Source organism: Capra hircus, chromosome 7 (genome assembly GCF_001704415.2).
Source record: "Capra hircus breed San Clemente chromosome 7, ASM170441v1, whole genome shotgun sequence".
Taxonomy (NCBI): domain Eukaryota; kingdom Metazoa; phylum Chordata; class Mammalia; order Artiodactyla; family Bovidae; genus Capra; species Capra hircus.
Genome location: NC_030814.1, coordinates 29598693 through 29871575, shown reverse-complemented (window position 1 = coordinate 29871575; position 272883 = coordinate 29598693). Strand labels below are relative to the sequence as shown.

The following is a 272883-nucleotide window of genomic DNA, read 5'->3' as shown; positions in this document are numbered from 1 at the left end:
CCGACATAACTGCTCTTGGTTCCCCCTGTCCATATCTGCATTCCTCCTTCTAGTTCGTATCCACACGGCTGGTCCACGCGTCCGTCCCCCACGGGTCTCTCGTCCCCTTTCCCGTCCCTGTCCCCTGTTTTGGTAAAGCCAGAATCTCACTTCAGATTGAGGCATTCGTGGGAGCAGCTGTTCTTTCGTTTTTGTGAATTTATAACTTGATTCTAGTATTATCAAAACAATACATATTGACGTATATTTTACATGTGAAACTCCTCTATGGAATTAAAAAGAGACGAATTTTAAGAGAAGCAATGATTTGAAATTATTTATCAGGAATCACCTGGTGGAGAAAGGACCGTGACGGTCTTTTATGGTTGTTCAGATGACATCAGTTAAACATAATTTGTAGTTTAGAGTTCTTAAAGGGGGAAAGTAGATTTAACTCTGAGCGGATTATTTAGAAAAATAATCTGCTAAAATTGGCCCTTTGGTAAGTATATGTTAAGTTCATAGGTTATTTTAACCTAGAGTTGAGCTCTACGGAGCTGGAGTCCTAGGTTTGGATTGTCCGTTGCCCACATCCATTTGTTTGCGGAAATCAGAGGTCACAGGAAGGGACTGGGCAAATTTGCATGAAGGCACAGGTCTCCTTTCCCCCATTTAAAAAGTTTTCATTAGTTTATAGTAGATAATTGGAAAATACCCTGATTCTGGGAAAGATTGAAGGCAGGAGGAGAAGGGGACGACAGAGGGTGAAATGGTTGGATGGCATCACCAACTCTATGGACATGAGTTTGAGCAAGCTCCAGGGGCTGGTGATGGACAAGGGAAGCCTGGCCTGCTGCTTCCATGGGGTCAAGTAGAGTCAGACACCACTGAGGGACTGACCTGAACTGAACTAAACTGATAGTAAATATTTAATAGGTATGCTTTTCACAGTTTCAATGATTTTACTTATACTAACACATTACGGAGAAGGCAATGGCAACCCACTCCAGTACTCTGGCATGGAAAATCCCATGGATGGAGGAGCCTGGTAGGCTGCAGTCCGTGGGGTCGCAAAGAGTCAGACACGACTGAGCGGCTTCACTTTCACGCATTGGAGAAGGCAATGGCAACCCACTCCAGTGTTCTTGTCTGGAATCCCAGGGATGGGGGAGCCTGGTGGGCTGGTGTCTATGGGGTTGCATAGAATCGGACACGACTGAAGCGACTTAGCAGCAGCAGCAACGCATCATTAACATCCAGAGACAGACTATTACCAGTTCTCCAGAAGACTGTCTCTTTTTTCTCTCTTCTAGGGGGCAGGGTAGTGACTTCAACCAGCATAGATTACTTTGGCTTATATTTACACTTTATAGCAGTTGAATCATGAAGAATATACTGTTTCTGGCTTCTCTCTCTTAAGACTATGTTGAAGAGGTGCATACTATCTATAGATTTAGCTTGTTCATACTTTTATTTATTTATTCATTTTTGACAAGCAGTGCAAGGAAGAGTCTTAACCACTGGACTGCCAGGGAAGTCCCTAGCTTGTTCCTTCCTTTTGCTGTATAGTATTCCACTGTGTGAATGTCCCTCAGTTCACTCATCTTATTACTGATACACATTGGGGTAATTATTACAGATAATGCTGCTAGGAATGTTATAGCAGATGACTTTGGTGAACATATATACACATTTCTGGTTGGGTATGTACCTAGGAGTGGAATTGTGAGTCATAAATAGGCATATGTTCAGCTTCTGTAAATATTGCCAAATAGCTTTTCAAAGTAAATTATCTAATTTTCACTCCTATCTTATTAGTTTCTTATTGCTGCAGGGGTTCCCGACCTTCAGGATCTAATGCCTGATGATCTGAGGTGGAGCTGATGTGATAGAAATAAAGTGCACAATAAATGTAATGTGCTTGAATCATCCCAAAACTATTCCCCTCAACCCAGTGCATGGAAAGACTGTCTTTCAGAAAACCGGTCCCTGGTGCCAGAAAGATTGGGGACCACTGCTGTAAGAGCTAATCCACTTCCTTGCCTTTTCTTCTTTCTCGAGGTGGCCTGCATCCCTTGGCTGGTGGTCACTTCCTCCCTTCACCTCTCAGTTTCTCCCTCGACTCCACTGCCGCTGCCGCACAGCTTTGTGTTCCTCTGCTTCCTTCTGTCCTCTTGCTTCACTCTCAGAAAGACTTTTGTGATAATACTGGGCCCACTCAAATAATTCAGAATAATCTCCCATGTCAAGATCCTTAGTTTAATCACATCTTGCAAAGTTCCTTTTGTAACATATTCATAGATTTCAGGGATTAGGATGTGCACCTCTTTGGGAAAGGCATTTTTCAGCCTAGTCTACCTGTCATCAGGGTATTGGAACAGATGGAGAGAGGCTGGACTGGGGGAAAGAAGGATAGTGAAGCCATGGGATACACTTCACACCTCCCTTCGCCTTGGGAGGATTGGTGCTGTTGACTTGGGTACTGTGCCAGGGCTGGTAGGCAGGAGAGGGAGGCTGATGCTAGAACATCACAATCCTGGACCACCAACATGTCTGAGGCAAGAGGCTTTCATACAAGGAATGAGAGTGCAGGTCAATAGGCCCAATAGTCTGGGCCTGGGTACCTCGCTGAGTGAAAGGTTGGGAAAGGCTGACTCTCCTCTGTGGGATCTGGGAACAGGAAGATAACAATGGAGAACTGATCATATTTTGCACTGTGGTCAAGATTGTGTCAGTGGACAGTGCCCCCAGCCCATGCCATATCCCTGTCCATCATCCAAGCCATGCAGACTGACTGTTTTGGGGCTGATGGTGGAATTGTAGGGACTGACTTCCCATAGTAGGTGAGGTGAGATGAGGATGAGATGGGGTGAAGAAGAGTCTGTTCATCTAGGCAAGCATGCCCTGCCTTCATTGTAACTTGAATATTAAAAGATGAAGACTTTAACAGTCAAGGCTTGAGGATGAGAACATATAGTTTCTACCTACTCCTGGTCTCATGTTAGTTCAGCAAGTGCAACTTGAAGGAAATAGGACAGATGTTATAATCTCCACTTTACTGATGAGACCAGCAGGGCTCTGAGAGGCCCTCTAATTTACTCAAGGAGCCTCAGGAATGGAACCAAGAACAGAGTGAGTCTTGCAGTTTTTCCTGTTGTCCTTGGCGCTCCTCCACCTCCCTGCTGTGAGAGATTCACTGAGATCCCGAGGTGATGAGAGCCCAGAGGCAGAACTGACCCAAGGTGTGCAAACCAAATTAAACACATCGTATTTTGTGGGTGATAAAATGGGATGATCTGGAATATGAAACATGTTATCTTCATGGTTTTATACCCTTAATAATATGTTTCGATGGGGTTTTAGGAACAAGTAAAAGTAAATGCCTGTGTTTGAAAAGCATCTTGATCCAAAATCCTTCCAACTATTTTCTGCCTCCCAGAAATAAGCTGAACACTTTGGTCCACTGATGGAACCCCTCTAGTTCTCCTCAAAATAGTGGTTTATAATTCACTTACTATCTATTTAATTCAGATCTCAAGACAGAGAGGAGATGTGTGGTTATTCTGCCATTTTGAGTTAAAAATCCCATGGTTATCATTATCATACTCATCATCATTATTCGTAACTATTTCCTTTCTTGAACAGCTGTTTTTCCCCTGGACTTATGTCTTTCTTTCCACCATGCCCCTCTCGCCTTGAGCTTTTCTGTCTTGGCTGCTTACTTATGTTGTTCCAAGCGCTCAAGGATAGGGTCAAGCCTTTGATATCTCCTTTTACTTCACTCTTTTCAAGTTTTAATTGGCTGCTTTCTGCTTGCTGACCCCCTAGGATTCTGTGATTCTCCTGGATGGTTCTATATCTTTCTTTTTCTTAACTTCCTCTATGTGTTGATACATACCCGCAGTAACTTCCTAGAAAGTATATATGGAAGGTAAATTTTTGAGTCCTTGCATATCTGAAAATGTCTTTATTCGGCCTGAACACTTGTTTGATAATTTTTCTGGGTATAAAAATTTCAAGTTGAAAATGATTGCTCTTCAAAAGTCTGAAAGCATTCTCTGTCTTCTAGTTCCCAGTTATTGAGAGAAAATCTGAAGCCATTCGGATTTGCGATCTTTCAGTGGGGGTGTTTTCTTCCCTCTCTCTTTACAAATATGTGGCTTTTACCCCCCCCCCCTTTTTTTTTCTACGGTGGTTTAAATTTCACTATTGTTTGCCTTATTCTGTGTCTATTAATATTTTTATGTAATATTTTAGGTACTTAGTAAGCCCTTTACCTGGGCTTCCTAGGTGGTGCTAGTGGTAAAGAACCCACCTGCCAATGCAGGTAGATGTAAGAGAAGTGGGTTCCATCCTTGGGTTGGGAAGATTCCTTTGGAGGAGGGCATGGCAACCCACTGCAGTATTCTTTCCTGGAGAATCCCATGGATAGAGGAGCCTGGCAGTCTGCAGTCCATAGGGTCCCACAGAGTTGGACACGACTGAAGCAACTTAGCACACGTGCACACACGAGCCCTTTACATCTGGAAACCCATGTTGTTCAGTTCTGGGAAATTTTCTTAGAAAGCAGTTATTAAACGGTGCAGTAAATATTATATGGGCAATTAGGGTGGTAGGAACACTTACTTGATTTTCAACTGTGAAGGCAAAGCACAGAAGACTTCATATGATGGCAGGGAATTCCTTGCCAGCCTAGTGATTAGGACTCTGCACTTTCACTATCACGGGTACCAGTCAACCCCTGGTGGAGGAATGGAGATCCTACAAGTCATGCAGTGTGGCAAAAAAAAAAAAAAAAAAATTATAATTTCAGAATAGAAAAACTTTTGTCAACTTTAATGATACAAAAATTAAAATACAGATGACAGAGCATGGAATTAGGAGAAAGTGAGTGAGAAAGCAGAGTGTGGCTGGTGAAAAGACTATGTTTGATTGAACAAGAAATGATAGAAGTACCCACTGGAGACACTTGAAACAGTGATACCTATTAGGGTATCACTAATAGGTACATTAGTGATATACCTATATCCCCTATATCCCCTAATGGGATATTCCCCTGTTAGGGGAGGCTGTGGTAGAATGAGGCTTTAGCACCATGGGGCCAAACCAGGATTGGTGGGAGAAGGGGTAACCTGTATTGGGGATGGATGAGGGAGCTAGGATTTAAACAGGTAACCTTCCTTGACTATGTTTTCTGCCCATCAGTTCACATTAAAAAAAAAAAAAAAAAACTTTTTAAAGGAAAAAAATGTTGGAGATAAGATTCATGTAACATAAAATTAACCATCTTAAAGCCAACAGTTCATAGTTTTTGAAAGCCTTAAGCGGTGTGTCTCAGAGCAGTTGTGGGAGACAAAGGACGACAGGCAACACTGTGTGATTGGCTGTGGAGATGGAGGAGTTGGCGAGGGGGGCTCCAGAAGCCCTCCCCCCAACCTCCATCCCCAGGTTCCTGGGCCCAGGGGACCGCTGGGCCCACCAGGAGGGTTGTGGGGGCGTTCTGAATCCAGTTCAGGGAGCATGGAGCTCTCTTCCTCCAGCCTTGACAGCCCGTGGCCCCTGACCTTCTCACCAATACAGGAGAAATATTTAGTTTCAGCTCTTGAGATGCAAATACATTTTTCAAGGCTGTTTTCACTTAAGATTCAAACACACTGAATATAATCTTTGGGGGAGGGTTCTTTTTGGGACAGGAAGGGCTGTAGGAAGACATCAAGCTAAGCTTCTTGTCAGACTGAGCAAAACAGAGCGTGTTTTGCTTCCTCTGTTTATCATTTTCTCCCCCCTGGTTCCTTTCCACTCCTGTCTTCAAGTTTCCCTCTTTGCCCACACTGTCCTAGCACACAGGGAGGCCCCTGGCTGAGCATTCCCTAACATTTTCTAAACCTTAACAGCTGAAAGTGGAGAAAGGCTGCTGTTTCCAAGCTGCCAGCAGTGTTCTGATTCATTTTTGGAGAAAATTGCTTTCCTGTTCTGGGGTAGGGGGTGAGGGGGGGCGGAATGCTTCTAATGTGCTAAAAAGATAAGAAGTTAGGGCTAACAGCTCCATTTCAGAGTTCATGCTTGAAATCCATGAGCCTTAGACCTGGATGTATTTAGTCTTCCAAAGCCCTGGCTGTCCACAGACAGGTGCCACACACCGTGCCCTACCTGATGGGAGGAGAGAAAAGAGGTCACAAAAGGAGAGCTTTACCATAGTCTTTGAACGTTACCAGTGAAATAGCACAACTCAGATGGGACTTGAACCCACCATCTGTTAATTGAAATCACACACCTGGTCTCAGGACTTACTGAAGCTCAGGTTCTTTATGTCTCAGCACAGAAAGAATTTGGTGAGAGGCAAAATGATAGTTAAGAAGTAGATTTATTAAGAGAGAAACACTCCATAAAGTGTGGGTCCTCTTGGAAGGTGAGAGGCCCGGACATATGAGGTGGTTAGTTTTTATGGGCTTGGTAATTTCATTGGCAAATGAGTGGGAGGAGAAGTCCAACTATTTTGGAGAACGGATGGGGATTTCCAGGATTGAGGCCACCTCCTACTTTTTGGCCTCTTTCCCGGAACTGTCATGGCACCTTTGGGTGTGTCATTTAGCACATGCTGGGAGATCCAACCAATCCATTCTGAAGGAGTTCAGCCCTGGGATTTCTTTGGAAGGACTGATGCTGAAGCTGAGGCTTCAATACTTTGGCCACATGCGAAGAGTTGACTTATTGGAAAAGACTCTGATGCTGGGAGGGATTGAGGGCAGGAGGAGAAGGGGACGACAGAGGATGAGATGGCAGTTATGTTGCATCCTCAAGGGCTAGGTTATTCTTTTTAAAGGTTGTGCCCTGCCCCCTTCCCTTCTGTTTCACCAGGTACCAGTTGAATATGCTTTCTGTCCAATCCTTGGTTCTTAAGCCAGGCTGTCTCTTCCCTGGGGGTAGGAGCTGGGCCTTTGTATTTATTTGCTCCATAAGGAGCAGATGAATGTTTAATATGGCACTTCTGGATTGAAGATTGAGCCCTTCAGAGTTGAGAGGTCCTTCTGCATATTGGCTTCTATGACATTATAAAAAGGCTGGAATCTTCCAAATTTTAGAAGATGCCTGTGATTCTTTTCTTGGACTTTGTAAGTGGCTTAGCAAATACAACTGCAGGGGCAGCAGTGCAAAGGGGTCACCCAGTTTCAGGACTACTTCCCCAGAACCTAAGTGGGTAGGTCCAAAACCCTATTATGCAAGTCAGAAGCTCAGGACCATGAGGAGAGGCTGTGCATTATGACAGGAAAGGTTGACTGCATTGGAGGTAGAGTTGGTATCAGAGCTTGACGCAGAGAGAATGAGCATTGGACTCTGAGAAGAGGATCCAGGGCAGGCATGATAAAGGAGAGGCTAACTGGAGGACCCTTAAAAAGGGGATAATTGACCTAGGGACTTTGGGGCAATCAAACTATGATCTAGATTTAAATACCAGTAAAGACAACAAAGGTCCATCTAGTCAAGGCTATGGTTTTTCCAGTAGTCATGTATGGATGTGAGTGTTGAACTGTGAAGAAAGCTGAGCGCCAAAGAATTGATGCTTTTGAACTGTGGTGTTGGAGAAGACTCTTGAGAGTCCCTTGGACTACAAGGAGATCCAACCAGTCCATCCTAAAGATCAGCCCTGGGTGTTCTTTGGAAGGACTGATGTTGAAGCTGAAACTCCAATACTTTGGCCACCTCATGCGAAGAGTTGACTCATTGGAAAAGACTCTGATGCTGGGAGTGATCGGGGGCAGGAGGAGAAGGGGACGACAGAGGATGAGATGGCTGGAAGGCATCACCAACTCGATGGACGTGAGTCTGAGTGAACTCCGGGAGTTGGTGATGGACAGGGAGGCCTGGCATGCTGCGATTCATGGTGTTGCAGAGTCGGACATGACTGAGTGACTGAACTAAACTGAACTGAAGGATAGCTTTGGGCCCAATTCTTATCTCATACAAATCAGGCTATATATATATATTTTTTTTTTCACATAAAAAGGAAGTCTAAGACTGTTTCCTCCTTTCTTCTTATTTCATCTTCAGTTTTCATCTCATGACCACAAAATGGCTGCATAACTTCCAAGTATCATGTCCAAATTCTAGACCAGAAGAAGGGTAAGGGTTAAAGAACCAAAGATGAATGCCACCTGTATCTCTCCCTTTTGGTTATTTTCTCAGTATAGCAATAGTTTTCCTTGGTATCTGCCCCAATGATTTCCCCTTACATTTATTAGCTTGAATTAGGTCATACCTCTACTATAAGGAAAGCAAAAACAAAAAAAAAGGTTTTTTTTCTGTCCAAGGATTGGACAGAAAGCATATTCAACTGGTACCTGGTGAAACAGAAGGGAAGGGGGCAGGGCACAACCTTTTTTTTTTTTTTTACCAAGTTCAGGAAACTAGCATAGGTTTTTAGCTGTGGCCTGGACAATCACTTAACCTCTTTGTGTTCTAGTTTCCTCGTCTGTAAACTGGGCACTGGACCATAACCGTGCTTATTTCAGAGGGTTATTATGAAGATTAAATGATTTAATTTTTTTATAAAGCACACAGAACATAGCACCATTAAAGTGTCTTTTAAAAATAATTGTATGTATTTGGTTATTTTCGGCTACACTGGGTCTCCATTGCCGTGTGCAGGCTCTCTCTGGGTTCAGTGAGGGGGCTACTCTCTAGTTGCAGTGCCTGTGCTTCTCACTGGAGTGGTTCCTCTTCTTGTGGAGCTTGGGCTCTAGGGTTTGTGGGCTTCAGCATTTGTGGCTCAAGGGCTTTAGAGCACAGGCTTAGTAGTTGTAATACATGAGTTTAGTTGACCCATAGCATGGGGAATTTTCCTGGACCAGGGGTCAAACTGGTGTCCCTGCATTGCAAGGTGGACCCTTAATCACTGGATCCCCAGGAAAGCCCTAAAGTGTTTTTAAAATATATTAAAAGGGAAAAGTATTCACTGGATGGACAGTTAGTAGGGTCCACCATTAAGCATGGCTCTCCTGCATGGTGATTCTCTTTTGTAACAACAGTCTATTGAACATTATAACCTAATATTAGCTGTACTTTGGAGGATTAGGGGAATGGTTGCTGTCCTCACTGGGCATAGGTGCTTGGCAACAGCTTGGAAAAGCATTGTAAGGTGATTTGTAGAGAGTGGGGTAAGGGCTAGACTCCTTAAAGTAATGGGACATAACGGCAAGAGTTATGGCAGAGCTGAAGCTTGGCTATAGCTCCATTTCCTGGCTTCCCTTGCAGCTAATGTGGCCATGTGACTAAGTTTTTGCCAGTGGAGAATGAGCAGAAGTGAAGTGTGCATGAGGGAAAACCCTGGCCTCTGGCCTTTGTGCCTTCTCCCATCTGATGGCAGGAAGGGCAGTGACTAGAGCGACTTCGTGAAGACAGCAGAGCTGCTAGGAAGCCTGGATTCCTGAATGACTTCATGGTACAGAGCTGCCCACTGACCCTGGACTGTTAAATGAGAGAGAAAGAAATTCCTGTTTTGTTTGAACTATTGCATTTTGGATATTCATTTCAGCATTTTACCCTCAAGTAGTAAATTATTTCCATAATTTAAAATAGTATCCATGAAAATATATTTGCTAATGATATGCATAAAATATTTCTAGAAGGGTATTTAGGCTACCCATAGAAGAGGGAACTGAGAGGTTGGGTATTAGTAGTGGGAGGGAATTTTGTCTTCTTTAGTTTCATTCTGACTCCATGTTGTTGTTCAGTCACTCAGTCACGTCCAGCTCTTTGTGATTCCGTCGACCACAGCATGTCAGGCTTCCCTGTCCTCCACTGTGTGTAAGAGTTTGCTCAGACTCCTATTGATTGAGTCAGTGATGCCATCCAGCCATCTCATCCTCTGTCGTCCCCTTCTCCTGCCCCCAATCCCTCCCAGCATCAGAGTCTTTTCCAGTGAGTCAGCTCTTCACGTCAGGTGGCCAAAGTATTGAAGCCTCAGCTTCAGCATCAGTCCTTCCAGTGAATGTTCAGGGTTGACTTCCTTTAGGATTGACTGGTTTGTTGATCTCCTTGCTCTCCAAGGGACTCTCAAAGTCTTCTCCAGCACCACAGTTTGAAAGCATCAGCTCTTTGGCACTCAGATTATGAGCTCCTTATTGCAAAATTCAGGCTTAAATTGAAGAAAGTAGGGAAAACCACTACCATTCAGGTATGACCTAAATAAAATCTGATTCCTTATCTATTTATAGTTGTTGAAATTTTACCCATATAAATGTAATACTTATTGAAAAAATTAAAATAAAATTAATTCATTAATTAGAAATGTTGATATTGCACCACTGGACTTTGTGCCAATTCATCACTGATTGGCACTCAACCAGCATGTGACTCCCTCATTCACTAATCCTATGCCCAGGGAAAGGAGAAAGGTGATGAATAAAGCTGGCAGAAAGGAGCAGCTAGGTGAATTCCTTTTTAAAAAAATGTTGTTTATTTCTTTGGCTGTGCCAGGTCTTAGTTGTGGCATCCAGGATCTTTAGTTGTGGCGTGTGGGATCTAGTTTCCTGACCAGGATCAAACCTGGGCTCCCTGCGTTGGGAGCATGGAGTCTTAGGCGCTGGGCCACCAGGAAAGTCTCCTGGGTGGATTCTTGAATGGAAGGCAGAGCTGTGGCATTTTGCCTGAGTCTCTGGCCAAGACAGTGCATCTGGGCGCCAGCAATTGGACTCCTCACCTCTCATCAGATTGTGCGTTAGTGTGAAGGAGATGGTCACTGCCTGCAGATTAATGTCACTTTCATTTCCTGAGCATCCTATGTCCTGAGATGGTATCTTTTAATAGAGGGCACTCCAGGAGACTCGCTCTGAATTTTTGGCTGCATGAGGAAGGTGACTTTTTATACAATTGAAGCAGAATTCAGTTTCCATCTTTGTAACTTGAGTTGATTTTTCCTGCTTTCTGTATTTTATGTTGGTATGAAAAGATGATTTATTATTTTCCTATTCATGGTTTCCAACAAGACTCCCATTTCAAAGCCAAAAGGAAAAAGACAGTATAATATTGAGTAATTTTCTTCCTGGGGACAAAATGGGGGTTTCTTCATTAGTATGGAGCAAGGGAGGGCCTTGTATAATAGCTCAGAGTTTTCCCAAAATCTAATGAATATTTGAAATTATCATTTTATCCTCATTTTACGTTGTATTTTATTGTGCAATGACTCCTTTTATAAACTCTGGCTCCTGGGAAAACACTAACCCTCTTTCCTGGTGCACACTGATGGCATTTTTGCCTCCTAGGCATCCTTTTACTCTGCGTGTTTTTCCCAGGAGGGTTTGTCAGATGAAATATTTGGTAAATTAGTAACAGAAAAAGGGATCAAATAGTTTCAGAGATTACTTTTTCATTATTTGTAAGTTATAACATCAAAAAATGAATAGCTTGATTACTACCAGTTTAATCTTCCCCACTGGTTCTCAGTTGCCCACTAGACTAATCTTAATGCTGGACCCTGAGGGTTCCTCACACAACCTGATACAGCTCCTCCCGGGCTGACTGCCCAAGATCCCCTGAGGGATTCATCTGAAGCCACAGCCAGACAGAGCTGCTGGTTCCTGGGTGCCTGGCCCATGCCTCACCTCTCAGATGCCACCTGGTCATGAAATACTTTCCTCCAATCAGAGGCCACAGCTGCTTCTCCAGGGGACCAATACCCCCAGCCTTATGTCACAGTTATTGGGTCCATGTTGCATGCTCTTGGATGCAGAAAGCAGGTCTTAACTGCCTCTCTTGAGCCCCTGGCCCAGAGCTGGGCACATGATAGGTACTTATCAGTGTGAATTGCACTGAACGGGTAGAGTGCAGCTACAGAAATGAACAGAAGTGTACTCTCTGAGGTTGGCAAACCAGACAAGCCAAGTTTGGCATATGAGATGACATGAAATTCACATTTCAGTGTTCATAAACAAGGTCCTGTTGGAACCCAGGAATCATACCCAAGTTTACACTTGGGTTGTGGCTGCTTTCCTCCTCCCACTGCTGGGTAGTTGCAGCAGTGATCATATGGCCAGCAAAGCCAAAAACATTTACTATCACTTTATAGATAAAGTTTGTCAGCCCCTGCTGTATAAGCTGAGGTCTTTCAACTGGAAGTACACACTTTTGCTCTTTTCCAAATCTGCTGTTGTGCTGGGGGCATAAATGGTTCCTATTTCCCTATTGTTCTTTTTGTTAATACTATTTACTATTTTTGAAATCTTCTGAGCAATAGTCCTATGTATGATAAACGAGAAGTATTCAATTCCTGCTAACCTCAAGAACATTCAAGAAAGGTATATTTGGTACATCAAATAAGTACCTGTGATACGCAGGTAGGAGGTGGTTCTTTGGAGATAAGATGATAAGTGAGATAAACATAGCCCCTACCTTTGTTTGCTAATTTTTATGTGGGAAAAAAATGAAACAAATCCATAACACATTTATGGGGTTTTTTTTGTTTGTTTGTTTTGGCCTTGCTGCCTGTAGGATCTTAGTTCCTTGACCAGGGATTGAACCAGGCAGGCTATTGACAGTGACAGCACGGAGTCCCAACCACCGGACCGCCAGGGAATTCCCTTATAATACATTGTTTTAATAGAGAGTTCTAAGGTGCTCAGGAAACAGAGAGCAGAATACTATGATAGGTGGCATCAGGGAAGGTTTCTCAGAGGAGGTGACATTTCCAGTGATGCCTGAAGGACAAGTAGATAGCAGATCAGTGAAGAACAGAGGGACTTTTTCGTGGAGAGAAACGTACTTCTCATCTATTTCAGCCTTGGTCTTTTGAGGATGTCTGTTACATGCATCCATTCTTATTTTGTAATGACTACATTCTTTGTACAAGAACAAAGGATGGACTGATGTAGGGAGGTACTTTGTGTTCCAAGATAAAGGACTCTGGATTGCTGGCTGCTTATTTTTCTTTAAGGAGGTTTTCTTTACTTGGCCCCTGAATATCTTAAAAACATAACAAAACCCAAAGGCCTCATATAGGCTGATCCCCTGCAGTTCCTCAGACAAGTTCTCTGAGCTTACCACATATTCTCAGTCCTTGAGCCTGTGGACAAATCTCTCCTCTATTATGCTGGCCTTGGGAGGGGTGCCACTTAATGATAGCAGTCCTGTGCGAGCCTTCCTGCCTTCTTGTTCTTAGGGTGGAAGAACTGTTTTGGAGTCTGAGTGGATTTGTTCTAGAAAGAGACAAGCTCTAGTGTGTCTTCCAATACATGTAGTCTATTATAGATTCCAGGTACCTCAGACATTCCAACTGATCTATAAAACCAGGACAGTGCAACATCTTAGGGAAACTAACATCAGCTCTGTGAAGACCTTTGGGAGAGAACTAAATACCAGACAGTATTATTTTTACTTGAAATCTCAATGGACAGCCTCTATTCAGAATGAAGATGTGTTTTATCTTTTTTTCCTTCTGGTGACTCATTCTTCATTCCAAATACTCATTTTGTCATATAGAGGACCCATTAAATATGAATAGCCAGCCCAATAAATTAGTCAGCATACTGATGAATATGTTTTCATTTACAGGACCAACTACTGATTCACGTAAATCAATAAAGAGACGAAGTAATGCTGGTATAATTAATCAGATGTAAACCTCTCCAAAACATGATTAACCTCTTACATATGCCTTCAAGATGTGTTACGTTTATAATCATAAGTGAGAAAGCTATGTGTCATTTTGCGTTGTTTAGCATCCAAACACCTTTTCTGTTAGGTAGATCCAAGATGAGTGGAGGCCAGGATCTGGCTTCCTACTCTGGAACCTGAAGCAAAGCAGGTAATCCCCCTTTGAACCCTTTAGACCTGTGTGTGGACATTTGGCCAAGGCTCAGCCAATCAGAGGCTCTTTGGTGAGACTTTGGGTCTTCAGGGAGTGATAATAAGGCTAGAGACAGCCATAGATCGTTCATAGTGGCTGGATGGACTTGAGTCTTGGGTGTGTTAGGTAGTTAGAATAGGAAACAGGAGTCCAAAATGGCAATGGCTGAAAGACAAGGAAGGGAAAAGCCGTAGAAAATAGAACAAAGGAGGGTCTGAGGACCGGAGTGAGGACCTCAGGTAGAACAAACAGCATTCCTGGCTAGCCCAGTTTACACAGGGCAGGCCCGGGGGAGGAAAAAGCATATAAAAAGAGGAGCCAGCGGGCCGGGGGGCTCTCTCCCCCCCTCGCACACTCGTTCTCTCTCTCTCTATCTTCCCTTTGAGTCTTTTGGGTCGGCATGCCCTCACGCCTTGAGTGAGGATGTATTTTCCTTTTCTTTTCTAAATAAAACTGATCTATCCGAGATCTTTAACACGGACTGTCCAAGAGCTGTGATGCGCTTTAACGTCTGTCGCTTCAAATCTTTGCTGTGACGAGACAGACCCGAGGAGATTACACTCCCCTGACAGGGGGATGGTGACAAGTGTTCAGGGAAGAGATGCTGGGGCCCAGCACCCTACACTAACTGACCCTCTGATGGAATCTTGATTGTGCAACACAGCCCCGAGTTCCTATTTCCAAGGGTGATTCTTCAGTTTCCCTGAAGTTATTTGAGGTATCAGGTATCTTTCAGGTAAATTTCTTTTCTGTATAAATTAGTCTGTGTTGGTTTTATTATTTGCAGTAACACTGGCCGATACAATGTTTTATTCTGTACCTGGTCCAATTTTGGGCCAGGAAGGATTAATTTTAAAAAAGTTACAGTTGCTTTTAGGGTCCAACTGATAGGAAGGCATGTATTTTACAAAGGATGTTGTTTTCTAACATGTTTTCTCAGTGCATTTAATTGCTACTCACCCTTTTAAGGGACAAAGGACTGATCAGGGACAGGCCACAGTCTTCAAGAGCCTGACAGAAAGGTAGTGGTATTTTAGAATTCGAAAGCATCTTTGAAACCATCTCATCCAAACCCCTCATTTTGCAAATAAGAAAACTGAGGTTCAAGCTGGCTAAATGATTCACCCCAGATTGCATGGTCAGTTAGTGGACGTGCAGGGGTTATAATCTGACACCATTCCTGGAGGAAAGATGGGCAGGGTAGGGAAGGGAGTGGCAAAGACAAGTATCCAGTTAGCAGAACTGAGATCAAAAAGTGTGTGTAGGTTGCTATAAGCCGTGATGACGCTGGGATTCTTGGCCTCCAGAGGAGAGGAATTTGATCTTGGGGCTAGTGACGAGGCCTGATGGCTCAGAGCTCTTGTGTAATAAAGTTTTATTAAAGTATAAAAGGGATAGAGAAAGCTTCTTACATAGATATCAGAAGGGGCCAGAAAAAGTGTCCCCTTGCTAGTTTTAGCAAGGCGTTATATACCTATGAGGTGAAGTGAAGTCGCTCAGTTGTGTCCGACTCTTTGCGACCCCGTGGACTGTAGCCCACCAGACTCCTCCATCCATGGGATTCTCCAGGCAAGAATCCTGGAGTGGGTTGCCATTTCCTTCTCCAGGGGATCTTCCCGACCCAGGGATCGAACCCAGGTCTCCCACATTGCAGGCAGATGCTTTAACCTCTGAGCCACCAGGGAAGCCCTATATACCTATTAGCAAGCTGCTAATTAGAGAAAGGAAATAGCTCAAAACTGAGAGAGTGGCACCAGGCCCCTCACCCACAACATGCATTTTGAGATAGCATTGGCACAAGGTGAGTCATCCCGGTCCGTAAAACAATTTACATGAATCTTGAAGAAAGGCAAGTTTCCAAGCAAATACATAGTTTCATTAACATAGCTTAAGAGAATATTTTCATAAGAAAAACGCATTGGTTAGCTCAAGGTTTGAGAAAAGTTAAGTTCAGGTGGAACCAGGTGTCCTTGTGGCAATATGGAATTTGAAAGGAAACCTCCTTTTAATTTTGTATAGGGAAGGGAAAAAAAAGCCTGGCACTTGCAGTCTGTTTCCTTCCCTTAGGGATCCCTAGCCTTCCTGACTGTTACCCTTTCATTTGGTTACAAGGCCAGTTCAGTTCAGTTCAGTTCAGTTCAGTCGCTCAGTCGTGTCCGACTCTTTGCGACCCCATGAATCGCAGCACGCCAGGCCTCCCTGTCCATCACCAACTCCCAGAGTTCACTCAAACTCATGTCCATCGAGCCAGAGCAGTCACAAAATCAGGTTACAAAATCAGAGAAAAGTTGAGTAAGTGTTGAGTTGCTGGGGGCATGCCGGGATGGATGGAATGCAGGGAACAGGACAGACTCAGAGACAGGTCCATACCTGAATTTCCTCTCTTGTCGCAGGGATGTGTGGAGAAGGAGCCTAAGCATTTAAGCAGTTTTTCTTTTCCACCCCTGTAGAAACTTGTCACCTTGCTGAAACTCTTGTGATTCCAGCTGCAGCTTCTGGAACTTTGGTCCCTTCTTCATTTGGTCATGATATTGAGAAGCATAGTAGAACTTTACTGCAATTGAACTCGTCACAAGTTGGTGACGCTATCTGGCTATTAGGGAGAATGATTCCTTCAGTTTGAGGTGTTTGCTTTACATGTTGGGCAGATATTACTTGTATGTTCCCCGCTGCCAAAAAAATTAATAAATCATTTCAAAGGACAGAATTTATCTCATTCAGGCTTGAAAATCAGTAATTAAAACTGCTTTCTCAGGCATTACTACCATGCAGCATGCTTTAATGTTACATTTTTGACAGATGGGATATATTGAAATCTTGATGTGCTTCAGGATAACTCATCTCTTCTGCATACTAATGCCATTTAGAGTTGCTTTTTGTTTATTATTTGATTTATGCCCAATATAGGTCTTCTTACTAATTTTTTTTAAGTTATATTGTTGGATGAGCAAAAGTTGTGCAATGGGAAAACAAAGCAAAACCTGTCTCCAAACCAAGATGGTGACTATGTAGGGGATGGAGGTGTCCTGGCACAGAGAAGATTGGAAAACACAAGCAAAACTGGGATAAACTTTTGTGTGGGAAAAGTCCACTCCAGGAAAAAAAGAGAGTTCAAAGAAGAACTATTTCTGCAAGGCTAAGGCTGTAGCTCCTGCCTGACAAATACGTAGAAGGAAGAAAACTAAGAAATGATCACCTGATTAAGATACAATATTATTGGGATGGCCAAAAAGTTTGTTTGGGTTTTTCCATAATGTCATATAGAAAAACCTGAATGAACTTCTTGGCCAACCTACTAAAATTTTTTTTCTTTTTTTTTTTTAACTTTGAAAATATTCTGTGAGGATTTTTATATAGCAGTGTGGTGAAAATAACTGCTATATTAAGTATTAAAGTAATGTTTAGGTGGTGATAACTAATCATTGAGTAATGAATAATTTTATAGTTTATGGATATAAGTCAAGGATGTGCTATTTCCTAAGGAATGGGGAGGTTAAAAACTAGATAAATTAAGAATTAGTGTCACTTTCAGTTTTGCTTCTAACTCAAAGGAAATCATTTTAAGCATGAAATGTAATAATAGATTATGAGGTTTCATACTAATATCATATAGTCCATGTCGCAAAGTTCTATGGAAAAATACCTACCTGTCAAGATTTCTTGGAAAACAAAATCACTTTTTTTGTGTATGGTTTTCTGGTGACTGAATTTTAAGTGTTCCTTGATCCCAGTAAAATTGATTACACTTGTGATTAGGTAACAGAGTTCACCCAGGGTATTACCAAAGTCATATTCTGTGAGAGCAGTTTTCAAGATCTTGTGCAACTGTAATTTGAAAAGAATTGGAAGATGTTTTCATAGTCCCAGTAGGTTCTGGTTTACCACTCTGACCAGCATTTAGTAAGGAGTTCATTAATCAGTATGGATAGAGTCACCTTGCCACTGGTCAAGTCATTTCTTGGAAGTGGTCTGGATGCATTCTTTCTTCTGGTACCTTCCTTGCTCATTTTGTCCTTTCAGTCCCCTCTTTTCCTCTCTGCTTTTCTAAATTTCATATCTCTTTGGAAACCCCCCTCACATCCTCCATGGAGCCTTGGCCAACCATCCCAACCACCTATAGCCCTTTTTAGATTCCCTGTGGTACTTACATAGTAGCAGTCATTTGGTCTTTAGTTTGTGTGTAGATTATTCTTTATATGCCTTTCCTTCTTAGCAAAATTCTAAGCTTGTTAAGGTCCAGGGCATGTCTCCAATCTCTGAATCACTGACAGTACCACCTCGACACAGACAATGAGCACTGGTTGACTGATCCACAGATCCACTCAACATGATGGTTCTGTTTTTTTTTTTTTTTATATAAGAGCAATTAAAATTTCTTTTTATTTTTAAATGTATTTTTAATTGGAGGATAATTGTTTTACAATGTTGTGTTGGTTTCTGCCACACGACAACATGAATAAGCCACAATTATAAATATATATATATTTATCTCCCCATCCCACCTATGGGTTTCTCAGGTGGCATTACTGGTAAAGAATCCACCTGCCAATGCAGGAGATGCTAGAGATGTGGGTTTGATCCCCGGGTCAGAAAGATCCCCTAGAGTAGTAGATGAGACCAGTATTCTTGCCTGGAAAATCCCACAGGCAGAGGAGTCTGGCGGACTATAGTCCATGGGGCTGCAAAGAGTCGGACATGACCGAGCAGACACACACATACCGCTACTGGGCATATACCCTGAGAAAACCACAATTGAAAAAGACACATGTACCCCAGTGTTGGTTGCAGCACTATTTGCAATAGGTAGGACATGGAAGCAATCTAGATATCCATCAACAGATGAATGGATAAAGAATATATGGTACATATATACAACAGAGTTTTACTCAGCCATCAAAAAAGAATGAATTTCAGTCAGTTGTAGTGAGCTGGATGAACCCAGAGCCTATTATATGGTGAAGTAAGTCAGAAAGAAAAAATATTGTATATTAATCCATATATATGGAATCTAGAAAAATAGTGCTGATGACCTATTTGCAGGGAAGGAATGGAGATGCAGACATAGAGATGGTTCATTTTAAACTCTGCAGAGAGATGAGATTAGCATGCAGAGAAGAGGGCTGCCTTCAGATTTCCAGCCTAAAAGTCATGCTGGAGTTCATGAGATATCCCCATAGCCTCATAATAAATACCCCCTTAAGCTTAAGTGCTCATGAAAAAGCATCATTTGTTTGCTACAGAGACACATGGAACTTACAAAAGGAAATTAGGTCCTGGAATGTAGTTGTAAAAGGCAATGTACAAGTTCTCAGGTGATCTTTGACGACATCACTCTTGGGAGCAGGAAGCTTTGAGGGTCATTGGAAGAAATTCAGTGACTTGGAAACTTTTACTGAGAGTCTTCGGAGTGTGGGGCACGATTCTAGGTATGAGTATAGCAGATGCTTTCAGTGCCCCATATCACATCCCCTTGGACCACCTTAGTTTCAGCCAGGTCCCCATTACCTAATAGTGACTTTGAGATATGTGCCCTTTAAATACTTTTCCTCCTTTCTTGCTTTATTCTCTCATTTCTGCTCCCAAGGATCGCATCCCAAATAAATGACCTGCTCCCAGACCTTATCGAGGGGAAACTTAAACTAAAACAGAGAGATATATAGGATACAGCATTTACGTATCAGGGTCTCATAAGTTTAGATGGAGTATTTGGACACACATTCTTGGAAAATCACAAAATGAAAATAGACAGGTTTCAATTAAATAACACACATGTAGTACAGGTTCTAATTCTTTATGGTTAATAAAGACTTTATTAATTTTATCAATAATTCTTATAGATCTGATAAATCTAACTAAGGAGATTTGGTTCTTCCAGAATTATTATTTCTTTGTTATTTTATTAATCTCACATACCGTTGAAGCACTGTTCTTAGCTAAGTATGAAGAGGTGGGATCGGGTACATTTTGTACTGTATTCTTAGTGATCTGTAATTATATCCTGCCATTCAAATGCTATTCTGTTCAACTTTACAGAGCTTAAACATCCCTTAACATTTTACTTCTCCTAATACTAAATGGAACTGGGTCTTCACAAAATTATCTCGGATCCTGTCTCGAGAATAATCAAAATGAATCAAAGTTATCATTTTGTACTTGGGACCAATTGTTTTAAAGGAAAAAGAAAAGGAATTTAATTTTTTGTTGCCAAACTAACAATATTAAGAAAAATCTAATGAATAAAAACATCATCAATAGAAACATACTACCAAAACTTGTTAGTTTGATTTTATAGCTTTTTGTGCTCAGCCATACTACAGATATTCTTTTCACACAATTGTAGCAGTCATAAAAATTTATATTCAGTCTTTTATTGAGATAATTTTAGAGCATTAAGAAGTCATCTTGAGAGATTTATTAGTTACTTGTAGTTTTCTGTGATTATATACAGTCAGTCAGGCCCTCACTATCAATGCTATTTTCCTGGTAAACTTTATGAATCAGCTACTCTGTCTTCTAGTCTCATTTAGATCAGGGAATCTTGGTTTCCATATTTATAAGAGTGGTCTCTACAGAATTCCTCAAAATATCTTTTAAAATGATTTTTTAAAAAGCTTTTAAAATGTTAAATCTTTTTAGCTTTGTTGAAGAGAAATATATATTATGAAAGCAGGGCATTGTTTGGCTTTGCACTTCAGAGTCTGGGCAAGACCCTTCATTACTGCTGCACTTTGATTTTTGCTTTCTTCCAAGCCTTGTGGTTATAGGAACTTAGCATCAGAGACAATGAAAATGTGCCTTACTGTGGGTCTTTAAAATTTATTTTTGCTGTGCTCTCAGTGGTAGTACCTTTTACTATAAACACTGCTGTCCTTCAATTCTAAGAATTTTTATTTTATTATTTCTTTGACAAGTTGTTTCTGTCTTCTCTATTTATCAGTCTTCTATTTTTATCCTGTTAATATTGGATTAATCATACACATATAATTTCTCTTCTAGCTTTCATCCCTTTGTCCTTTTTTACTTTTGGTAGGATTTATTCGTATTTGTCTTTCAACTTCATAAGAGATTTTTTTCAATAATAGTATATTTCAAATTTTTATTAATTTGTTTTTAACAACTGAGAAGAATGTACTTTGTATTCCCAGTTGTCAGTAGAATCTAGGCAGCTGGTTGGTATAATGAAAGGTGGTTTCTCTAGCAGTCTGTTGAACGAGATGGTGCTAAGGATGTCTGAGCATAGCCTTGGTACATTGATCATTGATTTGTGCCTGTGTTGTATCAGAAAACTATCATCATATACTTTAATTTCCAAGGACTCTTTTTCTGAATATTCTTTTTCTATAGCATCATCCTCTTGTTTCTCAGATATATTATCTTATTTAATCTCTAAGGCTATTAAATGATCCTTTTGAAATTTTCTTCTCTTCATTATTTCCAGTTCATATTTTCCACACTCATTCTCACATTTTGAATCTAATGGAAGAGAGTCTTCAAAAGTGTAAAGAATATCCCCACAGTTTGGCTGATTGGCTCAACTGGGTTATTTTCTTTTTCTTGAACCAGTCACTATGAAGGGTGACTACAGTTTTCCAGTTGATTGGGAGGGGGTCAGTGTTTGGCTCAGTCAGAACTGAGAGTAAGATAAGAGTGAGCCTTCAAAGAAAACTATGGGGCTGTTATAGGAAAAGAGCAAAGGAATATTGGATGGTCACAAAAATAGCAAATACGCTTAACGTAGCACCTGGCATAGGATTTCCTTTGTTACAACTTGGCCTGGAGCTCAAAAGGTAGTGTCAGAATTCTTGCAGTGACCAGCTATTCACAATTTCAAGGCAACCCAGTCTATTCCCAGATAATATTGCTTTTTAAAATATTGAGGTTTAGTTGATGTACAGTATTATATAGGTTTCAGATATACAACATAGTGATTCATATTTTTTAAAGGTTATTTTCCACCTATCATTACTATAAAATATTGTCTGGAATCAAGATTGCCGGGAGAAATATCAATAACCTCAGATATGAAGACGACACCACCCTTATGGCAGAAAGTGAAGAGGAACTAAAAAGCCTCTTGATGAAAGTAAAAGAGGAGAGTGAAAAAGTTGGCTTAAAACTCAACATTCAGAAAACGAAGATCATGGCATCTGGTCCCATCACTCCATGGGAAATAGATGGCGAAACAGTGGAAACAGTGTCAGACTTTATTTTTTGGGGCTCCAAAATCACTGCAGATGGTGATTGCAGCCATGAAATTAAAAGACGCTTACTCCTTGGAAGAAGAGTTATGACCAACCTAGATAGCATATTCAAAAGCAGAGACATTACTTTGCCGACTAAGGTCCGTCTAGTCAAGGCTATGGTTTTTCCAGTAGTCATGTATGGATGGGAGAGTTGGACTGTGAAGAAGGCTGAGTGCCAAAAAATTGATGCTTTTGATCTGTGGTGTTGGAGAAGACTCTTGAGAGTCCCTTGGACTGCAAGGAGATCCAACCAGTCCATTCTGAAGGAGATCAACCCTGGGATTTCTTTGGAAGGAATGATGCTGAAGCTGAAACTCCAGTACTTTGGCCACCTCATGAGAAGAGTTGACTCATTGGAAAAGACCTTGATGCTGGGAGGGATTGGGGGCAGGAGGAGAAGGGGACGACAGGATGAGATGGCTGGATGGCATCACTGACTCAATGGATGTGAGTCTGAGTGAACTCTGGGAGTCGGTGATGGACAGGGAGGCCTGGCGTGCTGCGGTTCATGGGGTCGCAAAGAGTTGGACACGACTGAGCGACTGAACTGAACTGAACTATATTCCCTGTGCTGTACAATATATCTTTGTAGCTTATTCATTTTATACATAATAATTCAGTTCAGTTCAGTTGCTCAGTCATGTCCGACTTTGTGACCCCATGAACCACAGCACACCAGGCCTCCCTGTCCATCACCAACTCCCAGAGTTCACTCAAATTCACATCCATCGAATCGATGATGCCATCCAGTCATCTCATCCTCTGTCGTCCCCTTCTTCTCCTGCCCCCAATCCCTCCCAGCATCAGAGTCTTTTCCAATGACTCAACTCTTCACATGAGGTGGCCAAAGTATTGGAGTTTCAGCTTTAGCATCAGTCCTTCCAATGAACACCCAGGACTGATCTCCTTTAGGATGGACTGGTTGGATCTCCTTGCAGTCCAAGGGACTCTCAAGAATCTTCTCCAACACCACAGTTCAAAAAAACAACAGAATGGGAAAGACTAGAGATCTCTTCAATAAAATTAGAGATACCAAGGGAACATTTCATGCAAAGATGGGCTCAATAAAGGACAGAAATGGTATGGACCTAACAGAAGCAGAATATATTAAGAAGAGATGGCAAGAATACACAGAAGAACTGTACAAAAAAGAGCTTCACGACCCAGATAATCACGATGGTGTGATCACTCACCTAGAGCCAGACATCCTGGAATGTGAAGTCAAGTGGGCCTTAGAAAGCATCACTATGAACAAAGCTAGTGGAGGTGATGGAATTCCAGTTGAGCTATTTCAAATCCTGGAAGATGATGCTGTGAAAGTGTTGCACTCAATATGCCAGCAACTTTGGAAAACTCAGCAGTGGCCACAGGACTGGAAAAGGTCAGTTTTCAAATGAAATTAATTTCATTTCATTGCCTTTCCCTAAGAAAGGCAATGCAAAGAATGCTCAAACTACTGCACAATTGCACTCATCTCACACGCTAGTAAAGTAATGCTCAAAATTCTCCAAGCCAGGCTTCAGCAGTGTGTGAACCATGAACTTCCAGATGTTCAAGCTGGATTTAGAAAAGGCAGAGGAACCAGAGATCAAATTGCCAACATAATAGATAGTACCTCTTTATTCCCTACCCCTAATATAGCCCCTCTCCTCTCCCCTCTCCCTACTGGTAACCACTGATTTGTTCTCTATATCTGTGAGTCTGTTTCTTTCTTGATATATTCACTAACTTGTTTTATTTTTTTTTAGATTCCACATTAAAGCGATATCATATAATATTTATCTTTCTCTGATTTTTTTCACTTGGCATAATAGCCTTCAAGTCCATTCACATTGTTGAAAAATTCGTTCTTTTTTATGGTTGAATAATATTCCATTGTATGTATATGTATATATGTATATGGGCTTCCCTCGTGACTCAGATGGTAATGAATCTGCCTGCAGTGCAGGAGACCTGGGTTCGCTCCCTGGATTGGGAAGATCCCCTGGAGAAGGGAATGGCTGCCCACTCCAGTATTTTGGCTTTGAGAATTCCATGGACAGAGGAGCCTGGCAGGCTAGGGTACATGGGGTTGCAAAGAGTTGAACACAGCTGAGCGACTAACACGTTCACTTTCATTCATGTATATATCCATTTCTCTGTAGATGGACACTTATGTTGCTTCTGGATGTTGTCAATAGTCAATAATGGGGCCATGAACATTGGAGTGCATATCTCTTTTTGAATTAGTGTTTTATTTTCTTTCAGTATGTACCCAGGGTCATATGGTACTTCTATTTTTAGTTTTTTGAGAAACCTCCATACTGTTTTCCACAGTGACTGCCCCAACTAACATTCTTGCCAGCAGTGCATGAGGGTTCATTTTTTTCACATATTTGCCAACATTTGTTATTTCTGTTATTCTTGATGATAGCCATTCTGACAGGTAAGAGGTGATATCTCATTGTGGTTTTAAGTTGCATTTCTGTAATAATTAATGATGTTGAGCATCTTTTTATGTGCCTGTTGGCAATCTGTATGTCTTTTTTTGGGAAAAATATCTATTCAGGTCATCTGCTCATTTTTTAATCAGGTTGTTTGCTTTTTTGATATTGAGTTGTATGGGCTATTTGTATATTTTGGAGAGTAACCGCTTACTGATCAGATCATTTGCAAATATCTTCTGTCATTTAGTAGGTTGTCTTTTCATTTTGTCAATGGTTTTCTTTGCAGTGCAAAAGCTTTTAAGTTAAATTAGGCCCCATTTGCTTAGTTTTGCTTTTATTTTCTCTGCTTTAGGAGACAGATCAAAAATATTGCCATGACTTATGTCAAAGAATGTTCCACAGATAACGCTGCTTTTTAAGAAAAAATTTTATACTGCACAAAATCTAGCTTCCTTTAGCTGTAATCCGTGACTCTAGCTCTGCCCTTTGGTGTACCCTTCAATTATGTGAAGACAGCTCTCACCTTCCAGGTCTTTCTTTTCAGAATCAACATCACCTGTTGCTATAGCAATTCCTAATCTGACAGCCTTTTGAATCCTTTCTCCATTTTCAACCCTCTCTTTTTTCCTTTAGGTTTGTGCATTTTGGAACAGCATGGCTGGCCTAGGTTATAGGAGTATTATCATTTAGTAAATTCGATTCAAATTAGTTTCTGCATGTAATTTAAGAATATGTAAAGAGTTTATTTATTCATTCAACATATTCTGCGCTTCTACTGCAATAATTCCAAAACCTTTGTTGCACAAAGGAAACTTAAGAATCCTGATACTGAGGCTACACCCCACACCAAAATTGCGCTTTCTGGGGTTGGGGGCTGGAAACTCTGGCACCAGTGGGTTTTTTTCTTTTTTGTTTTTTTTTTTAAGATCCACAGGTGTTTCTAAAGTGTGGCCCAAGCCAGAACCACTGCTCTACTATGCGATGGACCTCCTTAAATATGCTTCAGGGCTTATAAGTTTCTTTTTTTAATAGCTATTTATTTGTTTGGCTGCACCAGGTCTTAGCTGCAGCATGCAGCAGCTTTTAGTTGTGGCATGTGGGATCTAGTTCCCTGACCAGGGATCAGACCCAGGTCCCCTGCATTGGGAGCATGTAGTCTTAGCTACAAGAGTCGGGCACGACTGAGCGACTTCCCTTTCACTTTTCACTTTCATGCATTGGAGAAGGAAATGGCAACCCACTCCAGTGTTCTTGCCTGGAGAATCCCAGGGACGGAGGAGCCTGGTGGGTTGCCGTCTCTGAGGTCGCACAGAGTCGGACACGACTGACGCGACTTAGAAGCAGCAGCAGCAGTCTTAGCTACTGGATCACAGGGAAAGTCCTGGTTTTAGATTTCTTTAAGGTACACTTTTAAGAACATGCATTTGAGATATATTTTCATTGTTTGCCTCTGGCTAACCTTGTTCACTTTTTGTGGAGGATTATTCATCAAGTCACATCAGAGGAAGCAACCTGGGTTAAAGCAGTGATTTGTCCATGTGTAATTACTGAAGTTTCTGGGAAAAGTGGTTATATTACTCCTAGGTGAAACCGTGATTTTTATGTAATATTCTCAGTTTGATTGATAACTCCTGAAGAATAGTGTCTGAGTTTATTCAACTGACCCCATGCAGCATCCAAAGTAGCATTATGTTCTGGTGGGAACTTAAGAAGAGCTTTTGAAATTATTTTCAACCAAAAAAATGTAGTCTTGTCTTTTATGAGTATGGAGTAGAGGCCATCTGTGTAGCTGATGTTTTACAGAAAAGCCTTCATTTAGACTGATATTTATTTTGTAATGTGGCAGTACAAAAAAAATTCTGAAACATTTGCAGAACAAAGGTTAAGGTCAAACTTTCTCACTGTCATGTTTATAGAGCATAAATCTGCACAGAAAAGGGTAGATTTATTATTTATGTTCAAATACAGTGTCTATTTGTTTAAAATTTCCTATTATATGGAATCTAAAATATGACACTAATGAACTTATCTATGAAAAAGAGATTCACAAACATAAAGAACAGACTTGTGGTTGCCAAGGGAGCGGGGAGTCGGGGAGAGATTGGGGTTTGCATTTAGATAGATTAACAGATTAACAGATGCAAACTATTATGTATAAAATTGATAAACAACAAGGTCCTACTGTAGCGTAGGGAACTATATTCAATATCCTGTGATAAACCATAATGGAAAAGAATATGAAAAAGAATGAATATATGTGTATGACTAAATCACATAGCTATACAGTAGAAATTAACACAATATTAATACATCCATAAAAAAGTTTAACTCTCATATTAAATAAAGTAGATTCACCGAGGAAAAAAGGGAAAGAAAGGAGGTTGAGAAAAAGGGAGGGAAAATAATCTAGTGGATCTTCATAGGAGCCTTCTTTGAACTGTTTCCTGATACTTCCTGACTTCAGAACATTTTCCCCAATTTTTATTTTGAATATTTTCAAACATGTAGAAAAGGTAAAAGAATATTGCAGTAATATCCGTGTATCCTACCATATCCTGAAAGCCGAGAACCAACAGAGCTCATGGCATAGTTCTTGTCCAAAGGTCAGCAGCTTTGAGACCAGAAGAATGGATGTATCAGTTTGAGTCTGAAGGCAGGAAATAAAGGTGATGCTGCAGTTCAAAGGCAGTCAGGCAGAAAGAATTCTCTTATTTGGAGAAAGGTCAGGTTTTTTGTTCTGTTCTGGCCTTCAACTGATTGGATGAGGCCCACTCACATTAGGGAGAGCAATCTGCTTTACTCTGTTAACCTATTTAAATGTTAATCAGCAACATTGTAAATTAACTGTACTCCAAATAAAAATGAATTAAAAACAAATAAATGTTAATCTCAACCAAAAACACCCTCACAGAAACATCCAGAATAAGTTTGACCAAATAACTGGGGACCTTGTGGCTAAGTTGACAAAATTAACTGTCACACCTTGTATTAATTTTCTATTACTGCACAAAAATGTCCTCACAAATTTAGCACTTTATAACAATATATATCTGTTATCTCACAGTTTTTGCAAGTCAGGATCTTGGCGTGGCTTAGCTGAGTGCTGTTCTTACATCTCACAAGGCTGCACAATGTGGTGACCAGGGCTATAGTCTCATCTGAGGCTCCACTGGGGAAGGATCTGCTTCTAAGCTCATTCAGGTTGTTGACAGAATTCAATTCTTTGCAGGGCTCAGTTTCTTTCTGCTGTTGGCTGGAAACCATCCCCATATCCTGGAGGCTACCACAGTTCCTTGCCACGTGGGGCTTCCACCATGGCCACTTGCTTCCTCACAGCTAGCAAGGGAGAGAGAGACTCCACTAAGACAGAAGCTGCAGTCTTATGTAACTTAGTCACATTATTATGAACACATAAACGTGGGCATCCTGCACTTTTGCAGTATTTTGCTGTCTAGAAACAAGTCACAGGTCCTGCTTATAGTCAAGGACAGGGAGTCTCACACGAGGATGAACTCCTGGAGATGGGGATCACGGGAGCCACTCCAGTTGTCCAGCACAACTCTATCTTTAGATTCAAGACTTGTTAATATTTTGCACATCTGCTTTCTGTCCGTCTCTCTCTCCATACATATATAGATACAAATTTATACACATGCATACATTTTTGTTGAACTATTTAAAAATACTTGTCATGATTAACAGTACTCTGTAAATATGCAAACATTTATCTCCTCAGAGTAGTACATTTTAAAATTACTAGCAAGGCTCAGGGGGTAGAGAATCCATCTGCAGTGCAGGAGACACAGGAGACGTGGGCTTGATCCTTGAGTCAGGAAGATCCCTTGGAGGAGGAAATGGCAAACCCACTCCAGAATTATTGCCTGAAAAATCCCATGGACAGAGGAGCCTGATGTACAGTCACGGGGTCACAAAGAGTCAGACACGACTGAGCATGCCATGACCACATCATTATCAGACTGTTTTCAAGAAAATTAACAATAATTTCATTTAATCATTTAATATTCAGATCATGTTCAAATTTGCCAATTGTAAAACACATCTTTTGTAAATATTTTAAGACCAAAATTAAATAAGTTTTCATATCATACATTTGGTTATGTCATTGTAGACTCTGTTAGCCTAGCTCAGTTATGCCACTAAATTTAAAATTTTGAATTATATTGTACATATAGTAGGGGTTCCCAGGTGGTGCTAGTGGTAAAGAACCCATCCACCAGTGCAGGAGACATAAGAGATGCCAGTTCGATCCCTGGGTCTGGAAGATCCCCTGGAGGAGGGCATGGCAACTCACTTTGTATTGTTGCCTGGAGAATCCCATGGACAGAGGAACCTAGTGGGCTATAGTCCATGGGGTCACAAAGAGTCAGACATGACTGAGGCAACTTAGCATGTATGCATATAGAAAAATACAAAAATCTCTGGATGTTGTGTCCTGCTTTATGAAAAAGAAATAAATAGGTATAAAGTTTGGAAAGGAAGAAAGAAAACTGTCTTTACTTACAGGTGGTATGATTGTATACAAAGCAAAACAAAATAATCTGTAAACTATTAGAATAAACAAAATCATCAAATAAACAAAATCATCAACACCAGAAGATCCCCATCTTCCTGGTGTTCAAATTTAACATCTCTTATGTCTCCTGCACTGGTAGATGGGTTCTTTACCACTAGCACCACCTGGGAAGCCTTACTATATGTACAATATAATTCAAAATTTTTAAATTTAGTGGCATAACTGAACTAGGCTAACAGAGTCTATAATGACATAACCAAATGTAATATATGAAAACTTATTAAATCTTGGTTTTAAAATATTTACAAAAGATGTGTTTTACAATTGACCTTGATATAAGGTCACTGCAAAAATAATTTTTATATATAGCAGTAAAAAGTCAATTATAATACTATCAAAATGCACAAAATTTCCACAAGTAAGCCTAAAAAAAGATGCAAAAGAGTTGTCCTCTATACTGTGTGCGTGTGTGTTAGTTGCTCAGTTGTGTCCAACTTTTTGTGACCCCATGGGGTGTAGCCCACCAGATTCCTCCAACCATGTGATTTTCCACGGAAGAATACTGGAGTAGGTTGCTATTTCCTTCACAAGGGGATCTTCCTGACCCAGGTATCAAACTCAGGTCTCCTGCATTGCAGGCAGACTCTTTACCATCTGAGCTATCAGTGTATATACAGAAACCATGCTTTGCTTTCAGGGACTAGCATTTGGGTAATAATACTAAAGCTTTCCAAACATACTAAGAAGTATAAAATAATTGATGAGAAAAATTAAAGAAGACCTAAATAAATGGAAAGATAGTAAGTCTGCATAGTTAATCTTTAATAATAATTCCAAATGAAATGGAAATTGACAAGGTGATTCTAAATTTGTGTGGAACTGCAAAGCACCTAGAATAGACAAGGCAGTGCTGAATATGAAACACATTTGGATAATGTGTAATAAAAGATTTCCAGATTTTCTATAAAAGTAGAATAATCAAGACGCTAGAATATTAGCACAAGCAAAGACAAATAAATCGATGCAATAAAACAGAGAGTCCAGAAACAATATATGCAAACACATACTGTCCCTTGCTAAATGATAAAAACAGTGCTACAGTCATGTGGGGGAAAGTATCAATGTTACCTTTTTAATAGGTGGCCTTGGAGCAATGGGGTATTTATATAGAAAATAAAATAAAATTTGACCCCTACTTCAGACCACATACAAAAAGTAACTTAAGGTAGATCACAGACCTAGATATGTCAAGTGAAACAATAACATTTCTGAAAGAAAACAAAGGAAAAAGTCTTATTGACTTTAGGCAAACAAATGTGTCTAAAATAGTAAACAAAAGCAATAACATTAAAAGAAACAAAAAACCCCCTGATATATTTAGCATCATTAAGATAAAGACCATCTGTTCACCAGAAGACACAACTAAGAAAGCATAAAGAAAAGAAAGCCACACATTGAGAAGACAGCTTCAGTGCTTATATTTGACAGCTTTCTCAGAGTTCCAGAATATACAGAACTACTACAAATCACTAAAGTAACAAAATAAAACCCAAGCTTTGAAAAAATGGGCAAAAACGTATTAATAAGCATCTTACAAAAAAGATAGCCAAATGACTAATAAACATATGAAAAGGTGTTAGACATCATTAGTCATAAGAGAAATGCAAATTAAACCCCAAAGAGATACCATTATTCACTCATCAAAATAGCTAAAATTAAAAAGATGACAAATCCGAGTTGAAGAGGTTATGGAAGTATTAGAATATCTCAAATATCTCATAGATTGCTAGTAAGCAGAAGGTTGGCACAACCGCTTTGGCAAATTGTCTGCCAGTATCTACTAACGCTAAACATAAGCTCCCTTGATGACTAGGCAAGTCCACTCTTAGATTTATAACCAAAGAGAAATGAGTACCTGTGTCTACCAAAGATAGGTAGAGGAACTGTTCATAATTCACTGCTTTAGAAACAATCCAAATATTCACCAACAGGAGAAGAGATAAACATAATGTACTATATATTTAGACAATGGACTATTTCCCAATTTTTAAAAAAACCATTGACACACGCAACAGTCAGGAGGAACCTCGCAGGTGTAATGCTGCAAAAAGGTCTGACACAGAAGCTGGATGAAATCCAGTGTGTGAAAGACTAATCCAGTGTGAAGGGGGTCAGAACAGTGGTTGTGTGTGTGTGTGTGTGTGTGTGTGTGTGTGTGTGTGTGTGTGATTTTTAGATGGGGAATGGTCATCATGGAACTTTCTGGGGTGTTGAAAATATTCTATATCTTGATCTGGATGGTGGTTACAGGGTGCATATAATTATAAAAAAATCTACTTTACAGTATGTATTAAGATTACTACAGTTTATGTCTTTCATTTGACTGAGCAAAGTGAAAACTGCTCAGTCGTGTCTGACTCTTTGCAACTCCATGAACCATGGAATTCTCCAGGCCAGAACACTGGAGTGGGTAGCCTTTCCTTTCTCCAGAGGATCTTCCCAACCCAGGGATCAATTTCAGGTCTCCTGCATTGCAGGTGGATTGTTTACCAGCTGAGCCACAAGGGAAGCCCAAGGACACTGGAGTGGGTAGCCTATCCCTTCTCCAGCGGATCTTCCCAGCCTGGGAATCTAACTGGGGTTTCCTGCCTTGCAGGCAGATTCTTTACCAACTGAGCTATCAGGGAAGCCTCACTGAATATATTACACCACAATTAAAAAAAAAAGAAAGAGGAACAGATTTTAAGTTTATGACTGAATTTTCACAAGGTGAGCTGCCTTGATCTCTTCTCATCACTATCCCCCAAGAGTAACCAGAATGCTGACTTCTTACACCACAAAATTAGTTTTGTGTGTTTTTGAACTTTATATAAATTGAACTCTGGTATATTGATTCTTCTGTTTCTGTTTCTTTTACTTTTTTACATTATATTTGTGAAATTTCTTCTTTTGTGTGTAGCCGAAGTTCATTCATTTTTGCTGTATTAGCATTCTAGTGTAGGATTGTACCAAAATTTATCCATGCCACTGTTGATAGACATTTGGGTTATTTCTAATTTATAGCATTGATGTTTTTCAAAGTCTAGTCTGGTTTTGTTTTTAAATGTTCAAAACTCTGCTTTTATGATGGGGCTATTTGACTTGTTCCTTTATCCTCTATATTTCTAATAAATTAGAATTTGGGTCTGGTGCTTGATTCAATTCAGATTCAATTTTTTGGCAAAAGACTATATAGGTGTGCTGTGTACTTTGTCCAGTTTTGCTCCATAGGGGTTGTATCAGAGTATGCTGTCAAGCTTTTTGGGTGCAATTTTAATTTTTCTTATTTTTAGTGATGTGAGCAGCTTTTCATATATGTAGGAGCCATTTGTATTTTTTCCTGTGCCCTTTTTTTTCTTATCTTTTGAGATTTTCCTGTCAGTCCTTTGCTTCTTTTCTCCTCTATCTTCAGGACTTTTTATATATTGTAGAGACTGCCACTTTCACAAAAAGTGCTTGATTTCCCAAAGCTCAATAAATCCCTGTGTTTTCTCTTAGTAAGGTCTGTGAATTGTTCTGAGTTTATTCAAGGAGAAATGATGACTTCCCTGGGTCCTTTTTTATTTAAAACTGGAAAGAATGAGATACTCACTTTCATCCCCAGTTATACGTGACCTTGACAGATACTGTATACACTTTACTGCAAATATGTGTTGGTTTGTTCCTTATGTGGGCTTCCTGGTGGCTCTGCTGGTAAAGAATCTGCCTGCAATGAGGGAGACCTGGGTTCGATTGCTGGGTTGGGAAGATCCCCTGGAGAAGGGAAAGGCTACCGACAGGCTACTAACTCCAGTATTCTGGCCTGGAGATTCCATGGGGTATATTCATTCCCTGGTATAGATCATGGGGTCGCAAAGAGTTGGACACAACTGAGCAACTTTCACTGACCGACAGGCTGTTCTTTATGTATCTGTGACCCCTTGCCAGCTCTCTGCCACACAGCTGTCTGTTCTGCAGCCCACAGTGCATAAGCACATGGTCCCTCTCAGAAAAGTCTTGCTCTGTTTCTCTGTATTCACTGGGATTTCAGCCTGGCATGTGAACTGTCTTCACTTATGCATCGAGTTCCTTTCCCTTCACTTAGCTGTGAGCTGGGTTGCTCTTCTGACTCCTTCCTTCATGCTGCCTCCTCTCCAGGGCCAGCCCCTTACCTCTGCTTTTGAACCCTCAGGGGTATACTCCTTCGTCATCATTTTTCTCTTGTGCTTTTGTCTATCTTCAGTCTTGGCTTCATTGACACCTTTCCTTTCAGCGAACCTATAAGTACATGTTTCTACCCATCATGAATCTTTCCCCAGAATATGTTTGCCAGTACAGTTTCTCATGTCCGTCATGGGAATAGCCAAGTATATTACTATCAGAGCAGTGGAGTTCTAGACTGGGTCATGGCCTTAGGGAGAATAAGAAAGTTTATCACTGTGCCTTTTGGAACCCTAATACTACATAAACCACACACACACACACACACACGCACGAACAAATGCACGCACGCACATGGTTGAAACTTTGAAACTACAGCTTATCCTTATTCTGGTCCAGATCAAATTCCTGTTTAAGGTAAATGCCACTAATCTTTGTCAGGGAATAATGATTTGTTCTGTCTCTGTCTAGAACATGCTCCTGAATGGTGGGATGGGAGTGACTGCTCATCTTAGGGACGGTGGGGTGGGGTTTTCTTTTGATCACAGTGAGTCTCCCTCACCCCTGCAGACATGGGTCCACCCATGGTCCCCACATGGACCCCCACACTCACACTACACCTTCTCTTGACCCATTATCTCAGATGCTTTCATCTTTTGATGCCTTCACATCTGGATCTTCCTCACAGTCTCCTCTATTGAGCAACAGGCTGGAAAATCCAGCTGCAGAGCCTCTCAACATTTCTGCGTGTTCAGAGGCACCTCAAACTCCACCTACCCCAGTGGAGGTAGCACCTCTCTTCTTGGTTCCTTTCTGAACTCCTTCTCTGGGGTTTAATGCTCCTCTCCTCCCTAGATGCTCGGGCTAAAACCCTGTCCAGCCCCACTATGAGAGGTGGTTTCATTGAGGGTTTGTTCCTTGCAACTAAGGTTTTGAATGGACATTCACGTCGAAACCCAGGCCTTCTCTCTCTGCCCAGTGCTCCTTCCACAATTTCAGGGCTAGGGCCATTGCCTTTGTGCCGATTTTAGCAGAGGGCCATGCAAAAATGGTACATTAATGACAATGAAAAGAGCTGTGATTGTATGAGTGGGAGGAAACAGCCAGTGAGGCGCACCAAATCCCCTCTCAATTTAAGCTAGACTAGTAGGAGGGTCCTGAAACCAGAAACAGGCCTTTAACAGAGTGGTTATTTGTACAATGTGTCCGCCTTCTCTCCTCTTTTTGGACCTAAATCGCTGTGTTTCCAGCCACCCCCTCCCACCATGTCCACTTGCCGCCCACCTTGCCAGGCAGGTGGGTAGACAGGTGGTCACCTGCGCACGTGGGCTTCTGCCCTTGAAGTCTCAAGGCTGCAGAGTACAAAGAATGCGAGATCATGGTTTCTATCCACGTGTGGCCTTTTGACACACACGCTAATGAATATATTCCAGGTGCAAATTGTTCTTTCCCACGAGCTGTTTCTGCAGGTCTCCAGCGAGACAATTGCTGGTTCCACTTAACAGGGTGACTCAAGGATGGAGCTGAGATGAAGCCTGGCTGTTTTCCTGCCCTCTTCCCTGGCTTTAGAATTTGTGTTGAAAAGTTAAAATACAAAACGCTGAAGCACCCCCACACACCTGCCTGTGGGGGCAGCAGGCTCCACTCTCCTGGTGGGCGCTCAGTGCTGCTTTTCAAGGGCTGAATGGGCAGGTTGCTGAAGCTGGGCAGTGACAACACAGGCCCAGAGGGGTTCGCTCACCCCTGCGTTTCTCTGAAAAGATGTCTCTACTTGACGATTACCTACCTGGGGGTCATCTTTGGAAACCGGCTGAAAAGAGCTTATTTTATAATCAACATTTCCCAGAAATCACTCACAAGCCACAAGCTATGGAAAGAAACAGAGTTTTGACAAACTGCATTCAGTGCATATATTGTCAAAAGTTTGCGGAGCTGAAGGCCAGCCCTTCGAATATTTTCAGATTTGGTTTTCCAAAGGAATGTTTTTTGAAGCTGCAAATATCTGGAGGCACGGATAAAAAGCAAAAGTGAGATGTTGTGTTGGAGCTGGATTTTCAGGGACAAGGGGCAACTTTTCATAACTATGAAAAGTTATAATTCACTTTTTATTTTTCATCTAAGCTTGAAACATCATTGAACAATGGAGGAGGTGATAATTAAGACCCAATCATAAATCAAAACTCTCCAATCTGGTTGATATTCCATTTAGACTAACCCCAGACTCTAAGAAGCATCCTGATAGACCAAGTGTGACATTAGTGCTTAAGAAACTGTTGCCTCTACTTCAAAAAGCTCTCTGATGTTAAAGGAAATAACTGCAAGGGGCATACAGCACAGTCACATTTTCGATTACTCTGATTACTGCGATGCTAAGTGTTCTGCATTACCTTGACCAGGCTGTAGTACTTGGTAATTTAATTAAACATGAATCCAGGTGTTGTTGTAAAGGTATTTTTTAGATACAGTTAACACCCACAATCAGTAGACCTTAAGTAAACGAAACAACCCCTAACAACATGTGTGGGTCAAATGTGATCAGTTGAAGATCTTAGTAGCAAAAGCAGGTTTCTCTTTTTCCTGCCTGATAATTTAAAAAAATTGAAATATAGTTGATTTACAATGTTTTTTCAGGTATACAGCAAAGTGACTCAGTTACATACATATATAATATTGTATACATATATATATATATATATATACACACACACACACACACACACATATACATACATATAGAGATGCGGGTTTCATCCCTGGGTTAAGATCCCCTGGAGGAAGAAATGGCAGCCTGCTCACATATTCTTTTTTTTTGTAAATTATTTTTTACTGAAGGATAATTGCTTTGAGAATTTTGCTGTTTTCTGTCAAACCTCAACATGAATCAGCTGTAGGTATACATGTATCCCCTCCCATCTAGGTTGATACAGAGCCCCTGTTTGAGTTTCCTGAGCCATACAGCAAATTCCCATTGGCTACTTTACATATGGTGCTCCTGTATTCTTGCCTGAAAATTTCATGAACCAAGGAGCCTGGTGGGCTACAGTCCATGGGGTTGCAAAGAGTTGGACATGACTGAGCGACTAAGCACAGTGCAGCATATGTATATATACCTACACACACACACACACACACACACAGAGGTTATTACAAGTTACTGAATACAATTTCATGTGCTGTACAGTAGGTCCTTGATGCTTACCTATTTTATGTAGAGTAGTGTGTATCTGTTAATCCTACTTTATCCCCCCTGCTCCTTTCCCCTTTGGAAACCAAGTTTTTTTCCTATGTCTGTGAGTTTGTTTCTGTTTTTATAAATAAGTTCATCTATATTTTTAAGATTCCACAAACTGCTATCATATGATATTTGTCTGTCTGTCTGACTTCACTTAGTATGATAATCTCTAGGCCCATTCATGTTGCTGCAGATGGCATTATCTCATTCTTTTTTATGGCTAGTGTTGCACTGTATATATGTACCACATCTTTATCCATTCATCTGTCAGTGGACACTTAGGTTGCTCCTACGTCTTGACTATTATACAAAGTGCTGCTATGAACAACAAAAGCAGGTTTTTTAGAGAAGAAATTTTGCCTCAAGACTGCAGTGTCGACTGCTGGCTGAATTTCAGCCTGCTGGCCTCTTCTGCAGACTTCGGACTTGTTAGCCTTCACAATTAACTGAGTCAATTCCTTAAATCTCCTTATATATATACATACACACACATACACATACATACACGTATATATGTATGCTAAGTCGTTTCAGTAGTGTCCAACTCTGTGCAACCCCATGGACGACAGCCTGCCAGGCTCCTCTGTCCATAGGATTCTCCAGGCAAGAATACTGGAGTGGGTTGCCATGCCCTCCTCCAGGGGATCTCCCCGACCCAGAGATTGAACCCATGTCTCTTACAGCTCCTGCGATGGCAGGCAAGTTCTTTACCACTAGCGCCACCTGGAATTGACATATATATTTCTGATTCTATGGAAAATCCAGAGCAATTCAATCACATTGTGTACTTTAGTACTAGCAGTAGTTTTTAAGATGGAAATTCAGAACCATTCAATCTGGATGGACCTTCTTCCTGCTCCTCTGAGTTTGTACTAAGTGAACTGACAGCACTCTTAACTTCAATTCAAATGTGACAAAATGCTGTCTAGGGAAGTGAGACAGATGTTTGGGTTGTCAGGCTGCCTGGAGATACACACAGAACTCTAGTGGGTAAGAGCCAGCAGAGAGCACTGACCAAATGAGACTCATAGGCTTTCCACTCACGACTTGAAACAAAGACCTACAAAGGAGTAAGCTTTGAGGATACAATGTGAAGAAATCTATGCTGTTAAGAGCCTGTTGGGAAAGGACAGGTTTCCTAATCAGATGGAAAAGTCAAACAAGAATATATCCCACAATAGAAGAACACTTTTTACTAAATAGAATGACATAGGCAATGAGAATACAGGTAATATGCAACTAAAATCCAAGCCCAACATGTAATGTTAAACAAAGGCTCTAAATGACAAAATTACCGCCATGTGCAAAGAATGGTGTTACTCTTTCCATTCTTTACAAGAGTCATCTAGTCTTTGCCCATGAATGAGTCAGTTTCCTAAAATACAGAGTTCTTTCCTAAGAAGACCTGCACTCTGCTTACATTTCTCACGACCACTAAAGAACAATTAGCATTAACTCTTTCCAGTCTTCTAGTTTCAAAAAACTCAATGGCCCGTACTAGAAGTGATAGGGATAAAGCGATCAAGTAGGTGAATAAACAGTTAATCCCACTTGGGGATTTTAAGTAAAAAAAAAAAATGGGAGACCCTTGTAAGTTAATGATTACTCAAGAAAGCAGGTGTTCTTAACCACAAAACCAAGCAGGCTTGCTTGGTAACAGAACCATGCAACAGAAGCACGGGACATGCCCCCAAACAGCAAAACAATGGTGGCTTGAGACCCACATCCTGCCAGTGAGTTCAATAAGTTAATGATCCCTTGGATATGCTCTCTGCACACATAAAAACCAATAACTTGTGGACCTAGCTTGACCACACAGGAACAAGAAAACCCCCCTGCCCAACCTGGAGGAGGAGCTGATGATGGAAGCATGTCTACTCAAGAAAGACAAAGTTCTTCTCCATCTCCTCACTTTTCCTTTGATTATAAAACTATAGCCCAGGAAGTTCTCTGTGCATGGCACTGCCTCACCCATCCTCTTGCAAGTCTCACAAGCATCCTATTCTTATCTCTTTTCCTCTCGCTGAATTCTTTCTGCACTGAGACATAAAGGACTGTGGTACCAGAGCTTTTTGGAGCCCTCTGAAACAACACAAAATGATTTTCGAAGCAAGATGCATCTCCAAACTATTTAAAGATTCAAAAACAGGAAAATTGGAGGCGTAAGTCAAGTTATAATCCTGATCTTTCTGTCCCTTTCTGGCTAACTGCTCACCCAATCTGTGTTTTTTTTTTTTTTTTGTCCTCCACAGTTAAGACTACATTTCCCAGGGTTCTTGCAGTTGGATGTGGTTATATAACAAAGTTTTGGGCAGTGGAATGTGGAAGAAAGTCACGTGTAACCAGTTCCTGGACTGCCCTCATGGCCAGACCTCCCACAAGTGATCCTCCATGCTTTTTCCTTTTTGGCAACAATCCTGGAAATGCCTAGTAGAAGACAGACACCACAAGGTGGAATGAACCTGGCTCCCTTTATCACCACCTGGAGAGCTACCAGCTGACCAGAAACACCTGTGTTGTACTTCATCTGAGCAATAAACTTCCATGTGTTAAGTCATTGTGATTAGGGTTTTATCTGCCAAGGCAGTGAATTCTCAATCAACATGGTGAGTGAACAGCATTACTTTCACTTTTAATGTACTGGAGGGGAAGGGCACACATTTGCTTTAATCTACTGATTGAGAATGTCATTTATAGCAATGTGGTTAATATAATTAAATGCCAAATCAGCCCCAAATGTGGATGCCACATAGAATTTAAAATTAAATATATGATAGAAGTGACTTAGCGCAGATTTATCAGTTAAAAATAATTTCTCAGAATTTTAACAGCATGGTTCTATTATTTCAGTTTTTCTTTCATTTTCCTTTTTCCTTCCTTATAGGTATTTCAAATTCAGTAGGTCCACAGCCAAAATCCAATGCCACCAGAAAATCCTGTTACCTCCAACTTTAAAATCTATCCTGAATCAAATTTTTTACTGCACCCAATTCTCTAGTCTGAATTACCATCATTCCTCTCCTGAACCTGTAATTAATTGGTCTTCATGCTTCTATGTATTTTAAAATTGTAAAATACTTTAAACTATCTGTGCCTTTATACTCTTTACTATATAAATTAGTATGAAATTGTACATAATCATAAATATGGAATTGTTTTCAGTGTTTACATTTGCTGGTCCTGAGCATGTCATACTTTGGCCACCTGATGTGAAGAACTGACTCATTGGAAAAGACTCTGATGCTGGTAAAAGATTGAGGGCAGGAGAAGGGGACAACAGAGGATGAGATAGTTGGATGGCATCACTGACGCAATGGACATGAGTTTAAGTCCGGGAGTTGGTGATGGACAGGGAAGCCTGGCATACTACAGTCCATGGAGTCACAGTCGGAGACAAATGAGTGACTGAACTGAACTGAGCACATCAGCCTCTTATTGCAAAGACCTGGGACTCTGTCTAGTAGTTAGTTGGGAGTAGCCCCATCAATGAGTGATGGATAAATGGATAAATACTCCAGCTTTCCTCCCCTCCATTTCCCAGATATTTCAGCAGTATTGAGTTTGTAACCCAATGGGAACCTGCTCGCTGACCTTGAACTGGCCTTTTTACCTTCCTGGTTTTACTTTTCCACATACCAACTGATGCTTTCTGATTATCATGTATCAAATAAATTGGTATTAGTGAGAATGCCGCATCTGATGTGTGTGGATGGTACCCTGCTGTAGCTTTAATTTGCATTTCTCCAGCTAGGCAGGGACATCTTTATATATATTTTTGGTCATTTGAGTTTCCTCTTCTCTAATCGGCTTCCTTCTTTTTTGTGTCAGTATCTAAGATCTATAAATTCTGGATTCTGATAGTTTTCTGGTTATGTTCCTTGCAGAGAGCACCACTGTTTTCTTGTGGTCTGTAAGTTTTCCTCAGTATTGGTTCCTGTTTTTCTGTGTGATCTGTCTTTTCCCTCTAGGAAGATTTTAGGACATTTCTTTTTACTTCTGATGGCCTGTATCCTAATTTTACTGCTAAACATAAAGGGCTCTATTTATTAAGTCATTTTTTAAATAAAAATGAGCACATAACACTTCAAAAAGTCTAATCACAACAGACATACCTAATGCAGAAAATAACACTCCAAACTGGTACTATCAGTAGTTTGCGGCATGCTTTTTCCCACACATTAACATTTATTAAACATTTTGAGTTGATACATAAGTTGCTTCTTAGCAGTTTTTGGCATTTTTCAGTCATCCTTTTTTTACTACTGCAGATGTTACATTTTATAGACATATTAAGTAGTTCTTATTAATCAACATTTGGGTTCTTTCCAAGTTTAAAACAAAATTTTGCAACAGATATTCTTGGACCCATCTCTTTGTTCAGGAATAATTCTTAGAAGTGGAAGTTCTGGGTCCAAACCCAGAATATTTTGGATTTTAATTAATACTGCTAACTTATACACTAAAAAGGTTGTACCAATTTATAGGCAGAAAATGCTATTTTTTTAATATTAGTAATCTAAATCTTTGCTAATAAGATGGGTAAAACATGGTTTAGTTTTCATTTTTTAATTCTGTGATGTTCAGTTTCTAACTTACTAATTTTGGTTTCTAGCAATATTCATTCTCAATTTATTACCTTTTAAAATTTTAGCCATTATGCATGATTTTAGGTTATCCTTTTTTGTACAGAGCAGCCACTTATTGTTCTATCATTGTAACATCCTGTGAAATCTCACTGAAGGTCGGAAACAAAGTTTTTAAAGGTCTCAGATGTTCTCTTAACCATCAAAAAGGTAGTCTTGTATCTGTTCATCACTATCCTTGTGGAATGGTCTGAGTGAACAGAATTTTTTTCAGTAGTGTGATCTGTATGGAGTAATTCTTAGTCCCTCTTTTGATCTAATTTAATAACTGAATGCTAGTTTTTTCTGTTTATTGTCCATTTCTGACCTCTGAACTTACCCCCTAGCTCTACAGGCTCTGGTTTCAATTCTTGCCACCAGGGGACTTTCCCACTTTGGACTGTCTTGATAGATATATTCTACCCTAGGTGGTGCTGGTAACCTATTCCTGGCCCTTAATGGGAATTCAGACAGTTATAGCAAGAAATGTTTTACAAATGGTATCTGGTATAGTCTAGTTAAGATTAATGGGGAATATACAACTAGGTAAAAAACAGATAACTCATGAGAACCTACTGTACAGCACAGGGAACTCTACTCAGTGCTCTGTGGTGATCTAAGGTAAGGAAATCCAAAAACAGGGGATATATGTGTATGGATAGCTTATTCACTTTGTTCTACAGCAGAAACTAACACAACATTGTAAAGCAAGTATACTCCAATAATAATTAATAAAAAAGATTAATAGGGAATAAAAGTACATTGCTTAGAAGTAATAGATCTAAAGTGAACAGAAGTCTCTACAACAAAAAAATATATAGTTTTCCTTGGCGGGGAGAAAGGCTTGAAATAGATCAGAAAACATTTTCACATTAATTGTTCTTTTCATATACTTCAAATTTGTACTTAATGCCTTTTTCCTCCTGGACATCCGAAGGAACACCTGGATATCTGTAAAAGAAAAAGATGTCTAATTAAATATTATGCAAATACATCACACATGAAAATAGTACGAAAACTTCAAACTCTATAGAACGTTAGAAAATGAAATGTATAATTCTTCCTTTCCTTCTTACTCCTAATTCTTCACCCCCAAATTAACCACTGTTAGCAGTTTGTCTTTATCTTTACACTCTATTATCCAGCTAATATGAAATTTCTTAAGGATGTTTTGTAAGTCTTAAACTTGGTATCAAATTTCTTGTGTGAGCAAAGGGAAAATAAAATTCAACCTTTAGCTGTCAGAGTGGAACTGAAGTTATATGTGATGTATGGATATTCTTGATTTCTGTTTAATTAGTAGACACGGCACTGCTCTACTTCCCCACTGTGTGGCTTACTGCAAATCCTTTACTAGAATCACTGTTTATTTTTTCTGTGCCCTAACACTCACTTAGGTTGGTGTTCCCACCAGCTTCTAAGTCAAAACTCAGGCCCTCCTTTGGGTATATACTTAGAAGTGGGATTGCTGGATCATATGGTAGTTCTACGTTTAGTATTTTGAGGAGCCATCATACTGTTTTTCATAGTGGCTGCACCATTTTACATTTCTATCAGTAGTGTGCAAGAGTCCTAATTTCTCCACATCCTTGCCAACACTAACTCTCATTTTTCTGGTAAGTAAGTGACTTAGTAAGTGAAGTCTGGTAAGGCTCTTGAGGAGATAATTGCATTTCCATATTCACTACAACCAAGATATGGAAACTATAGCAACAAATGAATATATAAAGAAAATATGTATACATAAAATAGACTATCATTCAGCTTTCAAAAGAGAAGGCCATCCTGCCATCTGTAACAACATGGATGAACTTGGAGGACATTATGCTAAGTGGAATAAGTCAGTCACGGAAGGACAGTATTGCATGATTCTTCTTAAGTGAAAAATCTACAATGGTCAAATTCATAGAAGCAAGAGAGTACAAGGGTGGTTCACAGGGGTTGGGGGAAGGAGGAAACAGGGAGTAGCTGTTCAAAGGGTATATACAATTTCAGCAGGATAAGCAAGTCCTGGAGATGTTCTGTGTGACACTGTGCCTATAGTTTACAATCCTGTATTGTACTGATGAGGGTTAAGAAGGAGAGTGAAAAAGCCAGCTAAAAACTCAATATTAAAAAAACTAAGATCATGGCATCTGGTCCTATTACATCATGGAAAATAGAAGGGGAAAAGGTGGAAGCTGTAATAGATTTCCTCTTTCTGGGCTCTAAAATCACTGTGGATGGTGACTGCAACCATGAAATTAAAGATGACTGCTTCTTGGCAGGAAAGCTATGACAAACCTAGACAGTGTGTTAAAAAGCAAAGACATCACTTTGCCAACAAAGGTCCGTATAGTCAAGGCTATGGTCTCTCCAGTAGACACGAATGGTTGTGAGAACTGGATCATAAAGAAGGCAGAGTGCTGAAGAATTGAGGCTTTCAAACTGTGGTGCTGGAGAAGACTATAGTCCTTTGGAGAGCAAGGAGATCAAACCAGTCACAACATGGATGATCTTACAAACGGAATACTAAGTTAGAGACTTCACTTTATATGATTCTGTTAATACGAAATATCCAGAATAGGCATATCTATAGAGATAGAAAATAGATTAGTGTTCCCTAGAGCCAAGATGGGAGGGGAATAAAGAGCAGCTGCTAATGTGCACAGGGATTTTTTGGGGTGGTGGTGAAAATGTTCTGAACTTGAGATTGTGGTGATAGCCACAAAACTCTGAATATACTAAAAACCACTGAATTTTATATTTCGAATGGATGAATGTTGAGATGTGTGAATCATTTCTCAGTAAAGATGTTCATTTTTTTTCCCTAAGAGTCAAAAAGCCAGCCCTGTATTTGAATTATAAAGGATTCTAAAGGGTCACAGCTTTGTAAGATGTCTGATTCAGAGCAACAGGGTTTAGAAAGGTATTTTAAAGGTATTTAATATGAAGCTGATTCACACAGTAATTTATTCTTTTGGTTAGTAGCAAAAAAAAGAAACGTAAAAAAGAGGGACAGCAGAGATCAGTATCCACAGAAGGTGAGAATCAGCAATCTAAGCAGTACAAGAGAAAATAAGCTGGGAAAAAGAAACACAGTTTTTAAAAACTGTATATACTGTGGTGGTTTAGTCATAAGTTGTGTCCAACTCTTTGCGACTCTGTGAACTGTAGCCTGCCAGGCTCCTCTACCCCGGGATTTCCCAGGCAAGAATACTGGAGTGGGTAGGCCTATCCCTTCTCCAGCAGATTTTCCCAACCCAGGAATTACACTGTGTCTCCTGCATTGCAGGCAGATTCTTCACCAGCTCAGTTACCAGGGAAGCCCCAACTCTAGAGCGTAATATACTCTACTCTAAAGCTTTATAGTAAATATATATAATGTATTTTACCCTGCAAAACTATGACTTAATTGAGACTGGCCCTCATCATCCATTTATACAGACTCTGCTCTGAATGTTGCTTTTAGGAGGAATTTCCAAAATCAAACTTGCACTCAAAGAAAAACTGTTTTCAACTGAGAATGTCTGAAAGAATGTGTTAAGAGCGAGTCTAAAAGTGTTGGTATAATTAATCTTCTACTCTCCATAGCCCACAGCTGAAAAGTGCTTTTAAACTGAAATGTTTAAAATGTTTAAATGTTTAAAACAATCAGTTTCATGCTAAAAGCACAAGTACAGAGTAAATCAAATGTAACCTCCTCTTCCACCTCCACCACTAACTAAGTTCCTTCATCTTTCACCTGGACTGCTGTAACCAGCCTCCCTCCTTCACTCCTGTCCCTCCAGCCCACTTCCTGTAACAGAACAGTTGAAGTGAAAGTTGCTCAGTGTCTGACTCTTTGCGACCCCATGGACTATACAGTCCATGGATTTCTGCAGGCCAGAATACTAGAGTGAGTACCATTCCCTTCTCCAGGGGATCTTCCCAACCCAGGGATCAAACCCAGGTCTCCCACATTGCAGGCGGATTCTTTACCAGCTGAGCCACAAGAGAAGCCCAAGAATAGTGGAGTGGGTAGCCTACCCCTTCTCCAGAAGAACAATATCACTCTCTATTCAGAACCCTCTAGCCTCGCCCTTGGTCTGATCCCTTTCGGGCCCCTCGTCACTCAATGCCCACCGTGGCTTTCAGGTTCAGGGAACATGCCAGGCTTGTTTCTGCCCTCAGGTCTCTTGCACTGGCAACTTTCGGTTTCTGGAATGCTCTTCTCAGGTCTTTGTGTGGCTGGCTTCTTGCTGTTTAGCTCTCAGTGTAGGCATCACCGTTCAGAAAGGACTTCTCAGACTATACAGCATCTACCACAATGCAGTATTTCAATTCACCACACAGCAACTCTTTGGATGCTTACCTGTTATTCACCCCCCTCCTCCTATTATGAAAAATGTGATCTGGAGCATAGTGATAGTACATCACCTGTCTAGGTAAGCACTGTATCCCCTAAGGCAGTGGTCTGATCCTGAATAAGCAGAGATCTCACAGAACAAACTAAGGCCGACTCTCTAGATTTCAGCAAAATCATTAAAACCTGAACCTTCCCAAGTGTGTTAAAGCAGATACCCAAAATTCCTATAGCATATGTCTATAAAACACATTACTACCTTGAATTCTATCTGAAGATACATTGTCTTTTTAATAGTTCTTAAGCAGGAAAGCCAAAGGTGTTTTAGACTAATTGATAACATTTTACTTACTCTGGAAGAAGTTTATATTTTTCAAAATCAATTTCTGGGAAAAACACATCACTTTCAAATTCTTGCATGATCCTTGTCACAAATAGTCTAAGATGGCCTGGCTTGTTCATGGCTTCCTTTGAAATAGAACAAAAGGCATTAATTTGCTTATTTATCTGTGTCTAAAGCTATAGAAACTCTAATATTTTTAATTACTTCCAAAGTATGCTATAATCATCCTATTCTTCACTTTGGGTCCCTGCTAAGTATGGGTCTCATACTTCACTTTGGGTCTCGGCTAAGTATGACTTAGCTGAGAATGGCCCTAATCATTTATCAGTGATTACAAGGGTGAATCAAATATACTCTGGGCTCTAGTTTGCTTGCATAAACTCTTTTTGCATCTAAGCATTCAATCTGTCTTTTATCTTTGGTTGTTGTTTAAGAATTAAAACCCCCAAATTATCTACTTTCCCTCCATGGAAAAAACTTACATATATATATATGTATATATGGATAAGATAGCAATTTCATGAAACTTTGACTAATGAAAATCCCAAGGGCATACTTAGCACCTTTACATAAAATTTAATAATGTTTCAATTTCTCAGCAGATAGTCACAATGCTAGTAGGTAACACATTCTGTCTGCTGTTGCCAATGATTGCATTTGGTCTTATAGAGACAGTGCCACTGCCTATAACACTGTTGTTAGTTTCTACAGAAAAAACTTCCCTGGAACAAATATCTTAAAATTCGAATACAAAGTCAGGAGTCAGTCCCAACTGCAGCTCTAGGAAAGCAATAACTCTTGATTTTGAAATAGCTTACAGAGGTAAAAACAAAACAAAACAAAACCACAAAACCATATACATATAAATTCAAGTGTTTGTAATCCTTAAGATTCCACCTAAAGGTCATAGAACAAATTTTACTTTTTATTTTCAATACTATGGTTTCCATTAAATCAGTTTTTCTCTTGCCGCAACCAAATCAATTCAACTGTACCAAAAATTAGAAAAATTGAAGGGACTAATCACAGTAGCATTTGAAGATCTATATCAAAGTTAATGATATTTGTACAAGTATATGTATGACTGAGTCCCTTCACTGTTTACCTGAAACTGCTACAACATTGTTAATTGGCTATACCCAATACAAAATAAAAAGCTCCAAGTCTGGGAAAAAAGTAATAGTTAATGATATTTGGTCCACTGTTTCTGTACAGAGTCAGATGGTAAATATTTTAGGCTTTGTGGGCCATACAGTTTCTCACCTTTGTAGCAAAAGCAGTCATAAACATCAATAAACCAATAGGCATGGCCATGTTCTAATGAAACTCTGTTTACAAAAACAGGCTGGTAGATTTGAATGTTCTACAAGTCATCGTGATGTGAAGTAATCCCTAGTGAATTATCACCTAGGGATTATACTTCTTTATTTATATGCATTTAGATATATCAAATTATATAAATGTATTTAAGTACTTATATCGTTTAGAATACATTTTCAAGTGACTGCAGTATTGAATCATTCAAAATATGATAGACACTGAAGAAAAGAAAGGATTTATTTTCTTAAAAAATTCATACTTGGCCAAAAAGACCAAAGAAAAATGTCCATTTTCCCCCTATTACAAATGGAGGAAATAAAGGTTGTAGAAAGAGGAACACAAAAAACAAGAATTTTTATAATCCCCACTGGGATCTTGGTATACCTCTTCTTTCTAAAATAATTTCAGTGTTCGTTTATTACCACAAGCCACCAAAGGATAGGGGCTGACTTTTTTTTCTCCCCATAAATGTTCATCTTTCATCAATGTTACAGAATTCTATTTATTAACCTCAGCATTTTCTAAAGCTGGAGGTCTTCTGGTATCAAGCAAAAGGAATTATTTTCTATTTTACATACTGTCTTCCTTTATGATATGAAATCATGTAACACTTTCTCCCTATCATTTTAAATGAAAACTGTTGAGGGAGTCTTCTGGTTTTAATTAGCTCATATCCATCTAGTCACTATATATCAGTGGACAGCCACAGCCTTTTCTCAGTAAGTAACATATTTATTCTGAAAAACAGATGATAACTCAGTGTCTGCCAGGCACACACGGAACAGTAAACAATGCAGCACAAATACAGTTCTCAGGCAGGGTTTAGAATGTTTTTAAAATTGGAAACATCAACTATTTTGAATTGAAAATAAATTGGTATAGACCTAAAAACTTATTTTAAAAATTTCATTTAGTTTGTGTGATAGTGTCAAAAAATGAGTAATTCAAACTGACAGTATGTCTAATTTATAGAAATAACACGCTTTGCTCATGGCTTATTTTTTCAAAGTTCAGATGGCAGGGAAGCTGAAAGAGGGTAGACTATTTCTTTGTATTCACAGATAATTTTACTTACCTTATAAACAGAACTGCCTCCCACTATCCAAACCATGTCTACTTTATTTGTTAATTCTGGATCTTCAATAAGTTCTAAGGCATCATCCAGACTTTTGGCAAGAAAATGAGCTCCCTTTGGAGGTTCCCTGAGATTAACAGAAAGAATTACACATGATGTCTACAAACACCATTCATATTAGTAAAATAATCTGACTAGGAAGCAGTAATTATAAAGTAAAAATCATCATAAACATAAAATCTTTCAATAAAAAGCATTTAGCATCAGTATGGCCCATGGCCAGTAATTCAACCCTTATTTGTTTATGTACAGTCCGCAATGAATCAAAACCAAAACCACCTGTGATATCACATGATGTGTGTGGTAGAAAGATAAGAACAGTGGTTGTTTCTGGAGGGAAGGGGTAAAGATTCACCAGACTTGAGGCAGCTTTCTGGGAGTGACAGTAACATTCTCTATCTTTGATATGGGGTTATACAGGTGCATGTTGTGGCTGAGTTGCTAAGTCATGTCCAACTCTTTGTGACCTCATGGACTGCAGCACACCACGCTTCCCTGTCTTCCACTATCTCCTGGAGTTTGCTCAAACTCATGTCCATTGAGTCGGTAATGCTATCTAACCATCTTATCCTCTGCTGCCCTATTCTTTTACCTTCAATCTTTCCCAGCATCAGAGGCATAGGTGCATACATTTGTTAAAATGTAGGAAATGTACGCATAAGACAAAAATGTACATTGTTGTACACAGTATTTATTTCAAAAGAAAAACAGTAAAATAATATTAAACTCTAGTTTTCTAAGTTTATTTATGTTGTAGCAGGTATCAGTAATTCATTCCTTTTATTGTGGAATAATATTCCATAGCATGGATATAGCATATTTTGTTGATCCATTCATCAGTTGATGGACATTTGGGATGTTTCCATTTTTTGGCTGCTATGAATGATGCTGCTTTGAATATCTGTGTACAGGTTCTTATGTAATTATGTTTTCATTTCTCTTGGGAATATATACCAAGGGGTGGGATTGCTGGGGCATATGATGATTCTATGCTTAATGTTTTGAGAAAATACCTGTTTTCCAAATGTGGCTGCGTAATATTTCTTTTAAAGCCACAACTGGATTGTCTAGAAAGCTTTGCAAAGGCATTTTTTTCCTATACCTCATTAAGGAAACACTTACCCAAAATGACTAATATCTGGCAGCAAATTTTGGGGCTACTTTGAGGATTCAGTTTCTTTTTACACTGGCAGGGGCAGGGGGCTGGTAAGAAACTGAATCTATCTAAAAGCTTACATGAATTAGAGATTTACCTGTGTGAATCTCCCCACTTTTATTTAGGACCTAGCAGTGCCTGGCACACGGCAGGTGCTCAGGATATATGTGGAGCTGACCACAAGTAGGGAAGCAGAAGGAAGGACAAAAAATAACTCTAAAATATTTCCCTAACTGGTATCCTTATTTCCTTGGTGTGCTTGGTAATAAAGATTTAAAATTTTCTTTCTGCCTTATTAAAAACAAGTGAAAATACACCAACGAATGTTATATATAATTGCATAAGAAAAAACCAAACCCAATTACATACACCACAGGGGGGTCATAAGGAAGAAATTGGAGATATGCTTCCCCAACTGAAAATCTCCCGCACTGAGATTTCCTTATGTTCGTTTTAGCTCAAGCTGGCCATAGATAAACTTAAGTAGTATTCAAGAATATGTTATTAAAGAGTCTCTGGGAATGGCAATACAATCAGTGAGTCTCAATTCTACCAAGTAAAGAGATAATCAGAATATCCTTGCAACCAGGAGAGACCAGCATGAATACCGGGGCAGATGGCAAGATGTATTCCCCAACCCAAAGGCGATCAGTGCAAATATTCTGGTACACTTTCTTTCATGTTTTTAACCTATACCATTCTAGGAGGGATTTGGGAGAAAATCTATACAAGCCTGAATCCCCTTAGGCTATAGTTACGCAGTGTTTTTTTCCTTCCCACGGTCTTTGATATATTCACTTGGCTAGGCTACAGTACTCAGTTATTTAGACAGCAATCTAGGTGTTGTCGTGAAGGTATTTTGTAGGTGTGATTAAAGCTGATAATTAGATGACTTTAATCTGGGCCTAGATCTGATAGATAGAGTGCCTGATGAACTATGGAATGAGGTTCGTGACACTGTACAGGAGACAGGGATCAAGACCATCCCCATGGAAAAGAAATGCAAAAAAGCAAAATGGCGGTCGGGGGAGGCCTTACAAATAGTTGTGAAAAGAAGAGAGGCGAAAAGCAAAGGAGAAAAGGAAAGATAGAAGCATCTGAATGCAGAGTTCCAAAGAATAGCAAGAAGAGATAAGAAAGCCTTCTTCAGCGATCAATGCAAAGAAATAGAGGAAAACAACAGAATGGAAAAGACTTCAAGAAAATTAGAGATACCAAGGGAACATTTCATGCAAAGATGGGCTTGATAAAGGATAGAAATGGTATGGACCTAAAAGAAGCACAAGATATTAAGAAGAGGTGGCAAGAATACACAGAAGAACTGTACAAAAAAGAGCTTCACGAACCAGATAATCATGATGATGTGATCACTAATCTAGAGCCAGACATCTTGGAAAGTGAAGTCAAGTGGGCCTTAGAAAGCATCACTACGAACAAAGCTAGTGACGTGATGGAATTCCAGTTGAGCTGTTTCAAATCCTGAAAGATGATGCTGTGAAAGTGCTGCACTCAACATGCCAGCAAATTTGGAAAACTCAGCAGTGGCCACAGGACTGGAAAAGGTCAGTTTTCATTCCAATTCCAAAGAAAGGCAATGCAAAAGAATGCTCAAACTACTGCACAATTGCACTCATCTCACATGCTAGTAAAGTAATGCTCAAAATTCTCCAAGCCAGGCTTCAGCAATACGTGAACCGTGAACTCCCTGATGTTCAAGCTGGTTTTAGAAAAGGCAGAGGAACCAATTGCCAACATCTGCTGGGTCATGGAAAAAGCAAGAGAGTTCCAGAAAAACATCTATTTCTGCTTTATTGACTATGCCAAAGCCTTTGACTGTGTGGATCACAATAAACTGTGGAAAATTCTGAAAGAGATGGGAATACCAGACCACCTAACCTGCCTCTTGAGAAATCTGTATGCAGGTCAAGAAGCAACAGTTAGAACTGGACATGGAACAACAGACTGGTTCCAAATAGGAAAAGGAGTACGTCAAGGCTGTATATTGTCACCCTGCTTATTTAACTTCTATGCAGAGGACATCATGAGAAACGCTGGACTGGAAGAAGCACAAGCTGGAATCAAGATTGCTGGGAGAAATATCAATAACCTCAGATATGCAGATGACACCACCCTTATGGCAGAAAGTGAAGAGGAGCTAAAAAGCCTCTTGATGAAAGTGAAAGAGGGGAGTGAAGAAGTTGGCTTAAAGCTCAACATTCAGAAAACAAAGATCATGGCATCCGGCCCCATCACTTCATGGGAAATAGATGGGGAAACAGTGGAAACAGTGTCAAGACTTTATTTTTTTGGGCTCCAAAATCACTGCAGATGGTGATTGTAGCCATGAAATTAAAAGATGCTTACTCCTTGGAAGAAAAGTTATGACCAACCTAGACAGCATATTCAAAAGCAGAGACATTACTTTGCTGACTAAGGTCCATCTAGTCAAGGCTATGGTTTTTCCTGTGGTCATGTATGGATGTGAGAGTTGGACTGTGAAGGCTGAGCGCCAAAAAATTGATGCTTTTGAACTGTGGTGTTGGAGAAGACTCTTGAGAGTCCCTTGGGCTGCAAGGAGATCCAACCAGTCCATTCCGAAGGAGATCAACCCTGGGATTTCTTTGGAGGGAATGATGCTAAAGCTGAAACTCCAGTACTTTGGCCACCTCATCGAAGAGTTGACTCATTGGAAAAGACTCTGATGCTGGGAGGGATTGGGGGCAGGAGGAGAAGGGGACAACAGAGGATGAGATGGCTGGATGGCATCACCGACTTGATGGACACGAGTCTGAGTGAACTCTGGGAGTTGGTGATGGACAGGGAGGCCTGGCGTGCTGAGATTCATGAGGTCGCAAAGAGTTGGACACGACTGAGCGACTGAATTGAACTGAACTGAAACCTCTACCATAAGAAATGGAACACGATTTTCTTGCAGTAAATTTGTTACAGTACTTACTTGAGTTCTCTACTGAGAACTATATTAATTCTGTCCTTTAAAGGTCGATTCTTCTCTGGAATGGAGAACCAGGTCTTCCTACCCATAATCACCAAATTCTGTTTACCTTTAAAATCACATGGAAAGAATAAATATATTTTGGGAGCATACATATATATTTTTATATACTTATACATATATGCATAGATGATGGTCATAGTGACACCTAGTGGATCTGCTTTAAAAATTAAAATTTAAAACAGCTTTACCAAAATTTATCATGTCATCCATTATCTAAGTCTAGTAACTATTATTCCCTTTGCCTTTAGCCAATTTATAACCAATATATAGCTTTAATCAACTGTAATCATGTATATTATAGCAGTTAAAAGCAAAGATACTGGGATGAAGTGCTAAAATCGAATGTATTCTGTCATCTACTGAGCTAGTCATGTGTATTTCCTGTGCTTTATTTTCCTTACCTATAAAATGGAGATAACAATGGTTCCTTGTAGAGTTGTTATGGGTATTTAAGACTTATTTATTGTCATAGGCAATTGAGTTCTTAAGGGTATTTAAGTTGTTAGGGGTATTTAAGGGCTTCCCTGGTGGCTCAGATGATAAAGCGGCTGCCTACAATGCAGGAGACCTGGGTTTGATCCCTGGGTTGGGAAGGTCCCTTGGAGAAAGAAATGGCAACCCACTCCAGTACTCTCGCCTGGAAAATGCTATGGACGGAGGAGCCTGGGAGGCTGCAGTCCATGGTGTTGCAAAGAGTCGGACATGACTGAGCTACTTCACTTCACTTCTGGTGGCTCAGCTGGTAAAGAATTCGCATGCAGTGTGGGAGACCTGGGTTCGATCCCTGGGTTGAGAAGATCCCCTGGAGAAGGGAATGGTACCCACTCTGGTATTCTGGCCTGGAGACAGTCCATGGGGTTGCAAAGAATTGGACATGACTGAGTGACTGTCACATATACACATTATTTATATTTGCATACTTTATAGATTTAAATTAGAGTAATTTTTCTTAAATTAGACTTCCCTGGTGGCTCAGATGGTCAATCCCCAGGTGTGGAAGATCCTCTGGAGAAGGAAATGGCAACCCACTCCACTCTTGCCTGGAAAATCTCATGGGAGGAGCCTGGTAGGCTACAGTTCATGGGGTTGCAAAGAGTCGGACACGACTGAGCGACTTTACTTACTTACTTACTTAATTTTTCTTAAAGATAGCTGCTTTATATTCCAAGCAATGAGCTTAAAACATTATCAGTTGTGCCTCTATGCTTCTTTCAAGTATACTGCTTCTATAAAAACTTTACATATGTAGCTTCCATTTTTGTTTAATTACTTAGGAGGGAAAAACCTTGGGAGCTGCATATCTGGATCAAAGGAACATATACATTTCTGATTCTTGACATGTTCTGAGAGACTATCAAAGCAGTGCATGTGTCTGTTTTCTTGAAGAATCATCATTAGTTCGATTTTTTTCAAAACAAAAACATGAAATTTACAAACTGTAAAAAATTTTATTTTCCTCCAAGAATAAACACCCCCTCACCTGTAATTCAGAGAACCCTTATACAATATGCACTGTATTTTCAAGGACAGAACTTTATGTGTTCAATAAAGAGATTATCAACTATTAATGGAGCTAACAGGTGAGGAATTCTGATGAGGAAAATGGCACAGAGCTAACAACTAAGGTAGAAGTGATGAATGAAGGATGCAGGGAGACAGCCAAGACATCCTTGGTACCCTTTCATTCATTCATTCATCCAAGAAATACTATATTTACTGAAAACAAGCAAACAGGCAGAGGATGCTCTTATTAGCAGGCCATACTTAAGATTCTTGAGAGCGTTCATGTCAATCCTTTGCCTTAAAGCTCTTGCCATCTTGTCTCGACCAGTGATTCAAGGGCCAAATCCAAGGACCTTTTATCCCTGCCACTACAGTTATGCTGCATCTGCTCCTTTCTGATTTATGGTTGCCCTGTTTACGCTGCTCCTGCTCCTCCAATGAACAAAGATACACTCCTCTTAGGTTTTAAATGGTCCTATCCCTCATGCCCATATTCTTTTCCCTGGTTATCCTCTTCTTGCCAGTGGTTCAATTCACCTCGTTCCCTGGGCCTGAAGTTGTCTCGAATATCCTACAAGCACTTCAAAATCGTCATCATTAGAGCCGCTCACTATTCCCCATGTCACTCAGACTATCAAACTGGAAATGAGAGTTCATCCTTGCCTTACTGCACCACCTTCAACTTTCGGATCTCCAAATCGAGCATCTTGTAACCCTTTTTTGCCCTTTGTCCTATCCACTGCCATTCAGACATCTTACAGCAGCAGCGATTTCAAAAGCCTCTTCCGTTCTCCTTTGCGAGCGCTGACCTCCACAGACGCCTTTACTTAGCTTCCAATTTTGCCCAATACCTGAATTGAATCCACATTAAATTTCAAATAAACTTTTTTTTTTTTAAGGAATGTTTAATGAGTCTTGGGAACTGTATACACATTGATGTTAAGACAAAAGGTCCAAGGCTAACATGAGAAACTTTTCACTAAGTAAAATTTGCACTGGTAAGCTTCCTCAGGCAAGACCTTTGGCAAACTTGAAGCACTTAAAAATGCCACATTACCTTCTTCTGAAGAGACTGTAGTCATTCTTTGGAAATACTTGAATTCATTCCTACAAGTTAAGAGAAACACGCAGTTCCTCAGAATGTGATCCCATGGGCTTAAGCTCTAAAGCCCCCCGACAAACGGGGCGCTGGTTGCGGGGTGGTGGTGAGGACTTTCAGGGCTGGGATTTTGCTCCCGGGGTAGGAGCCGGGAGTAAAGGTCTAGCCGGGCAGCTGGAGCGGGACGTAAATCAATAACTTGCCGCCAAGCTCCGGAAGCGGAATGAAGCCCAAGCCTAGCTCTCGCCAGCTCAGGTCACGAGACCGACCCCTCCTTCTCCCAGCGTCCGCGCGACGCGTCCCAGCTATCCCGATCAAGGGCCGTTGGCGCCAGCTTCCACTCTCGACCCATCCACCTCCCCGGGCTCAGCAGATACCTGAGTGGTGGCCAGGGCAGGTTCCCGTTCTTGCCGATGCCCATGTTCTGGGACACAGCGACGATGCAGTTTAGCGGACGAACCATGACAGCGGCAGGAAACACTTCCTAGCTAGCGGTGAACCGCGGTCTCCGCACAGCCAGCTTGGCGCGAAATTTCGGCCGCCCCGCCCCTCCAGCCCTATTTGTGTAGGCGAGACCGCACCCCCGTCCCGCCCCCCGCCCCGGCGCATCGCCGGGTCACGACGTGCTCGCGCCCGCAGACACTCTGGGAACTGCGGCCGCGGGCCCGCGCTCCCGGCTAGGCCCGGCTCTCGGGCTGTTGGCTCTCGGGCTGTTGACTCCCGGCCTTGCGATGTCGCGCCGGAAGCCGGCCTCCGGCGGCGCCGCTCCCGCCAACCCAGCGTCTGCAAGGCAGGCTGTTTTGAGCAGATTCTTCCAGTCTACGGGAAGCCTGAAATCCACCGCATCCCCAGCGGTTGCAGCCGAGAAGGCAGACCCTGACTCTGACTCCGCGGCGCCCCTAGCGTCCACGCTCCCGCCGCAGTTGCAGCCACACGTGGTGGGTTCGGTCCAGGACGGGGCGGGGCAATCGGGGAGAGGGGGCGGGGCCAGACGGGCGGAGGCTGCGCTTGTGGGTGGGGCGGGATGAGGCGGGGACTGTGCGCGAGAATCTGGCGAGGTGACTGGGCCAGACGGGAAAGGGGCAGGGCTCAGGAAGGAGGCGGTAGGAAGAGGTAGCCCCGCCTCCATCCTAGGTGCCCTTCGAACCGGGCTTCCCTTGTGGCTCAGCTGGTAAAGAATCTTCCTGCAATGCTGCCTGGGTTCGATCCCTGGGTTGGGAAGATCCCCTGGAGAAGGGAAAGGCTACCCACTCCAGTATTCTGGCCTGGAGAATTCCATGGAGAAGTCCATGGGGTCTCTCAGAGTCGGGCACGACTAAGCGACCTTCACTTCACACTTAAACTTGAGGTATTAGTTTTGAGGTTACGGTCACACCAACTCTTAATGGCAGCCCTGAGACACAAACTCAGGTCTCCTGACGCCCATTCTGATGAGTAGGGTCAGAGGATACCTCTTTTAATCTCCATTCTACCCGCCCGCCGCCCCCCCACCTTTTCTTTCCCCCCTGAATTAAGGGTTGAAGAAGAGCCTTGTTCATTTTAATCCCCATTCTACCCGCCCGCCCCGCCTTACCCCGGCCCCCCTCCCCCACGGCCCCCCGCCCCCCCTCCCCCGCCCCGGCCTGAATTGAGGGTTGAAGAAGAGCCTTGTTCATTTGTATTTGTTTAGTTAGGTAACTGGATGAAAACTGGCGTTAAAACAGCCTTGCCCAATGTTTCGGGTGATTACCAGTAAAAGTCATGATTTCTGTGCGGTTCCCTGGTGGCTGTACCTACCCCTTGTGGTTCAGATTATAAAGTCTGATACACGATATGAGTGGATAAAGTTTTTTGAGACGATACAGATGTGCTAGTCGTTGGGTCCTTCCTGTTGCTTGCCATCCTTTGAGTAAAATAGTTTTGTTGCGTTTTTGACCAGAAACACTGCCACAAAGGAAAACCTAAGGGTGAGCCCTCACTGGGGCTCCCTGGTACAGCATTTCTCGAACTGAAAATGTGGAAGGCAGTTGTAGATTGGCTTTTAAGTAACCCTCCAGGTTTTGAAGCAGGTGACAGCTTGGCTGCTTCAAAATTTTGTTCCCTTCATTTATATTTCTACTATAGAGGATTGTACCTCTCCTGTCTTTGTTTTTTGACCATAGTGTGCATTTCCATGAATTCACCAAGATTTTATTTTACACCTACTGTTTAGAGGTCATTTGGTAAAGGAGCTAAGTTTTTGACAGTTTTTCTGTCAGCATACAGTCCATAATCTTGTGGCATCTTCAGTGGTAAAACATAAGCCAAGTTTGAACATGAAAGACTTAAATTGCAATTAACATTTCAAAAATGATACCATTCTTTAATTATCTAAATATTAGTTTTTTTCTTGAAGGTACTCTATTTAACATAGGTAAGTAGTGTGATTCATAATCTGAGCAAGGGCAAGGCTGATTAAGTGAAGAAAAGTAGCAGCCTTGGTTCTAATTCTAGGACTGCTTGAGATGCCGAGGCTCGTGACCTGTCCTCCAGCTTATCTTTGATGATGGTAGAACAGTTCACCCATAGCTCTAAGTAGACAATTCTATGAAGGGTGGATGGCAAGAACCTGCTGTCATTCAGAAGTAAAGTTTAAATTATTTTGCGTACATCAAATTTTGAGATTAGAGGTGACACATCCTTTTCTAACATAGGTTGCAGAAATTGACAGAAGTAAAAAGAGAGCACTGGAGAGTGATGGGCCTGTTAAAAAGAAAGCGAGGAAAGTCCAAGAAAAGGAAGAAGGAAGTGACTCTGTAACGTCTGGAAACTCTGGTGAGTTCTGGGGCAGTTTTTCTTCGTTCTCACAAGTCATGGCTCTGATATTCTTGTGTTCTCCTGAGGGAAGACGAGGCTATAGGAGAACTGGGCCATTTTTTTCCTTTGTGGAGAAAGGCTTCCATTGTGCTTAAGCAGATTGGCACCTTTTTAAGTGGTGGTGTGTGGGTAGAAGGTTGGAGAAGTAGGGGTAAAAGCTGGAGTTCTGCAATTTGGCTGTAGTTCTTTCAATTTTCTCTTTTAATTCCTTTAGTAAATTTTGATCTTGATTATAAAAGTAAAACATTCTTATTATAAAATTTTCAAACAATTCAGAAACGTAGAAGGTAGACAGTCAAAGACCTCATAGTCTTTCTTTCAGTAAGGCCTACTGCTGATTTTTGGAGATGCTATATATTCTTCCAGATTTTTCTACTTATGCACATCTATATGTATAAACATATACCACAAAGTAGTTAACGAATAGTATTTCATAAATTGTAATATACTATATATACTAATTTGCAACAATTTTTCCCCTCTTAGAGCATTTTGAACAACATTCAGTGTTAGGACGTGTAGATCTATCCTGTCCTTTTTAATCATGGAGCTGTTTCTTCTGTATGTGAAAAAGATTTTGGGTAAAACCACCATTCCTGAGCTCCTGGACTTCTAGCGGAGGTATTGGATACAGATACTTGAGCAAATTTTTCTTTAGTTAAGTGGCCTCAGACAGTTTATGATAGGAGAGGACAGAGAATGCTTCTTTCTTCATTATTCTCACGAAATTATGTAGGGAAAATGAAGTGAAGTGAAGTGAAAGTCACTCAGTTGTGTCTGACTCTTTGTGACCCCATGGGCTGTAGCCTGTCAGGCCCCTCTGTCCATGGAATTCTCCAGGCAAGAATACTGGAGTGGGTAGTCATTCCCTTCTCCAGGGAATCTTCCCAACCCAGATCGAACCCAGGTTTCCCGCATTGCTGGCGGATTCTAAACCATCTGAGCCAGCAGGGAGGCCCAAAACAAATGAGTCAAAAACAAAAAAGAAAAGTGTCAGTTTGGTGGATCAAGAAGTAAAATTTGAATTTATGTATGAAATAACTGTAGAAATGGAGATGCATGATTAAAGTGAAGGATAGGTCTGATGATACCCTTTTCCTCCTCCTACCTGAATGGAGGCGTGACTCGACAGAATTTGCATTTTCCAGGGCTGTCTACTTTTCTTTGCTTCATTACTCTGCATCAGTTCAGTTCAGTTGCTCAGTTGTGTCCGACTCTTTGCGACCCCATGAATCACAGCATGCCAGGCCTCCCTGTCCATCACCATCTCCCAGAGTTCACCCAAACTCATGTCCATCAAGTCGATGATGCCATCCAGCCATCTCATCCTCTGTCGTCCCCTTCTCCTCCTGCCCCCAATCCCTCCCAGCATCAGAGTCTTTTCCAATCAGTTAACTCTTCACATGAGGTGGCCAAAGTATTGGAGTTTCAGCTTTAGCATCAGTCCTTCCAATGAACACCTAGGACTGATCTCCTTCAGAATGGACTGGTTGGATCTCCTTGCAGTCCAAGGGACTCTCAAGAGTCTTCTGCAACACCACAGTTCAAAAGCATCAATTCTTGGGCGCTCAGCTTTTTTCACAGTCCAACTCTCACATCCGTACATGACCACTGGAAAAACCATAGCCTTGGCTAGACTGACCTTAGTTGGCAAAGTAATGTCTCTGCTTTTGAATATGCTGTCTAGGTTGGTCATAACTTTCCTTCCAAGGAGTAAGCGTCTTTTAATTTCATGGCTGCAATCACCATCTGCAGTGATTTTGGAGCCCAAAACATAAAGTCTGACAGTTTCCACTGTTTCCCCATCTATTTGCCATGAAGTGATGGGACCAGATGCCATGATCTTCGTTTTCTGAATGTTGAGTTTTAAGCCAACTTTTTCACTCTCCTCTTTCACTTTCATCAAGAAGCTTTTTAGTTCCTCTTCACTTTCTGCCATAAGGGTGGTGTCATCTGCATATCTGAGGTTATTGATATTTCTCCCGGCAGTCTTGATTCCAGCTTGTGCTTCTTCCAGTCCAGCGTTTCTCATGATGTCCTCTGCATAGAAGTTAAATAAGCAGGGTGACAATATACAGCCTTGACATACTCCTTTTCCTATTTGGAACCAGTCTGTTGTTCCATGTCCAGTTCTAACTGTTGCTTCCTGACCTGCATATAGGTTTCTCAAGAGGCAGGTCAGGTGGTCTGGTATTCCCATCTCTTGAAGAATTTTCCACAGTTTATTGTGATCCACACAGTCAAAGGCTTTGGCATAGTCAATAAAGCAGAAATAGATGTTTTTCTGGAACTCTGTTTCTCTTTTCATTACTCTGCATAGACCTGATCTGTTTAGTTTTTCAGTAAAGTCTTCAAGCTGTTAATAAACAGCGTCTGTTTGCCTGCTGTTGTTCTGGAGGCTTTTTGTAGTTCTTTTATTGTATCCCTTGTTATTCTCCTTTTATAGAAGAAGAGTTGGTGATATGTGAGGTATGAGGGTTACCACACTTCAGTGACTTACCCTGGCACCCAGGAGAGATGAGGTAGAAATGGGGCATCAGACTTGGAATGTTATGATATAAAACCTTTGTTACTTGGTAAACATTGCTCTCAGGAAAAAGAAAGCGTTTTCACCAGTCAAAAGCTGGGTGATTACTCCACCTCATTTTTTTTTTTAAATATAGTTGCAGGTTATACAGTTTACCCATTTAGCATGTACAGTTCAGTGACTTTTAGTATATTCACAGAAATGTGCAGTGCTCATTAAAGTCAATTTTAGAACATTTTCATCACCCTCAAAGGAAACTCAGTACCTGGTAGCAGTCACTTCCCATTTTCCCCCAACAGCACCCCTTCAGACCTAAGTAAGCACAAATCTATTTTCTGTCCATAGATTTGCCTATTCTGAACATTTCATATAAATAGAATCATACAGCATGTGACCTTTTTGTCTGTTGTACCCCTTTCAAAAGTTTTTAAAAAAATTTCTTGTTGTTCATCTTCTTGTGATTTAATTATGTTATTTCATAACAGAGAATTTGGTTAAATTTTAACCAAAACTTTTATTTTATATGGTTAAATTTATATCTTAGCCATTTTAAAGTGTACAGTTCAGTGGTATATACATGTGTGACTACCTTTGAAAATCTCCCCAAATTCAGACTTGCTTTAATTACAGATACACATAGTGTAGAACGCTGTCTTAAAAGCATTTTGAGAAATACAGATATCCATTATCTTAATACTATATAAATTTGGACTTTACAAAATCAATTAAGGATATAAGAAAATATAGCTAGGGTATATAAGAATAGTATACAATTAAAAAAAAGACCTGGAAAATGTATCAGATATTATGCCTTTAAACTGTACCCAGAAAGTTCAAATTGAAATTTGCCTTCAGTTCAGTTCAATTCAGTCGCTCAGTTGTGTCCGACTCTTTGCGACCCCATGAATCGCAGCACACCAGGCCTCACTGTCCATCACGACTCACGTCCATCGAGTCAGTGATGCCATCCAGCCATCTCATCCTCTGTCGTCCCCTTCTCCTCCTGCTCCCAATCCCTCCCAGCATCAGAGTCTTTTCCAATGAGTCAACTCTTCGCATAAGGTGGCCAAAGTACTGGAGTTTCAGCTTTAGCATCATTCCTTCCAAAGAACACCCAGGGCTGATCTCCTTCAGAATGGACTGGTTGGATCTCCTTGCAGTCCAAGGGACTGTCAAGAGTCTTCTCCAACACCACAGTTCAAAAGCATCAATTCTTTGGTGCTCAGCTTTCTTCACAGTCCAACTCTCTCATCCATATGTGACCACTGGAAAAACCATAGCCTTGACTAGACGGACCTTAGTCGGCAAAGTAATGTATCTCTGCTTTTGAATATGCTACCTAGGTTGGTCATAACTTTTGAATATGCTATCTAGGTTGGTCATAACTTCTGAATATGCTATCTAGGTTGGTCATAACTTTTCTTCATATAATTGCCAGGTTATCCTTGAACCATTTTATAAAAGACATCAACCAGTATTTATAATTATTAGACACTAACATCCTAAAGTTAAAGCTACTTAATAAAAAAATTTTTTAAGTAAAATGTTTTAAATCAAAGGATAGTTGATTTAGATTGCTAGATTTTGGTGTATAGCAAAGTGATTCAGTTATATATATGTGTGTATACCTATATATATTTCAGATTTCTTTCCTTTATAGGTTATTCTATAATATTGAGTATAGTTGCCTTGCTCTATAGCAGGTCCTTGTTATTTATCTATTTTATATATATAATATATATTATATATTATATATATATATAGGTATACACACTATATATATATATATATTATATATATATAGTAGTTTATATCTGCTAATCCCAAACTCCTAATTTATCCAACCCACATCTCCTTTGGTAACCATAAGTTTGTATCTATGTCTGTGAGTCTTGTTTCTTTTTTTGTAAATAAATTCATTTGTACCATATTTTAGATTCCACATATAAGTGATATCATATGATATTTGTCTTTTCTGACTTTCTTCATCAGTATGATAATGTAACCACCCTTGTTGCTGCTAATGGCATTATTTCTTTTTTTTTTTTTAATGGCTGAGGATAAAGCTACTTAGCTTTAATGAAAAAAATCAAATTTGTCCATGAATTAAATATACCATTCCCCAAATTCCCATTTTTGTATTCTCTAATGACTATACTTATTATAGAAGGTAAAAAAATTTGTCCAATGAACTTTCTATTTTTATTTTATACTATTTAAAAAAAATCACCTTTAGAAGTTTAAAACAACATGCCTCAGTTTAGAATGAATATTTAAAACAAAGGCACTGAGATTAAAAACTAAGTTTTTTAATTTAAGAGAAAGTTCTACTGCTTACCCGGGTTTCTACTGTTAGACAAGATTTGAAACTGGGTCTTAAATTTGTTTATTTTTCTTTTTAAGACCTTATCCTGCTTGACTTGTATATTATTTTTTGTCTGCCTAAGTTTAAATATCTTATTTCCAGCTTAAACACTGTCTTTCCAGACAGTTCTTGACACCCTGAGATCTATGATGGATTTGTTGTTGTTATTAATTCTTTATAGATGTTTAAGATATGTAGAGAATTATAAGCTTGATAAATTTCACAAACTGAGGTCACCTCTGTATCTCTTGGATCAAGAAGCTATATTACTAGGACTCCCAGAAATCTCTCTCTGCTCCCTCCCACTGCAGCCCCTTCACCCGACCCAGGATAACCGTTATCTGACTTAGTGTAGATTGGTTTTGCCTGAACGTTGTGTTTAATTTAGCCAACTTAAAATATGTTTGTAATATTACGAAGATTTTTCTTTTTTTCCTTTTTTTTAAGATGAATTATCTGTAAAACAGGTTCTTGTACAGATTTTTAAAAAATATGTTTATAATGGTGTATTTATATTTTAGCATCTATTCTGTGCTTCCTTCTAGATTAAAATTCTTCATTTAAAATATAATTCTTCTTCCTCCTTGAACATTCATAACCTGTCTAGAAGAGTAGTCTTGAGGAAAGTAACTATAATGTATTTCCATTTTATGGCACAGAAAATTTAAAGCTCAAACAGTGATTTAAGTGTTAATTTCAATGAAAGATTTTTTAGCAAGGAATTTTTGGTCTATTTAACGTCTTGGGACAGCAACCAGTGGCCTTATTTCTAAGGTATATCCTCTTAAGGGGCTCAGAGACTAGTGATAATGCTGTGAAGTCTTAATCTCATATTACGCCAGTTTAATGGCTCATTTCATGGCATCTTCAGAAAACGAGGTAGTATAAGTGAAGTTTTAAATATAGGAGCAGAATATAGAGGTTGCTAAGGTTTGTTTGGGTCCTGTTAACTTAAAACAGTAAAAACAACCCAATTATTTTACCAGCAAAATGGCTTTATCTGGGGGGCAGCAGAAAATACAGGACATGCAGCTATAGCAAATAACATGCAAGTTTGGCAAAGCTAAGGAGGGAAAACTTTATAAAGGAGAAGGGGAAGTTGGGAGGGTTTGTTATAAACAGAAAGTTGATTAGAGGAAATTGGGAGTTCAGAATATAGAGGGTTTTCTTTGTCTGAGTTGTGACAGTCTCTCATTGGTTGAACTGTTGTCAGGCTAGGAGAAAATCTTCCTCCTCCTGGTGGTAGTAAAGTAGTATGACTTCTGTAGTAGATGCAAGGTAAGTCTCTTCTTGTTGGGATCTGTACTGACACTGTGTGTGCAAGAGAGCTCCCCCTGCTGGCCTCCCAATTCCATTTTCCTTTTAATTTTCATAGTATACTGTACTCACCTGCAGAGACCTGGGTTTGATCCCTGGGTTGGGAAGATCACCTGGCGAAGGGAACGGCTACCCACTGCAGTGTTCTGGCCTGGAGAATCCCATGGACGATACAGTTGCAAAGAGTCGGACACGACTGAGTGACTTTCACACACACACTGTACTCAGGGGCTTCCTTGGTGGCTCAGATGGTATAGAATCCACTTGTCAGTGCAGAAGACACGCAAGATGTGGGTTTGATCGCTCAGTCCGGAAGAGCCTCTGGGGAAGGGAATGGCAACCCACTTGCATATTCTTGCCTGGAGAATTCCATGGACAGAGGAGTCCAGCAGGCTGCAGTCCGTGGGGTTACAAGGAGTCAGACATGACTAAGCATGCGCACACACACTGTACTCAGTTTTTGACGAGTCAGGTGTTTCACAGTGGTTACAGTCTTCCTCAAGGCCTAATGGAGGAACTGGGGCCTATATCTATGTCTCCTCTGAGGCATAAGGGTTTTATAGCTCTTGGGGGCTTTTTATTTGAGAGGGCTTCCATTTAGTTTTTTCCCTTGAGGGCCTTATAAGGTGTAAAGATCTCTCTTAGATATCTGTGAGAAAGGCAATGAAAGATTGTGGCTTTCCTCTGTAAGCTTCATTCTTCCCACAGATAAACATGTTCATATTTCCTCCTGGTTTTCTTTTAGATGGATCAAGATATGATGGCCCTAGGAGCATTAGGAAAAAATTATAACTTTGTGTCATTTCTTATGTACCAGTTCTTTCCCTTATTTTATAGTTCAGGAATCATAATGGCTTGATGTAAATGAATAAGGGTGGATGTCTTCTTTCCTGTCTCTTGAGCGGAGGTGTACCCATAAAAGACATTCTAGCCTAAGGATGAAAGATAGCTACACAGAAAAAGGAAAGAACAAATTTTAAGAGGTGGAAGGGTGGCAGAGAGATTATACAGAAAAACTGGTTCAATCCAGGATCATATCTGAACCAACATAACCTTTCTGAGTTGAGTATAACTCAGGGATGAAGCTTCATGAGGGAATCTTCTCGGCATGATGAGAGTGGAGTAGGGGACTGGGGAAGGATGGAAGGAAGAGGAAATGGGAAAGTCAGCCATCAAGGAGTCTAACCACATGCATGCTAAGGCCTTGCTGTAGATTCAGCCGAACAGACCCCGAAGTTTGTGGAAATCAGGCCATAAACATGGAATTTTGAAAAATATGAACTTTACTTAAAACATAAATAATGTGAAGAAAAGCACAGAATATTCAGTAGTCAGAAGAGTCCCTGGCTCCTTCACTGCAGTTTTTAACACTTCAGTTTCAGATACTATTTTTTTATATAAGTACAGTTCTAAGACTTATACCCTACCCCCACCCTGGGAAAGTGTTTTTGTATAGATAGGAGAAAAGTTCTTATATAAAAACTTACAGTGTATATCTTTGAAGAGTGATTCAAGTATACGTCCTGGAAAGGGGAGAATAATCGTAAATAAGATGAATATATACATTTGAAAAGAGATTTCAAATATATATTTTTCTAGCTATAAGGTTAATAGGAGACAGGATAAAGTATATGCCTAAAAAGAGGTTTGGAGATAAATATGAGACAATTTAAACTTTTAGAAATAAGTGCAGCACAACTCTTGTCCTCAGAGTATTTTGCTTTAATGGGAAAGGTAAGAGATGATAAAGGCAGTCCCATTTCTTTATTTTTAAAAGTAACTGCCGAATTTTATTGCTCCGAGGGGTAAAAAAATGTACTCTGGCATGTATTATTATAAATACCCAATATGTGAATAGTATCCCTTATTTTATGGATTGCTTGCTTCTTAGTAACAACTAATTGGTAGAGTGTGATATGGGCTGTAGAAAGATGTGCTTTTGTTATTGGAACATAGAGGAAAGAAAATATGACTTTTAACTGGGAGAATTAGCAGAGTTTCTTGGAAAAAGTAGTTTTGAGATGGGTCTTGATAAAGTGAGTATAATTTGACATGTGGAAATTGGGGTCCAGGGCATTTCAGGGAGAATTGCATGAGCAAAGCTGTGGAGGCAGGAAGGTAAGTACAGGCTTTTCAGTTTCCCTAGTCAAGAGTCTTCTGTGCTCCTGCCTGGAGGGAGAGCTCTGGCTCCCGGTGTTCTGAGAGCTGGTGAGAAGAGGCTGGTTTCTCCACGTGCAGTAAACCTATACTCCATTATTCTTATGACGCAGGCACAGTACTGCGTCTCACCTGTGCCCGCTTTGCTTTTTCCAGAGAAATTGCCAGTCTTCTGAGGGAGGTGGAAGACAGCTATCCTTGAGCTTGGAGGGGCATAGAGGTATAAGGATTTCATTTTTGAACCAGTCCTATTTATTTGATTTTACTTTATTTACTTGTTAAACTATTTTATATGGGTGAAAGTGAAGTCGCTCAGTCATGTCCGACTCTTTGCGACCCTGTGGATTATAGCCCACCAGGCTCCTCTGTCCATGGGATTCTCCAGGCAAGAATATTGGAGTGGGTTGCCATTTCCTTCTCCAGGGGTCTTTCCGACCCAGGGGTCGAACCCAGGTCTCCTGTATTGCAGGCAGACGCTTTAACCTCTGAGCCACCAGGGCCAATTAACAATGTTGTGATAGTTTTAGGTGAGCAGCGAATTGACTTAGCTATACATGTACATGTACATGTATCCATTCTCCCCCAAGCTCCCCTCCCATTCACAGTGCTCTTTGTTTTAGAACCTCCCATTTTTCCATTTTCAGAGCTACTCTTGCTGTGATTCTCGACTCATTTCATTTTTGTTGTGAATAGGATTGATTCTTGGTTTTATATATTTCTGACTTAGGATTTAGCTTTCAGGTGTACTAAATTGGTTATTGGTCATCCATTTTTCCTTCTAGCTTCAGATACTTTGTTTGCGGTTGTCACCTCTTCTTTCTGCCCTATTGTAGTTTTTAATAAGGTTTCAGGACCAAGTGAAATTAGATGTGTGTTTCATTATGCCATCTTCACCCTGAACCCAAGATTTCTTCATTTCTTTATCACATTATAGTTAGAGTCTTGCCTTAAGTGAGAAGCTCCTTCTGTAAAAATCGTATGCTGATTATGAATTGACATACTGACATAAAATACTGTTGTTATATTTTCGTCTGATTTGCTAAGAGCCCAAGAAACATCTGAGGACCAGGACTGTTTTAAAGTCTCTGGAAAAACTGAAAGAATTCTGCTGCGATTCTGCCCTTCCTCAAAATAGAGTCCAGACAGAACCTCTTCAGAAGAAGTTTGCAGTTCTGCCAAAATGTACTGATTTTGAGGATATCGATCTTCTACGTGCAAAGAATGCTGTTTCTTCTGAGGACTCCAAATCCCAAACTAGCCAAAAGGTATGTGACTCATATGGATGGATATGCAGTTACTTAAAATGGTAGGTTCTCAAGTGCCATTAGGTTCTGTGGGTTTACCTGGGGCAGGGGTTCCCAAACCTGGCTGATCATCTAAATCAGCTGAGGGAGCTTCTGCTTCTTAGATATATTTTTTTAATTCCTGGAGATTCTGATTTACTATTAAGGCAGGATAGATTGGTTTTATTAAAACAACACAAAAGAAAACCTCCCAGCTGATTCTGATATACAGCCTAGGTTATGAGTCACTAATTTGGGAGGGAATTCTTTATTAATAATTAATAGAAACACAGTTTCTTATAGTCCTTATAGTTTCCATGAGTCTAGAAAATCATGGTAAATAATTTATAGAGATGTTTTGAGGTTTTTAGTTGAAAGCTTGGCTGATATAATAAATAGAAAAGTTAACTAAATACATGGGTTCCTTACTTCTTCTACTGTTTTGTGACTATCAGTGTTTTTCACCATTGCAAAATCAGGGAATTTAACTCTTGATCCATCATTGAAATCTATAACTCAGAATAGTGGTGAAGTCCAGCTTTAAATGAGATCACCTTACTGTAATAATTTCATATGGTGACAATTGGTTACTGGACTTGTGATCATTTCATAATATATTTGATTGTCAGATCACCATGTTGCACACCTGGAACTAACATGATATTGTGTGTCAACTGTATGTCAACTAAAAACAATCACCTGGAGAACAGAACTTTGCAAAAAAAATCTATAATCAGAACCCTTTCTCAGAATCATGTTTATTTGGTGTTCATGAAAAACTGGACTTGGTTATCATTTAAAAGCTCTCATTTTAATGTGTAGCTATGGTTGAGAGCTACTGAATTAAAGAAATAGTTCTTTACTTTTTTTTTTGAATCATTTAAATCTAATGAAACTATGGATTCTTTACTCAGAAGAATACTCAGACCAACACAATTTTGTATCTGATTTTCAGAAGTTCCCACTCCTTTCTGCAAAGTCCAGATTCATGAACTAGTCAAAAAAAAAAGTAAATGAAATTGTTTTATTTTAGGCTTTCAAAATTTGTTTAAGATACTAAGTAGTTGTCTACTTTGGCTCAATTTTTTAAAGTCATTTACTTTGAAAGAATTCCAAACGTGCAAGAAAATTTGCCTAAATATACAATATACTCCTATAAACCTTTCACCTGGATTCACCAATTATTAGCTTTGTGCCAAATTTACATTCTCTCTTTCTCTCTCGAACTATTATTATGGTTAATACTTTTTAAACTATAAAAATCTTTCGGTTGCCAGGACAAGACATTCAGCCATTTTGGACCATCACAAAGGAGTTATGAAAACCTACAGAAAACTTCTGATTCTAAACCATCTAACAAACGGACTAAAAGCATCTACACACCCTTAGAATTACAGTACTTAGAAATGAAGCAGCAGCAGAAAGACGCAATTTTGTGTGTGGAATGTGGATATAAGTATAGATTCTTTGGGGAAGATGCCGAGGTAAGTTATTTTCATAGGCATTATTTCATGATTTTCTTGTCCAGCCTTAAATATTTTCCAGTGTTTTCATTTCACTTTCTGACCTTATGAAAAAGCTAATGTAATCAGTTGCCTTTTAAAAATGCTCTCATTTAAGTGAAGTGAAAGTTGCTCAGTCATGTCTGACTTTTTGCAACACCATGGACTATAGAGTCAATGGAATTTTCCAGGCCAGAATACTGGAGTGGGTAGCCGTGCCCTTCTCCAGGGGATCTTCCCAACCCAGGGATCGGACCCGGGTCTCCTGCATTGCAGGCAGATTCTTTACCAGCTGAGCCTCCAGGGAAGCCCAAGAATACTGGAGTGGGTAGCCTATCCCTTCTCCAGCGGATCTTCCCAACCCAGGAATTGAAAAGGGGTCTCCTGAATTGCAGGTGGATTCTTTATCCCTGAGCCACCAGAGAAGCCCCATTTAAAGCTTTCATTTGAAGTAAACACTACATATAAACAGAAGCAAGCTTGGTGGATGCTAAATTTGTGGAGAAGGAAGTGAGTGGTTCTGATTGGATGTTCACGCTTATTCTCCATGGTGCTTACCTAGTGTCTTTCATCCATCAAACATGTGAGTATTCCTAATGAAGACTCACACCAAAAAAAACTGAGATGTATGAAATTCTTCTCTTTACCTTTACTTTGGGGCTTCCCTGGTAGCTCAGAGGTTAAAGCGTCTGCCTGCAATGCGGGAGACCCGGGTTCGATCCCTGGGTTGGGAAGATTCCCCTGGAGAAGGAAATGGCAACCCACTCCAGTATTCTTGCCTGGAGAATCCCATGGACAGAGGAGCCTGGTGGGCTACAGTCCACGGGGTCCCAAAGAGTCGGACACGACTGAGCGACTTCACTTTCACTTTCCCTTTACCTTTACTTTATGAATTTTCTTAGCCAGGAACATAGTTACATCTTAAAGGATGGGCACATTAACTCTGCTAGCCTTCCAACCGGAGAAGGCAATGGCGACCCATTCCAGTACTCTTGCCTGGAAAATCCCATGGACGGCAGAGCCTGGTAGGCTGCAGTCCATGGGGTTGCTGAGTCGGACACGACTGAGCGACTTCACTTTCACTTTTCACTTTCATGCACTGGAAAAAGAAATGGCAACCCACTCCAGTGTTCTTGCCTGGAGAATCCCAGGGACAGGGGAGCCTGATGGGCTGCCGTCTATGGGGTCGCACAGAGTCGGACATGACTGAAGTGACTCAGCAGCAGCAGCAGCAGCCTTCCAGCAGGTGTGTGAAGTCTTACAGGTCTCTGTATATCAGTCATTTTGCTATCTTAGTCTAAGTTGTGTTGCTGTTTGTTGAGATGCAGAAGCTTCTTATTGCAGCGGAGCATGGGCTCTTGGCAAGCAGGCTTCAGTAGTTGCAGTACATGGACTCACTAGTTGTGACCTCTGAGCCCTAGAGCATAGGCTCAGTAGTTGTGGTGCGTGGGCGTAGCTGCCCCATGGCATGTGGAATCTTCCCAGACCAGGGGTCAAACCCAGGTCCCCTGCGTTGGCAGGAGGACCTCAGCCACTGGACCACCAGGAAAGTCTGGCGTGATGCTGCTTAGAAAAAAGTAGGGAATCAGGTGGTGCTACGTGTTTCCACGTTCCTGTCACTCGTGCGTCATTGATTAGCTAACCAGACCAGGGAGTTTTCTTTTCGCTTTCTCAAAGATGCCCTCTGTCCAGGGAGGTTTATCATTTATGTATACTGTGTAATATCTCCTAATTTTCAATTATTTGCATGTGCTAAGTAGCAGATTCTTATTCCATTACATTCTCATGCTCTCTGTTTTGCACAGGGAAATGTTCAGCACTTTAAAGTTTTGACCAAGGAGCCTGGTAGACTACAGTCCATGGGGTCACAGAGTCAGACTCGACTGAGCCACTTCGCTAATCCCTGATAATCGCTAATAAGGACATAAAAGAAAACGTGTCATATTTTTCCAAGTTGTTCATAGATATAGATGTTGGCCTTTAGTTTAGGCCATGGACACTGTTAAAAAAAAGATGAAACCATAGGCTTCTGCACAGGGAATGTCTTTTAAACATTTTATTGACCTACCACATAGATAGCTGCTGCTGCTGTGCTGCTAAGTCACTTCAGTCCTGTGCACAAATCCTAAATATATACCTTGATGGATTTTTAACAAAGTGAACAAATACCACACAGGGAATCTTTAAATAGAAATTTACTGATATATATTAAAAAAAATTTTTTTTTAGATTGCAGCCCGGGAGCTCAATATCTATTGCCATTTAGATCACAACTTTATGACAGCAAGCATACCTACTCATCGACTGTTTGTTCACGTACGCCGCCTTGTGGCCAAAGGATATAAGGTCAGCTTTGGCTTCAATTTGTGGGAAAAGGGGGTTGAAGTCTCTTCTGGGAGAGGGAGGCGTTTCTAAGGTGGGAGGCTGAAATTGGTTTTGGAATTGGGCATTTTGGAAAAATTAAAGTTTGTCATAATTATTAGGACTTTATTTTCATGAGTTTTTAACATATTAGATATTTAGGGTAAAAATTTTTTTCAACTGTGTGTTGGAGTGTTTCTTAGTGATTTATCCACACTTCTAAGGTCCTGTGTTAACTTATTACTTAAACTTAGGTCCTACATCTGGATGTTGTGGACTAGTTTGTTATTTTAAATGTTTCAGAATTAAACTTCTAAACTCTAGAAATAATGTCGTCTTAACAAATTTTCCATCATATTTAACATGCAATGTTTGTTACTTTTGTTGAAGGTGGGAGTTGTGAAGCAAACTGAAACAGCTGCTTTAAAGGCCATTGGGGACAACAAAAGTTCACTCTTTTCCCGGAAACTGACTGCTCTTTATACAAAATCTACACTTATTGGAGAAGATATCCTTTTTGAGTAGGAATTTTTTTCTTAAATGTTACAAGGCCTTTGTTTTAAATAACATTTTTAAAAACTGTTATTTGATTGGGTACTTTTTAAAAAAATAAACTTTGTATTTTGTATTGGGATATAGCTGATTAACGATGTTGTGGTAGTTTCAGGTGAACAGCCAAGGGACTTAGCCATATATATATACGTGTGTTCATTCTCCGCCAAACTCCCCTCCCATCCAGGCTGCCACACAACACAGAGCTGAGTTCCAGGGGTACTATACAATAGGTCCTCGTTGGTTATCCATTTTAGATATAGCAGTCTGTACATGTCCATTCCAAACAATGACTGGGTACGTTTTTGATGAGATGAGGCAGTATGGTTACTTGGACCTTTGATTAGTATGATAACTGAAGAGAGAAGGGTTGGTTTTGGCTAAAAAGAGGCATTTTTCAAATGCCGCAGTTACAGAAGAGGTCATCATATTTTAAGAGAAAAAAAGAGAGCCTGGTAAATGATGATAGCAAGTCAGCAACTGATGTGAAATTACATCTTCCCCAGGCCTGTGTCGTTCGTGGTTAGTTGCTTGGGCTTACAAACTCCTGTACATCTTCCTAAGTGAGACCTACGAAATAACTTACTAACTTCACAATGTGAAAACTACAAAGTTAACACACAGTTAACTGCTTATAAAAGATGATAGTAGGTCATCTTCATTAATTGTCAGTGTCATAAGAATTTTACTACTTTTGAAAATGGATTGTAAGCTTTCTCACTTTGTAAGAATCTTCAGTATATACAGTGATTGCCCCCCAGTTTTTGGTCATTTATCAATTCAGTGAGTTACTTGAAATCAAATGATTTTAACAGCAGAGTCATAAAATTTTGTCGACTTAAAAAAACAAGTAATTACATATAAAATATGATAAGGAAGCGCTTTGTTTACTGTGGGATGGGGTCAGGTCTCTCAGAATAAAAGAATGTAGGGATAAAGTCTTAAATGACACTGTGTGACAGTAGTATTTCTGTTATGATTTATTACAGATCTGCTTATTTAGATCTGCTTGTTTAGAGTCCTACGTAGCTTCTACCCACATTCTGAAAGCTGTTTTGTTCTGTTAATACCATGAATAGGGAACAGTTATCACTCAGAATGGACCCCAAACTATTAACAACTCTGTATTGTTCTAAGCTGATCAGGCTGTAAGAACTTGGTAATTCTGTTGTTTCTTTTGCCCAAACTTGAGTCAGTTTTTTAAAGCCTGCTTCTAAAACAGCACCGCTTCCCACTTCTCTTTTACTGTCTCATCAGCTGATGCCCAAAGCGGGTGTTCCCAGGCTTACCATGTCCAGAGACAGCTTTCATCCCTGATAATTTATTTAATGGACTTATTACACACACACACGCACACACACACAAGTATGTTTCTGTTTTCTTTTTTTGTTTTCTCACATTTTAAAAAATATTCTCTTGCTGTGTCTGAGAGTTGTTAGGCACTTAAGCAGGGGGAAGTAATTTACACTATTTTAGTTTATTTGTGCTGTGATTTGTGGAATTAAACTTTATGGGATTGTTAAGGATTCAAGGATTATGTTTGGGCTTCCATAGGATCTGAGGTATATTCCAGGCGTTTTGGAAGTGAGAGGATAATAGTTGTCTGTTCTCATGAATCTTACATCTTAGGGAAGATACTGCCTTGTAACTATAATCAGAGTAAATCAGAAGAATGAATGCTGTATGGAAGATTTTGTATAGAGCAAAAATATCCAGGAAAATAAACTATTATTTTAAGGAGGAAAAGCTCATGGGACTATAGCATTTGTTTTTCCTTAATAATTATTACATGTGAATCCTCTGGTCAAGCTGGATGATGCTGTAAATGTCGATGAGGTAATGACTGATACTTCCACCAGCTATCTTCTGTGTATCTGTGAAAACAAAGAAAACATTAAAGACAGAAAAAAGGGGAACGTTTCCATTGGAATTGTGGTAAGTACTTTGTAGGTGAAGAACAAATGATATGTTCATGGTATCTTTAAATATGAGTAATGATGTATGGTTTATGAGACTATCTGATGGGTTGTGTCTTCAAGTAATTGTACTAGAAAAGCATTTCCCTGCTGGTTTTATATGTTAAAATATAAATTTTCATACGTGACTGTTCGGCACTCTGTGCTTTGGAGGGATCCGGGTAGTTTTCTGTCCATGTGCTCTAGTAGTTTACGGCTGAAGACAGGCACAGTGATGGGCATGTCTGCAAACTGTTCAGATAGCAGAATGAAACGTTTAAGTCAACACATGCATGGATGACAAAGGCTTTTACAAATTTCCTCTAGATTTGAAGTTAAAGGCAAACAATTATGGGTTTGTCATGGTTAGTTTTAGAGGAAAGGGTAGTTAAGGGTTATAACTGGCCAATTCGAAACTCTGTTTTCAATAAACATTAGGAATATTTATAACCAGTCTTCCAGGTGAATATAGTTTGTGAATCATAGTTTTATTGATCTTGCCTTCTGGCAGTTTATGAACAGATCTGCCCATTTAGAGACCTATTTGGACTCTAAATCTTAGACTTAAGTGCCTCTTGGAACTACTATTAGACTCCATTGTTCTGTTAAGCAGAAGCAGGACTCCTTGCCTAAGTAATAACACATTCTGTTTATATTTTTGAACTTTTGCAACCAGCTACAATATCAGTAAAAATTCCTACAGCCCAGTTGTCTCCAAAATACCTTTTGATACCTCATTTTGGCTGCATAACTTGGTACTAACTTTGATGTTGCTTAATAGTAAGCCATTCTCTCTGGGAGTTAGCATTACTGTTGGGGACTCTAAATGATTTTTTTTTTATCCTTGAGAAGCAATTTTTATCTAGCTGCAGGCAATTGAACCTATCTACAAATAGTAAAGTTATTTGCTTTTAAGTTTTAACAGATGTAATGTGCTATTTACTTGGAACTCAGTCTGAGCAGCAGAGCTGATTGTATATACAACTCCTATTTCGTGCTTTTAGAAATACTGTTTGGCATCTTGCCAAAGTGAACATAGTGTATAAACTGGCATGTGAAAGAAATGAGAATTGATAGTTTCCATCTCAGTCATTTTCTTGGGACTTACTCTTTTTTTTTTTTTTAACTTTGTATTCTGCAGTGGGTATAGCTGTGTTGTGATCATTTCCAGTGGACGGTAGAGAGCCTCAGCCATACATGTACGCACGTCCATTCTCTCTAACTTCCCTCCCACCCAGGCTGCCAGAAACACTGAGCAGAGCTCCATGTGCCATGCCCAGCTCTTCACTGGATGAGGCCCTCACATTCAGAGTGGCTGAAATGGAGCTCCTCTTCCTGTACCCTGCTCTTGCTGGGTTTTTCCCTGTTGTGATGGGTGTCACTTGTTCCCCAGTCACTACCTAGGAGTCATCCTTTGGATACTGGTAGTTAGTCTGAAATCAAAGGCTTTACTGTTGCAGCGCCAATGCAATCAGACGCTCTATCTATAGACTGCCTGTGGGCTTATCAGTGTCACATATCACACAGAGTAGTAGGCATTGCAGGGCTTATGATATAGACCATTTCTCTGATTAAAATAGCAAAGAGGAATTTGGCCAATACACTTATTACTTGAACTCCTGGAAACAGCTTTTGTACAAGTCTGGTTGTAGATTGGGAGATAAACCCAACTGTATATTGGGTTGTAGATTGGGAGTAGTTTGTATGCTAATGTACTTACAGTTCAGTTATCTGGCCACTAGAGAAGGCCTATGGGCTAGAATTAAGGAACTTCCTTGAGCCAAGAATGAGTGATTAAAAAAAAAAGCCAAGAAAAAAATGCATACATCAAAAATTACCAGTGTGATGTGAGACAGCCCCCCAGGTTAGAAAATATAACACCATTCACAGAAGGGCCCCTTGGCTCCAGAGGTAACCCAAATCCAGACTTTAAGATAATAATTCCCTTGCTTTTTGATCCAATTTTACTACCTTAAGCAGTGTATTCATATAAATATGTTGTATTTACTCCTTTTGGGTCTTGCTTCTATGTTTACCATTTTGTACAAGAGATTTATTTCCATGTGTTACCATAGTAGTTCTTTTGTTGCGACATTGTATTTCATTTTACAGTTTATTCATTCTTCTGTTAAGGGACAAGTGGATTCCTCCCAGTTTTTGCTTCTACAAAGTATACACTATAGACATTTTTTTATTAATGCATGGCTTCTGACATGCACGTGCCTGAGTTTCTTAGCTCAGGGGAGAAATTGCTGAGTTACAGGATATTTTTACAGGATGTTTTCAACTTTCCTAGAAAACGCCAGACTGTTTTTCGAAGACGTTGTGTCGGTTGACTTTCCACCAGCTGTGTTTGAGTGTAGGGAGGTTATTTTTCCTCCTGTTCACTCATGCAGTCTGTAGCTGGCCCCGTGCCTTTCTTAATTATCAGTAATGAGTAGGAGTGTGACTTTTGGAGTCAGACTATGTGAATCTTGCCTCCACCACTGTATCGCCTCTCCACCTATGAGTAAATGACTTAATTTTTTTCTTCTTTTCCAAACTGTAATCTTTTCCAGGTTTTCTTTGCTGGTATTGGCTTGGGGTGATGCAAGTGGCTTTCAGTTCTCATGGTTATTTCCCTGGATAGACTGTGCACATGGGGTTTAGTCAGAGTTTGTTATATTCAATTTTGTTTTTTGCAAAAGATGCACTTTTTATTTATTCATTTTATATAACAAAAGAGTAACTTACTTCTCCTTTGGTGGCGAGGGTGCTAGGAGCATATCACTTGTTACTTTTAGCAATAATATCTGCTATATGTATAGCACTTTACAGCTTACAAAGTGTTCATTTGTTTTCTCATTTGACCCTTCCAGTAACTTTGTGAGGGAAGTAACCTGGCTGATTCCCACTTACAGAGGAGGGCCCTGAGGCCCAGGAGGGTTTGGTGACTTGTTGTCGCTCCATCTTTTGTTGTATATCCACGATTTGGCTGGACTCAGGATGTCTATAGCATAGTTTAAATATTGGTGAATCTGACTTCTTATGTAAGAGTCTTGGAAAGCAGACAGGTTTTCAAACACTTTAGAAATTCAAGTACATGCTCTTTACTATTTCCATGTTTATTAATCCTGTGCCATAGTTACAATGGGGAAAGATATATTTTCTGTGCTGTATGTTTTTGTCTTTAGGGAGTACAGCCCGCCACAGGTGAGGTTGTGTTCGACAGTTTCCAGGACTCTGCTTCCCGTTCAGAGCTCGAAACTCGGATACTGTGCCTGCAGCCGGTGGAGCTGCTGCTTCCGTCAGACTTGTCGGAGCAAACAGAGACGCTCGTCCACAGGGTCACGGCTATGAGGTGAGTTGGCACATTGCTGGAAAATAATGTGGATTCTGAAACCTAGATCTGATTCCCAAGTGAATGGGTATCAAAGTCTTTAAAAATTGTATATTTCATCATAGTAGCAGAAATTTCAAAAATCAGAAACAGAATTACCTATAATGTCACCTTAATGTAGGCCTTTAGAAGTTTCTCTTTTTAAAGGGGTTTGTGATATTTAATGGTATTATTTCATAAGGAAAGAAGAAGTGAAGTAGCTCAGTCTTGTCAGACTCTTTGCGACCCCATGGACTGTAGCCTACCAGGCTCCTCTGTCCCTGGGATTCTCCAGGCAGAAATACTGGAGTGGGTTGCCATTTCCTTCTCCAGGAGATCTTCCCAACCCAGAGATCAAACCTGGGTCTCCTGTATTGCAGGCAGACGCTTTACCATCTGAGCCATGTCTCTCCTACTAGTAGACAGTTACTTAATGGCAGGGACTATATCCTTTTCATCAGTGGAATCTCAGTATACGTGGTTCCGAGTACACAGCAAGGGTTATGGTATTGTTTAATGAGATTATCTGGTAGCTGATCTTCAGTTTCTGGAGGTAATCATTTCTTAGAAAGCTTATGTAATTTTGGAAATGCCTTATTTTTGCTGCAAGTTTCAATTTGTGGCCAAGTCCAGTAGTCGAATGTACTAGATCCGTGGTCACTCCTCTTATTGATGAGGCCGTGTGCCAGGCCCCGTGGCCTGTGGAGGAAGATGTGCTTGTGATATGTGTCTGCAGCGTCTATAACCCACCGGGAGAGGAAGATGGGTACAGACCTGACTGGATTCACAAAGCGTGGTGTATGTATGACAGATGTGAAGGTGCCTGGGTGGGGTGATTCTGCGCTGCTCCCCGAGGAGTTTGGTGGGAAGAGACTGGGAAGTTGGGCTGGGGCTCCAGTGAGGAGGACATTATGTACTGCGGAATTTGGACTTCAGGCAGGTGAGCCCATGAAGATTTATGTTTAATAGGTTGACAAAGCAGTTAGAAGGTCAAACTGAATGATTCAGTGAAGTTCTGTGTGTTTCTATGTTCTTTGAGTTGAAAGTTCCTTTTCCCTTTGACTTAAAATTCTTTCAGAGTAGCTTTCATAATGTGTTTTTCTGATTAGAACACTAATCCATATTCATTCAGGAAAAGTTAAGAGTTATTAAAAAAAAGTCCCATAAACATAATAGTAAGCTGTAACTCAGAGATAACTACTGTTAAACATTTTGGTATATTATTTCTGTGTATATTTATCCTTTTTCTTGTTGTTTATAAATTTAGATTCATATTGCAAAGTCAGTTTTGTATCTTTTTTTAATTTTTAACTTAAAATTTCCTATGTATTTTTTTCCTTGGTAGCATGGGAAGTGATCACTGAGGTAATTTCTGCCAATTGGATAGATGAAAATTTTGCATGAATTCCCTGTATTTTGTTCTTTTTTAAAATTTTTATTTATTTATTTATTTTTTAGTATTTTGTTCTTAATCCTTTTCTGACTGTGTTCAAACTTGCATAATCAAAAGTCAGACAAGTGGACTGATAAGGGATGCTGCATTTGGAGAGCTAAAAAAATTAATAAAATCTCAGAAGTTTTTTAAGATAGCCTTCTAAAACTGTATTTCCCATATTTTATGTTTTTGATTTTAATTTTCCTTCATAACTGAGTGTATATTTGATTAATTTAGATGTAAGCCTAAAGTTGATCAGTTGAATCAACAGTTTCATTTTTCTGATTTTCATTTATTTTTATAAAACAATAAAGGCAGAATTCAATAAAACATCAAACATTCCACAAAGACATTACCAAAACTGAATGTTTTGGCTGGTACGCAGCATTGCCTAAGGATGTTCATAAATGTTTACTCATTAGATGAGATTCAAAAGCGATTTGGCATACCAAAGATAGTATGGGTGTCATATGTAGGTTTTATCAAATTTGATAACTGCCTTTGTCTTGTTTTAATTTGTATTTCTCTGGTAGCATTGGGGGCATGTAATTTTTCCTGTGTTTACTAACCACATGTAATTTCTATTTTACTCACATAATGGACTAAACATAGTCAACAGTTAATCCACATTTTTGTTCAGTCTAAAGCTGATCTAGATCTACGGACAGAATGGAGTAATAGACATTCAAAAGTCAAGCAGTGAAACAGTGTGATTCTTGTGACATAGGGTTTGGGTTGAAAAAATTGACTTTCCCCTTAGTGGCTTTGGGTGAATCACTCAATTGTGGTGGTCTTCGGTTTCCTTTTCTTTAAAATAGAAAAAGTAAGAGCATTTACCTCTTAGGATTGTTGTGCAGAGTAAATATAAAAAGTTTATCTAAAGTGCTTGAAGCAGGGCCAGCACAGAAGGCTCTGTATAATGGAAGCTGTTCTTTTTATTCTCCCTGTCGGCCACTGTCTTCTGTAATATTGCCTCTCGTCTACACTCCACTGAAACTCCTATTGGAAGTGTTTTGGAACTCACACTCTACTGTCTGTGCGTGGTCCTTTATGGTGTCATCTCCCACTTGCAGCTGTTTCCATATTGGTTTTGCTCCTTGGGGATTTCCTTTTTCTTTTGACTCTTGAAAAAACATTTTTGTTTATATTTTAATCACTATTTCTTTCTATTTTTAGTATACTGCCTAAACCAATTAAGTTCTCCATACTTACTGGAACATTCCATTACTTTTATATGTAGAAATATCTCCTTATTCTAACAAGGCTTACATAATTGTTCATATTTTGTTTTAATTTATTATTAATTTTTTTTTTTTTTTACATGTGATGTCTAACTCATTTTCCCTTTATTTTCCTTTACTGTGTAGGTGTGGTTCTACCTTAATTTCTTTCTGAATGCTAGTGGGTCCACTTTAACATCCATAAAATTTAGCCTTCCTAGCCTTGTTTTTTAAAAAAAGTTAGCAATGGGGATAGGGATGCTTTTAATTAGGGTATGAAGAACATAGCTTGCCAAAAGTCTGTTTCATGTTTACTATCAGTAAATAATATAGTATTGAACTGTCAAGGAGAAAAGTTTGTGGGTTTTTTTTTTTTTTGGTATCATCTTTGTTTTAAGTTTCCTGGTGGCTCAGATGGTAAAGCGTCTTGCTTACAATGTGGGAGACTTGGGTTCTATCCCTGGGTCGGGAAGATCCTCTGGAGAAGGAAATGGCACCCCACTCCAGTACTCTAGCCTGGAAAATCTATGGACGGAGCAGCGTGGTGGGCCACAGTCTATGGGGTCTCAAAGTGTCAAACACGACTGAGCAACTTCACTTTAAGTAGTGAGGAGTAGTTTCTTGTGTCTCAAATTCAGAATTCATTCTTTTTCTTTCGCTTTAAACCATAAAGTAAAACCAGCAGTTTTTGTCAGTTAATGGTTGATATTTTATTAATACAGATGAAATAATAAAGCTTTGTGAGAAAAACCAGAATGGCTTGAAATTACAGAATATCCATTTTAAGTATGTATTAGGGGGTTTTTGTTTTCTATTTTTATACTTTGACCACAAGAGGGCGCCAAAAGCACTTCATTTATTATGTATTAACCATGTAAACGGAGAAGGCAATGGCACCCCACTCCAGTACTCTTGCCTGGAAAATCCCATGGGCGGAGGAGCCTGGTAGGCTGAGGTCGCTTAAGAGTCGGACACGACTGAGCAACTTCACTTTGACTTTTCACTTTCATGCATTGGAGAAAGAAATGGCAACCCACTCCAGTGTTCTTGCCTGGAGAATCCCAGGGACAGAGGAGCCTGGTAGGAGGCTGTCTATGGGGTCGCACAGAGTCGGACAGGACTGAAGTGACTTAGCAGCAGCAGCAGCAGCAAAGATGTAAAGACCACGGAAAGCTTCACTTTCTGTGTGTCTAGGTAAAGACTTAATTACTTTTGTATTGTATGATAGTTTGGAATGAATTCTAGTCAAAGGTAGTACAAATATAAAGTTATTATTTCTAAATAATGTTAAACTATTGATTTTTCTTCAGAGTTATCTTTTATAGATAATTTATATAAAATTTTATAGATCATTTCTGTAAAATGTGCTTTTAAGATTTCAGTTTGGTTCTTAGGAAATCAGTCTTACTATCTTGTTATCTTTTCCATTTGTTGTAAGAATGTACACATTCTTACATTTTCTCTATAGAGAGAAGCAAAGGAAAAACAATGATTTTTAAGCACTGTGTTAACTGCAGTTAAGATCACTTTAGCTTAGGGATATTATATGGTTATAAAAGAAGAAAGCAATAAACAAGTATTAATATTAATGCATTAATTAATCAGCACATTAATTAATATTTGCTAGTTCTCAAATAAACTGATTTTTAAGGCAAGTCAGATGAACAGAGCAGATGATGGTCGATTCTGAGTACGGTGAGGGAGAGCTTCCTGGGTCCTGGCACAGCCAAGGAAGGCCTGTGGAGGAGGTGGGCTGGGTCGGGGACCTTTGCAGGATTGCGGGGCTTCGAATTGGTAGTGGGGAGGATGGTATGTTGTGTATGTGTGGAAATGACATGAACTGTGAGACTCACAGGCTGGAAATATTAGAAGAGGTGTGAAGACGGAGGGGAGACTCTTCTGATTGGAGGAGAACTTTCATGTTGAGAGTAGACTTGGTGAAAAAGAGAGTCAAGGACCATACGGTCCAGCCAAGGGCTGTGGACTCTAGTGGAAGACAGTTGGGTCTCTGGGCAAAGGAATGGCGTGACAGAAAAGAGGCCTCCACGGGAGTTGAGTGAAAGGCAACAACAGTTCCCATAAAGGAAGAACGTGTGCAGAGAAAAGGAGGAGACCGAGCAGTTTGGAGCATGTCAGTAGCTGGGAGTGGGGGGAAGAATCGAGAGCTGCAGAGAGGGCGGAGATAAAGAGCTAGTCAGAGAACCAGGAGGAGGCAGGGAGACACGGTTGTAGTCCATCTGCTGCAAATGGTGGGGTCTGTGCTGTGTGTTGATTTTTTATAATATTGACGCTATTAAAATTTTCTGGAACTGCATGGCATTTAGAAATATATATTTGGCAAAAAACTAACCCTAATCCGTTGATCCCATTTATCAGTCTGGTAAGAAAGGCAGTCTAGGTTCCCCCCTCGGCCTTTGCTAGTATGGATGGGGTCAGATCGTATTTTTTCTGTGGTGTTTGACTGAAGTAGGGTGGTTATTGTTTAAGAATTTTCAATCTTGTTTGGCTAGGCCTTTCCTGCGTGTTTGTCTGGGGAGAGCAGGTTTGTTAGAGCCTTTGTGTGCACCTGTTGGAGACTGTCAGCTTTTTCACCTCCAAAGCTGCGATGTATGTGCAAAAGTAAATCCAGGGGGCTCCCCTCCACGTCACTCCTCAGGTCTCAGGTTCCCTGCTGGTCTGCTCTCTGCCCGTCTTCCAGAGTTGGCTTCTATTCGTTTTCTGTGTAATGTGCAGGGAATTGTACTTCCGAAGAGAGGGGAAAGAGCGTGTCTGCACTTTCTTCCCAGAGCAGAAGTGCTTCTAGTCAGGATCTTATTCTAAAGATTCTTCTGATTATGAATGAACGTTGCTTCCTGGATATTATCTTAATAAAATGAAATTTTAAAGCCCTGAGATTATGTTAATAATGCCATTGTTCAAATCTTTACTCCAGTTTTGTACATGGGTGAATATGATTAAGGGAAAAAGAAAGCTTTCTTTTCAAATTTTCTCTAATTTATTACTCTTTGGTATCGCCTAAACTTTATGCATGTTAGAATATTTTAAAAAACGCAGCCAATGGGGAAAGTCCACCTTCCATTCCTGGGTGAATTAACAATCTGTATCTGGAGATCTGCTGCTTGATGAAGGGTAATTGGCCGGATCAGAGGTCAAAAACAAAATAACATATTGGTTGACATCCATTCCGTAACCTCAAAATAGTCAACCGTAAGACTTCCAACTCCCAGGACAAGAGTCTGTTCCCATGGGCAGGGGAGCCTTGTGGGCTACCGTCCATGGGGTGACAAAGAGTTGGATAGGAGTAAGTGGTAACAGCAACAATAATTTGATTTAATATACTGAGGTTGATGGCATTTCTACAAGCTTGTTTGGGAGCCCCGCACACGATAGCAGCTCAGAAAATTCTTGATAAGTTCTTAGGACTCTTTTCCTCAGCACCGTCATGAGCTCTTTCTCTTACGTTGTACCTTCAGCTCTGATGAGCTCTTCTTGGCCAGGCTGAGCTGGGCTCTCCATCTCTTGGGAGTGGACATGGGCCCTGGACAGGCTCTACTAGATTGTGTTCTGGATTGCCCCTAGCCCTAACAGGAAGGCTGGCGGGGGAGAAGAATGCGTGATCAGTGGATCTGCGTGTTGAACCATGGCCACACTGCAGGGTCAGTCCTTACCTGGGGGGGCCATTGAGACCAGGGGAGGGCTGAGTATCACCTGACATCTTTAAGATGGTTTGTGTCCCACTGGGGAGGCCAGCACCTGCCACATCAAGGAGGTGCTTTTTGAACTGTGGTCAGTAGTCATTGGTGGACTATGAAAACAATTTTGTGGGTTACAGTTACCATTAGAAAAAAAATGAAGTACAGTAGTGTAGAGTCAAAGATAGATGGGTGTGTTGTATGTGATAAGCTAAGAATTGTTTTAGGAAACTTCTTTTTTTTTTTTAATTTATTTATTTTAGTTGGAGGCTAATTACTTTACAATATTGTAATGGGTTTTGCCATACATTTACATGAATCAGCCATGGGTGTACATGTGTTCCCCATCATGAACCTCCCTCCCACCTCCCTCCCCATCCCATCCCTCAGGGTCATCCCAGTGCACCAGCCCCGAGCACCCTGTCTCATGCGTCAAACCTGGACTGGCGATCTGTTTCATATATGATAATATACATGTTTCAATGCTATTCTCTCAGATCATCCCACCCTCGCCTACTCCCACAGAGTCCAAAAGACTGTTCTATACATCTGTGTCTCTTTTGCTATCTCGCATATAGGGTTATTGTTACCATCTTTCTAAATTCCATATATGTATGTTAGTATACTGTATTGGTGTTTTTCTTTCTGGCTTACTTCACTCTGTATAACAGGCTCCAGTATGAAACTTTTTCTATTTGCTTATATCCTAATTAATCCTTTAACTCAAGAAAAAGTTACATCAAAGACAGATTGACTTCTGGTCATTCCAGTTAACAATAAATTAAATGATATAGACAAAACACATTCACTAAATAATGCTTCCTTTTCCATTCAGCTTCCCAAATGTTTATTGTACAGTTACCATGGATCTTCTTGAGATTAGAAGATCCATGACCTTTGTCCCTGTGTGTGTTAGTAGCTCAGTCGTGACCGACTCTTTGCGACCCATGGACTGTAGCTTGCCAGGCTCCTCTGTCTATGGAATTCTTCAGGCAAGAATACTGGTATGGGTCGCCATTCCCTTCTCCAGGGGATCTTCCCAATCCAGAGATTGAGCCTGGGTCTTCCACGTTGTTTACCGTTCTAAGCCACCAGGGAAGCCCTTGCCTATTAAAGGCTACCAGTCTATTTGAAAAGCCAGCATATATGCAAATCACTGCAGTGCAAAGCAGATTATACAGTGTGTGTGATAGGAAAGCAAACTGAATACTAAGAGAGTACATGAGAGGGCGAGGATAATTCTTTGTGAACCAGCACTCCTTAGAAGGAAAGTTATGACCAACCTAAACAGCATATTAAAAAGCAGAGACATTACTTTGCCAACAAAGATCCATCTAGTCAAGGCTATGGTTTTTCTAGTGGTCATGTATGGATGTGAGAGTTGGACTATAAAGAAAGCTGAGCACCGAAGAACTGATGCTTTTGAACTGTGGTGTTGGAGAAGACTCTTGAGAGTCCCTTGGACTGCAAGGAGATCCAACCAGTCCATCCTAAAGGAGATCAGCCCTGGGATTTCTTTGGAAGGAATGATGCTAAAGCTGAAACTCCAATACTTTGGCTACCTCATGTAAAGAGCTGACTCATTGGAAAAGACCCTGATGCTGGGAAAGATTGAGGGCAGGAGGAGAAGGGGATGCCAGAAGATGAGATGGTTGGATGGCATCATTGACTCGATGGACATGGGTTTGGGTAAACTCCAGGAGTTGGTGATAGACAGGGAGGCCTGGCATGCTGCAGTTCATGGGGTCTCAAAGAATTCGACACAACTAAGCAACTGAACTGAACTGCTTGGTAGAAATATAATGTGAGTCACATATGTAATTAAAAATTTTCTAGCAGCCACATTGAAAAGTAAAAGAAATAGATGTAATTAATTTTTAATAATTCACTTTTTAAATTCAGTATATCCATAATGTCATTTCAGCATGCAGCTCTGTTATATTCTGCCTTCTGTATTAAATCTTTACATTACTTTTTACAAAATTTTCGAAGTACAGTGTGTATTATACACTTCCAGCACATCTTAGTTCCGACCAGCCACATTGCAAGTGCTCAGTGGCTGCATATGCGTAGTAACTGCTATATTAGACAAATGCATTTTTTTTGTAGTGTAGGGGGAACTTCATGCAACACTTAATTAGACATGTGTTGGGGAAATATATTCCACAGTGAGAGAAAAGTTTAAACAAAGATGAAATACGAGTTTGTAAAAAATGTTGGGTGAAGCTCTTACTATACACCAAGTATATTTGGTGACCATTGCTCATATTAACTCATGTAATCTTCACAACAGCCCTTTGTGTTAATTACTATTATTATATAGTAATCACTATATATAAAGTACAAATTTGTATATGAGGAAACAGGCGCCGGTGGTCTAGTAGCTACCAAGTGGCATGGTAATGCTTACATGTATCTGTTTGTCTGTCTCCAAAGATCCGGTGTCCCGACCCCAGGATTTGGATCTGTGAGCATGTGAGGTTAAATGACAAAGGGAAGTTAAAATTGCTCCTCAGCTGACTTTAAGGTAGGGAGAGTACCCTAGATTTGGCAGGTGGGCCCAGTGAATCACCAGAGTCCTTTAAACGTGGACGAGGAGGCAGAAGAATCAGAGTGATGGGATGGGAGTGTTTGACCCACTCAGACTGGCTTAGAAGATGGAGGAAGAGGCCAGGAGCCGTGAAGTGTAGACTGCCGCTAGCAACTGGAAAGGGCAAGGAGGTTCTCTCCTCTAGACTTCAGAACGGAGCTCAGCCCTTTTGATACCTTGATTTTAGCCCAGTGAGCTCAGTGTTGGAATTCTGACCTACAGAACTGAGGTAATAAATGTATGTTGTTTTAAGCCGCTAAGTTTTTAGTAATTTGTTACATATTAATAGAAGAGTAATACACTATCATTTTGTGTGGGTACTGGGTAGTCATGCAAACTATTTTACTTCCCGTGGCTTGTAGCTTTAAAGAATTTTTTGTTAATTGGTAGCTGGTTACAGAATTAAGTCAAACCATTGCCTCTCTTCCTTGAATGCCCAGTTTCTTTTGCTTCCTTTTTCAAACTAGCTGACAGTTGTTTAATACTCTTGACATCGACATAACTTTTACAAGTAGGAATGTAAAAACTAGCTGGCTTCTTACTGAAATATTAGTAGTTTGGAAGCACTTGATAAAATGATTACTGTCCTTTTAAGGCTGAGCAATTCCTACTTGCTAAGTCAGGCAGTCATTGATGTATAAGTTACCTTGTAGGTAAGGATCCTTGGCAGTCTTTTATGTAACTTTTAACTATCAACCCCCAGAGACCACAGAATTTACCTGTGGGTGATTAAATTGAGTAAGACAATTGATTGCTCACCCATACAGAATAAAATCCTATTTCTTCTACCTACTGGAAAACCGTGGGAACAGCCTGGTCTATGGGTTGATTGTCACATTCTGCCTCCTTTCCGCCTACTTATTGCTATGGAGAGAGACAGAACTTAGCCGCTCAACAGAGTTTTGTCATTTTCCTGCAGCTGCTGAGGAAAGGGCGTCCTTAGGTTACTGTGTACTGTGCCCTTAGGGCCCTGTGTACAGTGAAATATATGCCCCTGAAAGAAGAGGCGCTTCTTGTTTGCTTGTTTCGTTTACTTTGTCTTCCCCTCTGTACTGACAAAGGGGACATGTGTTTTTTTCAGTCCGTTATGCCATACACTGCCTTTGTCAAAGTGCTGGTATTTCACAATGCTCTGCAGATACATAGATGAAAAGGATTTTTTAAAAAAGAACAATTCCAGAGTTAATTACTGGCTAAAAGTTGGAAATAGTCATGGGATTCATTCATCCCCTGGGGCCGTGATGATGTGAAGTGTTTGTGGATGTCTTCCCTCTAACTTTAAAAGTAGAAAACTTTGACTTTTCCTGCTGGGTGCTGCCTTTGTCCCAGGAGCTTAGTGAGTGCCAGCCTTATCTTCCAGAATTCTCTTTGTGGCTTAGGGAATGTGTGTGATTCTCCAGCATTCCTTCTGAGAGGCTCTGGGCTGTGCTGATTGCTCCTGAGAGAGGACGGGTGCTTTTTGCCTGCTCGGCAATCCTTATCTTATGTCTAAACCTTATTTTTTACACATAAGTAAGGAGATAGTGATGTTTTATAGAGAGAGTTTTAGTTTTCACTTGCATACTCTTCTACTTGATTTGACATTTTTAAGCAACAAGTTATGCAGAAAGGTTAAATTAATTGATTTTACCAGAGTTTGAGTTGCAATGGGCTTCCCTGATAGCTCAGTTGGTAAAGAATCTGCCTGCAATGCAGGAGACCCCGGTTCAATTCTTGGGTCAGGGAGATCCGCTAAAGAAGGCATAGGCTACCTACTCCAGTATTATTGGGCTTTCCTTGTGGCTCAGCTGGTAAAGAATCTGCCTGCAACGTGGGAGACCTGGGTTCGATCCCTGGGTTGGGAGGATCCCCTGGAGAAAGGAAAGGCTACCCACTCCAGTATTCTGGCCTGGAGAATTCCATGGACTGTATAGTCCATGAAGTTGCAAAGACCCCATTTGAGTTGCAAACCCATTGCTTATGTAAGGTAAGACGAGGCCAGCAATATGGCACACTTTCTCCTGTCTGGTCCCTTGTCCCTCTCTCTGGTTGCTCTGTGCTGATGGTCATGTTCTAAACATGTCATGTATAGTGAGAGATGGCCTGGACCATGGTCTGAGTATAGAGTCTGTGTGTGAATCTTAGCATCTTAGCTTCCTGTTTTTTTTTTTTTTTTTAAAGCTATGGATCTTGTTAACCTCTCTTTGGCTCTGTTTCCTTATTCAAAACCAGGTATATAATAATAAAACTTTTCATAAAGTAGTAGTGGCGATGAAGTTAGTTAATACAAGTAATGATTTAAAACAGTACATAGAACATAGGAAGTGTTCAGTAAGTGTTAGCTCTTTTTTTCATTCACTGCTTGTTTTCTTTCTTTCTTTCTTTCTTTTTTTTTTACCATTCTTAAATTATTCTTATGTGGTATGCTGGGTTTTCTCCTCATCTGTCTTCTAAAATAGCCTGTATTTTCACGGTCTTACGCCTTTATGAAGCTGTCCTACAGTTTCAGTTGGGGTTCTAACCTTGGTTTACATTGAAAAATAATCTGTAGATATTAAGGGCTTCCTTGGTAGCTCAGATGGTAAAGAACCCGCCTGCAGTGCAGGAGACCTGGTTTGTTTGATCCCTGGTTCAGAAACATCACTTGGGAAAAGGAATTGTAGCTATTAGATTCTGATGCCTGTGTCGTTGGTGTGTGCTAGATCTAGGTTGTAGAGGTTTGTGAGACTGGCCAATTAATTATGTTCTCATGGAATTTTCTTTCTGGTTGTTAAAGCCTTGGTAGCTTAAAATCAGCCATGGTGAGCATACTGACACTCTTTAAATTGGTTGCCACAGCATGCCTCTCAATGTACTAGGTATTTCAATGATTTGTTTATAAGCATCTCTGAATAGGTGTTGAGCCTTTCAGTGGGGTTATGTTATTTTGCTGGGACTGATGAAAGTACCACAAACTGGGTGGCTTAAAAAACAGGAATTTGTTTTACTTCTGGAGGCTAGAAATCTAACATCAGGGTTCTAGCAGGGTTGGTTTCTTCTAAGGGCTGTGAAGCAAGGCTTTCCCAGGCCTTTCCCCTTGGCTTGTAGGTGGCCATCTTCTTCCTATGTTTCTTTATATTGTCTTTCTTTTGTGTGTGTCTCTGTGTCCAGGGGCCTCCTTGGTATCTCAGCAGTAAAGAATCCACCTGTCAGTGTGGGAGATGTGGGTTTGATTCTTGGGTTGTGCAGATCCCCTGGAGAAGGAAATGGCAACCTGCTCCAGTATTCTGGCCTCTGTCATGGGATTCTCCAGGCAAGAATACTGGAGTGGCTTGCCATGCTCTCCTCCAGAGGATCTTCATTCCCCAAGCCAGGAGAACGCACATCTCTTGAGTCTCCTGCATTGGCAGGCTGGTTCTTTACCACTTGCCTTGGGCTTCCCTGTGGCTCAACTGGCAAAGAAACCGCCTGCAATGTGGGAGGCCTGGGTTTGATCCCTGGGTTGGGAAGCTCCCCTAGAGAAGGGAATGGCTACCCACTCCAGTATTCTGGCCTGGAGAAGTCCATGGACTGTATAGTCCATGGGGTCGCAAAGAGTAAGACACGAGTGAGCGACTTTCACTTACTTACTTCTACCACTGGGAAGCCCTGCAGAGTCAGGCACGATTAACCAACTGAGCATGAACCCGAGCTCTGTCCAGATTCCCGCCTTTTATAGGGACACTGGTCATACTGAACGGGGGCCCACCTAATGACATCACTTCAACTTGCTGACCTCTGTGAGCACTTTGTCTCCCAATAAGCTGACATTCTGAAGTACTGGGGTTAGGACTTCCACACTGGGCCTCTAGGAGGACACAGTTCAACCCATAACACACAGCAGGGACCTCCTTTTCTCTTTTTTTCCCATTTATTCCTGTAGTGAAGGTTTGTTGCATTGAAAAGGAAACATCAGTTAGTTATTCATTGTACTATGAATTGCAGATTGTCAGCTTGTTGATTTTTTTTCATTTAGGTTTTTTCTTAATTTATTTTTAATTGAAGGATAATTGCTTTACAATATTGTGTTGGTTTCTGCCGTACAACACGTGAATTAGCCATAAGTGTACATATGTTCCCTCCCTTTTGAACCTCCCTCCAAATTTCTTTTTGAAGCAGCCTTTTCTGGGGATAATATCAGAGTTTGGTATTTGATGAGGAAAACATTAGTTTAGGAAGATTGCTTGTTTTAGGTTTTCTCAGGCAGGCTTGAGCTTGTTAATGATCTCAAAAGGCATGTGATCTGAGTGAAATTGTCTTGATTTTGTGTCTGTCATGAGATAATGTTTTTAATCATGCATGAAAAAAATTTGAGGTGACTTTCCACTAATCTGAGATTGTAATGCTGATGATTCTCTTCAGAATTCTATAAGATGATTGAGTTCTCAGAAAGTAGGGTTTTGTTTGCTTTTCTTACAGGCATATAATATCAGATAATGATTTTGTGATTTTTGTGACTGCAAAAAAATGTCTTTCAGTCATAGGAAATGTAAATTAATTTGTAAAAATTGGCTTGGTATTAGGATGATTGTATGTATGTAAAATAGTGGTTGACATTTAAACTGTGATCATCTCAAAGCATGTAAATATGGAATGTACTTTTTAAAATTAAATGTTTCTCTTCAAAAAGAAGTTCTTTGCACCATGGTTTTTGCTGAATAAATTCTAGAATTAGGATCTTATTCCAAAAATGTATTTGAAATAGACATTTGCATAGCAATTTGTTGGTCTAAATGTTGAGTACAGTTGCTTAGTCGTGTCTCACTCTTTGCAATCCCATGGACTGCAGCACACCAGGCTTCCCTGTCCATCACCAATTCCCACAGCTTGCTCAAACTCATGTCCATTGCTTCGGTGATGCCATCCAACCATCTCATCCTCTGTCATCCCCTTCTCCTGTCTTCCCCGGCATCAGGGTCTTTTTCAGTGAGTCAGTTGTTTGCATCAGGTGGCCAAAGTACTGGAGTTTCAGCTTCAGCATCAGTCCTTCCAGTGAATATTCAGGACTGATTTCCTTTAGCATGGACTGGTTGGATCGCCTTACAGTCCAAGGGACTCTCAAGAGTCTTCTCCAACACCACAGTTCAGTAGCATCAATTCTTCGGCATTCAGCTTTCTTTATAGTCCAACTCTCTCATCCATACATGACTACTGGAAAAACCATAGCTTTGACTAGACGGACCTTAGTTGGCAAAGTCATGTCTCTGCTTTTTAATATGCTGTCTAGAGGTTGGTCATAGTTTTTCTTCCAAGGAGCAAGCCTCTTTTACTTTCATGGCTGCAGTCACCATCTGCAGTGATTTTGGAGCCCAAGAAAATAGTCTTTCACTGTTTCCATTGTTTCCCCGTCTATTTGCCATGAAGTGATGGGACTGGATGCCATGAGCTTACTTTTCTGAATGTTGAGCTTTAAGCCAACTTCTTCACTCTCCTCTTTCACTTTTATCAAGAGACTCTTTAGTTCCTCTTCACTTTCTGTCATAAGGGTGGTGTCATCTGCATATCTGAGGTTATTGATATTTCTCCCGATAGTCTTGATTCCAGCTTGTGCTTCATCCAGCCTGGCATTTCGCATGATGTCCTCTGCATAGAAGTTAAATAAGCAGGGTGACAATGTACAGCCTTGACATACTCCTTTCCCGATTTGGAACCAATTTGTTGTTCCATGTCTGGTTCTAACTGTTGCTTCTTGATCTGCATACAGATTTCTCAGGTCAGGTGGTTTGGTATTCCCATCTCTTTCAGAATTTTCCACAGTTTATTGTGATCCACATGGTCAAAGGCTTTGGCATAGTCAGTAAAGCAGAAGTAGATGTTTTTCTGGAATTCTCTTGCTTTTTCAATGATCCAGTGGATATTGGCAATTTGATCTCTGGTTCCTCTGCCTTTTCTAAATCCAGCTTGAACATCTGGAAGTTCATGGTTCACGTACTACTGAAGCCTGGCTTGGAGAATTTTGAGCATTACTTTACTAGCATGTGAGATGAGTGCAGTTGTACGGTAGTTTGAGCATTCTTAGGCATTGCGTTTCCTTGGGATTGTAATGAAAACTGACCTTTTCCAGTCCTGTGGCCACTGCTGAATTTTCCAAATTTGTTGGCATATTGAGTGCAGCACACTTTCACAGCATCATCTTTTAGGATTTGAAATAGCTCAACTGGAATTCCATGACCTCTACTACCTTTGTTCGTAGTGATGCTTCCTAAGGCCAATGTTCAGATTTCTTAATAGAATATTTTCAGCTATAAATTATAATGGCAAATATCAAAACTTTAATTTTTAATCAGCTTTAATTGAGTATAATTTACATGCAATACAATTTACACAATTTAAGTGTATAAGTCAAATCAGTTTTGAAGAAATATATACATCAATGTAACCACTGCCCCAACTAAGATATAGAGCATTTCCCTCCTTTCAGAAAGTTCACTGTGTCTCTTTGCATTCTTCTCCCTACCTCCTCTTCCTACTCCAGACAAATACTGATCTGGTTAGACTGTTACAGAGTTCACATAGATGGGCTCATTACCGTATGCATTGTTTTGTGTACAGCCCCTTATAGCATAATACCTAGGAGTGTGTCAGTAGTTTGTTCCTTTTTATTGTTCAGTGGTATTTCCACAGAATTTGTTTATCCATTCACTTGTTGAACATTTGAGTGTTTGCCTATTTGCAGTAAAGCTGCTGAGCACATTGATATTCTAGTCTTCTTATGGACATATATTTTTATTTTGGGCTAATACCTAGGAATGGAATCGCTGGGCTGTGTTGGTAAGTATATATTTAACTGTATAAGAAACATAGCCAAACTTTTAATTTTAATTTTAATTTTATTTATTTTTGGCTGCACTGGGTCTTTGTTGGTGTGCATGAGTTTTCTCCAGCTGCAGAGAGCAGGGGCTACTTGCTCATTGTGGCTCACAGGCTTCTCGTTGCCAGGCTTCTCTTATGGACCGTGGGCTCTGGAGCATAGGCTTAGTTGCCTTGCAGCATGTGGAATCTTCCTGGTCCAGGGATCAAATCTGTGTCCCCTGTGTTGGCAGGTGGATTCCTAACCACCGGACCACCAGGGAAGCCCAACCAAACACTTAGTTACCCAATTTATGCTGTCGTCAGCCGGATATGAGAATTATAGTTGCCCTATATCTTTGCCAGTCTTTGGTGTTGACATTGTTTCTAATTTTAGCCATTGTAGTGATTGTGAAGTCGTGTCTCATTTTTGGTTTTAACTTACTTTTTCTTTTTTGATCACCAATGATGTTTTCATATGCTTCTTTTGCTTGTTAAAGAAAAAAGTGGGTTGCCCTCCTACCTATTCCCTCCCTATTGGTGGGAATGTAAATTGGTGCAGCCACTATGGAAAACAGTATGGAGATTCCTTAAAAACCTAAGAATAGAATTGCCGTAAGATCTAGCAGTCCCATTCCTGGGCATACATCTAGAGAAAACTCTCATTTGAAAAGATACATGCTTTTGTTCTTAGCATCATTATTTATAGTGGCCAAGACATGGAAACAACCCTAAATGTCTATCAACAGAATCAATAAAGAAGATTTGGCACATATACAGAGTGGAATATTACTCAGCCCTAAAAAAGAATGAAATAATGTTATTTATAGCAACACGAATGGACCTAGATTATCAGAGATTATCACAGTAAGTAAAGTCAGTCAGACAGAGAAAGACAGACACCGTACCATACCACTTGTATGGTTGTGCAGTTGCTAAGTTGTGTCCAGTTCTGCACCTCCATGGACTGCAGCATGCCAGACTCCCTGTCCCTCACTGTCTCCTGGTGTATGTGTGTGCTCGATCACTCAGTCATGTCTGACTCTTTGTGACCCCCATGGACTGTAGCCCACCAGGCTCCCATGTCCATGGGATTTCTGAGGTAAGAATACTGGAGTGGGTTGACATTTCCTTCTCCAAGGGATCTTCCTGATTTAGGGATCGAACTCACATCTCTTGCATCTCCTGCATTGGCAGGTGGATTCTTTACCACGAGCACCACCTGGGAAGCCCTCACTATCTCCTGGAGTCTGCTCAAATTCATGTCCATTGAGTTATTGATGCTGTCTAACCATCTCATCCTCTTGCTCATTATATGTGGAATCTAAAATGTTGTACAAATAAACTTATTTACAAAACAGAGAAAGACTCATAGATGCAGAAAACAAATTTACGTTTACTAAAGGGTGGGAGTGGAAGAGGGATAAATTAGAAGTTTGGGATTAATGGATGCAAACTGCTATATATAAAATAGATAAACAACAAGGTCCTACTGTATAGCACAGGGAACTATATTCAGTATCCTGTAATACACCGTGATGGAGAAGAATATGGGAAAATATAAGCATATATGTGTGTGAGTGTAGGTACTCAGTCATGTCTGACTCTTTGCAACCCCATGGACTGTAGCCCGCCAGGCTCCTTTGTCCATGAGATTTCCCAGGGAAGAATACTGGAGTAGGTTGCCATTTTTGACTCTAGGGGATCTTCCCAACCCAGCCTGGACCCATGTCTCTTGTGTCTCCTAAATTGGCAAGTGGTTTCCTTGCCACTGTGCCACCTCAGTTCAGTTCAGTCGCTCAGTCATGTCCGACTCTTTGTGACCCCATGGACTGCAGCACGCCAGGCCTTCCTATCACCAACTCCCAGAGTCCACCCAAACCCATGTCCATTGAGTCGGTGATGCCATCCAACCATCTCATCCTCTGTCGTCCCCTTCTCCTCCTGCCCTCAATCTTTCCGAGCATCAGGATCTTTTCCAGTGAGTCAGCTCTTCGCATCAGGTGGGCAAAGTATCGGAGTTTCAGCTTCAACACCAGTGCTTCCAATGAACACCCAGGACTGATCTCCTTCAGAATGAACTGGTTGGATCTCCTTGCAATCCAAGGAACTCTCGAGTCTTCTCTCAACACCACAGTTCAAAAGCATCAATTCTTCGGCGCTCAGCTTTCTTTATAGTCCAACTGTCACATCCATACATGACTGGAAAAACCATAGCCTTGACTAGATGGACCTTTGTTGACAAAGTAATGTCTCTGCTTTTTAATATGCTGTCTAGGTTGGTCATAACTTTCCTTCCAAGGAGTAAGGATCTTTTAATTTCATGGCTGCAATCACCATCTGCAGTGATTTTGCAGCCCAGAAAAATAAAGTCAGCCACTCTTTTTCCTCTGTTTCTCCATCTATTTGCCATGAAGTGATGGGACCAGATAGCAAGATCTTAGTTTTCTGAATGTTGAGCTTTAAGCCAACTTTTTCACTCTCCACTTTGATTTTCATCAAGAGGCTTTTGAGTTCCTCTTCACTTTCTGCCATAAGGGTGATGTCGTCTGCATATCTGAGGTTATTGATATTTCTCCCGATAGTCTTGATTCCAGCTTGTGCTTCCTCCAGCCTAGTGTTTCTCATGATGTACTCTGCATAGAAGTTAAATAAGCAGGGTGACAATATACAGCCTTGACGTACTCCTTTTCCTATTTGGAAGCAGTCTGTTGTTCCATGTCCAGTTCTAACTGTTGCTTCCTGACCTGCATATAGGTTTCTCAAGAGGCAGGTCAGGTGGTCTGGTACTCCCATCTCTTTCAGAATTTTCCGCAGTTTGTTGTGATCCACACAGTCAAAGGCTTTGGCATAGCCACCTGGAAAGCCTGAAATCATTTAAATGTACACATATATTCCACTCTTTTTCAGATTCTTTTTCCATATAGGTCATTACAGAGTATTGATTAGAGTACTCTGTGCTGTACAGTAGGTCCTTATTAGTTATCTATTTTATATATAGTAGTGTGTATATCGGAGAAGGCGATGGCACCCCACTCCAGTACTCTTGCCTGGAAAATCCCGTGGACAGAGGAGCCTGGTGGGCTGCAGTCCATGGGGTCGTGAAGAGTCGGACACGACTGAGCGACTTCACTTTCACTTTTCACTTTTCACTTTCATGTATTGGAGAAGGAAATGGCAACCCACTCCAGTGTTCTTGCCTGGAAAATCCCAGGGATGGGGGAGCCTGGTGGGCTGCCGTCTATGGGGCTGCACAGAGTCGGACTCGACTGAAGCGACTTAGCAGCAGCAGCAGCAGCAGTGTATATATCGAGGTTATCAGTTTTAGAGTTGAGCAGCTTTTGTTAATTTTTCTAATGCTTAACTTTAAAATTAATCTGTATCTTTTGTTTTCTCATTTTTAAAATTAAAAAAAATTTGATTTATTGGGATATAGTTGCTTTACAGTGTTGTTAGTTTCTGCTGTACAATGAAGTGAATCAACTACATGTATATACATATATCCTCCTCCTTGGTTCTCCTTCCCACTCCCATTTCTCATCCCACCTCATCTAGGTCACCACAGAACACCCAGCTAAGCCCCCTGTGCTGAATAGCAGATTCCCACTGGCTATCTATTTTACACATGGTGGTGTGTATATATGTCAATCCCAGTCTCCCAGTTCATCCCATCCCCTACCTGTCCTGTGTCTTTTCTCTGTGTCTGCATCTCTGTTCCTGCCTTGCAAATGGGTTCATCTGTACCATTGTTCTGGCCTCCACATACATGCATTAATATACAATATTTATTTTTCTCTTTCTGGCTTACTTTACTGTGAAGACTGGTATTAAAGTGACGCTTCGAGTGACTTCTTTTGTTTCTCCCTGTTGAATGAAAATGGTCTGTGTCTATTTTGGAGAGTGGCAGTAGTTCTCTGAAATCCTACCTTAGCTTTTCCTCAGCTTCATCCCTGGAATGAAAAAGGTGCCGTTAGAAACACATCTTGGGAGCTACTGAGAATATTTCTCATTGCTGACGTGTTCTTTCCTTTGCGTCTGTCCTGCCCAATTCCATCTGTTTTTAAAGCTCTCTTTTTTCCCCTTGAGCACATGACTACTGCTATCTTTCATTCTTAAGTAGCAATGAGAATATTAATAATAATAGCAATAGCTAACAGTAGGTATTAGGTACCTATTCTAAGGGCTTTATATTTATTGACTGAGTTAATCTTCACAAACCCTATGAGGGAGCTACTGTTCTTTTAATACAGATTTCCAGGAAACTGAGGCCTAAGGCTATTAAGTCTAGGTTATTCCACTAGTAAGTGGCAGAACTGGTATTTGACCCAGACTTCCTGGTTCTGAAGTGCAGGCTCGGAACCACTCCATTATACGGCTTCTCAGGAAAAACACACAGAGAAGCAACCATTCCCTTCCTTCACCTCTGCTGCTTCTGGATTTCAAAAGGAGTAATGTTTTATAGCACAGTTGACATTATTTTGGTTAATATTCCATGTAACTTTCATTCCTTTGTAATGCATATTACGGTTTGTATTTCTCTCTCTGGCAGTAAAGTTCTTGACAAAAAGCATGTGGGCTTCAAACAAAGTAACTTTATTTCTGAAGGTATTACTTTACAAACCACAGTCCCACAGGTCCGGTAGAAAGCACAGGTCATCCTGGCGTGTGGTTATTCTTCTGGGAAAGCTGCTTAGAGGAGGTGAGTCCTGGCTGGCTTGTTAAGTTAGAATGTGTGCAGAGGCCTGCGGCTGTGGTATGTGGAGATGGGTGGTAAAAAGATTCATGATTGGGATAGACTGAAAGATTAAGAAGGGATGGAGGTTCTAAAATACTGTTCCATGGGAGTTCATCCTTGGGGAAGATTTCCAGGGTCGAGGAAGAAGAGCTAGTTATGACTGTAGACAGAAATGACACCTTCTCTAGGCCCCTGGACTTTCTGCCCCCTTTTCCTCTCCCTTCATCTTCCCCTTCCCACTGGCTCCCCAACTTTGAGCATGCTAATTCTCTTTATTTTCCTAATCTCATTGCAGATAGAAGTGCTTTCCTTCAGGTTAGCAATTTCCAGACAGATTAGCAATTATTTGATGGCCTGTTGCCTGTTTTTTTTTTTTTTTCCCCTTAAAGTAAATACTACTGTAAAAGAAAAAGTAAAAACCAGAAGATTTTCTTGGAAAGACATGACTTTAGCTAGTGTAGACGTCTTCCCTTAAAGTAGGATCTCCTATCTTAGTCTTTTGAACAGCAAGCACAGCTGCCAGCCTTGGTTATTCCCTGGACCTTAGGCCTTCTCTCCGCCTCAGGCCCCATGGGGTTTACACAGTGAGTGAGGAAATTCTCAGTCCTTCCCCTTGCTCCCCAGCTGGGCTGTCCTCTGGGGCCACATCCTAGTGTTTGTTTACCTCAGCTCTTTCTAATCCTGCAGGGGCTTGGCCCTAAACCTGCTTTTACTTCCCTAGCCCCCAGCAGTAACTTGGCAAGGGTCCTTCTCGCTCTGCATGGTGGGGAAGGGGGGTCGTCGTGGTCTCTAGAATCTCTGACTTATCCTCTGTCTCCCTCTCAGTTGGGGCTGAAGCAGGCTCACCACCTGAAATCAGACTGGGTTTTTCTCACTTCCATCTGTTGCCATCTTTAAGACGTTCTCTGTGAGATTGTGTCTGCCTCCTTCTCTGGACAGTGAAAGACTCCTTTTTGACTTTTCTAAAACCCTATAGTTTCTACTGAGTTCTTGCTGAATTTTTAAAAAGTAGAAAATGAGCATCTTGGTTCACATCAGTGAAAAGCTTGAAGGTAGGCTGGAATTAGGCATGGCTGGGCTTACGAGCTGTCCTTTGTCTCCCACTCTGGTGCTGGCCAACAGCTCGTGTTCCGCAAGGTAGCAGGATGGCGGCAGCCACTCCGTCTCCTGAGCCCCTAGCCGTCCAAGTTTCAAGTCCGGGGAGATGGACAGACGTCTTCCGAGAGCTCCTATGTAAATCCAGTTTCCTTTTTTTTCTCTCTTCTTAATAAACAACTTAATTTTTAATAAGTAGTATATTCTAATGCTTCAGAAATTTAAAATTCATAAAAGAATATGCAATGAAAAGCATTTCTTCTATCCTGTCTTTTTTTATCTTTAAGTAGTTCTCTTTGTCTTGTTATAATGCTTTTGTTCCTGAATTTTACCTTGTCTGATAGCAAAATCTTGTCCCATGCTTTTTTTAAAAATTTGTATTAGCCTAATATATCCATCTGGGCAGTTTCCCCCATCTATCCATTTCTACCCTTTCTGAATTATTTAAAATTTTGTTCCTATTGGTAGTGTTAGAAAGTTTTTCTATCTTGTAATCCAGTCTGGGATTAATTTTCTTTAAATAGGTGAGTTTAACTCACATTTGTTGTCATGGCAGATATATGTGGTATTAGCTTGCCTGTATTTAATTTTCTTTTTTTCATATCTTTCAAAGACTCTTTCACTGTGTGGTATGTTTTCCTTGCTGTTCTTCTGGGGTTATTCTGATCTTTTTGTTCTAGTGGTTGTCTTTATAATTTGACATTATGCCCTCTGTCTTTTAAGAAAGTGATGATAGTTCCCTATTATGAGCAGTGATAAAATTAATGAATTTCATCCTAATATGGAGACATCGTAACTATGTTACATGGTCTGTTTTATTTAATCTCAACCTCTATTGCATTCTGTTTCCAGAGGACAGAATTTAATCACTCAGCAAACTTGGAACTCAGTCTGTATGTTATTATCAGTAAATACACTGTCAGAGGAGGCCTTGAGTTTTCCTAGAGTAGATTATCAGCCTTTAACAAGGCTTTTTTAATATATAAAAATGATAGTTTCCAAAGTCAGCGTAGGTCATAAAATTGGTAAGCTGACATTTGGTCACATTTACATTATCAAAACCTTTGTAGGTAGTCTGTTACTCAGCACCAGAAAATTACCAGTTTTACATCCAAGTTGACTTTAAAAGTTCCTTGGTCTAAAGCTCCCCCTCTTTTTTAGCATGGACTCCACGCTTGTTGAGAGTCTTATCACCGCTTAACTTTTCAAATACAGTATATTTGGCAACTGACAGGCATGTAATATACAAAAAGGAATTTTTAAAATTGGAAACTTAAGACAGTCCAGCTTTGCCTACCCCATGTAATGACTGAGACTCGTCGCATGTTGACATTAGTCCTCACATCCAGCCCAGAGGGGCGGTTGCCTCCCCAGGTCCCTGGAGGAACATAGCTTCTGCGGCCTCTTTTCCATTCAGGAGGCTTCAACCCCTGGTCACAAACAGCCTCTAAAGAGGGTGGGAAGATGTTTTTTTGTTTGTTTTTTTAAAATCATTTTTAAAGTTCCATGTCAATTACTTGACTATAGTTGACTTCCTTACTGTTTTTTTTTTTGGTGAATAGATACTGACTGCCCACCTCTAACAAAGCAGCTAAAACATGGACTGCCTTTGGAGAAGATTTACATTTCCACTTTGTACTCAGTCCTGTGATAGTCACTAATATTTTTCATATAGATGAGTGTTTGTGGTCTGCACATTGCCTGTGGATCACCCCCAAAACGCTGCTGAAAATACCCTCTCTCCCCCAGCTTCCTGCTGAATTCAGATTGAACACATTTGGGGTGTAGCACCTGTGCTTTTAATGTTTGTTGCTGGTGTTTCCCACCCAGGTCTTTCCTGGGTGCAGGCTGCAGTTTGAAGAAACCAAGATCGACTGTTCTCTGTTGAATATAGAAATTTTACTAATATCCAGTTGACAAAATTCTCTGGCTGGATATTATTCTTTATGTATACAGTGTTTCAGGAAGGCTTTTGTTTCGAAGATATAGTGATTTGATTTTACCATAAAAAGAAAAAAATCTAGGAAACCACAGATTAGAGATTTCACATATAACTCCAACCAGTTTGTGGGGGAAAAAAATGTAGGAGGATATTTAACATACAGATTGCAAAATGTTGAATTTAACACTCTTGTAATGCTTCCATGGAAAGCCTCAAGGATAACTGACAAGTCATTTTTTATCAGATTTAATGGGTTTCTAAATTCTTCTCTGCTTCTCGAACAAAATGTTAATTAGAACAGTAATTGAGTTACCAGCTGCCTCGTGTGTTCACTCTAGGAACTTGTACAGAAACATTGTGGGACTCATGTAAGGTCACTCATTGCTCTTTGAGTGGCTAAATAATTTTGCAGCAGGCTTCTAAAAGTTCAGGTATTAAGGGTGTCTATAGGAAGATAAAAATTGACAAGAGATTTGCAATAGTTAGTCTGATACTCTCTCCATTGGATTAAGGTGGAAAAATCCTCTTCAGCACCACAGATGGGGGAAAATCCTCCCTTTAAGATTTCTTTCTGAAGCAGCTGATGCCTGTCTAGTTTTATAGTAGAACAGAAAAAGCCTTTGGAGCTAGGTATGCTGGCACAGACATTCTGGGGGAAAAAAACTAAGAAATCAAGTTTATAATTTACGTAAGCAATACAGAGCATCATTACAAGTATAATATATTCCAGGAATGCAGGGTTCATTCAGCATTAGAAAATATGAATAATATGAGGTTAAGTGAGAGGAAACCATATGATCATTTTAACACCTGTAAAAAGAATATTACGTAAGATTCAGTAATCGTTTATGACTAATTTTTTTCTTTCTGCAAAAACTGGGGAACTTACCAAACCTTCGGCTAACAGGTCATTTACTCCAAAACCCACAGCAAATATCATACTTAAGAGTTGAAACTTTGGAAGCATTCCCATTAGCTTCAGTAAGAAACTAAGGATGCCTGTTGGCATTACCATTGTTCAACGTAACCCTGAAGGTCTTAGCTAGTAGTATAATGAGATAGGAAAAAGAAATGAAAAATAGAAAATTTCCTCTTGTGGGTGATATTAATATATACACAGACAATATAAGAAAAAAGTGTTTAGCATAGTTGCTACATATAAGAATTTGGGTTCATATACACCAGTGATAAGCTTTTAGTAAATATAATAGAAGAAAAGATTCCCTTCATAGTATTATTAATCTAAGAGTGAGCACAACCAAAGATACATATAATATGGAGAAAATAATGGAACAATATTGTTAGATATAAAAGACATGAATAAGTAGAGATCTTATGCCATCTTTAACAGTAGGATCTCTTAATTTGTTAAGATATCATTTCTCTCTAAATTAGTTCATTGCAATCCATTCAAAAGCCCAATAAGATTTTTGTGAAACTTGACAAAATGAACCTAAAATTTTAAAGAAAATCAAAAGCCCAGGAGTAATGAAGACAATCTTGAAAAATAAGGTGGGGCCTTGCCACAGATATTGATACCAAGCCATGGAAATTACAATAGTATGGCCCTGATACGGAGATAGACAAAAAGATCAGTAGAATAGGATAAAAGCTAGAAACAGTGTCACACATATATAGAAATGTGGAGGCAGCATTATAAATCAGTAGTAAAAGATGGAATGTTTTATAAATGGTGCTTGGTCATTAATTGATGATCATATGGAAAATAAAAGTGTATTTTCAACTTGACACCATCCCCCCAAATAAATTTGGATTAATTAAATTTGAATGACAAATCTTAAAAGTCTACTCAAATATAAGAAATAATTGAAAATATAAAAAGAAGCATGTCTAGCTTTATGTACAAATCTTGGAAATATAGTACTGAGTGCAAAAGCAAGTTGTAGAAGTGTATGTATAATAAAATATTGCTTATATAAGATTTAAAACATGAAACAATACAATGTATTGTGTAAAGATGCTAAAATATGTTGTAAACTATAAAAACATACATGGTGGTATACACCAAGTTGATGGTAGCATTTACTTCTAAAGATGGTAGATTAATGTGACTGAAGAGGGAGGTGTGCAGGATACATCTGTATGTATAATTTTTTTAGGTAAAAATATTCTAAAGTAACATGGCAAAATATTAACATCAGGTGAATGTCCAATAGTAAAGAAATGGTTGTACAAATTATGGCTTTTACATACTATCAGATATTTTTTTTAGCCATTAGAAAGAATGAGTTGTATTTAGGTCACTTTATACGGAGGGACTTCCAAGAGTTATTACTTAGCAGAGAAAACAAGATACAGGAAAGTTAGTATAAAGCCGCTCCATTTTTATGAAACAGTGTATGTGTGGTATATATGTGTATGACATACTTCTGTATGACCATATGATCATGAAAAAAATGAGAAGGGATTCCTCCTAGGCTGTTACCATGGCTTGGGAGTGAGGTGATTAGGAAAGGAGAAGAGGGAGGGGAAGGGGGAGTCAAACAAAATCGGAAACGGATGAGACAGTGTACTATCAGCATGGATGGTGATTTGATGACTTTGTTCATTTACTCAGATGAGCATATATACATACATACATGCATATTTTTAAAGACGTGTAGAACCACTTAAGTAAAGAGTGGGAGTTGACCTAAGAGGAATTTACTGAATTTGACTGGGAAGGCTCTGGAAGAAGAAATGGACTTAGCATAGAGCCAACCAGACAAGGATTCCTTTTCGAGGAAAGAAATACTCAGTGATGTGTTCTCTCGTTAGTGGGTTTAAACAAATGATGCAATTGATTGCTTTTCTGTTTTTCTCTCTTTCTTGTTTATTAAAGTAACTGACCGTAATTTTAATAAGTTCTTGATAATAGTATGTTTAGAGTGCTCATTATGAGGAGGTGATATAAAATACCAGTAGTTAAAGTAATAGTATTTTATGAAATGTAGACTTTTGACAGGGAAACCTTAGATTTTATTTTTTTTTCATCTTGGGGAAGAATAATGAATGAGTATTTATTTTGGTCAGGTCAGGGCCTGAATACAGATAGTTCAAGATTATGTATAATTATTTTTTAAATTTTCGTTTTTTTTCTTTCAGTGTGCGGGATGACAGAATTCGAGTAGAAAGGATGAAGAATGTGTATTTTGAATACAGCCATGCTTTCCAAGAGGTTACAGAATTTTATGCAAAAGATGTAGTCGACATTAAAGGTAAATGTTTTATACATGTTAGCCATATGTCCGCAAATGTAACTGAGTTGAGATTTAGATAAAGGTGCAAATTTGACTTAAAGGCTAGTAAAAGCTAGGTAGTTATTGATAAACAACTGGAAGAAGCAGAGGAAAGCGTTCACTGTTCCTACACTTATCAGAGGCGTAACTGCAGTTGCTTTTTGTAGTTATGACCATTTTAGTAATGTGATATTTTTGACGTATTCATGGAGTGTAACAAGTTAATTATTTGTCATCTTCCTTCTTCCTTCCCTCAAAAGGTGGCCATGATTTTCCTTGCAGTTTTATAAAATGTGTGGATAAATCTCCTAAGGAAGGCTAGCACTTCTAAAAATTAATGCCCAGAATTAAAATATCAGAACATTATTGACAAGGTCTTAGTAGGTTGACTCCGTTATTTGTCTAGTTCACGCTTCCTCAGCCAAGTATCTGATTTGGTCTGCACCCCTCATTCTTGCCAGTCCAGCTTCTGTTAAGATCCGTTTTTATCCTGTTGCGAAGCTTTCACCCTTGGACCAACCTCCCCAGCTCCCTCTTAGGCATCAGTGTCTTATTGGCATTTTTCCTCCATCCTTTTTAATCTCATGGTATCTTGGCCAGTGCCAAGGAATCATCAAATTATGCTCAACTAAAGACAAGACTAAGTCATGAAACTATCTATCATAAGCCATTCTTGGCATCCAATTCACCTAGAATCACATAGGACAGAAAATCCAGTTTGCTGGCACAGCACCGTTTCTTTTAGCGGGAGGAGTCCTCTCTGTCTTTGCAGCAGTCCATAGAGCCACTGGGTGCTGAACTTCCCAGCATCCTCTAGTGACAACTCAGCTGCAAAGAAAGCGGGTGGATGCAGGATCTGCCCTACAGGAAACCTCAGCTCTTACTGGAATTTCTCCAAAGGACATACAGAATTCAAAGAGTCAGTGTACTGAAGGAAGGCCAAAATTCTAGAATCAGGTAATTCCTCTCCTAGTCTGGATGCAATTTCCTGATTTCAGGTCATTTCTGCCATATGCAATGCTACCTCATAACGCATTGGCATTTCATCTTTATCAGGTTTCCTGGGGAACAGAGCTGGGCAGTCAAAAGATGAAATTCTCAGTAGAAGAGAAAAGACTTAATTCTTCATTTATACCTTGTTTTTACAAAAAGTTATGTTGAAAGTAATATATTTTATATTACAGATTTGTAGAGAGTATTTTACAATTTTTTTCTAAAGGTATTAAATACCTACTGTAAAAAATAAAGATTAAAACATAGTTGTGTAGAAGGTAAAAGTCCCTCCTTTCAAATTCTTAAGAATTTTTTGATGTACAGGTCTACACATGAACATGCATAATTCCTTATTTTTATTAAATATGACTTTGATTTATTATTCCAACTAATTTTTATTGAATGCCTATTAAAAGCATTGTTTATACTTTAAGAAATTAGACAAAAATTCCTGCCCTTCTGGAGTTTTTTAGTCTAGTGGAAGGAGGTGTACAATAAAATAGTGTTTGAAGGTGATGAGTTCTTTAGAGAAAGGCAGGGAAGGTCTTCGCTGGTAGCTCAGTGGTAAAGGACCCACCTGCCAGTGCAGGTCCTACGAGTTTGATCCCTGGTCTGGGAAGATCCCACACACTGCAGAGTAACTAAGCCCCTGCACCACAGCTGCTGAGCCTGTGCTCTAGAATCCGGGAGCCGCAGCTTCTAAGCCCATGTGCCTCAACCCTAGAGCTCGTACTCAGCAACAAGAGAAGCCGTCGCAGTTGAGAAGCCTGTGCCTCATGACGAGTTAGCCCCTGCTTGCAGCAACTAGAGAAAGAGCCCACGCAGCAGCAAAGACCCAGCACAGCCAAAAATAAATAAACAAGCAGATTTTAAAAAGAAGAAAGACAGGGAAGAGGTGAATTTTTAAATGTAGTGGTGAAGGGAGACCACACTGAGAAAATGGCAATTGAATGAAGATGGAACAAAGATTAGAGGGGTTAAGGGGGAAAACCACATAGATGAGCGAAGAAAGTTTTTCAGGCAGAAACAACGCTAAAAGTACAGCATATCTAAGTGCCTGGTGTGTTTAAAGAATGTCAGGGAGCCTGGGTGCTGGTACAGAGTAACTAAGGAAGAGACTATTAGGAGGTAAGCTCAGAGATAAAAGGAGATGGAGAGCAGGTTTTTAGGGACTTTTAGATCCTTATGAGCTTGAGCCACATCTCAGTGAGTTGAGTGATGTTGCAGGATTTGAAAGCAAAGTAATCTAATGATATGATGTATGTTTTAAAAAGGATTCCTCTGCTTGTTCTGTTAAGAATATCCTGTAGGGCACAGGGATAAAGGTGGGAGACCAGATGGAAAGCTAATGGGAAAGTCCTTCTCAGTAGTAGGTGCATACCAGTCTAGAGGTACTGAAATTTATTTATCTATTAATAATACCTTATTGATGTTCAGTTAGGTTTTCTGTAATTTTTTACTACTATGAAAGATTTTTCAACTCACTTCCTTGTATACACATCTTTAGCAAGCATTTTGGAGTACTTTTGGGTCAAAGCAGATGAGCATTTTACACTTTGAAAATACTTGCTCCCTTGCTTTTGAAAGAAGGTTCATCCACCATGAGAAAATTGCCCTTTTTTATAGTCTAGGTATTTATAATCTTCTGTATTTTTTCAAAGGATAAGTTTAGAAGTTAAGTGTCTAAATGATTATTTCAATAATTATAAACAAAATTTTATTTCACTTAATGTTTGTTTTAAAAAATGATGAATAATAATTTTAATGAAGGTATCTATTCTGTTTTTTAGATTCTCAAAGTTTTTCTGACATCATTAACTTGGAGAAGCCTGTGATTTGCTCTTTGGCTGCCATAATAAGATACCTCAAAGAGTTTAACTTAGAAAAGGTGCTTTCCAAACCCAAGTAAGTGGTTTCTGAAAATTTTTAAGAAGGGTGGGGTTATATTAAAAAACATTTCTTAAATTGAATTTGGTAAGTACTATACTCAGTTACCTGCTCTCGATGGAATACTGTATTCTGCAGCAAGAGTGACCTGTGTGGTATTGTTGCTGAGGAGTATTAAAAATGTTAGTTGACATAAAAAATTAATAGAAGGCTTAAGAATTGGGTCAGTTTGTATTCATGATTGCTATTGAATATATTTTAGTGTTGAGTACAGAACTGTGCTTTATATTAAAGCACAGTTAATTCACAAGTAGTATTAAGAAGGGGTATTTAAGAGCGTTCATAAAACTTCATCACCTTTCTTATTCTTGATTTCAGTCCTTATTTCACAGACCATAAAGTTGAAGATAAAGAGGACAGCCACTAACATAGACAGCTGTTTAAAAGAGTGATTAACTTTGTAGAGTTGAGAGATTTAAAAGCTGGCAGTTGACCTTCTAAGAAAGTGCTAGCTTAAAAGCTAGTGGGAAAAAAAAGGGTAACAGAGTAATTTTCTTGCCTTTCCATATTCTACCTTTACTGGCCTCTTACCTTTGGCTCTGTGAAGAATTATCCTGTATCATATTGATCCTGGGTAAGTAAGCTGCTTCCTCTTCTGCAGAGATGGAGTGGACAGATAGGAGCTGTCTCAGCTTGCAATGCAGGAGACCCGGGTTCAATCCCTGGGTTGGGAAGATCCCCTGGAAAAGGAAATGGCACCCCACTTCAGTACTCTTGCCTGGAAAATCCCATGGACGGAGGAGCCTGGTAGGCTACAGTCCACGGGGTCACAAAGAGTTGGACACAACTGAGTGATGACACACACCAAGACTGGGAAGTCCTTGTCTTTGTCTATTTTAACCCCACCCCTAAAGCAGTGTACTTCTGAGACTTCTACCCAGTGTCCCAAATATTTTGAGGTATTTCTATTCTCATTTGGAGAAGGCAATGGCAACCCACTCCAGTACTCTTGCCTGGAAAATCCCATGGACTGAGGAGCCTGGGGTAGGCTGCAGTCCATGGGGTTGTGAAGAGTTGGACATGACTGAGTGACTTCACTTTCACTTTCATGCATTGGAGAAGGAAATGGCAACCCACTCCAGTGTTCTTGCCTGGAGAATCCCAGGGACGGGGGAGCCTGGTGGGCTGCCGTGCATGGGGTCACACAGAGTTGGACACGACTGAAGTGACTTAGCAGCAGCAGCAGCCATTCTCATTAGTCAGAGAACAAACTATAGCAAGCCATATGTGAACCCTGGTCCTGTTCATCCTACTGTTTCTTGTGATCGCATGTGACGTGCTCCACAATTTAGGGATCAGGGCTTGGCCAAAGCCTTGAGCGCACCCTTTTGCATCTCTCTTGTGTGCATCTCTGGCATTCTGTCTCACAGCTTCAGCTTCCCTTGGTCTCTCCAAGAAGCTAGTCCTAGTGTTTATCTCTTTTTTTCTTCTCTCAGGCACCGCAGTTCTATGCTGCCTGATGTTCAACTGCCTGAAAAACAATTTAAAATACACACACAAACACACACATATATACATATGTGTATGTGTATATATGTGTGTGTGTGTGTGTGTGCATAGGTAATGTGTCTAGTTTTTTAATTGTGGCTAAAGAGTAATGTTCATGCATTTAATCTTTTTATGAGTAAAAGCAGGTGAGGTTCCATGATTAAATACCACACAAAAACAACAGAAGTGGGAGATGTATAAAGTAGCAGCAGCTTTCCTAAACAGTGCCTATGTCCTGAAACTTATGGAAAACAAATTTTCACCTAAAAATTAGCAAAGAAAATGGGGAAAAGAACCAAATTGAAAATCCCATATAAAATTATAATAGAAAAGAATGGGGAACAGGATAATATCCTTATAGAAAATAAATGCATACCAGAAAGACATGCTCACAGATGAAATAAAAACTGTAACCTTCTACTGCAAAATGAGCTAAACGACGTTAAGGAAATGATGCTAAATGTGAAAGAACAAAGGAGAATAGATAAGAAATAGGAAGGCTTTGAAATGAGATGATAAGATTTAAGAATGAACTGTATGTACAGAAAAGATCAATTTAGGAATAAAGAGTAAACTGGAAGGAACACAAAAGAATAGAAATATAACACTGATATTAAAAACATTACCATGGCAAGCCAGATGAGACATTTATCCTTAGAAAACCTTACATCAGGCTTGACTCTTGACTGGCATCTGGGACTTGCATTTGGGGCTGATCTCCAGCATTCTCTGATAAGAATGACTCCCTGTGCCTAAACCATTTCTGCAGGTAGTATGGTTTATATTGGACAACTACTTACTTTCTGAGAGCTGTAATTTTGGCACCTGCTCAGGAGCAGGTGCCTTTTTAAAAAGAGCCCCCCATTGAAAAATCCTGGGTGCTGAGTCTCAAGTGAGCTTCTCTGGTAAACATTTCACACATATTGCCACAATTCACTCTGGGGTAGTTAAGTGCATCCTGGGTATTTCTGCCAGGGAGGACTCTTGGAAGCTTGCCCTTGGTTTCCTCCAGGCTTTGCCTTGTGTACCTTTTTGCTTTTCTGATTTTGCTTTGTATCCTTTCACTGCAGTGAATCATAGCTTATGACTGTGTGCTGAGTACTGTGTATTCTCCTAGTGAATCCTTGGGGATCTGTTAGTCATTTTTCTTATTATTCTCTTCTCTAATATGCTTACTGGCAGCATTTAGGAATGCAAAGGTATTCATTTTAATTGCAAATAAATTAGAAGTGAATTTACAATAAAACTGAATTTTTGTAATATGATATAATTTCTAATTTATAAGTTAATCAAAAGTTAGACTAATAGTGAATGTATGAACTCTGAAAACTATATAGAGAATTATTTTATACTATGGGTTTCATATGTAAGATGGTGTGTATGGTAGGTTTTTTTTTCTGTTTTCATTTTCAAATAATATTAACAGTACTTAAATAGAATCTTTGTAAGGGATTGATCTTTCACATAAGGTCTGCACCTTTGCTGCCTTTGTCTGAATCAGAAAGATTGGTTTTCATTTTTTTAAAAGTTGGAATGGGAGTGATGTGGAATCCTAAACTTCTTTGGCAGTTTTTAGCAGGAATGTTTTTCTCCCATTATAAAACAGCATGCTATGTATTATTGTTGTCTGAAATATTACTGAAGTATTTTCCCATGTTACTTGGAAGATTTCTGTTGAAGTTCACACAGCGTGAATGCTAGCCAGGCCTTGTTTATAAGGTTTATTTCAAAGCATATCAAATTTGGTTTCTTCTAAAAGGATAAATAATTTAGAGTTGCTTAATCAGTGATCATTCCTGTCAAATTCCTAGGGAATGCTGGCAGACACAACCCTGAGTTCAAAAATATATATATATAATTCCTATTGAAAATAGGCAGCGCCAGAGGACATTTCCTTTGCATCTGTAAGGAGAGCCGCAGCTGCAGAGTACTTTATCACCCAAACGTGGTAAACGTGAAAGCAGAGTGGGTTCTTTCAGGTGTTTGGTGGTTATTGTGCCGTAGGAATTGCTTTAACTTAATATTCCTGGTGGCCGATCTCTTATTAAGATCAGTGCAGATGTCAGTGCTGCCGGACTGTGGGTTCCTGATGCCGGCTAAGCATCCTTCAGTGTCTGAGAATGATTAACACTTTATTGACGGGGGCATTTTTGTCAAAACTCATGCCCATGGCATTAATACATCTCTGGTCAATAATATGTTAAGGTACTCAAGTGTTCATTAATCACCCCTAGGACATAGTTTAAACCTGTCCGGAGAGGGGGAAGTAAATGACTTTATTTAAACCTATGAGACCTGGTTGGATACCAACTCAGAGGCCAGGCTAGCAGTACTTGCAACTATTTTTCACCATGAAGGAGTATGGACATCTGTCAGATGTATAGCAAATCACTGCCCAATTGTTTCTTCCTAAAAATAATGTTTTACATTTTATTATTGTCTCTGGATGTTTCACATATATTTCTGGGCTTTATGACTCAAAGGAAAACAAAGAAACCCAAACTGGCCTCCCCATCGAAAGATGACAGACCTTTGCTGAGCATCTGCTTTCTGCTAGGCTCTGTAGGTGCTGCAAAATGTGTAAGGCATAAATAACCCATGCCTCCACGGAGCTTAGATCTATTAATAAGGATCACCGTAGAACATAAATTTCCATAATGCAAGGCAGATTAACAGTTACAAGGAGAGACTGGCCGCACATATCTGCTGCCAATGTTGGAGTTGCTTCCCTCTGAAAATCTTTAACAAGTCATCTTTTGGAAGCTAGGTAAACCTGTCACAGGTGTATTACACTGCCAAAGGACAATGTTCAGTCACTACGTCGTGTTCCTAATATGCAGCAAGTTATTTCTTTTTCAGGGCTCTGGGTCTTAGCTGTGGGAGTCATCTAGAAGTCAAGGCATCTCTCAGTGAACACTGGCTCCTTGGCCATGATTCTAGGCTCTAGATTCCTAGATGAAGGCTTTCTTCCATCACTGGCTTGGGAAACTGGATTTTATTTCTATCTTATTAGGGCCATGATGAGTGGGATTGGTTTTATGATGCAAACATTCATGCTTTCCCTCCAAATAGCTTAGTGACCTGCTGTTATTTTCCTTGCTTTGAAAAATGAGCCATCAAGTCTATAAGTGCTGTGGATAGAAATGTCAAAGGACTGACTTATAAAGGCCATTAATTATTGAATTAGTAATGCATTGATTAATATATTTTTTAACATGAAAGACTAACAAGGATGCAGTTTGAATTGTGCATGTATTTAGTAATCACACTGAACTCAATACTCAAGCTTATTTGAAATTTACTGAACTTTTAATCTAGTTTGGGGTACTTAGAGGGGCATAAGCAAAATGTGAATTCTTTGAAGTTAAAGAAATAATTTTTACTTTTTCAGTTTAGACTCTACTAAAACATTAGCCACATGAATGTGTGGTCTTGATTATAGAATAAATAACATTTGCATGTATCAGAATGTTGATTAAAAGTTTTTAAAGTGTTTATCAAGATGATCTCATGCCAAAGAACAGGGAGGACATTTTAAGGCACCTTGACATATTTTTCTAGCAAACTGCATAGCTTTTCCTGAAGAGACCCCCACTTGCTTTCCCGATACTAAAAGACTATGCTTGATTCTACTACTGGAAATTAAAAAACTAAAAAGCTGTTAATACCATTACTTCCCTTCCTTGTTTTAGTATTTGGTGTGAGAACGGCTGTCCTTTCACATCAGTTTACCTAAGAGCACCAGCACTGATGGAAGACAATCTTCTAATGAATATTCTTCTGGCTTTTTTTGCTTTGATTTCCTATCAGAGGGCTAAAACTTTTGTTGTAAAATTGGAATATTTTACATGTTAATATTTTCCAGTGTTATTGGAATATTTCTAATGGGTGAATGTGTTTTTCTGTTTCTTTATGCACTTGCCTCATGGCTTTTGTTTCATTCCTTTACAGGAATTTTAAACAGTTGTCAGGTGAAATGGAATTTATGACAATTAATGGAACAACATTAAGGAACCTGGAAATCCTTCAGAATCAGGTCAGGCAAACATAAGGGCTATTTGATTCAAAATGGTTTTGAAAAGAAATTTGGGATGAAGCAGCAGTCTGTTCTTAGTAGTGCAGGTGAAACAGTATTATTTTTAGTTGGTTGGCCTGCCTCACATCTCTTGGTAATTGTACTGCTTACTTTCTTATTTGGGGATTACATTGGGAGCTTTAGAGCATGCTTTTTAATGATTGAAGCAATATGGCCATCCTGATAATTTCTGTTTTAAATATTTCTTTGGAAAGGTATCATCTTTAGAAATTAATATACAGTGGATTTTTTTTGATCTGCTTGGTTATGTTTTTCTACGTATGTTTGTTTTCTATGTAACTTTTTGTTAAAATGTCCATAGCCTTACTTAATTGTCCAGTGTATAAAACAAGTTTCTCTGATACTCCATTTAACTGTAAGGTACATAATATGTCATTTCACAAACTTTCATCATTGCTTACTTGTCCTTTATTGATGAATGTGAAGGATAATGAAGATATTAAAATTATTGCTTTCATTCATAAATTATCATGTGAAAGAGTGAGCTACTATATTGTAAAAATAATGTTATTATAACATAAAGTCACAAAAATATAAGGTAGTTCCGAGTCATTTGAGTAAGTAGTGAAAGAGCTGAACCATCTGCTGTGAATCACTGCTATTGCTGTGAATTAAAGTAAATACTGAATTCAGTCTCCTGACTCTTGGATTTGTATATTACTGTCTGATTTCTCTCATTCAGGTTTCTCCCTCTGCCAGGCTGTCCTTATGTACTGAAGTCAGCCTTCCTGTTATGCATGAGCATTTTTATCATATCATTTTGTTATTTGGAATTTGAGCATCTTTCCTGCAGGTCTTTCTCTTCACCGCTATATACATCCCCAAGACAGGAAACAGTGGTAGGAGTAGAGCCCACAGTCAGAGCCTCCAGATGCAGCCCCAGCATTCCAAGATTTCCTTACTTCTTCCACATCCTTCCTGTTCGGGTCCTATCACAGTGGCGTCAGTTCCAAAATCAAAGTCCTAAGGCAAAAATCATCCATCATCAAAATACCCTTTAAAAATCCCTTTATTAGGACTTGGGCCTTTGTAGAAGTGGAAGCTGAGAATTAACATCTTCTGCTTGTCTTTGCACTTCAGCTTTCTCCTCCTTTACCATGAATCAGTGGAAAAGGGTCATGGGGAGAGGTCTAACTAGCAGAGAGAGCAAAAGTGTAACAGGCCTCCGGTCTCCCCCACCTGTCCCTCTCCTGCCTGAATGTGCTTCTCCAGTGCTCCATGCTCTTCCTGGGACCCTTCACTGTGGTCCCAGCAGTTGGGCTATTGTCTCAGGATGGGCTGGTGCAGTCACCTATGTGGATTCCCCTCATAGGTCAGCTCTGCGTGCCCAGCTCGTCCTCAGGGAACCTTCCATGACCACTGTCGTTCCCGTGTGTGCTCTGCTTTAAACTCCTGAGGTCTGGAGAGGTTGTAGCACACCTTTTATAGTTGACTTCTGCCAGATGACATCGTGTCCTCACTAGGAGTCTTTCCTCCCACACTTGAATATAAAAGTGCCCTGAGTGAAGTGAAAGTGAAGTCGCTCAGTCGTGTTCGACTCTTTGCGACCCCATGGACTGTAACCTATCAGGCTCCTTTGTCCATGGATTTTCCAGGCAATAGCACTGGAATGGATTGCCATTTCCTTCTCCAGCGGATCTTCCCGACCCAGGGATCGAACCCAGGTCTCCCACATTGTAGACAGACGCTTTACTGTCTGAGCCACCAGGGAAGTCCTAAGTGCCCTGAGGGAGGGACCGTGTCTTAATATACCTTTGCCAGTCATTCTGCTGAGCACACGGGAGGTGTTCTATAAGTACCTGTTTGTTGATATGAAGGAAAAGGAAAAAGCAAAAAAAAAAAAAAATTCAGATGAAAATTGTAACTCTGTGTTCCAAATAAAACAAACCTATTAATAGACATTTTGTATTACAGTGAAACCTTGGTTAAAATTAAATATAATCTCTAGTTAATTGTAAATTTTTTCAATGGTTTAACTTTAAAGTAGCAAAGCATAGATAAATTTTTGCGAAGAATTTAATAAAACAGGCTAAAATCAAACCCTCCAGGGTACAGTCCTAGAGTGCAGTGCACGTTCACTTCTTTCCTTAAGAGAGAGAGTGTTGTCATGAGACTATCTGTCTTTAGAATGGCAATTCTTAGTTAGTGGGAGATACTGAATTGCCAAAGGAACATGAAATTATTTTCACTGTGCTTTCCTAAGGCAGGAAAGGATGCAGTTATATTTTTAAGGTGTTTAGGACAGATGTTTAATTTTTATTTTTTTAAAATTTTAATTTTTACTTTATTTTACTTTACAGTACTGTATTGGTTTTGCCATACATTGACATGAATCCACCATGGGTGTACATGCGTTCCCAAACATGAACCCCCCTCCCACCTCCCTCCTCATATCATCTCTCTGGGTCATTCCCATGCACCAGCCCCAAGCATCCTGTATCCTGTATCCTGCATCGGACATAGACTGGCGATTCATTTCTTACATGATAGTATAGACTTCTCAGTAATTTATTGTTAGTTAAAAACTACACATAAACTGTATCTTTCTTATGCAAAATGTCAATACTTTGTGTGTGTTTATGTGGATGTGTGTATATGTGTGTGTGTGAAGTTGCTTCAGTTGTGTCCGACTCTTTGCAACCCTGTGGATCTTAGCCCACCAGCCTCCTCTGTCCATGGGATTCTTCAGGCAAGAATACGGGAGTAGGTTGCCATACCCTCTTCTAGAGGATCTTCCTGACTCAGGGATTGAACCTGTGTCTTTTATATCTCCTACATTGGCAGGCAGGTTCTTTACCACTAGTGCCACCTGGGAAGCAGAATGTGTGTATATATGTGTGTGTATGTATATATATACGTACACACACATTCACTCATCTAATGTATGAACTCCTGTTTTGAGCATAAAAGCTAAGCATGTGTAACATTATAATTGGGATATATAGAATAATTAGGGCACATGAACAACTGGCAATTTTGGTCCAAATACAATCAATGAGTTAATAAAACATGCTTTCTGGTCTTTTTTTAGACTGATATGAAAACCAAAGGAAGTTTATTTTGGGTTTTAGATCATACTAAAACTTCATTTGGGAGACGCAAGTTAAAGAAGTGGGTGACCCAGCCGCTCCTTAAATTAAGGTAAAAGGAATTCTTTTTTGTGTTTCATCTGAAATTGTATACAATTATGAAATTAAAGGTACATCAGCCTCCTTAAAACCAAGGTCACCATGGTTTATAAGAACATAATTTTCAATTGAGGAAGATGTCACTTTGTAGCTGGTGATAGACTGTCTAATATCATGAGGATTTTTTCCTTGTTTCCAAGAATGAGTCTTTGCAGTTGAAAGACATGGGATCTACCTGGGGAGAGTGAGATAATCAGTTGGTTTGGGTCATCAGTAGCATAGGGTGTAGGGAGAGAGGGGCTGGGAAGATGGGGCACTGCCTTTTGTTGAGGGCTTTGCAGGCTGGGCTGAGGAGCTAGTAGCCAGAGGAAGTTAATCCAGTGGCTCTGCACACGGGAGTGATGGATCAGAGCTGGTGGGTGTAGGGGGATGCAGAAAGTAGTGACGGGTAGGGGACAAGTTCGCAAGTTCACGCAGAGGACCTGTGAACCTGAGCTGGAGAAGGAGCAGTAGGAATCTGAAAGAGGGCTTAGGTGTGAGATGTTTAAGAGAGTAGAATGAGTAAACTAGGAGAGCTTTCAGGAAAGGTAGGTGAGTCTAGTGCCTAAGCATAGTGGTCTCCAGGCTTGTCTGCACATTGAAGTCATCTGGGAAGCTTTGAAATACTTACACCTGTGTCCTGCCCCCACATATTGTGACTTATTAGTGTGGCCTAGGAGTTGGAATTTTTAAAAGCTCCCTAGATGATTCTGACATGCAGATAGATTTGGGAGCTCTGACCTGTGCCTCTCACTTAGTAAGAGTCCCAGGAATGTTGACTGAATGACGAATGCTGTTATCTACTGTGCTTTTGCTCTGACCCAGTATTTAATATTCAAATCATCTTCTGAGGTAGATCCTTGAGATGAGTCAAGAGATTCAGAGAGTTTCAATAACTTGCTCAGTGTTTCACAACTGGGTAGAGCCTAAAGGTAAGATCAGCATTGACTCCATTCTGAACAGCTTCCCATATGGACTGAGCAGAGAGGGGCTGGTGCTGGTGCTATATGAGTGGGCTCTGTCAGCTGAGTCAGTCTCACTAAGGCCATAGCCCATCAGTCCCGGCATACCGCGTTCTCACTTTTGCAGTAGTACAATACCTTCTCACAGGGCTGCTGTAAGGAACAGAAAAAGACAGTAATCCTAACTGCCGTTTTTGAGCTCTTTATCATATAGCAAGCACTGTGCTAGGGCCTTTAGATGCATCGTCTCTTTGAAACTGCACAACAACCTCACTCATGGCTGCATTTTATGCTGGCTTAGTAAATAGCCATCTTTGGCAAAGGATAGCAGATGTTGTCACTGTTGGTCATAGGCTTTAAAATACTGTTTTGATGATGATAATTACTAAATCACTTCAGGTTTTAGTGGGTTATTACGATTTCTTTTCTTGACCATAAAGACCTTCAGGTAGTGAAAACTGACTAGGTAGAGATGAAATTCTGAAAATGGAAGTCTCTGCTTTGGACCAGCATTTGTATGAGATAAAGATGCTTCATGGAACAAGAGCAGGCAGTCTATGGACAGCAGTGTAAGAAGCATTGCCTTCTGGCTGAGCAGCCACACTGTTCTTACTATTTTTTTTTTTTTTTTTTGATTGGTTGAAATATTCAGCAGAAACAGACTTATTAGCAGACTTTTTCCTGTAAATGAAAATTTTTGTTTCTGTTGTTAAACTTGTTTTGTATAAAGAGGATTAATTTGAGATGAATTCAGTAGACCATGTTGTATGTTCCTTGTGGGTTGATCATATTCTTTCTGGGATCCTCTCTTTCCAGAAAGGCTGAGAGAAAGCACTCCATGCATTGAGCTCCAGTGCTTTTAAGTACAAACATTAGACCATCCTAAAGCGTATATAGCTGAAAACAAGCACACAAAGCTTCTTCTTTTGCCCTTTTTATTTTAGGTCATAGTTTTGAAACTTTAAGCTGTCTAATCAATTAAAACTGACTTCAGAAGAATTCCAGTTAAATCTTAGTTGCGCTTGCAACCTATTCCAAATACCTAGAGAAAATCTTTAGCTGATTAGTCAGTTGTTCAGCTGAATAGTCATTGTTGTTTTAATGCTAACATTCGGTGCCATGGTGATCATGTCAGTTGTTTATCCAGGCTAATATTCTGTCTCTGACATTGGCAACCAAAGGTTAGTTTAGGGCTTAGTTTTCTTCTATCGTGAGATCATAGAAAAATTATTGGTGACAAGGGAATTCAGCACGATGTAAGGTGGGTTTCCCTAAGTTTTTCAAGAGCCCATTTTTTGTCAGTCATCCATGAATTCTCTTAAATCCCTCTATATTTTTATAAACATATATATTTTATATTTTTAGCCTGTTTTAATTCCCAGTGCAATCACAGTTCATAAATTCAGGACCAGGTATTTCAAGTTTCAGAGGGTTTTCACTCCCACTACTTCTTATTCTGCAAAATGACTTCTTTGGTGCAGGATTTTCTAGTGACTTTCTAGAAAGTATGAATGGCTTTGACCCTATTCTTATTGACTGATTCAAAGAATTCACTTGGGTTGTTGAGATCAGATTTTACTCTATTGAAACCACATTGGCCCGTATAAACAGGTTATGCTTCTTATGTGTGATGACTTATGCTTTTTATCAGTTCTCTAATTTAGGCAGGAAGCTTCTTCAGTGTAGGTCTCTGGTTTCTTATAAATGAATGTCATGTTGGTAAGCCATTGTTCCTAAGACCTTTTAAAATTAAATAAATTATATTGAATTCATTTTTTCAAGGTCCAGTCTTTGAATTTTTTCTGTTTCTTTTCGTTGATAAGTTGTGTCAATCTTATATATATATACCATATGTACCTTATTGGTTTTGTCCACAAATCCCAAAATGCAAATTCTGCTTATAAATACAGTAATGATTGGGCAGGTAGGAGCAGGGGAAAAAAGACTTTGAGAAATGTGGCATGAGTCTCTGAAATGATATTTTAGGCAAAAGATTAGTTTCCAAGGCGGATCTGGTCATCATAGAAGTAGTATTAAAGATTCAGTAAAAACTTACTCTGTATTTTGAAATATTAACAAAAGTAAGTTCTGAGCTTTCTCCATAAGTACTTCTTTTTCTGTTATTGTTTAGTCACTAAGTTGTGTCTGACTCTTTTGCAACCCCATAGACTGTAACCCACCAGGCTCCTCCCTCCGTGGGATTTTTTCAGGCAAGAGTACTAGAGTGGGTTGCCATTTTCTTCTTCAGGGGATCTTCTTGACCCAGTGTTCAAACCTGCATCTCCTGCTTGGCAGGTGGATTCTTTACCTCTGAGCCACCAGGGAAGCCCACCTCTTTTTTGTTCCTGCACCTTATCTGTTGTTGTTACCTGGGGTTCTCTTCCGGGGCGTCTTCTCACTTTCAGCACTACTTAGGGTCTTACCTGTGGCCGTGGCACCTCCTGTAGCTTCATGTGCTGATGGCTTTGTCACCATCCTCTCCCCCAGTTCCAGACCCACACATCCGCTAGCACGTTTCTGCCTCAGGAAACGTTCCACATGAGTTGCAAAGGAAATTGGAAATAAGACCATTTGCTTCAGTGAGAGAGTGATCTCTTGGAAATGCAGCTCTCGTGTGTGTGTGTGTGTGTGTGTGTCTCTCTGTGTGTGTGTCTCTCTGTGTGTGTGTGTGTCTGTGTGTGTGTGTGTGTGTGTGTGTGACTGCATGCATGCCCATACAGGTATGCATACACACTTATAGAACAGCAGATTATTGACCACAAAGGGTACCTGAGAAATCAGTTTCTCCACTCTCAGTGGAGGAATTATTTTGACCAGTGATGAAAATTGTCTGTCTGTAAGAAGTAGTATTATATCATCTTGCCTTTTTGTAAAATCACTTTTAATGAAAGACACTCAGATGAAAGCCTTTTTGTAAAGACTTTGTTTATCAAGAAGGCTAAGTATCTCCACCCGTCTGGTCTTGCCCTTCTCTGTTTCTGTCTGCACTACCCAAAGATGATTAAAAAAGAAATGTGTATCTGATTATGTTTTGCTTTCCACTATTTACAGTCCTCACAACACACTGAGGTGTAATTTATTTCTGGACCTTTGTACAGTCTGTTCCCTTTTTCTAAAATGGAAACTACTCATTTTTGTTTCCCTCCTAATTTCCTGGCTGCTTCTTCAAAGTTTCCTTTGCTCTCTGTTCATCTCTGTATTTTTTTTTTAAATTTTTTTTTAAAGATTTTCTCTCTTTTTTTTTTTGATATGGACCATTTCCAAAGTCTTTATTAAATTTGTTGCAATATTGTTTCTGTTTTACGTTTTGGCCCCTTTTGACTGTGAGGCATGTGGGATTCCAGCTCCCTGACCAGGGATCGAACCCGCACCCCTTGCATTGGAAGTCGAAGTCTTAACCACTGGACTGCCAGGGAAGTCCCTTTCTCTGTGTCTTTAAATGTTGGAGTTCCTGAGGCCTGAATCTTAGGAGCTCAGTTTTCTTCCTTCCCTTATCTTTCCTTCTCCTCCTCTCCAATGAACTTACCTAAACCAGTGACCCTAAATATCAAAATGTCAGTGATTCTCAAATTTATGTCTTTTGTCCTTAACCCTTCTCTATTCTCTAGGCTTATATATTCAACTTAGACTCCTAACCACATAGGTGTATCACAAGCATTTCAAACTTAACATATTTAACCCTATTCCTCCTTCTGGTTTCCCTGTTCTAGGAACCAGCTCCTCTACCTCGTGAGGTTCTTGGGCCAGAAACCTGGGAGTTACTCTGGACATTTTCCTTTTGACAACCACATCCAATCTAAGTCCTTTTGTTTTTATCTCTAAAATATATCCATAGTCTGTGTCTTGCCATCTTGACCACCGTTAGTCAGTTCAGTTCAGTCACTCAGTCGTGTCCGACTCTTCGCGACCCTGTGAATTGCAGCACGCCAGGCCTCCCTGTCCATCACCAACCCCCGGAGTTCACCCAAACTCGTGTCCATCGAGTCGCTGATGCCATCCAGCCATCTCATCCTCTTTCGCCCCCTTCTCCTCCTGCCCCCAGTCCCTCCCAGCATCAGAGTCTTTTCCAATGAGTCAACTCTTTGCATGAGGTGGCCAGAGTACTGGAGTTTCAGCTTTAGCATCATTCCTTCCAAAGAACACCCAGGCCTGATCTCCCTTAGAATGGACTGGTTGGATCTCCTTTGCATTCCAAGGGACTCTCAAGAGTCTTCTCCAACACCACAGTTCAAAAGCATCAATTCTTCAGAGCTCAGCTTTCTTTACAGTGCAACTCTCACATCCATTCATGACCACTGGAAAAACCATAGTCTTGACTAGACGGACCTTAGTTGGCAAAGTAATGTCTCTGCTTTTGAATATGCTATCTAGTTTGGTCATAACTTTTTTTCCAAGGAGTAAGCATCTTTTAATTTCATGGCTGCGGTCACCATCTGCAGTGATTTTGGAGCCCCCCAAAATAAAGTCTGACATTGTTTCCACTGTTTCCCCATCTATTTGCCATGAAGTGATGGGACCGGATGCCATGATCTTGGTTTTCTGAATGTTGAGCTTTAAGCCAACTTTTTCACTGTCCTCTTTCACTTTCATCAAGAGGCTTTTTAGTTCCTCTTCACTTTCTGCCATAAGGGTGGTGTCATCTGCATATCTGAGGTTATTGATATTTCTCCCGGCAATCTTGATTCCAGCTTGTGCTTCTTCCAGTCCAGCGTTTCTCATGATGAACTCTGCATAGAAGTTAAATAAGTAGGGTGACAATATACAGCCTTGATGTACTCCTTTTCCTGTTTGGCAGAGAGTATTTGTCTTTCTCTGTCTTACTTATTTCACAAAGCATAATACTTTCTGGGTCCATCCACATTCTTGCAAATTGCAGAATTTCATTCTTTTTTATGGTTGAGTAATATTCCATTGTGTATACATCACATATTCTTTATCTGTTCATCTGTTAGTAGACACTTAGGTTACTTCCATACATTGGTTTTTCTAAATAATGATCATGTGATCGTTGGGGTACATGTATCTTTTCAGATTAGTGTTTTTGTTTTCTTTAAATTTATATCCAGCAGGAGAATTACTGGGTCATATGGTATTCTATTATTAGTTTTTTGAGAAGCCTCCATACTGTTTCCATATCGGCTGCAACAGTTTACAGTCTCACCAATAGTGTATTGTCGTTCAGTCACTCAGTCCTGTCTGACTCTTTGTGATTCCCATGGACTGCAGCTTGCCAGGCTTCCCTGTCCTTCACTGTTTCCCGGAGTTTGCTGAAATTCATGTGCATTGAGTTTGTGATGCCATCCAACCATTTCATCCTCTGTTGTCCCCTTCTTCTCCTGCCTTCAATCTTTCCCAACCCCAGGGTCTTTTCCAGTGAGTCAGCTCTTTCCCTCTGGTGACCATAGTATTGGAGCTTTAGCATCAGTCCTTCCAATGAATATTTAGAGTTGATTTCCTTTAGGTTTGACTGATTTTATTTCCTTACTGTCCGAGGGACTCTGAAGGGTCTTCTCCAGTACCACAGTTCGAAAGCATCAATTCTTCAGCACTTAGCCTTCTTTATGGTCCAGCTCTCACATCCCTACATAACTCCTGGGAAAACCATAGTTTTGACTATATGGACCTTTGTCAGCAAAATGATGTATCTGCTTTTTTAAAATGCTGTCTAGGTGTCATGAGTTTTCTTCTAAGGAGCAAGCGTCTTTTAATTTCATGGCTGCAGTCACAGTCCTCAGGGATTTTGGAGTCCAAGAAAATAAAGTCGGTCACTTTCCATTTTTCCCCCTATCTATTTGCAATGAAGTGATGGGATCGGATGCTATGATACTCAGTTTTTGAATGTTGAGTTTCAGTCTTTTTCACTCTCCTCTTTCACCTTTATCAAGAGGCTCTTTAGTTTCCCCTTTGCTTTCTGCCAATCGGGTAGAGTCATCTGCATGTCTGAGGTCACTGATATTTCTCTCAGCAGTCTTGATTCCCTCTTGAGCTTCATCCAGGGTGGCATTTCACATGATGCACTAGGGTTCCGTTTTCTCCTCTCCAACATTTATTTGTTGACTTTTTGATGATAGTCATTTTGACTGTTGTGAGGTTATAATTTTAATATGGTTTGATTCACAGTTTTTGATAATTAGCGATGTTGAGTATCTTTTCATATGCCTGTTGGCTATCTGTGTATCTCCTTTGGGAAAATGTCTATTCAGATCTTCTACTCATTTTAAAAATTGTTTTATATTGAATTATATGAGCTATTTATGTATTTTGGATATTAACTCCTTATTGATCATGTCAGTTGCAAATAACCTCCCAATCAGTAAGTTGTATTTTTGTTTTATTGACAGTTTCCTTGACTGTGCAAAAGCTTTCAAGTTTAATCAGACCTCATTTGTTTAGTTTTGCTTGTTTTTCTTTTGTCTTGGGCTGCTGCTAAGTCGCTTTAGTCATGTCCGATCCCATAGATGGCAGCCCAACAGGCTCCCCTGTCCCTGGGATTCTCCAGGCAAGAATATTGGAGTGGGTTGCCATTTTCTCTTGGGAGACAGATTCAAAAACATATTGCTATGAGTTATGTTGAAGAATGGTCTGGCTATGTTTTCTTCTAGGAATTTTATGGTTTCAGGTCTTACATTTAGATCTTTGAATCCATTTTGAGTTTCTTTTTTCTATGGTTCAAGGGTGTGTTCTGATTTTATTGATTTACGTGTCACATCTAGTTTTTCCAGCATCACTTATTGAGGAGACTGTCTTTTCTTGCCTCCTTTGTCATAGATTAATTGACCATAAGTGCATGGGTTTATTTCTGGACTGTCTACTCTGTTCCATTGATCTATACATCTGTTTCTGTACTAGTACCATACTGTTTTGATTACTGTAGCTTTGTAGTATTATTATTAAGTGGATATTTATTATTCATTGAAGGAATAATTAAAAGAGTAACTCATTCAAGATCTAATTCAGATCCTGCCTCTGAGAAGTCCTTCTCCCTCAATCCCCACTTCATCCTTGTAGAAAGGTGTCTTCCCTCAATTTTGTTCTGCTTCTTACTCCTCCACCCCTGACACACACACAGAATGCATAATGGGGCTGATAGTGCTTTTAATGTAATAGGTGATCAAGAAATTATGAACAAATGAATCCATTTAAAAATCTTAGGCTTCTAAGTAGGCTTTGAAAATAAAAGCACATCTGTGTAAGGGAAGTTTATTTTTCTCGGAAAAACTCCTTGATTTAAAAGACCCTTAGAAGCAATTGTTTCTTTTCATATGATTCCTTGTTTTAGCGCCCCAGAATTAGTTCTGAGTAATTATTTCTTCCCATCTAGTGGAATAGTTGCTTGGTCTGATGTGAAAAGGTGATATTTAACCATGGAAGAAATGGTGTTGCAACATCTTGCGTTCTTGTCAAACCCCTCTTAGGATTAGAAGTTACTCAGAGAAAGTCATATGACTTAGTAAGGAATCTAGGCTTGGTGATAAGAATCAGGCATAGCTAGTTTTAAGTATCATGTAAAAAAAATCTAGCTTATAACTCTAAACTCATCTGAGTCAGAATTTATTTGCTTACAAATATTTAGGGTCATTATGATTTTCGTGTATGGCTTCTTAAAGTCCATATAAGTAGAATCTGAAGTACATAATGGGTCTGTTAGTTTATTATGGGTGCTGAAACGAAGTACCAGAAACTAGGTGGCTTAAACAGCATGAATTTGTCTCACAGTTCTGGAGGCTAGAAGTCCAAGATCAAAGTGTCTGTGCGTCTATGAAGGAGAATCTATTCAGTGTCTCTCTCCTAACTTCTGGTGGTTTGTTATCAATCTTTAGTGTGTTACTTGGCTTATAGATGTGTCTTTTTTTTTTTTTTTAAGGGATAATGCCTTTTGTTTTTTTCCTGTGTGTGTTTTAAATTTTATTTATTTATTTTTGGCTGTGCGGAGTCTTCATTGCTCTACACAGGCTTTCTCTAGCTGTGGTGAGTTGGGGCTACTTTCTAGCTGTGGTGCACACACTTCTCATTGCTGTGGCTTCTCTTTTGCAGAGCATGGGCTGTAGGGCACGCAGGCTTCAGCAGTTGCAGTTCACAGGCTCTAGAGCATGTACTCAGTCGTGGTGGTGCATGGGCTTGGTTGCTCCACAGCATCTGGAATCTTCCCAGACCAGGGATGGAACCCATGTCCCCTGCATTAGCGGGCGTTTTCTTACCCATTGCACCACCAGGGAAGTCCAGTGTGTCATACTTATCTCTGCCTTCATGTTCGTGTGGTATTTTCCTTGTGTGCTTCTCTCTTCATATGGCATTCTTTCAGCAAGAATATAGTCATATCGGATTAGGACTGTTCCATTATGACCTCATCTTAACCACTTGCATCTACAATAACCTTACTTCCAAGTCAGGTCACATTTTGAGGCACTGGGGGCTAGGTCTTCAACACATATTTTTGGAGGGGATACAGTTTCATCCACAACAGATAGGCTCAGTTATTTCATATTTTTCCTTCTCTTGGCACAGACAGATCAAGTGTTCTCCTCTCTTGAATGGAAACAAGTGTTTTGATTATCATTTAAATGTGTCATACATTTTTATTCAACATCTGAAGTGAGATGGTAGAGAACACTGAATTTGTAAATTGCAAACATTCTGTAATTTTATGCCTGTAGTACAGGACTCTGAAAAATCTTTCATCTTCCTTACCTTTGAAAAACATTCTGGATTGTGTCTGTCCAGGTGTAGGTATTTACGCAAAATGTTTAGATTGATTTTAGAGATGAAAAGGAAACTTTATATTTTTTAAAAAAGAAAGGAAAATATTTTGCTAGGAAGGAGAAGATGTCCAGATCTAAGAGTTGAGGAAAGAAGAGTAGCCAAGGTGGGAGGAGGGAAGTGCTTAGGCTTGAGAGCTGAGTTCTGGTCTGTTCCTCTCTGTTCCAGTGTCTATGTGGGGGAAGTAGGAGATGAAAACTCAAAAGGATCAAATGCATAGAAAGAAGATGGCAGGGGTTACTGCTTCTGTTTTATAGATGAGGAAAAGTGACATTCAGGTTCATTATCCAAGATCATCCAGCAAAGCACGTAGGCGCATATCTGAAAGCACAGTTTTGGAGTAAATGAGACACTAGAGCTTGAGTCCAGATTTGCTCACTCATTTCTGTCACGTGGGACAAGTTATGAACTTTTGAATACTTAAGTTTCTTCACTTGTAAAATGGGAATTGCACCACCTACCCTGTAGTGATGTTGTGGGGACCAAATGAGATGGTCTGCATAAAGGGTTAGTGTGGTTCCTGGCATCAGTTACACAGTCAAGAAGGTGGCTGTGGACTTTATAATACCCCCAAATTGGAAGCAACCTGGCTATTAGGAGGGGAATGCTAAAATAGTTACCTGGTCATACATTAGAATACGGTATATCAGTTAAAATGAATGACTCAAGTCTACATCTTTCAACTTTCTCATAAAAGTAATGTTTATGACATAAGACACGATAACCCATTTATCTAAATTTTGTTAACACACAGTAATACTGTGTCTTGTTTCGGGTTTCAGACATAAGCGGCAGAAATATAAGAACAGTAAGTAGAAAGAATGTTTAATAACATCAGGAAAATGGTTACTTCTGGGAGAGAGGAAAGGGAAAGAAAAATGGGTGGGGGAGTGTTTTCTGTGTGTTTTATTTTTAGAAAGTAATAATATAGAGAAAGTATACATACACACATATACATATATATTTGTTAAATGGTACTGCTTCCACCCTTCACCACCATCCTGATCAGGTGACAGTGAGATGCAAACTCAAGCCCATCTGTCTGGAAAGCCCATGTTAGACTCCAGAGCATTTATTTTTCACCTCATCTTGTTTTAGAAAGATGGGAAGTCAGTCTTGACTGGTGAGATGACCTGGCTGGGGGCTTCCAGTGGTGAAAGGAAGGAGGCTCTGTGCCCATGTTGTCAGTTGTCCAGTATATGTCCCCATCAGCTCTCCGGAATCTGGCACTTCATGTGCTGTGTCTTTTGCCTGTAGCTATAGTCAGGATTTTGGAGAATGTGCAAGGGCTACTGGTGAGTAAGTGGAGTCTCTGTGTGAGTCTTTCTCGGAATCATACAACCATAAGCTGTTGAGCATTGTCATTGTATGTGGTCAGGCTTGGATCACAACTTTTCTCTTATATAATGCTTTAAGTTGACCCAGTCCTGGGGATTTAGGAAGCTCAGCTTTCTGTTCTGATCGACCAAGTGCCCATTAACACTTGGTAGTATAAGACAGGTTTTTAAAATTTTGTATGGTTTAAAATTTTGTATGGTTTAATGACAAGACAGCGTTCCTATTCTCAAGGAGCTTCTAATCTAATTTGACCAAGGTATAATCTAGTGAGGAGGAGCTGAAAGTGAAGGAAACTTTAACACCTAAAATAAAATGCTTGTTCTTCACTGTCTAGCTCAATAATGCAGTTGGAACAAATGAAGAATGCTTTTATAATTCAATTCAATTTTTAGAAAGCTGCTTAAGAGAATTAAGCATGCTAAGTTTATTCTTAGACTTTAAATCACATAAATATTTAAGAAAATTGAAGCTTGTTGGTATTAGGAAGTAGGTCCGGGACTAGATTTCTGTGTAATTTTCTAGAGCACTAAGTGTATTTTACTGATGTTAATTCTCTTGAATAATTTTTAAAATTTATTTATTTTTAATGGAGGATAATTGCTTTACGATATTGTGTTGGCTTCTGCCATACATTAACATGAATCATCCATAGATATACATGTCCCCTCCCTCTTGAACCTTCTCTTGAGTGATTAAATGACTTTTATTTTGGTAAACCCTTATGTTTGGGGTATTAGCGTTTGTATCTCTAATTCATATGCATACGTGCATGCTAAGTCGCTTCAGTCGTGTCTGACTCTTTGTGACCACATAGACTGTAGCCCGTCAGGCCCCGCTGTCCATGGGATTCTCCAGGCAAGAATGCTGAAGTGGGTTGTCATTTCCTGCTCCGGGGGTTCTTCCCCACCCAGGGATCGAACCTGTGTCTCTTAGGTCTCCTGCACTGGCAGGCAGGTTCTTTACCGCTAGTGCCACATAGCCCTAGTCTAAGTGACAAAGTAATAGAATATTATACGTTTGCTCCACTTAACATTTCATTTATTTTAGCAAGACTAAGTGCCATTTTTAACTCTGGAACTTCCTGAAATTAACTGCACGAAAACGCCCTATTTATTCTTTGTGGTTTCCCATGATCCATGAGTCTGCTTACAAACATTCACCTGTGGTGACTCTAATCTTACTCAGTCCAGTGAGACACAGTACTGCTCACAAATGGGATGGAAGAGTGGTGGGTGAAGCCTGCCTGGGGGCTGTGATTGATGGGTGTTGATCCCCTGCTTCTTCGCCTTTACTGTATGGATATGAGTGAAAGTGGAGAGGGGTTCTGCTGCCACCAAGAAAGAAGTGACCCTAAAAGCCTCTTACCCAAATGTCTGACCTGTTGTTGCATATGGTTTAACCAGCATCTTTTGGGATGCTTCTGTGCAGGAACCCTGAGCTGGTCTCTGCTTTGTTCTGCAGTTGCCAAGTTTCTAAGAATATGTAACAGGCCAACCTTACACCCAGGTTCATTATTCTGATTCATCTTATCCCTGTGGTCTGGCAGTCTCCAAGTTGTGAAATTTATTTATAATTGTCCCATTGTGCCTTATGGTTCCTAGTAAAAGCAAATATAGATCCTCCCAGAAGGTGTACACTCTGATCTAGGCCTCCTAGGAATTTCAAAGAGAAAACTCTGCCATAAGTTCATAAACCATAATTACAAAAGATGTGAGGAAACAAGTACCCATGAGTGTGAGTTAGTGGAAGTTATAAACACTAGACATAGAATCCCAAGACCTTCAGATAGTGACATTAGAAAGGAGAATATTGAACCACCAAATTAAAAGAAACACAAAAGGGAATCAAAACAGCACAAAAATACCATCAGAAGAAATCAGGTTGATTTTAAAAAACAACTCCATGTAGCTTTTATTAATCTAATCAGTGGGTAGGATTGAGGCCTGCGCAGGTCCCAGCCTGTCCATGGTTTGGGATTGCTACCTGCCTCATAAAGCAAAGGAAAGGGTTTTTCTTCTGGGAGGACAAAAGTCGTCTCCTCCTCTGAAAAAACCTTTTACATAGTTGGTTTTGGCATTTTCCAGGAATAAAGGGGCAGGGATTGAAGCCTCATGAGTCTGGGTTTTCAGTTGAGGTATTACTGGAGAGTAGGTTCTCGTCAAGTTGCAGAAAGAATTCAGAGACAAGACAGAGAGGTCAGGAAAGCAAAGTGAGGATTTATTAAGTGGAGAGTGGGCAGTCTCAGGTGAGTAGCTGCACTGAGTTTGTTTGGCAATGTGGTTATATGAGGTATAGAAATGAAGGAGCAAAATATTCATTGGGGAGGGAGGGGTTTGGAGTTGTATACTCTGATTTTCATCCCAGCTCCACCTTCCTGAAGTGAGGGGGGATTTTTGTCCTTATTTGTTGGACACGACTGAGCGACTTCCCTTTCACTTTTCACTTTCATGCATTGGAGAAGGAAATGGCAACCCACTCCAGTGTTTTGCCTGGAGAATCCCAGGGATGGGGGAGCCTGGTGGGCTGCCATCTATGGGGTCGCACAGAGTCGGACACGACTAAAGCGACTTAGCAGCTGCAGTCTTGATTGGAAGTATCATGGTATCAGTGCATGATGGGAACTTCTTATCTTCAAGGCTAATTTTACTGTAATAAGAACATGATGAACAAAAGATTACATTCAGATGCCAGAGATTCCCTCCTTTTCCCACCTTTCTTTGTCGGCCTCCAGGACACTTATCAACCCAAAATGTGTGGTTTCATGTCAGTCCAGAGGTTCCTTCTTTTCTTTGTATGCCCAAGGACTCCCATTGTTGATAAGATGTATGGTCTCCTGCAATTTGGCCTGCACCCCCGTTTCTCTGTTCATCTTTAGCTACCTGCCTGCTCAAACAGAGAAAGAGAGAGAAGGTCCAGAGTGGAGTGTCATTATCTCCAGAACTCATCACTGTTAACTCAGCCTGAGCTTCATGAGTCATGGAAGTGGATTCCTTACCAAAGTAATAGTTTCCAAAAAAAAGAAAAGAAACAACTGGTGGGTTAGAGCAGAGTAGGTGAAATAACTGAAATCCAAGATATTATCTAAAGAAATTACCCAGAGTGTAGCACAGAGAGACAGTGTGAGCAAAGTAAAAGAGACTAAAAGACAAATTAAGAATTAGGTGGTCTAACATAATCCTCATCAAATTTCCAGTAGAAGGAAAAGAGAGTGTTCAAAGAAATGAAAGATGAGAGTTTCTCACATTTCATGAAAGATGCGAATCTTTAGGTAGAGAAAGCACAACTGAATCCAAAGTGCAATTGAAAACAAACAAGAAATCCACAATTTCCTAAACTGCAGTGAAACTCTGTATGATTCTAAATGAGAGATAAAAATCCTATAGAGGTCAAGGGAGCAAAGAAAGATCACCTGTAAAGCAATGGAAATTAAATAACTGATTTAAGTTCTAATTTCCCTACCTGTTCTGTTCTTCATCTGCTTTCTTTTGACAATGTCTTTTGAATTTTTTGTGTATTTTTTAATCATTCAGGCCCATACCCCACAAAGCTTAGGAGTTTTTTTTTTTAATTCATGTTTTTTTTTTCTTTATTTAAACATTTTAATTGGAGGCTAATTACTTTACAGTATTGTGGTAGTTTTTGCCATACATTCACATGAATAAGCCGTGGGTGTACATGTGTTCCCCATTCTGACCCTCCCTCTAACCTGCCTCCCCATCCCATCTCTCAGGGTCATCCCAGTGCACCAGCCCAGAGCACCTTGCCTCATGCATCAAACTTGGGACTGGTGATCTATTTCACAGATGATAATAGTTCAGTTCAGTTCAGTCGCACAGTCATGTCCAATTAATTGCAATCCCATGAACCGCAGCACGCCAGGCTTCCCTGTCCATCATCAACTCCTGGAGTCCACCCAAACCCATGTCCATCGAGTCAGTGATGCCATCCAACCATCTTATCCTCTGCCGTCCCCTTCTCCTCCTGTCCCCAACCCCTCCCAGCATCAGGGTCTTTTCAAATGAGTCAGCTCTTCTCATCAGGTGGCCAAAGTATTGGAGTTTCAGCTTCAACATCAGTCCCTCCAATGAACACCCAGGACTGATCTCCCTTAGGATGGACTGGTTGGAACTCCTTGCAGTCCAAGGGACTCTCAAGAGTCTTCTCCAACACTACAGTTCAAAAGCATCAATTCTTCAGAGCTCAGCTTTCTTCATAGTCCAACTCTCACATCCATAAGTGACCACTGGAAAAACCATAGCCTTGGCTAGACAGACCTTTGTTGGCAAAGTAATGTCTCTGGTTTTGAATATGCTGTCTAGGTTGGTCATAACTTTCCTTCCAAGGAGTGTCTTTTAATTCCATGGCTGCAGTCACCATCTGCAGTGATTTTAGAGCCTAGAAAAATAAAGTCAGCCACTGTTTCCACTGTTTCCCCATCTATTTGCCATGAAGTGATGGGACCAGATGCCATGATCTTCATTTCCTGAATGTTGAGCTTTAAGCCAACATTTTCACTGTCCTCTTTCACTTTCATCAAGAGGCTCTTTAGTTCTTCTTCACTTTCTTCCATAAGGGTGGTGTCATCTGCATTTCTGAGGTTATTGGCATTTCTCCCGGCAATCTTGATTCCAGCTTGTGCTTCTTCCAGCCCAGCGTTTCTCATGATGTATTCTGCACAGAAGTTAAATAAGAAAAGTGACAATATACAGCCTTGATGTACTCCTTTTCCCATTTGGAAGCAGTCTGTTGTTCCATGTCCAGTTCTAACTGTTGCTTCCTGACCTGCATACAGGTTTCTCAAGAGGCAATTCAGGTGGTCTGGTATTCCCATCTCTGTCAGAATTTTCTGCAGTTAATTGTGATCCACACAGTCAAAGGCTTTGGCATAGTCAATAAGGCAGAAATAGATGTTTTTCTGGAACTCTCTTGCTTTTTCCATGATCCAATGGATGTTGGCAATTTGATCTCTGGTTCCTCTGCCTTTTCTAAAACCAGCTTGAACATCTGGAAATTCACGGTTCATGTATTGCTGAAGCCTGGCTTGGAAAATTTTAAGCATTACTTTATAGCATGTGAGATGAGTGCAATTGTGTGGTAGTTTGATTATTCTTTGGCATTGCCAGTCTTTGGGGTTGGAATGAAAACTGACCTTTTCCAGTCTTGTGGCCACTGCTGCGTTTTCCAAATTTGCTGGCATATTGAGTGTAGCACTTTCACAGCATCATCTTTTAGGATTTGAAATAGCTTGACTGGAATTCCATCACCTCCACTAGCTTTGTTCATAGTGATGCTTCCTAAGGCCCACTTGACTTCACATTCCAGGATGTCTGGCTCTAGGTGTGTGATCACACCATCGTGATTATCTGGGATGGGAAGATCTTTTTTGTACAGTTCTGTGTATTCTTGCCACCTCTTTTTAATATCTTCTGCTTGTCTTAAGTCCCTACCATTTCTGTCCTTTATTGAGCCCATCTTTGCATGGAATGTTCCCTTGGTTTCTCTAATTTTCTTGACGAGATCTCTGCTGCTGCTGCTGCTGCTTCTATTGTTTTCCTCTATTTCTTTGCGTAGATCGCTGAGGAAGGCTTTCTTATCTCTCCTTGCTATTCTTTGGAACTCTGCATTCAAATGGGTATATCTTTCCTTTTCTCCTTTGCTTTTCGCTTCTCTTCTTTTCACAGCTATTTGTAAGGCCTCCTCAGACAGCCATTTTGCTTTTTTTCATTTCTTTTTCTTGAGGACTCCCCAGGTCGATAGGTGCCCAATATGCTACTGGATATCAGTGGAGAAATAACTCCAGAAAGAATGAAGGGATGGAGCCAAAGCAAAAACAACACTCAGTTGTGAATGGGACTGGTGATGGAAGCAGGGTTTGATGCTCTAAAGAGCAATATTGCATAGGAACCTGGAATGTTAGTTCCATGAATGAAGGGAAATTGAAACTGGTCAAGCAGGAGATGACAAGAGTGAACATCGACATTCTAGGAATCAATGAACTAAGATGGAAAGGTTGAATTTAACTCAGATGACCATTATATCTACTACTGTGGTCAGGAATCCCTTAGAAGAAATGGAGTAGCCATCATAGTCAACAAGAGAGTCCGAAATGCAGTACTTGGATGCAATCTCAAAAACGACAGAGTAATAAACTCAAAATGGATTAAAGATCTAAACGTAAGACCAGAAACTATAAAACTCCTAGAGGAGAACATAGGCAAAACACTCTCCGACAGAAGTCACAGCAGGATCCTCTATGACCCACCTCCCAGAATATTGGAAATAAAAGCAAAAATAAACAAATGGGACCTAATTAAAATTAAAAGCTTCTGCACAACAAAGGAAACTATAAGCAAGGTGAAAAGACACCCTTCAGAATGGGAGAAAATAATAGCAAATGAAGCAACTGACAAAGAACTAATCTCAAAAATATACAAGCAACTCCTTCAGCTCAATTCCAGAAAAATAAACGACCCAATCAAAAAATGGGCCAAAGAACTAAACAGACATTTCTCCAAAGAAGACATACAGATGGCTAACAAACACATGAAAAGATGCTCAACATCACTCATTATCAGAGAAATGCAAGTCAAAACCACAATGAGGTACCATTTCACACCAGTCAGAATGGCTGCTATCCAAAAGTCTACAAGTAAGAAATGCTGGAGAGGGTGTGGAGAAAGGGGAACCCTCTTACACTGTTGGTGGGAATGCAAACTAGTACAGCCACTATGGAGAACAGTGTGGAGATTCCTTTAAAAACTGGAAATAGAACTTCCTTATGACCCAGCAGTCCCACAACTGGGCATACACACCAAGGAAACCAGAATTGAAATAGACACGTGTACCCCAGTGTTCATCGCAGCACTGTTTATAATAGCCAGGACATGGAAGCAACCTAGATGCCCATCAGCAGATGAATGGAAAAGAAAGCTGTGGTACATATACACAATGGAGTATTACTCAGCCATTAAAAAGAATACATTTGAATCAGTTCTAATGAGGTGGATGAAACTGGAGCCGATTATACGGAGTGAAGTAAGCCAGAAAGAAGAACACCAATACAGTATACTAACGTATATATATGGAATTTAGAAAGATGGTAACGATAACCCTGTATGCGAGACTGCAAAAGAAACACAGATGTATAGAACAGTCTTTTGGACTCTGTGGGAGAGGGAGAGGGTGGGATGATTTGGGAGAATGTCATTGAAACATGTATAATATCATATATGAAACGAATCGCCAGTCCAGGTTCGATGCATGATACAGGATGCTTGGGGCTGGTGCACTGGGATGACCCAGAGGGATGTATGGGGAGGGAGGTGGGAGGGGGGTTCAGGATGGGGAACATGTGTATACCCATGGCAGATTTATGTTGATGTATGGCAAAACCAATACAATATTGTAAAGTAATTAGCCTCCAATTAAAATGAATAAATTTATATAAATATATATATAAAACGACAGAATGATCTCTGTTTGTTTCCAAGGCAAACCATTCAATATCATGGTAATCCAAGTCTGTGCCCTGACCAGTAATGCTAAAGAAGCTGAAGTTGAACAGTTCTATGAAGACCTACAAGACCTTCTAGAACTAACACTCCCAAAAGATGTCCTTTTCATTATAGGGGACTGGAATGCAAAAGTAGGAAGGCAAGAAACACCTGGAGTAGCAGGCAAATTTGACCTTGGAGTACAGAATGAAGCAGGGCAAAGGCTAATAGAGTCTTGCCAAGAGAATGCACTGGTCATAGCAAACACCTTCTTTCAACAACACAAGAGAAGACTACATGGACATCACCAGATGATTGACACTGAAATCAGATTGATTATATTCTTTGCAGCCAAAGATGGAGAAGCTCTATACAGTCAGCAAACACAAGACTGGGGGCTGACTTAGGCTCAGATCATGAAGTCCTTATTGCCAAATTTTCTTTCTTACTTCTTCGCTCAGTATAATAGGCTCTAGTTTCATCCATCTCATTAAAACTGATTCAAATTCATTCTTTTTAATAGCTGAGTAATATTCCATTGTATATATGTACCACAGCTTTCTTGTCCATTGATGGACATCTAGGTTGCTTCCATGTCCTGGCTATTATAAACAGTGCTGCAATGAACCCTGGGGTACACGTGTCTCTTTCAATTCTGGTTTCCTTGGTGTGTATGCCCAGCAGTGGGATTGCTGTGTCATATGGCAGTTCTATTTCCAGCTTTTTGAGGAATCTCCACACTGTTCTCTATAAGTGGCTGTACTAGTTTGCATTCCCACCAACAGTGTAAGAGGGTTCCTTTTTCTCCACACCCTCTCCAGCATTTATTGTTTGTAGGCTTTTGGATAGCAGCCATTCTGACTGGCGTGAAATGGTACCTCATTGTGGTTTTGATTTGCATTTCTCTGATAATGAGTGATGTTGAGCATCTTTTCATGTGTTTGTTAGCCATCTGTATGTCTTCTTTGGAGAAATGTCTGTTTAGTTCTTTGGCCCATTTTTTGATTGGGTCGTTTATTCTTCTGGAATTGAGCTGAAGGAGTTGCTTGTATATTTTTGAGATTAATTCTTTATCAGTTGCTTCATTTGCTATTATTTTCTCCCATTCTGAAAGCTGTCTTTTCAAAAGCTTGGTAGTTTGTAGCCTGTTTCTATTGTCTGTTGCTTCTACTGATTCTTACTCATCTGGCTTCTTTTTATACATGAACGCTTGATTATCTTTGTGTACTAGTTCTATTATTTGAAAATTTGTTTTTAACAATAACTTGAGAGAGCAACAGTGTTTACAGTAGCCGAGATATGGAAACAGCCCAAATGTCCATCAACAGATGACTGACATAAGAGGATATGTACACACACACACACACACATACTTGTGCTTGTGTTTGTGCTTAGTCACTCAGTTGTGTCCAACTCTTTGTGACCCCCATGGTCTGTAGCCCCCACCAGGCTTCTCTGTCCATGGGGATTCTCCATTCTCCAGGCAAGAATACTAGAGTGGTTGCAATGCTGTCCTCCAGGGAATCTTCCTAACCCAGGGATCAAACCTATGTCTCCTGCATTGCAGGTGAATTCTTTACCATCTGGGACACACACACATACACACACACACGTAAATAATAGAATGTTACTCTGTCATAAAAAAGAATGAAATACTGTATTGCCATTTTCACCAATATGAATGGACCTACAGAATATTATATGTAGTAACAAATACTTTATGATGTTACATATATGTGTAATCTAAAAACCGTACAAATGAAGCTATATATAAAATAGAAACAGACTCATAGAAAGCAAACTTATGGTTACCAAAGGGAAAGGTTTGATAGCACAGTGAATTATATTTAAAATTTTGTAATAATATATAATGAAACATAATATGAAAAAAAAAACCTGAATCACTTTACCTCTGAAACTAACAAATGTAGTTGATGTCAACTGTACTTCAATTAAATAAATAATGAGTAGTAACGTGAAGGTACCTTCTCCTGAAGAATATTTTTGTTCACCTTTGCCAGATTCTTGGTGGTATTACCAGTCTGGGACTGTCTTAAATTTAAGTTCAGTTTTGACGTGTTTCAGTTCATCCAAATGATACTAACCTAGACTACAAATTTACCCTTACTCTGAGGCCAGCTCATTTTTGCAGAAGATTCTTCTGGCATATCTTTTTAGTGCAAAAGTTGACTGCTGGATTATTTCTTTGGATTCTTGTTTTCATTTTGATTCTCATATAGTTTTTTCTTACCATTTTGTTAGTCCTTTGATACTTGTGACAACATATTTTTATGTGTTGTTTGGCTTTTTAAATTGTCCCCAGTGGGAGGGATGGTCTGGAAGTACCCATTCCCATTATTGTCAAAAACAGAAATCACATTCATGCTCTTTTCAATGACTTAGGTTTGTGGCCTGAACCAATAATGGAAGGTAGCTGTCAGGAAATTGTTCTGTCTAATATTGTGAAAGGGGTAAATTGTCTCTTGGTAAAATGATGCCTCTTTTGAATATGAGTAATAAAAATCCTTAAAAACTGATTGGGTGATTTACAGTTTGCAACTAAGTAAATATTCAGAATAGCTGTTTCCAATGTAATTTCATAAATAAACCCTTTCATGGTCTGTGAGGTTTTGAGCATGATGTTTGCAGATGGCATCTTACTACCTCTCATTACCTCTCAGAAAGAACTTATTCCTTCTTTTCTCCTCTCTCCCTCCCTTGTATGATCCATCACAACTCCTGTTTACTTTACCTGTGTAATGTCTTTTGAAACTATGTGCTCTTTGCGCTGGTATATCCTCTGCTTGGGTTCAGATCATCAGTGCCACTCCCCTGGATTCCTGAAGCTGCCACTTAGCCGTTGACTCCCCTTGCTTTGAGGACTAAGTCAGAGCTCCTGTGTGGCCTGCATTATTCACGTGACCAAGTTCCTGTTCCGCTTTCTAGCTTCTACTGTTACACTTTCACTCTCCATCTTCTGTTTTGTTTTTTTTTTTTTTATTTGACTATGCTGGGCCTTAGGGCATGTGGGATCTTCAGTCTTTGTTGCAGTGGTGGGGTCTTTAGTTGCAGTGTGTGGGGGCTTTAGTTGCAGCATATGGGATCTAGTTCCCTGACCAGGGATCAAACCCAGGCCCCCTGCGTTTGGAGCACCAAGTATCAGCCCTTGGACCACCAGGGAAGTCCCTCCTCCTTCTGTTTATGCAATTGGTGCTTTATAAACACTCAGTAATTGTTCATTGAGTGAATAAGTGAATAGTGTATGTGAAAGGTAAAGCTAGGTAGATTCAAGAAATGGTTAGGCCCTAGAAGAAGGCCTATGGCTCATATTTCTTTCTACCAGAAAGCTGTTTAGGTAGTTGATTTAGCCATATTGTATGACCAATGTGTTAATGTCTGAATTTAATTTACTCATTTTATATTGCCTTTAGAGCTAACCTTTCAGTAAAAAATCAGAACCAACTACCAAAACACCCCCAACCTTTCCCCGGTAGTTTATCTCTTTCCCTCCAAATAAACTTATATTAGGATAATAGAGGCATCTTCCACAAATAGCAACCAGTAGGTACAGACTGATCACTTGTCCTTACTGTGGCAGTGGCTGTAGGTGATACACTGTGTTTCAGTGACAGCCCCACGCAGCAGATACTAACGTCATCACTCCATTGATTTTCAAATGTGAAGGACTCTGGTGACACCCACATTTAATTGTTGGATCTTTGGTGATAAAGGAGAATCTTTGTCATCTCCAGGACCTTAGATTCATTATTTGTTTTGTCATATGGAATGAAATGAATGACCCAGGTGTTCTCTTTTTCATTTGTTTAGAATGTATCCTGTGGTATGATCAATTGTAGAGTACCATAGGACATCTTGGAAGAATAATGTATTTATCATCATTTAATTGGCAGTGCTATTTCCTGTTTTGTTGATCTCTCTCACTGACTGTTCCCTGATAGCTCAGCAGTAAAGAATCCACCTTACAATGCAGGAGACACGCATTTGATCCCTGGATCAGGAAGATTCCCTGCAGGAGGAAATGGCAATCCATTCCAGTATTCTTGCCTGAAAAATCCCATGGTCAGAGGAGCCTGTTGGGCTATACAGTCCAAAGGATTGCAGAGAGTCACATGACTGAGCGATTGAGCACACTCATTGACTGCACCAAAATAATTGTTTTCTGTTCTGGTGGTCTGACCTATTATTTTATTACAGTTATTTAGAAAGTCTTATACCCACCAATTAGAGAACAGTTCTGAGATACACCAAAAAACTTGACTGGAAGTCATTTTTACTGATTTGCCTTCTGATCTGCTTATTGGAGTTAAAAGTGGAAGTATGGGCCTCCCCAGTGATGAGAAATTCATGATAAATAGTGCCTCACACCCTCTCCAGTTCTCCCTGACTGGGTTAGACATTTGTAGTTGGTTATGGCATTGTTTCTCAATGTACCTCCTATCAAGTCTCAGCACAGTATTTCAGGTCACTACTACCAGTCAGATTTAGCACTTCAGATGCTAGGACTGGCCTTTCTTGTGTAATCCTTTCTTGTTCGCTTTGCACAAAATACCGTTTTGTATCTATGCCTAGAGGCTTGTCTAAACATAGTTATATCCCAGCTTGTGTTTTGGGTGTTGTTTCTCCCTCCCCTGTGCTGTTCTTTGTGGTACCTACCAAACAAATTTCATAACCAAATAAAGGTGTCTGTGGCTTCCCTGGTGGCTCACTTGCCGAAGAAATCTGCCTGCAGTGCAGGAGACTACCTACAGTAGAGGAGACCAGAGTTCAATCCCTGGGTCGGGAAGTTCCCCCGGAGAAGAAAATGACCACCCACTCCAGTACTCTTGCCTGGAAAATCCCATGGACAGAGGAGCCTGGCAGGCTACAGTCCATAGGGTTGCAAAGAGTAGAACAAGATTGAGTGACTACATCACCACCAAGGTGTCTGTAACAATAGTGGTGGTAACAGCTAACGAGTATTGAGTAGTTATTGTGTGTCAGGCAGTCTGCTAAGTGCTAAATATGTATTATTTCATTGAATTCTTATAACAATTCTATATGAGTTAGGGACTATTATTATTCTCATTTTATAGAGGGAGAAGCTAGGGCAAGTCTATATAACTGGTAAATGAAAGAACCTGGATTTGAACTGAGGTTATTTCTCTTAGCTCAAGCTCTTTACCTCTGAGCTGTTAACCTCCCTAACAAGTGAAGGCTGGGTTAATGTGAAAATGATTCAGAACAAGGTTTTGTCTGTGCTATCACAATGCTAAAATAAAAGCCACTACCTGTATATTTTCCAAGAAAATATTTTTTAAAAAGTCTTTTGGAAGACTTCATAAATAGGATTTAAGTTTTTATTAACCTCTTTTGCTTTTATCTTTCCATATCTCAGACAACCTTTATAATTTTTGAGAGAGGAGCTCTCTGGCTGTCTTATACATTCACAGATGGCATTATTTTATCTGTCCTCATACCATCTGCAGCATCAACTTAGTCTATTTCAACTGGTGTCTTCTTTCATTTGTGCAGGAGTGAGCTATTAAAATAAAACTTTATATTTCTGTAGCATTTGGGGGTAAATGTTGTGATAAAATACATCAATGTTTTACCCTAACAATCTTAATTTGATTTTTTCACCTCATCTTGATTTATTTTATATGTAGTCTTCAAAATTCAGTTGATTTCAGCAGCTACTTATTGATTATGTATCATGATCAATTACGCTATTGGAGAAATGATCCCCATTCTCACAGAGCTTAGGACTTCCCAGGTGGCTCAGTGGTGAAGAATCTGTCTTTCAATGCAGGAGACTCAGGAGATGTGGGTTCTATCCCTAGGTCGGGAAGATCCCCTGGAGGGGGAAATGGCAACCCACTCCAGTATTCTTGCCTGGAAAAATCCCATGAGTAGAGGTGCCTGGTGGGCTACAAGTCGATGGGGTCGCAAAGAGTAGGATATGACTGACCACAAACAGACTCTCACACTCACTGAGCTTACTGTCGAGTGGTGAAGACAGTCGAGAAGTAAATACGGTTGTAAGTTTCACTATAGAAAGAAAACAGAGTTGTATGGAAAAGGATGGCAAAGGATGAAATCTAGTTCTAGTGAGTCTAGAAAGCCCTTTCAGAGGAAGAATGAGAAGGAGTTTGCAAAACAGAGTGGAAGGTGGTAGGCAGGAGGAAAAGGGAAACCAGTCTTCAAGGCAGAGTGAGGAGCAGGTGAGAAAGCCGTGATGTCAGAGAACTTGAGTGACCAAGATGTTGGAAGAAGATCAGTCCGACTGAAACTTAGAGTGAGAGGAAGAGAGGAGCAGGCGATCTCAGATGAGACTGTGAGGCAAGCAGGTCATTTAAGGATCCTGGATTTGAATCTAAGATTAATGGGAAGTCATTGATCAACATTCAGAAAACGAAGATCATGGCATCTGGTCCCATCACTTCATGGCAAATAGATGGGGAAACAGTGGAAACAGTGTCAGACTTTATTTTGGGGGGCTCCAAAATCACTGCAGATGGTGACTGCAGCCACGAAATTAAAAGATGCTTAACTCCTTGGACGGAAAGTTATGACCAACCTAGACAGCATATTCAAAAGCAGAGACATTACTTTGCCAACAAAGGTCCGTCTAGTTAAGGCTATGGTTTTTCCTGTGGTCATGTATGGATGCAAGAGTTGGGACTGTGAAGAAAGCTGAGCGCCAAAGAATTGATGCTTTTGAAGTGTGGTGTTGGAGAAGACTGTTGAGAGTCCCTTGGACTGCAAGGAGATCCAACCAGTCCATTCTGAAGGAGATCAGCCCTGGGATTTCTTTGGAAGGAATGATGCTAAAGCTGAAACTCCAGTACTTTGGCCACCTCATGTGAAGAGTTGACTCATTGGAAAAGACCTTGATGCTGGGAGGGATTGGGGGCAGGAGGAGAAGGGAACAACAGAGGATGAGATGGCTGGATGGCATCACCGACTCGATGGACGTGAGTTTGAATGAACTCTGAGAGATGGTGATGGACAGGGAGGCCTGGCTTGCTGTGATTCATGGGGTCTCAAAGAGTCGGACATGACTGAGCGACTGAACTGAACTGAACTGAACTGAACTGATTGATGAGCTTAAGGCAGAAGTAAGGCATGAACAGGTTTGGGTTCTAGGAAGACTGCTCAGGCTGTGCTATGGAGAATGGATTGGGAAAAGGAACAGAGGTGGGCGTGAGGAGAAAAGTTCGGAGGCTGTTTTGGTAGAACACTTCACTTTGTTTTCACAAAGAGAGAGAGTCATATTTCCTTAGACTAGTGTAGAGGCAATAGAATGGAAAAAACTGAAGAGATTTAAGAGGGCACAGCATTGAGAATGGAAGAATCAGCCTGTGTGTCTGCAAAATTCTGGCTTGTTCTACTTTTTCATGTGAAACCAAATGCCTGTTCTACGCAGCAGAGGATGAACTAGAGAAAAATGGAACAAAAAATGACAGCTGAAGTTAGCCTCTGCTTTGTGAACAAGCTTGACTTCACAGCATAGTTACAGGGATGTGGTGGTGTGTTCAGTCACTTCAGTCATGTCTGACTCTTTTGCAATCCTATGGAGTGTGACGGCATCAGGCTCCTCTGTCCATGGGATTCTCCAGGCAAGAATATTGGAGTGGGTTGCCATTTCCTCCTCCAGGGTGTCTTCCTGACCCAGAAATCAAGCCTATATCTCCTGTGTCTCCTGCATTGTAGGCGAATTCTTTACCCACTGAGCCACATGGAAACCCCAGTTATAGGGGTAAGAAAGATAAAAACTCAATTAATTGCAAAACAGTTTAATAGTCATCTAGGCAGGATTCTGATGTCAGGTTGCCCTTTACATCAGTGCATGTGATATCGAAAGAATTTTGATAGAGTGCATTCTGTAGCTGATATCCCCATTTTCCCCCAAATGTCAGTTCGTTTTTTTATTTGGTTGCTTGTTGTCATTCATTCATTAATCGAAAAGAACATTTACTGAGGGCCCATTTTCTACTAGTTATGTTTACTTATTTCAGTTTTTTCACATATGGCCATTATACCTAGTGTAGGCCTTTGACATGTGTAGGTGCTGGATGGGTTTTATCTCATTTGGGACACATTAGTCAAGTTTCCATGTTGAGTTGACAGTCTCACCATTTCTTTCCAAGTGACCCATCACTTAAGGTGTAGCCATTGATAAAATGCTGCAATCCTGGTCTCCCATGTCTCGTGATGTTTTTTAAATTTTTTTATTGTAGTTGAATTACAATATAGAGTTAATTATTGCCATACAGTAAGGTGATTCAGTTTATGTATATATATATATACACACACATTCATTTCATATTCTTTTCATATTCTTTTCTGTTATGTAATTTATCACCTGATATTGAATATAGTTTCCTGAGGTCCTAATGTTTTATCCTCTGACCTTTCTATTACAGCTTCCAATCTCTGCCCAGGCTCAGTGTGCCTAAGTCCCATTTCGATCAAACATATGATCAATTCAGCTACCACCACTGAGACTTCTCCGAAAGCAGCTGATTGGCTGAATGAAGTGATTTTTGACCGAGATGGTCAGTTATTTCAGTCAGAGTAGAAAATCCACTGTAGGTTTTTTGTAGCGAGCGAAAAAATCCATTTGCTCACTGTAGATCCATTATATTAGCAAGGTAATAAAAGCAGTAGTAGCAAATTCTCCATCTCATTGGTTTAAATACAAAAGAAATGGTTGTTTTTTGCTAATGAAAAGTTCATTTGATAGAGGATGTGGGGTGGAAGGTTTTCTGCTCTACTCACAGACTCACGCTGATGGAGTCAACAGGTAAGGTGGCTCACAGAACAGCCCTGGGCTCAACATCTAGTTGGCAAAGGAGGAGAGAGTGAATGTGAAATACTGCAAGAGGTTTTATGGACCATGACTAGAAGTGATATAATCCTTCCTACATGTATTTCATTGGCTAGAACTTGGATACGTGGCTATACCTCACTGCAGGGGAGGCTGGGAAGTGTAGTCTGTGTGTTTGTTCTGGAGGAAGGAAAACTTACGGAGCCCGTCTTTGCCCCATCTGTTTAATGACTTCCCTAGTGTGGTACCTGGTCTTTGATTCCAGTGTTAAGGGGCAGAGAAGGGCTGCAGGTATGGATGAAATCTCCTTTGTGCTTTTCTAAGTGGCTGCTGTCACAGTACTGGGCTTTAGAGTCGGAAATGCCTACATTCTGAATTCCTAACTTATCTGATAATTGCCATTTCTCTGTTCCCACAGGGAAATAAATGCTCGACTTGATGCTGTATCTGAAGTTCTCCACTCAGAATCCAGTGTGTTTGGTCAGATAGAAAATCATCTACGTAAATTGCCTGACATAGAGAGAGGGCTCTGTAGCATTTATCACAAAAAAGTAAGTGTGATAGAAATCACATCTTTTAAAATTGTTGATTTTCTTCAGCTTGAGGATGGAGTGAAGTTGCTCAGTTGCATCTGACTTTTTGTGATCCCATGGACTGTAGCTTACCAGGCTCCTCCATCCATGGAATTTTCCAGGCACGAGTACTGGAGTAGGTTGCCGTTTCCTTCTCAAGGGTATCTTCCTGACCCAGGGATCAAACCCAGGTCTCCCTCATTGCAGGCAGATGCTTTACCCTCTGAGCCACCAGGGGATACCAGATATTAATAGGAAACATCACAGAGCTTTATTATTTTATTTTGTAAAATCTTACAGATAACATAAGAGAATCCTTAGAGATTTTAATTGCGCAAACTGAGGTTATTCCAATTTCTGCATTATTTGCCCACTTCTGTTAACCTCAGCAACATATAGAGGCTGTTCTAATACAGGATATTCTCCTATTTCATCCTCAAAGTATGGACCATCATCAAAGTAAGGAGTTTACTTAGACTAGCTACTTTAAGAAGAGATGCCTTATTTCTTTTGACCTCACAACAACTTCTTATTTGACTTAACCAAAGGAAAAATCTGCTTGTAAAATATCTGTGGTATTATTAATATGCAGACAAGTTTGGATATTGAAGCTAAGTAAAACACATTATTTTGATTTTCATCACCTAAGCTTTCCATTTTAAATAACAGTAACAAGTGAGATTTGTTAGAGAAATAATTTATCTTCAAAATAAGCCTAAAATTAAAAAAATTATCAGTTGGTGATATTTGTAATTGTTAATAAACTTTTTATAGTGTCTTACCTACTACAGAAGTCATTCACATATGTTAAACTCTTTGTTGTAAAAAAAAAAAAACTTTGTGAGGTTGAGAAGATTTATTACTTTCTTACTGGCGGGAAATTATGTATATTGCTGTCTTTATATAATGCTATGACAACTTGCATTACCTTGGCTAAAATGATGCTAAGAGGAGGGTTAATAACTTGCTCATAAGTGATGGAATTCATATTTAAACTAGGGTCCTTGACTGGGTTTTAGTGGCTTACATTTTTGGACACTACCATTTTTGATGTAGCAGCAGTTTTGAATACTATTAAATCTTTTTTCCTGGCTGTCCCTATGTAAGCAACTTTTATTTTTTTGCCCAAATGTAAATCCTTGCCAATTTAATAATTTTTTTAGAAAAGTTTTTATAAATTTATTTCATTTATTTTTTCTTTTCTTTTCTTTTTTTTTTTTTACTGGGCTTTGGTGATGGACAGGGAGGCCTGGCGTGCTGCAATTCATGGGGTCACAAAGAGTCGGACACGACTGAGCGACTGAACTGAACTGAGCTGAGGGGGTGGAATGGCGAATACCTCTGTTAACTTATGCCCTACTAGGAAGATGTCCATTCTAACTTTCTGGGGATAGCTTTCGGAGCTTTTTATTTTTCTTGGAGCCACTGCTCTTGCTGGCAGCAGCCTCTTCAGGTCCACTGCTGAGTGGCTCCTCTTTGGAAGACAGTTTCTGCTTTTTCTTGGGGATCCTTTTTTTTTTTCTGACTCATCAGGGTCAGTAACTTGTTTCTCTTTGGGAAAAGATTTCTTCCTCTTGGGAAGACTTCCAGTACCAGCTGTCTCTTCAAGATCACTACTAACTAGCTCTTCTTTGGAAAAAGATTTCTCTTTCTTGGGTTTGGGAAAAGAGACAGATTCTCCTGAAGAGCCTCCTGGGGCTTTTGCTTTTTCTTCTTTTTGGGACTTTCACTGGTCTCCTCACACTCCTCCGGGGCACTGCTATTTTCTGAAGAAGCCAAGGCAATTGCAGCCAGCCTTTTCTTTTCCTTCAAGTGTTTCTTCTCCTGTTTCTCGAGCTTCCTAGTGATCTCAGCAGCCGCTTCCTCGGCCTGAACCACTGCCTCCTTCATGACATCCAGATTCTTTCGGGGAATCTCTCCAGTCTCACAGAAGGACAGCTGCTCCTCAACTTGTTCTCGAAGCTTCTCCCCAAAAACACTGGTGGGCACCTCAGGGAAGCAATCGATTCGTGAGGCAATACTGCATTTGTTTGCCAGGTATTGGGAGATGTGACCTTTGTTTTAGAACAGATTTTATGTGCCCAGACTTTTAGTTCGGTTCAGTCACTCAGTTGTGTCCGACTCTTTGTGACCCCATAGATTGCAGCATGCCAGGCTTCCCTGTCCATCACCAACTCCTAGAGCTTACTCAAGCCCATGTCTGTAGAGTTGGTGATGCCATCCAACCATCTCATCCTCTGTCATCCCCTTCTCCTTCTGCCTTCAATCTTTCCCAGCATCAGGATCTTTTCAAATGAGTCAGTTCTTTGCACCAGGTGGCCAAAGTATTGGAGTTTCAGCTTCAGCATCAGTCCTTCCAATGACTATTCAGGACTGATTTCCTTTAGGATGGACTGGTTGGATCTCCTTGCAGTCCAAGGGACTCTCAAGAGTCTTCTCCAACACCACAGTTCAAAAGCACCAGTTCTTCAGTGCTCAGCTTTCTTTATACCCCAACTCTCACATCCATACATGACTACTGGAAAAACCTTAGCTGTGACCAATTTTCTATTAGTCTTTACCTTTTTAAGCCTTTTTCCTTTACAGTGTTTTACTGGAATAATAACTACTGCTTCTGAAAATACTTGCAGTGCCCAGGAGGACTTACGTAACTGTTCCATATGCTTCAGCTAAATTTGAAAAGAAAGAAAAAGTCAAAATTGGGAAATACTGATCCCTAGGGAAAAAATGTATGCCTTGGTTATGGGGTTGGCATCTACTGTTCCATTGCTTGATGCACTGTGTTCAAGTTGTTTTTTTTTTTTCCCCCCAAGACTTTAAAAAAAACCTTTATTTATTTATTTTTATTTTGGAATGTTCGCTGCAGCATAGGCTTTTCTCTAGTGGCCGCAAGGAGGGGCTGCTGTCTAGCTGCGGTGCCCAGGCTCTCATTGCAGTGGCCTCTCTCGTTGCAGAGCAGGGTGTGTGGGCTTCAGTAGTTGTGGCCCCTGGGCTCTAGAGCACAGGCTCAATAATTGTGGTGCATGGGCTTAGCTGCTCTGCAGCATATGCGGTCTTTCTGGATTAGGGATTGAACCCGTGTCTCTTGCATCAACAGGAGAACCCCTCACCACGGAGACACCAGGGAAGCCCAAGATTATTTTTTTTGATGTGTACTGTGTTTAAAGTCTTTACTAAATTTGTTACGAACTGTTTTTATCTTTTGGTTTTGTGGCCATGAGGCATGTGAGATCTCAGCCCCCCAACCAGAGATCTAGCCCATACCCCCCGCTTTGGAAGGTGAAGTCTTAACCACTGGCCTGCCAGGGAAGTTGCTGAGTTTCTGTTTTGCTGGCAAGAGTAGAGGCTGTTCCAGTAGTAGGAAGTGTTATGGTTGGCATTTTTGAGGTTACAGAATGGATGACATACCATCTGTTATTTTGTTTTTGACCTTGACCCAGTGGCTGATAATCCATGCTTGTTACCCTTCATTAAGCAGCAGATCTCTAAACACATTACTTTCACTACTAACAAGGATTCACTGACAGCTGTTAGAGATTTTTGTTTTTCTCAAAAGAAGATAGGAGCAAAGCTGAAAAATTATCCATGGCTAATCAAAAGAGCTGAATCATAGTATCCATGGCATTAAGATGGCATCATCATTTATTACTGTGGTGATTTCTATTATGCCTTCCTGCTTCTCTTTAAACTGTACTTTATTATTTGCATTTCATAAAGTTTGTATACTTATAAAAGTTTAAAACTCTGGTAAATGTCAGAATCTTAATTGTTTTAACTGAGGTATAATTGATGTCCAGCGTTACTTTAGTTTCAGGTATATAACATAAGGATTCAATATATATGATCACCACAGTAAGTCTCTAGTTAGCATCCTTTACTACGTAAAGTTGCAAAGCTTTTTTGTTGTCTCTTGATGAGAAAGAGCTCTTAAGATCTACTCTTCAGCAACTTTCAAATACACACAATTCAGTATTAGTAACTGTGGTTGCCATGCCATTACATCACCAGGACTTACTACAACTGGAAGTTTGTACCTTTTGACCATCTTTACCCATTTTGCCTACATAACCATGTTCCACAACCCCTAATATGTGCTCTGTATCTGTTAATTCAGGTTTTTTGTTTGGTTTTTCAGATTCCACATCCAAGTGAGATCATGCAGAATAGAATCTAATTTCTTTTAAAAGCAACCAATATGCAGAACAGGAATGACTTTTTCGACTTTCAGCTTATACTGATGAAACTTGTGACTCACTCAGAAGTTGTTTCTTTCTTGCTGTTTTAGTGTTTGTACAAGAATATGCCTAAGGATTGATTTGAAAAGTGGAGATTACAAATGATTTGGTATAGACCAACTTTAGGAAGTCTGAATGCTTTAAACCACATTTTTATAGATTAGTTAGCTGGCTCTTGGAACATACCATAAAACACGTATCTGTTCTTTATCATTAGATTACTCTAAATAAGCTTCTGCTGTATGCACCAAATGGTGAGTGATATCCTGGGTACAGATTGTGCCAATTTTGTGAAATTCAGAAAATGTTAAGGAACATTGTTTGAATATTGTGGAAGTGGTAGGCTTAGGCCATCTGGCTGTGTGGAAAGTGCTGCGGAATAGGCACAAATAGGTATTTTTATGATGATAATAATAGAGGATACCAAGTGGGCCAACTCTGAAATAAACATTTCTTTTGATAGTAAGACTTCAAATTTAAATCTTAGAAAATAGTGCTAGTGATAGGAGTTCACATTAACTGCTCGATAACTATAATAACTTTTGTAAGAAAATGATACATAACTGCTAAGGGTGTAGCACTTAGTAAATGTTGAAAGGAGAGGGTTTCCAGACTTTGTAGGTTTTATAGTTAGTTTCTTAGCTAGACTGCTGGAAGCCCAACTCCATGTTTTCAGTGTGGAGCTTAGGTTGGGGTTCTTCCAGTCCTGTGATCCGCCTCTGCACTTGCGCATGTATTCTCAAGCACTTCCACAGAGAAGCTTGCTGCCAGAAATGGGGTTGAACATGAGTGACTTCAAGAGCAACTGTTTTACCCTTCTTCTCAGCTTTCTTGTGACTCCGCTGAGTCATTTTGCTTAAGAAATTTGAGAGCAGCCTGCCCTGGGCACTTAGGACTTGGTTGCAGGTACTTCTGGCTTTCACCTTATTTCTGTTGCTCACTTGAACTTGATATCATATCTAAGCCTGAACAACCAATTCCTTTTTTTTTTCCCTTTTTTGCTTATCAAATTGCAATAATTATGAGATTATTATTCAGAAATTATATTGAAAATGTTTATTTTTGGCCCTTTACTTTTACTAGAGTATACCATTAAGTGACTTGAGTTCAATTCTAGGCTATAAATTATTTCCAGGCTCCATATTTATACAAACAGTGCAGTTTCCTGTATGTATCTTTCCCAGTGAGCCACGGCCTTTCTGGAAATGAGGTGCTTTATGATACATTCTGAACTCACCATTTGTTCAGTTGAACCTAGTTTCTTTTTGTTTTTTTTGGTCCAGTTTTCTTCATTTCTTATAAGTAATTATCTTTCTAAATATGTTCTTAACATTCATCCATTATATATATATACATATATATATACTATTTATGGTGTGTACTTACCATTAACTTAAACTTGCATTGTCCTCTCATATCAAGGTATTCATTTTCATCAAATATTCTTGTTCATTTCATGTTCTTGAGCCTTCCTGCCTGATTCAACCTGGACTTGTTGCCTGCTATACCCGTTGAATAGCTATCTTTTTAGATTCCCTTTTTTTCCCTTGAATTGAATCTTCTGTTTTCTGTACTTCATGACTTCCTCTTGGTTCATTCCTCCATTTTGGTGGGGTACATTCTCTGGAGGCATCCTGAGAAAGGGTATTAGGAGTAAGTTTTGAAACACTGATGTCTGGAAATGTCTTTGTTTTGCTCTCACGTTTGATTGGTAGTTTGGTTGAGTGTAAAATTCTGGGTTGTAAATTATTTTCCTTTAGAATTTTGTGCTGTCTGTTTAAACAGCTTCTACTATTATTTTTAAACAGTCTGAAGTCGTACTGGTTCTCGATTCTTTGTGTGACATTGTTTTGTTGTGGTGGTTGTTTTTTCTCTCCTTCTAGAAATGGAAGATTGTGTCTTTTGTCTCCAACGTTTTAAAAGTTCATGATGATCAGCTGCGATTTGCTTCTGTTTTAATTCATTGTATTGGAGCTTTTCAATCTGGCAACCAAGTTCTAGGAAATTTTTCTGAATTATTGTTTAAAGTTTGGATGTGTAATTCTAAATTCAAAATTATTATTTTTTATTGAAGTATAGTTGATTTACAATGTTGTGTTAATTTCTGCTGTACAGAAAGGTGATTCAGTGGTATATGTACTCACATTCTTTTTTTATATATTCTTTTCCTTTATGGTTTATCACAGGATATTGACTATAATCCCTGTGCAATACAGTAGGACCTTGTTTTTTATCCATTCTACATATAATAGTTTCCATCTGCTAATCTCAAACTCTAATCCATCCCTCTTCCAGGCCCCCTCCTCCTCAGCAACCACAAGTCTGTTCTCTACATCATGAGTCTGTTTTTATTTCATAGATAACGTTCATTTGTAGGCATTGGCACCCCACTCCAGTACTCTTGCCTGGAAAATCCCATGGATGAAGGAGCCTGGTGGGCTGCAGTCCATGGGGTCACTAAGAGTCGGACTCCACTGAGCGACTTCACTTTCACTTTTCACTTTCATGCATTGGAGAAGGAAATGGCAACCCACTCCAGTATTCTTGCCTGGAAAATCCCAGGGACGGGGGAGCCTAGTGGGCTGCCGTCTATAGGGTCGCACAGAGTCGGACACGACTGAAGCGACTTAGCAGCAGCAGCAGCAAGTTCATTTGTGTCGTATTTTAGATTCCAGATAAAAGTGATATCATACGGTATTTGTCTTTCTCTTTCTGACTTAGTTCACTTAGTATGACAGTCTCTAGATCCATCTGTGTTGCTGCAAAGTGGCATTATGTCATTTTTTTTAATGGTAAGTAGTATTTCATTGTATATATATGACATACCTCTGAATTACTTTTTTGATAATTTATCTCCTTTTTATAGCTCTGTTATTTGAGTTCTTGAATCTTCTGGACTGATTATCAATCTTTCTTTTGTGTTACCCATCTCTTTACCCTTTCGCTTTACCTTCTTGGAAATTTTATTACCTTGATTTTTCTACCTCTCTTTTTAAAATTTTCATTTCTACTATCATAGTTTAATTTATGCAATTTTTTGATTGTTTTCTTGTTCTCTGAATGTTTCTTTTAAAATAACAACATACCATTCTTAATTCATGAGTCTCTCTTTATTTCAATATTCTCTGTTTAACAGGATATTGTTAACTTTTTCTTCTACCTATATAGGTTCCATTCCTTCTGTATTTGTTGGTTGATTAATTAGTTGTTTATTTTAGTGTTTACATTTCATGTTAGAATCATTTCATGCATCCAGGTTCGATGCATGAGACAGGGTGCTCGGGGCTGGTGCACTGGGGTGACCCAGAGGGATGGAATGGGGAGGGAGCTGGGAGGGGGGTTCAGGATGGGGAACACATGTACACCCGTGATGGATTCATGTCAATGTATGGCAAAACCACTACAGTATTGTAAAGTAATTAGCCTCCAATTAAATAAAATATATTAAAAATCTTTTTAAATCTGTCTGATCGTTTTTAAAGACTAAGAAACTAAAACGCTGGTAGTAAGCTCTGTGTAGTTGGATGTGGCTTGCAGATTATGAGGTAAACTGTTGTGTGAACTTGATGGTCCATTTATGGGGAGAACTCCTGCTATATGCTGTCTTTATAATTTTTTTCTTGGGCTTGTGAGATTCCCCAGGGACTCTTTCCGCTTTCTGACTGGCTAACAATGTTCTGTGAGCTCAGTGAGGACAGCTGGGAATCTCAACATTCAGTCTGGAGTCATTCTCTAAATCCTTTGCTTTTTGTGATACTCTCATCCATCATTGTGCCTGAAGCTGATTCAAATACCTGTGTTTTACCTTCTCCAGAGACTAAAACTACAGTTGACCCTTGAACAGCATGAGTGTGAATTGTGCAAGTCCTCTTACAGTAGATTTGTTTCATAAATGTGTACTACAGTACTACGTGATCCATGGTTGGTTGAATCCATGGATATAGAAACACAGATATGAAGGGCTCACTGTAGAGTTCTATTCAGAGTTTTGACTGTGTGGAGGGTCAGCACCCCTAACCTCCACACATTGTTCAAGGGTCCACTACAGTCTTTGTAGGGTAGGAGAATGGTGGCCCTTTAGTGACATGAGTGCAATTGTGCGGTAGTTTGAGCATTCTTTGGCATTGCCTTTCTTGGAATTGGAATGAAAACTGACCTTTGCCAGTCCTGTGGCCACTGCTGAGTTTTCCAAGCTTGCTAGCATATTGAGTGCAGCACTTTCACAGCATCATCTTTCAGGATTTGAAACAGCTCAACTGGAATTCCATCACCTCCACTAGCTTTGTTCGTAGTGATGCTTTCTAAGGCCCACTTGACTTCACATTCCAAGATGTCTGGCTCTAGATTAGTGATCACATCATCATGATTATCTGGGTCATGAAGATCTTTTTTGTACAGTTCTTCCATGTATTCTTGCCATCTCTTCTTAATATCTTCTGCTTCTGTTAGGTCCATACCATTTCTGTCCTTTATTGAGCCCATCTTTGCATGAAATGTTCCCTTGATATCTCTAATTTTCTTGAAGAGATCTCTAGTCTTTCCCATTCTGTTGTTTTCCTCTATTTCTACCGCACAATTGCACTCATCTCACATGATAGTAAAGTAATGCTCAAAATTCTCCAAGCCAAACTTCAGCAATATGTGAACCGTGAACTCCCTAATGTTCAAGCTGGTTTTAGAAAAGGCAGAGGAACCAGAGATCAAATTGCCAACATCCGCTGGATCATGGAAAAAGCAAGAGAGTTCCAGAAAAACATCTATTTCTGCTTTCTTGACTATGCCAAAGCCTTTGAGTGTGTGGATCACGATAAACTGTGGAAAATTCTTCAAGAGATGGGAATACCAGACCACCTAACCTGCCTCTTGAAAATCTGTATGCAGATCAGGAAGCAATAGTTAGAGCTGGACATGGAACAACAGACTGGTTCCAAATAGGAAAAGGAGTACGTCAAGGCTGTTTATTGTCACCCTGCTTATTTTTATGCAGAGTACATCATGAGAAATGCTGGACTGGAAGAAACAGAAGCTGGAATCAAGATTGCCGGGAGAAATATCAATAACCTCAGATATGCAGATGACACCACCCTTATGGCAGAAAGTGAAGAGGAGCTAAAAAGCCTCTTGAGGAAAGTAAAAGAGAGTGAAAAAGTTGGCTTAAAGCTCAACATTCAGAAAATGAAGATCATGGCATCTGGTCCCATCACTTCATGGGAAATAGATGCGGAAACAGTGGAAACAGTGTCAGACTTTATTTTTTTGGGCTCCAAAATCCCTGCAGATTGTGACTGCAGCCATGAAATTAAAAGACACTTACTCCTTGGAAGGAAAGTTATAACCAAACTAGATAGCATATTCAAAAGCAGAGACATTACTTTGCCGACTAAGGTCCATCTAGTCAAGGCTATGGTTTTTCCTGTGGTCATGTATGGATTGAGAGTTGGACTGTGAAGAAGGCTGAGTGCCGAAGAATTGATGCTTTTGAACTGTGGTGTTGGAGAAGACTCCTGACAGTCCCTTGGACTGCAAGGAGATCCAGCCAGTCCATTCTGAAGGAGATCAACCCTGGGATTTCTTTGGAAGGAATGATGCTAAAGCTGAAACTCCCGTACTTTGGCCACCTCATGTGAAGAGTTGACTCATTGGAAAAAACTCTGATGCTAGGAGGGATTGGGGGCAGGAGGAGAAGGGGACGACTGAGGATGAGATGGCTGGATGGCATCACTGACTCGATGGACTTGAGTTTGGGTGAACTCCAGGAGCTGGTGATGGACAGGGAGCCCTGGCGTGCTGCGATTCATGGGGTTGCAAAGAGTCAGACACGACTGAGTGACTGAACTGAACTGAACTTAGTGACATGAAGAGGAATAGGGGATTGAGGGATTTAATTGCTGCATAAGTCACTTTCAGCCAATTGTTTTCTCCACTCCCAAAACCCCAGCTTCCACTTTCAAAGATAATTTGTGCCCCCAATTCCTGAGTCTTAGGATTCTGGGTGTAACTCAAGTTGAGTCCTAGTTTTCCTCATGGCAAGCTTAAGATTCAAATACCTAGAGTCTTCTAAGTCAAATTACCGTTAGTCTGTTTACTTTGTAGCTTCTAAGAGATTATTGTCATTTTTTTTTCTCCTAATTATTTTTGAAGTTTCATGTCTTTTAAAACAGTCTTGGACTATAGCTTCAAGACAGTGAAATTAGATGCACTTGTTTAGCTTACTTTTTTTATCCAAAGCTCCAAAAGTATAAATTATTCACATTCATATTGCAAAATTATAACAGTATCAATTCAGTCAGTTCAGTCATGTCCGACTCTTTGCAACCCCATGAATTGCAGCACGCCAGGCCTCCCTGTCCATCACCAACTCCTGGAGTTCACCCAAACTCATGTCCATCGAGTCAGTGATGCCATCCAGCCATCTCATCCTCTGTCGTCCCCTTCTCCTCCTGACCCCAATTCCTCCGAGCATCAGGATCTTTTCCAATGAGCAGGAGTATAAATAAAAGAGTAAAAAGCCTCCCTTTATCACCCTTTGGCATATCCACTATCCAGAGATAACTAGAGAAAGTTAAATTATACTTGAACTTCTGTAGAATAACATATGTAATTTAAAGAATCACAAATGAAATTTTACTATGTAAAATAGATAAATGGTATATAGTGTAAAATAATACTATATACAGTTATATGTTGAAATTATGAAGTTCCATATTAATCTGTACATTAGTGTTTACAGATGTGTTAAGTTTTTTAACTGTCTTATAGTTGTACACTGAATGAATTTTCCCTGGTATCTCAATTTCTGGGTTTTTTTAATTCATCTTTTTTATGTTACCAAAACTACTACTATAAATATTCAGATACAAACATTTTTTTTTTACTACTTGTGAGAAATATTCTAAAATTCTCTAAGATGAAGTTTTGTAGTCAAAGAGTGTTGCACTCTGTATTATAAATATACACCAGATTGCTTTTCAAGAAGGTTATGCCTCTACTGCTGCTGCTGCTGCTAATTCACATCAGTCGTGTCTGACTCTGTGCGACCCCACAGATGGCAGCCCATTGGGCTCTGCTGTCCCTGGGATTCTCCAGGCAAGAACACTGGAGTGGGTTGCCGTTTCCTTCTCCAAAGCATGAAAGTGAAAAGTGAAAGTGAAGTTGCTCAGTCGAGTCCAACTCTTAGCGACCCCATGGACTGCAGCCTACCAGGCTCCTCCGTCCATGGGACTTTCCAGGCAAGAGTACTGGAGTGGGGTGCCATTGCCTTCTCCAATGCCTCTACTAATAATATATAAAAGTACCATTTTTCATACTCAGTGTGACTTGGCTCTTATCATACTTTTAAATCTTTGACATTCTGATGAATGAAAAATGCTATCTTGTCATTTTAATCTGCTTGTCCTAATTATATGTGAGGTTAGTTATGTGCTTATTGGACATTTTTTTTCCTAATAGTTTATTCAGATCATTTAGCCACTATTCTTTGAATTATTCATCTTTTCCAATTTGTACAGTCTCATTATACTTGAAAGAATTTTGACCTTTATCTCTTAAATATTTTGCAGATTTTTCCCAGAATTATCCTTTTTATTTGTGACAGTGTTTACTGTATTTTTGTTACGTGATCAGCATATTTTAAAATGAAAAAATACTGAACAAGCATTGGTTTTCCTATCCTTGCCTCAAATTTTCTTTATAGCTTTACCTTATAAAGTACTTAAACTATTGATTTAACATTTAGGACATATCAACAATACTTTATTTCAATTAAATCATTTATGGAAACGGAAGGCAATGGCAACCTACTCCAGTACTCTTGCCTGGAAAATCCCATGGACTGAGGAGCCTGGTAGGCTGCAGTCCATGGGGTCACTAAGAGTCGGACATGACTGAGCGACTTCACTTTCACTTTTCACTTTCATACATTGGAGAAGGAAATGACAATCCACTCCAGTGTTCTTGCCTGGGGAATCCCAGGGTTGGGGGAGCCTGGTGGGCTGCCGTCTATGGGGTTGCACAGAGTCGGACATGACTGAAGCAACTTAGCAGCAGCAGCAGCAGCATTTATGCAATAAATTAAAATGTTATTTTATTCTAATTTTAAAAAGACCACTAACTGAATTTCATTTTCATGTATCTTATGCTATTTAGGTAAAAGATATTTCTCTTTTCAGTGTTCTACGCAAGAGTTCTTCCTGATTGTCAAAACCCTTTATCACTTGAAGTCAGAATTTCAAGCACTAATACCTGCTGTGAATTCCCATGTTGAGTCAGAGTTGCTCCAGACATTTATTTTAGAAATTCCTGAACTCCTCAGTCCAGTGGAGCATTACTTAAAGATACTCAATGAACAAGCTGCCAAGTAAGTAGCAGACCCTTAGTTCTTCCTTTCTAGTAGTGAAAGTAATGTATTTACCATTTGATATGTGGATACTTAAGCTTCCCTTAGAATTAATAGTAGAAGTTGCATTTAAAACTAGAAATGTGATTGAATACTAAAGGCTCTGTATTACAGCTGGAATTAACCCTTAGCATTTAGTCAGTTCTGTTATACAGAACAAATATGGTATTTCCTCAGGTATCAGATGATGAAGTCCAGGCTGAGCAAGTAGTAGCAGTTTATTAATCCAAAAGTAGATGGCAGATGGCATCTTGTGCTTATTTGCTAGATAGCCAGAGATGGTCTGCTTTATATGTAGAAACTGCAGAAGTAAAGTTATCCTTTAAGGGGTAGTCATTTTACATTTTATCCCACAAAGAACCTTATGTATAAGAAAACAGATTTGAGAGTATTTTCATTTGCATTTATTTTCTGAATATACAACAAATGTTGAATTCCATCTCCTGGTTTCATCATGACAATCATGAACTTCCAAAATGAAAGTGATGTTAGGGTAATTTTATCTGTCTTCCAAGAAGTTAAGAAACTTACCCATAAATATTTATAGAAGAGCTGGGATTAGAATCTTGTTCTCCTGACTTCCTACCCTTTGGTCTTTCATTATGTTTTTTAAAAAATATTTATTTATTTGGCCATGTCAGGTCTTAGTTATGGCATGCAGGCTCTTTTAGTTGAAGCTTGTGAGGTCTAGGTCCCTGATCGGGGATCGACCACTGGGCCCCCTGCATTGGGAGCATGGAGTCTTACCAGAAGACACCAGGAAAGTCCCTTTCATTATGTTCTGAAAAATAATTGGTAATTAGTATGAGTAATATGCTTAAATATATGTATTTGCATTTTTTCTTTTTTTTTTAGGATTGGGGATAAAACTGAATTATTCAAAGACCTTTCTGACTTCCCTTTAATAAAAAAGAGGAAAGATGAAATTCAAGACGTTACCAACAAGATCCAAACACATTTGCAAGAAATACGAAAAATACTAAAAAATCCTTCTGCACAATATGTGACTGTATCAGGACAGGAGGTAATATTGAAATACTTTTCTTTTACATTAATTTTCTTTAATTGGAAAAGCTATTTTAAAGTATAAATAAATATCTGATGATAGGATGAAAGGTTTTTTTTTTCCCCAGATTTTCTGTTTTATTCTTTGGAAATATATTGTAATACCTTGTTTTGATAAAAACTTTCTTGTAATGGCAGTGTTTTGTTTGCTTATTTAGTTTCTTGGTAGAATCATGGATCTTAATGTTAAATGTATTTTAGTATTATCTATTGAAATTATATTATAGGAAACCTTGACTATGGTAAATAAAACTTTAAATAATTCATTTCCTCTAGAAGAGAGAAGTTAGTCTTTGACTCTCAGACTGCAGATGATAAATGATACAAAGTGAACCATCTACACTAATTGGATCTTATAGTAATTAAATGACGAGGCTTCTATTTGAAGGAGTATAGCTGCTAAAAAAAAAAAAAAAAACAGAAAAAACAAAACTATAGCAAACACCTACATTTCGTGAATCTTCCATAAGATTATGGTGCTGTGTAGGAAGTGTTTTTTAGTATGTGTGTTTCTGTTTAAAGTTTAATATTAGTACCTGAATGAGAACCAGGAAGAAGTACACTTTTCAAACTGTGGCTATATCCATTGGTCCTATTCTCAGTCTTGAGGTATTGCTACCTTTACATCTTATGTTTAATAAAATATAAAGATTCCAACTGAAGCAATTTGAAAAATTGTACTTTTTTAAATAGCAAATTGGGAAATTTGTGAATAATTTCTATAGGATGAACATTTTATTCAGAATTTTAAAAATAGATATTTTTCTAATGGGGAAAAACTTAATTTTAGATCAGTTTTAAACATATTTGCATTGCTTTATTTAGCCAAAAGAGTGTTAATTTACATGATTATTTGAAGAAGACACTCTATAATAAATTATAATCTTTTATTAAAATGTTTATTAATATACTGTTGATTAAGTCAGCCTGTCTTCTAAATGAAATTAAGATGTTATACACATTGCATAATGGATTCTAAATAGAACTCTGTATAACAAAAAAATGATTTCATAATGTGTATACTTATTTTCACTCCTCCCCTGAACTGGCAAATACCAAATACTTAATTTTATCTCTTGATTTCACTATATAGTTGAGTTCAGTCACTCAGTCATGTCTGACTCTGTGACCCCATGAACTGCAGTGCACGAGGCCTCCTTGTCCATCACCAACTCCCAGAGTTTACCCAAACTCATGTCCATTGAGTCGGTGATGCCATCCAACCATCTCATCCTCTGTTGTTCCCTTCTCCTCCTGCCCTCAATCTTTCCCAGCATCAGGGTCTTTTCAGATGAGTCAGCTCTTCCCATCAGGTGGCCAAAGTATTAGAGTTTCAGCTTCAACATCAGTCCTTCCAATGAACACCCAAGACTGATCTCCTTTAGGATGGACTGGTTGGATCTCCTTGCAGTCCAAGGGACTCTCAAGAGTCTTCTCCAACACCACAGTTCAAAAGCATCAATTCTTCTGGCTCAGCTTTCTTTACAGTCCAACTCTCACATCCATACATGACCACTGGAAAAACCATAGTCTTGACTAGATAACTTTTGTTGACAAAGTAATGTCTCTGCTTTTTAATATGCTGTCTTGGTTGGTCATAACTTTCCTTCCAAGGAGTAAGCGTCTTTAATTTCATGGCTGCAATCACCATCTACAGTGATTTTGGAGCCCGAAAAAATAAAGTCTGCCAGTGTTTCCACTGTTTCCTCATCTATTTCCCATGAAGTGATAGGACCAGATGCCATGATCTTTGTTTTCTGAATTTAGGAATTTAAATTTAAGCCAACTTTTTCACTCTCCTCTTTCACTTTCATCAAGAGGCTCTTTAGTTCTTCACTTTCTGCCAAAAGGGTGGTGTCATCTGAGGTTATGGATATTTCTCCCAGCAATCTTGATTCCAGCTTGTGCTTCCTCCAGCCCAGTGTTTCTCATGATGTATTCTGCATATAATTTAAATAAGCAGGGTGACAATATACAGCCTTGATGTACTCCTTTTCCTATTTGGAACCAGTCTGTTGTCCCATGTCCAGTTCTAACTGTTGCTTCCTGCCCTTCATACAGGTTTCTCAAGAGGCAAGTCAGGTGGTCTAGTATTCCTATCTTTCAGAATCTGCAGTTTATCATGATCCACACAGTCCAAGGCTTTGGCATAGTCAATAAAGCAGAAATAGATGTTTTTCTGGAACTCTCTTGCTTTTTCAATGACCCAACGGATGTTGTCAATTTGATCTCTGGTTCCTGTGCCTTTTCTAAAACTAACTTGAATATCTAGAAGTTCACGGTTCATGTATTGCGGAAGCCTGGCTTGGAGAATTTTGAGCATTACTTTACTAGCATGTGAGATGAGTGCAATTGTGTGGTAGTTTGATCATTCTTTGGCATTGCCTTTCTTTGGGGTTGGAATGAAAACTGACCTTTTCCAGTCCTATGGCCACTGCTGAGTTTTCCAAATTTTCTGGCATATTGAGTGCAGCACTTTCACAGCATCATCTTTCAGGATTTGAAATAGCTCAACTGGAATTCCATCACCTCCACTAGCTTTGTTTGTAGTGATGCTTCCTTAGCCCACTTGACTTCGCATTCCAGGATGTCTGGCTCTAGGTGAGTGATCACACCATCGTGATTATCTGGGTCATGAAGATCTTTTTTGTACAGTTCTCCTGTGTATTCTTGCCACCTCTTCTTAATATCTTCTGCTCTGTCAAGTCCGTACCATTTCTGACCTTTATTGAGCCCATCTTTGCATGAAATGTTCCCTTGGTATCTCTAATTTTCTTGAAGAGATCTCTGATTTTTCCCATTCTATTGTTTTCCTCTGTTTCTTTGCACTGATTGCTGAGGAAGGCTTTCTTATCTCTCCTTGGTATTCTTTGGAACTCTGCATTCAAATGGGTATATCTTTCCTTTTCTCCTTTGCTTTTCTCTTCTCTTCTTTTCACAGCTATTTGTAAGACTCTTCAGACAGCCATTTTGCTTCTTGCATTTCTTTTTCTTGGGGATGGTCTTGATCCCTGTATCCTGTACAGTGTCACAAACCTCATTCCATAGTTCATCAGGCACTCTGTCAGATCTAATGCCTTGAATCTGTTTGTCACTACCATTGTAAGGGAGTTGATTTAGGTCATACCTGAATTGTCTAGTGGTTTTCCCTACTTTCTTCAATTTCAGTCTTAATTTTGCAATAAGGAGTTCATGATATAAGCCACAGTCAGCTCCTGGTCTTGTTTTTGCTGGCTGTATGGAGCTTCTCCATCTTTGGCTGCAAAGAATATCATCAGTCTGATTTCGGTGTTGACCATCTGGTGATGTCCATGTGTAGAGTCTTCTCTTGTGTTGTTGGAAGAGGGTGTTTGCTACGACCAGTGCATTTTCTTGGCAAAACTCTGTTAGTATTTGCTCTGCTTCATTCCGTATTCCAAGGCCAAATTTGCCTGTTACTCCAACTGTTTCTTGACATCCTACTTTTGCATTCCAGTCCCTTAGAATGAAAAGGACATCTTTTTTGAGCTTTAGTTCTAAAAGGTCTTGTAGGTCTTCATAGAACCGTTCGACTTCAGCTTCTTCAGCGTTACTGGTCAGGGCATAGACTTGGATTACCGTGGTATTGCATAATTTGCCTTGAAACAAACAGAGATCATTCTGTTGTTTTTGAGATTGAATCCAAGTACTGTATTTCGGACTCTTTTGTTGACTGTGATGGCTACTCCATTTCTGCAAAGGGATTCCTGCCCGCAGTGGTAGGTATAATGGTCATCTGAGTTAAATTCACCCATTCCAGTCCTCCTTAGTTTGCTGATTCCTAGAATGTCAATGTTCACTCTTGCCATCTCCTGTTTGACCACCTCCAATTTGCCTTGATTCATGGACCTAACATTCCGGGTTCCTATGCAATATTGCTCTTTAGAGCATCGGACTATATAATTATGACCTTGCAGTGTGACAAGTGACCTCAGCACCACTGTTTTGGTGTATTTGTTGGAAATGAGATGATCAAAGTTGCTTAATATATTAATGAAAATGTGTAGTAGAAAAGTGGTTACCTGATATTATAGTGGCGAAATCCTCCAGTTCTACCGCTTACATGCTCTGTGACCATGGAAGAGTCACCTCTGAAGTGAGACTACTACAAAGACCAAATGAGTTAAAAAGTGTGAAAGTACTTTCTAATCATAAAGCACTCTGCAGGTATTATTCATTTAATAATAGCAATATAGTTACCATTTGTTGTGCACCTGTTAAAGTTCAGAATGGTGCAAAGTGCTTTATTTATGTTACTGAATCCCTGTAACAACAGAAAAGGGTTTTTTTCCAGTTTTTCAGGAAAGAAAACTCAGACTTGACATAATATAGTGAGATAAGTTGCCCACGTTAGAACCTTATTTCCAGCCCAGGTCTCCCTCTTCCTGATCTTTATACCATGTTGTCATTTCACTCAGCTCACAAACAGTGTTAACACAAGCGATTATCAACATCATAGATTTCATTTGATAAAATCCAGGCATTTTAGAGCTTGTACTATTCCAATTGAAATAAAAACGTAAGGTTTTGAAAGACAGACCTAGATTCAGTTGGAGTTTTAAAGTTAAAATGGGGAAAACTTATCAAAAATTCATAATGGTTAGTAGATTAGCATTGACATTATAGCATTGACATTTAAGAAAAAGCACAGCATAGCGATCAAGTAACTGGATTACAGAAGATTATCAAGGAAGGTAAATCATCTAATTATTCTTAACTTTTACTAAATTAAGGTGATGAGATTGAGACAGGAAATTTTTTAGTTTTTAACAAAAGGATAGATTCTTTTTTTTTTTTTTTAAACCTCTGAAGTCTTGATAGTACTTCTTTCGAATTGAATGTGTGCTCAGCTTTGTCTGACTCTTTGCAACCCCATGGACTATAGCCTATCAGGCTTCTCTATCCATGGAATTTTCCAGGTAAGAAAACTGCAGTGGGTTACCATTTCCTTCTCCATAGTACTTCATTATAGAATCACTTTTATAACATTTTTTTTGGAATTAGTGATGCTGTTCATTCAAACATCTAATAAATTCTAAGTAGCTAGCATTGTTATAATCAAATTCTGTTTAAATATTTGTACTAAAGGTATCAACAAAATTTAGAGATATTTAAAGGAGTAGAACCGACTTCATCAAATATGATTACCTCTGAGAAGTGAAGGAGCTGGGAGGGGAAACTCTTGTATTATATATATATGTGTTTCTTATTTTATACCCTTCTGTTCTAGCTGAAAGTTTATTTCCATACATATAACTTCTGTAATATATGTTAAAAAGCCTGTTGTAATAGCCTGTGGGGTATGTGAGTTTGCTAGTAAAAATAAACTGTCAAACCAGTGTTACTTTTTGCTCTATTCATTTTTTTCACTTTGTTCCCAGTTTTTATGTACTCATGAGAATACTAAGCCTTATTGCCTATGGGGAATTATTGTGTCTGACTCTGACAGTATTCCTGAAGAAGGGAATGGCAACCCACCCCAGTATTCTTGCCTGGAGAATCCCATGGACAGAGGAACCTGGCAGGCTACAGTCCATGGGGTGGCAAAGAATCGGACACGACTGAGTGACTGTCACACCTTCATCTGACAGTATTGTTTTAGAAAATAGTGAAAGAAAAGAATCCTGGAAGGAAAATAATGAAAGTAGAAATTTACATAGCTTTACCTAGATCATTGTTTCTGTGATAGTGTCTCTCATGTTTTATGTGTGGGGAGAATTATATCTCAAGATTGAATCAAATATGGAATAGGCATGGGGTGATACTTAGATTTGGGACAGTTTTGATTAGTAGTTTTCTTAAAGGAAAAGGAAATAAATATTATTGGAACATCTTTAGAAAAAAATTTATTAATTTACAGCATGCAGCATATCCAGATATCTGCTTAGCATGATTGAGACATGAAAAGCATCTAAATAAAAAATATTGGTGAATTCTTAAGAAACAATGAGAAAGAGGAGAGAATAGGAATGGGTGAAGTGTGGCCTTGGAGAGAAAGAGAGCAGTTTCTGAAATGAATGAAGAATTTCAGCAAACTTAACAATGATTCCAGCCCAGTGATTCCATGGGCCATAGTTTGAGTAACAGTATCTGACGTTTAACCAAGACAGAACTGGATCCCAGCAGAAGAATATGAGAGATTGTTAGAATGAATCTGGACATACTTTTCACATCAACAGCTAAGAAACAAAGTCACAAACCATAGAGCAAGGAAAGTTTCTATGAGAACCCTCTAAAATTTCTGAAATACATGTTAATTTCCAATTTTTTGTTAGTTTCCTTTAGCAGTAAAGTCTCTAAACAAAAGACTTGTCTGCTCATCCTTAGAACGTTCATTGAAAAGAAATAGAAAATTTCCTATCCCATAACTAGAGTAGAACAGAGAAAAACTGCTAGTTGGTGACAATGCTGAGGAGAAACACAAGAGGACACATAGGACCAGCACCTGAGAAAGTGACCCCAGGAGTTTAACAAATGGGGTCCACGTGGCTTTCCTGATTCTCACTGTTTTCCATCCAGTATTGATTCTGTAAATGGCTTGCTTGAGGAGCTGTGGTCCTTAGAGTAGACCCTGGATACTTTAAGACTGAACAGTTATGGTCTAAATGAGCAGTTCCCAACCTTTTTGGCACCAGGGACCCGTTTTGTTGAAGACAGGTTTTCTGTGAACCAGTGTAGTGGGTGGTGGGTGATGGTTTCAGGATGATTCAAGTGCATTACAATTATTGTGCACTTTATTTCTGTTACTAATGCATCAGCTCTACCTCAGATCATCAGGCATTAGATCCTGAAGGTTGAGGACCCCTGGTCTAAACTGTTCCCAGGGTGCTCCAAAGGAGTGTGACCAGTGGCGGTTAGTAATGTGTATTCAGTTCAGTTCAGTCGCTCAGTCATGTCCAACTCTTTGCGACCCCATGAATCACAGCAAGCCAGGCCTCCCTGTCCATCACCAACTCCCAGAGTTCACTCAGACTCACGTCCATCGAGTCAGTGATGCCATCCAGCCATCTCATCCTCTGTTGTCCCCTTCTCCTCCTGCCCCCAGTCCCTCCCAGCATCAGAGTCTTTTCCAATGAGTCAACTCTTCACATGAGGTGGCCAAAGTACGGGAGTTTCAGCTTTAGCATCATTCCTTCCAAAGAAATCCCAGGGCTGATCTCCTTCAGAATGAACTGGTTGGATCTCCTTGCAGTCCAAGGGACTCTCAAGAGTCTTCTCCAACACCACAGTTCAAAAGCATCAATTCTTCGGCACTCAGCTTTCTTCACAGTCCGACTCTCACATCCGTACATGACCACAGGAAAAACCATAGCCTTGACTAGATGGACCTTAGTTGGCAAAGTAATGTCTCTGCTTTTGAATATGCTATCTAGGTTGGTCATAACTTTTCTTCCAAGGAGTAAACGTCTTTTAATTTTATGGCTGCAGTCACCATCTGCAGTGATTTTGGAGCCTAGAAAAATAAACTCTACCACTGTTTCCACTGTTTCCCCATCTATTTGCCATGAAGTGATGGGACCAGATGCCATGGTCTTCGTTTTCTGAATGTTGAGCTTCAAGCCAACTTTTTCACTCTCCACTTTCACTTTCATCAAGAGGCTCTTTAGTTCTTCTTCACTTTCTGCCATAAGGGTGGTGTCATCTGCATATCTGAGGTTATTGATATTTCTCCCGACATCTTGATTCCAGCTTGTGTTTCTTCCAGTCCAGCGTTTCTCATGATGTACTCTGCATATAAGTTAAATAACCAAGGTGACAATATACAGCCTTGACGTACTCCTTTTCCTATTTGGAACCAGTCTGTTGTTCCATGTCCAGTTCTAACTGTTGCTTCCTGCCCTTCATACAGGTTTCTCAAGAGGCAGGTTAGGTGGTCTGGTATTCCCATCTCTTTCAGAATTTTCCACGGGTTATTGTGATACACACAGTCAAAGGCTTTCTTCTTCTGCATAGCTTCAGTCGTGTCCGATTCTGTGCAACCCCATAGATGGCAGCCCACCAGGCTCCCCCGTCCCTGGGATTCTCTCGGCAAGAACACCGGAGTGGGTTGCCATTTCCTTCTCCAATGCATGAAAGTGAAAAGTGAAAGTGAAGTCGCTCAGTCGTGTCTGACCCTTAGCGACCCCATGGACTGTAGCCTACCAGACTCCTCCACCCATGGGATTTTCCAGGCAAGAGTACTGGAGTGGGGTGCCATTGCCTTCTATGTCAGAGGCTTTAGGATAGTCAATAAAGCAGAAATAGATGTTTTTCTGGAACTCTCTTGCTTTTTCAATGACCCAACGGATGTTGGCAATTTGATCTCTAGTTCCTCTGCCTTTTCTAAAACCAGCTTGAACATCAGGAAGTTCACGGTTCACGTATTGCAGAAGCCTGGCTTGGAGAATTTTGAGCATTACTTTACTAGCATGTGAGATGAGTGCAGTTTTGCGGTAGTTTGAGCATTCTTTGGCATTGCCTTTCTTTGGGGTTGGAATGAAAACTGACCTTTTCCAGTCCTGTGGCCACTGCTGAGTTTTCCAAATTTGCTGGTATGTTGAGTGCAGCACTTTCACAGCATCATCTTTCAGGATTTGAAATAGCTCAATTGGAATTCCATCACCTCCACTAGCTTTGTTCGTAGTGATGCTTTCTAAGGCCCACTTGACTTTACATTCCAGGATATCTGGCTCTAGATGAGTGATCACACCACTGTGATTATCCGGGTCATGAAGATCTTTTTTGTACAGTTCTCCTGTGTATTCTTGCCACCTCTTCTTAATATCTTCTGCTTGTCTTAAGTCCCTACCATTTCTGTCCTTTATTGTGCCCATCTTTGCATGAAATGTTCCCTTGGTACCTCTAATTTTCTTGAAGAAATCTCTAGTCTTTGCCATTCTGTTTCTGTCCTCTATTTCTTTGCGTTGATCGCTGAAGAAGGCTTTCTTATCTGTTCTTGCTATTCTCTGGAACTCTGCAATCAGATGCTTATATCTTTCCTTTTCTCCTTTGCTTTTCGCTTCTCTTCTTTGCACAGCTATTTGTAAGGCCTCCCCAGACAGCCATTTTGCTTTCTTGCATTTCTTTTCCATGGGGATGGTCTTGATCCCTGTCTCCTGTACAGTGTCACGAACCTCATTCCGTAGTTCATCAGGCACTCTATCTGTCAGATCTAGTCCGTTAAATCCATTTCTCACTTCCACTGTATAATCATAAGGGATTTGATTTAGGTCATACCTGAATTGTCTAGTGGTTTTCCCTACTTTCTTCAATTTCAGTCTGAATTTGGCAATAAGGAGTTCATGATCTGAGCCACAGTCAGCTCCTGGTCTTGTTTTTGTTGACTGTATAGAGCTTCTCCATCTTTGGCTTCAAAGAATATAATCAATCTGATTTTGGTGTTGACCATCTGGTAATGTCCTGGTGTAAAGTCTTCTCTTGTGTTGTTGGAAGAAAATGCACTGGTCATAGCAAAGAGGGTGTTTGCTATGACCAGTGCATTTTCTTGGCAAAACTCTATTAGTCTTTACCCTGCTTCATTCTGTATTCCAAGGCCAAATTTGCCTGTTACTCCAGGTGTTTCTTGACTTCCTACTTTTTCATTCCAGTCCCCTATAATGAAATGGACATCTTTTTTGGGTGTTAGTTCTACAAGGTCTTGTAGGTCTTCATAGAACCGTTCAACTTCAGCTTCTTCAGCGTTACTGGTCAGGGCATAGACTTGGATTACTGTGATATTGAATGGTTTGCCTTGGAAATGAACAGAGATCATTCTGTTGTTTTTGAGATTGCATCCAAGTACTGCATTTCGGACTCTTGTTCACCATGATGGCTACTCCATTTCTTCTGAGGGATTCCTGCCCGCAGTAGTAGATATAATGGTCATCTGAGTTACATTCACCCATTCCAGTCCATTTTAGTTTGCTGATTCCTAGAATGTCAACGTTCACTCTTGCCATCTCTTGTTTGACCACTTCCAATTTGCCTTGATTCGTGGATCTGACATTCCAGGTTCCTATGCAATATTGCTCTTTACAGCTTTGGATCTTGCTTCTATCACCAGTCACATCCACAGCTGGGTATTGTTTTTGCTTTGGCTCCATCCCTTCATTCTTTCTGGAGTTATTTCACTGCTGATTTCCAGTAGCATACTGGGCACCTACTGACCTGGGAGTTCCTCTTTCAGTATCCTATCATTTTGCCTTTTCATACTGTTCATGGGTTTCTCAAGGCAAGAATACTGAAGTGGTTTGCCATTCCCTTCTCCAGTGGACCACATTCTGTCAGACCTTTCCCCCATGACCCACCCGTCTTGGGTTGCCCCGCGGCATGACTTAGGTTCATTGAGTTTAGACAAGGCTGTGGTCCTAGTGTGATTAGATTGATTAGTTTTCTGTGAGTATGGTTTCAGTGTGTCTGCCCTCTAGGGCATGGATTTGAATTCAGAGCTGCCAAGCTGCATAGTTATGCTGCATAACTTAAGTATACTATTCTAGCTGGCTGCCCAGAGACCTCACTGAGGCAGTTTTAGCTTCTTTTCAAAATTTCCACTATGATTTAGGCAGTAATTTCTATGGAGCTGTGTTATATGTATTATTCCCAAATGTTAGTGGTCTACTGTGGTCCTGAATTTTGCTGTTTGCCTTTGGCTTATCTCGTCTCACAATTATTGTATAAAAACACCAATGTGTTTTCTTATAGAAGATTTCCAAATATTTAAGCAGAATATTTTTTAGCATACTCTTGGAGAGACTTTATCTTTCTCATTAGAGATATTTATTTTGTTATTTTTTTCCCCCTCAGTTACTTTTTTTTTTAGCCAACGGAAAGAATTTTTAAAATTCTTTTCTTTAACTGGATATGTCAGATTTGAAATTGTATTAATTTCCTCTATATAAGATTACATCATTAGTTGCAAAATCATTGCTAAGAATAAAAATTCTTAACCATTGATTCCAATTATAATGAACAGAAAAGCTAAAGTGTTTCTATTAACAGAAAAGTAAACTCAAAAGCCAGGCTGGTACTAGTAATAATATGCATGTTATAAATACCTAAATGTTGTAAAACACGTGACTAAGTTCCTGTAGTCATCTCAAAATTAATGGCAACTACAGAATTTCTGGGTCCCATCCCATACAAAATAGGTGTATTTTTATTTAAATGAAACATTAAATTTCACTGTAATAATACAGAAATGTGAGCAGGAAGAGGAGATGATATATAGTTTATGTGAAAAATGGAAGATGTGATAGAAGTAGTGATTTCATTTACTTCCTGGCTGATTTCAGAAAAGCCTGTAGAGTACAGTTGGATCTGTAATAGTTCATATAAATGAAAACTTAAAGAAAATACTCATGTGAAGAAATCTCTTCCTTCCTTAATTGCTGAGGGGTTAAGTGCTTTGTGTGATGATACTTTTAAAGGACTTAGGTTTCTTGGATAAACGCTATTATAATAAATCCTGTTCCGTTCAGATTAAGGGATTGGCCATATCTCAAACTGATATAATGTCTAATAATAAAATATTCTAAAATTTTATGTATTTAGAGGCTCAGTCTTATTACTGAGTCATAGAATTCTGAAGATAAATGCTACTAATTTATGAAATGAATGAAAAAAGTCATTAAGGAAAAATCATCATTTATAGTATAAACATAACAGTGTTGCAGGTATTAAATCATCAGGTTATTTTTTTAGTATAACCTTTTTGCTCAGTACAAATTGTACTTTTTCCTAAGTGTTGAAACCCTAATTATTAATAATGGTTGTACAGACATATATGAACTCTCCCAATAACACTGCTAGATTTATTTTGAATGTTTAGAATGATATTTGCTAGACTGTCACAGCACAGTTTTGTGGAAGATTTAAAAATATAATGGCTAATCTTTTAAATATCTAACCTTTATTTGTATTTATTTTAGTTTATGATTGAAGTAAAGAATTCTGCTGTATCTTGTATACCAACTGATTGGGTTAAGGTTGGAAGGTAAGTTTAAAAATACATGTTTTTTATTTTTCATGTAGATTATAATAATAAATTACCTTCATGCTTCTGGACTGTTAAAAGCACATCCTTGACATTAAAAGCAGTTCTTGCCCTTTAGTTTCCTTGTGGAACTTTTAATTAGAGAAATAATTCTCTTAAACTCTTTTAATCATTGATTTTTTAACATTTTGTCCAAAAGGTATCTTATTTGTATATATTTGTTTTCTTGTTTTGTGAATTACTATTTTATCCTTATACTTCAGAGTACACTTTAAACACATGAAAAGAGAAAGTTGCAGAACCTTCAATTATAAGATTAATTTGGTTGCTTGAACTTCTTGATGAATGCTATACCTGACATTTCTTTTAAGAAGCTTGACATTTCATTTTCTGCCTCACTGAGCTCTGCCTTTCTTTATTCTTAATGCTTTCCATGGCGCATAGTTATACTAGTTCTTTACATGTTCTTTTTAAAAGTTATGTCTTGAATTCATGAAAATTATCAGAAACAAAATTAGAGAACCACATGAAACCCTGCCTTTTCTTCTTGGTTAGGCATTAATTCTCAAGAAGTGACTCATTAAAGAAGTGGTTTTAGAGAAATTTATTTCCTCTTATGTGTGGTACTGTTTCTGAAATATTTATTACTACTGTTAGTATGTTTGTATCAACTTGAGATGAAAATGTTACATTTTCCTAAGATAGTAGAATAGGGACTAGTAGCTGGTGATGGTATGAAGGAATGCTATGTTGAGTGGAAGGAAATTTTGACATGATTTTGACATGATGTGTGAATGATTATTAATTTATTATTTTAATAATAAACCCTGTTATCCATGGCCACTATCAAAGGATCCTGAAAGCATAGTCATGGGTTTCTTTAGCTCTAATACCATCTTTTTTTTTTTTTTTACCAGAAGCTGTAATTGAGCTTCAGGTATTGTTGATTATAAGGAATGTTTTCTTCTTTGGCAGCCATTCTTTCCTTTATCAATTTTTTTCCTATACTACAGCTAATGAATGGTAATACACTTTATGAAGAGAAATTACTAGAAATCGTGTTAATCTGTCTAGAACAACCACTGAAAAGTCTCACTAAATGAGTTTTGTCAGAAGAAAAAGCTATGATTAATATGTTTGCATAGAAATCTAGATAACATACTTTAAAAGCAAGCAAGGCATAAATCAATACCAGCATCTTTTCAACATTTCAGTGATATAAATCAAATGAATAAATGTGGTTGGGAAGGTATTTTTTATCTGTTTAGCCACCAGAGCCTTGACAGAAGTAAGTTAAAATATCATTAGGCAGATTTTGAATGCAAAAGGCTCATTTTCAGTAACTTGCCAAGTTAAAGATAATTGTGACCATGTGTTAACAGGAGTGAGTGTGCAGAGATCAGAGTACACTCTGTCATCACTCAACCTTGACCTTTTCTTCTTAAAGTTTCCATCATAGTAACAGCATCAATAAGCAGTAATCACTACCACAGTGGAATGGCTCCTAACATTGAGTTCAGTTCAGTTCATTTGCTCAGTTGTGTCTGACTCTTTGCGATCCCATGAACTGTAGCTCGCCAGGCTTCCCTGTCCATCACCAACTGGCAGAAGTAGCTCAAACTCATGTCCATCGAGTTGGTGATGCCATCCAACCATCTCATCCTCTGTCATTCCCTTCTCCTCCTGCCTTCAGTCTTTCCCAGCATCAGGATCTTTTCTAATGAGTCAGTTCTTTGCATCAAATGTCCAAAGTGTTGGAGCTTCAGCATCAGTCTGTCCAATGAATAATCAGGATTGATTTCCTTTAGGAAATCATTGAGTACTAGTGACATAATTACTCTGCTGAGCACTATCTGATCCTCCCAACAGTACCTATGGGCTTCCCTGGTGACTCAAATGGTAAAGAATCTGCCTGCAGTGGAGGAGATCCTGGTTCAGTCCCTGGGTCGGGAGGATCCTCTGGAGAAGGGAATGGCTACCCACTCTAGTATTCTTGCCTGAAGAATTCTATGGACAGAGGAGCCTGGTGGGCTACAGTCCATGGGAAGATTGGACATGACTAAGCAAGTAACATTTTCACTTTTCATGAGGTAGATACTATTGTTATCCTCATTTGATAGGTGAGGAAAGTTTTTAGTTTAGACAAAATCAGTTTTATTGGCCCAGAGTCACATAGATAGTGAGTAAGTGACAGAGTTGGAATCTTACTGTGGATTCTCTGACTGGGGACCCATGGCATCCACCATTGTGCTCTGTAGCTTCTTGATGAGGAAGCAGAGTCTGCAAGCTCAGAAGAGGACTACATGATATTTCTTCCCATCCAGGGTCACTGTGAATCTGCTGTTGGATCATGAACCCTTCTTTGACTGCCTCCTGAATTAATGCATTGCTGTTCATTGTAATGCTTTTTTTTTTAATTGAAATACTTTAATCATACAGAAAAGTATAAAATATAAAAAATGATATGACCTTCACCAATATATCCAACTCTTTGATTTGTTAGGACTTAAATTTGTTATATTTGCTTCTGATCTTTTTTTTTTTTAAACCAAAGATTTTCATTTTGTATAATTTACAGAAAAAACCTCTTTACTTATGAAACAGAAATTCTAAACTTTGATTTTTGCCATATGGATATAACTTGAATTTTAAAAGCTTCCTAACAAAGTATTCTGAACTTCAAATACTTTATTTACAATAAAGATCTTTGGAATCAATAAGGTTTAGGATCATAATTAAAGAATGTTCTCTATTTACAGCTATTTACTTTCAAGGTTCATCAGAGAATAGTAAATAACTACTTTAATTTTCTGAAGTGATGGCATTACTGACTTCTTAGTAACCTTGATTTTCTATTTATGTTTTTTCTCCTTTTCTAGCACAAAAGCTGTGAGCCGCTTTCACTCTCCTTTTATTGTAGAAAATTACAGACATCTGAATCAGCTCCGGGAGCAGCTAGTCCTTGACTGCAGTGCTGAATGGCTTGCTTTTCTAGAGTGAGTTTACAATGAAAAATGTAATCTGACTTTTTGCTATGAGAAATAGACCGGAAAATCTTTCCACCAAAAAGAAAAGTAGAGATTACTGCTTGTGACCTGCCATAAAATAGTTTAGTACATGTGTTCTCTGATTTTATTTTTAATCTATTGAAATGTAAACTCATCTTAGTCTTTGGTAAGAGACCAAATATACTTTTTGTTACTGTACTAACATTTTGTTGCTAAGGATGTTTATTAATGTCACTTTGAAATTCTACCTTGGATTTTGTTTACTTTTCTTGTATAAAGGCTTAACATTTTCAGAGTTGGACAAATATGGGTTAGTTGTTTCATTGCATTGGCCAAAAAGTTTGTTGTTACAGGAAACAAAGTCTGTACGTTGTTCCAGGAAAACTCAAACGATCTTTTTGGCCAACCCACTATCTACATTTAATTTTTTTCTTATATTTTTGCATCCTTTACCTATTTCCCCCTACTTTGTATCTTGAAAAAATTCAAATCTGTGGGAAGTTGAAATGGTGATCTCTGTACTCTATCAGTTCAGTTCAGTTCAGTTGCTCAGTCGTGTCCGACTCTTTGTGACTCCATGAATCACAGCAAGCCAGGCCTCCCTGCCCATCACCAACTCCTGGAGTTCACTCAAAGTCATGTCCATTGAGTCAGTGATGCCATCCAGCCATCTCATCCTCTGTCATCCCCTTCTCCTCTTGCCTCCAATCCCTCCCAGCATCAGGGTCTTTTCTAATGAGTCAGCTCTTCTCATCAGGTGGCCAAAGTATTGGAGTTTCAGCTTCAACATCAGTCCTTCCAATGAACATCCAGGACTGATCTCCTTTAGGATGGACTGGTTGGATCTCCTTGCAGTCTAAGGGACTCTCAAGAGTCTTCTCCAACACCACAATTCAAAAGTATCGATTCTTTGGCACTCAGCTTTCTTCATAGTCCAACTCTCACATCCATCCATGACCACTGGAAAAACCGTAGCCTTGACTAGATGGACCTTTGTTGACAAAGTAATGTCTCTGCTTTTGAATATGCTGTCTAGGTTGGTCATAACTTGCTTTCCAAGGAGTAAGCGTCTTTTAATTTCGTGGCTGCAGTCACCATCTGCAGTGATTTTGGAGCCCAAAAAAATAAAGTCTGACACTGTTTCCACTGTTTCCCCATCTATTTGCCATGAAGTGATGGGACCAGATGCCATGATCTTCGTTTTCTGAATGTTGAGCTTTAAGCCAACTTTTTCACTCTCCTCTTTCACTTTCATCAAGAGGCTTTTTAGTTCCTCTTCACTTTCTGCCATAACGGTGATGTCATCTGCATATCAGAAAGTTTTTGATATTTCTCCTGGCAGTCTTGATTCCAGCTTGTGCTTCTTCCAGCCCAGTGTTTCTCTTGATGTACTCTGCGTATAAGTTTAATAAGCAGGGGGACAATATACAGCCTTGACGTACTCTTTTTCCTATTTGGAACCAGTCTGTTGTTCCATGTCCAGTTCTAACTGTTGCTTCCTGACCTGCATATAGGTTTCTCAAGAGGCAGGTCAGGTGGTCTGTGTTCTTTACCTAGGTTTATTTAAAGTGTTAAGATTTTACTACATTTGTTTTATATCTGCTTCACACTTTTTTTTTTCTGAAACATTTTAAAGTAAGTTTTAGACATTATAACACTTTGCCCCTAAATACTTAAGCATACATTTTCTAAAAATAAGGACATTTTGCTATATAATTTTGCTACCACTATTAGACCTAAGAAACTTTAATTGTTGTTGTTCAGTTACCCAGTCGTGTCTGATTCTTTGCAACCCATGGACTGCAGCTACTAAGTTAAATATTAAATTGTCTCAATTCCTCTTCTCCCCATATTTTTATTGTTTTTATTTTTTTATTGAAATTGATTGGTTTACAATTGATTTACAGAGTTATGCCAAACTCTGCTGTATATAGCACAGTGACCCAGTTATATACATATAGACATTCCTTTTTTATTTTCTTTTCCATTGTGGTTTATCATAGGATATTGAATACATTTCCCTGTGCTATACACTAGGACCTTGTTGCTTACTCATCTATATATATTAGTTTGCATCTGCTAATCCTAAACTCCCAGTCCTTCCCTCCCTCAGCCCCCTCCTCCTTGGCAACCACAAGTCTTTTCTCCATGACTGTGATTTCCCCTCCTCCCATATTAAAAAAAAAAAAAACCTTTCACATGTTGCATTTTGTCTATTAAGTTTTATTAGTATATTTTAATCTAGAATAGCCCTCTACCTTTATATTATGAAATTTAGAGGGGAGGCATCCATGCCATTGTCTCAAAGAATCTCTCATTCTGGATTTATTAGCAGTCACATGTTCCTCGTAATAGTTTTAAGTTGGTGGTGTTCTGATAAATGGTGAATAGCCAGCTCTCTGGAGAGCAGTAGTGTGTGTTTGATTTCTCTGGTGTCACTACACCATCCAGGACTGATTACAAGCTCCGGCTGGCCTGGATTGAAAAGAGATGTGCACACAGTTGACTTTTATGAGTCCATAGAAGTCAGCTCCAGACCACCAGTCACCTAAGCACTTTGTTTATTAGCTCATTTTGTTTCATAAGAGCCCTAAGAGTGAAATATTATTATCATCCCCAGTTTACAAATGAATAAGGTGAGCGACAGAAATAAAAAATAAGTTGTCCACAATAAGACTGTAACCCAGATTCAACTCAGGGCGTGTGGTGGTAGGGCATGTGACCTATACTGTCAGGCTGTAGAGCCTGCCTGTGGTGAATCAATCCATGGGCATCACTGGGAAATCTCTCAGTCTTGCTCTTTAAAAATTTAAACAGTATATTCAGTGTAGTCTTCAGGAACTTTTTTCCATTTAAAGTAACAACTCTGACAAGTGAAAAAGGAAGAACAAAAAAGATATTATGTGACAGTTTTTAAAAGGTGGTAGGTTGGTACTATCTCTTGTTGCCCAGAGGAGTTTTGAATTACAGGATCAGAAAGAGATTTCAGTACACTTACCCTGAATCTTTTCAGATTATCTTGACTGAGTCTTGAATCCGGGGATAGAAATTTGGTCTACTGACTTCCTTTTCCAACTTACTTTCAATTACCCTTGCTAAGGATTTTCAGGGCTCTTTTGAGTTTATGTTTTCCTGACTTTCCCCTTAGTGATATCACTGAGAACATGAAAAGTAGACTGATGTTTTCCCTTTCAAGCTTCAAGGACTATATTCTAGGGTTCTAGGATTCAATGAGATTGTTCGTCTTCACTGTCTGCATAGTGTACGTGATTTTATAGGTCTGGGTTATGTTCTTTCCTGGTTCTAGAGTAGAGAAAGTTCAGATCTCCCAGGGTAAAGATTTTGGCACTATCTTGATTCTTTATTCCTTTTTTCGCCTTTATCTATTATCAAATTCCTGTTTGTCTTTTTTCTCTTTGAAACATCTCTTTGATTTGCCCCTTCCTCTCCTATCCTCTTCTCACACCCCGCCATTCTCACTGTGTCAGCCCTCTGCCTGGGCCCTTCTACCCCATTAACCCAGGAGAATCCTGCTCTCATCATACTGTGGCTTGGCTGGAGTTGGGAGCTGCTGAGAGTAAGCTAGCATTAAATAAAACATCACAGAAGAATATGATATAATATATTGCTAAGTGAAAAAAGGGTGAAAAGTATTAAAAATGTGATGCCAGTTCTGTATGTGTAAATTCACATACATGCACAGCATACACATTTTTGTATTTTAAAATATTGAATATATATGCTATTATTAATATGCTTACTGACCATATATATGTAAATAACTTCAAATATTAACATTAATTCTGGAGGGTGAGATTACTGGAAGTTTAATGTACTTTGCAGATCCATGATATCAAAAGTTTCTGTAATATAGTACTTTCAAATAGAAAAATATAAATTTTTTAATCTAAATAATATTGGCTGAAATTTAGCTACAACATTTGCAGCTAGACCCCCACTTGAGAATAGCAGTGATTGTTAGACATACTATTTATTGAGGTGCCAGATGGTGTGAATATAATGTCATTTCAAAAATGATTAACCTCATTGAATCTGACACCAGAGGATTGAATACCAGCTATACAAGTGTTTTTGTCTCTTACTGAGATACTAACAGTTGTCCATTAGTCATATTACTTTATATTAAAATATTGCAAGAAATTAAGGCTGTAAGAAAGTCTTGAATGGAACCCTCTCTCAAAAAACAGTGTCTCTTCTTTCATATTCTAAAAAATGGGCTCCGATATTGAATAATCTCAATTGAAAAATCTTTAATAATAAGATTATTGAATATTATTCAGTTGAATAAAATTACGTCTCATACAGTAGTTCAAGGATTTTAGAAATACATTTGCAAATAGAAAATAAAATATTCTTCTTTTTAATTAACTTCAAATATTATTGAATCACATCGGATGGTAAACTGTCATAATAACTTTAGAACCCCAGTGTCTTTAATCTTTTTCCCGTGGACCCAGCAATGCCTTTTGAGATTAAATCACAGTGATTAGTTGAAGTTGTTTTTGGTGACTTACTGGTAAAGTTGTATGTTGTTATGACATAAACCCAGGTCTATTGGATTGTTACCTGAATTGTCCATTTTTCAGCCTGTCATTTTTCTAAAATGATCTCTTTGAAATTTGATCAAGAATAACAAATAGACAAAGACCAAGAAGTCAAGCAAGGCTTTGTAAGAGTTGTGATGGTGATGTTTAAGGTTTATGATAGCTTAAAATTTTTTTTCACATGCCTTATTTATACAGTTGACATGAAAAGGAACATTGTTGTCCACAGCTAAATAATTTACCTTCTCTCTCTTGCCTTTTTTGTTGTTGCTAAGCTGAAATGGTACTGACCAAGAGTTAAGTTACTCATTTCAATCCTGGAAGTTAGATCATCAGGGACAGTTATCCTCAACCTAAGGCTGTTGGGTAGTGACAAATTAGTGGCCTGGACAGGACCTGAGAAGGAAGGAATGGGGATGAGAAAAAATCAGCTGTTTTTAAATTTTTTTTACTGTAGTGCCACAGATATATTGAACACTCAGATCCAGAGAGGCAAGAGCAGAAATATCAAATATGGCTGCTTTCTGACAAAAGAGAGAGTGCCAGGATAGGAAGACCAGATAGATTAGTAATTAGAATAGGAAAAAAAAAAAGTAATTAGAATAGGGACAGAATCAGCCACAGTCCAAGGGGTAGATGAGTGGTCAGATCTAAAATTGCAGCTAGGCTAGAAATGACAGGGCGCCCTCAGGAGCATTATGTTCATACAGAGCATAGCATCTTCAAAACTAAGAATCATTTTTAAGGTGGCAGCTGAGTGTTTGGTATTTTGCACAGACTCTTAACATTGTTAGTGGTAACCATGTAGTCCTTCTGAGTGACTTTAATTTGGGGGAAATAGGTAAATTATATTCATTATGCTCTCCTTGTTTATGAGGTTCTCAATTTGCTGACAAAGGTCCATCTAGTCAAAGCTTTGGTTTTTCCAGTAGTCATGTATGGATGTGAGAAGTGGACCATAAAGAGGGCTGAGCACTGAAGAATTGATGGTTTTGAACTGTGGTGCTAGAGAAGACTCTTAAGTCCTTTGGACAGCAAGGAGATCAAACCAGTCAATCTTAGAGGAAATCAACCCTGAATATTCATTGGAAGGACTGATGCTGAAGCTGAAGCTCTAATACTTTGGCCGCCTGATGCAAAGAGCTGCCTCATTTGAAAAGGCCTTGATGCTGGGAAAGATTGAGGGCAGGGGAAGGGATGACAGAGGGTGAGATGGTTGGACAGGAGTTTGAGCAAACTCAGGGAGATAGTGAAAGGACAGGGAAGCCTGGCATGCTGCAGTACGTGGCATCTCAGAGTTGGATACAGCTTAGCAACTGAACAAGTGCTGTATCTACTCAGACAAAGAAGTTTAAACTATACTGTAAATATACCCTGTAATTCACAAATAGTTAGAATTAAAACTGAATATTTAAAATGTTCTAGTATCTGGAAAAGTCATTTACATAGAATATCTTATTTTAATATTAATAAAAAGTCAGAAATTATGGGTTCTAGAAAACCAGTACAATGGTAATAATATTGAATAACTGATCACATAGTAGCTTAATCTGGATATCCTTTTCTAGTAGGAAGCACTCTAAAAACCCTTGGATTTAAGAAGCAAACAGACTAAATCTCTTAGTTTCTGAAACCCACAGTATTAAATAGAGAAATATTTTTTAAGAGATGTATTCAGTATAATACTCATCTCTTTTGGAGAGGATCGTCTTTAGCAGGTTATGAGGAATTCCTGTGATAAGAGATAATGAAAGTATCTAAGCAAAAAAAGGAAAGGAAAACCCCTACATACAGCGTATGTTTCTTCTAGCATAAGTCTTTCAATGCAAGTCTTTCAAACTTTTAGATCACCAGCTACCAAAGTAGCCAAAGATTTAAAGTCACCTTTTAAAAAAGTCTAATATTTAATTTCTATATGAATTATTAATAAGAAAACTGAAGATCACTAAAAAAAGGACCTTTCTTCTTGCTTGCCTTCAAAAAATTTATTGCAGTGCCAACTCTATCATTAGATGTTAGATAAATCAGGGGGACCTGATGAGCTCTACCATTGAGACACTTCCAATAAATTTTAGAAGATATTGAAACTGTTTTCCTAGTTTGGACAATGCTATGAAGGATATGTGCAAAGGGAAGCTGATCCATTTGGGTAGTTCGTGATGTCATTTAAGTGAAATGAAAATAATCTCTACATTAGGGTTAATTAGGTCTGAGTTCACGGTAATGGTCAGATGAAATGTGCAATATGGTATTAATAGTAGATGTCTTTGTAAAGAAACTTTTAAAATATATATATATATATATTTTCTTTTTCCAAATAAAGTCTCAGTAATCAAGTTATTAAACAGAAAATAGTTCAATGTAATTTCCACCTTTCTTAACTGCTAGCTGTGTGCCTAGTTATTTATTTATGCTCATCATAGCTACCAAACTGATTACTTATTGTACAGTTTTTATAGATCTAAGAAATCAATTTGCTCACCTTTTTGTTGTTGTTGTTGCTTCTGTAGGAATTTCAGTGAACATTATCACATCTTGTGTAAAGCAGTCCATCACCTAGCAACGATTGACTGCATTTTCTCCCTGGCCAAGGTCGCTAAGCAAGGAGTTTATTGCAGGTAATGTGTTTTGTTTTGTTTACCTCAGCTCTTTTCAGTGCTTTAGAACAGATAGAATTTTTCAATTAATTTAGTGTTCCTTGGTGGCTCAGCTGGTAAAGAATCTGCCTGCAATGTGGGATACCTGGGTTTGATCTCTGGGTTGGGTAGATCCCCTGGAGAAGGGAATGGTACCCACTCCAGTATTCTGGCCTGGAGAATTCCATGGACTGTATAGTCTGTGGGGTTGCAGAGAGTCAGACCTGACTGAGTGACTTTCACTTTCATTATAAAGTATTAAAATTACTCAAATATGTTGAACTCTTGGTAAAGCTGAATGTCATACACATATAGCTTGATTTAAAATTAAGAAATTCCTTTCTTGCTCTACCATTGAGTATAATGAAAGCAGATGATGACTATAACTAGAGGGAAATGTTACATATTTCAATTTTTAGGTTTATGTGGGTGACATTTTTTATAGAGGAGCAATCCTTTCATTTGTTAGCATTCACTTGAACACTTATGATATGTTTAACTTTGTAATTATAAAAGTCTTATTTAAACATCATCTAAATCAGATATGGGGGAGACAAGGTATGATTCATTTTAAGGCAAATTCCACTCAGTTGCTCTCAAATTGCTCTTTCTTAAGACTAAATCTTAAGCTAAAGCTTTGGCTCAGTGCTCTGCCTTCCAGGCCCACTGGGGCACAGAGGTCCTGCTTTCCAGGCCCGAGGGGGTAGTAATCCTGTTCCCATAGCTTTGCTGGGCAGGGGTTAGGCCCCTAGGGCTCCAGGCTGCCCAGTCCCCACAGTGGTTCGTTCCGTGGCCAAGCTCTGCTTCTGAGGTGGCCCCACTTCTGCTTGGCGTTCTATGCCTGGGCTCATGCCAGCAACTCCCCTAGGCTGCAGTTCTGCATTGGGGGCTCTCTGTGAAGCCCTTTTGGGGGCTCTCTGGGGTCTCTATATGAGTAGTAGCCTATTCCTGAGGGCTCTGCCCTTAAGACCTGATCACCTCCCAGCGGCATAGGTTTGATCACCAGCCTGGTTATTTTAACCACTAATCTTAAACTAAGTTTCATAACCTCTGTGCTCCTCAGTTTCTTCATATTCTTCACAAAATAATACCTAGCCCTTAGAACTGTTGTACAAATTAAATGAGATAAAGACTATGAAATTTCTAAGGAGAACCAGGCAGATGATAAATACTTAATAAACAGCGATACTTACTCCCTGATGTTTATTCAAACATCAGAAAGAATTAAGTATTGTAAAATTTTTTTGCCTATAATAAAAACATCTGAGCATATGGGTTGTTAGTATCTTTCATACCTATCATTATTTATTTTTTAAAAAATCACTTTTTGTTTTCCATCAGTTCACAATCTTTTCTGTGTTTTTGAATGTGGTAAGCATAATTATCTCAAAGTCTGTGTCTGATGATTCATGTGTCTGTGGTCCTTGTGGGTCTGTTCCTATTGTCTGTTGTTTCTGTTCATTTTCATTCATGCATCTCTTTGAATGCCTGCTTATTTTGATTATCTTCTGGGCATTGTATTTGCAAAGTCATTTGTATAAATAATTTGATGTATATTTCTCCAAAAGAGTCACATCTTAAGACACTAATGTTGTTCTGGCATTACTTAGTCCACATCAGAGCTTGAGAAGGTTCAGAAATTCAAAGGATTAAAGATTCAAAAGTTCAAAGATTCAAAGCCTGCAGTTCTCACTTCAGATCCAGTGTTCTGCCTGGTGTGCAGTCTTTTGGTGTCTCAATCCAGATTAAAGCTGTTTATAGTGCTCAGCATCCCCTCAGAAAGCAGCAGAAATCAGCAAACACCCTCCCTGGCCCTCTATCCTCGGTCCTACCCCGGCTCCTGGCCTGGTAATTCCTTGTTGTCTTGTTAGTTGTCAGGTGGCTTCAAGTAGTATACTTCAAGTGAAGTACAAGTTTTCTATACTTTATCCAGCCTTTTATTTGTCCTCAGTAGGATTGTTCTAAACCACATCTTCTGTCAGTAAGACAGTGTCAGGAAATGTCACATGCTAAAATACTTTCTAAATTGGATACTATATATTTTATAGTAACAAAATTTCATCTGAAAAATTTTAAATGAGAATTGTGCCATCATCTTTAAGTAATACAATCAGTCTCTCTCTTTTTTATTTTTTTTTGGCAGCCATAAAATTGAGTGTAAATAGCCATGAAATAGGAAGCTTTTTTCTAAAATGCATTTAAAACTAGTATCTAAATAATCTGAAGTTTATGCTCTTTTCCCTTAGATTTCCAGCTTGTTTAAAGATTTTTAGGCATTTGAGTTATTGCAGTTAGTTCAAATTGATCATTAGCTTCATAATTATAGTCGTCTTTCTAAATGTTATTAGGACATTTTATTCACTATATTCTAAATTGTTATACAGAAGTTCTTATTCTAGGTCTTTGTATCCAATTTGTGTTCTGGACATTGTACATTTTTACTAATATAGACTGTTGTTCTGTTTCCCTGGCTCATTTAAAGGAGAATAATGCAGTTTTAAAAATATAAAACAAAATAGGTAAATTTGTTTAAGGTTAGTGTTTCATTCTTTTCAGGCAGCATCCAGATTTTCTCAGTTCTTTCTCTTCAGTGCCACTAAATGCTATCAACATTTCATATTGTTCTACTATCACTGTCCTGTCCTAATAAATCTTCTCAGGTCTCTGAATAATCATTTGCTTCATACTGTACCAGAAAGTGTTGTCATTATGTAGTTTTGAAGGCAACAGAGTAAGTCAGTGTAGATTTTAGAGCAGAACAAATCACTCAGATTTTTGTTTTAAAGTGAAAACCTTCCTGGGAAGTCATATCAGTGTCATGAATATGATATGTTGATTTCACTTGGCAGAGCACTTAGAATTTTAAAACTGATACAACTTAAAGTTGGTTTCATCATTTTTTCTTTACAATATATTCGTAACCTATATAGATAAAAATTCTGTTTTAAAATTATACTCTAAAATTTAAAAAGTGTCATTTTCTTGTAACTTTAAATGTCCCTTTTCAAAAGGTGATTTCAAATCATTTACTTGGAAGATACTTTAGTAACTTTGTTTTAGAGATGTGAATGTATACTCTCAGGGTTTTGTTAGTCAGATATATTTAAGAAGAATTCAGGTATTCAGGAAAGTATTATTTCTTGGTGTTATGAGTACGTTCAGAAATGTGCTTATATGTGAAAGGTCTGAGTATAAAAACTCGAGATCACTGATAGGACATTAAGATGAAAAAGAAAAGGGGTCAAGAAATTGATGAAAAGACGTCAACCGTATGAAGCAGTGAGTGCATATTTAAACAGTGAGATCACACTGTTAAAATTAGAAAGTTTGATAATACCAAATTTACTAATAGGTAAGGGTATGTTTTGGCCTTGGAGTACAAAATGAAGCAGGGCAAAGACTAACAGAATTTTGCCAAGAAAACACACTAGACATAGCAGACACCCTCTTCCAACAACACAAGACAAGACTCTACACCTGGACGTCACCAGATGGTCAATAGTGAAATCAGATTGGAGAAGCTCTCATACAGTCAGCAAAACAAGACTGGGAGCTGACTGTGGCTCAGATCATGAATGCCTGATTGCAAAGTTCAGACTTAAATTGAAGAAAGCAGGGACCACTCAGGTATGACCTAAATCAGATCCCTTATGATTATACAGTGGAAGTGACAAGTAGATTCAAGGGATTAGATCTGATAGAGTGCCTGAAGAACTATGGATGGAGGTTCATGACGTTGTACAAGAGGCAGTGATCAAGACCATCCCCAAGAAAAGAAATGCAAAAAGGCAAAATGGTTGTCTGAGGAGGCCTTACAAATAGCTGAGAAAAGAAGAGAAGCTAAGGGCAAAGGAGACAAGGAAAGATATACCCATTTGAATGCAGAGTTCCAAAGAATAATGAGAAATAAGAAAGCCTTCCTCAGTCTTCAGTGCAAAGAAACAGAGGAAAACAATAGAACGGAAAAGACTAGATATCTCTTCAAGAAAATTAGAGATACCAAGGGGATATTTCATGCAAAGGTGGGCACAGTAAAGGACAGAAATGGTATGGACCTAACAGAAGCAGAAGATATTAAGAAGTGGTGGCAAGAATACACAGAACTATACAAAAAAGATCTTCACGACTTGGATAATTACGATGGTGTGATCACTCACCTAGAGCCAGATATCCTGGAATGCGAAGTCAAGTGGGCTAAGGAAGCATCACTATGAACAAAGCAAGTGGAGTTGATGGAATTCCAGTTGAGCTGTTTCAAATCCTAAAAGATGATGCTGTGAAAGTGCTACACTCAATATGCCAGCAAATTTGGAAAACTCAGCAGTGGCCACAGGGTTGGAAAAGGTCAGTTTTCATTCCAATCCCAAAGAAAGGCAATGCCAAAGACATGTTCAAACTACCGCACAATTGCCCTCATCTCACACACTAGTAATGCTCAAAATTTTCCAAGCCAGGCTTCAGCAGTACGTGAACTGTGAACTTCCAGATGTTCAAGCTGTGTTTAGAAAAAGCAGAGGAACAATCACATTGCCACACTGGATCATTGAAAAAGCAAGAGAGTTCCAGAGAAACATCTACTGCTTTATTGACTGTGCAAAAGCCTTGGACTGTGTGGGTCACAACAAACTGTAGACAGTTCTTCAAGAGATGGGAATACCAGACCACCTGACCCGCCTCCTGAGAAATCTGTTTGCAGGTCAGGAAGCAACAGTTAGAACCCAACATGGAACAGCAGACTGGTTCCAAATCGGGAAAGGAGTACATCAGGGCTGTATGTTGTCACCCTGCTTATTTAACTTATATGCAGAGTACATTATGCAAAATGCTGGGCTGCATGAAGCACAAGCTGGAATCAAGATTGCAGGGAAAAATATCAATAACCTCAGATACGCAGATGACACCACCCTTATGACAGAAAGTGAAGAAGAGCTAAAGAGCCTCTTGATGAAAGTGAAAGAGGAGAGTGAACAAGTTGGCTTAAAACTCAACATTCAGAAAACAAAGATCATGGCATCCGGCCCCATCACTTCATGGCAAATAGATGGAGAAACAACCCAGAGAGATGTTATGGGGAGGGAGGTGGGAGGGGGGTTCATGTTTGGGAATGCATGTAAGAATTAAAGATTTTAAAATTTAAAAAATAAAAAAATAAATAAAATTTAAAAAAAATAAATAAAGTATAGACTTTACTTAATTAAAAAAAAAAGATGGAGAAACAATAGAAGCAGTGACAGATTTTATTTTGGGGGGCTCCAGAATCACTGCAGATGGTGGCTGCAGCCATGAAATTAAAAGACCGTTGTTCCTTGGAAGAAAAGTTATGATCAACTTAGATAGCATATTAAAAAGCAGAGACATTACTTTGCCATAAAGGTCTGTCTGTGGGCTGCCGTCCATGGGGTCACGAAGAGTCAGACACAACTGAGCGACTTCACTTTCACTTTTCACTTTCATGCATTGGAGAAGGAAATGGCAACCCACTCCAGTGTTCTTGCCTGGAGAATCCCAGGGACGGGGGAGCCTGGTGGGCTGCCGTCTATGGGGTCGCACAGAGTCAGACACGACTGAAGCGACTTAGCAGCAGCAGCAGCAGCAGCAGCAGCAGTAGTCAAAGGTATGGTTTTTCCAATAGTCATATATGTGTGAGTTGGATGTGAGAGTTGGACTATGAAGAAAGCTGAGCACTGAAGAACTGATGCTTTTGAACTGTGGTGTTGGAGAAGACTCCTGAGAGTGCCTTGGACTGCAGGGAGATCCACCCAGTCCATCCTAAAGGAAATCAGTCCTGAATATACATTGTAAGGACTGATGTTGAAGCCGAAACTCCTATACTGGGGCCACCTGGTGTGAAGAACTGAGTCATTAGAAAAGACCCTGATGCTGGGAAAGACTGAAGGTAGGAGGAGAAGGGGATGACAGAGGATGAAATGGTTGAATGGCATCACCGAGTTGATGGGCCTGAGTTTTAATTAAAAGCAATTTAAATTTTAACATGCATTTTAAAATATGTATGTCCCATGATTTGAAAATTCTACTTCAAGCATTTCCTGTGGCTTAGAGAAACACTTGACAATACACACATGTATGTGTATATATGGTTGTTCATTGGAGCATTGTTTATAACACTGAAAGTCTAGACAGTCTGGATGTTCAGTAGTGGAGATAGTAACTTGCTGTTCAGCATATTCGAAAGAATGCCTCCAAGGAATAATCCTTCATCTTCAATATTCCATACCATCAGGGTTCACTGGACCTATTTTCAGCTTCTGAGTTTTTTAAAGGTCATATAAAGAAAAAAGAGAAAATTTGTTTTTTTTTAAAAGAGAATAAAATTTATTCAGTCTAATATTCACCAGATGAGCCCATTGGACCCTTTTATAAATCTGAAATGCATTTTGAGATCTTTAATAATGTTTATCTTGCTTCTGTCTGGAATGTCTTACTATCTCATCATGATATGAATCATTTCATCACTGTTTATCAGTATTTCCCAGCATGTTGTAAAAATCTAAAATAAGAAGGAAGTTGGAAATACAGAAATGAGATAGAAGTCACTGTCATATCATTCTTCATTTTTCTCATTGTGTTTGCCAAACAGTGACATCATCTTTCAAGAAGATATTAAAGTAACTGGCGATGCCACTGTTGCAGTTTTGTTTCTGACTTTGAGTGAATACAGTTGAGAATTCAGAATTTTTCTTTTCACTCATAATAGCAAAAAGAAAGAAACTGACAGAAGACATTTCAATTCATTATTAGATTATTCTAAAGATGTATGTGAAGATAAGGATAGCAGTGCTGTATATACTAATGATAGTAGTGACATTTCTTGTATAAAACAAAATCTCAGATTATGAGTGTGCAGATAATATATCTTAGGTGTGTGAATAATATTTTTGTGAGGGCAAAGTGAAATGGAGTATTCTTAATCCAGTTTGTTATTCCAAAAGATGCACCCATCATGCAGTACTTAGTGACAAAAATTGGAACCACCATGATTTGCCAAAAACACATATGGGAATATTCTTTTATGATATTTGTACCCTAAAGTTTACTTGATACTGTTTGCTTGGGGATAGGTGCTGAAGCAGGAGAGTGAAAGAAAATAGATGATATAAAATAAAAATACTCATTTGATTGATTATTCGAATTGTCTTTATAAATGTAGGTATGAAAATGTTTTGTAATTATGAAGCAAAGAAGATAGCTATATTCTCTTTATCAAAATTATGAACTTTAAAAGATTTCAAAATATTCTTCAAACATTGCATTTTCGTTGCAAGTGGGAGAAGAACCAGAAATAAGGATAAGCTAGAACCTGTTAGAAATGTATTGGAGTTTAGAATTAGTATTTATAAGTGAATATCGTCCATGTGCCTGCATGACAGCTGATGCACAGTTACTTAGATTCATACTGTGTTGCCCATTCCGGGTATATATGCCTGTTGTTTAGTCACTAAGTTGTGTCTAACTCTTCTGCGACCCCATGGATTGTAGCCTGCCAGGCTCCTCTGCCCGTGGGATTTCCCATGCAAGAATAGTGGAATGGGGTTGCCATTTCCTTTTCCAGGGGATCTTCATGACCCAGGGTTTGAACCCGGGTCTTCTGCATTGGCAGGCGGATTCTTTACCACTGAGCTACCAGAGAAGCCCTATATGTGCTTTAAAAACCTGGAAAATATGAAACAAAAATTTGAAATTTGCTATGTTTGGATTCTTACTAGTTGTCATGACTTTTTCCCCTCACTGTTATTTTTTTCTCAATTCTACATAGTACTTATAAAATGACTTAGAAAAGATTTAAAGAAATAAAATGACAGAGTCCACTGGACCCACATGGTAAATGGTGAAGTCTGTCTTTTATAGGTATCAAGGAATATTAAGTGCGAGAAAGTAGTTGTGGAATGATGAATTACAGTATGATTCTTGGTTTTTGTTGTTGTTGTTTGTTTATTTTTAAAGAAGAAATCAGAAAGCGATACAATGAGTTTATGGAAACTTAAATGCATAGAAGAACATTGGGAAAGATAGACACCAAACTGGAAAAGGTAGATGCCAGACTGCTCTCAGTGGTAACCTCTGGGGAGGAAACTGAGAGAAGGCTGGCGCTCAGAGAGCTTGGATAAATCGATGAAGGTATCGGTGAAAACAGAAATATAAGACCTTAAGAAACAAGCAAGGCAAATAAACATTTTTTATATCAAAAAAAGTAAAAGATACTAAAGACCATAGAAAGATGTTTTAATTAAACAGAATGTGAAAATTTTAGGTCATTCTGTCCCCGAGTCCAACATACAATTTATATTAATGTAATAATCCAGAAATAATTTTGCATGATTTTTAAAATTTTGTTTATTGCTAAAAATATTTTAAGTAGCAGTAATCTGAAGTGTAATTTTTTTAAATGAATATATCTTAGAGAATGGTAGAAAAAGAAAAAAAGAAATAGGATCTTATAAGGGAGATCTTAATTACAGAGCCATCATAAGACTCTTCTAAAGTTTGTGCTTCAGAGCACTGTAATTATAATAATTATCTTTCCAATTCTGATTCTACAGTTGAGTTTAAACTTTTATACTCAGCCTTGTCCTGAGCATATGTTCTTAAAGTCCATGTTTAAGGTTTGGTTGTGTGTCTGACAGACTGTCCACAAAAATCTTCATGCTTTTTGAGATTTTTTAAAAGTCTCTTTTCTTGCCTTGTCAATTGAAACATGCTTCTTCTCACAGACCAACTCTACAAGAAGAAAGGAAAATCCTCATAAAAAATGGCCGGCACCCTGTGATTGATGTGCTGCTGGGAGAGCAGGACCAGTTTGTTCCCAATAGTACAGATTTGTCTGTAAGTAGCACATCGTGACAATAAAAGGTGGAAGATGATAACATTGATCTCGAACTTTTAAATACCATATGATGTTTTAAAATTTTACCCAAGTTTTGCCTTTGGCTTTAAGTCAACTAATCCATGGCTGTAGTTTCATACTCAACACCATATATGGAGTCAGTGCTATTTCCAATAAAAGATTATCCATAGAGGGAACAATTTAGCAACTAAAAGATTAGCCTTAATTAGCTGGTAACCCAGCAAAAATATTTTATATTTTTAAATGCCCACAGGTACTAATGGAGAGGAATCACACCATGGTTTTGCAAATTCCTGTTGGTGTATAGTATAGGCTTTGTCTTGTGGTCTGTTTTCAGATGTTTTGTGAAAGGATCACAGATGCTTCAGCTGATTTCAGTGATAAGAATTTTTGTCATTAAAAAAAAGAATTTTTGTCATATGGACTAGGGTTCTCTTATAGAACATTAATGATTTACAGTATTTATTCATCTAACACGTACTTACTGAGTACCTTTTTAGCACCAGGTAGTGAAACAGAGTATTAGGACAGACAGTGGAAAGCGAGACAGAAGTATGCCCTGCTGGTAGAGAGCTTGTGGTCTAGCAGGAAAGATAGATTATTATAATGTGGCTCAGTCAGGCCAGGATTCAGGAGACCAGGTGTCATAGAGCATGTAGCAGATTGATGTAACGCAGAATTAGGGAGAGTGTTTGGGAAGGCTTCCCAGGGATGAGATACTGACTGAAGAGAGAGTGAGTTAGTGCAGACCAGGGAAATGGGGACGATTATTCCAGGGCAGGAGCCAGGGTGGTGGAGTCTAGGGGTGAAGCAGCGCCGGTGGGCTCAGGGAACTGAAAGATGTTGCATAAGGTTGGGGCATAGAATATAAAGAAACAAGTGTCAGAAATAAGAAAGAGGCCAGTTTGTTTAAAGCCGTATTAAGGAGTTTAAAGGGTTTTTTTTGTTGTTGTTGTTTTGTTTGTTTTCGTAAAGGATTGAGAATGCTAGGAAAAGAGTGTTTAAACCTGCAGAAAAAAGTGAACTTGTGTGTGTATGTTTGTTACAGTGAGTTACATTGTCCATGATAAACAGAGCCATGCACTAATTCAGGTGATAAGGGTAATTTTACTCAGTGATATTGTTGCATAGGAAAAAGAGTCTAGCTTGAACTGAGTACAGTTTGTGCAGAGATGTTTTTGTTTGTTCAGTCACTAACTCGCATCCGACTCTTTGCCACCCCACGGACTGCAGCACACCAGGCTCCTCTGTCCTCCACTACGTCCTAGAGTTTGCTCAAATTCATGTCCGTTGAGTCGATGTTGCCATCTAACCATCTCATCCTCTGCCGCCCTTTCAGAGATGACTAGGTGTCTTAAAGTAAGAATGAGCAAGTAGGGAGGAGGGCTGGGCATGGCCAGATTCAAGGAAGTAGAAACAGAAAAACTGAGAAAAGGGGTTTGGTTAATGTGAAACCCTTCTGGGTTTCATAACTGGCAACTGTTGCTGATCCTCTCCCATGGGGACTGAGAAGGACAGTGAGAGTTATCACCATGGATGTTTGCATTTCAAAGAGAGCCTCCACACGCATTTATTTCTAAGTGGTAGAAGACTTACCTCTTAAAGGGATTAGAGAGGATTTATAACCACAAGATTTCTGAAGTAATTGCTCAAAAAGTAGGTTTGATGTCTGTCTTTCACTAGCTTTTGGCTGGAACAAATACAGATTCTTTCCTGGCACTGTTGTGCTTTTGTAAGCAGGGGCTTTAATGGGGACTGGGATCATCCCAAGATTGTGGCCTTGAGCTGTTAAATAGAAACTATATGCTGGCTTTTGTTCTGGTCTGCTAGTGGGGAGTGAATGAAATCATTTGTGCCGAGAGGATTGCAGCTGTTATAGGCCAAGGTTGGCCAGAGGAGCCTGACTAGCATTTGATCAAGAAGGGAGTCTCTGTCAACACAGTGAAATTATCTGGTGATGATATGAAAGAATTAACATGGAAGGGGTCGCTAAGTGAGGGAGGCTGTATTGGAGAATGAGGTTCCTAACTTCCAGATTCCAGAGGCAGTGTGCTGGGTGGTAGAAAGATCCCAGGGATGACCATGGAAGGTGAGCAGAAGTGGAGGAGGTCTTTGCCCAGGGATGGCCATGGAAGGTGAGTAGCAGAAGTGGAGGAGGTCTTTAGAGATGAGGAGATCGAGGAACAGCTTTTGAGAAAAAGGTATCCATAGGTGTGTTGAAATTGTCCAAACAACTTGATTTGTAGTGGCATGCGAAGGTGGTCCAGGGGTCAGAGATTCCAAGAGATGGAGACTTGATGAGCTGGAGGTACATGATAAGGCCCTAAAGAAGCAGATATGGGAGAACCTTTGAACCCTGAGATACAAATGAAAGGATGTGGCAAAAGGCTCATCCTTGAAATGAGAGAACTGCAGGGGAGTTAACAGCCAGCTTTCAGCTCAAGTCAGTGTGTGAAGGAAATATTAAACAAGGAGGTTAGAAACATAGAAGTCTTGGGGAATTTTTCAGAGGACAGGAGAAAATTGAAATGTAGGGAATCAGTTGGAAATTAGATCACACAAAGGAAACCCAGGGGGGCAAGGCAGTTGGGACTATCACAGAATATTCCATCTTGGGCTGTGAGCAGGGTGACAGAGATATGAGCCTGCTAAATTTGATTGACCATAAGGGTGGGGCAAGTAAAAGGAAATACTTTGAATTATATCTAGTTCAATAATACATTTTTTATATTGCTGACAGAAAAAAAAAAAGCACAACGTGAGAGCTGTGTATTAAGTTTTATGTGGGGCAAAATGAGGACTATAGCCCAGGAGATAGCATTTCAGATAGCCCTGAGAAACTGCTCCAGAGACATGGGGGGAAGCCCGTTGTTATGTATGATTTTAGTGAAGTGGGGAACGTGCAGCTAAGCACACATTTTGGCAGATGCTTACTGCTAGTCACAAGGAGCAGATGTCACCATTAATGATTTTAGTGCTTTTCTAGATATGAGGAGATGCAAGAATTGGGCTCAGAATCTTCTCCGGCAAATAAGCTAACTGTCTAAAGACCTGGCTGCCAGTTTTTCCCAAAGCCCAGAGTGCCTGATTCCTGATCTCCACCCTGAACTCCTTTCAGGGTGTGCTGGAGAACAGCGGCTGCAGCGGTTTATAACTTAGTCCTTATAGAGGCGAATGGAAGGTGGCAGTTTTTAGCTGGCAGTATCATACAGAAACTTGGAGTAGTACATAACTAGATCTCTGATGTCTGTAAACATGCTTATTCTCCTTAGAGAATTTGTGAGTTGCTTGATTTATCAAACCAAGTTAACAGGCACTAATGTATTTATTGTCTTTTATAGGAAGTCTCTGTGAACATAAGAATTCCTTTTTCAGTGTCCATGATACTAGTAAGGTGTAGCTTTTCTTGAGAAAATAATACAGCTGTTCGCCTTAGTACCTTGGTTTACTTATAAATCACTTGAAATATCATTTCCTGTTATTATTCCCATGCCCCTAAACATCAGTCAACTTGATCTCATGTATGTTATTCTTGACACTGAATTTTTATTTTTGTTTCCTTTTCATTCCCCTCCTTTCTATTAAGTAATGTATTACACTATTTAAAACAGCAAAATTTGAGAAACTAAATTAGCCTAATGACAGGAATGTTTTAAAGAAATGTTGAACTCTTGTATTTAAATTTTTACAAAATGAATGGAGCGATTTATTCCAGCAAGCACTTCAGAATATTCCAGAATATTCATATCTTTTACATATGCTTTTTCTAACTTGAGTAGGAGTTGATATAGAACTGTTGCTATGGCGAAGTACAGTCTTTTTTGCAGGGTATAAATTTCTATATAGCGATAGTGTTGAAGAAGAACTTACTATGTACAACTCAATTTTAAATATTTTATAGGTGTTAATTATAAAATATATTCTGAAAATAATTTCCTGAAAGTCAAGTGGCATTATTGCTTTTGACAGTCATGTAATTTTAAGAAATGGTCTTTTGTACATGTAATTATGAGTGTACTTTTCTGGATCTGTATTATATGAACTGATTATAATGTTTCTAAATGAGCCACGTTACTGCCCACTTTTCCTCAACCAGTTTTAAGAATACTCATTTTTTTAGATACCCGGCACTCAACAAAGGTTTGCCGTATAGCACAGGGAACTATAGTCAATGTCTTGTAATAACCTATAATGGAGAATAATCTGAAAAATAATATATGTGTATGTGTATAACTGAAGAATACTCACTTTTTCACATTTCACAATCTTGCATTGATTTATAAACTTTTTGCTAACATTGTTTTATGAATATTTTATTCTTATAGATTTTAACACAACTACTTTGTGTCAATATTGTGCTTGAATTTAGGCTCACAAAGAAGAGATATAATATCTCTAATCTGGTGAGAAATTGATCCAATTAAATTAACGCCAATAGATTACTTATAAAGGCTATGAGGGACCTAATGGACTATCCAGTAGAAAAATTGCAACAGACTTGAACAGGCATAACAAAGTAGAGGATATCCAAATGGTCAATAAACAAACTAACATTTTTTTAAACTGCTATATTGAGTTTCCTGGAGGAGTATTAGCAAAGACTCAAATAGGAACTGTGGGGTACTTGTGGGACGTTTGGTGGAGATCCCAATATGAAGGTGGATATAAAAGCCAGGAGAGAGGGCTGAGATGGAGTTAGGGCTTCAACAGTGATCATGAGGCATGTTCAGGGGGTTTAGATTCTGGGTCTGTCTCTCAGGGAGATTGTATAACCCTGTAAAGAAGGCTGAGGAAAAAGCCTTCTCAAGCATTAACATGAAAGGAGTCATTTCACTGAAAGTGGGTTTAAATGAAGAGAACTTTTCAAGTATCTTTTAAATATATCCCTACCTAATGTTTAGCATTTAGTTATTGTTTCTTCTGAACATCAAAAAGATAAAAATACAAAAAAAAATTTTTTTAAGGAGGTATTGTATATTTCTTTTTAGCCTTTAAGACCTCGCTCTGCCTCATCTTCTAGGAAACCTTGTTTGACTTCTGCAAGCATAATTGAAAGGAATACACTTTTAAACCCTCTTTTTTTGGTTCCCTTCCCCGACTCCTTACATAATCTGAGTATTTGTAGACTTAGCAGCCACTGGATCTGCCCACCTCCAGTTTTTTCTCCACTCTGCAGCCACAGGGCTTTTCCTAACCTGTCATATCACTCCCTCATTCGAATTAACGTTGAAAATTCCAGCCGTGCAGCTCCCAAGCTACTGCTCCTCTAGGACTTGGCAGATGGTCTCCCCTCAGCCTAGAATGTCATCTTCCCCCGCACCGTCCACACCCACCTCCCACGCACCCACATTGCACCCCGTCCACCCTCCAGCTCCTGCTCGTTCTTTAAGTGTGGTCTTGGTGTCGCATCCTGACTAAGGCTTCCCTCCCGAAGCTGGGATGGGTCCCCCCCGTCGTATGCCTGCAACACTCTATGTTTCTCCCTAGTTTAGTCTTTATCCCACTAAATTGTAATTGCCTTTTTTGGGGGTTGTGGTTGCCAGTGGCTTATAAGCTTAAAGAGAACAGGGGCTTTGCTTCTCCTCTTTAGTTGTAATCATACTGTCAGTTGCAGTTCTCTGGCACATAGCAGGCATCCAATCAGATTTGTTAAATAAAAAAGGATTAGCTTTGAAGTTTTGAGCAGTCGCCAAGTCTTACTTTAAATTTGTGCTTTTTTTTCCTTCACAAAATGTTATTTTTCAGGATATCATATTAGGAGTTCACAATTCATACAGTAATTATACTGAAGAACTAGAAGGGATATTAGGGATCATTTGGTGTGCCTTGGGAGTAAACCAAGGCCCAGAAAGGGGAATCGACTTGCTGGGGGTTTCTAAAGTCAAATAGTCATGACCTGTTTCCCAAAACATGTATTCTAAGGCAAGCCAGTGCTTGCCAGCCCTTTTCACCTGACGGCACACCAAGAAAATGATTACAGCGCTGGTACACTGGAGGAAGAGGTTGCTCAGAGAAAATGAGGTTGGCCCAAGGGCTCTGACCGCCCCGGCCCCACCTGCCACTTTGAGGGTCAATGTTTTAGAACACCTGTAACCTTTGAGGCAGTCCAAGACGCAGTATGCCAAGACATACTGCTACCAACCAGGGTTCTTGGGCTCCTTAATTGATAGAAGTTGTTAAGAGGCCAGGCATGGCTTTATTGGGGCCCCTGCAGCAGCAGTAGAGAGTGATAAAAAGCAGCAGTTTCCCTTGCTTGCTCAAGGGAGCTGAGCTGGTTCCTTATATGGGGGGAGTGTAGGGGTGTGTCCAGGGTCAGGCCAGTGGGGGAGCTGAGGTGGTTTGCCCTCCCCTTTGTTGGTGTTGTATGCAGGAGGCATGCGCAGTACCCTTGTTTTGCTCCTGGCCTTTAGAAGTGGCAGTTGGATTTTTGGTCTCTTTATACATTATTGTCCATAATTTGCCCCAACTGCATATATATGCAGTTATTTATGGTCCCTTATAGTTTCTTTGTATTTAACAGAATATAACACTCAAAGAGATATCTGTCCAGATGCAAGCACTACAGCAAAGTATCCCAGATCCCAGACCCCAGCCTGTCTCAGTACTACTTGGGAAACTCCACCATAGCCTACTGTAATCTCAGGAGTTTTCTGCATTTTAAGCCAAATAACTTTGTAATGGATGGATTTTTAAAAACTCTTTATTTTGTATCGGGGTGTAGCTGATTAACAAACAGTGTTGTGATAGTTTTAGGTGGACACAGCAAAGGGATTCAGCCATTCATATACATGTATCAATTCCCTTCCAAAGTTCCCTCCAATCCAGGCTGCCACATAACACTGAGCGGAGTTCCATGTGCTATACAGTAGATCCTTGTTCTTCATGTAATGGATGGGTTTTTGATAGAAATCAAAGGTGGGGGTTTTAGTTTGTGTTTTTGTAAAAAATATAAATAATATAAACATTGGGAAGGAGAAAGGGGAAGATATAGTTGGTGCCTTGTAAATTTCTAAGGAGGAGAGTTAGTCAAATGCAAAGCAGGAAGATTCCTGGGAAGTACTGGAACCCTGTGTATCTGTGTAACCCAAGGGAAACCCACATCCCAGAGAAGGACAGTTTTATCTGTCCTCCACCATCTCCCAGAGCTTGCTCAAACTCATGTCCATGGAGTAGGTAATGCCATCCAGCCATCTCATCCTCTGTCATCCCCTTGTCCTCCCGCCTTCAGTCTTTACCAGGATCAGGGTCTTTTCCAATGAGTCAGTTCTTCACATCAGGTAGCCAAAGTACTGGAGTTTCAGCTTCAGCATCAGTCCTTCCAGTGAATATTCAGGGTTGATTTCCTTTAGGATTGACTGCAGTGCAAGGGACTCGCAAGTGTCTTCTCTAACACCACTGTATTGTATTAGGTACAAAAATATTAATGAGTGTTATAGCTTCTTCTTGTATTAGTTCCTTTGTCACTGTATAATGCCCTTTTTTGTCTTTTGTTATTATAGACCTTGTTTCAGAGTCTGTTTAGTCTGTTATGAATATTGCTACCTCCACTCTCTTGTTTTCATTTGCATGAAATATCTTTCTCACCCTCATGTTCAATATGTGTGTCTCTAACTCTGAAGCAAGTCTTCTGTAGGCAGCAAATAGATGAGTCCTTACTTTAAAAATCTCATTAGCCATATTGTGTGTTTTGACTGGAGCATTTGGTTCATTGTGATTTACAGTGATTATTGGTAGGCATATACTTACTAGGGCTTCCCAGGTGGCTCAGTGGGTAGAATCTACCTGCAGTGCAGCAGACACAGAGACTCAAGTCTGATCCCTGGAGGACGATATGACAGCTCACTCTGATATTCTTGCCTGGAGAATCCCATGGACAGAGGAGCCTGGCAGGCTAGAGTCCATAGAGTCACAAAGAGTTAGACACTACTGATGCAACTGAGCATGCATGCACGCACATGTACTTATTGTCATTGCCGTTTTGTTAATTGCTTTCTGATTGTTTTTGTAGTTTGTCTGTTCTTTTATTATTTTACCTACCTTTGGTTTGATGATTCTTGTTTAGTGTTATGCTTGTCTTCCTTTCTCTCTAAGTTTTGTTTATTTATTGTAGGATTTTGATTTGTGGCTACCTTGGGGTTTATTTGGAGAAGGAAATGGCAACCCACTCCAGTGTTCTTGCCTGGAGAATCCTGTGGACAGAGGAGCCTGGTGGGCTGCTGTCCATGGGGTCGCACAGAGTCAGACATAACTGAAGTGACTTAGCATGCATTCATGGGGTTTATTTATGTTGCTAGGTTTCTTTAGGCCTTCCTGTTAGTACCGCTGGCTTTCTAAGCAGCTCAGGGGACTTGTCTTCCTGGTGTTGTACTCCAGGTCGGGACACCCAGTATGTGGCTTGACTGTATCACTCCCCAGGAAGGATCCCTTTTCTCTTCTGTGTCCTTTCCCAGGGGCTAGATCCTGACCTGATGACTTTTCTTCTTTTCCTACCTGATTCTTTGTGACCTTTCTATTTCTTTTTATTTTTTATTGAAGTATAGTTGATTTTCAATGTTTCACATGTATAGCAAAGTGATATAGTTTTTTTTATATCTATCTCTGTATACAGCTATATATGTTTATCTGTGTGTTTGACTGTCTACAGTTATTAATCCCCACTACCTCTTTCCCTTTGGTAACCATAAATTTGTTTTCTGTGTCTCTGAGTCTATTCTGTTTTGTAATAAGTTCATTTGTATCATTTTTGAAGAGTCTCTTTATGGATCTTTCTTACAGCATTGGTTGTACAGTCTTTTCTGCCAGTCTCTAGTTTATTTTCAGTGAGAATCACTATAAATGTGTTTTTCACATAGCATAATCGTCAGATATATTGTTAATGACTGAAGGAAACATTAATGGCATTTCAGTGTTGTTTTCTGTTGCTTCTGTCTCCTTTCTTCCTGATTCTGAAACAGTGAGTTAAAGAAGGACATTTTGTATAACTGCTTTAAAAAAAAATAATCAAATTTTTTCTTACTCTTTTTTAAATTAATTTTTTTATTGGAGTATAGTTGATTTACAGTGTTGTATTAGTTTCTGCTCTTCAGCAAAGTGAGTCAGTTATATGTACATATGTATCCACACTTTTTTTAGATTCTATTTTTAGATTCTATTCCCTTACAGGTCATTTCAGAGTATTGAATAGAGTTCCCTGTGCTGTGCATTAGGTTCTTAATAGGTTATCTATTCTATATATAAGTGTGTATATGTCAACCCTGATCTTCCAATTTATCCCGCTCTTCCCCCCGGTAACGACAAGTTTGTTTTCTACATCTGTGACTCAACTTCTGTAAATAGGTTCATTTGTACTATTTCTTTAGATTCCACATAAAAGTGGTATCATATGATATTGTCTTTGTCTGACTTACGTCACTCAGTATGACAGTCTCTAGGTTCATTCACATTGCTACAATGTGAATTCTTTTTTATGGTGGAGTAATATTTCATTGTATATATATACTACATCTTCTTTATCCATTCCTCCACTGATGGACATTTAGGTTGCTTCCACGTCTTGGCTATCGTAAATAGTTCTGCAGTGAACATTGGTGTGCATGTATCTTATGGAATTATGGTTTTCTCTAGATATTTGGCCACGATTGGGATTGCTGGATCATATGGTAGTTCTGTTTTTAGTTTTTTAAGGAACCTCCATACTATTCTCCATAGTGACTGTATCAATTCACATTCCCACCAACAGTGTAGGAGGATTCCCTTTCCTCCACAACCTCTCCAGCATTTGCTTTCTGTAGACTTTTTTGTGGTGGCCATTCTGACTGGTGTGAGGTGGTACCTCATAGTTTCAATTTGTATTTCTCTAATAATCAACAGTTTTGACCATCTTTTCATGTGCCCGTTGGCTATCTGTATATCTTCTTTGGAGAAATGTCTATTTAGGTCTTCTGTCCATTTTTCAATTGTGTTGTTTGTTTTTGTTATTGAATTGTATGAACTGCTTGTATATTTTAGAGATTAACCCATATCAGTCACTTTATTTGTAAATATTTTCTCCCATTCTGTGGGTTTTCTTTTCGTTTTGTTGATGGTTTCCTTTGCTGTGCAAAAGCCTTTAAATTTCATTAGGCCCTGTTTGTTTATTTTTGTTTTTATTTTCGTTTCTCTAGGAGGTAGATCAGAAAAGATCTTGCTGCGATTTATGTCAGGAAGTGTTCTGCCTATGTTATCCTCTAAGAGTTTTATAGTATCCAGTCTTACATTTAGGTCTTTCATCCATTTTGAGTTCATTTTTGTGTTGTTGTATTAGAGAACGTTCTACTTTAGTTCTTTTACACGTAACTATCTGGTTTTCCCAGCACCACTTATTGAAGAGACTGTCATCATTGTATACTCTTGCCTCCTTTGTTATAGATTGATAACATAAAACTCTTCACAGTTTGAGTGTCAAGGATAACCGCTTTTTAAATTGTTCCGTGATACAGAATGTTCCTGTTTCTTTTCCTGTCTCACTCATCTTCACTGTTTGCACTACTCAGCCTTCAAGGCCCCCCAAATGCTACTGCCTCCTTAAAGCCTTCCCCATCTGGCCAGAAATAATTTCTTTCTATTCTAGCACTTTCTCTGTTCCTTTAAAAAAAAAATTTCTCATCATCTACCACTTTTTGGTACATGGGTGTAGTGGGAGAGTGCCTAACCATGATGGGAGAGGTAAATTCAAATCCTACTTTGCTGTTAGTGTACTGTCATCCCTGGATAGGCCACCGTCGTCACTGGGTCTTGATTTCGTCATCCATAAAGTGCAGGGGTTGGGCTGAGTAACCACTAGCTCTCAGTAGGATATAAATTGGAAAGCATGGAGATGTCAGAAAGATTTGGACTTTTATCTTGGTATCGTAGCATGCAGCCTAAACTCTCCAGCCTCATTCTCCCCCTTTCTATTTGACAGGCACCTAGAGTTAAAAGTATAAAAATTTGGTGGAGAGCTTGCCTGGACAGAGCTTTCACTAAGGAGTCTCTTACTGTAACATGCTATTAAAAAAATTATTATTAATTAATTAATTTATTTTTTTTATTTTTTTATTTTTAATTTTTTTTTAATTTTAAAATCTTTAATTCTTACATGCGTTCCCAAACATGAACCCCCCTCCCACCTCCCTCCCCATAACATCTCTCTGGGTCATCCCCATGCACCAGCTCCAAGCATGCTGTATCCTGCATCAGACATAGACTGGCGATTCAATTCTTACATGATAGTATACATGTTAGAATGTCATTTTATAATTATTATTATTGGTTGTGCTGGGGCTTTGTTGCTGTGCGTGGGCTTTCTCTAGTTGTGGCAAGTGGGCGCTTCTCTTTGCTGCAGTGCGTGTCCTTCTCATTGTGATGGCTTCTCCTGTTGCAGAGTAACCAGGCTCTCGGGCTTGCGCTCAGTAGATGTGGTGCTCAGTAGTTGTGGCACACAGGCTTAGTTGCTCCACAGCATGTGAGATCTTCCTGGACCAGGGATCGAACCCGTTTCCCCTGCATTTGCAGGTGGATTCTTTACCACTGGACCACCAGGGAAGTCCTCTTACTATAATGTGCCTTTGATTGATGTGTTCAGGGAATAAAACACTTTGAAACTGTCAAACTTTTCATCAGTCTGCAACTATTATATAAATAGTTCTACCATGATTCTTTTTAAAGGATGGATGTGAATATCTGTACCTGTCAAGGAAAAAGACAGTTTTTGCAGAAAATTAGCTGATATTCAGGTCTTGGAAATTAACATTAGACAACTTTTTTTTCCCTTCTTTGCATCTTATAACTTCATAGATACTGATTGATCATTACTGTAGTTTATCCAGTGAGGAATCCAAGGATGCTGGCCCAGAGCTAGGGGAGCACTCCTCCTATTTAGCAGTGACTGTGATTTCTTGTCACTGAGTGGAAGTTCCCTTTGAGACATCTGTCAGGATGTTAGCTACTATAGTGGCTAACATGTTACAGGTGAGGAAAGAAAGGCTTGGAGAAGCTAAATACAAAGAATTGATTTCTGTGTATCAGTTGGCTCTGAAATAAAAAATTAAAAGCTTTGCTGTCCTGTATTGAAGGAGAGACAAAGTATTCAAGGAACATGTACCTGATGATGTGGTTCTAAATAACAGCAGTTTCTGTGTAGTTAAGTGTAGAAGAAAAATGTCGTTCCTCTTGAAAATAATAGGAAATACCAGATTTGCTTATCCATTTTTCACTAACTTACATGCAATTTAAATCCAAAAGAAAGTAACATTTCTATTTGTGTACGTGCCATCAGTTCAGTTCAGTCGCTCAGTCATGTCTGACTCTGCGACCCCATGCATACACATGCTTATTTTACTTATCAAACTCTTCCAGTAAGTTTCACATTTGACTTTTACATTAAGTCTAAGGCATGTCAATATATGGCAAAACCAATACAGTATTGTAAAAAAAAAAAAAAAAAGTCTAAGGCAAAAAAACTTTCGTTGCCTTTTGTTCATTTTTGCTGTTTCAGATACTCTAGAGTGTGTTGCAGCTTTTTTCTTCATGTGGCTTAGTTTTCAGAAACAGTGATTTACAAAAATTATTAGTGTTTATAATTTTGAAGGACTTTCACATAATTTTTTTCTTATTTAGTTAAATTTCACAAAATTTGTGTAAGGCCAGGATTTCTATTACTCATTCTTACAGATGAGAAGATAAGATTGTACCTTGTTAATGAAAGTCTTTTCATACTGACAAACCTAGACAGCATATTAAAAAGCAGAGACATTACTTTACTGATAAAGGTCCATATAGTTAAAGCTATTTTTCCAGTAGTCATGTATGGATGTGAGAGTTGGACGATAAGGAAAGCTGAGCACTGAAGGATTGATGCTTTTGAACTGTGGTGTTGGAGAAGACTCTTGAGAGTCCCTTGGACTGTGAGGAGTCAAACCAGTCCATCTTAACGGAGATCAGTCCTGAATATTCACTAAAAGGACTGATGCTGAAGCTGAACTCCAATACTTTGGCCAGATGCAAAGAACTGACTCATTAGAAAAGACCCTGATGCTGGGAAAGATTGAAGGTGGGAGGAGAAGGGGACGACAGAGGATGAGATGGTTGGATGGATCACCGACTTGATGGACATGAGTTTGAGCGAGCTCTGGGAGTTGGTGATGGACAAGGACGCCTGGCGTGCTATAGTCCATGGGATCGCAAAGAGTTGGACATGACTGAACAACTGAACTGAACTGAATGAAAGCCAGAAACCGATACTGTCTTCTAATTACAAACATTATTTTCTATTTTATTTTGCTTTATCACTGTATATCTTATTTACTAAATTATTTGGTTATTAAATTAAGATTTTTTAAGATACTCTGTCAAATTATTGATTCTGTTTGGAAGGAAAAACAGAATTGAAGAATAAATATAATTACTTATTTTTTAAGATGTTGAAAAGAGTAAGGTGTCTACCAGATAAAAGGTGTTCATTTTCCTTTGTCTCATAGCTTCCCTAAATTACTGATTTAAACAAAAATTTGACTCCCACATTTCCTTGGTTACCCTCTTGTGCTCATCGAGTTGGGTAGTTCCGCTTCAGGCAGCTCCATAAACCAGGCCTTCATGGGGGCCTTTAGCATGGCAGGAGTAACCCTTCTGTGGGCTATCTGCTTTGTGCTGTATTATTTCATTTTCCATTATGTGCTTTTCTGTAATACTTGTTTTTTGTGTAATACACTAAGAAGTCCAAAAAACAAAATGTTGTTTGAAACTTGTGAATTTTTCCTAAGTTATACTAGTTTCTGTGTAAAGAGTTACTTGACTATTCATGACTGCTGCTACTGCTAAGTCGCTTCAGTCATGTTCAACTAACTCTGTGCGACCCCATAGACGGCAGCCCGCCAGGCTCCCCCGTCCCTGGGATTCTCTAGGCAAGAACGCTGGAGTAGGTTGTCATTTCCTTCTCCAATGCATGAAAGTGAAAACTGAAAGTGAAGTTGCTCAGTTCGTGTCTGACTCTTTGTGACCCCATGGACTGCAGCCCACCAGGCTCCTCCGCCCATGGGATTTTCTAGGCAAGAGTACTGGAGTGGGGTGCCATTGCCTTCTCCTTGTTCATGATTATCCATGAATAAATAATTAAATCTTAAGGTAATTCACTTAAATAACTTTTAACTACCTGATATTTCAAACAAAGGAGAAGGTACAGAAACCTATGTAATAGATACTCATTTACCCTTCACTCAAATATCATAAAGATAGACATTTTGTAAAAATTTAGGTTTTTTTGAAGTGAGTAAAAGATTACACATATAGCTAAGGTCATATGTAATTAACTGCCATCTCTTTTCCTCCCTCTTCACCTCCTATCCTCACTATTATCCTGGTGTTATTTATTATCATAATGGATGGTTTTTATTCTTTTATTTGATATAGATGTATCTTAATATGATATAATTATTTTTGTATATACTTCAACTGTACATAGATATACCCCAGTGAAAGTTTCTTATTGTATTCTACATTGTAAATAATTGTTTATTATACAAAGTAGATCAATTCATTTTCCTAATGATAGACAATTAGATTTTTTCCATTTTTTTGTCTATTATGAATACAAACAGTATTACACTGAACAGCTTTATAAATGTCTTTTTGAGTGCTTGTGTACTTTCCTAGATTTCTAAAAGGGGAATCACTGTGTCATGTAGACCAGTGTATGGGCTCTTTAGCTTCAGTAAACATTTCCAAATTGCTGTCCACGTTCTTGCCAACATGCTATGTAAGCAGACTTTTAAACTTTTTGATAGTATGATGAATGTAAAAAGTTATTTCTTAAAAATTGTTCCTTCAGAAATTTTGACCATTGATATTTCTTTTTTTTTTTTTCCTTATATGACTATGAGGAATAGTGTGTAGGTCCCTTGAAAATGCTGCTGATTTCATTTTCCTTTCTCTGATAAATGCTTTTTGGCCTTTGTGTATATAATATATTTATGTCCTTTGCCTATTTTTCCATTGTTTTGATGGTCCTAATAAGTAGGAGCACTGCTTCTTTGTTATATGCCTTTTCATTTTGTGTTTGGTGACTGCTTTTAATAACAGAGGTTTTAAAAATTTAATCAAATAAATTAGTCTTTTCCTGTATGATTTATATTTTTATATTGCTTATTCTATCTTGACAGTAAATTATTCCCTATCTTCATGTCATTAACTTGTTCTTCCATGTTTTCTTCTAAAAGATTGCTTGTTTTTCATATTTTTTCTTTCATCCATCTGGATTGATTTAGAGGCTGTGTGAGATTCAAGCCTGACTTTTATTATATGAGTACCCAGTTACCCCACCATTGTTTATTGAGCGTGGCATCTTTTCTGCTTATTTGTGATCCTAACTCTCACATATATCACGTGCCAATATAGGTTTGTGTCCAGGCTTGCTGTTACTTCTCGGTTTACCTGTTCCTAAAGCAGTGCTGCACTTTTAATTACTATAGCTTTGCAAAGTCTCCTCTCCCAGCTCATTCTTCAAAGTTGAATTGACTTAACTCTATCAAAGAAATTTCAGAATTAACTTCTACAGTTGTATTGCATGTAGGTTAATTTGTGAGAATGTATTCATTTCCTTTTGAAGATAACCTTTATTGAAACATAACATACAGAGTTAGGTACAAATCGTAAGTGTACAGCTTAATGAATTTTCACAAAGTGTACCCACATAAGTATCCAAAACCAGGTCAAGAAATGGAAGAATAGTACGGGAAGGAACATATTCTAAAATCTCCACTTGTAGAGAAAGGGAGGGCCTCCCAATAACTCCTTCCCTTCTAGAGGGTAACCACTCTCCTAATTTCTTTTACCAAAGAATAATAATTTGGCTATTTTTGTTCTCGTTTTTGAGCTTTATATAATAGAAACATACAATATGTATTCTTTGTGTCTGGATTCTTTGATTAAACATTGGTTTTATGTGACTCATCCTTTTTTTTTCCATATTGCATATTTACATTGTCATAGAGAATTTCATTGTATAAATGTATAACTTTCCTGTTCTGTTGGTAAACATTTGAGTTACTTCCAATTTGGTACTATTACGAAAGTATTGCTGTGAACATTCTTTTACATGTTTTTTTTTTAATGTACATCATGTACGCTTCTGTTGGACATGTACCTGGGAGCAGAATTATTCAGATATGTCTACTTTCAGCTTTAGTAGACTCTCCCAAGCGGTTTTCCAAAATAGTATACAATTTACTCCCCTAATAACAGTATATAAAAATTCTAGTTGTCCTCCATCTTTGCCAGAGCTGAATACTGACAGTTTTTAGTTTTAACTGTAGCCATTTAGTGAAGTAATGTTGTCTCCCTGATTTGGTTTGTGTTAATGATTTAAAGTAGACTGTCATCTTACTGGTCATTGGTGGTTTTTTCTGTTGTCACTTAAATTTTTTTTTCTCTACCATGTTTCTTGAAGTTTGTCTTTCTTTTGATTTGTGGACGTTCATTATGTACACTACATCCAAGTCTTTGGGAAATATATAGTAGTATATCATATATTCTGTAATTTTTTATTCTCTTAATGACATCTTTTGATCAATGTTGTTATTGTTGTTTTGTTGCTAAGTCATGTCCATCTCTTTGTGACCCCATGGACTGCAGCATGCCAGGCTCCCCTGTCCTCCACTATCTCCCGGAGTTGGCTCAAGTTCGTGTTCATTGATTCGATGATGCTGTCTAACCCATCTTATCCTCTGCCGTCCTCTTCTCCTTTTACCTTCAGTCTTTCCCAGCATCAGAGTCTTTTCCAATGAATTGGTTCTTTGCATCAGGTAGCCAGAGTGTTGGAGCTTCAGCTTTAGCATCAGTCCTTCCAGTGAATATTCAGGGCTGATTTCCTTTAGAATTGACTGGTTTGATCTCCTCGCAGTCCAAGGACTCTCAAGAGTCTTCTCCAACATCACAGTTCAAAAGCATCAAGCCTTCAAAAGCTTTTATAAATTTGTTTTAAAAGAAACCTTTTTTTTTTTACTGTTTACCTTTTTCAATTTCTTTCAATAATATTTTATAGTTTTCTCTGTAGAAATCTTGTTCATTGCATTAGGTTTATTCCTAGATATTTGATTTCTTTTGATACTGTGGTAAATTAGATCATTTAAAAAATTTCCAGTTACTTGTTGATAAAATGTAGAAATAATGTTGACATTTGAAAACTGAACTTGTACCTAAAGCGTTTGCTCAATTCATTTGTAGATTCTAATAATTTTCATAGATCACTTTAGATTTTCTGGTAACATAGTAATGACATATAGGAGTAATGACAGTTTCATTATTCTCTTTCTAATCCTTATATCTTTTATTTCCTTTTCCTACATTTAAAAAAATGGATGGCTGTTTAATTTCTTTATTTTGTTAATGTGGTGAATTACATTAACTGCCTTTTGAATATTAAACCAATCTTATTTTCTTCAAAAATTCTAAATGGTTTATATATCTTTGGATTGTATTATTAATATTCTATTGAGGAGTCTTGTGTTTGTGTTTGTGGATGAAGTTGACCTGTAAGTTTTCTTTCTTGTAATGCTCTTGTCAGGTTTTGATGTCAAGATCATGGTGGCTTTCAGAAATGATTTGTGAAGAGTTCCCTATTGTTCTATTCTCTAGAATGGTTTTTGTAAGATTGATACTATTTTTTTCGATTTTCTTTTTCAGTCGTTCAATCGTGTCCAACTCTTTCTGACCCCATGGACTGCAGCACGCCAGGCTTTCCTGTCCTTATTGGGAAAGTTATCTCAGTTTGGGTTTTTCTTGTTGAAGGATTTTTAATTACAGATATAAAATCTTTAATATATACTGGATTGTTTTCTATTTATTACATTATTTTAATAAATTTTTTAAAAGAACCCTGCTCATTTAATCTGAATTTTCAAAGCATTTCATATGCCAAATGTTTGTTTATAATAGGGTAATTATTTTTTAACACCTGTAGAAAAATTAAAAGATTTTTGATCATAAGTTTTATCATTCAGGGCTTCCCTGGTGGCTCAGACAGTAAAGAATCTGCCTGCAATGTGGAAGACTGTGGGTTCGATCCCTGGGTTGGATAGAGCTCCTGGAGAAAGGGTTGGCAACCCACTACAATATTCTTGCCTGGAGAATTCCATGAACAGAGGAGACTGGGGGGGCTACAGTCCATGGGGTTGCAAAGAGTCAGACAACTGAGAGACTAACACTTCACTTTTTTAACTTAGAGATGGAATAGGTTTACTTTTTATCCCCTCAGTTGTAAGGCTTTATAATGCTTTAATCTGATACCCCCATTATTTGCATGAGGCATCTCACCTCCTCTTGGCTCTTCTCTATTTTTTGTTTCCTAATCATTGCTAATTATTCTTTTTACCCCTGTCATACCTTTTGGTTCCTCATAACTTCTCATTTACGGTCCCCAGTGCCTTGTAGCTTCATTCTGCCTTTCTTATCAACCTCTCCTCTGGTTATCAATAGATTGATCCTCCCCATGGTTCTTGGGGCTTCTCCACTGGCTCAGTGGTAAAGAATCTGCAATGCAGGAGCCACAGGAAACACGAACTCCATCCGTGCATCAGGAAGATCCCCGGAGGAGGGCATAGCAACCCACTCCAGTATTCTTGCCTGGAAAATCCTATGAACAGAGGAGTCTTGTGGGCTATATACAGTCCACAGAGGCTCAAAGAGTCAGCCATGACTGAAGTGACTGAGCATGCACGCAGGCACTCCATGGTTCTCAATTTCAATTCCCAAGAGATGATTTGATGAGCCTAGTTTCAGAAGACGTTTATGTCTTCTCTTAGGCTGTTGGTCAGTTAATGGATTGGCTACTCTTGACCAGGCAGGTATTGCCAAGGGCGTTGTGTTCACATAGTAAAGCACGTGGATGCCTAAGGCTGACTCCTCTGTAGAGGACTGCATTTGGATGGTTTCTCTTAGGATATACTTGGCAAGTACTAGAATTGTTTAATACAGGTAAGTTCTAGAAATTTAATCACAGCAATTATTGTAGCTTTTCTGCCTTTTTCACTTACTCTGGTGAAATGTCAGTGAGTAATTAAATGCTGATAAAATTGATACCTAGAATTTGGTATTATCAATCTCTTTACTATCTATATTAAAATCTATAACTGAAAATATCATGTGCTACCAATTCAGACTAGGCCTTCTGCAGTTAGATGTATAATACCTGTAATTTTCAAGATGAACATATGGAAATTGATAGATTTTAAATGTAAGTAATATAAAAGACACTCATAAGCAGATTAATGATTATTTAAAGAGAAAACCATAGGGGTTATCTCATCTAGGTTGATTCTTGTTATTTCCTTTTTTATACTCCGAAACAACCTTGTGCACTGCTGAGAATTCACTGTTCTGTAATATCACAGTTCAAACTGAAGACAGAGAGCTTCTTTCCCTTTGTGATGCTTAATGGGTGACATTTAAATACCACAGCATAATCTTTGCCTAATACATTCCCATTTATGGAATAAATTATAGCTATTATATAGAAGCCCCTCTGGTACAATAAGTGAAATTGCCTTTTAATTTTCTAGGGGGACTCGGAGAGAGTAATGATAATTACTGGACCAAACATGGGTGGAAAAAGCTCATATATAAAACAGGTTGCACTGATTACTGTCATGGCTCAGATTGGCTCCTATGTACCTGCAGAGGAAGCAACGATTGGAATTGTGGATGGCATTTTCACAAGGTAAAAACACAAATTCTATTTGAATGTATTTCTGACAATTAATCAAGACCACATTGTCACATGAATTTTCTTATGTACATATTTAATTGAACAGATTTGCTGTATAGGATTTTGCTATTTAGAATTTAGGAGTTTAAAGAAATCACTTCATCATGAAACTAATATCAGAAGAGACCTAGGAGATCATTTTGTCCAATAGTTTCCAAGTTATTTTTAGTTACTGAGCTCTTTCTTTAAAGGAAATCATGTGTAGAAGATCAATCAGAGGTAGAGAGCTTGGAGACTTGGTTTCTAGGCTCTGTAGAGAAGTCTGCTATCCATGTTTTATTGGTGGTCTACCTTCCTTGTTTTATAGATGGGGAACTGAGAACAGACTGGAAAAGGCACTGGCCCCAGATAATTTAATTCATATTCCTCTTTGCTCTAAGGACATAACATGAGGCTAAGACTTACCCTCAACATATAAACCTAAATTATATGCCATATTTGGAATATAGGTGAAATATCCTGGTCCCATGTGTTAAAATTCATAGTTTAATCTACTTATTCAGATTTATGAGTTCTTAAAGTATTATTTATATTTCTACACTTAATTTTTAGGAAAAAAACAAATATAGTCTATAGCACATAGTCAAAGTATGTCTATAGAGTATCTGATTTATTTTCCTGCTTATTTAATATTTGACCCTTGAACACATCAGAATATATCACATGCTAATGTTCATGTATTTGAATAGACATTAGAATACTTTAAAATTTGGTTTTATATCTAAGAATGAGCAAAAGCAAAGCAGCTTAAATTATGTTTTATGCCATATCACCAGACAGATGTTATTTTGATTTCCATATATTTGTAAATTAACTAGGCCTTCCTGATAGCTCAGTTGGTAAAGAATCCGCCTGCAGTGCAGGAGACCTCGGTTCAATTCCTAGGTCGGGAAGATCCCCCGGAGACGGGATAGGCTACCCACTCCAGTATTCTGGCCTAGGGAATTCCATGGGGTCACAAAGTCCATGGGGTCACAAAGAGTCGGACATGACTATCTTTCACTTTTAAGAAATTTAAAAAATCTTCCTTTAGTTTTAAAAATTATAGTTAATTTTCTGTTTCCTAAGAAAAATATACTAGATATTTTATTTTGGTTACATTATTAGGGAGACTGACAGAGAAATTTTATTAGGAGAAGAAAGATATAAAGAAAGGAAAATAAAAAGACAGAGAAAAAATATCTTGGTCCATGTAAGGTAATTTGTCTGGAAGAAAATCTAGTTAGCAGAATATCAGGAGTATTTTTCTAGACAAGTAATAGAAAAGAAAATAGGTTTTACTTTTCTCATTGAGCAAGCAGGCCTGAAGCAGGTGGCGCCTTCTGGTGCTTTAGTGGCTCTGCAGTTGGGTTGTCTTCTGATAGCTGCAAGATAGTTACTGTGAATCTAGATATCACGTTGATATTTGCATGAGGAAAAAGGGGAAAAGGAATGCAAAGACTTCTGTTTTTCAGGAAGTCCATACCTTTTTGGAAGCTTCCCAGAAAGCTTCACTTATATTTCACTAACCAGAACTGTGTCTCATGGCGATAATTATAAGGGAAACAAGTTATGAATTTGATTTTGTCTAGTTTTATAATGGAGTTAGGTAAGGGACAGGATGTTCAGGAATAGATTCAGAAGTAACCAGAAAATAGTTTCTGCCACAAGGAATGAATTCAGTGATAACAACAACTAACCTTTATGATAATAACATATTTATAATATTAATATAATAACATTCTTATCAATGAATAGACACTGTTCTGTGTACATAAAATATTTATATAAAGTGCATTCAGTGAGAGCAAACATAAGCCTTCTAGAAAAGGACAACACATATTAATTTCAACAAACTTGGATATTTATCCATTTGTTTTCACTTGTTCATTCATCCAACTTATACTAACTTGACATCTAACATGACAAGCGCTCGGAATACAAAGCAATCATAGTTTCTGTTCCCATGAAATTTACCTGATAGAGAATATTAGCATAAACCAAAAAATCATATAAAGAAATGTAAAATTACAGATACGACAAGTCTACAAAGATTGTGTAAAGAGGCTATGACTGCCTGTGGTAATGGGATCTGATCTGGTCAGGAAGGTCAGGGGAAGGTTCCCTTTAGCAAGTGATGTGTGTGTGAAGGAGGAGTTAAATTGAAGAAAGAGCATTTCAGACCAAGGAAGCAGCATGTGCAAAGTTCTTTCACATTAAAAAAAACAAAAAAACACATAGACAACAGACTAAATGGTTGCTCTCTAGGGGAGCACATTTTCAATGAAGACATGAAGAAGAAAATAGGCAAGTTACGCAGAGTGTAGGCCATGTTAGGAGTCTGTGTAAAAGCCGTGGGAAACCACTGAAAGGCTTGGCATGATCACCTCTACACTGGCTGCAACGCAGAAGATATTTGGAGAAAGGACACAGTTGATCAGACCAATGTTATCAGTAGGCCCTTGCAGTGGCCTTGGTGAGAGGTATCAGTAGTTTGAACTGGGTTTGTAGTGTTAAAGTGAAAGGAGTCATAATTGAAAGGCAGTTAGAAGATAAATCAACAGGACTTGATGATAGATAGGTATGAGGCTGAGATAAATAAGTGGAGTTTTCAGAGATGAGAATAGTTTGTGCATCTGGTTGAAGAATGGTGGCATTTACTGGAAGAGGATGATTTTTTTTTTTTCATGGATCCTGACTTTAGTTTTGTTTTTAATTTTATTGGAATATAGTTGATTTACAATATTGTTAGTTTCAGGTGTACGGCAAAGTGCTTCAGTTATGCTGTTGCTGCTGCTAAGTCGCTTCAGTCTTGTCCAACTCTGTGTGATCCCATAGATGGCAGCCCACTAGGCACCTCTGTCCCTGGGATTCTCCAGGCAAGAACACTGGAGTGGGTTGCCATTTCCTTCTCCAATGCATGAAAGTGAAAAGTGAAAGGGTAGTTGCTCAGTTGTTCCCGACTCTTAGCGACCCCATGGACTGCAGCCTACCAGGCTCCTCCACCCATGTGATTTTCCAGGCAAGAGTACTGGAGTGGCGTGCCAATGCCTTCTCTGGCTTCAGTTACAGATATACACATATCCATTCTTTTTCAGATTCTTTAATATAGGTTATTATTGAATACTGAATAGAGTTCCTTGTACTATATAGTAGATCCTTGTTGGTTATTTATTTTATATATAGTGTGTTTATGTTAATCCCAAGCTCCTAATGTATGTTTCCTGTTTGGTAACCATAAGTTTGTTTTTGAAATTTGTGAGACTGTTTCTATTTTGTAAATATGTTCATATGTATCATTTTAAAAAAATTAGATTCTACATATGAGTGATATCTGATAGTTGTCTTCTTCTGCCTGGCTTATTTCACTTAGTATAATAATCTCTAGGTCCATCCATGGTGCTGCAAATGGCTTATTTCATTCTTTTTGATGACTGAGTATTGACTTTATGTCTGTATGTGGTAGGTAGAAACAGTCTTAGACCTTTAGAAAGCTGTCATGTAGTCAGTTGAATATAAAATTTGAGTTCAGAGGGAGAGAGGAAAGGTAACAATATAGATTTGTTGTGAGACATCTTTGTGTAAGTGGGGAGTGAAATCCTGGGTGTGAATGGGATCTTGTTGGTAGGGAGTATAGTGAAGAAGACAGTGTTCCAAGATTGAGCCTTAGAACTGCCAACATGTCATGGCTGAGTAAGAAGAATAAGCTTGAAAAACCAACAGAGGAGTAACCAGAGAGGTAGGGGGAAAAACCAGGACATCACAGTATCATGGGAGCATGGGGAAGAGTGCTTCAAGGAAGAAGTGGTCCACACTAGTTGAATGAGATGAAGCCTCAGAAGTCCACCTTGGTTTTAGCAAAATGGATGTGACTAGTGAAAGTGAAGAGGAACTAAAAAGCCTCTTGATGAAAGTGAAAGTGGAGAGTGAAAAAGTTGGCTTAAAGCTCAACATTCAGAAAACGAAGATCATGTCATCCGGTCCCATCCCTTATAGGAAATAGATGGGGAAACAGTGGAAACAGTGTCAGACTTTATTTTGGGGGGCTCCAAAATCACTGCAGATGGTGATTGCAGCCATGAAATTAAAAAATGCTTACTCCATGGAAGGAAAGTTATGACCAACCTAGATAGCATATTCAAAAGCAGAGACATTACTTTGCCGACTAAGGTCCATCTAGTCAAGGCTATGGTTTTTCCAGTAGTCATGTATGGATGTGAGAGTTGGACTGTGAAGAAGGCTGAGCGCCGAAGAATTGATACTTTTGAACTGTGGTGTTGGAGAAGACTGTTGAGAGTCCCTTGGACTGCAAGGAGATCCAACCAGTCCATTCTGAAGGAGATTAGCCCTGGGATTTCTTTGGAAGGAATGATGCTAAAGCTGAAACTCCAATACTTTGGCCACCTCATGGGAAGAGTTGACTCATTGGAAACGACTCTGATGCTGGGAGGGATTGGGGGCAGGAGGAGAAGGGGACGACAGAGGATGAGATGGCTGGATGGCATCACTGACTCAATAGACATGAATCTGAGTGAACTCCAGGAGTTGGTGATAGACAGGGAGGCCTGGCGTGCTGTGATTCATGGGGTTGCAGAGAGTTGGACACGACTGAGCGACTGAACTGGAACAGGAGTGACCTTTGCAAGAACCGTTATGTTTGGGTGGTGGGAGGCTATAACTTTAACCCTCCAGTTATAGAGGGTTCGACAGTAAGTGAGAGGTTAGGAAATAGAGTTAGTAGATGACACTGGAGCAGATTGGCTGGGAAGAGGAGGGACTTGTTTTGTTTTTGTGTGGTAACTTGAACATGTTTAAGAGGGATGTACAGTGGGGTATGTTTATGTCCATGAATTTATGATTCTAAAAAAAGATGCATCGGTCACCTTGGAAGATATTAGAATGAATTCATGACATTTAAAACAAGAAGTCATTAGTCACTTTGGAGAATGAGAATTTAAAGATAAAGGGGAGAATCAAGCAGCTACCATGTCTTTCCAAAAGGATGATGAGAAGAATTTTCCCTTTATAGCACTGTTCCAGCTAGCAAAGAGGGAATAGTGGAATTAGAATATCACCCTCCCCCCTTTTTTTTTCAGTCCCTAATGTCATTATACATCTAGGCAATAATTAGAAATGGCTGCTAATGTCATGAAAAGAGAGACAACCAAACATTAGGTAAAAGTGTGTAACACAAGCTATGAATTCAGGGCAAACAAATCAAATCTAAATCTATTTGGATCTCTAGATCTGTCTGAAACATAGAGAGATACTGGTCTTTTATACTGCATGATTGAGCACAGCTTTAAAACACTAGTTAATTAGCAAACTTGTAACTGTGAATCAGTTAAAGAAGTAAAGAAATAAATAGATTATAAAGATTTAAACACATAAATATGGAACATTCTCTTAATGCTTTACCCTTTACGTAGCTGTTGTTTCATGGACCTCAAGGTCATGTTTATATTGATAGAAGCAGTCTGCCATGGGCCTGAGTGTCTCTGCATGTACCTGCTAAGTATACCAAGAAAACCCGATTTCTCCCTACCTAGGCTTTTGTCAGAGGTGGACTTGCAGTAAGCAATATTGAGAGAAGAGGTGACATCTCCCCTCAATGAGGAAGCTGGTTTCTGTTTGTTGTACAAGTAGTCAATCCTCAAGCTCAGAGTTTCTGCTTGATTAACGACCCACTACATGCACAGTATCAGCATCCATGGTGAGCCCTTTGCCTTCTCCCTACGGCACTTAACAGCTGATGCAAACCAACATGAGTAATAAGTCCTTTGTCTCTGATTCAGGATTTTTGTGTCTTTTGACAGCATCCATGAAACGGGTGCTGGATTAACTTGACGTAAATAGAATAAAACCCAAGACTTTGGCCAGTTCTGGATGGGTCACCAGGATTCTTTTATCTCTTGATAATATCAACCTAGACAGCATATTAAAAAATAGAGACATTACTTTGCCAACGTCCATCTAGTCAAAGGTATGGTCTTTCCAGTAGCCATGTATGAATGTGAGAGTTGGACTATAAAGAAAGCTGAGCGCTGAAGAATTGATGCTTTTGAACTGTGATGTTGGAGAAGACTCTTGAGAGTCCCTTGGACTGCAAGGACATTCAACCAGTCCATCCTCAAGGAGATCAGTCCTGAATATTCATTGGAAGGACTGATGCTGAAGCTGAAGCTCCATTATTTTGGCCACCTGATGTGAAGAGCTGACTCACTGGAAAAGACCCTGATCCTGGGAAGGATTGAAGGCAGGAGGAGAAGGGGATGACAGAGGATGAGATGATTGGATGGCATCACTGACTCAATGGACATGAGTTTGGGTAAACTCTGGGAGCTGGTGATGGACAGGGAGGCCTGGCGTGCTGCAGTCCATGGGGTTGCAAAGAGTCGGACACGACTGAGCAACTGAACTGAACTGGATTGAAGATGGAAGTAGATAGGTTAGTATTGGGAAAGGATGGAAGCTTTAGAGCCAGAAAATGCAGGTTTCCACACAAATTAACCAATTTCCTGACCATGCACTAGTTACTTTACCTAGGGCCTTGAAAGAAGTATGGTGTCCTTTTATTTAAAGAAAAAAAAAAAAAAGATGTGTTATAATTGAGTACAAATCCCACTTTTCCACTTAACAACTATGTGACCTTTACTAAATTACTTGACTTTTCAGTGTTTCAATTTTATCACCTATAAAAATGGAGATTATACTGTGTCGAGACCAGCTCGACAAGCAAGGTTTCCAAAAGCGCTATACGGCGAGAGAATGAGAAACGAGACACGAGAATTCAGAGAAAAGCGAGGATCAGGGGACCAACACTACTCCAAGGTGAAGGTGCCGAAACTGAATCCAAGCCAGCTTTATTATACTTTCAGCTGTGAATGAAAGAATATGCGGGGAATTAAACTATAACTCATGTGGCCTTCAGGGCCAAAGAACAAAATGATCATTAACCATTGAGTAATTAGGAAATAGTAATCAATAACAAATAGATAACTAAGACTAATATTCTTATCTATAGATTTTTCCACCAGACACATAAAACATGTGACTCTGAGACGCCAGTTGAGAAACAGTCTGGGGTTGGTTTTCCAGCCCCAGGATCATATCTTGTTTTCAAGATTATGAACTGTTCCCTCTGGACTTGTTCCAAGAGTCTCATGCCTTGTAGCATCCAGTTTATCAATAATTCAGTTCAGTCGCTCAGTTGTGTTTAACTCTTTGTGACCCCATGAACCACAGCACACCAGGCCTCCCTGTCCATCACCAACTCCTGGAGTCCACCCAAACCCATGTCCATTGAGTTGGTTATGCCATCCAACCATCTCATCCTCTGTCGTCCCCTTCTCCTCCTGCCCTCAATCTTTCCCAGCATCAGGGTCTTTTCCAGTGAGTCAGCTCTTCACATCAGGTGGCCAAAGTACTGGAGTTTCAGCTTCAGCATCAGTTCTTCCAATGAACACCCAGGACTTATCTCCTTTAGGATGGACTGGTTGAATGTCCTTTCAGTCCAAGGGACTCTCAAGAGTCTTCTCCAACACCACAGTTCAACAGCATCAATTCTTTGGCACTCAGCTTTCTTTATAGTCCAACTCTCACATCCATACATGACTACTGGAAAAACCATAGCCTTGACTAGACGGACCTTTGTTGGTAAAGTAATGTCTCTGCTTTTGAATATGCTGTCTAGGTTGGTCCTAACTTTTCTTCTAAGGAGTAAGCATCTTTTAATTTTATGGCTACAGTCACCATCTGCAGTGATTTTGGAGCCCAGAAAAGTAAAGTCAGCCACTGTTCCCACTGTTTCCCCATCTGTCTGCCATGAAGTGATGGGACTGGATGCCATGATCTTAGTTTTCTGAATGTTGAACTTTAAGCCAACTTTTTCACTCTCCTCTTTCACCTTCATCAAGAGGCTCTTTAGTTTCTTTTGTGGCACTTTCCAGGGCCTGATTTTCTTTTATTCTTCCTGTCTCCTACAATACTGCTTAAATCATAGATTATTGTGAGAAATAAAAATTAAGTATATAAACCATCTGGCATATAATAGGTGCTCAGTAAATTTGAGTTTTGTTCCATCTTCTAGAGTCTGTGTCATTAGTATTTAGGATTGTAAAGTCTGGCTTCATGTGTATGTTAGTGTAGCACTCCTTTCTTAAACTTTGCTTCAGGTCTGACACCTGTAGAACAAAGGTTTGATAATATCCGCTTTACAGGCTTTGAGAATATTTTTTAAAGGATGTGAAACCACTATGAATTTCTGGTCTTAGTTGTTATCCTTGAAAGACGTTAACCAAATATAACCCCCCTGGCACTTAGTGTTTTGGAACTCTCAGGGTGTGAAACAGGTAAGAATCGTCGACCCAGGGGCTCTAGCCCCACAAAATAGAATGGTGGAAGAGACATTCCTCTTGTTATTTAAGAAGTAGCTAACACGGTCAGAGAAGGTGATGGCACCCCACTCCAGTACTCTTGCCTGGAAAATCCCACGGACGGAAGAACCTGGTGGGCTGTAGTCCATGGGGTCGCTAAGAGTTGGACACGACTGAGCGACTTCACTTTCACTTTTCACTTTCATGCATTGGAGAAGGAAATGGCAACCCACTCCAGTGTTCTTGCCTGGAGAATCCCAGGGACAGGGGAGTCTGGTGGGCTGCCGTCTATGGGGTCGCACAGAGTCGGACACGACTGAAGCGACTTAGCAGCAGCAGCAGCAGCAGCAGCTGACATGGTGGGTGGTCACATGAGATGTGAGCTTCTTCTTCCACACTGATGGCATGAAGGCATGCCTGGAACTCAGGAACCAGGGGCAGCCTTAAGGAACTCAAGTAGTAACCAGTCACTGCATAAGACAACACCTGAGCTGTAAACCTTGCCAACACTAAATTCGTTGTTTCAGTATACAACAGCAAAGTTGCTTCAGTCTTGTCTGATTCTTTGTGATGCTATAGACTGTAGCCCACCTAGGCTCTCTGTTCATGGGATTCTCTAGGCAAGAATACCAGAGTGGATTGCCATGCCCTCCTCCTGGGGATCATCCCGACCCAGAGATCAAACCCATGTCTCTTGTGTTTCCTGCATTGGCAGGCAGGTTCTTTACCACTAGCACCACCTGGGAAGCCCAGTATAGTAGTATTCATTCTGATAACTCCTTTAAACACATTAGTTTATTCAGCTACTTGAAGATACATTTTATAGTTACCTGGTCTTGGTGGACCCATCCAGAGGTAATATTACATAAAAGAATATTTTTGTTAAAATACATGAAAAAGAGCTGGTTACAGAGCCTGGCATTCGGTATGATTCCACTTTTGTATGAGAAATTATATATGTAAATATATGCAGTGCAAACCATCTAGATAGAAGGCTCTGTTCCAAAATCATTGTCAAGAATATGGCATTATGGTGACTTTTTTCCTTGGGTTTATGAATATATTTTAAATTCTAAAATAAACATGTAATTAAGTAAATACCTCCCCAACACCCCCCCCCCCAATTAAGCGTGCTGCTGCTGCTGCTACTAAGTCACTTCAGTCGTGTCCGACTCTGTGTGACCCCAGAGATGGCAGCCTACCAGGCTCCCCCATCCCTGGGATTCTCCAGGCAAGAACACTGGAGTGGGTTGCCATTTCCTTCTCCAATGCATGAAAATGAAAAGTGAAAATGAAGTCACCCAGTCGGGTCCGACTCCTAGTGACCCCATGGACTGTAGCCTAACAGGCTCCTCCATCCATGGCATTTTCCCAGGCAAGAGTACTGGAGTGGGTTGCCATTGCGTTCCCCACCAATTTAGGGTAGTATCAGTCAAAATGAGATGTTTCCTAGGAGTCTACTGAAATGTGTATTTGGTTGTTGTCTGGGAATACTTTTTTCCCAGGGTAAACTTCTCTTCTAACTCAGTTGCATAGAATTTGGGGTTGAAGCTTTAAAGCTTCCCAACAACATAGCAGATCTTATGTTTCCAAAGTTTTAACCAAACCTCTGAGTAGCCCTAGTTCTTCCTACTAGGAATTAATGGCTTTCTGTGAGATCAGTATACCTGGTGTTTTTGATTTTCATAACAGAAACATTGCCATTTGCATTTTTAATTCCTCCCTTTGTGTACATTGGATTCTTTTTAATGGAGCTTTTAAAATATGTTGGTACTGGACCCTAACCTCAGGGATTCTAATTTGGGGTGGGGTCTGGAAGTTGAATTTTTCATGTGTCCAGATGGTTTTGAAGGTGGCCAAGATTGAGACACGTTTTCCCTAAGCCCTTGCTGGAGAGTTCTGTTGATTAATTATAAAGTTTGCCGACTAAGGTCCGTCTAGTCTAGGCTATGGTTTTTCCTGTGGTCTTGTATGGATGTGAGAGTTGGACTGTGAAGAAGGCTGACCGCCGAAGAATTGATGCTTTTGAACTGTGGTGTTGGAGAAGACTGTTGAGAGTCCCTTGGACTGCTAGGAGATCCAACCAGTCCATTCTGAAGGAGATCAGCCCTGGGATTTCTTTGGAAGGAACGATGCTAAAGCTGAAACTCCAATACTTTGGCCACCTCATGAGAAGAGTTGACTCATTGGAAAAGACCCTGATGCTGGGAGGGATTGAGGGCAGGAGGAGAAGGGGACGACAGAGGATGAGATGGCTGGATGGCATCACGAACTCGATGGACATGAGTCTGAGTGAACTCCAGGAGTTGGTGATGAACAGGGAGGCCTGGTGTGCTGCGATTCATGGGACTGCAGAGTCGGACACGACTGAGCGACTGAACTGAACTGAACTGAACAGAAACTTCTTACGAAACTGTTTGCGATGTAATGGGGTATAAAGTGAAATCTTTACCTTCTCCTCAGGCCAGCATCTATTTATGGTTCTTTATACAATGTTCTGCAAATTTACAAGTATACATAAATCTTCTCTTTTTAAAATGTTAGTGTTAGTCATTTAGTTGTGTCCGATTATTTGCAACCCCATGGACTATAACCTGCCAGGCCCCTCTGTCCATGGAATTCTCCAGGCAAGAATACTGGAGTGGGTAGCCATCGCCTTCTCCAGGGGATCTTCCCAACCCAGGAATCAAAGCCAGATCTTCCGCATTGTAGGTGGATTCTTTACCATCTGAGCTACCAGGAAAACCCAATTATGTTAATACTAAGTATTATTGTTATTTACCTTGCTTTTATTTCCTAATTTGTGGAGGACCTGAGTTGCCTATCAGTTCATATGGATTAGAATCACGCTGTTATTGGCTGGTGTATATTTGCCATGCAGAGGTTCCCTGAACTCTTCAGCCTCTGAAAGCTCCATCTGGGATGCACTGCACTGCTCTAGTAGAAAGGGCCCTGTTCCCTATCCATTCCTTGTCCTCACCTTCTGTTCTTGTTACCGTTGGAAAGGAGTCTGTGTGGACCACATTCAGTTGTATCCCTAGGATTTTAAATTTTTACTAGGGTATGGTTTAATATTATGCCCTCACATTTTTCGTTTATTTATTATGAAATTATTCAGACATATTGCAATCCCCTATGTAACTTCCACTCTCCTGAAGAAATAAAACATTGCCAATACAGCTGAACCCTTAGTTCACCCTGGTCCCATTCCTCTCCACTCGCTCCAGAGTAACCGCCCTTCTTGATTCTGTTTTTTACCCCATGAATTTCTCTGTATTTTTACAATATAGGTATGTTTTAAAACAATACACAGAATTATTTGGCATGTTTTTAAACTTCTATAAGTGGCTTTTCCCCCCTCAGTGTTTTATTTATGAACTTTATTGTTATGGATTCATATAATTCTAGTTCAATCATTTTTCTCTAATTGTGGTAGTCTACTGTATGCATGTACCATAATTTATCCATTTTTCTTTATTAATATCTAATATCCAAATTGGTTGCAAATATCAAAAGTGCTGATACTTGTCTTACACACATGTAGTACACAAGTGAGGCTGCTGATTCTGGACTTTATCTAGCAGTGGGATGGTAGAGTATAAGGAAAGTGCATCTGTCTTGGTCTTCAAGGAGGCTAGACCCGTTTAGAATCCCATCAGCAGTGTGTAAAATTTTTCCTGATGCTTTAAAATGAAGTAGAATAAGAATACCCATTTGATGATGTTTCTCTATATTCTCTAAAATTGCTCTTAAAGACATTTTCATTCCTGTTACTTAATGTGTTTTACATAAAGTACCATCTGATAAATCACTTTTTATTAATGCTAAGGAACTTTTTTTCCTTCATGTGCATACACTGCCTGTTTACAAAGAGATTTGAAGCAATTTATTGACCTTCCCTAACAAACCGCCAGGCCTCTTGTTTTCAGCCAATGGCTGCTTCCTCTTTAATTACTTTTTGTGTTGATTGCCAGGAAGGCAAGAGGTAAATTCAAGGCAGAAATGTGGAAACAAATTCAGGGTTTGTTTTTCCCCTTCTCTTCTTACATGGGACTGTTTCTCCCATGAGTACTTCTATAGCATGATTCTGAGAACAGCTATATCAGAATCAGAGATTCTTGTTAAAAATGCTACTTTCTGATAAGGCCTGTCACAGACCTATTATATTGGAATCTTTGGCCTGAGACCCTAAATTTAGCATTTTAAAGGCTCATGCTATATTTGCTGTTCAAATTTGAGACTCTGCTGTATGGCTTGTAATATTACTTTCCTATTCATTGAAACTCTTCTGTTATAAATATATTATTATTCCAAATCACTTCAAATCTTTTTCGTGCTCAGTGGAAAAAATAATAAAATCTAACATATATACATAACATGTGGCTCCAGGCTGTATCTTTAAATTGTTTATTTTTGCATTATTAATTGGATATTTACAACACTAGGACTAAATTCATGTTTTGCTTAAATATTTATTGAGTACCTACTATGTGCTGTGTTATAAGAAGACTAAACGCATGAAAAGCTATAAACAAGAGGCTCTGGGATGAATGTTGTAACCTCATATGAATGTTGAATGTTGAACCTTTCTCTGAATAAGAAGCATTTTTTAAAAATAGAATTTTCACAAACATATTCATTTGGCCATAATTGGTATATTTATATCAGTGTATTGTGATATATATGCTCATCAGTGAAATATTTCTGGACATTTATTTCCAAAGGTCATTAACATCTTTGAGTGCATCACTGAATTAAGATCTATTTTTTGTTATCCTGATAAATGCAAACTTAAACATTATTCAGTGCTTTAGACTCAGTAATTAAGTTTTAGAAAAATGATGAATTATTGTCTAGTTTTAAAACAAAACAATTGGCTTCTCTCAGCATAATTTATGTCTATTTATGACAGTTAAATGTTGGTAGAAAGGGGTATTTACATTAAGTGGCCCCTGCTTAGTAATTTTTATGCCGTGCTCCCCACGTGAACTCTTTCTTATGGCCCCCAGCTTCAGCAATGCTGTGTAACCAGAATAGCTCCAGTGTGTTTATTTTGAGAGAGAATTTGAAGGTAATAGGTCTTCAGATACTTAAATTAAATTATCTTAAATGTTTGCTTTTGGCTGTGTGGATGATAACTGGTCTGTTTGCCCAATTTAGTTTAATTCAGGACATATTGATTGAGTACCTACTGTGGAGTATTTATACTTTATTAAAAAATATATATCCTGGTTGAATAGAAAGAAAACATCTTGAGTCAGTATGTGTTTGTCTAGTTGGTAGTGAATACTAGCACTAAAAACCACATTATATTTTACTAAATGAGTGGGCTATTGAGAATTTTATTGGCATCAGAAATGTTACCTTATGAGTGTCTCTCTGGTTTATTTAGCTCCTATAGCTTTGTCTGCGAAACAGGAGATATCTCACTTCGTCTTTTTGATGGGAAGTGGTTGTATGAATTTTATGCTTCAGAGTCACCTGAGGGTTTGAATTGGTTTAATTTTAAGTGTAGATTCCAGGCATGTCCCCAAAATGTAGATTCCCTGGAGATTCAAGTGTTACCAGTATGATGAAGGAGGTTTTGAGACTCTGTAATTAAGAACCCCTGCTTAGGTCTTCTCCTTCTTTAATTGTGTACTTTTTTTTTTTTAACTGAGCTATATGAGCTCTTTGTATGTTTTGTAAATTAATCCCTTGTCAATCACATCATGTGCAAATATTTTCTTGTATTCTGTAGGTTGTCTTTTCATTTTGCTTACAGTTTCCTTTGTTTTGCAAAAGCTTTTAAGTTTTTAGGTCCTATTTGTTTATTTTTGCTTTTATTTTTGTTACTCTAAGAGATGTATCTAAAAAGATATTGCTGCATTTTATGTCAAAGAGTGTTCTGCCTATGTTTCCCTCTAGGAGTTTTGTAGTGTTTGTTTCTGCATTTAGGTCTTTAACCATTTTGAATTTATTTTGTATATGGTATTGGCCTTCCCTGGTGGCTCAGACAGTAAAGCATCTGCCTACGATGCAGGAGACTCAGGTTTGATCCCTGGGTCGGGAAGATCCCCTGTAGAAGGAAATGGCAACCCACTCCAGTATTCTTACCTAGAAAATCCCATAGACAGAGGAGCCTGGTAGGCTACAGTCCATGGGGTCCCAAAGAGTTGGAAATGACTGAAATGGTATTAGAAAACATTCCAATTTCAATCTTTTCAATTCTTTTAAATGTAATGGTCCAATTTTCCCAGCACAACTTATTGAAGAGACTAGGGACTGTTTTTTCTCCATTGTGTATTCTTGCTTCCTTTATCATAGATTAATTGACCATAGTAGGTACGTGGGTTTATTTCTGAGCTTCCTACTGTGTTCCATTGATTATGTATCTGTCTTTGGTGCCAGTACCATACTATTTTTATTACTATAGCTTTGTACTATAATTTAAAGCCAGGTAGCCTGATTCTTCCAGCTCCGTTTTTCTTTCTCAAGATTGCTTTGGCTATTTGGGATCTTTAGTATTTCTATAAAAGTTTAAAAAAATTTTGTTTCAGTTCTGTGAAAAAATGCAGTTAGTAATTTGATAAGGATTACATTGAATCTATAGACATTTCTCCAAAGAAAACATAGAGATAGCCAGCAGGCACATGAAAAAATTCTCGGTCTTGCTAATTATTAGAGAAATGCAGATCAAAACTACAATGAGGTATCACCTCACTCCAGTCAGAATCGCTATCATCAAAAAGTCTACTAATAATAAATGCTGAAGAGGGTGTTAGAAATAAAGGAACCCTCCTACACTGTTGGTGGGAATGTAAATTGGCACTGCCAGTATGGAGAACAATATGGAGTTCTTTACAAAGCTAAAAAATAGAGTTGTCATATGATCCAACAATCCCCCTCCTGGGTGTATATCTGGACAAAGGTATAATTTGGAAAGATATACGCACCCCAGTGTTCATAGCAGCACTATTTACATAGCCAAGACATGGAAGCAACCTAAATGTCCATTGACAGATGACTGGATAAAGATGTGTGTGCACAATGGAATATTACTCAGCCATAGAAAAGAGTGAAATAGTGTCATTTGCAGCAACAGGGATGGACCTAGAGATTATCATGCTCAGTGAAGTAAGCCAGACAGAGAAAGAAGAATATCAGATGATACTGTCTATATGTGGAGTCTAAAAAAAAGTACAATTGAACTTGTTTACAAAACAGAAACAGACCTGCAGACATAAAAAGCAAATTTGTGGTTACCAAAATGGAAAGGAAGAAGGGATAAATTTGGAGGTTGGGATTAACATTTACATACCACTATATATAAAATAGATAACCAGCAAGGACCTACTGTATGGTACTGCTGCTACTGCTAAGTCGCTTCAGTCGTGTCCGACTCTGTGTGAACCCATAGACAGCAGCCCATCAGGCTCCCCCGTCCCTGGGATTCTCCAGGCAAGAACACTGGAGCGAGTTGCCATGTCCTTCTCCAATGCATGAAAGTGAAAAGTGAAAGTGAAGTCGCTCAGTCGTGTCTGACTCTTAGCGACCCCATGGACTGCAGCCTACCAGGCTCTTCTGGCCATGGGATTTTCCAGGCAAGAGTACTGGAGTGAGTTGCCATTGCCTTCTCTGACTGTATAGTACAGAAATTCTAATAAATATTTTGTGATAACCTGTAAGTGAAAAGAATCTGAAAAAGAATACACACAAACACACATATATCTGAATCATTGTGCTGTACACCTGAAACTAACACAACATTGTAAATCAACTATTTATTGTTGTTTAGTCGCTCAGTTGTGTCTGACTCTTTTGTGACCCCATGGACTGTAGTCCGCCAGACTCTGTCCGTGGAATTTTCTAGGCAAGAATGCTGGGAAATACTACCATTTCCCCCTCCAGGGGATCTTCCCAGCCAGAGATTGAACCCTCATCTCCGTGTCTCCTGCACTGCAGGTGGATTCTTTACCACTGAGCCACTGGGAAGCCCTCTATACTTACATTTTTTTAAGTAAAATGTTCTTTAAAAAAGAACCTCTGCAAGTGACTCAGAAACATATCCAGGTTTAGGAGCTATTATTCAGTCTCAATGCTGGACGTTTTACATAAGGGAAAACAGACTGTGATTTGCTTGAGCTCATACAGTTATAACAATGCCTCCTTTGATTGTGTCGGATAACCCTCTTATTAACTAATACTTATTAATTAATATGGTTAGTTTTTACCCTCATGACTGATTAATCTTATCCTTCCTTTGATGGCTTTAATTGTTTATGTTTTTTTTCCACAGAAACTAGAATTAAAATTTTAAAATTATTAAAAAAAAAAGAGATAGTTAACTATTTTCCTTTGAATTTCTTGGGACCATCCCCCTGAGTAGACTAGTAGATGTTTTGCCCACTCAGCACACTGAGCTTCTTTTGATAGGAAAACACCTGTGTCCTTCTTACGGGGCCTGCATGTGCTTTGTAGGTGGTTCTAGTGGTTGTGATTTCATGTGAGCCCATAAAAGCCTGGCATTCCTGGATTGCTGCCTTGATTCTCAGCATGTCTCCATCGACCCAGAAAGATTGCTGTAGTGGTGTTTTGCTTGGTTATATTTGCAGTTCACTGTCATAGCTGTTTTAAATTGACTTTAAATACCATAGTGTGATCTGATTGCAACTGTTAGTAGAAACAGGTAAACTAGAGAAATAAACCTTTTTCTTTTCTATTATAATAATCTCATCGCTGCTAATAAGGTATTTTTGATATTGGTAGAAGAAAGCTGGTTATTTTTCTTGGTAATTACAATCATTTTGCCTTGTCTTAAAGTAATGATACAGTAGAATATAAAGTGTTTTAAATGTATCAGTAGAGTACAAAGTATTTTAATGTATTGTGATTTTTTAAATTAACATGTGTTTTTCTGATGACACTTTAAAGGTTGTTCATTGCAAATTTAAAACTTAGAAAAGCTCAAAAAGGAAAAAAATTTAGATCACCTATAATTCCACGACCTGAAAACCATTGTTCTTTAGGTATATGACCTTCCAGGCTTTTAAAAAGTGCACATGTAAATTATTTGTGATTTCATTCCATTGCTGGGTTAGTTTATGTTTACTTAAATGTGATACAAATCTACTACTTCACATTTCTTTATACCTTTTAAATGCCATCGTGTATATACAGTTTTCAATATTTGGTAATCATTTTCAGCCTTTTCTCTTCTTAGACTTTAACTTTTTTCCCTTAGACCATCCTTCTTAAAAATTAGAGTATTTTGCTATTCAGGAGATTATTTTCCTTTTGTAAAGTTTATATAATATGCAAGAAAAAAACCCAAGCGAAGATACCAATACTATACAGAATTGTGCAAAGTTTTTAGCAAAGTGAAGTGAGTAGAACATCTTCAGTTTCAAAAAGAAGGCAAAATGAGCTAATATAAAAGCCCTTCTGTACGAAACAGAGTGCACATAGAGTGTGATTTCACTTATCTGAGAAACTAGAAGAGGTAAATTGTAGAGACAAGAGCTGAGGGAAGGGGAGATTGGGAAGTTAGTTTTTAAAGAGTTATTTTGAGATCATGAAAAAGTTCTGCTGATGGATAGTAGCGATGACTGTATAGCACTGTGAATGTGCTTAATACCACTGGATTATACACCTAAAAAAGTTAAAATGGTAAATTTTAGTTTTGTGTGTGTGTGTGTGTGTGTGTGCGCGCGCGCATGCATGCTGTTGTTATTTAGTTGCTAGGTCGTGTCCAACTCTTTTGTGACCCCACGGACTGTAGCCCATCAGGTGCCTCTGTCCACAAGATTTCTTGGGCAAGGAGTGAGTTGTTGTTTCCCTCTCCAGCGAATCTTCCCAACCCAGGGATTGAACCTGAGTCTGCTGCATTGGCAGGCGAATTCTTTACCACTGAGCTACCTGGAAAGCCATATATATATACATATATATATATATGTAAAATAATATATACTTATATGTTATTTTAAAAGCACTTAAAGCATGTCAAAAAATCCTGATGCATACAAATAATCTTTGCCTCTGTTTAGCAATTTTGATATTTAAGCTCCAGTTACTTTCTTTCAATATAAAGAATCTTTTTTCACCCTGTTAATTGTAGTATTTCTCTCATGCTAGCATTTTCCTTTCATAAGGCCCAGAGATTGTGTTTTGAATGGACAGAGGCCCACCCATTTGCTGTAATTTAGAAACGTCTAGAATGTTATTTCAAAATATCAAGACTTCATAAAAACAAACCCTTGTTCAAATTTTCATGAAAGTGTTCTTGACTTAGAAACTGATTCAAAAAAGTAGTAATTTCTTTTCTCCATTAATGCTTTATTAAGCTTTGTTGACCTATATAAGGGTTATAGACGAGGAGTGGGTAGGGGATTAGAAAGATTAGTGAGCCTCCACTCCTAAAAATATCAGAGTGATTTTTTTTCCTTAATCACATATCTGTAACCTGTCTACTCAGAGCAAACTCTGAGATGAAACCTAAAGAGTGCATTTTTCATTTTCACTGCATATGAATACAAATACAGGCAGAATGATAACAATGACATATGTTCTGAAATTGCTTAAATCTCTAATATATTTTAACATTTGAAAAAATTCAGAACCATTGTCCCATAGGATGTCTTGTAAATGCTTGTTGGAGTGATAGAAAATTAGAGACTTTTTGTTAAGGATGCTAAACCCTGCCTTGTTTTAAAAACTTATTTTAGGCAGTTTACTGGGATATATACAAGAGAGCAGGATAATAAGAAAGTATAATGGTATTCAAAGATCAAGGAGAAATTAGCATAGAAACATTAGATAAAGTCACAGTTGCTGTTTGCTATTATTTTAAGATGTTATTCAATTGTTTCCTAGTAACCAAGACTAAAAGGAAAATGTGTTTAGTGATAAAATTCTTTGTCCATCAGAATCTTACAAAGTTATTATATTGCTGAAGTTTATGGGAAAAATTAATTTCTTAAGAAGAGGAATCTCTTAAATTTCTTAGGAGAAGTTAACAGAAAATATTTTTATCAATAAACAGTTGCCACAGTGACAAACACATACTTCCCTAATGACCCCAGTGACTGTTTAATTGCCAGCATTTCTTCATTGTCTGCTGAGTAGTGTTGCTACTTTATTATCATACGCTGTGGAAAAATGGAGTTGTGAAAGATGTGTTGGCTGCTAATAATGCAGTGGCCTTCAGAATGTTCTACAGGGTGTTAATTCTCCCACAGAGCCCCCTCTAGGTGGGAAAGTGAGCCTCATAGTGCTGGGTTCTTGGCCACATCAGTGTTCCTTTTATCTCATCTGCAGAGTGAGTTTCTTTATAAGATTTTATGTGAACAAAGGATTTAACAGGTAAAAAGATATTTGAAAACCACTGGTGTTATAGTAGAGTCGAGACCATTGTTTAATAAAAATACATCCGAGATCCATCCAAACCTGGCCCAGCCCCCTAAAGGACAGAAACCCTGTAATACTGTGAGACATGCTGGTACCGTCGGATTTTATTTCACACGTTTTGATGCCATGTAGGCTTCCCAGGTGGCACTATTGGTAAAGAATCCACCTGCCAATGCAGGATGCAAGAGACGCGCGTTCAATCCCTGGGTCAGGAAGATCCTTTGGAATAGGAAGTGGCAAGCTGCTCCAGTATTTTTGCCTGGAAAGTTCCATGGACAGAGAGGCCTGGAAGGCTACCGTTCATGGGGTTGTGAAGAGTCGGACATGACTGAGCACGCACATAGGTCAATATATAAAGCCACCCACCTATCTGTCTAGAGATTATATTTCATCTAGGCTGCTTGGTATGTTTATGGTTTCTGTTTTTACATTCAACTCTTAAATTTGTATAGATTTATTTTGGAATATGATTTGAGTAAGGACATATCTGTGTTGATATTTTTTTTCCTGAAGCAACCAATTAGCTACCATCTTTTTTTTTTTTGATTGATTGATTGATCATTCACTCTTCCCTCCTGATTTGAAATCTCACCTTATAATATCTTTCCCAAGAGCATTCTACAGTTCCTGCAGTTCCAATGAAACTGTTCTGTTATTGTAATATTTCTAAGAAGTGCTTTATATGTAAACCGTTGCATTAAAATATTATCCCATGCTTGCTTGTTACTCTAATTCTTGAATCAAAGACCACCCCCTCCCAGTCATTTGCCCTTATCAGAGCTATTTCATTGTCAGCCAAAGATACGTTTGTTTCATCAGTTCACAGTCAGGAATAAAATAAAGTATCATTAAGTGAGGATCAAACATTAATATTCTGAAGAATTCACTGTGGTTGCAGAGATAGGAAAGTTTAATATTCTTGCTTTATGGTAGGGAATGTATTGGTAAAGTGAACTTTGAAATTGAGGTAAATAACGGAATTTGAACTTTGATAAAGTAACCAGAATGCTCCTAAGTTAGCAACATTTCAGAAATTATGTTTTGTGGTTACTGATTTGAAAATGGATAAAATCAGCAGCATTTTGAGTAAACCCATATCACTTCCATCAGTTCAGTCGCTCAGTCGTGTCCGACTCTTTGCAACCCCATGAATCCCCGCACACCAGGCCTCCCTGTCCATCACCATCTCACGGAGTTCACTCAGACTCACTTCCATCGAGTCCGTGATGCCATCCAGCCATCTCATCCTCTGTCGTCCCCTTCTCCTCCTGCCCCCAATCCCTCCCAGCATCAGAGTCTTTTCCAATGAGTCAACTCTTCGCATGAGGTGGCCAAAGTACTGGAGCTTGAGCTTTAGCATCATTCCTTCCATCAGAGATGTAATTCATTATAGTTTCTAAATGCCACTAGAGCAGTTCTCCTTAGGCTCCACCAGTCTCGCATGGGGGGCAATTACACTCTGTCTCCTGCCCACTGCAAGGCTCCAGTCACAGACTGATGAAGCCTCGGTTTCACCATGAGTTCCTCCAGAAATAAGAGATCTATTATCCTGCTGTGGGTCACATGTGAACTGTTGTAGAAAAGCTAAATTGATGAAGGTATTTTGCTGAGAAAATAAATATTAATAGTTACAGCATTTACAAAGCTGGCTAGTGTGTCAGAGTTGATTCTAGGTTTTGCTGCTGACTGAGTTGCCTGGAGTGCATATACCTAATTTCATCCCTGCACCCCAGTTTCTTTTGTACATTTTCCAAAGTGTGTTCTGTAGACCATTATTGTCAGACCATTACTGTAGACCTTGAAACTCCAGGGGAAGTTTCAAGGGTCCGTGGTTAAATGAGTTTGAAATGCTATGTACTAGATATGCTGTAAGAAATGTGTAATGTATAGTAGAATGTTAAAGGCTCTAAGAAGTCTTATAGGAACGAACTCTTAAATCTTTTGAACCTGTTTCTTGACATCTCTTATACACTTCTATTCCATGAAGTCCGCTTTAGAAACGTGTATTAGGTGTCTGAGGCTGTTAAACTTATATACTTTTAGTTTGAATAAAAGATAGTTTTATCTTATTCAATGTGGTCCTTTAATTTGTAATATCAGTATGGAATCTTAAGGAAACACTGGAAAAAGCCTTTGATTGTACAATATACTATTACTCATGGGTTTTAAACACAGCAACACAGACAAGTATTGTTTTGCACTGTAAATACCAAAACTTCGGTTTGAAATGACTAGTCAGAAAATGGCCTAGTCAGAGGTTCCCCTGATTTTCAAGAGCTCTGTCCAATACATTGGATTCTCTCCAGAATGTTTCTATAAACTGCCATTTGATGTTAGACACGGTTTACATACAACATTTTTTTTGGTTTGTTTAATGTAATTTCAGCTGTTATTGGCTCAAAGTACATAGACTCATGGAACTCTTTTATAATGATTGTTCAGAAAATAATGTATGGGATCCTAATAATGAAGGAAAATCAAGATATTGTCATTTTGTTTATAGGATGGGGGCTGCAGATAACATATATAAAGGACAGAGTACATTTATGGAAGAACTGACTGACACAGCAGAAATAATAAGAAAAGCAACACCACAGTCGTTGGTTATCTTGGATGAATTGGGAAGGGGGACGAGCACCCATGATGGAATTGCCATTGCTTATGCTACACTTGAACATTTCATTAGAGATGTAAGTATCATGCATACCTTTTTTGTACCCTGACGTCAGTTTCTAAATAATCAACACTATCTTTGTTATATTTGATCCTATTCCTGCAATTGATCATTCAGATGCTATACATGGAACCCAGGTAGATTGGCCCTAAATAATGTTTGAGTTCTTTGATGTGTCTTCCTTTCTTTAGCTGAAGTGGAATATACCTGGTCAGTAGGAGAAAGGCCTCCTCGGCAATATTTCCACCTAGAAACTGTATCTTACTATCCTTGGCAAACTAAATTAAGATCAAAGACCGTCTACCTTCAACACAATCCTTGAGAAAAGAACCAGATAAAAGACAGTGCCATTTTTGCCTTGTGAAATCCTTTTTCTCAGCGATATCCTAAAAGATCTCCATAGAAGGCCTTTGAGCTGATCTTCTTGAGTCTCTGCTTTAGTAACTCCACTCCTTCAGTGTGTGTGGCATTTTTTTTTTTTTTTTCAGAATTTGTTCCTAAGCATCTCAATGTACAATTTTACTTGTGGCAAACTTTCCATCCCTGTCACTTTCATCAAACTCTCCCCATTACATAGTTAATGATGATATATTTTAAGAAAATATTTTCTTAAAAAAAAGAAATTCTGTATTTGCAAAAAGGTATAGCTCAGGAACTTTTCTTTTAATCATTATAGAAACTATATATCATGGATTCAGTAAAGTCCTGTATCTGCCTCCCAAATGGATTTTTTTAAACATTCACTTAAGAATACTACTTAGCTGTAAAAAAAGAATGAAATTTTGCCACTTTAAGCATCATAGATGGGCGTTATGCTAAGTGAAATAGGTCAGAGAAGGACAAATACCGTAGGATATCACTTTATGTAGAGTCAAAAAACACAGCACACTAGTGAATATAACAAAAGAGAAGCAGACTCGCAGATACAGAGAACAAGCTGTTGGTTACCAGTGGGAGAGGGAAGGGGGAGAGCCATTATAAGGGTGGGAGGAAAAAGGGATGTTATATATGAAATCATGTGTGTGAAACTTTCAAAAATTGTAACACACTATAGAATTTAAAGAATTTTTCATTTAATAAAAAAATTATTTAAGATACTCCTCTTTTTTGAGCCTTCAGGAGCAAATTATGACAGGGCTGAATTTGTCAACTTTGAATTTAATTGTATCTACTCTGTAGAAGTCTGTCAGTTACTATGACCACGTAACGCATTGCCCCTAAACTTAGTGGCTGAAAACAACAATAATCATTCACGATCTCTCAGAGTGTCTGGAGGTGAGGAAGTTGGGAGCTGCTTGGCTGGGTGACTTTGGCTCAGGGCCTCTGCTGCGGTTGCAGTCGAGTTGTCAGCCAGGGCTGGAGGGTCCTCTCACAGTCTGGCTCCGTTACATGGCTGGCGAGTTGGTGAGGCGATTGGCCAGGGCTCTCGGTTCCTTACCCCGGGGGCCTCTCGTGGGCTGCTCGAGCATCCTTACAGAGGGCCGTCTGGCTTCCCCCAGAGGGAGGCATTCCAGGAGGCCGGGGTAGAAGCAACAGAGCATTTGACTTTGCCATCACGTTGCTGAGTACACAGGGCCAGCGCTCTTCAGTGTGGGAAGAGGGTCCTCCAGAGCTTGAACAACGAGAAGTGGAGATCGCTGGGGCCACGTTGGAGTCTGTCTGCCAGAAGCAGTTTGTCAAAATTCCAGGGAGTTATTTAAGCACTTTCAGGAACAAATTATGACAGAATTGAATTTGTCACTTCTGTTTTCATTGCTTCAATAGCAGTTTTTGGATATTATAAATGTTGGTGAAGAAAGTGTTAGTTTTAGGTAAAATTTATCTTAGAGGAAAGTCACTGAAGAAGATTCTTCAGGAACAAGAATTCCTAACCTTTTATGGATGAAAATCTTTATTTTTCATGATGTCTGTTGATCGCTAGAATAGGGAAGAGAGGAGGAATCAGGGAGGCTCTGTGTTGCTGCATTAAGCTGAGTGTGGCCTTGATGAGGCCAAACCCTTAGATCTTCCAGCTAGAAATGCCTGTCAGCTAAGGGAACGGGCTCCAGGGAGCCAGCTGGTCCTAAGATGCTTTAGGGCAGATTTTAAGAGCAACTTGTCAAAGAAACCCTGCCTTAATAAGTTTATTTGTACTTGTTTTTAGACAGAAGACATATGTTCTGACTTTTAATAAGGCGATGGCAGATGAATCAAAACTGGAGTTCTTTAATTCGATTACCCTTTTCTGCTAATTTTTAGACCAAGATTTGATGTTAACTTCCCCTAAGACAAGGATTTCTAGAACACACAGAATGTGTGCTTTGAAACAATGCTAATTAAGTAACTCACAAGTCCGTGCTGATAGTAATAACACAAAAGTAAATTTTTAAATGGTGGGGGTAGGATGGGAAGAAGCGAAAGCTCTACATTACAAAATGCCAGCTACTAAACAGAGAGTGCTGTTTTTTAAATTGACATTTATCAACTATGACAATAATGACTGATTCCGGCAGTAATGATCAATAGATGGTAAGATTGTTGGAGAAAATGATAGTCACACAGTTTCAAAGTGTAACCCCACAAGTTATTTATTAATTAAGAAGAAGAAAGGTGTCAGTACCGTGAAGAATGGGCATGCGCTTAAACCAAATAAGCAGATTTAGCACCCTCCAATAATAGATCAGATTGACACCATATGCCTCTTGATGTGATATATTAGAAAGATTATGTCACCTACATGTATATGTAATATTCCTGGCATTAAATTTTGGTCTGAATTTAATCAGGAGAAAACAATCAGGTGACTCTAAACTGAGAGAGATTATGCAAAACAGCTATCTTGGATACTTCAAAAATTTTAAAGACATTAAAGTCAAAAAAAGAGAAGTCTGGAGAATTCTTCTAGATTAATGGGGACTAAATAGACATGACCAGGTGTACTACATGAATCTTGATTTTTTTTTTTCTTTTAATATAAAGAGGTTTCTAGGGACTTCCCTGGTGATCTAGTGGCTGAGACTTCCAATACAGGGGGCCTGGGTTCAATCCATGGTTCGGGAACTATATTCCACATGCTGCAACTAAGACCCAGCACAGCCAAATAAATAAATATATTTTTTTAAAAAAAGAAATTTCTAAAGAACATTATTGGGACAGTAAGACAAATTCACAGACTACATAATTAGTAACCAGTGATAGTGAAAGTGTTAGTCGCTTTAGTTGTGTCTGATTGTTTGCGACCCCATGGACTGTAGCCCACCAGGCTCCTCTGTCCATGGAATTCTTCAGGCAAGAATGCTGGAGTGGGTTGCTATACCCTTCTCCAGGGGATCTTTCCAACACAGGGATTGAACCTGGGTCTCCTACATTACCGGCAGATTCTTTACCCTTTGAGCCACCAGGGAAGCCCAAATAGTGATATATCAATGTTGAATTTCTTGAGCATAATAACTTTCTTTTGGTTATGGAGGAGAATGTTTTTGTTCTCAGAAGATAGCATCTTAGGTATTTAAGGATAAAGTTTCATGATGTCTGCAGTTCTTAAATGGTTCAGGAAAAAAACTATGTGTGTGTTCATGTGAGTGTGTGTAGAGGAGGGAGGAAGGAAGAAAGGGGAAATACAGCAAAATACTAACAAGTGGTTGTCTAAATAAAGAATATATGAATGTCCATTGTACTTTCATTGCAGCTTTTATGAAGGTTTAAAATTCTTCAAAATAAAGCTGGAGAAATTTTTAAATTTAAAAATAAAATAACTTTCAGTATGTCTCACTGCTTTAGGTGGAATCCTTAACCCTGTTTGTTACCCATTATCCACCAGTTTGTGAACTGGAAAAAAGTTACTCACAGCAGGTGGGGAATTATCACATGGGATTTTTGGTCAACGAGGATGAAAGCAAACAGGATGCAGGTATGAATTGTTGTTGCAGTAAGTACAACTATCATTCTGTTTGGTTTTGTGATAAATAACCCAAAGTTCATAGGAGTATGAACTTACTGCTTATTAATAATAAAAACTGTGAATGTCCATTGTAATTGACATTTGTCCAACATCATTTTCTCTAAGCTTAGGGTCAAACAGAGTTTGCATTTCTCCTCACCATCTCTAAGTCCTTCTCTAGCCCTCTTTATCTCATTTTTCTTCAAGAAGAAGGTGGGGTGAGGGGGGAACATTTAGATTTTACTCCTAGGTCCATCTTAGGAAAGATGCCTTAACAGTCAAGTATATTAGTAATCTTTGAAAAATACTCAATATATTTCCCAAAATATGATTTAACATGAATTACTTACTAAGAGCAATATTCTATACTTGCTGTTCAGTTGCTCAGTTGTGTCTGACTCTTTATGACCCCATGAACTGCAGCACACAAGGCTTCCCTGTCCTTCACCATCTCCTGGAGTTTGTTCAAACTTGTGTCCATTGAGTCAATGATGCCATCCAACCATCTCACCCTCTTTTGCCCCCTTCTCTTCTTGTCCTCAATCTTTCTCAGCATCAGGGTCTTTTCCAGTGAGTGGGCTCTTTGCACCATGTGGCCAATGTATTGGAGCTTCAGCTTCAGCATCAGTCCTTCCAATGAATATTCAGGGTTGGTTTCCTTTAGGATTGACTAGTTTGATCTCCTTGCAGTCCAAGGGACTCTCAAGAGTCTTCTGCAGCACCACAGTTCAAAAGCATCAATTCTTCGGCACTCAGTCTTCTTTATAGTCCAACTCTCACATCCGTGCATAACTACTGGAAAAACCATAGCTATGACTGTAGGGACCTTTGTTGGCAAAGTGATGTCTCTGATATTCTGTACTGGACATATGTTTTATCTTAATTTGACAAGGAAAGTGAATCTCAGGTAAATTGGGTCCCCCATGTCAGGCACCTGTGTGGGAGCTGAGTTGAACCTAGAATCCATGCCCTCTGCCTGCAGGTTCTTTTCATCTCTGTTAGAACTGCTATGTGAGAGTTACAGTATTTTTTCCTTAGCCTTCCACTTACTACTCATGTCACAGAAATGAAACATTTCATGAAAAAAGAACGTCATTAGCCAATAAAAAAATTCAAGCGCTGTTAGTAATGTAGTAGATTTTAGCATTTTTCCCCATGCTCAGTAGTAATTTTTTTAAGCCACCAGCCTGTGGGCCAGTGATGGTTTACACAGTTGGTGTGCTACAATGGAAAATCCATTATCCAAGATACTTCATAGTCCAGATTTTATTTTGGAAAAGTAATAAGTAAGGATGGACCTGAAAAAGAAATCAGGCAACTGGCCCAAATAAAACAGCAGTGGACCTGAGATAAATATAGTTAGGCAATCCTTGCCTTTCACCACCATGGCGATCTTGAAAAACACACCATAAATTCTCTCATGGAGACAGTTTCACATCTATTCATTTGCATCCAAAGTGACAGGAGGAGCTCATAAGCTAAAACTGCATGGGATAAACAAAACAGATTTCACCAGCAGGGGAGGGTCAGAGGTAAGCGTTTGATGTGAACTGCTAACCCAGACCCTTATATCTTAAGTGTTTTGACTTTTTATTTTATTGATTTAAATTTTTATTCATGAACAGAATTTTAGAAAAACTAAATGAAGCTAAAGACTTGTGCTAACAACAGTGGTCCCCTCTTCCATTTTTTTCCTCCGCAGCCCCTCTTCCCTCCAGTCCCAAGGCAAATGTTTTCGGCTCTTTCATCCATCCATTTCTTCCCTGGGTCTAAATACTGTTCTTATTTTCCTATCTCTTGGTTCACCAACCTGACAATATTACTGACTGCTTGTGCTAAATGAAGGTCTTCAGTCCTCCCTTCCCCTTTCCTCCTAGTGTAATACTTTCACATTTTCCCTATTTTATTCACATTCATTGTTTTCACTGTTACTGCCGTTAGTTATTGCTTACTCGTGAGGCACGTATGAGGCACAAGTACGTTTTCTTTCTTTTCTACCTTTTTTCTCCAAGGTCATGATTAATTGTTTTTATTCTTTCATTTCATTGTTTTGAGTCTCTTGTTGAATCTATCCTCCAGTAACTGTAAAACGCCTCTCTAGAGAGTTTTCACATGATTGCATCTATTGATTCCAGTTTTCCTTACTGGGGTCATTCCTCCTGGAGCCCTATGTCCTCCTGCTCATCTGTACTGGTTTCTCCCTAGACCTCAGCTGTTGTCCCAAGACCTGCCTTGGTGTCATTCTGGGATGTCTCTTAACCTGTCTTCTGTTCGTTTGCTTGCAAGTAACAGAATGCTTGGACTCACTCTGGCTCAGACAATGAGGATAAATACAATCTTGTATTTCGGGAGCCTCAGGAAGGGTGGGCTTCAGCTTCTCTTCTTTGCGGTTCTCCAGGCTTTGTCTTCCTGCTCTGCTAATTTCATCATCACGCTAGTAGCAAGATGGCTGCAGTTCTTTTGGGCATCACATCCAGCACTGATAATGTCCGAAGGAAGAAAAAGGACCAGCATTTCCTGTGAGTCTTTCTTAGGAGCAGGAGAACTTTTCTTAGATGCCTACTAGGATCTCATCAGTGTCCTGTCTTATTTTCAGAATTGATTCACACGCTCATTCTTTTTTTTTTTTTTTAATTAATTTTTATTGGAATATGGTGGCTCAGTGATAAAGAATCCACCTGCAATGCGGGGAATGCAGGAGATGCAGGTTCCATCCCTGGGTCTGGAAGATCTCCTACAGGAGGAAATGGCAACCTACTCCAGTATTCTTGCCTAGAGAAATCCCATGGACATGGGAAATCCTCTGTCCATGGACAGAGGAGCCTGGTGGGCTACAGTCCATGGGGTCACAAAAGAGTTGGACACAAGGACTTAGTGACTAAACAACAACAACAGTAGTTGCTTTTACAGTGTTGTGTTAGTTTTTGTTGTACAGCAAAGTGAATCAGTGCACATGCTCATTCTTAAGCCACTTTCTAGAAGTGAGAATGGCAAGGATAACTTTGAACAGTCTAGACTAATTGGAATCAACATTTGGAAGTAGACATAAGGACATTATCCCCTGGGTTAAATGGTCAGGGAGTTAGTTCAGTTCAGTTCAGTTGCTCAGCTATGCGATCCCTTGGACTGCAGCACACCAGGCCTCCCTGTCCATCATCAACTCCCAGAGTTTACTCAAACTCATGTCTATCGATTAGGTGATGCCATCCAACCATCTCATCCTCTGGCATCCCCTTCTCCTCCCGCCTTCAGTCTTTCCCAGCATCAAGATCTTTTCCATTGAGTCAGCTCTTCGTATCAGGTTGCCAAAGTATTGGAGTTTCAGCTTTACCATCAGTCCTTCCAGTGAATATTCAGGACTGATTTCCTGTAGGATGGACTGGTTGGATCTCTTTGCAGTCCAAGGGACTCTCAAGAGTCTTCTCCAATACCACGGTTCAAAAGCATCAATTCTTTGGCGCTCAGTTTTCCTTATAGTCCAACTCTCACATCCATACATGACCACCGGAAAAACCACAGCTTTGACTAAATGGACCTTTTCTGTTAATGTCTCTGCTTTTTAATATGCTGTCTAGATTGGTCATAACTTTTCTTCCAAGGAGCAAGCATCTTTAAATTTTATGGCTGCAGTCACCATCTGCAGTGATTTTGGAGCCCCCCCAAAATAAGGTCTGCCTTATTATAAGTGATGGGACCAGATGCCATGATCTTAGTTTTCTGAATGTTGAGTTTTAAACCAACTTTTTCACTCTCCTCTTTCACTTTCATCAAGAGGCTCTTTAGTTCTTCATTTTCTGCCGTAAGTTTGGTGTCACCTGCATGTCTGAGGTTATTGATATTTCTCCCAACAATATTGATTACAGCTTGTGCTTCATCCAGTCCAGGATTTCTCAGGGAATGAATCCCTTTATAAATCAGGGTTTTCTTAGAAGTGTAATAGATTTTGGAGAAGCTGCTAATAATATTAATTAAAGGAGATAAAAATTTTAAGACTGCATGAGTGAAAATGTCTCCATTATACCTTCACACTGGATTTATAATTTAGCTAGGGCTAGAATTTTAGGTTGAGAATCATTTTCTCTCAGAAACTTGAAGCATTGCTCCATTGCCTGCTCACATCCAGTATTACCCGTGGCTGTATCTAGGCTTCATCCTTTGCCTCTGACGTAATCCCTCTTCTGTCTAAACTAGAGGTTATTGGTCATCAGTAAATTCCCCAAAGGCCTTTTGGGTGCCTTTCAAGACTCTCTGTTTATCTCTTTCCCTTGGGGTGGTAGATAAATCAGTGGACCAGCAGTGACAAACCTGCGTTTTAGTGTCTTTCAGTCCATAAGATCTTGGACAAGTCACCTAATGTCATCCGTGTCTAATAACTTTTAGGAATCTCTCCTGAAAGTGATTTCAGAAACTACTTGATCAGCACACATCTGTTTAACAACTGCCTAGAGAAGTTTTGCTTTAAGACAGTTGTGCTAAGTTTCCCTGTAACAAGGAGAAACTTGAGCGATTGCTTTCACTGACTCTAAGCAGTGTCAGATAAGCTTTTCAATAATATCCATTTAAGAAATGATCATTGGAGAAGGAATTGGCAACCCACTCCAATATTCTTGCCTGGAGAATTCCATGGACAGAGGAGCCTGGTGGGCTACAGTCCATGGGGTCACAAAAGAGTCGGACACGACTGAGCAACTAACACACACACACACACACACACACACACACACACACACAAGAAATGGTCATAGCTTATAAGGAGAGTCCTCACCATGAGCTTTTATTTGAGGCTGTAAAGACGTGAGTTGTTTTTCCCATCTGCTCTCTGACCTGGCTCTTTCTGCCTCCACATTTCCATCTTACACACAGACACGCACATATGCACTCCCTGTCCTCTCTTTCTCTGTTCCTCCTCCCACTTCTTCCCTCTCCTTCCCATGGGAGAGTGGTGAAAGATAGTCTAAAGGTAGAACCTAACTATAATACAGCTCCTTCAGGTGATTATGGAAGAGTGGTCACATTATTTACCTTGATGCTGCTCTAAGAACTACCATGCTGTGTGCTAAAGTCGCTTCAGTTGTGTCTGACTCCTTGTGACCCCATGGACTATAGCCCACCAGGCTCCTCTGTCCATGGGATTCTCCAGGCAAGAACACTGGAGTGAGTTGCCATTTCCTTCTCCAGGGGATCTTCCCATCAGGGGTCAAACCTACATCTCTTTTATCTCTTGCATTAGCAGGCAGGTTCTTTACCACTAGTGCCACCAAGAACTACCATGATCATTACTAAAGTAGAGACTACATATGATGACAAATTCAGCAGTTGTTTGTCCTGAGATGTGTTAATGAGTCTTTTGGGGCAACCGATATAATTTAGCTATATTTTATAGCTACATTTAAGAAGCATCTTTAGCTAACTATATTATATAAACTACATATTATACATAGTATATGTATATAAAGCAAAAAAAGAAAAAAAGCTGTCAGCAAAGCAATGTTTAAATGAGGGGAGTTTATGGAATTTAGCAGCAGGCTTTCAGTAAAGGATGGATAGATGAATGGATGGATTATGAATGGACAGATGGACTGACAGATGAATTAACCTCATTTTTAGAAAGGTCATTGTCAAGTCTGGATTATAGAGGTGAGGCTGGAGGTGAAAACATCAGTTAGGACTAGCCTAGTTGAAGTGATAAAGTCTGTGTGTGTCTTAAAAATGAAGAGAGTTCACCTTTTTGATACCCCACTGCTGTTCACTTCGCTTTGGGTCTTGTGAGCAATTGAAGGGTAACAAAAAACTATCCAGGTTAGCAGGCACTGGTTTCTACATGCTTCCTCCCTAGTCTTTTCCCACCCACTTCGTCACCTGTTCTTTGTGTTCCTTTAGTTTTCTTTGGAGGTAAAGGATATTCTTAGTGCTTTGCAATGTGAGTTTTAGTCTATGTATTCTGAGAGTATGTATTCTGAGAGTGTCAGCTTTCTTTTCACCTCCCACCTCTAGCACCCACCCTTAAAAAGGTATTATTTGTCTGTTGCTGAATTCTTAGAGGAGATTAAAGAAATTTCCATTATCCTTTTTTCTCTGTTGTGTTCAGTCTTTGGGCTTTTTAGCTTTTAGCTGATAAAAGAATAAAGCTTACATATTTATCAAATGAAATAATGTTATGAGAAAAACTCCTGATACACTTATAAGTATACCAGGGTCTCAGAAGTCACTATGAATCTGGTCATCTTGGCCATTTTTTGCAGTAGAGTGCAATTATGTTGAAGTTTGTAATAAAAGCTGCATAATCCTGAATTGCTTTAGATTTATCGAAGATTAAACTGTATGCAGCTGTTGGGGAGGAAGAATTTGTTCTTGGTTCTTTGGCTGATCTGATAACCAAATTAACATAAGGCAGATTAACTGGAGAAAAGCAAATTTAATTATGTACCTACAGGAGCCCCAGAAAAATATGAGAGCCAGTGAGGCAGTTGAGGCTTCTCTACTGTCCTGAGCTAAGGAATGGGATAGGAGAAGGAGCTTCAAAGAGGAGGAGGGTAATTGATGGGAAAACGGGAAAAACAGATATTTATTAATTAGATTGTTTGTCTTGCCATATGCATAGGTCATTCTGATAAAAGTTCTCTCTGGTAATAGTCTGTCTCCGAGCCAGCAGCCCTCTGCCCATCTAAATTTTTTTAGGCCATTGAAGGGGGAGATAGAAAGGTCTTCCTTAGCCTTTTGGACCTTCACTGTCTTCAACTCAAGAGAGTCTGCATGCCAAAGTAGCACATTTTGTTCTGAATATCTTCGTAGTGTTGTCTTTGTATTACTGTACTTCAGTTCAGTTCAGTTGCTCAGTTGTGTCCGACTCTTTGCAACCCCATGGACCGCAGCACGCCAAGCCTCCCTGTCCATCACCAACTCCTGGAGTTTACTGAAACTCATGTCCATTGAGTCGGTGATGCCATCCAACCATATCATTCTCTGTCATCCCCTTCTCCTGCCCTCAATCTTTCCCAGCATCAGGGTTTTTTCCAGTGAGTCAGCTCTTCGCATCAGGTGGCCAAAGTATTGGAGTTTCAGCTTCAACATCAGTCCTTCCAGTGAACACTGTACTTCATGATATCCCAATTCTTTAAAAGTTTTAGCTTCCAGCATATGTATTAGGTGGTAGACTGGTACCCTAGGAAACAGATTCTGAAATTTGAGTGTCAGAGTTTTATCGAGGAATGCTTTCACCATCAATATCCGAGCAGGACTGGGCAGTCCTGAGCTGCGTTACACTTGTAAGACCTCAGCCAACCCTGCAGAGAGCCCAGTCAGGGGTTGGTCCTTCAGAGTCACCTCAGCTTGAGGTGAGAGAGCCAGACTTTTATGCCTTTTATTATCTATTGTTCCATAACACATTTCCCCCTAAAACATAGCAGCTTAGCCCAGCAACTGTTTATTATCTCATACTTCCTGTGGGTCATGAACCCAAGCTGAATACCTCACAGTCTCTCACAGGCTTCATCCAAATATTGGCCGAGTAGCATCACTTCAGGGCCTGACTGGGATGACCCACTTCCCAGCCCCCTCACATGCTGCTGGCATGCCTCAGAATGTCCCTTCCAAGGTCACTCGCACAGCTGTTGGCTGGCCTCCAGACCCCACTAACTTGTTGACCAGAGGCATCGGTTTCTTTCCATGTGGACTCTCCACAGGGCAGCCCGCAATATGGCTGCTGGCTCCCTTTAGAGCAAACAGGGAGGAAAGTGAGAGTGCCCGAGACAGGCCACAGTCTCCTGCAGTCTAATCTCAAAAGTGACATGCCATAACTTTTGTCGTATTCTATTCATTAGAAGCAAGTCCCTTGGTTCAGCTCACAGTCACAGAGGGAGAATGACACAAGGACATGGACACCAGGAGGCAGGGGAGCTTTGGTGGCCACCTTCGAAGCTGCCTATCAGCCCCTGTAGCAGCCAGTCAACTGGATGCAGGCTCCCCAAGATGGGAGGTGACCTTGGGTGAAACAGCTTTCTCCAGCTGCGGAAATTCCCAAAGAGAGCACACAGCTGAGGGCTGCTCTAATAGCTGTAGCAGTCTGAATGGGATTTGGGTGGTACCAGACAGCATCCACGGGCTTTCCAGGTGGCACTAGTGGTAAAGAACCTGCTTGCCAATGCAAGAGACCCGGGGTTCGATCCCTGGAGGAAGGCATGGCAGCCCACTCCCGTATTCTTGCCTGGAGAATCCCATGGACAGAGGAGCCTGGTGGGCTACAGTCGGGCTGCACAGAGTTGGACATAACTGAAGCAATTTAGCACGCCCACATGTGAACAGTATCAACTTTAATATGTATAACTCTTTTTTAACTAGGATATTTAATAAGCCAGAATTTCTCAGTCTTGTTATCTAAACTTTGCAACATGTACTATTTCCTTATCTGGTTTTGTGGCTTTGTTTCTTGCACTCTTGGAAACATCCTTTATATGTGTTACTTTACAGAGTATGTTACATACAAGACTGGTGAATACACTCTTTCACTGGAAAACACTTTAAAAAAAACCAAAACTGTTTTTAAAGGAGAAATTACGTTGTACCGTGTATCAGAATCACTCTTTTTTGCGTATAGAAATTCATTTGAAAATTTTTAGCAAGCAGCATACAACTAAATATTTCTAAACTTACAATGAATAATTGTTAAAAAGCATTTTAACTGAGCTAAAAGATAGACCCTAAATGCAAAAGCATTTTCAAAATGGTATTTACCCTTTTTCTAGATATGTAATATTGATAAAAGAAGGTAACAAGAGATTAGGAACAATGAATTTCTTTTTCAGATTACAAATTTTAATTGAATAAAGTTATACAGATTTCTATTTTGTCTTTAATTTCTTTCAGTTTTCAAGTGTGGTTTTCTTTATCTTTCTCTTTCTTTTCACTTTATTCTCTTAGGTGAAGAAGACCAGGTCCCTGATTCTGTCATATTTCTTTATCAAATAACCAGAGGAATTGCAGCAAGGAGTTACGGACTCAATGTGGCTAAACTAGCAGATGTTCCTGGAGAAATTTTAAAGAAAGCAGCTAGCAAGTCCAAAGAGCTGGAAGGATTAGTAAATATGAAAAGGTCAGAATGATTGTGCTGCATTTTTGATTTATAATGAACTCTTCCAAGTTGTCCCAGGAAGAGGATTGTCCTGTAAATGAACATCAGATCTTCCTTCAAGCACCTCTTCAAATATTCTGAAACATTCAATTATGATAAAATGAAAATGGTTTTTCCCAAAGCCCATGTGAATTCATTTAGGCCTCTCTAGTCAGATCTTTATCTGTTAAGTTGCTAAGTTGGTTTTCCAATCATTTTTCTAAAGAATTAACTCCTTAATGTATACCAACATATTGGTTGCTTAAAATATTCATTTATGAAGAATATTACTAATGGAAACCTCGATATATAAATAATATTTAGAGTATTTCTTTTATACTCTTTTATGCTCATTCAGATATGCAGCAGTTGCATTCAAAAATGAAGAATTCTGTCAGAATGTGAATGAAAATAATAGTACTGGGGCTTCCCTGGTAGTGCAGAGGTTAAAGTGTCTGCCTGCAATGTGTGAAACCTGGGTTCAATCCCTGGGCCAGGAAGATCCCCTGGAGAAGGAAATGGCAACCCACTCCAGTATTCTTGCCTGGAGAATCCCATGGACGGAGGAGCTTAGTGTGCTACAGTCCATAGGGCTGCACAGAGTTGGACATAACTGAAGTAATTTAGCATGTCCATGGGTCGCAAAGAGTCGGACACGACTGAGTGACTTCACTTTCACTTTCACTTTCAACCAAGTACTTTAGGTTTTTTACATAACATCTTACAGAAATGCCTGAATGAACTTTTTGGTAAAATCAGTATCACAGAGCTAGGTGATTAGAGTCGGTATCTATGCATGTCACTTTGTGGATGTGTGTGACAGATTTTTTATTCTAAACAAACTTCTCCACCACCTAGAATGCTTTATGTGAATGCACTTTTACCCTGGACATCCAGCAAGTATGTAGTCAGTATATAAACTGACCTTCATACAAACCTGAAACATACTTTGGAAGGAAGATATTCCTAAGAAAATGTACTATTAATAAATAATAAATTGCAGCCTTTTGTTTCCCAAATACAAGATTATATTTTAAAACAGCGTAAACTCCTCGCCCACCTCCTACCCCACCCTGCTCTGCCTGAAGAGTCTAATTGACCTGGGCAGGGCATTACTGCTCTGGTCCATGACCATGTGATCTGGAGCGAATAGGCTGTAAGTCAGGTAGACCATCCTGGCCGGCCATTATGCTGTAGGAATATTTTTTAGTTCTGGGAATTATTACCAATTTAAATATTGAACTATGAACACCTGATATTTTAGTTAAAGAGACAGTCGCCAGCTTGTATACCGACAATCCTGCAACAGCTTCTGCTCCTCTTCTTTCTTCCTCTGTGTTTCTGCCTCACACTCCTAACCTTGCCATGGTAACCGGTGGTGGGCCAGGTCCAAAGTGCTGGAATACTGCAGCACTTCGTCGTTTCCTCCGGTGGCATTCTCTTCTGGATCCTTTCCACAATACCAGATTAGAAACAAATGATCCAGTCAGTGACAGGCTACTTCTAGTTACTTGTTACAAAGTAGATTCACATAAAATTTTTCTAGAGGGAAAAGTGATCATCTATGAGATTTTAAAAGTAAGCTTAGCCCTTAGTTCTGCTCAAAGTCCACAGACAACTTTAAATCCTCTCTTGTTGTCTTCTTATTTTTCTTTTTTCATAAAGAAACTGGAATTAAACTTTACTACAAAAGGTGCAAGATGGCAGTAAGATATGAAAGTTCTTATAGGCTGTAAAGGAAGAGCAGTAAAATTCACAGGTTAGTTATAAGTATGGTAACTCTTCCGAAAGACAACTACTGTATATTAATGCATATATATGGAATTTAGAAAGATGGCACCAAGGATCCTACATGCAGGGCAGCAAAGGAGACACAGATGTAAAGGACTTTTGGACTCAGTGGGAGAAGGCAAGGGTGAGATAGTCTGAGAGAACCCCAGTGAAACGTGCACATTACCATATGTAAAATAGAGGACAAAGTGCAAATTCAATGCATGAAGCAGAGTACCCAAAGCCAATGCTCTGGGACAACCCAGAGGGATAGGGTGGGGAGAGACTGTGGCCGATTCATATTGATATATAGCAGACACTGTCACAATATTGTAAAGTAATTATTCTCCAATTAAAATAAATTAATTTAAAAATAAGAAGGGAAAAAATATTTTAGCTCTTCCAATTAGTATGTAATATTTTAAAATCTAGAAAGTTAGCTTAATAAGACAGAGAATTGTAGAAAGAGGCTACATTGGCATGATATCTTTTGATTTATCAGGACACACTGTATTTGTTGTTTTTCCTTTTCACTAAAAGTGGTTATCACATTGATTTCATTGGTCACAGAACCCAAACTGAATCTGGTGCATCCTTGTGAGTTTGTTAAAAGCTAATATTTATTGAGTGCTTGCTATGGGTACCAGCAAGTTTAGGTAGTCAGTCCTTAGCAGCAGCCTAGACACTGTAGCCAGGTACTATTCTTACTGCTTTACATACATTAATTCACTTAACCCTTAGGATAACCTTGTGAAATAGGTACTGCTCTCATCCTATGTTGTAGTTGGGAAAAACGAGGCCAAGTGAGGGTAGGAAACCAACCGGGACCAGGGTCACCCAGCTGGTTGATGGCTGAGCCGTGATTGGAACTCATCCTTTCCGTCTTCAGACTCTGAATATTGGCTTGGTCAAAAAGTTCATTCAGGTTTTTCATAAGATGTTAATGTTTAACTGGATTGCGTTTTTGCAGAAAGAAAAGTAGGTCTGTGTTATGTTAGCATTTTACTTTTCCAATAGCCTGCATTATTTTATTAAGTCAATTTCACTTCTCATCCTGTGAACACACACAGCCTGTAGCTGAGTTAGAAGAGGAGGAAGCTGTGCCATCCCCTCCCTGGAGATGATCAGCAACCTTGGTCTCTTGATTAAAGCAGCCGCCCTGAGAACTTCTTTCACCAAAAGGCTGATGCTCCCCACCATAGCCTCCTAACCATACAGCCTGCCTGCTATTCTAATACCACAGACTTTTTATAGTTTTGATGGGATGAACTGGCCCCTAACAATTCCATTTATAAAAGAAATGGTATTTTATTTTCTGTCCAGGAAAAAGCTAAAGAGTTTTGCGAAGCTATGGACGGTAAATGATGCAAAAGACTTGCAAAAGTGGACAGAAGAAGAAATTACAGACGTCTCTTTGTGATGAAAATAAAGGCTACGTTCTGGAACCAAAAAATAGAGAATTAAAAATACCAACTGTGTGAAAACAACTCTCCAGTAACAGCCCATCTTTGTGTGATGTGAGCATAAAGCCTGACCGTGGCATATTGCTATCAGAAACAGGGAGGCCTTTTGTGTAGGTTCCTGCTATCCTGATTTTTAAAAGTATAAACACTTTTGAATATTAAGATTCCTATCATGTCATTAGAAAATCTCATGGACGGTACAATTCAAAGAAAATAAAAAGCTTCTAAGTAAAATCTGAAGTAGGCAGTATAGTTCATGAAGTTTTAGAGGCTGATATAAAAAGTAATGCATGATTTTATTTGTTTCAGTTCAGATAATTTGCAGCTGGGTGAAATGTCTGGCAGGAATACACCTTCTATTCTAACTGAAATAATTTTATGATACCACCAGTTTATTCACTGTGAGCATAAGAATTTTTGAAAAGAAATAGAATTGTCAGGCTGTTTAGAAACTAGAGCACAGAAAGAACAAGGTCATGAAATTTGAGAAGTTAAATATTGTCATAGTTTTAAGCAATTTGGAGATTGTTGGATGAAATTATTTGTCATTCATTTCAGTAATAAACATTGATGAGTACTTGGCATAATTTATGATCTTTTTCCTGTTGAATTTGGGGTTTAGTTATGGAACCAAGGTTGCTGTTTTTCCCATGTGCACAGAACTGAGCTTTCTCACTTTGGACCTTTCTACTGTCTGATACAGCAAATGCCTTAGAGCTTTGTTGATTCATAAACGCACTCTCTCCCTGCAAGGTTAGGGTAACACATGATCATCTGTGTCCCTGAGCTTTCTATAGCACTTGAAACCTGGCTTCTCATATGCTTTTTCTTTCTTGCACAAAGGTTCTCTATCCTACTTCCCACTCAGTTTTCGTTCTTACTCAGTGAAATGCCTTCCACACATTTGATGGTCATATTTCTAATTTCTTCTTTAGGTTATTTTGTAACAGTGGCCGTAACAGTGAGCCCTGGAGACAGTCAGTTGAGTCTCTCCAAGTTGATTGGAGCAACCAAGCAAGTGGTTGGTTGCTACACTTTAAAAAATATATATTTATTTATTTGTACCAAGTCTTAGTATTCGGCATGTGGGATCAAATTCCCTAACCAGTTCAAACCCAGACCCTTGCACTGGGAGCAGGGAGTCTTAGCCGCTAGACCACCATTACACTTTTGAGTCACTTATACTCTAGCCCTTTATGGAGTTAGAATATGATGTGGTTTGATTCCTCCATCCTTGCATTATATGTTTCATTAACATATAATGAAGTTCTCAAAAATATCTCAAAATAGAGTTAGTTGGGATTTACTCTTTAACTTTTAAAAATAACACTTTTTAAACAGTGTTTCAATACTCAGTAAGACTGTCAATGTTTTATGTTAACAGAGATAGTGCTTTAAAGGCAGGTCAGCAGAAAAGGAGATGAATTCAGGAATGTCACGTCCATGGCCGGGGAGCTGCAGGGACCAGCAGTCACTGCTCATGTCCAGGTGGACATTCCGGGCCATCTCTGGCTTGCCCAGGTCAGTGTCACCATTCAAGCAGGTAAGAGTTTCAGGAGTAGTGTGTCCAGGCAGTGACAGTCCCCAGAGTCTGGCAAGTGACAATGCAGAATGTTGCAAAGTAGATTCCCTAACATAAAGCAGGATATCAGCTAGCCACTTTGCGGGAGGTCAGCCCTGCCTCCAAGTTTGAAAGAAGACCAGCCGTGCCAAACACCCTTTCTAAGTGAGACTCCTTCCCAGCCAGGGCACTGAGGTGTTGAAGGGAAAGTTGTGTCAGAGTCCTAGTTGTGATGGTTGTGCATGTGTCGTGGAGGTTGGCAGTAAAGATGATTGATTGGGTACATACTCCACGTATCAAACTTAAGGAGGGCTGCAGTTCTAACATTAGATATAATGTATTTGAGATCCTGAGTTGATTTCCTTTAATTATATATCTGGAAGTGGGACTGCAGGATCATACGATAGTTCTAGTTTTTATTTCTTAAGCACCCTCAATACTGTTGTCCATAATGGCTGAACTAGTTACAGTCCCACCAACAGGGTACAGTTCAGTTCAGTCACTCAGTCGTGTCCAACTCTTTGCAACCCCATGAACCACAGCACGCCAGGCCTCCCTGTCCATCACCAACTCCCAGAGTCTACCCAACCCTTGTCCATTGAGTCAGTGATGCCACCCAACCATCTCATCCTCTGTTGTCCCCTTCTCCTCCTGCCCTCAATCTTTCCCAGCATCAGGGTCTTTTCAAATGAGTCAGCTCTTCGCATCAGGTGGCCTAAGTATTGGAGTTTCAGCTTCAACATCAGTCCTTCCAATGAACACCCTGGACTGATCTCCTTTAGGATGGCTGATTGGATCTCCTTGCAGTCCAAGGGACTCTCAAGAGTCTTCTCCAACACCACAGTTCAAAAGCATCAATTCTTTGGCACTCAGCTTTCTTTATAGTCGAACTCTCACATCCATACATGACTACTGGAAAAACCATAGCCTTGATTAGACGGACCTTTGTTGACAAAGTAATGTCTCTGCTTTCTAAGTCTAGATTGGTCATAGCTTTCCTTCCAAGGAGTAAGCATCTTTTAATTTCATGGCTACAATCACCATCCACAGTGATTTTGGAGCCCAGAAAAATAAAGTCAGCCACTGTTTCTCCATCTATTTGCCAAGAAGTGATGGGACCAGATGCCATGATCTTAGTTTTCTGAAAAGCCAACTTTTTCATTTTCAGGGTTCCCTTTTCTCTGCACTTTCATCAACACTTGTTACTGCTTGTTATCATCCTAACAGGTGTGAGCTGATACCTCATTGTGTTTTATTTGCATTTCTCTGATGATTATGGTCAGTTTTAAGACACTTTTATCACCCCAAACAATCCGTTCTCATTAGCAGTTACTCTCCATTCCTCCCCCAAATCCCTACTCCTAGATAGTCACTAATCTACTTTCTGTCTCTATCAGTTTGCTATTTTGGACATTTCATATGAATGCAGTTGTACACTATGTGGTCCTTGGTATATGGCTTCTTTCACTTGGCTTACTGTTTTCAAGGTTCATGTTGTAGTATGTAGCAGTACTTCATCTTTAATACTAGAATCTATTCGGTTATATGTATATATCACATTTTGTTATCAGTTCATCAGCAAATATGCATTTAGACTGTTTCCATTTTTCGGCTATCATGAAGAATTTTGCTGTGAGCATTCATATGCAGATTTTTATGTGGCAAGGTACAGGATTTCTGTTTTTTTAAGTTTTCCCCAGTCTAAAGTGCAGTCTGGTTTGTGAACCACTAGTCTCATAGATTCGTGACATTGTACGGGAGACAAGGATCAAGACCATCCCCATGGAAAAGAAATGCAAAAAAAGCAAAATGGCTGTCTGGGGAGGCCTTACAAATAGCTGTGAAAAAAAAAGAGAAGCGAAAAGCAAAGGAGAAAAGGAAAGATACGGGCATCTAAATGCAGAGTTCCAAAGAATAGCAAGGAGAGATAAGAAAGCCTTCCTCGGGGCGATCAATGCAAAGAAATAGAGGAAACAACAGAATGGGAAAGACTAGAGATCTCTTCAAGAAAATTAGAGATACCAAGGGAACATTTCATGCAAAGATGGGCTTGATAAAGGACAGAAATGGTATGGACCGAACAGAAGCAGAAGATATTAAGAAGACATGGCAAGAATACACAGAACTGTACAAAAAAGATCTTCCCGACCCAGATAATCATGATGGTGTGATCACTCACCTAGAGCCAGACAACCTGGAATATGAAGTCAAGTGGGCCTTAGAAACCATCACTATGAACAAAGCTAGTGGAGGTGATGGAATTCCAGTTGAACTATTTCAAATCCTGAAAGATGATGCTGTGAAAGTGCTGCACTCAATATGCCAGCAAATTTGGAAACTCAGCAGTGGCCAGAGGACTGGAAAAGGTCAGTTTTCATTCCAATCCCAAAGAAAGGCAATGGAAAAGAATGCTCAAACTACCACACAATTGCACTCACCTCACACGCTAGTAAAGTCATGCTCAAAATTCTCCAAGCCAGGCTTCAGCAATATGTGAACCGTGAACTTCCAGATGTTCAAGCTGGTTTTAGAAAAGGCAGAGGAACCAGAGATCAAATTGCCAACATCTGCTGGATCATGGAAAAAGCAAGAGAGTTCCAGAAAAACATCTATTTCTGCTTTCTTGATTATGCCAAAGCCTTTGACTGTGTGGATCACAGTAAACTGTGGAAAATTCTGAAAGAGATGGGAATACCAGACCACCTGACCTGCCTTTTGAGAAACCTGTATGCAGGTGAGGAAGCAACAGTTAGAACTGGGCATGGAACAACAGACTGGTTCCAAATAGGAAAAGGAGTCCGTCAAGGCTGTATATTGTCACCCTGCTTATTTAACTTATATGCAGAGTACATCATGAGAAACGCTGGGCTGGAAGAAACATAAGCTGGAATCAAGATTGCCGGGAGAAATATCAATAATCCCAGATATGCAGATGACACCACCCTTATGGCAGAAAATGAAGAACTAAGAAGCCTCTTGCTGAAAGTGAAAGAGGAGAGTCAAAAAGTTGGCTTAAAACCCAACATTCAGAAAACTAAGATCATGGCATCCGGTCCTATCACCTCATGGGAAATAGATGGGGAAACAGTGGAAACAGTGTCAGACTTTATTTTTGGGGGCTCCAAAATCACTGCAGATGGTGACTGCAGCCATGAAATTACAAGACACTTACTCCTTGGAAGGAAAGTTATGACCAACCTAGACAGCATATTCAAAAGCAGAGACATTACTTTGCCAACAAAGGTCTGTCTAGTCAAGGCTATGGTTTTTCCAGTGGTCATGTATGGATGTGAGAGTTGGACTGTGAAGAAGGCTGAGTGCCAAAGAATTGATGCTTTTGACCTGTGGTGTTGGAGAAGACTCTTGAGAGTCCTTTGGACTGCAAGGAGATCCAACCAGTCCATCCTAAAGGAGATCAGTCCTGGGTGTTCTTTGGAAGGACTGATGCTAAAGCTGAAACTCCAATACTTAGGCCACCTGATGCAAAGAGTTGACTCATTGGAAAAGACTCTGATGCTGGGAGGGATTGAGGGCAGGAGGAGAAGGGGACGACAGAGGATGATGGCTGGTTGGCATCACCCACTCGATGGACATGAGTTTGGGTGAATTCCGGGAGTTGGTGATGGACAGGGAGGCCTGGCGTGCTGCGGTTCATGGGGTTGCAGAGTCGGACATGACTGAGTGACTGAACTGAACTGAACTGAACTGAGTCTCATAGATTATGAGTGACTAGACGGTGTTTTTCATTGGACTGACAAATCATTTGATCTCTCTCTCCTATGCTTAATCTATCATTTAGACAAAGCATGGCATGCTATAGAACCCCAACAAATATTTATTGAAATAGAAAAGAACAACCAAACCTTTTCATATTAGAAACCCAGTGAAATGACTCTTTATAATCAAGACACTATTTCACTAAGGATTCCAGATCTGTACAGAAGTGTCCTAAATGTTAAAACAAAAAAAATAAAAATTTCTTCTGACAGTTTGTCCAAGTGGAGCTTGTTGTCTTGGTGGTAGTCATAATGCAGCTGGTGAAACAGTGCTCACTGCATGAATTCCAGAGGAAAAACGAGATTGAATCTAATGCAGTCTACAAGTTAATGTTGACCTTTCCCAAGTTCCAAGATCAATATTAATTACTGCTGTGCCACGTAATTATAAAAGTGCCATTTAATGTTTCACACCAAGAACATGGGTAGGGAGAAAAAAGAAATTGGGTTAGATCTGTGGTTTCTACATTTGTAATTACCATCAGGTCCTCTTTGGAACATTGAAGTTAGGATAGATGATTATTGTTACTGTATTAATGTCCATAGAGGTATTGCCATTAGGGGGATATTCATTCTGGTTTGCTTGGGGTGAATCTGGGGCATCCTGGTCTATACTTGTTTCCTGGTGCACTTATTAAAAGCTTCTTTCACTCAGAAGTGTCCTATTGTACCCAAACCTGTTCATCTTTGGGAGACTCCTCATTTTCTGAGATGACAAGATTTCCAGTCTCATCTTGTACATTTTCTGTGCAGACCTGGAATAGAATATTTCTCAAAGGAGACCCGACCCTGTTGAGTGATAAATGACATCTGGCGGCCACAGTTTGGGCATTAGAGGTGTCTTTTGGGTTGGTCATTGTTTCTTAGCCTGTTCAGTGGAAAGAAGTAGGAATTTTGTAAGAAAAATTGTGCCATGAGTTCAGACTGAATCATTTGGGAGTTCCCTGGTGGTCCAGTGGTCAGGCTCCTCCCTTTCAGTGCCGAGGGTCCAGATTCAATCCCTAGTTGGGGAACTAAGATCCCACAAGCTACAGGGTGTAGCCCTCTCCCCAAAGAAGTGTCCTGTTCTGAATAATAAATTTCATGATTACCCTAGCTTTAGGTGCCAATTCATGGACACACTTACCAACTTGATAGATTTTGAATGTCATCTTTAAAAATTGAGTTTTTAAACCCATTGTATGAACTGATTTTTATCTGAAAGTTTTGCTAATTAATTTTACATGTTCATAATAAATGCTTTGCATGCACATGTGCTAAATTGCTTCAGTCAGTCTTGACTTTTTGCAATCCTATGGACTGTAATCTTCCAGGCTTCTCTGTCCATGGGATTCTCCAGGCAAGAATACTGGAGTGGGATGCCATGCCCTCCTCCATGGGATTGTAGCATTTAGAAATTACTACTCTGATAACTGGCATGTTAGAGCTTTACTACCTAATCTATTTATGAGACTAAATCCCCAAAGGTAACTTTGTCATCTGCCTTGTTTTCATGAAGTCATGGTGAAGAATGTGCAGCTGTGTGATCGTGAGACATGTCCCAGGCTTGTCTTCTGGTAGAAATAATTATTAATCTCAGAATGAAGAACCCTTTTCTCGAGTTGTTTTGTTCTTTGCTCAAATCATCCTTTCATTGCCTTTGACTATATCCTTTTTCTTCTTTAACATTCAGAACCTTTTATTTTCTCCATCAGAAATATTATGTGTGATTTTAGCTTCCTTTTCAGCCTCATGCTCCCTTTTTTTCCAGAAAACTTGACTTCCATGAAGCTCTTTCATGGATGTAGGGATGTCCCTCCCTCTATCAGAATCACCTAAGGAGGTTTTGTTCTATTTTAATTTTTAAAAATTTTATTGAAGTATAGTTGACTTACAGTGTTAATTTCTGCTATACAGCAAAGTGATTCAGTTACATATATATATATATGCTCTTTTTCATATTCTTTTCTGTTAGTATTGAATGTAGTTCCCTGTGGTATATAGTAGGACCTTGTTGTTTATCCATCCTGTATATAATAGTTTGCATCTGCTCATTCCAAACTCCAATCCTTTCTTTCCCATCCCTCCCTCCACTTTGTCAGTGTCAAAGCTGTTCTCTATGTCTATGAGTCTGTTTCTGTTCATTTGTGTCGTATTTTAGATTCCACATCTAAGTGATAACGTGATATTTGTCTCTTTCTGACTTCTCTTAGTATAATAATCTCTAGGTCCATTCACATTGCACATGGTCTTATTTCATCCTTCTTTGCATGCTAAGTCGCTTCAGTCATGTCCAACTCTGTGTGACCTTGTGGACTGTAGCTCGCCAGGCTCTTCTGTCCATGGGATTCTCCAGGCAAGAATGCTAGAGTGGCTTGCCATTTCTCCTCCAAATGATCTTCCTGACCTAGGGATCGAACCCGCGTCTCTTAATGTCTCCTGCGTTGGTAGGCGGACTCTTTACCATTTTTCCTTATGGCTAAGAGTCCGTTGTGCACACATACCTGTGTGTTGTATGTGCTGTGCTTAGTCACTCATCATGTCCAGCTCTTTGCGACCTCATGGACTGTAGCCTGCCAGGCTCCTCTGTCCATGGGGATTCTCCAGGCAAGAATACTGGAGAGGGTTGCCATGTCCTCCTCCAGGGGATCTTCCCAACCCAGGGATCGAACCTAGGTCTCCCACATTGCAGGTGGATTCTTTACCATCTGAGCCACCAGAGAAGTATATACATATGTACATATATATATACACACAATTTTATATGTATATTTTTTATCCATGCATCTGCTGATGGATATTTCGGTTGCTTCCATGTCTTGGCTATTGTGAATAGTACTGCTGTGAACACAGGAGTGCATACACCTTTTCAAATTGCATTTTTGTCTGGTTATATGCCCAGAGGTGGGATTGCTGGATCATATGGTAAGTCTATTTTTTTGTGTTTTGAGTGAACCTCTCTACTGGTTTCCAGTGGTGGCTGCACCAGTTTATATTCCCACCAACAGTGGCAGAGCATTCCCTTTTCTCCACACCCTCTCCAACCATTATTTGTAGACTTAAATGATGGCTATTCTGACCAGTGTGAGGTGGCACCTCATTGTAGCTTCAGAAACATCTGAGGAGATTTTCAATACAGGTTACTAAGCCTCATTCAATTCTGCTGAATCTAAATCTCTGAGGTTGGTATACAGCAATATTAGTCGACACTAATTTTTGTCCTCATCTCTTCCTTCCCATTTTCTCTCCCCTTCCCCTTTCTTACCTCTGCCTACATGATTAGTGGTCTTGTCTCCAAAGAAATTTGCTAAAAATCACATTTCTTAGATCATAATCCTTTGCCAAGATTCAGTCTGATTCAGTAGGTTTGCCGTGGATCCCCAGGAAGCTTTTTTTTAAGACTGTATTTTTAGAGCAGTTTTAGGTTCAGAGCAAAGTTGAGGAGAGAAAGTACAGAGAATTCTTACATACCTTCTGCCCATAAGGTACAGCCTCCTCCACTAGAGTAGTACATTTGTTACAATCGATGACACATTGATTATCATTCAAAGCCCATGGTATATATACTAGGTTTCATTCTCGGTGTTATACATTCTATGGATTTGGACAAATGTTTAATGGCACGCATCCACCATTATTCTGTCATATAAGATAGTTCCACTGCCCTAAAAATCCTCCATACTCTGTTTGTTTATCCCTTTTTCTTCTCTTAACACGTGGAACACGTGGAACCGCTTACAGTTTTGCCTTTTTCATTACCTTTGTCGTTTGGTTGGTATCACACAGTATGCAGCCTTTTCAGATTGGCTCCTTTCACTTAGTAATATGTATTTGTTTCCTCCATGTCTTTTCATGGCTTCATGGCGCACATTTTTATCACTGAATAATGTTTCATCATCTGTATTTATCACAGTTTATCCATTCACCTTATGAAGGACATTGTAATTGCTTCCAAGTTTTGGTAATTATGAATAAAGCTACTATACATATCTGTGTGCAGGTTTTTGTGCAGACACAGTTTGGGATAAATACCAAGGAGAGTGAGCATAGATTTAGTTTTGTAAAAAGTTGCCAGACTCCCTTCCACAGGGACTGTGCCATTTTGCCTCTTACCAGCACTGAATGATAGTACCTGTTGCTCCACATGCTTGTCAGCGCTTGGCGTTTTCAGTTTGTTGGATTGGAGCCATTCTAAAATGGCAACCACTCCAGTATCCTTGTCTGGAAAATCTCGTGGCAGAGAAGCCTGGTGGGCTGCAGTCCATGGGGTCGTAAAGAGTCAGCCACGACTGAGCGACTCACACAAGCACACACAATGAGTGTGTAGAGTTTAATGTGGTTTTAATTTGTAATTACTAATAGCGTACATTTCTTTTGCTTATTTACCATATGTATATCTTTGATGAGGTGTTTGTATGGGCTTTCTGCCTCTTTTTGAATTGGAAGGTTCATTTTCTTATCGTTGAGCCTTAGAAATTCTTTGAACAATTTTAATAATCCTTCATCAGATTTGTCTTTTGCAGATATTTTTTTCCCAATCTGTGAGTTATTTTCTCATTTTCTTGACATTGTCTTTTGCAAAGAAGTTTTTTTTTTTTTTAATTTTGATAAAATCCAGCGTATCGACTTACTTACTTCATGGATCATGCCTTTGGTGTTATATCTGAAAAGTCCCTGCCATACTCAGGGTCATCTAGGTATTCTCCTTTGTTATCCTTAAAGAGATTTATAGTTTCTCATTTTACATGTAGGTCTGTGATCCATTCTGAGGTAATTCTTGTGAACAGTGTAAGGTCTGCATTCATATTCATTTTTAAAAACAGACTTTATTTTTAGAGGAGTTTTTGGTTCATAGCAAAATTGAGTGGAAGGTACCAAGAAGAAAGTTTATTTTTAAAATGAGTATCATAAGTGATCCTGATGCAGATAGTGAAAGAATTGAGTTATGAGAAGCATGGTCATAATGCCTTCAAATTCTTACTCATTAGAAGTCAGTTCTGCAAATAATGGTGGGCCTTTGATTTTTCCAAAATCCTTGCATTTCTTTGTAATAGAGTATTAGGCAAAAGAAACACATGAAGTTGCATCTTTGTGTTATGAGATTTAAAGGAGTGTCTATAAAGAGTATGCAATGGTGCCTCAAACTGTTCATAAGCTCTCTGCTATAATGTTATTTTTATATTCTAAGTAATATTCCAACCAATGTAGAGCATAATCAGGAAAGGAGACAATGAAAATCTTCCCAAGCATCAACTTGCTTCGTGACCTTGGGCACTACAATTTTCTAGTGAATAGTAGCTTTGATATTATTAGTACACAAGCTAAGTTCCAAAATGTCCTTTCTCTGTAGGCACAGAAAACAAGATGACCTTAGTCTGAAAAGAATTGTTAATGGACCCAAAAGTTAACTCACACGTTGTAAGCAATGGGCAAACAGGTCCCTGTGTCAGTTAACGTGGGTCAGCAGTGGTTTAACAAACCTGCAGTATTAGAAGCTCTCAGAACAGTCACTCCTGTGTTAGATAGAAACCTTGGAGTGAGGTTTGAATAAAAAAGTTATAGGGTTAGTGTTCTCTTGCTGTGAGAAAATGTAATTTATTACTTATAGGAAGGAGCAAGCTGAAAATATTAACTTTTTTACAAAACAAAAATACCAGAGACTTCAAGGCATCATGTTTAAATATAAAAATATTTATTAGTGGCAGGTGAATGTAGGTAGCCAATTGCAAGACATCTTATTATATATATATTCAGTTTAGCTACTGGCCTCCAAACAAGAAATAAAATGTTACCTAAATGTCTAACCACAGTTAAGATATTTTTTCAACTAAAATTGTTCCTTCAGAATAGCAATTTATCATAAATTCATTCATCTGTGTTTAAATGAATAATTGTAAACTTAGTTAATAGTAATAGATTCTAAGTTGCAAGAACAGAAAGATACCAGAGGATACCCTGAAAGTTAAGGAAGACAGAAACAGCAGCCCCACTTGGACTTGTAGAAGAGGAGAAATTTGAATTATTTTCAGGATACAGCATTTACAGTTCTATTTCTGTTGTTTAGTCATTTCATCACAAACAGGGTTTCTTTTCTGTACATCAAGGCTGTATATTGTCACTCTGCTTATTTAACTTATAAGTAACTCTTGCCTGGAAAATCCCATGGACGGAGGAGCCTGGTAGGCTGCAGTCCTTGGGGTTGCGAAGAGTCAGACATGACTGAGCGACTTCACTTTCACTTTTCAGTTTCATGCATTGGAGAAGGAAATGACAACCCACTCCAGTGTTCTTGCCTGGAGAATCCCAGGGATGGGGGAGCCTGGTGGGCTGCTGTCTATGGGGTCGCATAGAGTTGGACATGACTGAAGCGACTTAGCAGCAGCAGCAGCAGAGTACATTATGCAGAATGCCAGGCTGGATGAAACACAAGCTGGAATCAAGATTGCCGGGAGAAATATCAATAACCTCAGATATGCAGATGACACCACCCTTATGGCAGAAAGCGAAGAAGAACTAAAGAACCACTTGATGAAAGTGAAAGAGGAGAGTCAAAAAGTTGGCTTAAAACTCAACATTCAGAAAACTAAGATCATGTCATCTGGTCCCATCACTTCATGGCAAATAGATGGGGAAACAATGGAAGACAGACTCTTTTGGGGGGCTCCAAAATCACTGCAGATGGTGACTGCAGCCATGAAATTAAAAGATGCTTGCTCCTTGGAAGAAAAGTTATGACCAACCTAGACAACGTATTAAAAAGCAGAGACATTACTTTGCCAGCCAAGGTCCATCTAGTCAAAGCTGTGGTTTTTCCAGTAGTCATGTATGGATGTGAGAATTGGACTATAAAGAAAGCTGAGCACCGAAGAATTGATGCTTTTGAATTGTGTTGGAGAAGACTCTTGAGAGTCCCTTGGACTGCAAGGAGATCCAACCAGTCCATCCTAGAGGAAATCAGTCCTGAATATTCATTGGAAGGACTGATGCTGAAGCTGACACTCCAATACCTTGGCCACCTGATGCAAATAACTGACTCATTTGAAAAGACCCTGATGCTGGGAAAAATGAAGGTGGGAGGAGAAGGCGATGACAGAGGATGAGATGGTGGGATGGCATCACCAATGTGATGGATATGAGTTTGAGTAGGCTCCAGTAGTTGGTGATGGACAGGGAAGCCTGGCATGCTGCAGTCCATGGGGTCACAAAGAGTCGGACATGACTGAGCAACTGAACTGAACTGATGTGGCAGCTGTTCCACCATTGTAGTGAATCAGCTTCTCTTGGTCTTCTTTTTTGCTTGCTTCTGCCATTACTGACTTTCCACCATTTCTCTCTGTTTTCTGGCCTCTGCATTTTCATCACTTATACTTACTGCCCTCTCTCCAGGGGTCTCCATTTCTGTCCCACTACCAGTTTGTTACTTCCTTTTGATTTCAGATGTCCTAAGAAGGGAGACTCGATTGGTTCAGTTTATCGTAGTTGTTCCTGTGGGTAGCTTTTGTCTTGGGCCACCTCCTGAACAGCTGATTTGCTTGGGAAGTAGCAACCCCAAGATCAAGCATCTTCTCTGTTTAGTCTGTTCTGTCCAGAGGGCAGCCTCACTTTATCCAGCTTCACTTGACTATGAGCTCTGCAGCAGCTCTGAACACCAGTACCAGTGATTAATCTGACCTCATGAGAGTGCTGGAAGTTTGTGCAATATGTGAATACACTGGAAATCAGCCTTCTAGAAACAGAGAACTTCCCCAGTTCAACTTGATAGGAGGAGTATTCCAATACACCTACCTATCTGAATTAGTGAAATATCTTGAGTTAAAGAACATTTTGCATGATCTATTTATAGATTCAGTAATATCTTAAAATTGAAAGGGAGACCATAACTAAAGGAAAGATAAAAATATCTGCTTGGGAATGCCACATAATATTCCTTATAAGTGGAATCTAAAATATGACACTAATGAATGTATTTACAAAACAGAAACAGACTCACAGAAAGAGAAGACAAACTTATGGTTACCAAGGGGAAAGAGGGTTGGGGAGGGATAAATTAGGAGTTTGGGATTAGCAGATATAAGCTACTGTATATAAAATAGAATATATATAAAATAGAATAAAAGGACCTACTGTATAGCACAAGCCAAATCATTGGAAAAGACCCTGATGCTGGGAAAGATTGAGGGCAAGAGGTGACAGAGAAGGAGGTGATCAGGTGACATCATTGACACAATGGACATGAGTTTGAACAAACTCTGGGAGATAGTGAAGGACAGGGAAGCCTGGCCTGCTGTAGTCCATGGGATTACAGAGTCAGACACAACTGAGCGACTGAGCATGCGCATCTGTGAGAATATATATATATATATATATATATATATATATATATAAAAGCAATGAAATGTAAGTGTGCTCATGAAGAGTTACATTTAAAGGATGAATCCAGAGTTAATATTGTTATATAGAATGAACAGGAAAAGCTTTTTGCAGTTCTTGGGAATGGAATAAAACTAGATACTATTGGGAATAACTGTACTAATGGTAATGGAAGATCCTTATACTGTTAAGGTATTTAGGATTAGATCTGTGTTGAAAGGGTTGTAGAAAGAAATCCTGATGAAACACAGAGTGTTTTCTTCTTAGTAAATAAAAACCCCCTGAAATACCATAACTCTAGCAGGCAGCCTAAAGTTACTACTTCTGGATAAAAATATAAGGAGAATATTGTACTGAGTCTAGTACTTTTTGTTTCTTAACTGAGTTCTAAATTTCTATTCCCTGCCATTTAGTGTCTTCAAACAAATCATATAAAATGTCTCTGAAACTCTGTTTTCTCCTTTGCAAAATTTTAGTTGGAATAGTAACAAGTGACTTGCTTAGCTTGTTCATAGGATTGTTCTAAGAGTCAATTAGAAATGCATAAGAAAGAGCTCTATAAACTGTAACATAGCTGATCAGTATCAAATAGTTACAAATGACATGCTTGATGTTTGAGTATGACTGATAAAAATGACTAGATACCAAGTTAGAAATCACATTAATACTGGTATTGAATGTTTTATGAATATACTTGGGGAGACTTAATTCAATCTAATTTTGAATAGTTCCCTAAATAGTTCTAAAACTTCTCTCATGCAGAATCAGGAGATTCTAACAAAAATTGTTTCTACAAGAAATCCTCAAGTATTTTTTCCCTGGGGCAAGGTTCCAAATCCTTTCGTTGCTTTGAATAGGGTTGTGAAGGTCCTGGAACCTACTGAAAACGAATGAAGAGTAGATACGGAATTTCCTTCATTGAGAAAATTTCTAACTCCCCATTTACTCTCCACTATCTGTTTTCCTCTAGAGAGAGACTGTTACATCCATTTGCTAATTTCTTATACTAATATTTAATATTGTTTGCGTGATTATGCTAAGCACCTAGCTGAGGGCTTTAGATCTGTGTGTGTGCATTCTCAGTTGCTTTGTGTATTTCCTGTTTAATCTTTCTAACTCTCTGAGATAGTATCTCCATTTTTTCAGATAAAGGAATACAGGCTTGAGGGGAACTGAATAACTTGCCCATAATCATACATGACTGAGTTCTGAGCACTGAGTTCAAGAGTCAGTATTCAAACCAAGGCAGTTTGACCCCAAAGTCCTCATATTTAATAATGATATTTGTATGTTAATATTTTAAAGCTATGAATCTTCCTCTAAACACACTTTTGAGTACCATCCCATAAATTTTGATGTTTTCATTGTAGTTAACTTCCAAGCATGATATAATTTCAGTTTTTATTTTTTCTTTGGTCTATAAGGTTGAGACATTTTTAAAAACATCAAGTAGTTGTTTTAGCCAAGTTCTTAGTTACTGGTAGTACCTTTCCTTTGCAATTCACAAAGCTAATTACTAGACACCAGATGTTCTACTGGGGCTTCTCTGGTTTTTTCAAACAGTAAAGAGTCTGCCTGCAATGCAGGAGACCAGAGTTCAATCCCTGGATTGGAAAGATCCTCTGGAGAAGGGAATTGCAACCCACTCCAGTATTCTTTGCCTGGAAAATCCCATGGACAGAGGAGCTTGGCAGGCTACAGTCCACGGGGTTGCCAAGAGTCGGACACAACTTAGCGACTAACATACACACACAGGTATTCTACTGTAACCACTGCAGAGAAACCAGATTCCAAGACAGAACCTCTGAGGAAGCATGTGATCTTCACTTTACAAAGTCAGTTCTGCTAAGTCTCACACAACTGTGTCTTATTGGCAATAGGTAGTCCCACACAGAACCTTAGCTTCGATGGAATGGGAGAAATCTCCTTGACCTTTGACGTTCCAGCTCTGAAGAAATACTACAGATGAATTGAAGTCATATTAATTGAGGCAGCCTTCAGCATCTGCTTTTTTACTCATTTTGAGGGTTCCTCGGGGCTTTCCCGGTAGCTCAGCTGGTAAAGAATCCGCCTGCAATGCAAGAGACCCCAGTTCAATTCCTGAGTTGGGAAGATCCACTGGAGAAGGGATAGGCTACCCACTTCAGGATTCTTGGGCTTTCCTGGTGGCTTGGATGGTAAAGAATCTGCCTGCAATGCAGGAGACCTGGGTTCAGTCCTGGGGATGGGAAGATCCCCTGGAGAAGGGAAAGCTACCCACTCCAGTATTCTGACATGGAGAATTCCATGGGGTCACAAAGAGTTGGACACAACTGACTGACTTTCACTTGAGGGTTTTTCTCATTGTGGTCAGAAAATATAAGTTTAAACAGAGGGGATACATTTACGTGAGGATGTTTTTAATAAATATGTTGAAAATTTTTTTTGGAGATTTGTGACAGTTTGAAAAAACTTATGGAAATCAAATAGCCCAGAGATATTGAAAGAGTAAGAAAAATGATAGGGATATCATCCATGTAAAAAAATATGTAGACACTAGTCTATTTTATCATTTATTACCATAAAATATACACAAATCTATTATGAAAAGTTAAAATTTATCAAAATTTATGTATACAAACACAGGCCATACCTGGCACCATTTGCAGATGAAAGATAAACAAACATAAAACTGCAATATTAAGTCATAATTGTATACAATTAACTTTAGTACATACTATACTACTGAACTGATACTACTATAATAATTTTGTAGCCGCTTCCTGTTGCTATTGCAATGAGCGCCACTTAAAATGTTGTGTGATGCTAATCATCTCTGCATGAGTCGTTTGTTTCTCCAGTAAATTGTGTATCACCCTAAAAAGTGATCTCTTATGATTCTTGCAGGGTTTTCACCTTTTTTAGTGCAGGACCATAAACTTAACAAACACCACGGGCCCCATACAAAGTGCTGCTAGTGATGCTGGAAATACTCACAGGAAGCAGAGAAAAGTCATGGAAAAGTTGAATTGCTTTATATGTGCTATATAGATCAAGGTCTGCAGCTGTGGTTGCCCACCATTTCAAGGTAAATGAATTTAGGGTAACGGCTATTGTAAAAAAAAGGAAATTCATGAAGGTATTGCTGTAGCTATGCCAGGAGACACAAAATCCTTGCACTTTTTGCAAAATACCTTTTTAGCTTGTATTGAAAATGCAGCTTTTATGTGGGTTCAGAATTGCTATTAAAAAGGCATACCTATAGACTAACATGATTTGAGAAAAAGTGGAGAAAATATATGCCAACTTAAAGCAAAAGGAATGTAAAGGATCTAAACTAGAGACGTTAATACCAGAAAAAGATAGTTTGAGTTACAGAGGTGTGGCTTAAAAAATATCAAGTAACAGGAGAAGCGGCTTCTGTTGACCAAGAGGCTGCAGACGAGTTACCAGATGCCATTATGAAAATCATTAAGGAGAAAGGATATCTGCCTGAACAGGTTTTTAATGCAGATGAAACTGCCTTATTCTGGCGGGCAAAAAAATGCCAACAAGAACACTTATTAGTAAGGAATAGAAACATGCACCAAGATTTAAGTAGGAAGAGATAGGCTAACTACTGTTTTGTGAAAATACAATCAGTTTTATCCAAGACAGCCCTTAGCTATAAAGCTGCTAATCCCTGGACCTTAATAGAGAAAGATAAGCACCAGCCGTCTGTCTTTTGGTTGTACAAGAAGGCCTAAACAATGAGAACCTTTTCTTGGGATTGATCCTAACAATGTTCTGTCTCTAAAGTCAGAAAGTACCTTACCAGAAAGGAACTGCTTTTTAAAGTTCTTTTGATACTGGAAAATCTCCCTGGCCACCCAGAACCCCATGAATTCAACATTGAAGGCATCAAAGTGACCCACTTGCTCCCAAACACATCTCTAACTCAGCCTCTAGATCAAGGAGTTCTAGGAAGCTTTAAGGCTCATTACACATGGTACTCTACAGAAAGAATTGTTAATGCTATGGCAGAGTACCCAGATACAGAGAACATCATGAAAGTCTGAAATGATGACACTGTTGAAATGATTACATCATTGACGATGTCATTATAGTTATAGAAAAGCCATGAAAACCATCAAGCCCAAAACTATAAATTCCTGTTGGAGTAAACGGTATCCAGATGTTGGCATGATTTCACAGAATTTACAGGGAAATCATGAAAGAGATCATGGATATGGGAAAAAAAACATAGGGTGGGGTGGGGTGTGGTGGGGTGGGTGAAGGGTTTCAAGATATAGATCTTGGAAAACTTCCAAAACTGCCGGATACCACACTAGAGGAATTGACACAAGATGGCTTGACGGAGGCAAGTGCTTCTGAACCAGTGCCAGACGAGGAAGAAGATATAGAAGCAGCAGTGCCAGAAAATAAATTGACATAGACAGTCCGGCAGAAGGGTTTCCATCATTTAAGACTGCTTTTGACTTCTTTACAACACAGACCATTTTATGGATATGGACACTGGAGCAAAAGCAAATGGTGGAGAAAGCATTGATATCATATAGAAACAGTTTTTAGAAGTATGAAAAAGCAAAAAAGTCAGCTTATTATGTATTTTGATGTAATACTGAATGTGCTTGCCTTTCCTGCCTCCCTTTCCACCTCCTCCACCTCTGCCACCCCGAGACAGCAAGACAAAGCTGTCCTCTTCCTCCTTGTCCTCAGCCTACTCAGTGTGACGATGACAGGATGAAGACCTTTATGATGACCCACCTCCACTTAATGAATAGTAAACAATCGCTGTGCCATATGGATACCATACGAAAACCTATCTGTTGTATATGTATGTGTGTCGTTGTATGAAAATCTAATAACTTCTACAAGAACTGTATGAGATGTTTTTGTGTCATCATGGTTCTCATCACTGCCTAAGAATTCATGGTGTAGAACACTGTGCAAGACTTGTGTTGAAGTGGATGGCATATCCTTTGATAGGCATAAGGTGAGTGACAGTTAATATAAAATGAATAATGTGTTGATTTTCTCACTGTTTCATAACTTTGCTTTCAAAGACTCACAGTACTATTCAATATGCCTCTCTGTTTCTTGTAATTGAAGAAACTGCATATCAGACTATCATCCCAAGTGTTTTTGTAAATCAAAGTACAGTTGATTTATAATAGTATATTAGTTTCAGGTGTATAACAGTGGTTCAATACTTGTATGGATTATGCTCCATTTAAAGTTATTACAAAATAATGAATTTATTTCCCTTTTCTCTACAAAATACCCTTTGTTGCTTATTTATTTTTTATATAGTAGTTTGTATCATTTAACCCCTGTCTTGATCCTCCCCCCTTTCCTATCCCTTAGTTAAGTCACTCAGTCGTTTCCGACTCTTTGCGACCCCATATCCCTACTGGTAACCAATGGTTTGTTCTCTATATCTGTTACCTGTGAGTCTGTTTCATTATATTCATTCATTTTATTTTTTAAATTGCACATGTAAGTGGTTCAGTTCAGTTCAGTCTCTCAGTCGTGTCCGACTCTTCGTGACCCCGTGAATTGCAGCACGCCAGGCCTCCCTGTCCATCATCAACTCCTGGAGTCTACTCAAACCCATGTCTATTGAGTCGGTGATGGCATCCAGCCATCTCATCCTCTGTCGTCCCCTTCTCCTCCTGCCCGCCGTCCCTCCCAGCATCAGGGTCTTTTCCAATGAGTCAGTTCTTCGTACGAGGTGGCCGAAGTATTGGAGTTTCAGCTTCAACATCAGTCCTTCCAAAGAACACCCAGGACTGATCTCCTTTAGGGTGGACTGGTTGGACCTCCTTGCAGTCCAAGGGACTCTCAAGAGTCTTCTCCAACACCGCAGTTCAAAAGCATCAATTCTTCGGCGCTCAGCTTTCTTTATAGTCCAACTCTCACATCCATACATGACCACTGGAAAAACCATAGCCTTGACTAGATGGACCTTTGTTGGCAAAGTAATGTGTCTGCTTAACAGAATATTATCTTTCTATGACTTATTTTACTAAGCATAATACCCTCTAGGTCCATCCACATTGTTGCAAATGGCAGAGTTTCATCCATTTTTGTGACTGAGTAGTATTCAGTTTTATATAAATGCCACGTCTTCTTCATCTGTTCATCTGTTGGTGAACACTTAGGATGCTTCCAAATCTTGGCTATTGTGAACAATGCTGCAATGAAAGTTGGGGTGCGTGTAGCCCTTTTTTATAGTTAGTGTTTTCACTTTGTACAGATATATTCCCAGGAGAATTACTGGGTCATATGGTAGTTCTGTTTTTAGTTTCTTGAAGAAATGCCATACTGTTTTACACAGTTGTTGTTCAGTTGCTAAGTAATGTTTGACTTTCTGCAACCCTGTGGACTGCAGCTCTCTGGGCTTCCCTCTTCTTCCCTATCTCCCAGAGTTTTTTCAGACTCACATCCATTGAGTCAGTGATACCATCCAACTGTCTCATCCTTTGTTGCCCCCTTTTCCTCCTACCTTCAAGCTTTCCCAGCATCAAGGTCTTTCCCAATGAGTCGACTCTTTACATCAGGTGGCCCAAGTATTGGAACTTCAGCTTCAGCATCAGTCCTTTCAATAAAGAGGGTTGATTTCTGCTAGGATTGACTGGTTTGATCTCTGCACCAATTTCCATTCCCACCAACAGTATAGTAGGGTTCCCTTTTCTCTACTTCCTTTCCAACACTTGTTATTTGTAGACTTTGATGATACTCATTCTGACAGGTGTGAGGTGATATCTCATTGTGGGTTTAATTTGCATTCTCTGATGATTAGCAATGTTGAGCATATTTTCAATTAGAAATGTTGAGCATGTTTTCATGTCCCTGTTGGCCATCTGTATGTCATCTTTGAAAAAATGTTGACTCAGATCATCTGCCCATTTTAAAATTTTTTGTTAAAATATTGAGTTGTATAAGCTGTTCATGGGTTTCCCTGATAGTTCACTTGGTAAAGAATCTGCCTGCAATGCCAGAGACCCTGGTTTCATCCCTGGGTCAGGAAGATCTGCTGGAGAAGGGTTAGGCTACCACTCCAGTATTGTTGGGCTTCCCTTGTGGCTTAGCTGGTAAAGAATCGCCTGCAGTGTAGGAGACCTGGGTTTGATCCCCGGGTTGGGAAGATCCCCTGGAGAAGGGAAAGGCTGCTCACTCCAGTATTCTGGCCTGGAGACCTGGGTTCGATCCATGGGTTGGGAAGATCCCCTGCAGAAGGGAATGGCTATCCACACCAGTATTCTGGCCTGGAAAATTCCATGGACTGTATAGTCCATGGGGTCACAAAGAGTCGGACACGACTGAGTGAATTTCACTCATATGAGCTGTTTATATATTTTGGATATTAACCCCTTATTGGTCATATCATTTGCAAATATTTTCCTCCAGTCAATAGATTGTCTTTTAATTGTGTTGATAATGTTCTTTTCTGTAAAAAGATTTAGGTTTAATTAGGTCCTGTTTGTTTATTTTTGCTTTTGTTTCTTTTGCCTTAGGAGACAGATCTAAAATAAATTACTATGATGTATGTCAAAAAGTGTTCTGCCTATGTTCTCTTCTAGAACTTGTATGGTTTCAGGTCTTACATTTAGATCTTTAAACAAGTGTGTGTGTATTAGTGTAGCAGTGTTTCCAATACTATATTATGAATATGACTGTAATACTGTATCCCATGAAGTTTTTGAAATGATTCATTCATTAGTGTATAGACTAGGCTACTGTGAAGCAATTCTGTCAGTTACACTGCTGCTGCTGCTGCTAAGTCACTTCAGTCGTGTCTGACTCTGTGCAACCCCATAAACGGCAGCCCACCAGGCTCCCCTGTCCCTGGGATTCTCCAGGCAAGAACACTGGAGTGGGTTGCCATTGCCTTCTCCAGTGCGTGAAAGTGAAAAGTGAAGGTGAAGTCGGTCAGTTGTGTCCGACTCCTAGTGACCCCATGGACTGCAGCCCACCAGGCTCCTCCATCCATGGGATTTTCCAGGCAAGAGTACTGGAGTGGTGTGCCATTGCCTTCTCTGGTCAGTTACACAAGGCTACAGTAAAGCAATCAATCATATTGCTGCTTCCTCCTTATCAATGCATGAATTCTCAAAACTCATCAGTAAGTAAACAATTTAGTACATGAATGGGCAACAGATTTGAACTGACCTGTTACCAGAGAAGACAAATGAATGGGAAATAAGCACATTAAGGGATGTGTAACATCATCAGTTATTAGAGATATGTAAATTAAAGCTCCATCTAGTTAAAGCTGTGGTTTTTCCAGTAGTCATGTATGGATGTGAGAGTTGAACTTTAAAGAAAGCTGGGTGCTGAAGAATTGATGCTTTTGAACTGTGGTATTGGAGAGGACTCTTCAGAGTCCCTTGGACTGCAAGGAGATCCAACCAGACCATCCTAAAGGAAATCAGTCCTGAGTGTTCATTGGAAGGACTGATGCTGAAGCTGAAGCTCTAATACTTTGGCGCTCTAATACCTGATGTGAAGAGCTGACTCATTTGAAAAGATCCTGATGCTGGGAAAGATCAAAGGCAGGAGGAGAAGGGGAAGACAGAGGATGAAATAGTGGGATGGCATCACTGATGCAATGGACCTGAGTTTGGGCAAGCTCCGAGAGTTGGTGATGGACAGGGAAGCCTGGCATGCGGCAGTCCATGGGGTTGCAAAGAGTTGGATATGATTGAACGGCTGAACTGAACTGAAATTAAAGTCGCAATAAGATACCACTGCACACCTGTTAGAATGTCTTAAAACAGACACATACACATAACATATAAAACCAAATGCTGGTGAGAATGTGGAGCAACTGAAATTCTTATACTTAGCTGGTGAGGATGAAAAATAGTACAGCCACTTTAGAAAGCAATGTGGCAGTTTCTATTAAAGTTAAATATACAGTTGCCAGGTTTCCCTGGTGGCTCAGACAGTAAAGAAAACTGCAATGAGGAGACCCAGGTTCAATCCCTGAGTCGGGAAGATCCTCTGGAGAAGAGACTGGCTGCCCATTCCAGTATTCTTGCCTGGAGAGTGCCGTGGACAGAGGAGCCTGGCGGGTTCCAGTCCATGGTATTGCAAAGAGTCAGACATGACTGAGTGGCTAACACTTCCACTTCATATACTGGTCATGTGATTTAACATTCCTACTCCTAGCTATTTACTCTAGAAAAACAAAAACACATATTCACACAAAAACTTACACATGAATACTTATAGCAGCATTATTCAGAATGGCCCATTTTGGGGAACAATCCAAATGTCTTCAGCTGGTGACTGGATAAACAAACTGATAGCTCCATACAGTGGAGTGCTTTACAGCAAGGAAGAGGAACATACTATGGACACAAATGACAGCATGGGCGAAGCTCTCACGTATTGTGTTGAATGAAAGAAGACAGTCCGGAAAGGCTGCGTTACTTATGTGACATTCTGGGAAAGGCAAACTAGAGGGAAGGAGGACAGATTAATGATTGCGTGAGATTAGTGTTGGAGGAGAGTAGAGCCTGACAAGAAATTTAGGGGAGTTCTGGATCCTGTTGTGTTTGTGATTACACAAATCTGTGCATTGAACTGTACATCAAAAGTAAGTCTGTGTGTAAATTAAAAAGAAAGCAAAACAATATTTAAAAATGCAGATCATTTTAAAATATATTATCATCTATGTCAATTTAAAAATTAATCGACATAAAAATGAAGGAAATTCTGACACATCCTACAATGTGGATGTACCTTAAGGACACTATGCTGAACGAAATATGCCAGTGACAAGAAGACAGATAAACTGTATGACTCCACTTACATGAGGCACCTAGAGTAGTCAAATTCATAGAGACAGAAAGTAGAATGGGTGGCTTGCAGGATGGAGTAATGGGCCTTTACTGTTAAATCGGTACAGAGCTTCTGTTTGGGGTGATTAAAAGTTCTCGTGAAGGATGGTGGTGATACATGCACAAAACTATGAGTATACTTAATGCTACTAAACTATACACTTAAAATGGTTGAAATGGTAAAGTCTCTGTATATCTTGAAAGTGAAAGTGAAGTCGCTCAGTCATGGCCAACTCTTTGCGACCCCATGGACTGTAGCTTACAGGCTCCTCTGTCCATGGGATTTTCCAGGCAAAAATACTGGAGTGGATGTATATCTTACATGCACACAAAAAAGTTAATGGATTACATATTGCTTTTATGTAGGTCTTGACTGAGAAATACTAGGGAAGATGCCTTAGATATGCCCTATTCATGATAATTTTGTGTGCTTTAAAAAACAAAGAAGTTAATCTGTTAACTGTTTCCAAAAAGTCATATGTGATTTCTGTGTAATATGTCACTATAGAACTTTTGTTAATCACAAAATAAGTTAAAATAAGCTCTCAGTGCAAAAACTTGCTTTAAACCCTTCTGCAAAGCCCTAGGCAGCAAGAAAAGCCATGTTTCCTCCCATAACTAATTGCAGAGAAATCACAGATAGTTATATAATTGCCCTGATTCTCATCCTGAGGATACCGGAGCCAAATGTGAAGGCAACTCTCTGTGGGAGAGAGCTGCTTTGCAAGGACTTTATCAGGCTGTGTCCTGGGAGGGTTAGAACAGAACTTCAGAAGGTATGGGATTTACCCCACTCCAAACAGACTCTCAACAATCAAATATGCTTTTTCCAACCAAGTCATATCCGAACTGTGAAAGATTAGGCTATTCTGGTTGTGCCAGAACTATTCCTTGAGCCAACCTAATTCTAGATTAAAAAAGAGAACATGAGGTGTCAGGGGGACAGTTAAAAATCCCTTCTGCACTCGGAAGGACTCAAAGCTAAGGGAAAAGGGGGAAATGGAACTTTTTAATGGATGTTTTAAATTATTTTTTATATGGTTGTATTATTCTGCTGACAAAAATTAATGTAAGTAACCAACAAGTGCTGGTCCATGTTTACTTGGTTCTTCAGGTGGCTTATTTTAGGATCAATAGCAAGGTTGGGCTTTAATGGCAACAGAAAAATTCAAGTTAGACTGTCATTTTACAAAAGCTTAATGCTGAGTCACAGATGTTCGTGATCACATTGAAGTGAATAATGGGTAAATGACACATTCACCGTTTTGGTAGATTGCATTATCATTCAAAATATTTGTTGCCCTTCCCTGAGATCACCTTCTTGCAGGAAAATAGTACTCCCTGGCTGTTAAACTCAGGCATGGCCAAATGACTTCCTGTAGGTAATAAATTGTGAGCAGAAGTGACGTGTGTCACTTCAGAGCAGAAATATTAAGAATGAGCATCTTGTTTGCCATATCTTTTATTCCTCTGCTGTAAGACCAGCGTTCCAGATAAGAGCTGCTCCGTGAGCCTTGGTCTATGAGTGGAGCTGACCTGTGATAGACATAACATGAGTGGAAAATCAGCCTGTTGATTTGGAGTTGTTTATTCCTGCAGCATTACTTAGCCTGCACTGACCTTTGCATGTCTCCATCCACACTACAGCAGCCGCGTAGTTGTTTAGGTAGTTTGTATAACATTTTGCTTAGGCTTTTTATTTACCTATTTATCTTTTCCAAAAGACCAAATTTAAACAATTTCTTTTTCCTTCTTTGATAACAGAATCCCAATTTTTGTTCTAGCTGCAATGTGCCCAACTAATAGTTTGATTTTGCTTGTCATTGTTTAGTTGCTAAATTGTGTCTGACTCTTGTGACACCATGGAACTATGGTTCCTCTGTCCATAGGATTTCCCAGGCAAGAATACTAGAGCATGTTATTATTTCTTTCTCCAGGGGATCTTCCCAACCCAGCCATCAAACCTGTGTCTTTTGCATTGGCAGGTGAATTCTTAACCACTGAGCCACTAGGGAATCCCTATAGTTTGATTAGTCTAAGCCAATCTCAGCAACTCTGTTCCTCCTTGAGAGTATTAATAATTGGTCTACGGATAAGCATCTTATCAGGGCTTCTCAGCCAGAGAAGCCTGGTGGGCTACAGACCATAGGGTCACAAAGAATCATACACAATGGAGCATGTAAGCATCTGATCTGGCTCTGAAAGTGACAGTGACAGTCGCTGAGTTGTGTCTGACTCTTTGTGACCCCGTGGACTATACAGTCCATGGCATTCTCCAGGCCAGAATACTGGAGTGGGAAGCTTTTCCCTTCTCCAGGGGATCTTCCCAACCCAGGGATCGAACCCAGGTCTCCCACATTGCAGGCAGACTCTTTACCAGCTGAGCCACAGATTTAGCTCTGAGATTTAAGGGGAATCTGCTAGACTGCTACTGCTGCTAAGTCACTTCAGTCATGTCTGACTCTGTGCGACCCCATAGACGGCAGCCCACCAGGCTCCCCCATCCCTGGGATTCTCCAGGCAAGAATACTGGAATGGGTTGCCATTTCCTTCTCCAATGCATGAAAGTGAAAAGTGAAAGAGAAGTCACTCCGTCCTGTCCAACTCTTAGCGACCCCATGGACTG

The 272883-nt window shown here is 39.4% G+C and overlaps 2 protein-coding genes and 2 long non-coding RNA genes across 6 annotated transcripts; 3 read left to right on the top strand and 1 right to left on the bottom strand.

The window, feature by feature from the left end:
- LOC106502367 lies at window positions 36627–39601 on the top strand. Its single transcript, XR_001295927.2, has 2 exons — window positions 36627–39039; window positions 39318–39601. It is a non-coding gene; the product is annotated as an uncharacterized LOC106502367 (long non-coding RNA).
- DHFR (dihydrofolate reductase) lies at window positions 40575–55531 on the bottom strand. 2 transcript variants are annotated; one of them, XM_005683382.3, is made up of 6 exons: window positions 55329–55446; window positions 54910–54959; window positions 52290–52395; window positions 48118–48244; window positions 45732–45847; window positions 40575–42006 (listed from the first exon to the last, which is right to left on the bottom strand). In XM_005683382.3, exons 1-6 carry the CDS (start codon window positions 55412–55414, stop codon window positions 41928–41930), a joined length of 564 nt encoding a protein of 187 aa, XP_005683439.1. In that variant the 5' UTR covers window positions 55415–55446; the 3' UTR covers window positions 40575–41927. The 2 variants fall into 2 exon arrangements, with proteins under 2 accessions (XP_005683439.1, XP_017905553.1); XM_018050064.1 differs by lacking the exon at window positions 54910–54959 and having other exon boundaries at window positions 55329–55531.
- MSH3 (mutS homolog 3) lies at window positions 55595–247332 on the top strand. Of its 2 annotated transcripts, none has more exons than XM_018050063.1 (24): window positions 55595–55886; window positions 57624–57744; window positions 67197–67417; window positions 68713–68919; window positions 71167–71283; window positions 71689–71806; window positions 73640–73785; window positions 76979–77145; window positions 103764–103876; window positions 106681–106795; window positions 112277–112361; window positions 115453–115562; window positions 143387–143519; window positions 155944–156131; window positions 157026–157194; window positions 169160–169224; window positions 172104–172220; window positions 179308–179415; window positions 188163–188274; window positions 207865–208022; window positions 230313–230499; window positions 234243–234372; window positions 243319–243490; window positions 246602–247332. In XM_018050063.1, exons 1-24 carry the CDS (start codon window positions 55683–55685, stop codon window positions 246696–246698), a joined length of 3360 nt encoding a protein of 1119 aa, XP_017905552.1. In that variant the 5' UTR covers window positions 55595–55682; the 3' UTR covers window positions 246699–247332. The 2 variants fall into 2 exon arrangements, with proteins under 2 accessions (XP_017905552.1, XP_017905551.1); XM_018050062.1 differs by having other exon boundaries at window positions 55656–55889.
- Window positions 248132–265604, top strand: LOC108636341. The gene is made up of 3 exons (XR_001918283.1): window positions 248132–248262; window positions 263314–263494; window positions 265091–265604. It is a non-coding gene; the product is annotated as an uncharacterized LOC108636341 (long non-coding RNA).

What these genes read in the sequence shown, in the direction of transcription:
- DHFR (XM_005683382.3), bottom strand. Translation starts at nt 55,414, where the DNA reads ATGGTTCGTCCGCTAAACTGCATCGTCGCTGTGTCCCAGAACATGGGC. An exon ending in CTGCCCTGGCCACCACTCAG is followed by an intron (nt 54,960 to 55,328) that starts GTATCTGCTGAG and finishes CTTAACTTGTAG; the next exon opens with GAATGAATTCAAGTATTTCC. An exon ending in AAATATAAACTTCTTCCAGA is followed by an intron (nt 42,007 to 45,731) that starts GTAAGTAAAATG and finishes TTTCTTTTACAG; the next exon opens with ATATCCAGGTGTTCCTTCGG.
- MSH3 (XM_018050062.1), top strand. Translation starts at nt 55,683, where the DNA reads ATGTCGCGCCGGAAGCCGGCCTCCGGCGGCGCCGCTCCCGCCAACCCA. An exon ending in AGATGTAGTCGACATTAAAG is followed by an intron (nt 103,877 to 106,680) that starts GTAAATGTTTTA and finishes TCTGTTTTTTAG; the next exon opens with ATTCTCAAAGTTTTTCTGAC. An exon ending in GAATGGCTTGCTTTTCTAGA is followed by an intron (nt 172,221 to 179,307) that starts GTGAGTTTACAA and finishes TTGCTTCTGTAG; the next exon opens with GAATTTCAGTGAACATTATC.